At 43.2% G+C, this 243,793-nt stretch overlaps 8 protein-coding genes and 2 long non-coding RNA genes across 66 annotated transcripts; 4 read left to right on the plus strand and 6 right to left on the minus strand.

Moving 5' to 3' along the window:
* Positions 1-2,984: 2,984 nt before the first annotated feature.
* On the minus strand, positions 2,985-9,410 carry LOC309535184. Of its 3 annotated transcripts, XR_014221074.1 has the most exons (4): positions 8,749-9,410; positions 8,168-8,255; positions 4,852-4,982; positions 2,985-3,450 (listed from the first exon to the last, which is right to left on the minus strand). It is a non-coding gene; the product is annotated as an uncharacterized lncRNA (long non-coding RNA). The 3 variants fall into 3 exon arrangements; XR_014221075.1 differs by lacking the exon at positions 2,985-3,450 and having other exon boundaries at positions 3,710-4,982; XR_014221076.1 differs by lacking the exons at positions 2,985-3,450; positions 4,852-4,982 and adding an exon at positions 6,804-7,248.
* Positions 9,411-27,814: 18,404 nt separating this feature from the next.
* Positions 27,815-46,527, minus strand: RTCA (RNA 3'-terminal phosphate cyclase). Of its 2 annotated transcripts, XR_014221028.1 has the most exons (12): positions 46,343-46,527; positions 44,686-44,786; positions 43,203-43,346; positions 40,817-40,940; positions 33,560-33,618; positions 33,223-33,364; positions 31,688-31,812; positions 31,496-31,554; positions 31,115-31,209; positions 30,105-30,209; positions 28,449-28,865; positions 27,815-28,412 (listed from the first exon to the last, which is right to left on the minus strand). XR_014221028.1 is itself a non-coding variant. In XM_082227970.1 (11 exons), exons 1-11 carry the CDS (start codon positions 46,388-46,390, stop codon positions 28,767-28,769), a joined length of 1,101 nt encoding a protein of 366 aa, XP_082084096.1. In that variant the 5' UTR covers positions 46,391-46,527; the 3' UTR covers positions 27,815-28,766. The 2 variants fall into 2 exon arrangements, 1 of the variants encoding a protein (XP_082084096.1); XM_082227970.1 differs by having other exon boundaries at positions 27,815-28,865.
* A 1,543-nt stretch (positions 46,528-48,070) lies between these two features.
* Positions 48,071-67,272, plus strand: DBT (dihydrolipoamide branched chain transacylase E2). The gene is made up of 11 exons (XM_082227946.1): positions 48,071-48,176; positions 52,127-52,250; positions 53,513-53,588; positions 54,860-55,041; positions 56,325-56,452; positions 57,883-58,120; positions 59,380-59,546; positions 60,694-60,771; positions 62,704-62,895; positions 64,297-64,368; positions 64,961-67,272. The coding sequence occupies exons 1-11, from the start codon at positions 48,126-48,128 to the stop codon at positions 65,126-65,128; spliced, it is 1,476 nt and encodes a 491-aa protein (XP_082084072.1). The 5' UTR covers positions 48,071-48,125; the 3' UTR covers positions 65,129-67,272.
* Positions 67,273-68,905: 1,633 nt separating this feature from the next.
* Positions 68,906-80,251, plus strand: LRRC39 (leucine rich repeat containing 39). Its single transcript, XM_082227976.1, has 9 exons — positions 68,906-69,054; positions 69,412-69,576; positions 70,007-70,112; positions 71,890-72,046; positions 73,440-73,576; positions 76,632-76,777; positions 78,853-79,005; positions 79,227-79,366; positions 80,116-80,251. The coding sequence occupies exons 2-9, from the start codon at positions 69,416-69,418 to the stop codon at positions 80,163-80,165; spliced, it is 1,050 nt and encodes a 349-aa protein (XP_082084102.1). The 5' UTR covers positions 68,906-69,054; positions 69,412-69,415; the 3' UTR covers positions 80,166-80,251.
* TRMT13 (tRNA methyltransferase 13 homolog) lies at positions 79,933-88,676 on the minus strand (the record flags this gene model as incomplete). Of its 2 annotated transcripts, none has more annotated exons than XM_082227949.1 (11): positions 79,933-80,593; positions 81,262-81,673; positions 82,366-82,440; positions 83,546-83,612; positions 83,900-84,067; positions 84,687-84,793; positions 85,798-85,867; positions 86,822-86,884; positions 87,330-87,396; positions 87,488-87,534; positions 88,533-88,676. In XM_082227949.1, the coding sequence occupies 11 exons, from the start codon at positions 88,674-88,676 to the stop codon at positions 80,398-80,400; spliced, it is 1,416 nt and encodes a 471-aa protein (XP_082084075.1). In that variant the 3' UTR covers positions 79,933-80,397. The 2 variants fall into 2 exon arrangements, with proteins under 2 accessions (XP_082084075.1, XP_082084074.1); XM_082227948.1 differs by having other exon boundaries at positions 85,798-85,870.
* A 40-nt stretch (positions 88,677-88,716) lies between these two features.
* Positions 88,717-107,736, plus strand: SASS6 (SAS-6 centriolar assembly protein). Of its 3 annotated transcripts, XR_014221012.1 has the most exons (18): positions 88,717-88,852; positions 92,109-92,169; positions 93,834-93,913; positions 94,315-94,419; positions 96,099-96,270; positions 97,436-97,513; positions 98,811-98,930; positions 99,012-99,203; positions 99,428-99,622; positions 100,184-100,273; positions 100,362-100,541; positions 101,071-101,152; positions 102,318-102,439; positions 103,113-103,238; positions 103,738-103,835; positions 105,710-105,804; positions 105,912-107,419; positions 107,454-107,736. XR_014221012.1 is itself a non-coding variant. In XM_082227866.1 (17 exons), the coding sequence occupies exons 1-17, from the start codon at positions 88,782-88,784 to the stop codon at positions 105,998-106,000; spliced, it is 1,956 nt and encodes a 651-aa protein (XP_082083992.1). In that variant the 5' UTR covers positions 88,717-88,781; the 3' UTR covers positions 106,001-107,736. The 3 variants fall into 3 exon arrangements, 2 of the variants coding, with proteins under 2 accessions (XP_082083992.1, XP_082083991.1); XM_082227866.1 differs by having other exon boundaries at positions 105,912-107,736; XM_082227865.1 differs by having other exon boundaries at positions 103,741-103,835; positions 105,912-107,736.
* Positions 107,737-109,390: 1,654 nt separating this feature from the next.
* Positions 109,391-132,723, minus strand: MFSD14A (major facilitator superfamily domain containing 14A). The gene is made up of 12 exons (XM_082227947.1): positions 132,459-132,723; positions 123,341-123,436; positions 120,892-120,954; positions 119,020-119,147; positions 117,839-117,953; positions 117,197-117,415; positions 115,319-115,432; positions 114,477-114,548; positions 113,894-114,006; positions 112,346-112,443; positions 111,932-112,095; positions 109,391-110,815 (listed from the first exon to the last, which is right to left on the minus strand). Exons 1-12 carry the CDS (start codon positions 132,543-132,545, stop codon positions 110,609-110,611), a joined length of 1,476 nt encoding a protein of 491 aa, XP_082084073.1. The 5' UTR covers positions 132,546-132,723; the 3' UTR covers positions 109,391-110,608.
* Positions 132,724-147,146: 14,423 nt separating this feature from the next.
* SLC35A3 (solute carrier family 35 member A3) lies at positions 147,147-171,952 on the minus strand. Of its 2 annotated transcripts, none has more exons than XM_082227978.1 (8): positions 171,858-171,952; positions 160,847-161,051; positions 159,886-160,040; positions 159,650-159,772; positions 157,142-157,313; positions 154,650-154,768; positions 153,402-153,535; positions 147,147-149,340 (listed from the first exon to the last, which is right to left on the minus strand). In XM_082227978.1, the coding sequence occupies exons 2-8, from the start codon at positions 161,031-161,033 to the stop codon at positions 149,250-149,252; spliced, it is 981 nt and encodes a 326-aa protein (XP_082084104.1). In that variant the 5' UTR covers positions 161,034-161,051; positions 171,858-171,952; the 3' UTR covers positions 147,147-149,249. The 2 variants fall into 2 exon arrangements, with proteins under 2 accessions (XP_082084104.1, XP_082084103.1); XM_082227977.1 differs by lacking the exon at positions 171,858-171,952 and adding an exon at positions 166,211-166,632.
* Positions 171,953-174,885: 2,933 nt separating this feature from the next.
* LOC309535054 (uncharacterized protein) lies at positions 174,886-243,462 on the minus strand. 50 transcript variants are annotated; one of them, XM_082227775.1, is made up of 76 exons: positions 243,372-243,462; positions 233,932-234,127; positions 233,182-233,318; positions 231,900-231,988; positions 230,947-231,079; positions 230,545-230,574; positions 230,146-230,181; positions 228,952-228,993; positions 227,917-227,967; positions 227,635-227,676; positions 227,227-227,265; positions 226,388-226,417; positions 226,164-226,202; positions 226,044-226,061; positions 225,216-225,248; positions 224,600-224,632; positions 223,425-223,463; positions 223,163-223,192; positions 222,701-222,736; positions 221,486-221,524; positions 219,357-219,641; positions 217,855-217,887; positions 217,584-217,622; positions 217,306-217,344; positions 217,146-217,184; positions 216,971-217,009; positions 216,820-216,852; positions 215,846-215,890; positions 215,630-215,674; positions 214,771-214,845; positions 214,209-214,247; positions 213,667-213,705; positions 212,657-212,695; positions 212,262-212,300; positions 211,986-212,021; positions 211,157-211,195; positions 210,881-210,916; positions 210,072-210,107; positions 209,793-209,831; positions 207,282-207,329; positions 206,585-206,623; positions 206,045-206,089; positions 203,984-204,016; positions 203,383-203,424; positions 203,210-203,251; positions 201,953-202,021; positions 201,090-201,125; positions 199,769-199,810; positions 198,601-198,639; positions 196,287-196,319; positions 195,427-195,453; positions 194,660-194,692; positions 194,301-194,327; positions 193,840-193,881; positions 193,503-193,541; positions 192,470-192,511; positions 192,096-192,137; positions 191,903-191,938; positions 191,477-191,512; positions 190,442-190,486; positions 189,949-189,981; positions 189,765-189,797; positions 188,630-188,668; positions 188,424-188,468; positions 187,097-187,213; positions 185,578-185,616; positions 185,405-185,443; positions 185,268-185,297; positions 184,566-184,604; positions 184,403-184,441; positions 182,385-182,414; positions 181,890-182,003; positions 181,296-181,358; positions 179,900-179,938; positions 179,169-179,198; positions 174,886-177,585 (listed from the first exon to the last, which is right to left on the minus strand). In XM_082227775.1, exons 2-76 carry the CDS (start codon positions 234,125-234,127, stop codon positions 177,499-177,501), a joined length of 3,759 nt encoding a protein of 1,252 aa, XP_082083901.1. In that variant the 5' UTR covers positions 243,372-243,462; the 3' UTR covers positions 174,886-177,498. The 50 variants fall into 50 exon arrangements, with proteins under 50 accessions (XP_082083901.1, XP_082083854.1, XP_082083903.1 ...); XM_082227728.1 differs by having other exon boundaries at positions 191,477-191,548; XM_082227777.1 differs by lacking the exon at positions 212,657-212,695 and having other exon boundaries at positions 191,477-191,548.
* LOC309535211 lies at positions 238,555-241,936 on the plus strand. Its single transcript, XR_014221120.1, has 3 exons — positions 238,555-239,353; positions 239,648-239,736; positions 241,283-241,936. It is a non-coding gene; the product is annotated as an uncharacterized lncRNA (long non-coding RNA).
* Positions 243,463-243,793: the final 331 nt, after the last annotated feature.

A 243,793-nucleotide genomic window follows, 5' to 3' on the forward strand; every position in this document is an offset into this window, starting at 1 on the left:
TTCAACACTAGGATGATGGGCTGGATTTTCTAGATAGCATGTCGAACAGAGGGAATGCAGTGCAAGGAAATCTGTTCTGCATCTCTGCACGCTGTCAGTAGGAAGAGAAGCCAAGGGGGCAAAAACTGGCAGTTCTCCTATCAAGTGAAGTTCTCTACTGAATGTTTAAAATATATGATGAGAAATTGCCCAGTGGTACCATGCACTAGAAATTCATGATGCTTTTCATAATTTATAATGAAAGAGTAATTTAGAATGCTATTTAAGCCATTGCCAAGCATTTAATACCCTCCAATATTTCTCTGATGAAAATAGGGATGTTCTATTCCATAATACATAATACTAATAATTTTGTTATTTATTCCCTGCCCATCTGACTGGGTTACCCCAGCTACTCTGAGGGGTTTCCGACATATTTTTTTAAAAAAACCATAATAAAATATTAAATGTTAAAAACCTTCCCTATACAGGTCTGCCTTCAGATGTCTTCTAAAGGTTTTATAGCTACTTATCTCCTTGGTTTTGGGGGGTTACATAACGCCATACCCTCCAACATTTCTCTGATCAAAATAGGGACGTCCTAAGGAAAAGCAGGACATTCCGGGATCAAATCAGAAACTGGGAGACAGCTTCTGTAAGTCCAGGACTGTCCCTGGAAAATAAGGACAATTGAAGGGTCTGGCATTTTATAATATTTGCATGGAAAACATCAGCAGTTCAGAACAACTGCAGCACCATGAATTGTCAGGAAACACAACAGCAATGTTTTCTTTACGTTATAACTGTCAGAGCTCTAGGAAGGCTCTACTTATGTGTTTTCCTGTGAAAGGATAGGCTCCGCCACAAAGGCTTGGCTCTGAGCAAATCCCAGTTCCATAAGACATAAGAAGCTGCCTAATCGGTCCATCAATAAGAAGTCAGTCCATTGGTCCATCTAGAGCAGGGGTCAGCAAACTTTTTCAGCAGGGAGCTGGTCCACTGTCCCTCATACCTTGTGGGGGGGGCGAACTATATTTTTTTGGGGGGAAATGAATGAATTCCTATGCCCCACAAATAACCCAGAGACGCATTTTAAATAAAAGGACACATTCTACTCATGTAAAAACATGCTGATTGCCGGACCATCCATGGGCTGGATTTAGAAGGCGATTGGGCCGGATCCGGCCCCCGGACCTTAGTTTGCCTACCCATGATCTAGAGCACAGTTGACATCTCTACAACAACTGGCACTGACTTACCAGGATTTAAGGTCCCCCAAGAGACGAAGAGAAAGGGACGCGGGTGGTGCTATGAGTTAAACCACAGAGCCTAGGACTTACCGATCAGAAGGTCGCCATTTGAATCCCCACGACGGGGTGAGCTCCCGTTGCTCAGTCCCTGCTCCTGCCAACCTAGCAGTTCGAAAGCACGTCAAAGTGTGAGTAGATAAATAAGTACCGTTCCGGCGGGAAGGTAAACGGTGTTTCCGTGTGCTGCTCTGGTTTGCCAGAAGCGGCTTAGTCATGCTGGCCACATGACCCGGAAGCTGTACGCCGGCTCCCTTGGCCAAGAAAGCGAGATGAGTGCCGCAACCCCAGAGTCGGTCACAACTGGACCTAATTGTCAGGGGTCCCTTTACCTTTACCTAAGAGACAAAGGGTGGTTTACAATACGAAAACACAAAAAGACATACCGCAGCAACAAACGAAAACAATAACCCCCTCCACAGCATTATTATCCCCAGGTGAAGGCCTTTACAGATGTTTAGATTATCACTAACCTGAAATTACAGCCCAGAACCCTTCACCTGCCTCAGCTGCAACAAAACATGTCTCTCCCTTATCAGTCTCTACAGCCACAGAAGGCGCTGCAACCTTCCCATGGTTTGACTTCACACCCAAAAGCACACTCCTCCATTGTCTCCTGAGATAGATGGACGCCAATACATTTGGAATTACAGGGCAAGATTAGTTATGATCACTTCGAGTTCAGCCTATGAAGCTTTCTTTAGCTATCCTTTCCCCCATTCTCATAAGGCCACTTGCTGTAATTGGTTGATCGCCATATCTTCTTGTATGTGTGAGTTCCATGCATGCCAGAAGATTCCCATAGGTTGAACTCCTTCTCCTCTTCCCCTTCCTGGATACAAGGAGTTCTGGGGAACACTGCTACATTACCTGCAATGGGAAACCCCTCTTGTAGGGTGTGAATGGGTTGATTAACTATTTTTTTTATAAAGTTTTTTATTAAATTTTAACAATGCAAAGTATAAAAGAAAAAATACAAAGACAAAAAGAATATAAAGACACAAAGTACATACTACAAAATACAACAATACAAACATTAAGCACAAAAATACAAAATACAAAAATACATGCATTAAAAACTAATAATAAAAAGAAAAAGCACATATAAGAAAAACACAAAAATTCCCTCTTTCTTAATTTTACATCTTAAATTCACATATTTTCCTGACTTCCTCACGTCCCCCGTTCTTGTATCCCTTTTAAAAGTTGGTTCAGCAAATTCATAGCCCATTAATTTATCTGTTGTTGGTTTAATCTTAGATTTTACCTTGTTGCTAGAACCCCAGCATTTCATTTCAATGTCATCAACATTCAGAAATTTTACAATATTTCTGCAAATAGATTTTAAATTTCCCCCAATCTTCTTCCACTGAGTCTTCTCCCTGGTCTCGGATTCTGCCAGTCATTTCCGCCATCTCCATATAGTCTGAATGGGTTGATTAACTAGTCCTGAGTTGATTAACTAGTACTGGGCAATGGCCAATTTTAACTGTCGAAATAAAATTAAGGGCACACTTTTGTTTGTGTTAGGGTATTTTGGTTCTAGTGTGCATGCGAAGGAAACCGAAGAGCAACATACAAAAACTAGCTTTTTCTTCTTCACGAAATGATTGCTCACTCTTGTTTAGAAAGCAGTAAATTTCCTTTAGCATCTCAAAATGGCACCTACTGTATACCTGAACCTTGGATAATGTGCATGTTATCTAAATGAAATGGATTTGCTTGCAGATGATAAAAGGAATGGAAGATCTTTTATCATCTGTAGTCAGACCAACATTTTAATTTTATTTCAACATGTTTGGGAAGTTGGATTGTGTAGCAAACCGTTCAAAGATGAGGAAGTCCTCAAGAAAAAGATACTAATCGCAGTACATTTTGACTTATTGACAGCACTCGAGGGGACCAAATTACAGGAACAATCTAGGTCACTATAAATCTTCATCCTGAATCAAAGATCGTTTGAAAGATGTTGATTATTCCCAGTTTTCCTATAGGAAATTCGCAGTGTGACAGAACTGGATGAAACTGATTTTAATTTACACTTTTTCCGGGCGCCTCATCCAACTGGCAGCTGAGTCATTCATACAACAATGCTTCTATGGCGACACAGAATCATAGACTATAAATATGAATTGCTTTTGTCCATGTCAAAGGGTCATCTTACCTGAAAATGAAATTGTGCTGTTGAGAGAGGAATATCAAATTGGCCAATCACATTCCTATTGTCTACTTTTACGTTCCACCAGTTTAAATGGGAAATGGTTGCAGAGATGCTGAAATTTCCCCGTTAAAACCAACGAGACGTGCGTTTTTTAATTATTTAAATATTTTTATTAGGAATTTCAGCAAAAATTTTTATTAAAAAACATATCATCCTTCATCCCCCCCCATTTCCCCCCTCCCCCGCCCCGACTTCCCTCAGCTCCTCTCTCTGGTTTATCAACAAACTTTATTCTCTACATGTTACAAAGTTGTATAGATCCTTAATTTTTCTGAATGGCTATTATCAATAAAAAGTTTGTGAGTGTTTATTCAAAACCTGCCAAGGAGTCTAGTTCGTTTTGTTCTTTCTTTAGGTACTTTGCAAAGGGTTCTCATTCTTCCTTAAAGTCACAGTTGTCCTTATCAGGTGGTTTATATGTCAGTTTCGCCAATTCCGCATAGTCCATCAGTTTCTCTTGCCACAGTTCTTTGGTTGTGATTTCTTCATTCTTCCATCCCTGTGCTGTTAAGATTCTTGCCGCCGTTGTCGCATACATGAAAAAGTTTTCCAATTTCATTGGCAGGTCTTTTCCTACAATCCCTAACAGAAAGGCTTCGGGGTTTTTTTACAAATGTAAATTGGAACATTTTCTTCAATTCATTATATATCATTTCCCAGAATTTTTAAATTTTACAACAATCCCACCATATATGATAAAAGGTCCCTTCTTTTTCCTTACATTTCCAACATATATTTGAAGCAGTTGTGTACATTCTTCCTATTTGCACTGGCGTTATATACCATCTGTACATCATTTTTATATAATGTTTTTTCAACAGAGATCAATCTGTACATTTTAAGTCATTTTCCACAATATTTCCCAGTCTTCAAACAGCATTTTTTTATTATTAAAGGCAAGATTTAGTTTGTTCTTTGCATAGATGGTCTGTTTCACAAGGCCTTCCAGCATCAACCTATCTGTTCATTCTGTTAATGCTCAGGAATAGGATAGTACCATACTTTCAGGGCAAGCATGATGTCACTGGGATCCAGATAATAATTTATAGTGGGACGACGTCAAAAATTAAATGAACATACAATGCAGCTTGTTAAAACTATGAGCCAGGATCCAGCCAAAGAGAACCACTACTGACTTCTATGGGAGAGAAATAAGTTCATTCTTAAGATTACCTAGATTGTAATCTGGTTTTTTGTGTGTGTTCATTTGTTTGGCCTTAATTTGCATCTTAAATTTTGATTTCCATCAGATTAATTTTACTTCTTTTCTGATCTTCTTCCTGGTGTTTTTATGGTGTTTTTTGTCTGGAAGCAACAGAACGTGATATTAGTAATTTGACTTACCATATGGTTACTCTATGCCCTCGTTCATTTTCTCCTACACAAATCGAGTGTGCGTGGATGTTTACTTTGGAGAGCCACTTAAAGGCTGTCTTTCCAAGACGTCTATGCTTAAGAGAGTGTCGGTGAGAAGGCTGACAGAAAAGAAGGACAAGCCTCTCTCAGTATCATATCAGAACATGCCGGAATGATGACCATGTGGTTTGGAGCTGATACGTTTCGTTTCCAAGTGACAGAGAGCAGAGCTATCAGTGTGTAGGGGTAATGTCTATTGATCATCATGCACAAATATGATGCAGTTGCATCGCTGCAAAAAAATTATTGGGATAGAGAAGGAGCTTGGCTGCAATCCGAGGTCATTTGAAGTGCAAGGGATTTGGGCCGCCATTTTAATTATAAACAAGATGCTACCGAAAAGCAGTGAGTGATATCTAACTAACACATCCTGTTGGCGCAAGGATTTCCATTTCTGCAGTTGGACTTTCCCCTTCCTCCTTCCTCCTTGTGTGCCTCCTCAGATCTGCTCTGGAGAGTTGGGGGACCCCCTAAAATAGATTTAGGAGGTGCAGAGGAAGGGGGGAGTGGAAATCCTCGCACTGACGGGACCATGGCTTAGGGCTGCTTCTAGGCCATCAGTATTTTGGGGTTGGATTCGATCTCGTGCCACCAATTTCACTTGCACCATACCCAATGTCATTCATCCTCCCTGCAAACAAATCCAAATTAATTTCCTTAAAAGCCAATGCTGTCTAATCTCCCTACAAACAAATCAAGACGAATGTTCAGTAAGCAGGTCTTCTGGAAGCACCAGTCTCACAGCAGTAGTCCATTTATTTGCAAATTCATCACATTTTCACACAGGTCCTTCAAAGGTTGCTTTTCAATATTCTTTTCAGCCTCACCTTCAGGGCACACATTTGTTTGTTTGCTTGCTTGTTTCAAAAAACTCAGTTAGGTTTAGAACTATAAACCCCTGAGATATTGCACAGCTACCGTTTGTGATTTCTGTTTCACAGCCGTTATGATTAATTGTGTTGGTAGCACAATCTTCAGAAAGTGCAAATCCCGGTTTTGAAAAATGAAATGGGAAAACGGTCGGGTGAGCCAGCTGCACTGCAGAAGACAAGCTCACGGGCAATGAATCACACTCAAGAGTTTCTCAACCTGATGATGAAAAAACCCATCACACTTCAAGTGCTTAGATTCTTAGCTGAACTATTTAAACCTGGACGTACTTGTACCAGGCATTATAGCTTTCGGTGTATGTCATTTTCCTTTGGCTCTACACAGCGTTAACAAAGATCAGACCAACCCCCCGCAACTGAAAGCATGCAGGTCCCATGAGAAAAACCTGAGGCTGCCTACAAGTAAAACAAGCATACCGTGGTACCTCGGGTTAAGTACTTAATTCGTTCCGGAGGTCCGTTCTTAACCTGAAACTGTTCTTAACCTGAAGCACCACTTTAGCTAATGGGGCCTCCTGCTGCTGCTGTGCTTCCGGAGAGCCCGATTTCTGTTCTCATCCTGGAGCAAAGTTCTTAACCTGAAGCACTATTTCTGGCTTAGCGGAGTCTGTAACCTGAAGCATATGTAACCTGAAGCGTATGTAACCCAAGGTACCACTGTATATCCTTTCTCTCAAGTTTACAGTCACCCACTTCTGTCTTTTCATATAGTGCTGCTCTTTCTATCACAGCTGACAGAGCCAGCCTAGTAAGACCCTCCATCTGCAGTAATTATTATTATTATTATTATTATTATTATTATTATTATTATTATTATTATTATTACTACTATTATTAATAATATTAATTTATACTCCGCCCATCTGGCTGGCCTTCCCCAGCCACTCTAGGCAGCTTCCAACAAAATATAAAAATGCAGTAACGCATCAAACATTAAAAGCTTCCCAAAGCAGGGGTGCCTTCAGATGTCTTCTATAAGTCTGGTAGTTGTTGTTCTCTTTGACATCTGGTACACATTTAAAGCAGTATTGTTCCACTTTAAACAATCATGGCTGCCCCCAGAGCATCCTGGGAGCTGTAGTTGGTGGTTAGGAAAGCGCCTATTCCCTTCACAGAGCTATAATTATCAGAGCTCCATGGGGAGAGGGGCTGATTGTTAAGCCACCATCTCCCCTACTATTTCAGAGCTCTGAAGACCAGCAGGAAAGCGGAAGGACTAAGGAAATTTAACAAGCGGGGTGTTCGTGCAGTCCCACAAACTGTTTTGTGCTGCTTCCTTGGGGACCCTGGTGGGTTGGGAACATATTGAGCCCATCGATAAGGCAGAGACATGCAGTGCTTGTGGGGCTGCCATGTTGGCTCCTGTTTATGGATCTTGCCCAACTACATCAGCCAGACATGATGTACATGCTGCATCAAAATGTCCACACTGGCGCTGAAAACAAAGGGTACAGGAAGTGAGAGGAGAGCAGAAGTCTGCACTGGGCCCAATCACCTGATATATATAATTTAAAGGGGGGGAAGTCCGGGGGGGGGAGAGAACAAAGTTGTGTATAAGCAATAGGGCGGAAAGCAATATACAAAAATGCAATGTAATATACTTCCATACATTCTTATATAAATTGACATAGTGTTATTATCCTAATACATATGTAGATGTTAATAGCCTGCCACATTCTGTATAAACTCATTCCAAATGTGGTTAGGTTTATCATTTAGGTCTACATCTGTAAATGTCTAAGTTGCAAGTGGTGTCATATTGCCAGTCTATTGATTAAAGGGTATCACATCTTTATTCTTCCAGTTCATCAGTATTTGTCTCTTGGTCACCATTAGGGGGTGTAGAATCCATTTTTGTTGTCCCATTGTTAATTTCCATACAACAGGTAAGTTGTTCAAAAGAATATTCTTCGCTGAAAGATCTAACTTTTGGATTATTAATATTGTTGGTTGGTAAAATCAAAGACCTATCAGGAGATAATCTGTGAGGGCCCCACAAGATTTTTATTACCTAGGGACCTCCCCAGGTTTTAATCTGGAACTGTGCCCAACCAAGGCTGAACTTCGGGTTGTCAAATGTCAACAGTGTCCTGTGCGACCCTAAAATTCGGCACGCCTCCCTCTTGTTCTTCCACATTGTATTGGCACCCTCTGCAGTGTGGTGCCCAGTGTGAGTGCCCTGGTCGTGCCATCCTAAAACTGCCCTGGCCCAATCTTGGGATGTGGTTTTGCCCAGATGGACCACAAAGAAACACTTCCCATAAAACTATAGGACTATCTAAATCAGGCCTTCCTCCTCCATCTGGCAAGATGACTGGGAAACACTTCCCCTGCAATAGAAGGTCACAGCATACCTGCAAATTCTGGGTTTCCCCCTGGCACCGCTGGGCTGCTGCCGCTGCTGCTTGGCCGGAGTGTTAGCTGCTCTCCCAAACCATGGCCCTGGGAAAGAAGAAGGACATTGTATTTTCCAGGCATAAGCATCCACTCTAGGGGACAGGGGTCCGTGGGCCGTCTCCATTAATGTTCTTGTGGGGCACAGTCCCCTCTATATTTTCTCTCCCCCCCCTTTGTCTTCCCATCTCCCTTCCTTCCTCAGTCTCCTGCCTCCCCCCAGTCACATCCCTCCTTCTCCTGTGTGGCACAGAGCATCCCAGAAGCAGAACAGGGGAAGGCGATCCAGAGGAGGCAGGGCATTCCTGCGGTGAGGACATAGGGCCCCGGGGGGGCCAGCCTGAGCGCTGGTGAGGGGGCCTGGCCACCTGACCCAGGGAAGAAGGGAGGCAGGACAAGCACCCCTGCCATGCTGCCCATGCCCATGTCACCACTGCCTGTCGACGCTTGCTGTTCCGGCCTGGGCAGGCCATTGGCCTGGGTCTTCCTGTTATATACCTGCTGGGATTGACAAGGCATATGACCCTCACCTGAACCTCACCCGACAAATAGGAGCGTACGGATCTTGTCCGGAGATGTTGCCTCCGATGCCGCTTGCGCCGCTCGGCTGTTGGCTTTTGCCCCAGCTGCATGGCAGCTAACTGTCAGATTCTAGAGCTCCCTATTGGTGGCTGTTAGGTAATTCCAAAAATACAGAATCCATTAACAGAACACAGTGTTCATTCGTAAAGCAGTAACATAAATCTCCATTGCTACATATTGGGTGTGTATTTCAGCGGTTGAACGTACAGGTTTATGGCCATGCTGTAGTGTAGTGCTTATGCGACTGTGAATAAAAGGTGGCTGGGCTAATTGTCCCGGGGTTTGGTGGGGGGGGGAGGTGACAAAACTGATTTCCAATAAGTGCCACCCCCTTTATTGGGTCTTGGGTTTGCAATTTTGGGAGAGGGGAGATTGCGGCACTGGGGAGATGGCAGGCTGGCGAGGCCCCCTAGATTTAGAGGCCCTAGGATTCAGCCAACTTAGCCTATACATAAATCTGGCACTGGCTATATCCTATACAGGAGCAGGGCCGTCTTAACCGTTGGCACTAGGGGTGCACGGCACCAGGGCACCGGGCTCTCAGGGGCGCCAGGCCGAGAGTCCGGGGCCGAGCGTTGGAGTCCGGGGAAGAGCCGCCGACAGCCGAGCGGAGCAGAGTCCGTTGGAGCGCCGTAGGCTCTTCTGCTGCAGGCGGCTCTTCCCCAGACTCCAACACTTGCCCCCGAACTCACACCGAGCCACAGCAGGAGAAGAGCCCGCGGCACTCCAACAATCTCAGCTCCGCTCGGCTGTTGGCTCTTGCTCCAGCTGCATGGCAGCTAACTGTTTCGGCGCCGTGTAACGTTGTGGTGGGATATGCTGCGCGCCAACAGTACCGAAGGCAGCAACAAAACCCAAGAGATAGTGCAGGGCTGAAGGTCAGGATGACCAATGGAGAGCCAGGCTAAGGACCTCTAAAGCCAGGCTAAGAACCTCTGACACCATTTTAGAGAGCAAACTAGAAGCTAAAAGCCTGAAGTCATTTTCTGAGAGCAAAGCCTCTCTCCAGTTTGCAACTGTTTGCAAAGAGCAAGTGTGGTTAGGATATTTTGCAGAGGCAGCAAGCATGCAAGCTTGTGGGTGCAGCTAGCTTGCCCCTGCAGGAAGTTTGCCAGTTGAGGTTAAGCCATTTCTAAGAAACGACCCCTGACAAGCAGGATGTAGCTAACCGCCAGGGTCCAGATATAACTCTTAGGTGTGAAGTTGCTAAACCACAAGTACTTCCTGGAACTAATAAGGAGGTTAAATAGATTATAAGCCAGTAGCGCCACCTAGTGGAATAGGCAACTTGGAACCGAAAGGACACACCAATTTATTAATTGGTTGAGCTTTAATGAATATGCATCAATGACCATAGGAAATTGTCAATCATTGGCTAAAGGGATGCCAAGGGGCTGAACTGTGCTTTGCAAAAAGGGTATATGAGTTAGCTACCCCCAGAGAGGGGTGGGCATTCTTCATTTTCCTGAATGCACCCTATTTGCTTTTTGTCTGACAAAAATCCAAATAAAAAAAACTTTTTCTTTAAGAAACTTTGCTGCCTGATTTTTTCATTCCTGGTCTGTATTTCTGAAGTCCCTTTCATTTCTGGTGCCAAAAGTGACTCGGATCAGAAGGACTTTAAGTGTCCTCAGAGACCAGGAGGCAGCTCCCTTGCCCTCTGGGCAGTGACGGCGGAGGGCCAACAGACCTCCTGGCTTCCAGGTGCACACCGAACCTTTTCTTCGGAGGGGGACAGAAGGCAACTTGACCCTCTTGCTGTATCCTGGGACAGAGGACAACGGATTTGAAGAGCCGAGATTGGGAGGACAGGGCAGAGAACAGCCGGCTGGGGTGAGTACATGGCAACAAGCCCTGAGGGGATAGGAAATCCTCCTTTTAATTAATTAAGGAGAAGGGAGATCCTGATCAAATCTCCAGCGTGGATAGTGGCATTAAGGAGAAGGGTTGACCCAACCACCCACGCTTTGGTATTAGGAAGGAGAGAAAGGGGGGGGCACAGGGTGGTTAGTGTATGGTACAACGTCTGGCGAGAGAGGCATTTTGTGCATGTATGTGTGTTACCCCGGGGCATTCCCCTGGGGTCGTAGCAACAAGTACTCCGTTTCCCAGTCGGGCGACCGCACCTGGGCGAGAAAAGTTGCGAAATGAATGTGTGAGTGTTTGATGTGGGGACGCTGTACAGGGCCATACTGAAAATGGGAGGGGGGAGGCTCGAAAGGCTTGAAAGGTCCAGTAATTCCCCTTCAATGCATGTTAAACAACTTCAAGAAAGGATTCAGCGGAGACTATGGCATAGACCAGGGGGGGACATCCTGACCAGATCCCCTATATAGACAACTGGCTGAAGGTTGTAGATGACAATCCCCCCCCCCCCGGTTGAAGAAATGCAGAACTGAACATTGCAAAGTCACTCCCTCATGTCAGGTTTTGGAGAGGGAAGATGTCCAGAAGAAGTGCAGTGTTTATGGAGAAGAGTGTACAGAACAGTAAGCAGTTATTACTGCATTAACAGAGGAAAATAAAAGAAAAGAGCATGAAACAGGATGCTGCCATAGAATTAATGTAACAGGATCTTGAGCAGACAAATGAAGGACTTAATAGATTAAACACAAGTCATTTAGAAGAGAGGTCTCAACTAATTCAAGACCTCCAGAGGCATGGAAGAGAATTTGACAACCTCAGAGAGGTTTTAGTTGAGAAAGACAAAGAAATTTCTGTTATTATTTCAAATACAAATGTGTATTCTGAGCAGATTAATATTCTGAAATGTCAGATCAAGTGCAAAGAGTATGAAATGCAAGACAGGGAAATTGCTGAAAGATGTACAAACCAAAGGTGTGAACAGTGGAGGCAGAAAGCTTTCAGAACTTTCTGAACAGTTAAGTGCAATAAAAATCATAACTGGCTGAGGGAAAAATTGAAAACGCTAGTAAAACAAAAGAGAATGAAGAATTTGTTAGGCAAAACAAAGAGACTAGCCAAACAGTTAAAGATCTTCATTCTGCAATCAATACTTGTGATGTTACTTAAAACAACAAACTCATGGAGTGTGAGTCACAAATTAAATTGCTTAAAGAACAAATAAGTAAATCAGCTAAAAATTGCAAGAAACAGAAATAGAATGTAAGGAGGGAACAGACCATCTTAAATCCCAGGTTGATGAACATATCTCTGCAAAGGAGACATTGAACAAGTTACTAAAATTAAAAGAAAAACAAAGAACAAAGTTTTGTGAATGAGCTGAAATCAGTGAAAGATTCACACAACCAGCTCACTTTACAAAATGCAAAAGAAGGGATGAAGATTTAGCTAATTTATCCAGACAACTTGCTGAACATACTGACCATCTAGAAATTGTCAGAAGGTCACTGCAAGGAAAGGCAGAGATTGTGATATCCCTAAAAGACAAGCTTAAAGTTGTGGAGCAGCAGGCTTTTGCAAAATCGGGATCCTAGGCTTCAGTATTTTAGCAAAACCTCTAAATGAGAGTACCAGAGGAAGAGAAAGAGACCCCTTTGAGTGGGGACCGGCCCAACAAGAAGCCTTTGAGACTATCAAGCAATTAGATTCCACAGTGAAAGGCTGGCCACCCTGTCTGTGGGCTGTCACTGCCACCGTCACACTAGTGGAAGAAGCAGGCAAGTTCATGTTTGGCCAGGAGATGCATGTGAATGTGCCCCATTCGGTTCTCACCCTTATGGAATATAAGGACTATACAGGCTGAAACAGGCTTTGCCCAACCCATTGAGAAGTCTGCAGGCGCAGTGGAAGCTTGTGAAGTAGACGTGCCTGATGCTCTAGAGAGACCAAAGGGTCCTAGCCATTTTAAGGGCCAGCCTTGATTCTTGGCTGTTGCCAATAGTCCAAGGGAAGAAGCCCTGGGTCGCATGGCAGGAACTGAAGACAGCATGTCAGGCCACAGTGGCAGCCAGACCAGAGGGGGCTGGGCTGTAGGACGCCCAGAAAGCCCAGAGGGGGCTTGAGGATGCCCAGAAAAAGTACCAAGCCCAGAGGGGGCTGAGGCTGTTTTGGGAAGGTGTTTCTACGCTTCAATAAATCTGTATGATGGACTGTGGGCTGGAAAGAGGCTGAGATATGGGAAGAGGAAGGCAGTTACAAGTTGTTCCTCAGGCAGCAGAGCACCCAGAAGTGGGGGTGCAAGCCAGGCAAGCCGTTCCAAGAGTTCTAAGAAAGCCAAAGTCTCCAAGAGTTGTTTGTGTTTTGAGGCGAAGTCCAACAGCAAAAGGCATTGCCCTGCAATTGGCAGTTGGATGCAAGGCTATAACGTCCAGAAGTTGAGATGTTACTGGAAGCAGTATGGGGTTCCGAAGAGATTGCCGTGATCCGCTGCAAAGGCCATGGGAGAGGCCGGGACATGGTCACTAGGAGCAACCAGAAGGCAGATAACGCAGCTCGTGAAGCAGCTTTGAAACCTCCACCAGTATGTACCACAGCCCTCATCCCACAACTCACTCCAGACGATGTGGAACCACGCTACACACCGGAGGAACAACAGTTGGCACGCCAGGAAGGAGCAACACTCCAGGAGGGATGGTTCCAGCTACCAGACAACCGTGTTTTTGTGCCCCAGCATCTAGCCAGCGTGATTGTAAAGAACTACCACGAGTCTACTCACATAGAAAGCCCAGCTGCTAAAGCACACCTTGGGAGAATACTCTACATCCCCAACCTATCCCAACTAATTGCTGCTATCTCCCAAAAGTGTGTCCTGTGCGCCAAGAACAACCCTAGGCAAGGCCACCTTCCCCCACCGGGTGTACAACACGTGACCTTTACCCCTATGGAAAGCCTGATTGTGGACTTCACTGAACTACCTCCAGTTAGGGGCATCAAATACCTGCTTGTGTTTGTCTGCACCCTGACGGGTTGGACAGTGGCCTCCACAGAAGTATTGGCAGTGACAATGGCCCTGCCTCCATTGATGAAGTTGTGCAAGAAGTGTGCAAGGCGCTGCAGATAAACTGAAGGCTACACGCAGCCTACAGACCCCAGAGTTTGGGAAAACCTGAACTTATGAATCGCACCTTGAAGACCCACTTGGCCAAGCTGACCCAGGAGACGGGACTACACTGGATAGATGTCCTGCCCATTACCTTGTTTCAGATTCGGAGCGCTCCAACCAAGAGACTGAGACTATCACCCTTTGAACTTTTGTATGGCAGACCACCCGCTTTCGTCCGAGACATCCCCGCCAGTTTGGGGCGGGTGGGAGATCACATCACTCAGGAACAAGTGCAATTCCTGTCCCCGTGTGTGTTTGCTTCCCTTTCCAGGTACTACCTCGAGCCTACACCGTGCAGTCTCGCTGAGCCGGTCCACCAGTTCCAGCCGGGTGACAGCGTGGAAGCGCAACCCCCTCATCCCCAAGTGGCGAGACCCGTATACCGTCCTCCTCTCCATCCCAACTGCGGTGAGAATAGCTGACGTGATTCCCTGGGTGCATCACACGCGTCTGATCATCACCTTGTGTCTGACGCTACCGGAAACGCGTTAGGCCACGGGCAACTAGATCCTGCGACTGATCATCACAAGGACTTTCACAAGGACTTTCCCCTTTTCTCTATTATGTTCTGTATTGATTTGCTCTATGTCCTATTGTCCTGACCCCACTGAGCCATACCGACCCTATTGGCCTGCGGACCTCTGCTATGACTGGTTCGTCTTGCCAGTGGTAAGAAATGGCGTGCTCATTGGCTATTGGGAACAGGGGTTTGATGAGGTTGCCGTATTGAAACATCCCACTACCCCACTGTGGCTTCTCTTCCACACCACTGTCCAGCGCACATGGGTACTGCTCCTACGGGAAGTTGCAGAGACGGTCAAAATCTATCGAGTTCTGGACCGCTCTTGCTGCTGTGGGGGGGGGGGGTAACCAACTGTCACTCAGGGGGTAGAGCACTGTACCAACCCCATCTGGTAGACCAGGTCCTAATCTTAATCCAGGTGTTGCATGGGACGGAGCCTATCTTAATGCAAATATTGCAGGGGAGGGAGCCTGAACCAGGTGCGCATTGAAATTGCTGAACAAGTGCCAGTAAATCCTGCAGCCCCACCTGTGGTTGTCGTGGTGGCTCGAGCCTCCAGTCCCTTTCAATAGGAGCATACGGATCCTGATGTTGCCTCCGATGCCGCTTGCATTCCGCATCGTTCTGCGCTGGCACCCCATGTTGGACGGCGCTGGGAGTGTGCACCAACAGCAGAAAAGCCAGCAAAGGAACCCGCAGCTTGACGCACACAACAGGATGCATTGCACAGCGCCCACAACGTTACACGGCACTCCGCGCGCAGCCAAAACAGTTAACCGCCATGCAGGGGGGGGAGGCAGCGGGCAGACAGCACGGTGACTGTGCCACCCGACATTTTGTCGTCCCCCCAGCATGGAACCCGCACCCCCTTCATTTGCCCCTGTGCGTGGGGCGCTGGCACCCCTTTTGGTTGGCTCTGTGAGTCCCTGCGTCCCACAACCGTTCTAAAGGTTAAAACTATTTCCTTTAAAAAAGGCAACAACTTTGCTGCCCCCTAAAAAAATGTTGACAACTCTGGGCAACCTAGGGGCGCTGGGTAGATCTTTGCACCCCAGCACCGCATATGCTTAAGACGGCCCTCCACAACGGCCCGGCCCCTGGCTCGGAAGGGGGGGCAAGGGGGGGCGAGACAGGCCTGCTCCCCCCTAGCCCAGCCCTGTTTTGCTCAGGTTGGCGCCACAACCTCCTGGCACATGTGGGGAATGGATTCCCCATGGAATTAACATATCACGACTTCCAGGGCGGCTTCCCCTTCTTCACTGCGCCACAGCAGCCGCTGTGGCCTGCCTGTTTTAGGACCTGGGAGACAGAAAGGAAAATACAAAACAGAGGAAGCAACCAACCAGTTATGCACAACAGAAAATATCATCTGGGGACCACAGCTGAGGACCTGCCAAGCTATCAACAGCTGTGGACAAGTCATGCCAGGGAGCTAAGCCACATGCATCAGTGACGTGTGATGCTAATAATAATAATAATAATAATAATAATAATAATAATAATAATATTTCTATGCCACTCATCTCCTCTGGGCCTTGGAGCTCCTCCTAGCTTCAGAGGTCCCTCTCATCGTTGCTAATGGGCACACTTGTCTTGCCAAGTTTTTCTCCATCATCTGACAGGCATCCCTCTTGCAGGGCAATATAAGGCTTGCTTGCAAAGCAGCACTTTGTGACATCAGCTGGCAAACAGGGGCCAGGCTGCTGGGTTGCCAGGCAGCTGAATTAAGAAAAATAAAAGGGGGGGTGTCAATGTGTGCTGGGATGAGGCCACCGTGGGTCAGGCCAGAGGGTGCTGTTAGGGTGTGTGGTTGTGCCTCTCCTTGTTGTGCATCTTGCTCTCCCCCGCCCGATCCTTTAGCTGCTCGATAGAATCATAGCATGGCAGAGTTGGAAGGGACCCCAAGGGTCATCTAGTCCAACCCCCGGCAATGCAAGGATCCTGCCCACAGCAGAACTACCCAAACTGCATAGAAATCTATTCATGTATGCGACTACAGTGGAAAGAATGTTACTCACCCCAAAATGGAAAGAAGCAGAAGTCCCAGCAAAGGAAGAATGGATATAAAAACTTATGGAATATGCTGAAATAGTGAAACTTACTAGAAGAATAAGAAATCGAGACAACAAACTTTTTATAAAAGACTGCATATGGTTTATTGAATATTTACAGATAAACTGTAAACAGATAAAAACATTGGAAGGATTATTGTGTATATACGGTATTTAAAGTACATAAACAAATGAGCAAATTAAATGAATTTGGATATGCAGAAGATATTTTTTAAAAGTAACTTTAAGGAACCGCAGAAAGAGGGGGGAGGAAGTCAAGTTTTGAAATGTTAAAATTATTGTAAAATTAAGGAAATGTATCAACCTGAAATGTATAAATAAAAATTTTAAATAAATGAATAGAAGACGCAAAAAGGGAGAATGCCAGGGGAGGGGCCATCTTATCTTGTATCTTTTGCAAGTGAGCAGGGAAGTCACATCTCTGAGTAGCCCTCCTTGATGGCATCCTCATCACGATCCTCCTGCCCCGTCTTATTCCCCTATTTAATATGGGTTTGCTCTTCCCACTGAGAATTTGATGAGTAAAAACGACAACATGGAAACCTTCAATCTGGATTGTATGGGGGATGGCATTTCAATGAGGAAGGCGTTGTGTGGATACTTATTGCATTTCTATCCTGCCTTTTTCTCCAAGGTAAGGTAAAGGTAAAGGACCCCTGGGCGGTTAAGTCCAGTCCAAGGTGACTCTGGGGTTGTGGCGCCCATCTCGCTCTCAGGCTGAGGGAACCGGCGTTTGTCCACAGACAGCTTTCCGGGTCATGTGGCCAGTAGGACTAAACCGCTTCTGGCGCAACGGAACACTGCGACAGAAAGCAGAGCTCACGGAAACACAGTTTACCTTCCTTATTTATCTACTCGCAATGGTATGCTTTCAAACTACTAGGCTTGCAGGAACTGGGACAGAACAACGGGAGCTCACCCTGTTGTGCAGATTCGAACCGCTGACCTTCTGATCAGCAAGCCCAAGAGGTTTCAGTGGTTTAGACCACAACACCACCCTACTGTTGACTGTGGAGGGTGATAGAGAACACGGACGTACCTAGGGGTTGGTCAGGTTGACCCCTGTCCAGGGCGCAGGCCCAGTGGGGGACACGAAAATTGCACCTCTCCTCTCTGGCTTGGAGTGGCTAAGAGCCCATCTGCTTGTCTACACACTCCAGGGACTGCTCCTCCCCTAATCTGGGTGGCCGGATGAGGGGTGCAGGCTCCTTTGGGTCCCTCAGCGGAGAAATCCTATCGCTGATCTGGGCTGTCACAGCGGCCCTGCAGAGCCCCCTCCCCAGTCGGCCAGCAGCGCTATTAGACATGTAAGCAGAGCACCCAGCGGGGCTCAGTGGAAAAACAGAGAGAGAGGCCAAGAGTTGCAGGAGGAGGAAAAGGGGAAGGAGGGAGGCAGAAAGGAAAGCAGGGAGGGGAGGAAGGCAGACTGATGGAGGAGGAGGAGAGGCAGAACAGAGCCGACCTCGGAGGCTGTGGAAGAAGTGATTGGTGGAGTGCAAAAGGCAACAAAAAGCAAATTTAATGGGTTTCTGGTCCATGGTTTCTCCAAGGTGCCAATATAGCTCCTTGCCAAGAACGCAAGGGAGCTGAAATATACTCAGAGTCGAGAGTGGATTTCATGCTCTTTATTCAGCTCATAGTGGTGAGGAGGAATGAATGAATGTCCCTTCAAAGTATCTGCTTTATATACATTATTTACACAATGGGCTGCACGTGATTGGCTAATTCCGGGATTCTCCCGTAGGCCAATCAGGTTGTGGATTCACTTCCACCTGGAGCTGGATTGGGTGGCTCCTGCAGACCAATCATACTGCTGCATTGTTCTAGGGCCAATCAGAATGCTGCATTTTGGATCCTATTGTTCTAGGACCAATCAGACTGCTGTATTTTGGATCCTGTTCAACTCAGTACATAACAGGAGCCTAGGGATGCTTCTGTTGGAGACACAAGGACCAGCACACGAATGAAAGGAGGGGCGCATAAGCTTAGAGCCCAGAAGACTATGAAACACTTCCTCCCTTCACACATGTGCCGTGCTGATCTGAGGATAATATTTTTTTTTATAAAAAAAAACCAACCCCTCCAGTGATTATCTATTTAAACTCCCCAGGATAAACGGTGCCAGCCAAGCAGGGGAGATCAGCTTTGTAAGAGCACATGAATACAAATCTGGAAATCGAGTTAAAAATAAGCTGTTCCCATGGGGACTAAAGGGGAGGCTGGCTCACCCCATCTCTCTGTATTTCTATGCAAAATGGTGACAGGAGAACCAATATTCTCCGTAATTAATGTGCAAAGATGCAAAGATTCTGGAACAGAGAGTCCTGCTTTTGACATCATTCCCCTGCTTTTTTTGGGCAGGGATAAATACTGGTAATGTTTCTTCCTTCTAGAAATCAGCACTTCTTACCGTGGGTAGGTAATACCCAGCTTACCTTGCTGCCTGGTACAAGCTCCAAAGGAGCGTTTACATGGCGAAAATAGAATTAATTCCTGGGGAAATATTCTGAGCGATTTGAAAAGTAGCATTTAACAGCAAAGCTGCTCATTGTGCTTCAACTGGTGGCCACTAACTTCTAAAGAATTATGCCCAAAAGACTAGCTCACTTGAGCCAGGCTCAGCCTAGCCAAACTCACAGCATCGTTGGAAAGAGGGAGACAATAATAAACAGACCAAAACAGATTTGGGTTGGACAGCCCTAGAGGATTCCTTCAAGCAGACAACTGTCTTCTGTAAGACAGGATACATGGGCATCCTAACTGAAAATGGGACTCTCCAGCCAGAGTTAAGCACTCTTAAGAGACTTAAGTGGTGCTTCGCTCCTCCCAACCCACTAAATTCAAAAGGACTTGAAAAGTGCCTAATTTTGGCTGCTTATTTATTTAAGTTGTTGGTATGCTGGGTTTTTTCCAGGCAGACCTCACAAAGCATTTTACATAACACAGTGGTACCTCGGGTTAAGTACTTAATTTGTTCCAGAGGTCTGTACTTAACCTGAAACTGTTCTTAACCTGAAGCACCACTTTAGCTAATGGGGCCTCCTCCTGCTGCTGCTGCTGCTGCTGCGCCGCCAGAGCCCGATTTCTGTTCTTATCCTGAAGCAAAGTTCTTAACCTGAAGCACTATTTCTGGGTTAGCAGAGTGTGTAACCTGAAGCGTATGTAACCTGAAGCGTATGTAACCTGAGGTACCACTGTATTATTAAAATAATAATCACCAATAGCTATTATAAAGTAGAACTATTATACAATAGAATAACAATCATCAGTATCACTTATACAGTAGAACACCTGTTTCCATATCTGCCCTGCCTTCTACCCTCAGGGCAAGGCAGACACCCACAAATTATTTGGAAGGGAGGCACCATCTTTGGGAGCTGGCGGACAGCAGCTCACCAAACTGCTTCTCCGAGATTGTGATCAATGTTATTCCAGCTCTATTTGTGCCATTTTGAAGTTAACAGAAAGCAGGGGTGTCATGAAGCTTCAAGACAAGCTGCATTCAAAGACCACCAATGAAGCGCACCTCTCTGTGTAGGATTCATAGCTGTCAACTTACAGATTTGAAAATAAGGGACCAGCAGCCTCGGAAATAAGGGATCAGCAGCCAAAATAAGGGATTTTCAGAGCACAAGTATGTTCGACTTCTGAGCCCCTCCAAACCAAAGGCAGAAAGCCCAGCCAGCAGCCAAACGAAGCCTCAAGCAGTGGTTCCCACAGCAAAGGGGTTGCAGCAAGGAAAACCACCGTCACCTCTCCGCTGGGAAGCGCTGAGCAAAGGCGAGTCCCCAGGCAACGCGGCTGATTTGATTGGCACAAGGCATGCAAGCTCCACCCCCCAGTCGTTCTTAGACTTTTTATTGGGTGAGCAACGCAGCCAAGCAACACAGTTGGAGCCTCCCTCCTCCCTGGCCGGCAGGGAGGGAGGGAGAGGAGCTGCTTCCTTTGAAACCCGGGAAATTTAAGGGACATCAACAATAAGGGACAGCCGTGGGACACGGCGCTGGGATAAGGGACTTTCCTGCCAAATAAGGGACGGTTGACAGCTATGGTAGGATTGTTTACACCACCACTTCTAACCACACACAGGTCATCCTAGAAACTGAGTTCCAGCAAGTTTGGCTGGAAAAAAGTCCTGTGTATGCACTCAGCTATACAGCTGCAAATAAAAACATTTTAAAGGTGTTGTGAAGTGTAATATACAAATGTGACACTAGATGGCGAAAGTGAGCTATGCAAAATTCAATGTGTTTTTCAAAACGGTTTTTTTTTTAAAAAAAGCATTTCACAGCATTTTTTAATATGTGTGTAGATTCCACCTGTGTGTGTGTGTGTGTGTGCATTTTGCTGCACATTCTGAAAAGCAAAATGTCACTGACATTCTTCCTCTTGAGATGATCTTTCAGAAAGCACAGTCATCTTCAGTCCTCCTTGCCAAATCACCAGCTTTCAAATTTTTGTTTTTAGTGAAAATTTTAGAGTGATCTTCGTTACAAAAGAATCACGGAACGGTTTCTAAAATTCTTTTTTTTAAAAACAACCCACCTACACATTGTACAAAGAAAACAACAATAAGACAGCTAAAATTTATCATAAAGCCACCTTAGAAAGCAGTCACAGCTCACGCACATCTGAAGGCCTTGAAAAGCCGAAATTGTTGGTGTTGGTGCTGACCTTTAAAGCCCTAAACAGCCTTGGCCCAGTATACCTGAAGGAGCGTCTCCAATCCCATCATTCTGCCCGGACACTGAGATCCAGCGCCAAGGGCCTTCTGGCGGTTCCCTCTCTGCGAGAAGCCAAGTTACAGGGAACTAGGAAGAGGGCCTTCTCTGTAGTGGCACCTGCCCTGTGGAACACCCTCCCATCAGATGTCAAGGAAATAAACAACTATCTGACTTTTAGAAGACAGCCCTGTTTAGGGAAGTTTCTAATGTTTCATGCTGTATTGTGTTTCTAATATTTGGTTGGGAGCCACCCAGAGTGGCTGGGGAAACCCAGCCAGATGGGCGGGGTATAAATAATAAATTTATTATTATTATTATTATTAGGATTGTCATCTTCACTTAAAATTGTCACTTTCCTCCTGGTGGCAGCATATCGGATAATGACCACCTGGACAGAATTTCAGACCAGCCATGGCAAATTATTCGAAGCGGTAATTTATTTATGATCCACCCTTGCTACTCAAGCAATATTACGGAATAACCTCTCTGCTTCCGCTGAACTCCTGCAGTGCCAGCAGCATGAAATCCAGATTGGCATGAACAATCTAGGCAAACGTAATGTACATTTATAGAGCAGAACAGAGATGTCTCATGCCTTGCGCTGAGCAGAAGGTTAATATATTCTCTACATCTTGTTTAATCTTCTTTACCCTAATTGTTTACTGACAATATAGTTGCACTGGGAGTAGCTATGATTAACTGTGCCTCTTAAGTTAATACAGGAACTTTCAAAACGTGTGGGTTGTTTTTTTAAAAACAAGTTACTTACCAATATCAAAATGTATTGCACTTAATATTTTAATGACCAATTAATTTTCTAAACTGGGGTACAAATACACACAGCATGGACTTTGGCGAAGTTAAACTTGCTAGGGCAAAGGAACAAACTGTTTTTAACCGCTTATAGCGAAAGACCATCACTAACAAAATGAGGAGGAAAGACAGATTTGTCAGTTATAATAAAAAGGATAAAAACAGATCGACAGAACGTAGGAGGACATTGAAACAGGAATGGCAAAACATTCATATCTCCCCCTCAGGTTTAAGTGGGAGTTATACTTACACCAATACTTACTTTTTAAAAAAATTTAATTTGCTACACCAGCTTTACAGAAGTTATAACAAAATCCACAAGGCTCAAAAATACCTCAAAAATGTAAAATGAAGACATGGCCGAGGCAAAAACAAATAAGCCAGCTCCATGGGAGATATTGATGCATTTGTTTAACTCTCCAGCTCAAATCCTTTGGATTTAAAATTGCGTAACTTTTGCTTGATTGTGGGCTACATGATTTGTGAAGCTAACCTCCTCTTTCCTCCGTCATGTTTATTTTGGGGTTTTTGCTTCGTTTCGTTTATGAAAGACCGTTTTATTCCTGCAAGTATTTAAGCAGCTGCAACCACACAACTTGAAGAGCTATAGTGGCAAGATTTATGGGGTGGAGAAAGGAGCAACATTGCACATTTTGCAAAATCAATCACGGAATTGTACGTCTGGCAAGGATGCCCTATAATCTAACTCACTTTGCTGAAATACGTCCCCTTCCTTCCCAAACATTCCTGGCGTGTTAGTCTAGCAGTTAATGGAAACCAATTCAAAGACTGCCAGATTGTTTGCTAGACCAGGGATGGGCACCCCTGTCTAGGACTCCAGCTCCCATCAACCTCAGCCAGCAGGGCCAATGATTAGGATGATGGGAGTTGTAGTCCAATGATATTCTCTTGTTAACTATGCTGTTTTAAATGTGCACTTTATATCTGACTTCACTTAACATTCTTTTCTTTTGAAATGTTTAGGAATAATATTTTTTTGGTTAACTTTGTGTTAAATATGTATTCTGTACTTGACCTCCTTTATAATGTTTTATTTTGAAATCTTTAAGGTAATATTTTAGTTTCCTGTCAATTATGTTGCTTTGACTATATACTTTATATTTTATTTTCTTCAGAAATGTTTGATTCTGGATTGTTTTACTGATGTTTAATATGCAAACCGCTTTGAGATTTTTCTTAAAAATATAAAGCGGAATAGAAATGAAATTATGGGACGCGGGTGGCGCTGTGGGTAAAACCTCAGTGCCTAGGACTTGCTGATCGTAAGGTCGGCGGTTTGAATCCCCACGGCGGGGTGAGCTCCCGTCGTTCGGTCCCAGCTCCTGCCCACCTAGCAGTTTGAAAGCACCCCTAAGTGCAAGTAGATAAATAGGGACCGCTTACTAGCGGGAAGGTAAACGGCGTTTCCGTGTGTGGCACTGGTGCTGGCTCGCCAGTGCAGCTTTGTCATGCTGGCCACGTGACCCGGAAGTGTCTTCGGACGGCGGAAGATGTCATCTTGAGCAAGATGAGCGCGCAACCCTAGAGTCGGTCACGACTGGCCCGTACGGGCAGGGGTACCTTTACTTTACCTTAGAAATGAAAATAATAATAATACTAAGAGAGAACCACATTGGCTACCCTGATATCTTGTCAGTAGGTTAGCACTGCTGAGGTAGTAGCTCAGCTTCACTCTTCTTTTATTTCTCTATCCTCCCATCCCTGCCTTAACCGCCCTCCCAACCTGGGTTTTTGTTTTTTTTTTATTAAGTGTGCTTGCTATACACTTTTACAGCTGTAATTTGTGGAGATGTAGAAGAGTCCTGGTTCACTTCAAGCTGGAGATCTGGTGTGGATCATGTGATCATCCCTTTGAAGTGTACAAAATATCTCTATATTTTTAAGCTCAGTGCTGGCCTTCCTACTCAAGTGGTCCAACAACAACCTGTGAGCTTCTAAGACTGAGGGCAAGAGTCCTGTCCCAAGCTGGTAGCAGGAATATTATTGGGAGGTGGCATCTGTAGTCCACATACCCTAGAACCCCACTTGCCCTAGAGCCATTGTGGCATAATGGTTAGGGCACGGGTAGGCAAACTAAGGCCCAGGGGCCGGATCAGGCCCAATCGCCTTCTAAATCTGGCCCACAGACGGTCTGGGAATCAGCATCTTTTTACATGAGTAGAATGTGCGCTTTTATTTAAAATGCATCTCTGGGTTATTTGTGGGGCCATAGGAATTTGTTCAATTTTCCCCAAAAAATATAGTCCACCCCCCCACAAGGTCTGAGGGACAGTGGACCCCCGGCTGAAAAGGTTTGCTGACCCCTGGGTTAGAGTGTTAGACTAGGAGCTGGGAGACCAGGGTTCGAATCCCCACTCAGCCATAAAGCTCTCTGGGTGAGCTTGGGCCAGTCACGGCCTCTCAGCCTGAACCTACACTACCTTGAGTTACTTGGAAGAAATAGGTGGTATATAAAGGTAATAATAATAAAATAGAAGAATTCCCAAACCAATCCTTAGCTTAAGCTATCTTGGCAACCAGTCTTTATAGGTCTTTAGAAGGACAAAATGGGATCAGGAGTTGCTTTCTTGCAAAAAAATGAAATGGAAAACTTACGCCCATCTGATATCAAATCCCACAAAGTAAATACAGTGGTACCTCGGGTTAAGTACTTAATTCGTTCCAGAGGTCCGTACTTAACCTGAAACTGTTCTTCACCTAAAGTACCACTTTAGCTAATGGGGCCTCCTGCTGCTGCCACCGCGCCACCGGAGCCCAATTTCAGTTCTTATCCTGAAGCAAAGCTCTTAACCTGAAGCACTATTTCTGGGTTAGCAGTGTGCGTAACCTGAAGCGTATGTAACCTGAAGTGTATGTAACCCAAGGTACCACTGTAAATCACTCATATCACTATGTGGCAGATTGGTTAGCATGGCAGACATGGACCCAAGTGGCCTAACTATAAAACCAAAGCAACTTTTATCCTAGGAGCATAGTTCAACACCTTCTGTCATTTGTAATAACACTTCCACTCTGCAAAGGATGATTTCTACAAGCCCTCACAATGCACTGGTAATGCAGGTCTGAGTAGATGCTGGAAGAGACTCGCTCAAGGCCACGTACTGTTGCAGCAGCAACAGATGTGAAACTTTTAATTCAAGAGCGCACGGAAAAGCCATTTACCTTCCTGCTGCAGTGCTACCTATTTATCTACTTGCACTGGTGCGCTTTCAAACAGCTAGGTTGGCAGGAGCTGAGACAGAGCAACGGGAGCTCACCCTGTTGCGGGGAGTTGAACCGCCAACCTTCTGATCAGCAAGCCCAAGAGGCTCAGTGGTTTGGACCACCTGTGTCACAAGGGGACTTACTCCCAGGTAGGTGCCAGGGTGCAGCCCTTTCAAGACCACCGACAAGCCTGATATTCTGCCCTTCTCATTTTGGGAGGTGCCTCCACCTGACCATGTCAAACTCTTGTTTCCTTATATGCATAGCTGTCAACGTTTCCCTTTTTTTAAGGGAAATTCCCTTATTCCAAATAGGATTCCACACAAGAAAAGGGAAAAGTTGACAGCTATGATTATATGAGGGAACCTCTGTGTCAAGGATAGGGAACCTGTGGCCTTGCAGATGTTACTGGACCACAACTCCCCTCTGCCCTGGCCATTGGTCAGACTAGCAACAGATGTGAAACTTTTAATTCAAGGCTCCTGCATTGACTCTCTGGTTATTGAACTAGTGCTACTTTCTTTGAAGGGATGCGGGTGGCGCTGTGGGTAAAACCTCAGCGCCTAGAACTTGCCGATCGCATGGTCAGCGGTTCGAATCCCCGCGGCGTGGTGCGCTCCCGTTGCTCGGTCCCAGCGCCTGCCAACCTAGCAGTTCGAAAGCACCTTCGGGTGCAAGTAGATAAATAGGAACCGCTTACCAGCGGGAAGGTAAATGGTGTTCCGTGTGCTGCGCTGGCTCGCCAGATGCAGCTTGTCACGCTGGCCACGTGACCCGGGAGTGTCTCCGGACAGCGCTGGCTCCCAGCCTATAGAGATGAGCGCACAACCCTAGAGTCTGGCAAGACTGGCCTGTACGGGCAGGGGTACCTTTACCTTTACCTTACTTTCTTTGAAAGCAGATACCCACAGAATGAGTGTTACTTTTTCAAGCTTCTCAAATAGTCGATGGATAAATTAGGGCCTTTTATTTATTTATTTTTGAGGGGAGGAAAACACAAGAAACTCAAAGGAAAAAGTCTTGCGATTGCATTTTTTTAAAAGGAGGGATACTAATAGGGTTTAATAAGTTATCTGCTGCCCCCTTCAGACAAACTCCAAACATTACAAATACAGCTGAACAGCTGTGAGATTAACAAGAAAATCAACCCGCCCCAGCTTCTGTCACTACATTGGGACACATTTGGAAAGGGATTACAGACAAGCTTTCTGGCTGACGGGAACGCAAGGTGAAAATCAGCTAACACCTGCACAAACCAGGAGAGTCCTTGGAAGCAGATTTGCCTGGAATTGTGCCATTTTGGCTCCTGGTCCTGTAAGCCTGGCTCCAGAAGAAGTCCTCCCTTGCCCCAGTTGGGCTTCCTATTGCTGCTAACAGGGTAGGTGATCTCTCTCACACACAGACGTCAGTACGCCTTTCAACCGATGTCCGTGACTGGGCTCAGTAACTGGTTCTGCCCCGACTGGGCTAGGCGACAGGAGCACTTTCAGAGACCTTCCAATCCTGGAAAACAGGTCCCGGTGCACTGGACTCGCAACTGTGCATTGTGAACACCAGACTCATGCAGAGTATAAATAATGCAGAAGATAGCTGTGAAGCATAACTCCTTTTATTTCTAATAGCTACTACAAACTAACAAACTACTGGCTTGCATGAGTGTTACATATCCCAGTCAGCCATCTAGTCACTACATAGATAATACTCTCTCCACACAGTCAGGCAGTCAGTAGAAGTGCAGTTTCCGCCCCCTCCTTTCTCAAAAAATCAGATCAGGAGATTCTTGCAATGGGAGGGGTGAAAGTATCAACAACACACACACGCACGCACACACACACAAAACACAACATACCCTCCAACATTTCTCTGATGAAAATAGGGATGTCCTATTCCATAAAATAAAAATAGTAATAGGCTACTTCCAACATACAGTGGTACCTCGGGTTAAGTACTTAATTCGTTCTGGAGGTCCGTTCTTAACCTGAAACTGTTCTTAACCTGAAGCACCACTTTAGCTAATGGGGCCTCCTGCTGCTGCCGCCACACAATTTCTGTTCTCATCCTGAAGCAAAGTTCTTAACCCGAGGTACTATTTCTGGGTTACCGGAGTCTGTAACTTGAAGCATATGTAACCTGAAGCATATGTAACCCGAGGTACCACTGTATATAAAAACATAATAAAACTACACAGGGCAGCCTTCAGATGTCTTCTAAAGGTTGTATAGTTATTTACAGTGCTTCTAGGAAAAAAAGGTGTCGGTATTGCGTACCCCCAGAAAAAAAGAGCACTGGTTACTTATCTCCTTGGCTCAGGGGTTACTTGACTGCATACCCTCTGATGAAAACAGAGACGTCTTACCATACCCTCCAACATTTCTCCAATGAGAATAGGGACGTCCTAAGGGAAAGCGAGACGTTCTGGGATCAAATCAGAAACTGAGACAGCTTCTGTAAATCCAGGACTGTCCCTGGAAAATAGGGACACTTGGACACACACACACACACACACACACACCCGCATGGCCCTGATGTTGTACTAACAACACGTAACTGATCAAATTAAAACAACTATCACTATGCCCACCTCTGCCTTCTGAGTTCCAACTCTGCACATGGGGCAAAGTACAGACAACGCTGGAGAGATGTATATTCAATACATTTTATATATTTTAAAAAAACAGCCAGAAATTGCAGAGGACTGGGAGAGTGCCAAGTGTGAAGGGTTTGTGGCACGTCTGCCTTAAATATTCGCACTGATTTTTAATGGCGTTCTTATCGCTTCTTCTCTTTCTCGCGCTGCGCTGCGTTACAGCTTGAATTCTGCGGAACTCAAACTGGGCTACAAGAAATGCAACGTAAGAAAAGGAGCAACGAAAACACAATTATAAAGCACACGGCGTCTAGCACAGCGCACTGAAATTGCTACAACAGGCAGAAATATCATTAAGCGTGTATACCAAGACCCTCGGCAGTTTTCAAGTTTGGGAGCGACTGCGCTAAGTCAAAGCTTGCAGCAGTAAATGGACAGGGAGAAGGGACACAGCTACATTCTCCCTTTCCGGAACCTGCACACCTGATGCAAACCAGGTCATACAGGTCAGAAAATGCCCCCCATATTATTTACAAACCTCTGCCCTTTTACTGGTAATAAGTAGCAAATATCTTCATCTGTTGAGACTGCTTTATTTTTATATGTGCAAGAAAGGGTTACAGAAATAAAAAAAGAGATGTGAACAGAAACTGCTGAAAATGACTTTTTGTCGACATTTTTGTTGCAACGCACGTGAAGGATTCCATATGATCAGCTCCCAACAGGGGACAAGAACGACCGAATCACAGAAGTCCGTTTTTAAAAGCCGAAGCTATCGCTTTCCCCACTCTGCTGTGATCTATACTGATCATCTGCTGTGTTTAACAGCAGCAATATAGGCTTTTTATTATCTAGAGAGCCCAAAATGGATGTCCTTTATTAGAATTAATTCAAACCTAACACTAATCACACTTTTCTCCCTTGAGGATGTCAGCAATATTTTTAAAGGCAAAACAAAAACAAAGCCAAAATAATAATAATTAAACCATTCCAACAAACAGCAGCAGCTACAAATTGGTGTTTAGCAGTCCAACTCCTTGGCACTCGATAATGTAGGCATCCTTGGGGGAAGCGTCCTCTTCTGATTTTGTCACAGTAAATTTAGCCTGCAATGAAAATAATTTTAAGTGTCATAAAGTGGGTTTATTAACGTATTCTTTAAAATGCACATGTGTAGCCACCTGTATATTGTTTGCATGACGTGCAAGAGCTTGCTTATTAAAATCAGGCTCTGAAAATAAAATACTATAATAATAATAATAACAATAATAGTACAAAACTGATAGTAAACAACGTTCAGTTTAAAACTTGAGGTGTTAAAAGCGTGAGTAAACTTGTCATACGAACAGACCTGAGAAGGCTTTGCTAGACCCCCACCTGAGGGAGACTATTCCATAACAGCAGCATAAACTACTGAAAATATCTACCGTATTTTTCGCTCTATAACACGCACCCGACCATAACACGCACGTAGTTTTTAGAGGGGGAAAACAAGAAAAAAAACATTCTAAATGAAACAGTGTATGTATGATTTTTGTGGTTCATGCTGTGGCCACAGACATGTAATCTGACGGTGAGTTTGGGGTAGCCCAATGCAAAAATCCTGAGGATCCACGTGGATCCATGTTTGTAACCACGTTTTTGCACCACTGCGGCCCCAGGCAACAGTGGGTGCGTGATTTTTTGGGTGCAGGCTGTAGCCATGGACATGCTATGTGATCTGATGGTGAATTTGGGGTGACACGGTGCAAAAATCCTGAGGATCCATGTGGATCTGTGCTTTATAACCACATTTTAAGTGGGGAGGGAAGTAAAAGCACTCAAGGGACAAGGAGCACGCGTGGGGTGGGTGGAGAAAGATGCTGCTAATAATGCAGAAGAGGGGTATAAGGGGAGAAGGCTTCTCTCCTCTCCCACTTTGCTCCTTTAAAGCAAGCAGGCTTTGCTTCTCTCACACCTCCCCGGCTTAGCGAGCTGAAAAACTTTGCTGCTATTTAGCGAGCTGAGTGGGGAGGAGGGACAGAGAGCCTGCTTGCTTTAAAGGAGCCAACCGGACAGGAGCCGGACAGGCTCCTCTCCTCTCCCGCTTTGCTCCTTTAAAGAAGCAGGCTCTCTGTCCCTCTCTCCTCCCCACTCAGCGGCTCTTCTCCCGCTTTGCTCTGTCAAAGCGGGCCACGGAGAAGGGAAGCATTTGCTCCGTAACACGCACAGGCATTTCCCCTTACTTTCTAGGAGGAAAAAAAATGTGTGTTATGGAGTGAAAATTACGATAACTAGAGAAAGCAAGTCTGTGAAGTGTGTACTCATCAACCGACATTAAAAAAAAACAACTATGTATCACTCACCTTTGTCAGCTGTTCTGCAAAATGTATAGCAGTTTTTGTATGGAGAGTAATTGGTCCAGTTTTCACTCTGGAGAGGCCATTTGCTAAAGCCATGAAAATGATTAGCTTGAGAAGAGAGAGGAAGAAAAAAAACCACATCATTATTAGTGATGCAACTCCCATGGCAGCTAAAGAAAGCCAGTTGAAGTAACACTCCTTGCCCACATAACTCACAATAAAATCCTATTCATGTCTTTGCAGAAGTCAGCAAAGGTAAAGGACCCCTGGACGGTTAAGTCCAGTCAAAGGCGACTATGGGGTTGCAGCACTCATCTCGCTTTAACGGTTAAGGGAGCTGGCGTTTGTCCACAGACAGCTTTCTGGGTCATGTGGCCAGCATGACTAAACTGCTTCTGGCACAACGGGACACCGTGACGGAAACCAGAGCGCACAGAGATGTCATTTACCTTCCTGCTGCAGTGCTACCTATTTATCTACTTGCACTGGTGTGCTTTCAAATTGCCAGGTTGGCAGGAGCTGGGACAGAGCAATGGGAGCTCACCCTGTTGCGGGGAGTCGAACCGCCAACCTTCTGATCAGCAAGCCCAAGAGGCTCGGTGGTTTGGACCACAGTGCCACCCGTGTCACAAGGGGACTTACTCCCAGGTAGGTGCCAGGGTGCAGCCCTTTCAAGACCACCGACAAGCCTGATATTCTGCCCTTCTCGTTTTGGGAGGTGCCTCCACCTGACCTTGTCAAACTCTTGTTTCCTTATATGCATAGCTGTCAATGTTTCCCTTTTTTTAAGGGAAATTCCCTTATTCCAAATAGGATTCCTCACAAGAAAAGGGAAAGGTTGACAGCTATGATTATATGAGGGAACCCCTGTGTCAAGGATAGGGAACCTGTGGCCTTGCAGATGTTACTGGACCACAACTCCCCTCTGCCCTGGCCATTGGTCAGACTAGCAGAGTCCAACGATGCAAGGAGGGCAAAAGGTTTGCCTTCCCAGCTCTACACAAAACGCTTACTTGGTCTTGCAGATAATCGTCCACTGCTCCCCCATGTCGAAGATTTCCAAGCAACATCTCGGCGGCTTCGATTCCAACTTTGTCAGCATTTTTACCTGTGTGAAGAAGAAGCACAGGTAGAACCTAACACACCTGTGCGGCGTGTGTGGCAAGCGTTTTGTGCTAGTGTGAGCTATGTGCAAAAAAAAAAAAAAGGTTAGCTACCGTAGCTCAAGAATGTGGCCTTTTAATGACTGTAATTATTACGTCGTAATTACGCAGAACATAGATAATATAAAATAAGACACCACCACGAAGCATGTCAGAGCGCCAGATTAGTTTCCATTAGAAGCTTTTTCCAAAAAAATAATAATTAAAAATCCTGTTTGCCCAAATCCTCACCTCTTTTACCAAGCGATGATCCAGCCAGCAAACAACCTGTGGAAGTCTCTGCAACAATTCTAAACAGAAGGGGGGAGGGTGAGATGTTGGAACAGTTATGCATAGAAAGCAGCCTTTGGAAAACTTTAAAGTGCAGATAAGTGAATTTCCGGATAGCGAGCGTGCGGAAACCTGCAATTTGAGCCCACTCACATTATTCCACTTCCGGTTCCAAAGGCCTCATTATCCGGTTCTCGAACAGCCTCAATGTTGACGTCAAGGTCTCGGATTTCCTTTCTGATGCACCTCATTGCTGCCGACGCCATGTCTTTTGCTAACTAACGTGACAAAGTCAAACAAAGAAAAACAACTGAAACCTCGACAGAAGAGCTTTCCACCATAGTCTGAAGTTCCTACGTAGAAAATGGCTTCTATCATACAAAACGGGCGATAAAATTCTCCTTACTCCTCGGCAGCTTGACGCACAGACACCTGGCTTGCTAAAGTGTCTCTTATACGCAAAGCATGTTACTGCTTGGGAAACGCTTGCCTATTAGACAATGTCTATACAATGTAGGTCAGGGGTAGCTAATGTAGTGCCTTCCCAAAATTTGTTTTTGGGACTCCTGTCATCTCCAACCATTGGGGCTGATGGGAGTTAGAGTCCTATAATGTCTGCAGGGCACCCCCACTGGCTGGCTATATCTGGATTAGGTTCCTCTGCATATTTAGAAAGAGGTGCTATTCCGATGTCACAAAAACGAGACCCTGGAAGATACATTATTCCAGGCCAGGCTGATTCACCAACATCAGCGCCCCCAGAGTCTCTGGCAGGGGTCTCGCTTATCACATGCTCCCCGTTCCTTCTTTGAATCAAAGGTGCCAGTGATAACTCCTGAGACACCCCCCATAAAAAACTATGGTCCTTCTCCTTCTGGTTCTATAACAAAATATGTGTGGGTACCTGCATACATATGCATTACAAATTCACTGATATGCTGGAAAGAAAGTAGCTACACGTTTTTTTTATTCACCAAGTGCAGCAGAACACATGCATTTTCCCATGAGGGTGCATTTAATTTTTCAACTGACAGATCACCAAAAGGAGGGGTGCTACAAAGTTATAATATTTTGACAGGATGTTTTGGTTAAATTAATACAATTTGCTTCTGCTTGGCAAGTAAAATGTGTGTCCAATTGCACAGAAATCATTAAAAATGATTGCCAAGTACAGTTGTACCTTGGATCCCGAACGCCTTGCGAGTCGAATGTTTTGGCTCCCGGACTCAGCAAACCCGGAAGTGAGTGTTCTGGTTTGCGAACGTTATTTGGAACCTGAACGTCCGATGCAGCTTCTGATTGGCTGCAGGAGCTTCTTGCAGCCAATAGGAAACCGCGCCTTGGTTTCTGAACATTTTGGAAGTCGAATGGGCTTCCGGTACGGATTCTGTGTGACTTCTGAGGTACCACTGTACTTGCAGTTAGTAATAAAACATAAGATTGATATATAATCTATTTAGTATTAACTGACATTTCCAGAAGGTAACATTAAAATGCCTTGGTTTTCCAAAAGCAGTTAATGAGCTGGACTTACCAAGCTGAGAGTTGTCCAATCACAAAAAAATAAAGAGCAGATTTGAACGCCTCACACCCAAAAACTTTGTGACCCCCTCACTGAAAGAAATTTGCAAACATTTGAGTTTTCCCCCCTAAAATGACACGCCCTAAAAATATGAGGACAGGCTCACTTTGACTGGCAGAGCTCCAGCTACGAAGGCTCTTCCGTGTATCTTGGTCACGGTGCCGCGGTCGGTTAAGTCGACTGGGCTCAACTGTTTTACAGGGGACATCCGTATGATCACTTCGCCACCCCCCTTGGGGTAGTAGCCCCTGTCAAGAAACAGCAGGTTATGGGCCAGGTAATGTTCCTGTCATGGCAACGAAGAAACCAGTCAAATAAAAACGAGAGTTTATGGCTGGCTTATTTAAGCACAGTTCAAGGTTCAAACGCAATGTCAAACTGCAGTTATTTAAAAGCTTCAAATCTCCTCCTCACAGTCACAAAAGGAACAGCCTGAGACTTACCTTCTTTTTATATCACAGTCCAGGGTCAAACTGAACTTCTCAACCATTGGTTTGAAGACCTGGAAAGTAAATACATTTGCTGAAAAACACAGATATATACATATTTTAGTGAGCAAAATATTCCTTCTTATCACCCTGTCAGAGTGTTAAAAGAATGTTGTTTTTGACTTGTGTGCTGCCAAAGCACACACGTCAGTCATTGCTATGGGAGGTTGTTTTGTGCATATATAATACACAGATACAGTGCTATTTTTCTGGAAAAAAGGGGCTGAAACTCACCATGAACACATCCCTTGTTCTCTTAGAATGGCAATGGTGCCCAACTGAGAAGTACCGGAACTGAGTTCCAGCAAGTTCTGGCTGAAAAAAAGGTCTGCATATATAGCGATAGAAAGACAGCTAGCTAGAAATGTCGACTAGTTAATTTGCATGAATTCTTTTAATGGCATGATGTATTTATGTTTTTAAACGTTTACTTGGAAACCTTTGGGTAACAAGCAACAAGTTAAACAAACAAAATTGCTTAGTAAGGTAGTGGCTTAATTCAATCTTATTAATATTTTATTACTTATTATGATTTATAACAAATTATTATCATGAGATCTCAGGGCAGTTCGCAGAATAAAAAACAGGGTAAAAACAAGTCTTGGACTCTCACAATCCCTCTTCCCCTTCAATTGCACACGGCAGCAGTGTTGGGGAAGTAGATTAAAAGCAGCCGCTTCTAATTTGTCTGAATGCAGAAAATGCTGATTTGTACAAATCATTGTTCATTTGCAAACTATTACCTGAAACCACAGTTTGATTGTGGCTTGCGGGCAAAATAAAGTTTTTGCAAATCTGTTTCCTGCAATCAGGCAAAGCAAGCTATGGCTTGCTGCACACTAGGAGAAGACTTGCACATGACAGGGAAATCATAATGAAAAATCATGGTTTGACATTGTGTCTGAACTGAGTCAATGGGCAGTGCTGACTTTTAGTTTCCACAAATCCTGGTTTGCCACTACATATATCTTGGTTTAAAACAAACTCTAGTAAAGTTAAATAATCCATGGTTTGAAGTTGCATTCTTCTGAAGCATGCCTTTCAAGGAAATGAACTGCAAAGAAAATTATGAAGGAACCACAATTCTGAAGTCAGGCGTAATGTGCTACTTATACAATCCCATCTATTTCAACCAATAAGAAGTTATAGCACCTGAATGAATGGTTTCAAGAAGTGACCAGGCTGGTAGACAAGCATTCACATAGTCACCTGTGACAAGTGAGAATTATTTCCAAGTGATCAGACAAAGACGCGTTTATTATAGTTAAAGGAAATAAATCTGCCTATATAAAAGAAATAATCTGCCTTTATATGGGACTGTCTGACATCTAGGTTTGTCATTGCTCTGACAAACCTAGCAATTGTTGTAATTGCAGAGTCCTGTGCACAACGGAATGATGAGCAGTACGTGCCACATGCTTAATGTTGCTTTATTTTCAGTTCAATGTTGAGAAATTACAAACATGCATCTTGCCTCTGCGGGAGCAGAGAAGCAACCGTCCTTCTCCTCGGAATGAAGAACACCGAGAGAAAGTGAAAAACAGGAAACCAGTGTACGTCACATCCAGCTTCCCATTCCCGTGGGAAAACCCAACAGTACTCTGACTGTGGAATGTAAACATTGTCTTGTGACAAGCACTTCGCTGCACAGTGAAGAGAGCAGAAACCAACATCCTCCCCCTTTCTGTGAACATCACTGGGCAGCGTGTTCGTACAATATCAGTACAAACCCAACTTCTGTACATAGGTACAGTGTTGATCCCTTGATACAATCTTGGACAATACATCAGCAGGAATTTCATTACCTGGCATATAGGACACCGTTACGAGTCCCTTCTGAATATGTTCCCTAGCATGTTGCACCTTCAATTGCAAGTGTTTCGTGCTTTGCTTACAACCTTCTGAATTCAGCAAAGCCAAACATGCTTTGTTGTCCTGGTAAACCTGGATTGGACATTTGACAGGAATTTTCATGTCTTTGCACAATTGTAACAACCATTCACAATCCTTAAGTGAATAAGACAGTGCATTCAATTCAGCTTCACAAGTACTTAAGCTAATTGTTGTTTGCTTCTTACATGACCAATCAAATAGACCCTGATTGTACATGTAGCAAACTCCAGACGTACTTTTCCTGTCTGTAGTGTCACTTCCAAAACTTGCATCTGCAAAAATCTCAAGACCACCAGACTTCTGATTGTTAAATCTCAGTCTGTAATGCATAGTGCCTTTCAAATAGCGTGCTATGCGTTTCAGAGCTTTCCAATCCTTAACAGTAGGATTGTTAACTTGTCTGCTTAGCAAATTACAGCTAACAGCAATGTCAGGTCTTGAACATCTGGCAATGAAGTTTAGCTTGCCTAGCACACTTCTGTACAGTGTAGTATCAGAAAATGCTTCTTCAGTGTCATCTACCTGATAACCTGTTGTCATCGGTGTGTCTACAGGGTTAGCATCCATCAGGTTCAGTTTGTTTAACACATCAGCAATTTTCCGTGACTGGTGTACTAGAATGTTACCACTTTGATCTCTTTCTATTTCCAGAGATAGGTAGTTGTTTACCTCACCAAGATCTTTCATGTCAAAGTGCTCTTTCAGTTGAGCTAGGGCGTTATTGTACATTGTGACATCTTTCCAAAAGAATAAAATATCATCAACATAAAACAAACAATACAGCTTCTTTTGCCCCTCCTCTTTGACAAACACACATGGATCAGCTTTCCCTTGCTGAAAACCTAGAGAAAACAATGCTTCAGTGAGTTTTGTGTGCCAACACCGTGCACTTTGTTTGAGACCATAAAGGGACTTCTTCAGAGCACAAACAAATCCCTGTTTTACCTGTACGCCATCAGGTGGAAGCATATAAAGTGATTCACCTAGAGATCCGTACAAAAATGCTGTATTCACATCGTGGTGACTAATGTGTAGATTCTCCTCTGCAGCTAGCTTGAGCATAAGCCTAATGCTCTCATATCTCACGGTGGGTGAGTAGGTCTCGTGATAGTCTTCACCTGGTACCTGTGCAAAACCTCTGGCTACCAATCTGGCTTTGTGTCTGACTATCTTGCCATTTTGATCAGTCTTCGCTTTGAAGACCCATTTGCTTCCAAGCAGTTTCATTCCTGGAACTACTGGAACTAGCTCCCAAGTTTTGTTCCTTTCTAAGGAATCAAGCTCAGCCTTCATGGCATTTAACCATGGCTCAGCTTCCTTAGAATCCAAATCCTGGATTTCTTGGAAACTTGAAGGTTCAAATACCTTCTTGGAGCTTTTAACAGCTGCTACTGCTGTCTTAGCATATTCATCAGCAAATCTCTTTGGAGGTCTGCCTTTTGTGGCTCTTTGTGACCTGCGAATTAGCCTTTGGTCTTCAACACTTTCCTCTTCCTTCTTAGGAGAAAAGTGGCCTATTGTGAACAATGGTTCTTCCAATTCTTGATCAGAGCTTTCAGAGGGTCGCATAGAGGCTTTCGCACTCTTGAAATCCTCTGAATTATCCGATTCAGTTTCAGACTCAGAATCAGAACCTTCATCAGTGGGTGTGGGTTGTTGTGGCTGCTTATCCTCAGTTTCATCACTGTCATCAGGATAACATTGGAAAATTCCCACATTCTCCCCCCACTTGGCATTGTACTCAACACTTCTTGTGAGTTTAATTGTCTTAGAGTCAGTCATCATTATTCTGTAAGAACCTTTCTGATAACCTAGAAAGATACCATGCAATCCACGCTTGTCTAATTTGGAGCTTTGTGGTGAGTGAACCCACATATCAGAACCAAAAATTTTCATGTGTTTGATGTATGGTTTCTTGCCAAACATCTTCTCATAGGGGGTACAACCAATCGCTGAAGATAACCTGCGATTGTAACTGTAAACAAAACATGAGAGAGATTCGGCCCAATAACTCTCTGGAAGATTGGCATCATGCAGCAAGGTTTTTAACCCTTGAAGCAATGTCTGATTTGCCCTTTCGCAAAGTCCATTCTGCCATGGCAAGCGAGGACTGGACAAATCGTGTTGAATTCCTTTCTCAGTCAGAAAAGCTTCAAACTGCTGAGAAGTGAATTCTCCCCCGCGATCAGTGAAAAGAGTCTTTATCTTTTTACCATGCACATTTTCCAACCAAGGACAGAATTCCTTGAACCTTGGAAAAGCCTCTGATTTCTGCTTGAGATTGTACACATAAATATACCTGGAAAATGCATCAATGAGAACCATGAAGTACCTATTGCCACCCAAAGAGGGCGATAGTGGACCAACTAAATCAGCATGAACAACCTGGTATGGTTCTGTAGCTTGCCTACTAGACACCTTACCTTTCGCAGCCATTTTCACCTTGTTTGCTGCACATGCCTTGCACTTCATGTGGTACCTGCAGGGTTTAATAGTCATACCTTCAACCAAGGCAGGCATTTTAGAAACCGCCTCAAAATGCAAATGACCAAATTTTCGGTGAAAATCATGAATACATCCTGCATGCAAACTTTTGTTAGAACCTGCAATGCAACAAGTCTCATTCTGCACAACATCATCATAATACAAAACAAACAAACGATCAACATTTTCAGCATGCAATACATAATCGTCTTTCTTTGTGATGGTGCATTTCTTGTTCTTGAAGGAAACGTCAATGTTTCGTTCATTCAGCTGCATCACACTGAGAAGATTGTGTGTGGCATCCGGAACGTACAGTACATCCTGTATCGATAAGTCCAAACTGTGAAGAACAACAGTTCCGTAGCCTTGACTGGGGATCGTGTGGTCATCCGCCTGGTGAATCACACCTTCCTGCGGTGTAAAAGACACGAACAGTCTCTTATCGTTGCACATGTGGTGGGTAGCTGCTGAATCAACAACGAAGAAAGATCTAGACGTCTTCTGGACCTTTGCAACCTTTGGAGTGAAGCGTGAGACCATCGCCTTGTGCTGCGTTGTCCTGGAGACCGGACCTTTGCCTTTGCTTTGGCCTTTTCCACGCGATGAGCTTCCGCTGCGCTGCTCTGTCTTGGCCCTGGGATATCTGCATTCCCTCTTCATATGGCCTAGACGTCCACACGAGTAGCATTTCACTGCCTTCAAAGCTTTGGCGCCCTCTGGTGGTTCCAGTGCACTCTGGGATGACGTCTGTGAAGACTCCCCCATACCCATGCAGCTAGCACCCCGGCGATCTGCTTCATTCTGGATCACGGCAGTAACATAGGCTACTGTGAGCTGAGCAGTTGGCTGAACAGCAATCTGAGTGGCAACGGACTCCCAACTTGGACCCAAAGAATGTAGTATCATAAAGGAATACACAGCCTCTGGAAAGTTGAGTCCTCTCTGTTGCAACTCGTGTCTCAGATTCTGCATCTCCATCAGATGTGTACGCACATCTCCACCTTCAGCAAGAGCCATACCATGCAGCTTGGCATAGTAGTACATTGAGGAACCAGCCTCTGTCCTCAAGTGAGACTCTCTTAAAGTGTTCCAAATTTCTCTGGCTGTGGTCTTTCCACGCAACAGACAGAGCTCTTCTGGGGATACTATCAATGTAAGAGTTCCCCTTGCTTTGGAATCCTTAGTAGCCCATTCATCTGTAATTGGAGCAGGGGGGTTGTCTGTAATAACATTAAACAGACCCTCTTTCCGCAGAATTGCCTCTGCATACTGCACCCAGTTCGTATAATTCTTCTTATTGAGCTTAGGAATCCCAAAAACATCAGCCAGCTTTGCATTAGCCATCATTGCTGCTTTAATCAAGCTGCGTCACAGTACAGCAGCTACATCCAAAAGCACTTTCGCTTTCCCAGCCTCCAAGCCTGTGAGCTTGTGTCTTATAGCCTTTGCCTGTTTCGCGGCAAAACGGCTTTAAAAGTTCAAAGTCCAGCCATAAAGTCATAAACTAGTAGCTGGCAGGCTGCCCGGAGCATGAGCACATACCTTCTCATCAATCAAACTCGACGCGCAGAGCAGATAACGCCGATCCGTTTCTCTGTTCCTCTGCCGGCATTCCGACTCAACTGCTGGAGTCTCCATCCTTCAGTTTGATTGCGTCTTTCTGGGCCCGGAACCAAAAATGTTGTAATTGCAGAGTCCTGTGCACAACGGAATGATGAGCAGTACGTGCCACATGCTTAATGTTGCTTTATTTTCAGTTCAATGTTGAGAAATTACAAACATGCATCTTGCCTCTGCGGGAGCAGAGAAGCAACCGTCCTTCTCCTCGGAATGAAGAACACCGAGAGAAAGTAAAAAACAGGAAACCAGTGTACGTCACATCCAGCTTCCCATTCCCGTGGGAAAACCCAACAGTACTCTGACTGTGGAATGTAAACATTGTCTTGTGACAAGCACTTCGCTGCACAGTGAAGAGAGCAGAAACCAACAGCAATGACAAACCTAGACAGCATCTTAAAAAGTAGAGACATCACCTTGCCAACAAAGGTCCGTATAGTAAAAGCTATGGTTTTCCCAGTAGTGATGTATGGAATTGAGAGCTGGACCATAAAGAAGGCTGATCGCCAAAGAATTGATGCTTTTGAATTCTGGTGCTGGAGGAGACTCTTGAGAGTCCCATGGACTGCAAGAAGATCAAACCTATCCATTCTGAAGGAAATCAGCCCTGAGTGCTCACTGGAAGGACAGATCCTGAAGCTGAGGCTTCAATACTTTGGCCACCTCATGAGAAGAGAAGATTCCCTGGAAAAGACCCTGATGTTGGGAAAGATGGAGGGCACAAGGAGACGGGGACGACAGAGGACGAGATGGTTGGACAGTGTTCTCAAAGCTAGCAGCATGAGTTTGACCAAACTGCGGGAGGCAGTGGAAGACAGGAGTGCCTGGTGTGCTCTGGTCCATGGGGTCACGAAGAGTCGGACACGACTAAACAACAACAACAAATCTGACATCTGCCTGACAAAGGACTACTCAGAGCCATACCATCGTAGCTGCAGCATCAGACCATTCAAGTAGTCTGGTCAGGGAAGCTACCAAAAACAAATTTATTCTTTCCTCTTTCCTGCCAACAGCATGCCACAACGCCAAAGCAGGTGGATGTGGAAAACTGAGAACTAGTAACTTTTTGTGGCTTTATCTCCACTTTCTGGAATTTAGGTCCACTTAACCATTTGGTGGCAATGTATTTCGGATGTAGCTTTCTTGTGTAACGTTGTTGCCAAAGTCTAATGAAGCAAAGGACTGACGTGGGCTGCAAAGATGGAAGGGTCAACTTACCATCACCGTATAGTCAATCTGGGGAGCCATCTCTGCATTGGTGCCACCTTTCAAACGGAGCTCCGATGGAGAGGCTGCAAAGAGCACACAGGGCATTGCAACTTGCATCAGCAGGCAGACACTCCTGCAACGGGAATGAGACAGAGACAGAATGTGTTCTTTATTATGGAGGGACTGGAGCCAATGGGGATTCCCAAACTCCCAGATACAATTTTCTATCTGTGGGAATGTTGTGGATAGTAGGAGAGGATATAGAAGAGGAGGGCCATCTGGCGGTTCCCTCATTGCGAGAAGCAAAGCTACAGGGGACCAGGCAGAGGGCCTTCTCAGTAGTGGCGCCTGCCCTGTGGAACGCCCTCCCATCAGATGACAAGGAAATAAACAACTACCTGACATTTGGAAGACATCTAAATGTTCAGGGAAGTTTTTCATGTGTGAAATTTTAATGTATTTTTAATCTTTGTTGGAAGCCGCCCAGAGTGGCTGGGGAAACCCAGCCAGATAGGCGGGGTACAAATAATAAATTTTATTTATTTGTTTATTTATTATTATTATTATTATTATTATTATTATTATTATTATTATTATTAAATATTATCCTTCCTTCACACATGCTAGTGAGTCAAGTAGCAGAGTGCATTCCCCTTATACCAGGGGTGTCCAAACTTTTTTCAATGAGGGCTAGATTTGATGAAATGAACATGCATGAGGGCCGACCATAGTTGTTGACCTTTATTTTAGGATTGAAGTTGTTGACCTTCTTTTAGGATTTTACCCCAGGAAATTAACTGCCGCAGGGGCCAGATTAAACCGATCGGCAGACCAGATTAGGCCCCCGGGCCACACTTTGAACATGCCTGCCTTATACAGCAGGAAGCTGGTTTGCAGATTCGTTTGAATCTCTTCAGCTAAGCAATCCAGTCTGGCATGCCCAGATTGGATTTATTCCTGGTAAGTCCCCTTTGATCCCTCTCAAAAGAATAAAGACACAACAGTCAAGGCAAATGGGTAAAAGAGGAAGATGGCTGTGTGACTGGACCTGCTGTGGGGTCTGCAAGGGTCACGGCCACCTACCTGGTCACAATTAGGGGGAGGATGCTCCAGACCAGGTGTAACAGGAAGTTATACTGGCTGGAGTAACATCCCCCTGTCTGTGTCCACTCTAGGGAAACAAGAAATGTTGTACTTGACTGATCCAATGGATTACATCTCACACTATCTACCAGTGACAGAGAGGAACCTTAGAAAAGGGTTATACTTTAAAACACACAAACCGCCAAGCTCACAGAAAATCTGTGACCCAGTTAACAAAGCTTCAAAAAGCCAGTCCCAGTGTTCAGAGTTTGCGAAGAAAAGCTATAAATATTACTATTAATTATGACTCCAGTGCACTCCTGTTGATGTTTTTTAAATCCATGAATACGTGCCACCCAAGATCCAGAGCTATCTTGAAGTTTCTGGTGAAACACTGCATTTTGATGCAGTTTTCCCCAAGACAGCTTCAATCTAACTCAAACATGGCATCCCTTTCCACGAATTTCATTTGCCACCAGTTTCACATCTGCTTTACTAATAAAGATTGTGCAAGGAGGCAACTTGGCAAAGTATAAAAACCAAGGTGCATGTGGCAGAGAGCCCCAGGTATGGTACATGTGAGTACATTTCATTTTCCTTCTGGATTTCCAGGAGGCAGAGAAACCAACTGGACAATTACTGTATTTTTCGCTCTATAAGACGCACCAGACCATAAGACGCACCTAGTTTTTGGAGGAGGAAAACAAGAAAAAATATATTCTGAATCCCAGAAGCCAAAACAGCAAGAGGGATCTGGCTTCTGGGATAGCCTCTTGCTGTTCTGGCTTCTGGGATAGCCGCGCACAGCCTCTCCCGGGCAGCGGGAAGGCTCCCCCAAGAGCCGTGTTTTCTTTAAAGAGCGCGCAGAGCGTGTGTGCGGCTCTTGGGGGCTTTTCCCCGAGGAGGGAGAAGGGCAGCCACACACGCTCCACGTGGCTCTTTAAAGGGAGCGCTGAGCAGAGCCTCCCGCCTGCATTTGCTCCATAAGATGCACACACATTTCCCCTTACTTTTTAGGAGGGGAAAAGTGCGTCTTATAGAGCGAAAAATACGGTATGTCCGGCAAAGACATCACCACCTGAGGGTGTGGACCCACAGCAGGTAACGTCTATACACAGCAACTTGTGTGTGCAAGGAAAGGCAAATTCAACCTGAAAGGCAGCAAGAAAAAACACGAGCCATCGGCATTTTAAGCCGGCAAGGTGTCTTGTCAATACTGGATCCATTTTCTTTCATTCTGTTATGTAAAATTTCTCTTGAACACGGAATAACAATTGCTACATCAGCACGCAAAGGAGTCGCAGAGATATACCCCGCTGTTTTGGTATCCGCGACGTGGGTTCCACCCTGGATCTTCCCTGGCATGAAAGTGACTTCGGTCGATCCGATTTCTCCATCTTCCATCTGCCCGTTGCAAAGGTCGCGAACCATTTTCAATCCTGACAGGTGCTGAGGCCTTCAAGTCAAGAGGACTGAGTTAGAACAGAAGCAAAGCCTGCGTATGCACTCATGTAGCAAAGAATGCTAGATTTTTGCATGCCCGGTGCAAACTTCTCAGTACACCAGAGGTGCAAACAGTAACTTGCCTGCAAGCTCAGGGTGAGCAGCCATTGTCCCTGGCCAATAAAGTTAGTGGTCATAGCAGCAACCATCTTCCAGGGAAAGAGGAAACCAGTGCTATCACAGCTGCAGAATTCCCTGGGAATAGGGATTGAATGCTACCCAGCAAGAACAACAAAAGATTCCTACACATAGAAAATGAGCGTGTCGGGGAGAATCTTGCCCTAGAACAGGACTGGAGACTCTGTGGGCTTCCAAACTGTGGATTCCAATCAACCATCAGCGCAGCTAAAGGTCAGGGCGGATGTGAGTTGTAGTCTAGCAATAAATAAAATAAATAGCTGAAGAGTGCCAGGAGCAATGGATCCAAACTACAAGAAAGAAGATTCCACCTAAACATTAGGAAGAACTTCCTGACAGTAAGAGCTGTTTGACAGTGGAATTTGCTGCCAAGGAGTGTGGTGGAGTCTCCTTCTTTGGAGGTCTTTAAGCAGAGGCTTGACAACCATATGTCAGGAGTGCTCTGATGGTGTTTCCTGCTTGGCAGGGGGTTGGACTCGATGGCCCTTGTGGTCTCTTCCAACTCTATGATTCTATGATTCTATTCTATGAAATGTCTGGAAACCAACTCTTATCTCCCCAAGTGTTATCTATTATTATTTGAATTTATATACAGTACCGTCCTACACCCATAGGCCTCAGGGCAGTCCACAGGATAAAATCAGAACACAAAACCACGAAGCACACAATCAAACAAAAACAACCACAACCCTCCCCCCAAACACATTTTAAAATGGCAGAGGATGTACGTTAAAAACAGTTAAATCACTTTTTAAAATGATTGAAAAGGACATAAAAAAAATTTAAAATCAATTTAACAGAAAAAGCAGTACTCTCTGCAGGGCAGCAACACCAGTCCTTATGAAGCCTGTCAGGCCCCACACTGGCTCAGGTAGATAGAGGCAGGAGCAGGACCCTCAGGCTCTCAGCAGGGTGGTCCTTGATGATTGTCTACCCCGACTTGGTTTGCTATGCAAAACGGATGCGCATTCAGTCCCGCTGATATTCCCAACCTGCAGTCTGAAGCGATAATGTCCAGATGCAGAGCATCATGGGGTGAGGTGATTGACAGGTGGGCTGTCCTATCAAAGCTGGCCTGCCAGGTTGGGGGCAACGAGGTTCCCCAATGCCTCTCCTAAAGCAAACCGCTTTGACAACTGTTCTCCTAGACCTACCTAAGGCCAGGCTGACTCCTGCCGGCTCGGATATTTTTCACATGTAAGGGCGTACCACAGAGGCAGCTCAGAGCTGTGGTCACACGCAGGATCTGGCCACCCTGAAAAGAAAAGAGAGGATCAATACTTGCCACAGATAGAAGCAACGGTCATACAAGTACAGCCTTGTCACTGTTTCCAGGCAGACTGCTCCTCTTTCCAGAAATTAAGTACTGTCCTGCTATTGCAGTTACCCAGTCTATTTGTATGCATGCGGACACAAGTCCCACTGGGTACCCGGGTGGGTAGGCAGAGGTCTTCGGGGAAAGGCCGTAGAATAACAGAATTGTAGAGTCAGAAGGGCTCCCCAGGGTCATCTAGTCCAACCCCCTGCAAGGCAGGAATCTCAACATGTGGTCCCCCATCCAATTTGAAACCATACTGTCTAGCTTTGCAAGTGTGCTAGCAGGTTCATTGCTGCGTAAGTCAGTGGCAGAGGACGTGCTTTTTATGCAAACAACCGCATGCTCAGTTACTGGGGTCTCAGGGAAGGCCTAGAACAGACCCATGCCTGAAACCCTGAAGCGCTACTGCCAGTCTGTGCCAACACTTCAGAGCTACATGGCCAATGGTCTGGCTTCTTATAAGGCAGCCACCTATATTCCTTTGACTGCAGCTTGCTTTTAAAGCGCTTTCTGATTTTTGTCATAAATGTGACTTGCAGCAGCACACCTGCAAGGTGGGCTACTAACCAGGGGCGGACTTTGGCAATACGGCACCCTGAGCAAGGAGAAAATTTGGCAGTATTCTCCTGATCTGGAGAGCAGGACTCGAACCAGCGACTTCAAGTTACAAGAAAGGAGACTAAGCATCAGGAAAAGCTCTTTTGAGGGGAAGAAGCTGTTCTACAGTGGAAGGGGAGGTGGTGGGCCAGGGGTCAGCAAACTTTTTCAGCAGGGGGCCAGTCCACTGTCCCTCAGACCTTGTGGGGGGGCTGAACTATATTTTTTGGGGGGCGAATGAACGAATTCCTATGCTACACAAATAACCCAGAGATGCATTTTAAATAAAAGCACACATTCTACTCATGTAAAAACACCAGGCAGGCCCCACAAATAACCCAGAGATGCATTAAATAAAAGGACACATTCTACTCATGTAAAAACACACTGATTCCTGGACCGTCCGCAGGCTGGATTTAGAAGGCGATTGGGCAAGATCCCGCCCCCGGGCCTTAGTTTGCCTACCCATGTGGTGGGCTCTCCTTCCCTGGATGTATTTTTAGCAGAGATTGGGTGGCCATCTGTCATGGCTGCTTTCGCTGAGATTCCTGCATTGCAGAGGGTGGACTAGATGACTCTAGGGACCCCTTCCAACTCTACTGTTCTATTCAGAAGCAAGCCCCACCGAGCGGGACTGCAGCTACTCTAATTAACCTGGGTGGGGTAAGGAGAAAGGTAAACACAAGCAGTTTGGGGAAAGCAAGCAAGGGGTTATGCGGCTCCACGGCAGGGGATCGAAGGGGAGATGCTCCCCCCCCCCAATATCCAAGAATGCAACTCCGATCTACCTGGAGGCCGGGCCGCCCCCCCCAAAAAAAAAACCCCATTCATTCAGGTCCATGGCGGCTATGAACCCCGAGAAAGGCAACCGGCCCCGCGCGTAATGCCCAGCTCACCCCTTCCATGATGCCGCCGTCGATCTCCACCGGCTGTGGATCGCCCATGATCGGAAGCCACCGTCGAGGATCCGAGCCCCGCAGCCTGCGGACCTGAGCGAGAAGGAGACGCCGGCACCCCCGCCCTTTGCTCCAGGCCGCCGCCAGCGAGGAAGGGAAGCCGCAGACTCGGCTGAAGCACCGCCTCCGCCGGACTCCGGTTGGAGGCGCGCGGAGCAGGCGCACAGGGAAAACCAGCGCAGCCGCCCTTTCCTCGGAGCTGCGGATCTGCAGCGCCGCTTGCGAAGCTCGTAGATCTCTCTCGCGCGCGCGTTTCCCACCCTGGTGGGATTTGGCTTCTCTTATCTACCAACAGGCCTTTTGCTTTTATTGAAACCGAAAATGCATTTCATTTATAAATTTCATGTAATTTCAGTTATGTGCCATAAAATTCTAGATGCCGCTTGTGAACAAATATTTTTTAAAGAAAAAGAAAAGGAAAGATCAAGAACAATTTGCAACCAGTGCGTGCAAAAGGTTAAAATGCTAGAACAAATACCGCAGCGTAGTCTTTCCTGAGTGTGCTTCGAATTGCTTTTATTCGGTTTGAGCAGCAATAGGATCCGGCCGACCCCACTCTTGATGCAAGAAAGTAAGGCGACCACCTTGGGTGGAACAATCCACAGGGGCAGCAGATCCCGATGCAGATCTTTGTTCCCCGATGTAGATCTTGATTCACCCCTTGTTCCCATGGCAGGGAGCGGTTCGCCTCGAGTGCCAAAATGTCTTGGGCCAGCCCTGAACAGGGTAGACGGCAGTGCAGAAACATTGTTCCTTACTTGCATTGCAGGATCAGATGATCTGTGTGGTTCCTTCCAACTCTACAATTCTGTGATTCTACTTTAGATCCCGCTTTTTCTCCAAGGAGGTCCTTTCTCCACAAAAACCCTGTGAGGTAGGTTAAACTGAGACATACATATGTGTATTTGCATATGAGCAAGGTAGGGGGTGTGTGTGTACATATATAAAACCTGCATTCCTGTACCCGTGAAAATCTACGAAAGCAAATATATATATATATATATACACACACACACATACACCTTGCTCATATGCGCACACACACACACACACATATATATATATATACACATCTGTCTCCTGAGAAATATACACATACATCTGTCTCCTGAGAAATCTCTATGTGGGACAAGAAGCTACAGTTAGAACTGGATATGGAACAACTGATTGGTTCAAAATTGGGAAAGCGGTACAACAAGGCTGTATATTGTCTCCCTGCTTATTTAACTTATATGCAGAATTCATCATGCGAAAGGCTGGGCTGGATGAATCCCAAAGCGGAATTAAGATTGCCGGAAGAAATATCAACAACCTCAGATATGCAGGTGACACAACCTTGATGGCAGAAAGTGAGGAGGAACTAAAGAACCTTTTATTGAGGGTTAAAGAGGACAGCGCAAAATATGGTCTGAAGCTCAACATCAAAAAAGCGAAGATTATGGCCACTGGTCCCATCACCTCACAATGTGTGTGTGTGCGCGCGCGCGCTCGGCTGCTTGCGGCTGTCCATAAAGGAATCTCGCTTTACCTTCCAATCTAAGCGCCTCCCTCTCTCAACCATTCATTGGAGAGAGAGAGAAACAGACCTTCAAGGGGCGGGGGCAGCCTTTCAACGTCTAATTGGCTACCGGGCGCCAATCGTGCGATCCCATTGGCTGCCAGGTGGGAGGGGTGGGGAGGCAAGGGTCTCTCCTCTCTCTTGTCTTCCCTCCCCCGGAGTAAGATGGCGGCAGCCGTCGGGCTTAGGAGCTTTTACAAGGCGACGGGGCGCCTGGTAAGGGGGCAGTGCAGTGAAGCCCATGAGAAATGGGCGAGTGGAGGGAGGTTAGGGGTGGGTGGGTTAAAAGCAGCTCCTCAGTCGATCCCGCGCCCCAGCGATCCTCCTCTGTGGAAAGCAAGAGATCTGGGAGGACCTTGCCTTGAAATCTGCCAGTGATTGCGGGTGTTCGGGCGCCTCGGTTGCCCGCCATATGGTTGCTCAAGGCGGCTTGCAAGGATCTGAAGGGTCACCTGAATCAGGGTCGTCAAAAGTGGGGAATTGTGATCGATCCTCCTCCCAAAAACGCCCCTATCGTTAACACCTTAAGAGATGTCTGCTGCTGCAGTAGCTAGAACGTGTCATCTTGGGAGGGTTGAACTAAAATTTTGCAGATTTCTCCCATGAGAATTGTCTTTAAAATACGTTTTTGAGGTGCAAGGAATTCAATCTGCTCTTGTTTTTGTGACCGAACTACATTTGGCTTGGTAGATCTGCATTCCATTTTTTTAAAAAGCACATAAACTAGTTTTGCAGAACTGAAATCATGTTAATCTTACCATCTGAGAATGTAAGGCGATAGCGAATAAGAATAACAACATATATAACACCCATCCTTTTTAATGGTTTCCGCGCAATTTGTTGCACATTTTGCTTAGCCAACAGCTAAATAATATTGATGTAACCGACATATCTTTTGCCTTACAACTTTTTAAGTGTACTCCTCAGTTTTTGGAAGTTGAAGAATTCAACACCCCCTACCGTTGCTGCTGTCTTGCCCATTTTTGCAGTCTTAGCTCTCTGAAACTTCCCAGTATAAAATCTGCTCTGCCACATTCCTATTTGTATATAAGGCTTTTGAGAACAACAGCAGTTTTTAACAGATTTGTTAATGAAAGGTGTTTTCCAACCACTGTTAGTGCTGGTGTCTTGATGAAGCTTCCATGTAACAGAGGTGGTATACCTCTGGGTAGGTCCCAGATGTTGGGACAAATACTGGTGGTTTGAAGACAGGCAAGGTCCCCATTCTGCTGAGTCTAGGTGTGGTCGGTGCCTGACTGGGAGATGTCTTGAAAGCCCCATGTATGCTGCCTGAGGTTACATGATGAATATTTAGAAATGTGAAAAACAAAAACCCAGGAAATTATGGTTAAAAAATGTCAAGTTGTTTATGTTTTGCACTTAGTCCTCTGAAGAACTCAGGGCAGCTTATGTATGGTCCCCAGGCAGTCTATACATACAGTAAAAAAAGGCAAAGGACCCCCTGACAGTTAAGTCCAGTTGCGAACGACTCCGGGGTTGCGGCGCTCATCTCGCTTTACTGGCCGAGGGAGCCAGCATTTGACCGCAGACACTTTTTCCGGGTCATGTGGCCAGCATGACTAAGCCGCTTCTGGCCAAACCAGAGCAGTGCACGGAAACGCTGTTTACCTTCCTGCTGGAGTGGTACCTATTTATCTACTTGTACTTTGACATGCCTTCGAACTGCTAGGTTGGCAGGAGCAGGGACCGAGCAACGGGAGCTCACCCCGTCATGGGAATTCGAACCACCAACCTTCCGATCAGCAGGCCCTAGGCTCAGTGGTTTAGACCACAGCGCCACCCACATCCCTCCTGCCACCCGCATCCAAACTTCAGATCTTGTCACAGGACCTCCTGCCATTTGTTTAGTGGCCTGTCCTTTGTGAACCCACTGAGGGACTCTTGACCTGACATTTGTGGATGATGATTAGATTCTATGTGTGTCTTCTCCATTTGTGATGAACACTGTGAACGGGTATTTTACAATGTATTCAAGCTAGCAAATTTTTGTTAAACTGATATCATAGAGTTGGAAGGGACCCCGAGGGTCATCTAGTCCAACCCCCTGCAATGTAGGAATCCTGCCCGCAGCCATCCCTGGATGGACTCGAGCCACCAACCTCCTGGTTCACAGCCAGACCCACTGACCCACTGCGCCGCATGGGACTAACTGCAAGTACATCCTTCACTTGATTCTTGTCTACATACATGCAGATTAATCTGGCATACAGTCAGAACTTGAAAACTTGAATTGGTAAATGATATGCATGTGCTTAGTTAAGTCTAAGCTTCTTTGATAATTCCATTGAATTCCACTGTGAGCTGCGGCTATTGTATGATAGTCCGATACCTAATCCCGGTGTAAAGGATTGGGAATGAGAACAACCCTGCTGTGTGGATCTTGGTGCAGTGTTTTGATTTCATTTAATGTCTGGTTCAAGTTTGCGTGTGGTTTGCAGGATTTGTGAGTTGAGATGCTGCTGCAGTCTACTTTGACTTCAGATTGTGTAAAAAAGTTTTGGCAGAAGTTTACTTCAGAAAGTAGTTAATACGCTGATGATGGACACTGAAATTGCCAGTTTCAGTACTTTATTCATGGGTGCTTATGATGGTATTGGGGTGGTTATACATGACCACACTACCAATACTGTTTACACTTGCAAATGTTTTTGGAGTGGACATACTACTCCATTTCTAGTCAGTGCAAGTCCCTTAGCGTCCTGCTGGAACCCTGTAACTCTTTATACCCCAAATGTTCAGGCCTGTTTTTTTGTCCGGCAATACTCCTCCCTCCCCCATAATGGGCTAACATTAGGGAAGCATTGCAGAAGAAGCAATAACATGGAATGATGTTCTGATGGTCCTGTAAATTTCTTCCTAGTATAGGAGGGAAGAGAGTTTGAATATTCTTTACTCGGAGTTAAAGGTACCACATTTAAACCAACTTTCCCACACAGGTCTCCTCTTTCCTGGACTTGCCAAGAAGATCATTGCTCAGTTTTTACTATGTGAAATGCTTGAGGTACTTTGCGGGACCTGCTACACTTCCTTATTAGGAATCCCAGCGGTTAACTTTTGTTTTAAACCATTTTAGGTTGATTCTAAGGCATCTTGATCTCTTTTGGGAAGCTGTGCCAAACAACAACTCTTTGAGTATTGTGCCGTTTTTGAAATGGAAAAACGGTGCCTTGTAGATTATTCTGTAGATGCTCTCTCACTGTCCTAATGACTTCAAAACTGGACTTGGGAGCAGGACACCCTCTGTGACTCCTCCCACCATTGATGGATGGATGAGACCTGGTGCCTTTCTGTGGCTGAGCATCCCTCCAGCTTCTCAAAAGAAGATCTTCTGCAGTGCACCTGCTCCTTTGCATTCCTCCACTGCTTGAGAACATCGGCATAGGAATTCTCCCTCCCTTCCCACTATTTCACTAAGAAAGTAATAAGCAAATACATGCAGTTTATATCCAACAAGAATAACATTGGTATTAAGATTACGTATCTGTGCCCTAAGTAAGTAAGCAAGCACCTATGGAAGATAATCAGTTGCACCTTCTCACTGCTGATTTTGACCTAATTGTGGCATTAATCTAGTTGTGATTTTGGTAAACAATATTATAGTGATTGGGACCACAGCTGAAGTCAGACAGATTGCTGGTGTGGTTTTTTTCTTGGTCACCCCTTCAAAGCTCTGATGAGCTTGTAAGATACAAAATGGCTACCTCTTCAGTGCTGGAGCATGGTCCATAGATGCACTGCAGACGTACATTTCCTGATATTGCCCAAAACTGAAGAGAAGGGGGCAGCTTCTCTTTATACGGAGCTCCATGTTGACTCCAAAGCCCAGAGCTAATGGAATCTGATGGTAGTTTTTAATATGGTTCTTTACATTTCTTCTATACAGGCCCCTCAGGATTCTGAGGACAAATCTTCTCTTTTTTGTTAACTTCCAATGAACACACAATATGGCAGAATTTGCCTTCTGAAACAAAGCAATTAATAACAATGAGTAAGGTGCAAATGATAACATCTGCTAACTTTAATTGTCATTTTTCTCCCCCAATAATAAGTTGCTTCTGTGCACTTCTGACAAATTGAAAGAAGAGAATAAGCGGCGATTTCAGTCGTGCTTATCTCTAAGGCTTGTTTTTTGTTTCCTTTGCCAGCTCTGCGTCCACCATATTAGATTGTACAGTAACTTCCGTTCGCTAAAGGCAAAATACAATTGTGGGCTTGACAAGCCCTCATGGAGGTATCGAAATCCACACCGATTGTTCAGAACAACTATTGGTGAGTTTCTTTCACACATAAAATTGTTTTATTTTATTAGGAGTTCTTGTCACTCCAAAGAGAGGCAAGGAAACAAGGAAGGATCAACATATATACTTGGAGCAATCTCAATTCTCCAAGTGTCAGGACTTATATAGCCAAAATGGAGCCATGGACAGTGAATGATATCCTGTTAGGGCAAATGGGGCACTGCCTTCCCAACTTCAGTCTGTTGTGGAAGCCACCACTGGGTATCAGCATACTTGGGGAAATCCCGAGGTTTGCAAAAAGCCAAAAAACCTAAAAGAGAGCTGAGGAGGAACAAACCTCATGTGTGGTGGAGGAGTCCCAAATAGCTCAGATAAGACTGGTGTGCTCAGTGGCCATGAAATGCTGACGGGGGGGGAGGGGCTGGTAGTAGGGTTTGAATAGGATGGAGTAGCTGAAACCCTGAAGCACTCCATTCTGCAGTAAGCGCCATTGAACACAGTCATAGAATCATAGAGTTGGAAGAGACCACAAGGGCCATCGAGTCCAACCCCCTGCCAAGCAGGAAACACCATCAGAGCACTCCTGACGTATGGTTGTCAGTCTTGAGGTAAAGTATGCAGCAATACATAGTTAATTCACAAAGCCCAAAACAACATGGACCCAAAGTATCTTAAGGACCATCTGATAGTTTTTACTCCACCTCAAATTACTGAGATCCTCTGATGGGGCACTGCTGGTGGTTCCCCATGCTTTGACTAGAGACCAAGTATTTCATGGAGCAAGCCCTGCCCTGCGGAACTGCCTGCCACTAAAGGTTTGGCAGGCACTGTCCCTGCCTTTTTTCACATCTTCTGAAAATTGTTCAGATGGGTCTTTACAATCAGAATTTTAACCCACCAGTACCTGCTGCTGATGTTTTATTGATATTTCTGCTTGGGTTTTATGGGAGTGGTTTTATTATGTTTTGTGTGCATTGAGCCTCCTTTAATATACTTTAGGAAAGTGAGGTTTATAAATATCTACATAAATAAACTGCTGGAAGTAAGCAAGGCTGATGGGAGACTGCCTGAGAACCCTGTGTACCCCAACTTGATTCCACAAGTGAAGAAGATTGAGATTTAAATGTAATAAATAGGTTAGAAAGTGAGCACAGTATTGCACTTCTAATCAGCAGTTGTTGGGACCTGACACTAATGTAATGTAAGAATTGTATAGTTTGTACATAGAGCTACTCCATGCTGCTGTTCCGTTGTTTTGTTTGACATTTGTTCCCTTGTCTTTCCCCCTCCAAGTGTCACATGGCCAAATTGTCCAGTTCAAGCTCTCCGATATTGGAGAAGGGATTACGGAGGTGACGGTGAAAGAATGGTAGGTTCACTCGCTTCATGCCACAGGGCTCCCTTCGCCTTGCACTTCCCTGAAAGTTGGAATAGCGTAGGAAAGGATGTTCGAGTTGTGTTAAGGCAGGAATCGCATTGTGTCGAGAGGCCCCTCACAAAATACACATACAAAGAAAAGGACATTGATAGGTAGAGCACTCCAAAGCTTTCAGTCTGCAGGTTAAAGTTCTGCTCCTAGCCATCACTGTTGTCATCTGGCAAGAGTTGAGCCATATAGAGCAGAGCCCCATTTTCTGACAGTGACTGGCACATGGCCCATTATGGGGAGAAATGGTCCCTCATATTTTGAGGTCACATTCTGCATGCATGCATCCGACTAAAGAATAGTAAAGGGACCCCTGATCGTTAGGTCCAGTCGTGGCTGACTCTGGGGTTGAGGTGCTCATCTCACTTTATTGGCCGAAGGAGCCACTGTACAGCTTCCGGGTCATGTGGCCAGCATGACTAAGCCGCTTCTGGCGAACCAGAGCAGCGCACGGAAACACCGTTTACCTTCCCGCCAGAGCGGTACCTATTTATCTACTTGCACTTTGATGTGCTTTTTTTTCTTCTTTTTTATAATGATATTTATTGAAAAAATAATTTTTTTAAATTACAAAGAAGCACTTTGATGTGCTTTGAACTGCTAGATTGGCAGGAGCAGGGACCAAGTAACGGGAGCTGACCCCGCCACAGGGATTCGAACCGCCAACCTTCTGATTGGCAAGCCCTAGGCTCTGTGGTTTAACCCACACAGCGCCACCCGCGTCCCTGACTAAAGAATACTTCCACATAATTTTGGAAATATCTTTCTGTATCCACGGAAGATAACAGTGAGACATGAGGAACAACCAATTGGCCAGAATTAGAGAGTGATGAGAAAGTGGACCTCAGCCACTTCCTTGGACAAGCTCTTTCAACCAGAGGGTCTTTCCACACACTGTGCCAGGAAACATAAAACTGAGTGTGCATTGGCAGTTTGAAAGGGGGGGGGCTGAGCTACGCTAGGGGCCCCACATATATCAAGGTTGCCACAGCAATTGGAGGGAAGGTGAGGAAAAGCAGCTCCTTTCCTGAAACATCAGCAAACCGTGATTTTACTCAATGCTGCCCACCCATTTCTGCCATATTTCCCATGGTTCTACCTGCAGCACCTATTTGGTGCATTAAAAAAGGAGAGGTGCCAATTGTCCCATTGTTCTTTGATAACCCTCCGGCTTCTCTGCCATGTATGTTACGCAGGTCTTTCTTTTCTCTTAGGTATGTAAAAGAAGGCGACGTCGTCTCCCAGTTTGACAGCATCTGTGAAGTCCAAAGCGATAAAGCCTCTGTCACCATCACCAGCCGTTACGATGGCGTCATTAGAAAACTCCATTACAACTTAGACGAAATTGCCCATGTGGGGAAACCGCTAGTGGATATAGAAACAGCTGCCTTGAAAGGTAACATCAGTGGATTTCATCATTCTGTCAGGATGGTCTCATAGAATCAAATGTGAAATAGGTAAATGGGAATTTTAAAAACATAAAACCAGTTCTTGTTTCCAAGTGCTTTGCAAGTTGCAGGAGGTTCTTCACTAGGCAGGGGGTGGGGGGAGTTTAATGCACTTCTCAATTCATTTTTAGAGCCTGGTCACTCAGTTATAAACAGAAGTCAGGATTCAGAGAAGCATTTCAAGTGTGTACAAGGGCTTTGAGCAACAGACTCGGGTTCTTATTTCTTGTTGGCCATATACAAGTCTTGGGCTTGCATCTTCTCCCCTTCTTCCTCTTTTGCAGGCCAAAGGAGCAAGTGGGAATCTTCTGACTTGTATTTTATAGAAACCACTAGGGCATCTGAAACCTGGGAAATTCTGGCCTGGTTAAATTCTGCTTGGTGAAAATAAGGCAGGATCAAACCATGCTTTCAGGTCCTAGCTTGTTCTCAGAACCAAAAGCATAGTTCCCTCCATTTGTACGTCACAGTGGTTTAAAATCAGAAGCATCCGATCTTGCCCTGCTGGCATGCAGAAGACGAGGAGAGGGGAGATAGGCGCACACAAGACTGCAGCTCGTTCTGATAGTGGGAAACCCTGGATTCCTGTACCGACTAACCCAGTCCACGTCGCAAACTGCTTTGGGGTGTCTCAGAAGCCGTTAGCTGTCTGCTGTGCTATGACGCACCGTTGCTGCAGAGCCACAAGCCTAAAGTCCCTTTGAAAGCATGGAGCTAATTGTATACAGTGGTACCTCAGGTTACATACGCTTCAGGTTACATATGCTTCAGGTTACAGATTCCGCCAACCCAGAAATAGTACCTCGGGTTAAGAACTTTGCTTCAGGATGAGAACAGAAATTGCGCAGTGGTGGCAGCAGGAGGCCCCATTAGCTAAAGTGGTGCTTCAGGTTAAGAACAGTTTCAGGTTAAGAATGGACCTCCGGAACAAATTAAGCACTTAACCTGAGGTACCACTGTATATCTTTGCACTCTGGCCAGAGACGAGGGCAGGCTGAGGGCAACTTGGAAGCTGCCTCCCTTGGGGCGTTGTCCCACATCACTCCAGCGATGTGTGAAGGAAGGAACCACCATGCCGTAATCTAAACACCCGAACGGTCTCGTTTCACACATGTCAAAGCTTAAATGAAATAAACTGGCAGCATTGTCACTGGGCCCGCGTTCTCTTTTCCCTTGAAAGCCGCTTTCACTGCTGCGTTTTAAAATTAACCCCTTTGTGTCCAACCTGCAGATGTCGCTCCCGAAGAGGACGTGGTCGAAACCCCTGCCGTGTCTCACGAAGAGCAGACCCACCAGGAGATCAAAGGCCACAAAACCTTGGCAACTCCTGCCGTCCGCCGCCTTGCCATGGAAAACAATGTGCGTTCCCTTTTCACTGAAGCAGGCCGCCTTGCGGTTGATCTCTTTTGGCGAGGAGGGATGCGAGGCTGGTGTAATGCATTCGCAAACTGTGTTAACGTAACAGCTAACGCAGCGATTGTGCTAATGTAACGGCTGACCAGAAGGTTTGATGCTTTGTGGCAGGAGTTGGTAACTTCTTGGTGGCTGAAGGTGGTACATTGCCTTCCTGTATGTTAGTGCCCCACCTCCCATATTATGGGCTGGGCTTTACGGCAAGCTCCACCCACCACATGCTATATTATGTCAAACGCAGTGGAGAGGCTTGCTGGGGATTAATGTGGGCTGAGAGACACCATGGAGCATGGAGAGGCTCTAAGGACTGCGTTGCAACACTCATGACTTGATGAAGTGGCTTGCATGGCTAGCGTCAGGAATTTTGAAGCCATTCACTTCTTGGGCAGAATAGTTCCGTTAGAACACAAGAGTCTCTTAGTGATATATGATATGTGTGACTTTGCACGCAGTCCGGCACCCTTACCCATAATAGCACACAATGACAAGCCCCTTTTGTGCAGGAGATGTTCTGAGTCCCATGTCATCAGGAGAAACCCCTCATGCCACTCCCACAATCGGGAGAACCTTGGAAGAAGCCCCAAAGCGGCCTGGTCCATCCTCAAGGAGTTCCTGGAAACACAAACGGGGAGTTTAAAGTGTGAGGCAGGCAGCGTAGTCCCATCTGCTGTAGAATCAGACTTGGAAGGTGCCCACTGCCAGTACAGGAAATACAGGGACACAGGTGGCGCTGTGGTCTAAACAGGGCTGTCTTAAGCATATGCAGCGCTGGGGTGCAAAGATCCACCCAGCCCCCCCCCCGGTTGCTCAGTCCCAGGCACACAGGAGGGCGGAGCCGGCTGGGCACCTCAGCGTCTTGCTGGCACAGTCACCCCCGAACTTGCGGCACAGCAGAAAAGCCTGCCATGGCGCTGCGCCTCCCCGCTGTCCCCGGAGCTTGTGGGGCTGGCAGCGGGGAGAAGCGCTCTTCTCCCCACCGCCAGCCTTCAGACCAGGTCCGGGGAACCGAAGCCCGTGGCACGCCCCGTGCTTCGGGCTGCAGGCTGCTGCCCGCAAGCCTTGCAAGCCCGCGGGAACTCCCAGCGGGCTTGCAAGGCTTGCAGATAGTTTCCTGAAGCCTGGAGAGCGAGAGGGGTCGGTGCGCACCGACCCCTCTCGCTCTCCAGGCTTCAGCAAAAGCCTGCATTCGCCCCATAGGACGCACACACATTTCCCCTTCATTTTTGGAGGGGAAAAGGTGCGTCCTATAGGGCAACAAATACGGTAACTTGCCTGCCTTCTCTCGCATTTTCTTTTGCCATTTCAATAAAAACGACGCGTTTCCTCTACTCATGCCCTATATCCAGAATTCTTTAGCTTGTGCTCTTATCTTTCAGATTAAACTGAGTGAAGTTGTTGGAACAGGAAAAGATAACCGTATCCTCAAAGAAGACATTCTCAATTACTTAGCCAAACAGACGGGAGCTATTTTACCTCTATCGCCAAAACCTGAAATTGTCGCGCCGCCGCCAACACCGAAGCCTGCAGCAGATAAGCCAAAGACGCCCAGAATCCCTCTGCCCATTTCCAAACCTGTCGTAATTTCACAGAAAGATAAAACAGTGGCCGTTTCAGGTAAATAAATTAATGAAACCTCCTGAGGATCTAATATAGAACAGCATGCGTAAAATATTTGTAAAGGGCAACTGAACAAGTAAAACATGAATATTTATTTCTTCATTCTTAGCGAAGCACACTGCTGGTGGTTTTCCACTTGTAATGCCAGTAGGATGTTGAGGAATGTGCTGCAATTTTTTGTTACAATTAGAGATGAATCCAGGAAAATGGCAATGCAGAATTTTTGAGAGAGCTCATTCAGGCACTGATACTTATGGAAGCTTCCAAAGACTGGCAGGTCTGCTCCCCGCTCCCATCTATTCTCATATTAATCAGGAATCACCAGATTATCTTCCTGACTCCTGGAAAATTAATCCAGACACTGTCTTGGTAAGACTTCTCTAAGCCTTGGCAGTCAGTGACATCACCATGCAGCAGGCCAGGGGAGAAAAACACTCTGTTGTGGTGCAGTGCCAACATAGTGTATTTTCTGGTTACCCTGGTAATCTGGGTAACCAAACCATAGATATGGCCACGCGTCGTTCTCAAAATGTCTCCCACCCAGGCATTGATAAAGTCTGCACCCACTTAGCCTCAACAGTACAACAGCCTTAGATGCTGTAATCTCTTCATTGGGCAAATACATTCTTACTGTACTGCAGTCTTCTGCAAATAAATAAGAAGGTATTTTCTCATATAGTTTCTCCCCCAGAGTTTCTCCTATGGCTTACTGGAGTCCCATCTGCGATATTTAACCTTTTTAATAGTTTTGATGGGATGCGGGTGGCGCTGTCGGTTAAACCACAGAGCCTAGGACTTGCCGATCAGAAGGTCAGCGGTTCGAATCCCTGTGACCTGACGAGCCCCCGTTGCTCGGTCCCTGCTCCTGCCAACCTAGCAGTTCAAAAGCACGCCAGTGCAAGTAGATAAATAGGTACCGCTCTGGCGGGAAGGTAAACGGCGTTTCCGTGCTCTGGTTCACCAGAAGCGGCTTAGTCATGCTGGCCACATGACCCGGAAGCTGTACGCCGGCTCCCTCGGCCAGTAAAGCGAGATGAGCGCCGCAACCCCAGAGTCGGCCACGACTGGACCTAATGGTCAGGGATCCCTTTACCCTTTAACTTTAATAGTTTTGATGCCTATGTCTGAGGTTGTCATCGTCGTCAGTTAAGTGGCATATAAATTTTGTTAAATAAATTTGAAGGAAGATGGAAAGCAAGGCAGGAAACTGGGACATCACCAGGCATCATTTTTCTTCTTCTCCCCCTTATTTCCAGGATTCCAGAAGGTCATGGTGAAAACCATGTCTGCAGCGCTGAAAATTCCTCACTTCGGTTATTGCGACGAGATTGATCTCACACAACTTGTCCGGCTGAGAGAGGAGCTGAAACCTGTAGCGCTCGAACGTGGAATTAAGCTCACCTTCATGCCTTTCTTTTTAAAGGTGAGGCTGAACCAGCAGGCCTTGCTAATGTGCAAAACGAGATGGGTTTGTAAGAAGCTCAAGCTGTCCGTACAGTAGTTTTGGTAAGATGCAAATGCATCAAATTATAGTAACTTTCAAGGTAGATAATTAATGTATATGTCCTGGTGATTTTTGTGGACAGCCAGTACAGAAATCTATATAATAAATAATAAGAGTCCTTTAACTGGTAGACAGCACTCCTTCTTACAGGCTGTTACACTGACAACATATTTAGTTTTGCACGTATGTTTGGCTGCAACAATAGATTGACCTTTTTCAAAAAAACTTGATTTTTTTTATGCTTCTCAAAATATTTTGAAAAGTATGAGGCGTAGTCATGGTCCTCTTTCAAAATGCAATTCTTTGGGTGGGAGTGTATCAGGAGTTGTTGTTGTTGTTTTATATCCCACCCTTCATCAAAAGATCTCAGAATGGTTCACAATAATGTTGTAATTAACAAAAAGGATCTTCCATCCAATAATTTTTTCCATTGAATACCAGAAATTACTTACTCTGACTGGAGACATTTCCACTGAAATGCTAGATAAAGAAAAGCCGATGGGCTTCTAAACACATTTATTTAAATGAGGAGTGTGATTGTGTGTGTGTGTGTGTGTGTGTGTGTATGGGTTGGAATCCAGCTTACAGAAGGGCATTTGATCCAGCAGAGGCATTTGCTATTGGAAGAAGAGGGGAAGACGATATCAGCCCATTCCCTCTTCCCCCATCAGCTCCATTGAGTTGGGGGACATGCCGGAACAGGGCGGAAGTGAGAAAGGAGAATTGGCAAAAAAATAAAATCCCCTCCTCTTGCATTAATAGGCACCTCTGCTCAATCAGAAGCCCTTGGGAGCATAGGATCTGCTTTAAACTGAGCCAGACCATTGGTCCACCTTGCTCAGTAAAGTCTTCACCGATGGGCAGTGTCTCTCCAGGGTTTCGGACAGGTATCTCACAGGTTTACCTGGAGATGCTGGAGCTTTCCGCATGAAAAACGGATGCTCTGCCACTATCTCCCTATGTACACGTATGCAGAAGCTATGTTGCACAGTTTCTGAAGCATGCAGCCTGTTGGCTCTGGCTGCTAGAATAATCACATTTGCCTTTCTCAAAAAATATTTAACAGGCCGCTTCTTTAGCCTTATTACATTATCCGATCCTCAACGCTTCGCTGGATGAAAACTGCCAAAACATCACTTACAAGGTTTGTATATTGACATTCCTGTCACATTCTTAAGGGAGATCCAGCTCTGTTTTATGATGATTAGATACGGGGAGGGGGTTTAGGGGAGGGGTAATACCTCTGGTGGGGGACATATTGTGCTCCTTGTGGGGTAGTTTGTCCACCTTGGGGTCTCCCCACACACACTCTGCTCTCACCTGTGGCTCCTCAAAGTTGTCAGCTTGTGATAGTAGCCACACCCTGGGAATGGCTTTGACTGGCCGGCTAAACCAGGTGAGGGGAGCTGATAGGCCTCAGACTCTTGGGGTTAAAGACTTCCCCTGCGTGCAAAGACAGGCTCCAGTGGATTGAGCGGATGAGACCAATAGGGGACAAGAAGACAGTTTCTGCATGGGGGGCAGATGGGGCTCATCAACCTAGAAAGGGAGCCCATTGAGGAGGAGAGAGACTCCATCAGGCAAGGCCTCCTTCCACCTGCCTTGCCCCACCCTCTGCTTCTCAATGTGTATTGCATTATTTTATGTACTGTGTCTTGCCCTTGTTTTATTGATTATAGTTTAGATATTATTGTAACTGTTGAGTGGATTTCTGTTTAACTTTTATATGTTGATATTATTATTTTATACTATTCTAATTGATTGTTGAATGTTACTTTTTTGATATAGGCTATTTTAAAGTTATGTTTTATTATCACATTTTTGTATTGCAATACATTGGTGCCTCGCAAGACGAAATTAATCCGTTCCGCGAGTCTCTTCGTCTAGCGGTTTTTTCGTCCTGCGAAGCAACCCGATTAGCGGTTTAGCGGCTATTAAAGGCTTAGCAGCTATTAAAGGCTTAGCGGATTAACGGCTAAAAGGCTATTAGCGGCTTAGAAAAAGAGGGGGAAGCGGAGGGGAAATCGGAACACTCGCAAGACGTTTTCATCTTGCAAAGCAAGCCCATAGGGAAAATCGTCTTGCGAAGCAGCTCAAAAACGGAAAACCCTTTCGTCTAGCGGGTTTTCCATCTTGCGAGGCATTCGTCTTGCGGGGCACCACTGTAGATTGTTATGTACATTTTTTGTTTCTTCAACTTGTAAACCCCTTTGAGTATTGTAAGATAGAAAGGCGGTATACAAATTAAAAATGATGATGGTGATGATGAAGGAAAACTCTGGTCCTAAACCTCCACCGCCTTGCAGGATATCTTCAGGAGAAGAAAAGGCTAAGGAGTAAACCCAACACAAATCTGGAATAGAGTTCCTAAGGCGGTTGGATGGCGTCTTGGACGCCTCCTTTAGGCAACCCCTGCAGCCAAGCTGGTGCCAAACGTATTGCTTTGGACTGCATCAGTGAGACAACAACATCTTCTTGTCTGAGCAGCCCAGGACCTCCACCCACACTAGCCAGGCTTGCATCCCAGGGAGGTCACTCGGGTGCTGCTAACGCAGTGGTTTGACTTCACCTGTGGAGGCGCACTCCATTGTCTCTCATGATTGATGCCAACAAGATACAGGAAATTATAGTTTGTACTGCAAGCAAGCAGGGTGCTTATGGGAGTACGTCAACAGCAGTTTGCAGCTTGCATGGGGTTTTTTTTGGGGGGGGGTTAAATTAAAGTCCTGTATTTTATCCCAGTGTTACATCTCTCAGGAGTTCAGAGCAGCGTACGTGGTTCCCCCCAACCCCATCTTTTCCTCAACACCCCTGCAAGTCAGCCTGAGGGAGAGAGCAATTCACCCAAGGGCCACCCTTTGAGCTTTCGCTGGTAGACATGGAATTTGAACCCATGTCTTTCCGGCTCAGTTGACAGTACTGGGCTGCATCTAGCATTGCATGAATTGAAGTCCAGTTGTGGAGCAGGAAAGGGAGAATATATTGGCCATGCCTTCTTACATCTTGAAGAGAAATTCTGTTTGGTCCAAAACAAAGATGGATATTTTTTATATATTCATTCATTCATTCATTCTAGGCTTCTCACAACATTGGAGTTGCTATGGATACAGGGCAAGGCCTAGTTGTCCCTAATGTGAAGAATGTCCAGGCCTGCAGTGTATATGAGGTTGCTTCAGAATTAAATCGCCTTCAGAGCCTGGGGTCTGCAAATCAGCTGGGAACAAGCGACCTCACCGGGGGAACATTCACACTCTCCAACATTGGCACAGTGAGTTTGAACAGCCTTTTAAAATCCAACTCTAGAAACATATCTAGCCATATTGTTTTAAATACAACCGGGCCACAAACTATTACCCCGTAGGGGAGGGAGAAACTGGTCTAGACTAAGCCCCTGGGAGGACAGGGGGTTAGATGAATGAATATTTAGTTATGTAAATACCCTACTTTTAAGCTGAAAAAGGCTCCCACAGATGGATAATTATATCAGGCTAGCAACTCCCATCATCCCTGTCCCATCGGCCATGCTTAGGGGCTGAGAGGAGCTGGAATCCCAACAATATCTGGGAGGGATTGGGTTCCCCGTGCCCGGCTTAGATGATACCCACTGCTTCCAAAGTAGATAGTCCTGTTGGAGTTCATAAGAGGGCAGTGGAGCCTGGTGGTCTCTGTGGTGGGTGGAGGAGGGGTGGCGAAAACAGCTACAAGTGGAGATGGCGAAGGTGTCTGTTGACCTTGCGGTCTGTTGCTTCTCTTCCTCGCAGGGCATTTGGAATATGAGAGAGTGTTATGGGGTCCCTGCCATGGGAGCATATTCACCCAGTGCTTTACCAGTTGCTCTGGCTCCCGGTGGAGTATAGGGTCAGGTTCGAGGTGCTGGTTTTGCCCTTTAAAGCCCTTTGTGGCTTAGGGCCCTTGTATTTACGGGACCGCCTCTCCTGGTATGCCCCGCAGAGGACCTTAAGGTCCATTAATAACCATAGTCTAGAGGTCCCAGGCCCTAAAGAAGTCAGACTATCCTCCACCAGGGCCTTTTCAGTGATGGCTCCGACCTGGTGGAATGCTCTGTCCCATGAGACTAGGGCCCTTCAGGATTTAACCTCCTTCCGTCGGGCCTGTAAGACAGAGCTATTCCACCTGGCCTTTAATTTGAATTCAGCCTGGTTTTTATTTCCCTTTTCTTCCCTCCCCCTCCCCTATTATGAAGATCACCCGCGCTGAGACCCCACACCTAATTCTCCCCTGGCCTCCTTGCTGGCCTAAGTAGGACCAATTCAACCAGCTAGCCCTGGGAATTATCTAATGCTTATTTCCCCTAAATTGATTTTTGATTTTTGAATTTTATTGTTATTCATGTTTTTATACTGTATTTTATGCTGCTTTTGTAATTAAGTGTTAAACTTGTTGTTAGCCACCCTGAGCCCAGTTTTTGAACCGGGAAGGGCGGGGTATAAAAATTATTATTATTATTATTATTATTATTATTAATATTATTAGGCCCCCATGAAGAGTAATGGTGTTATGTAATGCGAGCACACATAGCAAACAACTCAACATGCACAGCTTCACCCATGGGCTGGGAGGGGGGGAATTGTTTCCCCCAGATTAAAGATCACCTAATACAGATGTCATCAGAAAAAATGCTTGTTTATTTTATTTTTTTATTTTCCAGATTGGCGGTACCTATGCAAAACCCGTAATTCTTCCTCCTGAAGTAGCTATTGGCGCTCTTGGGAAAATACAAGTATGTTGATTCTGAGTGATAAACCTACAGTTTCAGTATTGATTCAGTATTGATCACTCCCATACGTTTTTGAATGCATTTTCACGACCAGTGTATTTTTTTTTCTGGGGGGGCGCAGGGGTATGCATACCCCTACATATTTTGTGAATCTTAACTTTGGCCTCATTGAGGGGCAGTATTTTAATATGAGGAGGAAAATGAGAGTACCCCTAAACATTTTTAAAGAAAAAAAGCACTGGTCACAACGCTCTGCAAGCGTTTGTTGCTTTTCACCTAAGTGGGAATTGGTTTTGAGCAAATATGCACAGGATTGTGCTGTAAAGGTAACTTGAAATAAAAGCATTTTCCTCGTTTGCAGATTTGCTGTCTGCTCCGTTTAGGCCTTTAGAGAGAAAAATCACACAACTGACTTTTATGAGTGATACTATCAGTTTTGTGAGGCAAGCTTTCAGAGTCAAGAGGGGAAACTCTCTCACCTGACTAATTTCAGGGCCTTTTGCGTATCCAGGGCAATAGCCAAAGGTGTTAGAGAGTTCTGATGTATTAATAATACTTCATTAGTATTCTCTCCTTTTCTTCCTGGATTTTTTAGGACCTTCCTCGGTTTAATGCGAAAGGTGAAATATTTAAAGCACAGATAATGAATGTGAGCTGGTCGGCCGATCACAGAATTATCGACGGCGCAACCATGTCCCGTTTTTCCAACTTGTGGAAATCTTACTTGGAGAACCCTGCTTTCATGCTTCTGGATCTAAAATAAAGAGGACTAATGCATGGATGCATCGTTTAAATTTTGAAACTGCTATCAAGCTAGCTATGCTAGCAAGTGTCCTTAAATACTACATTTCACAATTCAGTGTGCGAATTGTGTGATCACTTACAAGGTGTGATCAATAGGCCTTTCTGATCAGTGTACTGATTAGCTGTTACATTTTGTCGGGGTGAGTAGGTTAGTTTGTAAATTGTTAGGCTAGAGACTGTCATACTAGACTGTCATACTTTGGCTCTTTGGTGCGGCAATGAGAAATCTATGTTGATAACAGGCCGTATTCCACTACACTGACATTGCCAGATGAAGGTTACTAGCATTTATTTTTTAACTGCTTCTGCTGTTGGTAGATTAATCTTTTCTCAGAATTTGATTGGAAACAGGGTTTTCTCTTTCACAAAATAAAAGGGATGCTACCAAGTTTCTGATGCAACAAACGCACAAATCATGTTCAAATAAAATGCTTTTTTTGCTTATTTTATTAAATACACAGGGATGGCCTTTCATTGGTTATTGATGCTAACGTTTCTTTTCCAAACGTCCTTTCTGCCTAAATTAATTTCTGTAATATGTGAAGCAACTGTCGGCAAATGGGAATATGTCCAATAGGAGTAAAGTTTGAAGCTCATAACAGGGCACAGCTTAGCTCAGGAGCCATAAATGAAACTCATACAAAATAGAGTTTCTTCAGAATCCCAAGTGTGTTGACTTTGGACAGTTATTGGTGCTCCGTATCAAGATGGTATGGATAGGTATTTTGTGTGAAATCTAATGAATGTAACAGAGGGTGCCCAAAGGATAGTTTGCACAATACGTTTGTTTATTTCGCTGTCTCCCGCATGCTGCTGTGGACCTGGGGCACAGACTCCTGGGGGCCCAGCCCTTTTGGGACACCCCCCCAATATTTTGGGGGGCCCAATGTCCAGAAAACAGGAGGAGGTCTGAGCGCGGTCTAGCTTCCATAGCCAGTTCCTCCTCCTCTTCCTGCTGTGGAGGGGAAGGAGGGTCCAAACAGCCCCTTGCCAATGGCAGCGGGAGGAGGAGGAGGAGCCACTGGCTCTTGAAGCCATGTGGCCGCCATCTCCAGCTCTGCCCTGGCTCCTCCAGATGCTCTGACATCATGTGTGACATCAGCCCATCACCCTCGCAAGCTGGCACCTCTGGTGTGGACAAATGTAATTTATGAAGCAAGCCACCACAGATAGACATAGCTGACATCACTTCCTGTGATCAGAGAGGCACCTTTTGAGCCAGCACAATAATAAAATTTGCCAATGGCCAATTCCTGCGTTAGGTTTCTCCACATGGGTGCATGCCTGGGTTTGGAAAGGAGGCTGTTAAGTAGGAAGTAAAGGCATACAGCAGAAAGGTGTTTGCTCATTCACATGAAATGAATACTTTGAAGAGACGCTGGTTTCAAGTGGTTTCATCTGAGGATTTTCCACAGCGTCGCTGCAGTTCCCGATCCCTTTTTCTGCACATGCATTTAGAACCGAAGAATGGTATCCAGTTAAGTTGTTGTGTGCACAGGAATTGCCCCTCAAACCGTCCCCCAAATCTGCTCGGAAGGCTATTCCAACTCTATTGTGCAATTGTGGACTGGACTTCAGAACAGCGAAAACCTGAGATGCAAGCAGAAAGGGGTTTGAAACAAGCAATACACAAATGCACAACTGTCTAGGGAGATTTAAAGTGACCTTAAAAGTGAGCGTGCTGGATTAAAGGCTGTACGTGACAGAAACTAAAAGGCACTTTAAAGAAAGAAAATAAAATAAGCTTCTAAAAATCATACAGGAAATGATCAAGATGCTTCACAGAAGCTTAGTATTGCACGCACAGCATATTTTCAAACAATATTGTACTGTATCCTCATTGTGAAAGTTATTTGGTTAAACTCCTAAATCTTATATGTTCATTTTTTATTAAAACAAATACTCCTCTTGTCATCTGTGAGAAGAAAGTTGAGGTGAAATATCTGAGATTTAGAGACCTAAAGATGTGAAATAATACTCAAGTCTCATATAGATCTGTGAGGAATTTTGTATTCACTTTTGCCGATTAAAAAACAATTACTATATACTGTCTTAACATTTTTTTAAATTGTTTTCTATTCTTGAATAAATCTTTTATTACAACCTTTGTGATTTGAGACTTTTATCTGAGGGTATTTTGTGGCTTTAAATCCACCAAGAACATAAATCCATACTGGGACAAAGTCCCGAATACACACCATTCGTCTTATCGCATGAAAGTAGCCGTTTGAGCTCATCTGCAGAAACTTGTTTCTTTAAAGATTTTCCATAGTGCCAACAGCATTCGGCCTCCTTTTTACCTGCATGCTGACACATAGACTGGATCGAAAAGTGGATGTAAATTCAGATCCCAGAGGAAAAGTGGCTTTGTGGCAAGATAAAGCTACAGGAAGAAATGGACAGTAATGAGTGGGCATATCAGAAGTAGGGGGAAGACTCAGAGATTTTGCAAGAATCTGGCTGGGTAATGCCAATTTTTCTGTTTTCCTCCTCACTTCCTTTCACCGCAGCAAATCATCATAATGTTTACAACAGCCCGGATTTACGTATAAGCTAAACAAGCTATAGCTTAGGGCCCCACTCTCTTGCCCCCCCCCCCAATGATGAGTCTTTGTAAATTGTGTTTCTAAAGGAACTTTTGTTATTGCCAAATGCCAATGTGTCTGCATTATTAAGTTTGTTATGAATAAAAAATCATTTTAAGTTAGACCTTAATGATTATTTCACTATTAATATACTTCTTAATTGCATTTCACTATTAATATGCTTCTTAATCGTATTTCAGTTCAACAATTACTCTGATAAAATGCATATTTTGTTATTTGCAAATGGCTTTAGATACCTATTAGGTCCATAAATTCCCATATAGCATATATTCAACACAAAAAACAGCGGCAAATTGTTGTTGACAAAGGACAGCTGGACATATAAAGGGCCCCATTGTGACTGAAGGGTCAGTTCTAATTTTTTACCTGTGCATTTCAGTCCCAGTACTTAGGACAGAGAGCAAAACTTAGATCTCTAAGCTTAAGGGACTTTCCCTCATTGTGGAGGGAGAAGAGAGACCTCCTTTGTGACTGCCAGCCCTGGCTGGTAAAAAGTGTCCCCCTTATTGTTCTTCTCATCCCAGAGTCCCCTTTAAAGATGCTGAGTACATAAAGCTCTGGATTTATTTGCAATTTTGCAGGATCACCTCTCGTGCTCACAGAACTGCCCACAGTACACTAGGGAAGATGAAATGATTACTTCATTCATCCAAAACTATACTGTAATGTCTACCCTTGTCTCTGCAGCTATCCTCCTGAAATTTGGCAGGGTTCGCGCTCTCTGGAGGGGTGACCTTGCTCCAATTCTGGCCAAAGATAAGAAAGTAGAAGGCGGATTGAGAAAGAGAAGTTACTGCCAGGAACTTTACAATAAACTGTTCAAGCCTTTCTGGCTGTTCCCCATTATTGCTTACTAAAAAATGGTTGCTGTTTTATACCCAGATTGGCAGTTCTTCTATCCAGGATTCCTCAGGATTTTAAATTCGTGACACCGATCATAATCAGAGCTGTATTGTAGTAGCAATATAGTAAAACTCTTTTTTCGTACAAAGCAGCTGAGTTTTCTTTGACTCGTAGGAACACGACGAGTTCTGAAAAGCGGAAAGGGATTCAAAATTGGGGAAATACTTCAGAGGGCTGTGACACCTGGTCACAGCAATACTTAATATTCCCGGCCAGCGCCGTGGGTTAAAATTAGAACTCGTCAGGCGTTGCATTTCACTCTTCCATAGTTGGTACAAAGGTTGTAAATGGCTTTAGCAAAGCATTCAGGGTTTGCGGCCGACTTCTGTTGTCGCACAGGAATCGGGGAGTCATGGAAAACCAGGAAATAATTGAGGTAAGCCATTACAAAATGCTTCCGTTAAAACGCCTGAGGTGAATGCATTACCAACGGATTTGTTGATCTGTTTGCTTTGTGGCTAAAAATGGGAGCAGGCTTTTGAATTGCTGAGCAATTGTGAGATTGGCTTTGTCCAAAATAAATAAATAACTCGCCTCTCCTCTTTTTGTCTGCTTGACTACATAGGCCTGCAAAGGAGGCTGTGATCATTTTAGGCTGTGGAACCCCCTCACTTTCATTGTAAATTTATTATTATTACTGAAAGTTAGCAAGGATCAACAATTCTTGACACTGAAGGTCTCACCAGGTTTTCCTCTTTTATGTGTGACGCCCCTGTATGTGACACTGATGCAGAAAAATGAAACCAGACACTGAACCGGGAGGTGGAAGGGCCATGACTGAAACGTCAGTTTGTGTCGGCACATTTACAGCTGTTAAGGCACTTTGGGAAGTCAGGATCCAGAAAATAAGCGAAGAGCTTCGAAAGCAAAAGGCATTCAGTCAGAGGTCTGCAGAGAGGTAGGTTGTCAATACGACTTGAGTTTTCCCCAAAAAACAATTTAGAAATTGATTTCCTAGCTTCATTGGGAGCAACATATTAAGTTGAACTACCTCCTTTGAAGGCCTGATCTGCTGGTTTATTTAGGGTATTTATGAATACCCTGATACTCCAAAGGAGCTCATGGCAATAGACAGCAAGCACAAAGCAAAATGCACCAAACATCAGTCAAAACGTGTATGAGCTAAAAATTAAATTTCAAAAACAATGGAACACCGACTCATATTGCTTCTGAGGATTAAGCATCTTGTTATCAAACTGTAATACTTTAGGTAATTCAAAATATCTTCAGTTGATGTCTGAAAACTAATAATATGGAAGACAGAGAGCCAGGGCCTCATCACAGAAAAAGCCCTTCTATATATTAAATATGTTACAACCTTTTTCTAGGCTGACGCTTGTTTGGGAAGAGAGAGTCAGTTTGGCCAAGCTCAAAGAAAAAGTTATCACAGAAGATGGAAGGGCTGTTTTAAAGATTGAACAAGAAGAATGGAAGGTATTGTTTGCGTGGTGCTGCTAACAAAACATTTCACATTGTTATCCCGGCTTCAGTGCTCCACTTCATCGGTTTAATCCAAGCTGTACCAATATTATGGACTACAACTCCCATCATCCCTGACAATTGTCCATGCTGGCTGAAGCTGATGGGAATTGTAGTCCAAAACATCCAGAGGGCACCATGTTGGGTAAGATTGATTGAATCTATTGCTATATGCTCCTCTCTTCTTAGAGGAGGAGAGTTCCAGGGACAATAGGCTTCATTTCTTTTGGATTAGTATGCGTACTAGGAGACGTGTGCCTTTATAATATCAGATTTTAATATACAGAAGCACATTGGAAATACACAGGCTTCCAAAAGCACAGCCACTAACCCTGCATAAAATTCCCACATCAACAGCGCTGAGCTCCCCGCAGCTCCCTAACCCAGCTTCCAGTTTCATTCTCCCTCCATCAGATGCTCTCGAGCTGCAGATTGCTTCTAATGGTCTCTGACTTCAGCCAAGCAGAGGAGTACCCTAGACAGCTCCATGCTAGGCTCAGGCTGAAGACTTCATGAGAGCAGAGCTCTGATGTTGCTTCAGCGACAGTCGCCCTCAGCCTGGAACAGGAGCCGTCGCTCTGTTTCAAGAGCTAGTCTCATCTTCGGTGTGAGGAATACCTTCCTCTCAGCCTGCTTCAGCAGTCGTTGAGTCCAATGGGATGGGTGAGATGGGTTGCAGTTGGGCTTCTAAGCTGGAGTCTCTTGAGCCAGAGGAAAGTGACAATCAGAATGACAACACCTTCCCCAAAACCTGATGGGTGAGACAGCCCAAGAGCAAGAGGGAGAGAGATTAAGCCATCAAATAACAATTCTTCCCTTTCGTTAAGCCACTGGTTGCCCATTAGTTGCTGGACTCATAACAATATGCTATGTGGTTTTATATTCTGATTTTGTTCTGTGAGCTGCCCTGAGACCTATAGGTAAAGGTAAAGGGACCCCTGACCATTAGGTCCAGTCATGACTGACTCTGGGGTTGCGGCGCTCATCTCGCTTTATTGGCTGAGGGAGCCAGCGTGCAACTTCCGGGTCATGTGGCCAGCATGACTAAGCTGCTTCTGGCGAACCAGAGCAGCACACGGAAACACTGTTTACCTTCCCGCTGGAGCGGTACCTATTTATCTACTTGCACTTTGACGTGCTTTCGAACTGCTAGGTTGGCAGGAGCAGGGACCGAACAACGGGAGCTCACCCCGTCGCGGGGATTCAAACTGCCGACCTTCCGATCAGCAAGTCCTAGGCGCTGTGGTTTAACCCACAGCACCACCTGCGTCCATCCTGAGACCTATAGGGCGGCATATAAATTCAATAAATAAAATAAATAAATATAGCAAACAATGTACAATGACTACAAATGTAGTTATTATACAGAGAGCGGTGGGTAATGAGGGTTTGGGTTGAAGTTGAGCTGTCTGGCATTTTATAGACTTTAATATACAGTATTGAAATCCGGTCTATGTTAGCATACTGAATGATTACCATTTTTATTCCTCCTGCCACCCCAAATCTTGGAAATTGTAAACAGTGTTTTTACCTATAATCTTTGTACCAGATTATTGAAGGTGTCCAAACTACATAGGTATAAACAAAAATCTCTTAGTAACCATTCATTTGCTATATATGTTTTGCATTGGTTCCTGGTCTTTTTTTGGCACCAAACTGATTGGATTATTTTCATTGTTCATCTGGCATGATAAGTGACATCTCCCTCTTGTTTCGTCTCATGCAAATTTAGACTCTGCCTTCTTGCTTACTGAAACTGAACCACCTCCAGGAATGGCAACTTCACAGAACTGGTCTGGTTAAAATCCCTCAATTCATCGGTCGCTTTCAGAGTCTCATTGTTCTAGATCTGTCTCGAAATTCCATTGCAGAAATTCCTAGGGAAATCGGTGAGTTGAACCATGAAACCTTGTAGTTGCTTCTGAGTCAGGAATGCAGGAATTTGCACAGCAACATTTATCCCGTCGAAAAGAATGCAGTGGTACCTTGGGTTAAGAACTTAATTCGTTCTGGAGGTCCATCCTTAACCTGAGGTACCACTTTAGCCAATGGGGCCTCCTGCCGCCTCCCGGCAATTTCTGTTCTCATCCTGAAGCAAAGTTCTTAACCCAAGGTACTATTTCTGGGTTAGCGGAGTCTGTAACCTGAAGCGTCTGTAACCCGAGGTACTACTGTTTGCTTAAAATGCACCGTCTGTTGATTTTTGCTGAAACGTAAATAATTCTGAGGTTGCTTGAGATATAAAGTGGTATACAAGTCAGATAAAGTAATAATAAATTGGGATTCCTGTTGGAATAGCTTCCTACAGAGAGGGCCTTCCTGTATGGTCTCTGTGGAGGTGGACCACAGTCTTGAAGATAAAATTGAGAGAGCCTTCAAAATCTATCAGAGATGGCCCCTCCAAAGCATCCACCTTCTTGATGTCTTCATCTGGGTTTTTTTTCCAGAGGATGCTATTGTTGTATGTGTGGAGGAAAACCTTAAAACAGGGGTGCCCAAACTTTTTTCAAAGAGGGCCAGATTTGATGAAGTGAATATGTGTGAGGGCCGACCAAAGTTGTTCAGATTTTTTTACAATTTTACCCCCAAAGTTATTGAGGTTTTTTAGGATTGAGGTTCCTGAGGTTTTTTAAGATTTTACCCCAGGACAGATACTGCCATGGGGGCTGGATTAAATTGACTGGTGGGCTGAATTAGGCCCCCGAAACAGACTTTGGACATGCCTGCCTTAAAACATGTAGCAGAATTTCCCAAAAAAACCCAGACCAGAGGCAATAGTACTTCATCCAGCAGAGCTTTACTTGTGCTGAAGGCAAATGAGCATAATGGTCACAAATCCAGTACATTCAGGTCTTATGGCATGGTCCATAAGAAATCCAGTTGCAGCACTTATAAAAGCTTATAAACTTAACTCATAATAAACCTTAGCACTAAGCATACTATGTACAGAACACCACACCAGAAGGAAGAGAGATAGAGAAATAAAGTAAAACCCAGGCTCCTTCTGGCCTATATTTATAGTCAGCTTGACCTTAATTGGAAGAGATAAGAGAATCAGTTCAAACCAGCTTCCCAGAAGGTATAACCCAAACAACATTAAGATTCTTTCATACAGAGAAGCTTCCAGAACCCTCTTGAATGAATTAGAATAGGAAAGATATCTACACATCAGATCAATACTTTCTGCACTAAGAAATGCAAACTGAGAGCTATTTGTTGGAAAATAAGCTTTTAACAAGTGCACATTATCACCCATTTTTGTTTCATTCGTAACTTTTGCAGGCCAGTTGTCAAATCTCCAAGAGCTGATCCTCAGTTACAATAAAATTAAATCTGTTCCTAAAGAGCTAAGCAACTGTGTCAGCTTAGAAAGACTGGAGCTGGCAGTGAACAGAGACATCTGTGACCTTCCCCATCAGGTTTGGAAAGACCATATTCTCTCCGTTTCTTTGATCCCAAGGGGGACAAGGGACTTGCTTACGATTACCATTTTATACCAGTGTAACCAATGTGGAATCTATTCCTTCACCATGTGCCAACTTAGCCCTTCCCTTCCCTTGCAACCAGGTGGCACCAACATGGAGACACCACGTGAGAGTGGATTTAATGTAGCTGTCACAGTTCACACCATTGAGGAAGCCTTTTAATGGTCAAAATTGCAGTAGCTGCATGTACAGCGCCATGTGGGTACGCCATTTCTCATAAAGACACTACTGCACAATAGTTAGCTCAACGACAGATCCCAAAGATCTGGTGCGAGGGCTGCCATTTTGAGCTATCCCCTAGTATCACATTCCATTGTACAATTAGGGCTGTTGACCGATTAAAGGAATATCGGTTGATTAACTGATTTACCATTGGTTAACTGCATGCATCACCACGTAGAACAATAGTTCTGAAGGAGAAACAAAATTTTAAAAGATGGTGCATGCATGTTCCACAGTAGAAAGAGATTTCCCTTTTGTATTTGTGAGAAGGTGGGAAGCCTGTTATAAGATGGCATAGGACACAACAGCACGAGCCTATGCACGTTTACTCGGGAGTAAGCCCCACTGTGTTGAATGGAGATTCTTCCTTAGTAAGCATGCTTAGGACAGTATCCTAAATGTTGCAGCCAAAGCGGTTCAAGGAGGCAGCGCAAATGATTTGTTTATTATCTTTAATGGTTCTAGGGGTTGCTCGTGAGTAAGCCTGTGCCAACACCTGGCTGGCTTGCCTGAGTGAACCTTTCCTGTCTGGACAGCCACTCACTCGTGGCTGTCTCAATCGCTGGCAGAATTCGTCAGTTGGCGTTTCTTAAACTTCTTCCAGCAAAGAATCTCTTTGACGCCTAGTCACCTCCTACTCTCCCTGCGCAGAAGCATTCTGCGCAAGGAGGGCGTAGGCAGCGGAGGACCCTTCCTCTCCCCGCTGGTCCCCAGCAAGGAGTCATGTGACTGCCTCACTGATTCCCCCATCTGCCCCCCTTCTCCCCTGGAGCTAAGCTGATTCCCTTCCCCAGAAGAGGGGCTGCCTCTCCCAATCCCGGGACACTCTCTGGGATCCCTCTGGAGCTTACTCTCTCCCTCCGTCACTGATGGCAGTTCCCTGACATCCTCCTCTTGATTTTATTGCAAGGAGATTCATTATTTCCAGAGAGGTTACTCATGCTTCTACTTCCTCGTTCCGTTTTGTAATGTTTGACATGGCTCTGCCTAGCTCGCTCTGCAGCCGTTTGTGTGTTACATTTCCTTGCAGAAATTCTCAGGCTTGGTTTTCCCTTGTCACTCTACCAAAATATCTTGGGACTCTGTGTTGGCCCTTTCATACTGTTTGCACAACGCCCACAGGCTTATGTGCTTATTATACAAAGTCAAACGGAGAAAGAGAACAAACGAGCCATTGCCATAGAAACAGGGCCGATTTATTTATCGAAGACACCTGCTCTGCCGGCCCTTTGTTGTGGTTCATCTTTCTTACAGTATTGTATACTGGACTAGATTCAAGAGTAAGCTGCCTGCCTGACTATATCCGACACATGGCCCTGGTGCCACTGATTTAGATATGATTCTTCTCAAGTAGGTGGTGGAGCTTAGCTGGCAAGGGCACAAGTAAGGTCAGAGCTTTGTCTATGTCCTTGTTGAACGCAGAGGACTGGTGGGAGGAAGCAGTTGGGGAACCACAAAGGGAAGAAGTCTCAGAGCCCTGGGAGTGGCAGGATGTTTTAGTGGGCTGAAGGAGAAGACTGGGAAGAGGTGTTGGAAGCTGAGGAGGTAACAGGGCTTAGTGAACTGGGAGAGTCTGTGTCAGAGAGAAGTCCAGAATCAAGAAGCTGGGGAGGGAGTCCAAGAGGCAGAGATGAGTTAGGCTGGTGAAGAGCCATAATAATAATAATAATAATAATAATAATAATAATAATAATAATAATAATAATAATAATTATTATTATTATTATTATTTATATCCCACTCATCTGGCTGGGTTTTCCCAGCCACTCTGGGAGGCTCCCAACGGAATACTAAAAACACGATAAAACATCAAGCATTAAAAAACTTCCCTAAACAGGGCTGCCTTCAGATGTCTTCCCAAAGTCAGATAGTTGTTTATTTCCTTGACATCTGATGGGAGGGCGTTCCACAGGGTGGGCGCCACTACCGAGAAGGCCCTCTGCCTGGTTCCCAGTGTGGTGTAGTGGTTAAGAGCAGTAGACTTGTAATCTGGTGAACTGGGTGCAGCTGCTGGGTGACCTTGGGCCAGTCACACTTCTCTGAAGTCTCTCAGCCCTACTCACCTCACAGAGTGTTTGTGGTGGGGGAGGAAGGGAAAGGAGAATGTTAGCCGCTTTGAGACTCCAAACTCTTCTTCTTCTTCTTCCCTATAACCACACTTCTCGCAGTCCGGGAACTGCCAGAAGGTCCTTGGAGTGTCTCTCCCTCCTGCTCCCCTCCCCTTTCCCAGAACCAAGAGAGGCATTAAAAGGGCAGAGGAGAGATTGACTTCACACAGCAGTCTCCAATTGCTTGGGAAAAGCAAGGGAAGGCAGGAACATTCAGTCTTGGCAACTGAACCATGGGACGAGACCTACCGGGGATGAGCTGCTGTGCTCATGAGGCCTCTCTGCCACGTCTGTGCAGACTGTGTTCTTGCTAATAAAGCATTAACTCCAGCTTGCATGCTGTGGTTTACTGCTGGCTCACTCCCGATACCTGCTGAGCTAAGTCCTGCACACGTGATACAATGCTTAGGACCCTAGACTTCTGCTTTCCTTTCAAAGATCAATGGGGAGGATGGATTAAAGATGACAGAAGCAACATGATTTATGTCCAGGTATCTCCTGTGATCTCTCACACCTCATTTAGGGTGGGATAGGGAGAGTCACTACTGGTTTATTGCACAGAAGAGCCCAAAATTGGATCCAACGCTTCCTCAGTGTTTATAGCCCACGGCATGCTTCATAAAGTTGTTATCACTGAGATACTTATGCGTTTTTACCAGCTCAGCAACATGAAGAAGCTTTATCACCTAGATCTGAGTATGAATCAGTTCACCACCTTCCCATCAGTCATCCTGGATATGCCAAACCTGGAATGGTTAGACTTGGGGAGCAACAAAATTACAGAAATCCCTGGGGATCTGGACAGGTAAATTACAAACCTTGGGGAAATTCCTGCCGCTTTCCAGTATTTATTGGTAACAATCAAAGTTTACTGAAATGAAATGTCTTGTTACCTAGATAGTAAAAACTGAAATATATTGCAGTATAGGCAAGCTGTATTATTGTACCATTTATCCTAAAGCAAACAAGTCCTTGCTGGTCGTGGGACAGAACAGGTTTTGTTTCCTCTGCAGCCAGCAGAGAAACCAAGTTGCCCATTCTTTCTCCACCAGCCTATTCAGTTACATGCATGAAATTCTGAATGCTTATGACTACCAGGTGAGTCCTTAAATATAAGGGTGTGCAAACCAAGCTAGCAGTTCAGGCTCATACATTGATGAGCATCATAGAATCCCCCTTTGTGAGTTGTGCAGAGAGGGGTGAACAGGTGAATGACAAAACAATTTTGGCATGACTGTCTGACTTTGGGGGGGGGCATATTCTCCCCTGGAAATGCTATAGTTAGTTACTATTGCAAGGGTTTACCCTCCCCCAATTCAAACTATGGTTTGATATTGTCAGCCCTGACAAGCACCACCTCTTCAAGATCTCAGGCAGATACCGGATTTTTCGCTCCGTAAGACACACCTGACCATAAGATGCACCTAGTTTTTAGAGGAGGAAAACAAGAAAAAAAAATATTCTGAACGAAACAGTGGATGTATGATTTTTGTGGTGCATGCTGTGGTCACAGACATGTGATTTGGCGGCGAGTTTGGGGTAGCCCAATGAAAAAATCCCGAGAATCCATGTGGATCTATGCTTTGTAACCACGTTTTTGCGCCATTGTGGCCCCAGGCAACAGTGGGTGCGTAATTTTTTTTGGTGCAGGCTGTAGCTATGTGATCTGATGCTGAATTTGGGGTGACCCAGGGGACGCAGGCGACGCTGTGGGTTAAACCACAGAGGCTAGGACTTGCCGATCAGAAGGTCGGCGGTTCAAATCCCCGTGACAGGGTGAGCTCCTGCTGCTCGGTCGCTGCTCCTGCCAACCTAGCAGTTCTAAAGTACGTCAAAGTGCAAGTAGATAAATAGGTACCGTTCCAGCGGGAAGGTAAACGGCGTTTCCGTGCGCTGCTCTGGTTCGCCAGAAGCGGCTTGGTCATGCTGGCCACATGACCCGGAAGCTATACGCCGGCTCCCTCGGCCAATAAAGCGAGATGAGCACCGCAACCCCAGAGTCGGCCACAACTGGACCTAATGGTCAGGGGGTCCCTTTACCTTTACCTAATGCAAAAATCCTAGGGATCCATGTGGATCCGTGCTTTGTAACGTTTTTGCACCATTGCAGCCCCACGAAACAGTGGGTGCGTGATTTTTTTGGTGCAGGCTGTAGCCATGGACATGCTATGTGATCTGATGATAAATTTGGTGTGACCCAATGTAAAAATCCTGAGGATCCATGGGCTTTTACCTCCCCCGCCTCAGGCAGCCTCCTTTATCTCTAGCTCCCTTATCTCCCTCCCCAATCCCTTACCGATCAGCTGCTTCCTTTCAACACTCCCTTTCCTCTTGTTTGCCTTAGTGTCTTTTCCTGAGCTGGAACAGTTTTTTTGCTCCTCCTTTTCTTCTAATTTCTCTCCTCATTGCTTTAGTCTTCCTGTCTCCTCTCCTTGCAAGTTTGCTGTCTTTACCTCCCCACTCCCAGGCAGCCTCCTTTATTGCTAGCGTCCCTTATCTTACTCCAGATTGCTTGCCGATTAGCGGCTTTGTTTCAACACCTACTTCTCTCTTTCAAAAAAAAAAAAAAAAAGGCATGATCTGCTTTTTGCCATTGGGCAATTTGGCTCCAGGGACCACACATTCACTCCATAAGACGCACAGACATTTCCCCTTACTTTTTATGAAGAAAAAAGTGTCTTATGGAGTGAAAAATACAGTTTTTATCCTCAGCTAGCTGCCAGAGATTCCGTAATCGAATACCACAGAGAAATTGCTCATAGCACTCCATGCTCAGCCTTCATTACTACCACCACAATGAAAAATTACAGGGGGTAGAGAAATGTGTATATATAGCCAAGTGGTTTTCTTCATAATTAAGGTATCTGCTTGACTTCACAGAGCTGAAAACCTACATACTTTGTGGCTCCAAAGGAATGAAATAACTCATTTACCCGAATCCATTCGTAACCTGAAAAATCTGAGCACGCTTGTCCTTACCAGCAACAAGCTCCAAGATATTCCTGCTTGCCTAAAGGACATGACGGAGCTGAGGTGAGAGGAAAGCAATCGCTGTGCCTGCAATGTTCATATTCATAGGCAGACACACAAAACCACACTGCTGCCTTAATATTGTGAAGGAAGTGGTCTAATAAGGTTTCAAAGAGCACATAACTACTCCAGTAAACTTCGCTGCAAACCATTTCACCTAAGGATTCGATTTTAAGGCCTGAAACAGCTCTTGCTTTTTGAATTTCTCTCTAATGCATTACTAGATTCGTCAACTTCAGGGACAATCCACTGAAGCTGGAGGTAACACTACCCCCTTGTGAGAATCCTGAAGAAGAAGAAGAACAGGAACTGTATGGCATTCAGTTCATGCACGCATACATTCAGGAGTCGCTCAGCAGAAAAGGTATCTTTATACCATTAAAATAAAAGTTATATTTGAATTCAGTGACCAAATGCTAATGGCATATTTTCATGTGATGCAACCTTGTAATTTTTTTGCTTTCTAATCTTTATTCTTCCTCAAGGTGGAAATATATTCCTTCTTAAGATTGTTGGCGCTACTTTTAACAAATAACAAAGGCATTTCTCTCTGGGCTGTCAAGGCAGGCTGGGAAACACTAATATATTACTAGATTTGTCAGCATGTTTGCATGTGCTATCTAATTTTTCCTGCCCCACCCCCCTGTAGCATACGATTTTCTAAGGGGAAACAGCTATGAAAGCTCTGGTGAAAAATCACCCCTTCTTGAGGCAAATTGCAGCTTCAGAAATAAGGGTTTTCACTGCACAGGAGAAAGGGTTCAAAGCTCACTCTCTGTGCAATGCAATCCCAGTTCTGATGTGGGAGCCTCTAGCTGCTATTTTAAAAGAAAAAAAAACATAAACATATGAAAAAGTAAACTATGTGTTACATATAAGGTATAATTTAATTTACAGTCCATTAGCAGGAAAATAAAATACTCAACAGGCTTCAGCTAAGTACTTTAATTCTATGCAAACACATAATGCAAAGAGTATAAAAACATGTTTTAAAAAAACCTTTCAAAAAGATATGGTGAACAGATAGGATTATAAATAAGTTGCCAGCATTATTTTTTTTAATGTAAGTTTCTTGGCATGTAGATTTCTTCCATTAAATATTTTCTCTTTCAGAAAACATGGAAGGTGGTATGCTAGCTGGTGCTGCTGTCAATGAAAAGTAAAAAAAAATATTTGCCAGTCTGAGTTTTCACTGCTACTGGAAGTTCACAAGAATATGTCTTCCAAACAAAGGCGTTCTCTCAGTGAAGAAGACTAAGTTGATGTTTTCTTTCTTCTGGTTCCAGAGGAGGCTATAAAAACCTCTAGCTATTTGGTAAGCTCTATACTGGATGTTAGAAGAGGAGACATGTTCTGCAGACTGTGTGTCCAGTTTTTTCTAAAGTCCTCTCGCTTTTAAGCAGTTGAGGGGGTTAATGAAGACTGACATGGCACAGCTGTCAAGAGTACATTTTCTAAGGACACGCTGAGATCTGTATAGTGCTGTAACACAGCTTCATATCCTCTCTGCTGTAAATATTCGATCCGACCATGATCAATCAACAGTTTGCAAAGCTGACCTATCTGCTTTCGGTCCTCAGTGGTTAACACCCTAAAACCAGAAGGAAAAAAATGTTTTTAAATACAGCAATTGTAACATCTCAAGGAATCGGGACATCAGATTTAGAGCACTGCAATGCAAATGGGTGACTTCAGAATTCCTTAAAAGTCATGCAGTACCTTAAAGACGAACAAATTTACGTTTTTGGACTTGGATCTACTTTAAAATCTTGTAAGGTAAAGGTAAAGGGACCCCTGACCATTAGGTCCAGTCGTGGCCGACTCTGGGGTTGTGCCGCTCATCTCACTTTATTGGCCGAGGGAGCTGGCGTACAGCTTCCGGGTCATGTGGCCAGCATGACTAAGCCACTTCTGGCAAACCAGAGCAGCGCACGGAAACGCCGCTTACCTTCCCACCGGAGCGGTACCTATTTATCTACTTGCACTTTGACATGCTTTTGAACTGCTAGGTTGGCAGGAGCAGGGACCGAGCAACGGGAGCTCACCCCGTCGTGGGGATTCGAACCGCCGAACTTCTGATTGACAAGTCCTAGGCTCTGTGGTTTAACCCCCGTGTCCCTTTTAGGTTGCAACAAATTACAAAATACATTTGGGAAGGGAAAATAATACTCCTAATTTACATATCTGAATGACTATCAAATGCAGAACGTTAAAACCTATTTATTTCAATAATCTGTTGTGCTGAAAAGGATCACGTACCCTTGCAGGCTATCCACATTGTATTCATCTTGGTCATCTTCTTCTGTCTCATTGCTCTGTTCTTCATTCTTTGTATGAGTTGCATAGCTTTTCCTCTCAGTTTCTCTCATGCCACAAGTGGCCCAGCTTGTCATCCGTTTAAAATAATTGAATTCCATCGCCCCAAGTCCTACTTTTGTGAAGAAGTCTTGGCCTACGTAATGCTTCCAGTCACATCTATGATGGCAACACAGGGCAATAACAACCCCAGCCACAGGGCTCCAGCTGTCTGCTATAGGCTTGCCATGCAATTCACGAGAATTATTAGAAGTTATGCTGGTTTCATTGCTCTTAAAGCGTTTAGGTGCAGGGCTCTCCTTTTCGCCTTCGCACAGTTTTGTGTATGTTTCAACTAAGCATCTCAAAGCAAGATCTGTGAACACAAAAGTATTGTTTGAACTGTGGCTGCTTCAAAGAGCAATAGAAATAATGTATAACTTGTAACATTTATGTCATCTTGGTCATGTTCTTCTGATGTCTGAACCATCTTTTCACCTGATTCCATCCACAACAGTTAAAAAAACTTGGTTCATTAACAGATGTGCCAAATTTATGGTGCAACATTTTCAAGCTATATTCTTACTTAGCAGCCCAACCCAACAGGACTCCAACTCCCAAGTTAAGTGTAAGAAGGCTTGCAGCTTAAGAAGTACAACAATTATTTATGAAAGGGTTTGGTAAGTTCTATTAACTTGCCTTAATCTCCTTTATTTTGTTACCTTATCAGTGTTTCCCAAACTTGAGTCCCCAGCTGTTTTTGGACTACAACTCTCACCATCCCTAGTGAGCAAGATAGGGATAATGGGAACTGTAGTTTGAAAACAGCTGGAGACCCAAATTTGGGAAACAAGGCCTTACATTGTATTTCCGTGAATATTTTTAAGCAGATCCAACGTGTTCAGCTATATACCAAGGAGAGATGATGACATACTGATTCTCAGAATAAAGTCAAAGCCTGCGCCAAGTCATGTGACCCCTTTGGGGCTTGTGTGATTTTAATCAGCGATAACTTCTCACTGTATAGTTCAAACACCTCTCTCTTCACCAACTAGGACAGTCTTGTACCTGTTGCCGCACCACAAACATGTTTTCCAATTCCTATCACAGGCAGCTTCTCTTTCACAAGAACGGGGACCTTATCTGAAAGAGAGAACCCCAGCTAGCATGTTTCTGACTGCTGCAGACACACACGTGCATCAAGCAATCAGAAGAAAATCAAAACTGAAAATCGTATGCTTTTACATACAAATTACATGTTGGTCCAACCACAGAGCAGCCAGAGACACTGTGATGAAAGGTTTTTAAAAGAAAGATTACCAAAAAAAGAGCACAGTAGGACATAAGAGTATCAAATCTAACAACATAAGTAAGTCAAATCAAAAGCCCATCTCACAAGCTCTTTTGAAGCCAGCTATGGGAAACCCATAAGCAATAAGGATGTGATGGCAATAGCCCTATTCCAACCCCTTTAGTAAGCTGGTCAAGGATGCCAAACAATTCAAACACACATTCCTAGTCAAATGTATCAAGTTTTATACAGTGGTACCCTCAGTTTTCGGACGTCTCCGGCGCTGAACGTTTTGGTTTTCGAACGCCAAAAACCCGGAAGTAAATGCTTCCGTTTTCAAACGTGCCTTGGAAGTCTAATGGATTCCGCTGTGTGTATCTGTTGTTTTTCACAATTTTCTCTATTTAATTGGCAGACCGCTCTTTGCACCTCAGTTTTCGAACGTTTCGGAAGTTGAACGGTCTTCCAGAATGGATTGTGTTTGAAAACCGAGGTACCACTGTATGTGGATACAGTGCCTTCAAGTTTTTCAGTGCAATGCATTTAGCCACAAACAAATATTCTAAAAATAATATACAGAGGACTAATCTGAAGTTAGTTCACTGATGGCAATCCAAATGTGTAGAGTAATGCACATGAAACCAAAACACTCTAATTGATTTGTGTATCTGACCTGCTTTGTGATTATTAACACTTAAGGAATACAAATGGGGAGTGTCTAGTAATGGGTTTGAAAAGTTGTATTTATATACCTAACAGTATATAAAATCTTGCCACTGAAATCCTGTTCTCTAGCTCTTGCACCACACTTGTTCTCAAATCTCAGTTTAGTAGGACTGATCCTGCTTTAACTGTTTCTAAAATCACCAGGGTTTTTTTCTGCACTGTCTTTCACAGAGTTCATAAAGAATGATTACTGTCAAAGTGAAGCATATGTTAAATGAATGAGTAACTTACTTAAACACAAATGCTGGATATCAACTTGAAGCCTTTCAAAGCAATTTTTTCTATGCTTACCATCTACCTGTGAAAAAACAACAAGAAAGATTTATGAAGTAATTGCCTCCTAAAAGAGTTACTTGGCAAATTCCAGTTATATTTCACAAATGAAATAAAAAAATGTTCAGTAAAAATTCCAGTAATTTTTTTCTGCTGCAATGCTGTTATTGGCAAGACTTTAAAACAGACAAGTTTAGATTTGGCCTTACTTTTTTATTGATAAACTTATTTTTTTGTAAAAAACAGAAACAAAAAACCCTTGAGTTGGCTTCCCCTGGGGGTGGGGTTATAAGGCTTGCAATACTGCCTTACCTTGAACCTAGTAGTTGCTCTTTCAACAAGAAGAAAATGCACATCTTTAGAATCTTGTAAGGCTATATCCACCCAGTGGGACAGCTTTCCTCGTCCTGCTCCAAATTCAACAAAACAGTTGCCAGGTTCAAGCAAATGCAGTCTTTCCATGTTACCTAATATAGAAGCCTACAGATGTCAAAAGATTATTTATCAGCTCAGCGAAATCAATTCTCTCTACTATCATCAACGTAACAATCAGAAGAATTTTCCATAGCACCTACTAAAATGCTACTTCTGATTCTGCCCATACTAATGGATTGCAGGATTAAATTATTGCATTGTTATTTTGAGCATATTCTGGTAATTCCATGCAGGGGGGTCATCTATGTGGCACCCACAATGACATGCACCCACAGAGGCCCTCTTCTTGCTGAAATTAGGCTTGAAAGCAGTGTAGCCAACAGAACAGGTTGTAGTATGTGTGTTCGTTGTACCTACAACAGTTCCTTTGCTTTGCAAATCATACCCACGCACCAAAAAAAGTTGGTGAAATTGCAGCCAAACCTATTTTTGGTTTCTATGATACTATGAGCATTTTCTTTGGGCATCTACTTTTTAAAGAATTTCACGGGTTTATTTAATGTCCAAACTCATTACAAACAAATGTAAATGAAAGCTCCATAAAGCACAGAGCAATTTCAGAAAAAAAAATATATAGATATGCTAACACTTCCAAGACATTTATCAACCAGAAATTTAAAAGAAAGTTTTGCTAAAGTCAGTATTTACCGCTAAGAGTACTCACCTGTTGTTTCAAATGCTTAAAAGCCACCTCTCCATTTTGGGGGTCATTCAAGGCCTCTTGTAAAGCTTGGTGAGAGAGGATTTGGTCCTTAAGTACATAATTTATACCTGAAGAGGAAAAGCATTATTATCCCTTGCCTGAGTTTCAACTAAGGCAGTCACAAAGAACCTCCTTCTAGGTAAATACCATATTTTTTGCTCTATAAGACTCACTTTTTCCCTCCTAAAAAGTAAGGGGAAATGTGTGTGCGTCTTATGGAGCGAATGCAGGCTGCGCAGCTATCCCAGAAGCCAGAACAGCAAGAGGGATCGCTGCTTTCGCTGTGCAGCGGATCTCTTGCTGTTCTGGCTTCTGGGATTCAGAATATTTTTTTCCTTGTTTTCCTCCTCCAAAAACTAGGTGCGTCTTATGGTCTGGTGCGTCTTATAGAGCAAAAAATACGGTGCATCTTGTAGACGGAAGGGTAATGGGTGACATGATGGGGCTCTGCAACTCCCAACCTCGACAGGTTGTGCCACTGCTGCTTATGGAGAGGGGGAAAGAGGCAACATGGGCCCAACTCATTTATGCAGCAAATCCTGCACCCCTGTCAATGCAGTTGCACCATAGCAATGCCCCCGCTTCCTTGCCCCTCCATCTCTTGCAAACAGCAGCAACACAACTGACCAGAGGTGTCAGGTGAGCACCATCGACCCACTACACTGTACCCTCCTGTGACCAAGTTACTAACCATATAAGAGTACACAATTTTGAACAGCAAAAATATTTTAAACAGTCGGTGTCTAAAGGTTTTCTAGTTCCATCCTTACATACAGTGGTACCTCTGGTTGCGGACAGGATCCGTTCTGGAGCTCGGGTCGGATCCCGAGGTTTCCACAACCGGAAGGACCGCTTCTGTGAATGTGCACAGTAGAGTGCTTCTGCGCATGCATGCGCAGCGAAACACTTCCGGGTTTGCCGCTTTCACAACCCGAAGTTTACATTACCCAAGGGTAATGTAAGCCGAGGTGCTACTGTATTCAAAAAATATTAGGCTTTGACCATTAGGATTATTTCTACTCTATTTCCTCAACACCCGACATAATCTATTATAAAAATAAAACAGACTCACAGTTACTTGCTCTTCTTAGCTTTCTAATTAAGTCCTCCAACTCTTCTTTAGACAGCGCAGAAATCGGTACCTGCTGAAGGGTACACAAAAGGAAACTTATACAAAGTTTATTCTTTTCTCTCTGTTTATAAAAGAAAAGGGTAGCCTATATATATATACCTCAAATAAGCAGTATTAAATTTGATCTGATTCAAACAAGGTGCACCTGCCCTTAGACTGGTGCTGGTCACCAAGAAGAAGGGATCACGTACGGACATCCCAGGCATGATCCTCAAATTCTCTCCAATTAAAAAATGTAGTGATTCGCGAAGGAGAATAAAAGGGAATTCAATGCAGAAGCAATAATGGTGCAATTCTCCCAGCCTGTCTACACATTCTAACTGAAGTGTATGGAAAGCCTTGAGGAGGAGAGCTTGATGTTTCTAACTGTACCTAGTAAATGTGAACACACATCTAGAAACCTGGTTGTCTGGGCAACTGTCAGTTACATCCTACCTGGTGCTCTTTTTTCATATGCTATTTATGGTTTCAGTGGATCCTGCTTGGTGTGATTCATAAGCACCTGTAGTCCAGTCCTACATGCATCTACATGGAAGTACCGGTAAATTCCAATGATTTTAGTGGGATATATTTCTGAGCAAAAACGCATAGGATTAGGCTTTTTCATCAGAGCCAGCCACAGCAACAATGGATGAAGAAGATAATGGCACATATAAGAAGATGGATGCAGTCATCTGAACAAAGGCCCTTTGGGTGTGGTGCCTCAAATGATCAGCAGCATATGATTCTGTCCAAAACCAAAACTAAAGAAACAGCTTTTTCTATACTGAGGTTTAAGATACGGGTCAGCTAAGATCAATGTTTAAACCCCTTGGATTGTCTTCTAGGCTAATAAATCTTGCTGCAGAACCATGACTGACACACAAGGAAATGTGCACTTACAAGAGGCAGTATCCTTGCACCAGAGAACATATTGCAACTATCATTTGCAATAAACATCATATATTAAAATTTAATCATTCACCTGCTCCTCTGGCAACTCTGTCGTATCTTTCAGTCCTGCATTAATATCTTGAGAATAGTAGACCTTAATTAAATTGTGGAACAAACATCATGTTAAAATCTAATTATGGCAGGACAACATACAATTACTTTTTCAGTATGTTTATATGGTTTTACCTAGCCTTTCATTAAAAGGTTCACTGAAAGAGTTCCTTCTCCATCCCCTTTCCATTTTTCTTTTGATGCCATTCTTCTTATTCCCCTGTTTTAAACTTTAGTGGCCACCTCAGTTTAGAGCATCCTGCCTTAGACTTTTATATCCATCGTTTTAAGAGAACCCAGTACTCCATAAACCATGTCTGCATAACTGTAATAAAAACAGCACCCAAACAAATCCACATAGATTTTATCTTACTGGAGAACCATCAGAAGGAAGAATGGCAGTAACATCACTGCAGAAGGCAGTTTTGCTTAAGAGACACCATTAAAAACCCCGTTTAATTCATTCAAACCATTAGATGTACACTCACAGGCTTTGGCTTCTCTCTTGAATTACACTTTTTCAAGTGTTTTTGTAGCTGATCTTCATATACAGTACTAAAAGCAGAAACAGAAAGAAATCTAACAGCACTGTTCACTGTTCTCAAAACAAAAAGTTAGCGTGCAAACATCTATTAAGCATGCTTACTGTTTCGGATCCAAAGGGCATGGAATTCTTCTCCTCCCATTTTCTTCCTGAGTGGCAAAAAAAGTTTTAACTTTAAAACTGTGTGTTTACTTTAGCAGTCAATGGATTGTGTTGTTATATGTTATACAGAGAGTGGCCCCAGTGAGATCAGTGGACTTGACCATGTCCTCTAAACTGCATTTAGCACCCTGGAACGGAATACAAAATCAAAATTGGCTTTCATAAAATGGGGTGTGCAGTTTGCACTCAAACCCTTAAAACATTACCTGGAAACAAGTTTTACTTAAAAGCATGTGTAAAAGAGAAAGCTTTTTTATTTTATGACCTGTTTCAGACTGCTGTCCTATATACACATTAACCTGGCTGCAAGTCCCATTGAAGTCAATAGGTCTTAATTTTGGGTAAAATGCCATCATAGAATTATAGAACTGTAGAATTGGAAGGAACCCTGAGGGTCATCTAGTCCAACCCCCTATAATGCGGGGAAGATTTTGCCCAACTCCAACACACAACCCTGAGATTAAGAGTCTCCTGCTTTCCCAACTGAGTAAAGGATTGCATTGCACAGAATTCCAGATTTCAGTTTCCAGTTTTATAGGGTGTGGGTTTTTACTCCTGGGAAAATACACTGCCTACAAGTCGTCCACTATAAATATTAATTTAAAGTAAAACTAAGGATATGTGTGTGTTGCATCAGATGGAAGACTTCATCCAGCATGGAGATAAACGAAGCCACGAGGAATCTGCAACTACTGAACATGTGGTGGATCTGTCGCAAAGTAACACCGTGCCTCTGAGCACGTGCAAAGCGCATTATTTCCTCGTTTCTGGAACGAAGGGTGTCTTTATTGACGGCGTGGTTTTTATTTTGGTCATTTGATGGTGGTGGGGTTTTTTTTGTCATTGTTTATTAGAACGAAAGCGAACTAGCTATTTGCCAATCTCTCCCTCTGCCTCCACGTCGCCTGGTGAGAAACGAGCTCCAGCTGAGGCCATTTCTTTCTCTCTCTCTTTCCTCCCCGCCCTCCGCCTCCAAAGCGACTACCTCGCGGCTTCCGTGCTCGCCGCAGAAGCGCTTGCCCCGGGCCGGCACCATTTTGCAGAAGCGCCTTTTCCGCACCACGAAATAGGCGCAGCGGCCCGGCTGAGGGGAGACCGGCGCGGCGGCGGCAGCAGCCTCCGCCGCCATCTTGCCTCCTCCTCCTCCTCCTCCTCCTCCGCTCGTCCCCGAGAGGCCTCCTTCCCTCTTTTCTCCGCCCCCCGCGGGAGGCCGGCGCCAAACTCAAAGCGCAAGATGGCGGCCGCCGAGAGCCTGTTCAGTCAGTTGGTGCCGGTGCAGGCCAAGTGCCAGGGCTGCGAGGAGAGGTGAGCGGCGAGGCGCGGCTTCCCCGCGAAGGGAGACGTTTCCCGTGTCTCCCCTCACAATGGCCTACGGGGGGGGGGCTTTCTTCTCCCCACTCCCTCCATTGCTTGAAGGGCCGCCCTATGTCCGTCGCAGCAGGCGGGCGGTTGGCTCGTCCCCTGGCGGGACCCGGGGAGACGGAGGGGCCTTTCAGCTGTTGGGGTGTGGGGGGGGGACCGGCTGCTTGCCCCCCCCACTTCTCCAGCGCAAGACCCTCGGGCCCTTTTGAAACAGGAAAGCTGCGGGTTTCTATAGTTTAGCCGCTTTTGAGGGGGTTTATCAAGTTTTGGGGGGGCTTTTTCCGAGACTGGTCGTAACACGAACTCTGGCGGGCTGGGAAGACGCGTGTCACGCTTTTCAAACAATCCTCTTTCGAGGTTGCAGGTAAATGTGCGTTGCGGGTGTTAAAGCGCTGCGAGGCTCGGGAGCAACGGACTCGGGAACCTGCGTGTGTTTGTGGTCCAGTGGGGAGTTCAGTGGGGAGGAGGAGCCAGGCGCCGCACCTGAGCCTTAGGGGTCTTTTGCCCAAATTCATCCCCTTCCCAGCATGTTGGCGCCATCATTTTGTGTGTGTTGTGCCGGATTTAGGTATAAGCTAAACAAGCTATAGCTTAGGGCCCCACTCTCTTGGGGGTACCAAAAAAATTAAAGGAAAAAACACCTGGGTATACATTTCCAGAATATAAGATAAAAAACAAATAAAATAAAACCTACATACAGCAACAACAGTGTAGGCGCCTACGATGTAAGTAATGGGCCCCACCTGCTAGCCTGCTCTCTAAAATATCACTGGTTTGCCCATTTCTAGTATCAATTGCTTTGATAAAGTACATATTTTGTTATGCGCAAATGGCTTTAGATACCTATTAGGTCCATAAATATGTTGTTTAGTCGTGTCCGACTCTTTGTGACCCCATGGACCAGGTCCATAAATTACCGTATAGCATATATTCAAGACAACAGCGACAATTTGTTGTTGACAAAGGACAGCTGGACATATAAAGGGCCCCATTACAGTACTTTCAGTAGCTTAGGGTCTCATCAAACCTAAATCCGTCTCCCTCTCTCTCTGTGTGTGTGTGTATGCAAATACATGCAAAGGTAACCATGAGCATATAGACTTTAGAGCATATAGACTTTAAAGCATATAAAGGTAACCTTGAGCATATAGACTGGCACCTTTTAACAGGGTTGTGAGCATGGGCGTAGCCAGGATTTGTTTTTTTTGGGGGGGGGGTAGGACACTCCCCACCTGTCATCATCCTCTGTCTAGCAGATGGGGAATGAAACCGTCCAGACAACAGTTGTTTTAAATTACTTCATTTCGACCCCGAATTCTCACAAAAATCTGTCAAAATCTTTTGATGCTTTCTACTTTTAGTTAAGTATTTTTTATTGGCTTGTAAATAGAATACGTACGTTTCCGAGCGCAATGCAAAGTGCTGGGTGCTGACCTTTAAAGCCCTAAACGGCCTCGGCCCAATGTACCTGAAGGAGCATCTCCACCGACATCGTTCAGCCCGGACACTGAGGTCCAGCTCCGAGGGCCTTTCAAACTTGAGCACACCTGCATTTGAACTTGGTGGAGCTCAAAATTTGAGCCATGCTTGCTTGCTTGCTTGCTTAAAAGTAAGTCCCGTTGCAATTCTAAAAATCTATTGCTAGGAAGCAAGTCCTGTTCAATACAATAGGACTTAAGTTCCAAGGAAACATACATAGTAAAAATCACACTGTTACTGAGTCATTAAGTGCAGGAAGCCCATAATTTTTAAGAATGCTGTGCAACTTGGTGCAAACTATTTTTTGAATAGATAGAGCTCCCCCACCCCCTGCCCTTTTTGGCCTATATTATATGGAATCAGTATTTTGTTACAGCATTTTAGAATTACCGTATTTTTCGCTGCGCTGCGCCTCTCCCGCTGTCTCCCGAGTTTGCGGGGCTGGCGACGGTGAGGAGCAGGCTTCTCCCCCCCCGCCAGCCTTCTAACCAAGTCGGGGGACAGCAGGAAAGGCGTGCTGCGCCTCCCGCTGTCCCCCAGTTTGCGGGGCTGGCGACGGGGAGGAGCAGGCTTCTCCCCCCGCCAGCCTTCTAACCAAGTCGGGGGACAGCGGGAAAGGCGCGTTGCGCCTCCCCGCTGTCCCCCGAGCTTGTGGGTCTGGCGGTGGGGCTCTCCTGAAGCCTGGAGAGCGAGAGGGGTTGGTGCGCACCGACCCCTCTCGCTCTCCAGGCTTCAGCAAAAGCCTGCATTCGCCCCATAGGACGCACACACATTTCCCCTTCATTTTTGGAGGGGGAAAAGTGCGTCCTATAGGGCGAAAAATACGGTAAAAACGGGATAATGCACTAATCAATTTAGATTTTAGAATGAATTGCACGCAACAAGCATGACTTAGTAAGTTTCTGTTTATTTCTCATTTGTGCTGCAAATTGTCTATACAAATGGAACCTGTAACAATGCTGTAGTGTGGAGTGCTTGTGTTCAGGATTCTAGTCAGCCTTGTCATTTTCCAGGATTCAGTGGTTCCTTGGTTTAAGAACAGATTAGTTTATGAACAACTTGGATTAAGAACGCTGCAAACCCGGAAGTAGGTGTTTTGGTTTGTGAACTTTGCCTTGGAAGCAGAACATGTTCCGCTTTCTGCTGAATGTGTTCCATTTGTAAATTGAGTCCCCGCAACTATGGGAAAACACACCTTGGTTTAAGAACGCTTTGGTTTAAGAACGGACTTCCGGAACGGATTAAGTTAGTAAACCAAGGTACCACTCCTCACCGTCACTGCTGCTGCAACAGTTGCTTGGCATCTTGTGCTCACTGATCATGCACAATCTGCATTGGGCTGTTTTGAGTCGCCCCCCTCCCCACATCCCTATTGGAAATTATATGTAGCCTGCTAATAACTTGTACTGTTTTGGCTTCATAAGGATCCACACTCAATGAGTGGGCTTGTTGTTATTAACTAAACAATGGGTGGTATGAAACTAAGGTTCACTTAGAGTAAACCCATTGAAAGTAACAAAAATGACTGTAAAGTCCATTAATTTCAATGTGTCTACTGTAAGTAAAACTTGGTTGCATACCACTCCATATTAGTGGATTGGTTTTAGGATTAGTGATGTGTGTATAAATGAATGGTTTAGATAGCAATTTTACCTGAAGTACAAAATATTTCATTTAGTAAAATGAAGAATAAAGATGGAATCACATGTCTGTTTTGCAGGCGAATAAACGTTCGTGTAAATATTGAGCTGCAATCAACAACAAATCCCATTCATAGAAAGGTTTGTACTTTGCTTGTCATGTGTTGGTTTTGCACTCCTTTAGTTGCTTTTTCATATGATCATGTTTACTAACACAAAGTAGACTCATCGATAAAACAGCTAGCACCAAACAGATTTGATTCCATGAACAGTAGCCTTGTAAGAAGTAATAGATTTCTGGGGATTAGTAGTCTTTCCCCCCCCCCCCCAAACACACACTGTGTTTCCTGAGACATTTCCTAAGTATAAACAATGCCCTAAAGGCTGGGGCATGGACAATGGACAGGGATGATGTAGTCCAACAATATATGGAGGTCCACAAGTCCCCATCCTTCTTGTAGGCACTGCTGTACAGTTTCTTGTGGAACATTATGAATAAGCATTGTTTTGGGGGTTATTATTTCTATGTTATTGTGCTGTGGTATCATCTGTTGTATAGATGCATTCAACAGTTACAAGATGCATGGGTAACACTAAGGCATGGTTTGTTTGAATGTCCAAGCCTAGCAGAGTACCCGTGGATTGTTTTCTACTTTGTTACTACCTTGAGCTGGTTTGCATGTAATGCTAAGCTGAACAATGGTTTAGGATGAACAAGCAGACTGCTGGAGATTGGACTGTGTGCACTTTGTTCCTCCCTCTGTCCTCTTCCTTCTGTCAGTTAAGCCATGGTTTTGCTTAGCATGCAATCTAAACTCAGCCTTGTTATTTGTCTTTCTCCAGACAAATTATGAGTGGTAACCCAGGTTTGTTACTAGGTTTGCAGCTCATCTTGTGACAGCCAAGAAAAAGGCCTTTTTGTTGTGGTACCCTGCCAGTGAAACAGTCTTCCTTGAGATAAGGCAAACACCTACTCTTGGTTAGCAGTGGTTGCTAAAAACATACTACTACTTCAGGTTTTTGCTAACCATTAATATCAGCATATTGATTTTTTCTTAACTTTTTTTGTTCCTGAATTTATTGTTTTTATTGTATTTTATTGTATGTTTGATTGTGAACCACCTTGAAATTTTTTTCTTAATCAAAGGGGATATGGAAGTATTTAAATAAATTGAAAACAATCTGTAGTGGTTTGGAGTTACTCGTGCGTAAACTGTCCCCTTTTGGAGCTTGGCTGCCTGGGTTAAACCGTCCTGACTGCACAGCCCATCTCAGCGTGGCTGCCTCAGTCGCTCGCAGAGTCTGTCTGTGGGCGTTTCTTAAAACGTTGCCAGCATAAGAGTTGTTTGACTCCCAATCGTCTCCGCCTCTCATTGCGCAGGAGTCTTCTGCGCAGGGAGGGCGTGGGTAGTGGAGGACCAGGGCTCTCCTCACTGACTTCCAAGGAAGAATCCCGGAGCCCTTCCACCTCTTCTCCCATTTGCTCTCCTGGATCCTTGGTGTTACGCTGATTTCCTTCTCCCTCCATCAAGCTGCGTCTCCCCCTAGTGCTTGTACCTTCCCCTGCAGAATCGGAGAGCTGATTTCCTTCCCCCTCCATCAAGCTGCGTCTCCCCCTAGTGCTTGTACCTTCCCCTGCAGAATCGGAGAGCCTTTGCCTGTTGCTCTGATGTCAGTTTCCTGACACAATCCATAGTTAAAACAAACTGTTACATATAGTGCAGTGTGCAGACAAAGCCACTGAATGCGTGACTCCGAAAGAATTGTGAAGCTGTAATAAATTTCTCCAAACTATTGTCTTCTAGGATTTAGTTGTTCGTCTAACTGAGGATTCCGACCCCTTCTTTCTATACAATCTTGTTATTTCTGAGGAAGATTTTCAAAGGTAAGTTACCAAGCTCTGATTAGAAAATACTTAGATAAAAGTTTGGGAAGCTGCGTTTTAGCTAATGAATATTATGAACATTGTTCCTATGTACCTAATGACTTGCATATCTCAGAAGGAAAAAGGAGATTCCAACTAAACATCAAGAATAACTTTCTGACACTAAGAGCTGTTTGACAGTGGAACAGACTCCCACAAGACCTGTTGGACTCTCCTTCCTTGGAGGTTTTTAAGCAGAGGTTGGATGGTCATCTGCCATGTATGATCTAATTAAGATTCCTATATTGCAGGGTGTTGGACCAGATGAGCCTCAAGGTCCTTTCCAACTCTACAATTCTATGATTTTAGTAACAAATAGTCTATAGGAATACATACTTATTATACCTTTTCTTTTTATATAGTTTAAAACTCCAGCAGAGTCTTCTGGTAGATTTTTCTGCTTTTCCTCAACGATTTATAGACCTCCTTCAACATTGTATCCAAGAACAAAATAAAGACATCCCAAGGTTAGTAACGCGTAAGCAGTAGACTGTTTTCTTTAAAACAAGTAATTCAAACAACAAAAGTAGGATTCAAGGAGACTGATTGTGTCTAAAGCACTTATTTATTTTATTAACACCATTTGAAATCTCACGTTCGGTAACAACAAAAATGGGCAATGCAAAACCTATGGGCAGAATTCAGCCAATGGAAGCCTGCACAAGTGGGCTTACCCACTCTCCTGTCCCCATGCCCTCTCCCAAATTGACATGGGGAGGGGGCAGGAGATCTGCTAGAACAGTGAGCTGGAGGAGGAGAGAGCTGACTGTCCCATTGTTCCAAGCACAATTCAAAGTGTTGGTGCTGACCTTTAAAGCCCTAAACAGCCTTGGCCCAGTATACCTGAAGGAGCATCTCCACCCCCATTGTTCTGCGCGGACGCTGAGGTCCAGCGCCAAGGGCCTTCCAGCAGTTTGGAAGGTCGGGGGTTCGAATCCCCGCGACAGGGTGAGCTCCCGTTGTTCGGTCCCAGCTCCTGCCCACCTAGCAGTTCAAAAGCACACCAAGTGCAAGTAGATAAATAGGTACCGCTCCAGTGGGAAGGTAAACGGTGTTTCCGTGTGCTGCTCTGGTTTGCCAGAAGCGGCTTAGTCATGCTGGCCACATGACCCGGAAGCTGTACGCCAGCTCCCTCAGCCAGTAAAGCGAGATGAACGCCACAACCCCAGAGACGTCCACGACTGGACTTAACGATCAGGGGTCCCTTTACCTTTACTTAATGACATTTAGAAGTCATCTGCAGGCAGCCGTGTTTAGGGAAGTTTTTAATGACTGATGTTTTAATGTATTCCTAATCTTTTGCTGGAAGCCGCACAGAGTGGCTGGGGAAACCCAGCCAGAAGGGTGAGGTAGTCATGACTCGGGTTAAAGTTGCTTCAGGTTGAGCGTTTTCGGGTTGCGCTCTGTGGCAACCCGCAAGTAACGGAACACATTACTTCTGGGTTTCGCTGCTTGTGCATGCAAAGACTCTCAATGACGTCATGCGCAGAAGTGGCGAATCGCAACCCGCATCTGCGGGTTGCATTCTGCTCTGGATGCGAACAGGTCTCCAGAACGGATCCTGTTCGCATCCAGAGGTACCACTGTATTAGGCAAGGAGAAATGTTTGTGCTGCCAGCGCAATCTGCTTAGTTCCATGTTGAATTATTCCATATAAATCTATCAATTATATTTTGCTTTGACTTGGCTCTAGGAGTGCTAGTTGGGGTTATTGACACCCTTTAAATGGAGAACACATACCTCCTTCTGCAATAGAGTTAGAGGCAAAGTACAAACTCTGCCCAGTCCATCTAATACTCTGTTATAGTGCATTGTGCCTCCCCCCCCCCACCAGCTACTTCCTTATTCCATTTCCTTTGCCTTTTCATGAGCTACTTCCAAATGATTGTTGCTGGCTTTTTAAAGAAGGCTTGCAGACTGCTTAGGAAAAGGTTGTTGCACCTGCATTGATCCACACTTCTACCAGTGGGCAGAGGAAGTAGCCAGTATTTGTAATGATTGGTGGATTAACACACCAGTTGGATATCAGTGGAGTTGGAAGAGTTATTTCCTTTGTACCAGCCTACCCTTCCATAAGGATATGTGCATCATGTGCTGAGAGACCCAGCTAGCAAGTCATTTTTAATGTGTTCTTATTCTTTTTTAGGTTTTTACTGCACCTGGTTTCATCGGGCCCTAATTTAGATCACACTCCTGCTTTTTTAAATGTGGTTGAGACAAACCCATTTAAACACCTCACCCACTTATCACTGAAATTCCTACCAGGAAATGATGCAGAAATCAAGAAGTTTCTGGCAACCTGTTTGAAATGTGTTAAGGTAAAACTAAGATTTCAGCTGTATGGTTTGGGTTACATTTTTGGATCTTTTGGTATAGTGACTAGCTTTGGTCACTTTGTCTAAATGAGGAGGCAAAATATAAAGTTGTGGGGTGTGTCCTGCTGTGTGGTCTGGCATACTCTGCTTTTCTTTTCGTGACAGTGGTGTAACAAGGCCACCTTGACATAAGTTTTTTATATTTTACAGTTGAAAGTTCACACATCACATTAAACCAATGTCAAAATACAGTGGTACCTCGCAAGACGAATGCCTCGCAAGACAAAAAACTCGCTAGACGAAAGGGTTTTTTGTTTTTTGAGCTGCTTTGCAAGACGATTTTCCCTATGGGTTTGCTTCGCAAGACGGAAACGTCTTGCAAGTTTGTTTCCTTTTTCTTAACACCGTTAATACAGTTGCGACTTGACTTCGAGGAGCAACTCATAGAACGCGGTGTGGTAGCCTTTTTTGAGGTTTTTAAAGACTTTGGTGATTTTTGAAGCTTTTCCAAAACTTTCCCGACACCGTGCTTCGCAAGACGAAAAAAATCGCAAGACGACAAAACTCGCGGAACGAATTAATTTCGTCTTGCGAGGCACCACTGTAAAGTACAGTTTAATGTGAAATTGCTGGTGCTGCTGCTGCACTGCCAGGAACAAGTTACGTTCTGGCTTATCGTCATCTGGACTTGGGTTTTGGTTTGTTTCTCTCCAGCCAAACTATGAATTGAATCCAAGGTTTGTTCTTGGCTTACCACTCGTGATTTGTTTGAGGGAAAGAAGCCTCAGGCCTGTGTTTGTAGCGCAGCGGAATAAAAGCAAAGCACTTGTGAGTTCAGCAGTGTGCATCAACATGCTGTTCATTCACATTAAACCATACTTCATTTTAACTATGGTTTAATGTGATATGCAAATGAGGCCAGTGTATCTTTCAGAATTAGGCCTATGGAAAGGCACCTAATAGTTAAGTAGCCCAACTCCTGTAACAGGAGTGAGTTTGTATCTGATGTGCTGAATAGCAGTGCAGTCCTACGCATTTTTACTCAGAAGTAATCTCCCTGTGTCCAGTAGGACTTGATTCCAAGTGAGAGTGTTTAGGATTGTAGGTTTAATGATTTCAAGAACTGGAAAGGGTTGCATTGACCGACAAAGCTGTCAACTGTACCTAGGAAGAAAAATTGCTGCTGGAACAGAAACTTAGAAAAACAGACGAGGACCTTACAAGACAGCTGGACTATGCCCAGCAGGTAAGAGCAGAATTCCACTGTGGGTCAATTGGTAGAAAATTAATGTTAAAAAAACCCACCCTGTGTTGGTTTGTATACAATGTTATCAGTGTGTGAGCAAAACTTCCACTGTAAGCACTGGGGCATCACCTTCCTCTAGTTGAGATTCCTGCTTTGGACTATATGGCCCTCTGCAATTCTCTGATTCTTTACGCTCCCCCCTGCATGTCCTTAAAATGACAACCCCTCTGGAACAGATTTTTGGAGTACGTTGGGGGGCTGCAGAGAGGATAGGAACCCATTGCACAAATCAAAGTCTGCTTGAGCAGTGTTTGACTCCTATTATTTAATTACTGTATTGTGTTTACTTAATGATCTTTTTGTACCTGACCCTTTAGAGAGAGAAAGTCTGACAGATCCTTACCCCAAGGGGCACTCAAATCAAAGTCAGACATAGCAAAACAACAGAGGGAAGGGGGAATTAGAAGTGTGGGCAGGGCAGGGAAAGAACATGCAATTCAATTTGTTGCACTAAGGTGTCGGGGCTAAGAGAATGAGCCCAAAGGCTCCCCATGAAATTGTGTTTTGAGGGGTGGGATTAACAGAAAATGAAGATTATTCTCTCTATTTGATTGAATTCATTGTATAAATACTGTGTCTAAATTTAGGATCTGTGATATGCCTTCTTGCAGAGAATTCAGTACAGGAGGAGAGGAAATGATTTAAGAATAGTTGCATTAGATGGCTGAAGAGTTCTCTGGCTCCTTGAAGTGTAACAAACTTATTGCAGCTTGTGCTAAAATAGGCAAAAGCCTGTTTCATCAGATGCACGTGAGGTTAGGGTAGGCTCAGCTTTAAAAGCTCATACTACGCTTAAGTTTAAGTGTTTAAGGTGCTATAGGTAAAGGTAAAGGTACCCCTGCCCGAACGGGCCAGTCTTGACAGACTCTGGGGTTTGTGCGCCCATCTCACATCTATTGGCCGGGGGCCAGCGCTATCCGGGGACACTTCCGGGTCACGTGGCCAGCGTGACAACGCTGCTCTGGCGAGCCAGAGCCGCACACGGAACGCCGTTTACCTTCCCGCTGGTAAGCGGTACCTATTTATCTACTTGCCCCCAGGGGTGCTTTCGAACTGCTAGGTGGGCAGGCGCTGGGACCGAGCAGCGGGAGCGCACCCCGCCGCGGGGATTCGAACCGCCGACCTTTCGATCGGCAAGCCCTGTAACCATTTTATAAAGCACTGGCACAGTATTGATTAAAACCCTTCAATTACATGCAAGTTGACCATCTTACTATTTTTATTTTCTCATATTTAGAGCTTGTCGGAAAAGAGCAGGGAATTGGACAAGCTGAGAAATGAGTTGGCATCCAAAACAGCATCTCTAACCAACAAATATACCCAGGAACTGACAAATGAGAAGGAGAAAGCTCTGCAGGTGTGTAAAGAGAAGCCTATATACATCTAGCAGAATCCTTATGCCTTTAGTAGTTGCTCAAGTAATTGCTTTTCTTTGCAGGCACAAGCACAATATCAACAACAGAATGAGCAACAGAAAAGGGATCTGGAAAGCTTTCATCAGAAAACAGTGCAGCAGCTGCAGAATAGATTGAAGGAATTGGAAAATGTCAACAAGGAGCTAATGGAAAGGAGATACAAAGGCGATTCGACAGTCAGAGAACTTAAAGCGAAATTGTCTGGCATAGAAGATGTAAGTAATATTCACCTATTAAGATCTACGTTGGGAGACAATTTGATAGTTTCCAGTCACTCATACAAATATACTAAATATTGCCAGTTATGTATTGAAAACAAGTTTTTTTGTTTTGTTTTTATAGAATATGCTTAACTTCTGTCAAGCATGAAACAAAGCATGAATTTTTGCCAGCAACATTTTTGTTAAAATGCTTGTAAAATATTTCTTCAACCACATAGGAATGCCAGAGAGCAAACCAGGAAGTTCTGTCTCTACGACGAGAGAATGCTACCCTAGATGCTGAATGCCATGAAAAGGAAAAACTAGTAAATCAGCTGCAGACTCGAGTTGCTGTTTTAGAACAGGAGGTCAAAAGCAAGGAGGATCTGGTTACTAGGGCAAAAGAAGTATCGGATGCAACACATGAGCAAAAGGTTCTTAATTTTACTTTCTAGAATGCAGCAGTACTTTAATTTATGGAGAACTGAATGCTGAAATGAAAGAACATGAGCTACAATCCAAAAAGCTGCTTATCGGTGCACAGCAGGGGTTCCTCATGCCCTATCTACTTTACTTCCTATTTGATACAACATAAGTGTTGTGTTCCTCAATATGCCCTTGAAATTCCTTTTAAGTTTTAAAAATAGTGTGCTGTGTGACATGGAACATTCCCATTAGAGAAACAAATTTAAAAGCTGCTGGGCACACACAGATAGTTATGTAGTTCTCTGGATTATGGCTATATTTAGAAAGTGTAGGCAATACGACAATGTATTGACTTTTTAAAAAGTTATACATTTCACCATGCTGTAGTATCTATAGTAATATAAATAAGCATTTTTGGATGTGATAGGCTTTTCAGAAATTGCTAGCATTTTACATTACAGAATAGGAATTTCAGAACTAGTGTTCTTGTTACTTTATGCAACAGATCCATGTGAATATTTCTTGGCAAAACAAAACCTCCCTAATACTATTATATGCTCTTTTAAAAGGTAAACCTGGAAAAAAATATAGAAAAGAAACAAATTCAAATAGGAAATCTGGAAACAACACTAAAGTCACTATCATCTGAACTCCTTAAGGTTTGTTCAAAACACGTTATTGACCTTCTTGATGATGCTTATTTGACTTCAGGTGTTCTTAATTTAAAATTATGCGGTTGTTTATTAGGCCAATGAGATAATAAAGAAATTGCAAGGCGATGTAAAGACTCTAATGAGCAAACTGAAGCTGAAAAATACAGTAACAATTCAACAAGAAAAACTCTTGGCTGAAAAAGAAGAAAAACTGCAGAAAGAACAAAAGGATCTACAGGAAGCAGAAAGTTCTCTCCGAGCAAAAGAGCAAGAGGTAACTTAAGGGTCAGGTTTCTATCCAGTAAGTGTGTTTTTTTTAAAAAGATGCTTAACTTTAAACTCATGCTATGTCAGTTCATGCTAGGTCTCTGCCTTGAATCATTTTGCATAATCCCTGTACATAGGATTGGCAGACTAATTCTATGGTGTGGTGGAAATATCGTCAGTATGAGCTTTTCAATAGACTTAATACACTTTGCTTTTAAAGTAAGTTTTGGTGCTGCCAGTTAAACTGCTATGGACTGATAGTGTTAAAACAAAAGATAGGCCAACTAAGGCCCGGGGGTCGGATCTGGCCCAATCACTTTCTAAATCAACCTGTGGACAGTCTGGGAATTAGCATGTTTTTACATGAGTAGAATGTGTCCTTTTATTTAAAATGCACCTCTGGGATATTTGTGGGGCATAGGAATTCGTTCACCCCCCCCAAAAAAAAAATAGTCTAGCCACCCACAAGGTCTGAGGGACAGTGGACTGGCCCCCTGCTGAAAGAGTTTGCTGACCCCTGTGTTAAAACATTTCAGGTGTGCAAGTTGCAGGAACAATTGGAAGCTACAGTACAGAAGCTGGAGGAAAGCAAGCATCTTCTCAAAACCAATGAAAACGGTGTGTGTATATGAGATTCTTGCATTAGCCACTAATATCTAATCCTATCAACTTTTCAGAGCCTAACAACTGAAGCTGGTTTGAGACGTAATCTCACTTTCGTGGGTCTACAAATTCCATGTTCTTAGATATGTGGCAGTTGATCAGCTTTCTGTTAAGGAAGTGCAAGCATGTAAATATTACTGTGCAAAGACTAAGAATCCTGTTTGGCAGCTGAAACCTAAAGAAGAATTTCTGGGGCTGCCATATTTATTCCTCCCCTTTTGTTTCCTTCTCTCTTCTGCAACTTCATTATGTAATTTAAATTTTTAATAAATAATTCCTGAATGTAATTTCCCCATTTCCCATCTATCGTGTAAGGCTATCACAGAGTACTGACTAAGTTTCTCAGTCCCTAATTTAATATATGACAAAACTGAGGCTGCGGTCCTACACCCAAGCATGTTGAATTTGATGGACTGACTTCAGTGTAGACATTCATAAGATAGCACTGTGAATTATTCACCGTATTTTTCGCCCCATAGGGCGCACCTAGTTTTATTTGGGGGGGGTAAAAAAATTATTCCCCCCCCCAGGCGCGGGGCTGGCGCGGGGGAAGCCCGAACTTCCCCCGACCCCAGCCTCCAGAACAGCCTGCTATCTGCAAGCCTAGGGAGCCCGGTGGGAAGTCGCGCCAGGCTCCCTAGGGTTGCGCAGAGCTGCGCGAAGCCCGGGAATGCAGGCAGCTCTGCGCAACCCTTGGGAGACCGGCGCGACTTCCCGCCGGGCTCCCTAGGGTTGCAGAGAGGTGCATGAAGCCCAGGCGCACTCTTCAGCACGCCCCAGGCTTCAGAATGCAGGCAGCTCTGCGCAACCCTTGGGAGACCGGCGCGAAGTCGCGCCGGTCTCCCAAAGGTTGCACAGAGCTTCCTGAAGCCTGGAGAGTGAGAGGGGTCGGTGCACACCGACCCCTCTCGCTCTCCAGGCTTCAGCGAAAGCCTGCATTCGCCCCATAGGACGCACACACATTTCCCCTTCATTTTTGGAGGGGGAAAAGTGCGTCCTATAGGGCGAAAAATACGGTATGTATGGCTGTCCAGCAGTATACTGAGCTATGGTTTAGATTTAAAACAGCAGATAAAAGTCCTAAAAAGTGAAATACTTGGTGCACATTTTTTCTTTGTAGTCATCACATGGCTAAACAAGCAGCTGAATGAAATTCAGATGACGAGGAAGCAAGAAGTGTCAGGAACATCTACTAGTCCTAGTGGTACCACTCCCAGAACTGGCATTTCACCTCACAGTATGGTAATAGTAATGTCCTTAAGAATTTTTGTATGGTCCTTCTGGTCCTTTCCTTCTCCTATACTGTTAATTTCTACACATACTGGGAGAGAAGGAAGTGCTTATACCCAATATCCACTACAGTGGTGCCTCGCAAGACGAAAAGAATCCGTTCCGCGAGTCTCTTCGTCTTGCGGTTTTTTCGTCTTGCGAAGCAAGCCCATTAGCGGCTTAGCGCTATTAGCGGGCTTAGCGGATCAGCTGATAAGCGGTTTAGCGGATCAGCGGCTTAGCGGATCAGCTGATAAGCGGCTTAGCGGCTTGGGAAAAGGGGGGGGGAGAAAAAAACCCCACAGGAACTCACAAGACATTTTCGTCTTGCGAAGCAAGCCCATAGGAAATTCGTTTTGCGAAGCACCTCCAAAACGGAAAACCCTTTCGTCTAGCGGGTTTTCCATCTTGCGAGGCATTCGTCTTGCGGGGCACCACTGTACTATTAAGATACAAATAGAGGAATTTGTTTTCAAATGGAAAGAATACAGTACAAATTATGAAGTACTATATAAATTATTAGTACAGTTTAATTTTGGATGTGTTTGCTTTTAAATACAAAAAAGGGGAAAGGTATGAAAGAAGCTCTGGAACTAATAGTGTGCTGTTGTTGCTCTGGCTTTATAATTTTAATTTTCTTTTGCAGGTTGATAGCAGAATTCCATTTTTGAACTCGGGACTAGGCTATCCCATCTCTCCTTTGCTGCCTTTTCAAAGTTTCCCAGATACAGTGGCTGTCAAAAGCATCAACCAGCAAACTTCAGGACAAAAGGCAGGCACCCAAATATATAATTTTATATTCTATTGCATCTTTCCACGTTAGCATTATAAGGTGCTGCACACCCAGAATACAGGCTTTAAGAATACGTGTAACAAGGACTGAGCTGCAAGTTCTCATATGGAGAAACTGCTACCTGTGGCAGCAGAACTAAAACAAATATTTTTTAATGAACAAAAAAATTACCCTGTCACTGTTTTGGCAAACCTCATCCCTCAGGAACAAGTCTTTCCCCTCTTAAGTTGTTGAAATCTCTTAGCCTCTCCTTTTTGCAGGTATATAAAGTGAAATTAATTTTCACAACTGCCCTCCTTTATAATTTCAACAAAATACTGGGAGTGTGGAAGCCTAAGGTTTATCCCTTGGTGGCTTAAAGTAAGTTTTAGTGTTGTGCGTATGAACCAGATTTTAGTAAGTCTTCTTGGCATTCTTTAATGTATAATTAAAGCCTAGAAATGGAAATGTGAGTGTGTGAAAAATTTTCTGTTTCCAGCAGGTTCAGTTCAATGTGCAACCTCAAGAGATTAACAGATGTTCGGATTCGCAGCCAGGAATTCCTCTGATGACGAATCACCCAACAAATAAAGAGAAGTGAGTGCTTGTGCTTTTAGTTGAGGAGTGGTCCATCGGTGGCCCTGGCCTAATTATGTATGGGTGGAGGTTGCCAGAAGAGAGGAAAGGGGTGCCAAAATAGATGGCACAAAGTCCTTTGGCAAGAGTGATTGTCCCTCTGCTGGCAGTCTGCAGGATGTGGGGAGAGAAAAGGGTGGCAGGAAGGAAGGAAGCAGGTATCTACATCCTGAACGTGTCTCCCATCATATTATCCCTGAAGGAATGTGGCCTTTGACTGAAAAAGGATCCTCAGACATGTTTTAGATGACCAATTGTAAAAAAAATGAAAGTATTCTCCTGCCCACACCCCAAGAGTAACAGCAGCAGTATTATTTTTAATTTTGAGTGGGAGGAATGTGCACAAGCGACCCTTGAGATAAATCTCTTGGGATTTTATACACAGGTATGCCTGATCTTTTTCATCAGATTCCTTTTCATGGAGAAGCTATTCGGTATGACTGAACCCATTTATGATAACTATCAAAAAAACCGTCCATAACAGAGTGACAGAGACTAAAGGGCAACATGGCGATGCATTGCTCTGTTTTCCTCTGGCCACACTGGGCATATCAAAAGTGGCAGGATCCAGAAAGTGAATGTGATGTTCAGAGAAGATGCAAAAGTATTTTGTGATGCTGCTTGAATCTAAAGTATAGGTGAAACCGCGTACATGCAGTCATTTCGATATGCATACTTTTAAATTATCAGCTGAATCCCTCGTGGAATTGTCTGACTTCCCTTAAAGATGTATAGCTGCTTTATGCGGAATTAATACTACGTTATGTGAATCATTGATCTACTTACTATGTCTGGCACTGGCTCTCCATCAGATGCCTTTACTATTAGCTGCTACCTAATCCCTTTAAGTGGAAATACCCAGGAACTGAACCAGGGATTTTCTGCATGGAAAGCATATGCTCTAGCAGTGAGCAATATGACTTCCCAGCTGTAGCCCCTCCCTGACAATGGGCTTGATCTGAATAGAACCCAAAAGCTGCTGCCAGGCCTTGGACACTATTACATGTGCACTGTTCCACAGCATTTGATATTTGATATTTACATACATTCATTCGAAATCAGATGGGTTTATGAAGCAATTCTATATCCTCCCACCACGCTGATGAAGAATTCTGTGAAACAGTAGTCAATATCAGGAAGCGCTGTTCAGTGTTGGACATCATATTTGCTGAATACACAAAGCTTCACAGCTTACCTTTCATCGTACAAAGTCTGGTACCTCGCTTCATTTAAAGATTTTCAGAGACTTTGAGACTAAAGATTTCATTTTGTACTTGTTATGGTTTGAAGGAATTCTATAAAGATTGCTTATTGCATATGTACATGGTTGTGTTGCCTAGACCTTGGACGCTGGCTGGGGAGACCCAGGTTCAAATCTCAACTCGGCCAAGTTTACTGGGTGACCTTGGGCTAGTCAGTCACAGCCTAATCTACCTCACTGGGCTGTTTTGTTATGGTAGATAAAACATAGAAGAGCCATGTACCTTATCTTTAGTTCCTTGGTGGAAAGGCAAGATACAAATGCTACTTTGACTAAGGCAGTCCGAAACAGGCTACATGTCTGAGTGTTCCTGAAGAAATGTCTAACTTGTGGCCCTCAATATGTTGTTGGGACTCCCATTAGCACCAGCCAGCAGGTTGGACTACAACTCTGACCGTCCCCAGCACCATCTGGAGAGTTTGACTTCTTCTAAAGAAAGCAGTATTTTAGGAGACCATAAAATGTATTATTTGAAGATCTTATGAAACCCCAGCTTAGTGAACTTAGAAACATTCTTTGAGTGTGGCAAACTGAAATGGTTTTTTTCTTATTAAGTATCTTCCTTCTGATTTAGTGGTGAAAACATGGGATTGGAAGCAAAATATTTGAAGAAAAGAGAAGACAGCATTCCTTTACGAAGGCTCAGCCAAAACACATCTCACAACACAGGTGGGCAAGCATGCATGTGCATTAAACTTAAAATGTGAGAAGTTGCTCTAAAACTTTTTGAAATCTTCTGAAGCTGTTCATTTAAGATTCTTTTCCCCCATTATTAGGACACCTGAAGTCAACTGCCTTGATAAAAACTCAAATACCAGCCAAATCTGCAGCACCTTCCAGACCCTCTGCTTACTTCCCTGGATAGTGGACAACGTATTTGCCATGGTAAAAAGTTTATCAGCAGTTGCAATTCTTTTTAGGATTATTTCCCCTGTAAAGTGTTAACATAAACTCATTTAGTAAGCAATGAAATAACTGAGAGGTAACAATAGCTAGTTTTTTGGTCTGCTTACATTGTAATGTGAATTACAGAAATTTCCTAACAAGACTTCCAACATTGTAAGGACCCAAATGAGTGATTGAGCAATTTTGTATCAATTATTATCAAAGTGCACTGACGGGAAGAAAGGTTTGCAATTTCTCTCCCAGGCTAAATTCTCTGCGCTACATGTTTCTTGGATATGGACCTCAGAGGTAAAAACTCATCTTTGAAGCCTTGGAGCCTTTTCTTTATTTTAAAGCTTGTCAAAGTTATTATGCACTTCAGCTGTGACTCTTCAAGTCATCGCTACCAGCTCCTAGTTACATTTAAATTAAAATTTTACCAAGGATGAGCTCATCCATTCATTCTTTGCAACACTTTGGAGGCTTTCAGAAGTGCAAAAATGTCCTACTTACCATGTCAAACTAAATTACCTTAATATTGATTGTCTGTTGCTTATTTGACCAGATGGTGGCACTCTTTATAAACGTTTTGAACCTTTCCTAACTTTACAGGGAGAAAAGTAAATAAGCTCCTCCAGGTTTATTTTGCAATCTTGCAAATTTATTTTTCATTGCTCCTAAATATAAGTAATTTGGTGGTGTTCCACTAATTTCAGTGGGACATTGAGCAGTGCAAAAATCCACCAAGATTCCTAATAGTAAGCGTGTCTAGTTCTTACCAGGATTCAGGAGGCATTACTTGACGTTGTTGAATACAAAATGCAGCAGTCTAAATTAGATTTGCCAGGTGAGTTCAGCCTTACAGCAAACTCTTATTTTCATTTAATTTTGAAATATATCAACTTTTTATATCTTAATGGTCTGTAGTATATCAGAGTAACTTTAACATTCTAAGTAACTGTTCAACATTTGAATCAGAACAAAGGATAATTTTGCTGCTTTTCAAATTATTTTAAACTTAAGATGTCAGTTTTTAAGTTGTAAAATGTTGCAGTCAATGTATAGTGGCATGATTTAAGAAGTCTTATATAACATAAAACTGGTGCATACCTATAACAAACAACTTTTGTAAAATTAATGAAAATCAGCAATCCTTCAAAATGATTTTGAGGCCTTTACATTGCTACTGCAATCAGTAAGATATATAAGCACTATTCTGATTCTCCCAAAAGCTATGGAATTTCAGAATACTTGATGGTGGGTGATTAATGCCCAGTGCAAGACCTATTAATCTCAGTGGGTTGTGATTACACTTCTCTATTCTAAATAGAAGCAGTGTAAGATTTTTGCAAAGCATTTTTTTTATCAGTCTCACTGATTTATAATGGGAACTCTACATGTGTGATTTCAAAATTGAAGTGTCATTTCTTTAGCTATTAGCAGTCATGATATTCAAGTCTCTTAAAGGTGGTTAGTATAGTAGGTTGTTACCCACTTATGAGTGGCTTGCTTTTTTAGCACACGGGCTTTTTGTATATTGTTACAGGTGTGTAAATACAAATTATTTGAACATGTATGGCAGAATCATTCCTTGCAGTGTAAAATTTGTACATTTGTCTTTTAATCAGAATGCATGTTCACATGTATCTAAATGCTCGTTTCAGTAAATTTTCAAATAAAATGAAACAAATATTGCTGGTGGAATTAATCTATAAATTTTGACTCTTAAGAGAAGATGCGAACAAAGCTAAGGGTTGCATGGTATTAAGGCTACAATCCTACAAAGGCTTACGTGGGTCTGACTTCTCAACAAATATGACACAGGATTGTGAATGCTCTTAAAAAGAGACTGTTGCAGAAAGTCAGCTTCTGCCCATATTCCATGCTATAGAAGATGGGTCACCAACCTTTTTTGGACTAGTGGGCACATTTCCAACTTTGAGAGTGCTGGGGCTGCCATGGGGTGGGGACATGGCAAAACACAATATGAAAGAGCTACTTCTAGCAACTTTGTTATATCCTGTTGGTCCTGATTGTGGGAGATCAATACAACACTGTTTTTTACCTTCATGCATTGTGACCTGTTGCTAATAGCAAGAGCATGCATTCCTCAGTACCAGGAAAAGTATACAAGGTAGGCATAACACACTCATTCTCACTTCACAGAAATTACTTCATAGGTACCTGCACATTTTGCCCCATAGCTTGCTTTCTGAATGAAACAGGAGATAACCCCAGTGCAGTAGGCAAGATTTGCCTAGCCTTCATTTGAAGGACACCAGGATTTTTAGATTTTACATCAGTGCATTTGATTTGTGCCCTACTCCTTGTATTCCAGAAAAGAAATTTTGCAAGTTTTTCTGCCAGTTATAGGGCAAGGTAGCAGCACTGTCAATTTTTAAGCTTAAACGCCTTATTGAGTCAGATCACTGCTCCATCCCTGAGAGTTTGAGATAGCTTTTTCCAGCTGTACTGGAAACACCAGGGATTGCCAGGCTGATGAGCCTTTCCCCTAAGTCACCTCCAGAATTCTACACATGTTAAGTTTTTCCACAGTAAAATTCAACTGCAGCAAAGGTGTAAATATAAATGCCCAGTTGTGTGCTTGCAGTACTACTCTAGCGCTTTCCCGCTACTGTCTCAAGTGGAGGAGCTGCCCACCAAAAACATTTAAAGTTTCAATTCTACAGTTCTTATTCAAAACTGTCTTACTCATATAACTCCTCCACTAACTGTATATAAAGAAAATTGTTACTGACATTACTGGCTGAAGACAAGGCCAAAAAACTCTACATTACCTAATAAGATTCCCTTCTGGAAAATAACTGTTGATTAATTCATCAACAAAGGCAGAAATCTTAACAGCTAAATCCAGTTGGTGCTATGTAGATACATTTTGCTCCTATAAAAGTTTTACAAGAGCCAAATTCGAAAAACACCCTTTTATTTAGTCAGTAGGGAATTCTTTCTACAGTATTCCATCGCTCCCCTCACCAAGTGCTCCGACAACTGTCTAAAGCAGATTTAAGAGGGGATTGCCAAATTTTCCTCCCCATTCTGCTGTATCACCATTGGATACTACACCTTATAGAATATGTTTACTTCTTCTTGGTGTCTCATACAAAGCATAGGCTGGTGATGCCTTTAAGTAGTAAAGAATATCTGTGAGTACATAGAAGAAGAAGCGTTACCATGAGAAAGGTATAAGCTCATCTACACACATGGCATATAGTCTTGTTTCAAGTAATTTGTTTTTAAAAAATCACTAAAATATTCAACTTTATTAACAGTGTATTTACATATTTTTTCCAGCTTTTAGTCAACCGTGGTGCATTAAAAAAGCTAAGCAATAACCACAGTACAAGATGAAAACATTTTGAACTATACAATACTTTATACACGTTTTATACAAAGGAACACTTAAATAATACAACCGGACACAAAAATATACATTTTTAGAGAAATTCACATCAGTAATTGTATAAAGCTCTCTCCTGTACTGTGGTCCTGAAACGGCAGGACTAATCCTTGGCTCTGAAGTGTTACTTGTGACAGTCCTGAAAGGCCACTATAGTGCAAGGATTGCCAGCTCTATTACTAGGCAGGGCTACTTACCAGTCGCCACTCTCTCTCTCCGCAGACTTCATTCACAAATAACAACAGAGCCAGAGAAGGCAGATCAACTGCCATTTGGCTTTAGCTCTGTACTTAAAAAGCTACCGTCACTGACCAGTAACAGAAGTGGCAATCCAGCATAGACCACACCAACGTCTTCAAGGCTATCAGCTTAGAGTTGAGTTTGTGTGTTCAAGTGTTAAGGTCCTTATGCAAAACATCCAAAGCATAGTGGTATCAAATTGTATTTAGGAAGGTAGAGTTCTGGAGCCAGTAATAAAATCTTTTAGGCTCACACTACCCACTAGTTTTAAGTACTACATACTGATATATACTTAATTAAAAGAATGAAAGAATTAGCAGAATAATGCACTTAAAGGAGTGTGTACTGTTCAGGATGTGTGTTCAACACATGATTGTGTTAGTAAAAATAAGGAAAGCCTGCCAGACACTGATTTGACAGTCCAAGGTCAACCCAGTTCACTTTTCTTGGTCAAGTGCATCTACATTAAGGCTTTGAATTCGTCTGACCCAAGATTTTACAGTTAAAATAAATGGGTACCCAAGTCCTGCTAGTATGTCTCATTGAGACCAACATGAAGAGAATAAAGCTTAACACCTTCCAGAAACTGATGCAAGAACACATGCCGATACCTTGAATATATATAATTTAGTTTCAAAATTAAGATGTAAAGATTTAATAAGTTTTTGTTTTTTTCACTAGGACATTATGGCAAAAAATCCTAGAGGGTAAAAAAAAAAATCAAAAATCAAATAATTTAAGTTGTAACTTCTTTGGAGGATTTTCCACTTCCTGTTTGTGGTTCTTACAATTTTCATGCAAAGAGATAAAATTTCTTAAGACCACCTTAAGAAATGACACTTTCAATGGAAATGGAATGTGCATCCAGAACTGCAGGTGGGGGGAAAAAGAGAGTAAGAAACTCGCTCTAGGAGTCCTCGAGTTTTGTTGTCATACATTTGTGTCTTGTAATAAAGGTTCCTTGGCCTCTCCAGGGGCCTGTGGACTGTGCGGGTGACCGTGGCCACCGCAGTGCTTTTTCCAGTTGCTCGATCGACCATTTAAGTTGGTGTGTTCGGGAATAAACAAGGCAACAAGCAGAGCCAGTAATACGGAGCATGCTCCAAATAGGAATGGGGGACCAGGAATGATGGAGTTCTGCAAGGAAAAGCACAAGAGAAGCTTACCAAAAGAAACCACCACTTTTAGTTTGAATTGCGTTTCCCCTTTAGATTATCTTACGCCAGATGTTAGTGCAGCAAAGATTGGACACTGGGCCAACAGAGTTGCAAAGTTTCTTTCCCACCCTTCCTCCTGCTAACCTAAACGATTAGAGGGCACTGGACTTTGAGCCACTAAACGCAAACAATATAACCTATCATCTCACCCCAGCTGTGTGACATATTTAAAACCAAACTACAGAACTGCTCCAGATATTTGAGAATGCCAAACACAACAGGTAATCCCATATATGTCATTCAAAGTAGAGATGATGGCTACTCTATGCATTATTATTATTGTTGTTGTTGTCGTTGTTATACTGCACCAAGCATTGGACTTGCAAGAATAAAATGTTTACACAGTAGTTTGCTGGTAAAAGTAATACAAAATCTTTGTTGACAAAATTCTGGATTTATCCTTGAATGCCACTCCCAAATGAAGTGTGCATTTATCAATCAGAAATCAGTCTTAAGTGCATATGGGTCTTCTCCAGATACTGCAAAAGCACTGCACTTGCAGCCTCACCCCCCTTTCCAACAGCCAAAACTTCAGCAGGCAAGGTACGACACAGTTAACAAAATAAAATGATTTTCCAGCAGTGGACAGATGTGAAGTATTATTTTTTTAACTCGAGAATGGTGAAACAAATAACCTTCAGTATTTCCATGCAGTGATGAATTGATATATTAAGCCGTTTTGAGGATCAGATATTCTAAGCCAGGTACAAGGTACAGTATATTCTAAATGTTGTGGACTCCCAACTCCCATCAGTCCAATCAGCATGAATGATGGACAGGGATGATGACACCTGTATGGTACCAACACAGGCTACCCATGCCGTAAGCTTGGTATTCGCAACCTCTGCTATCATGTACCAGAGAAGATACTTTTTAGAGCAACCTTCACGGATTCTGTTTCTGAAATGACCCTTAAGGACAAGTCACACATCAAGCAAAGTCTACCACCACATATACACCTAAGAGGTACTTGTATGCAAGCAGTGAAATGTTTGCCCCCCTCTGTTAAAATATACAGAAACGCTGAAGACAATACCTGCTGCGAATGGTGCTGTGTGGCTACATTATCTCCCAGATCATTCTGAGTCACTGGAATTTCATTCAATTCTACATGGAAAATGTAGAATATAAAACCATAAAGTGCTGGTCCCAAGCCATTGCAGAGGCCTCTAATTCCTGTTATCATTCCTTGTACGACACCTGGAAAACAACAAAAGAATCAGCTACAGGCTAACAGTTTTCTATACTGGGGCCATACTGTGTGCTTAACAAATATTTGCCTGCCTTATCTGGAACAAACTGTCTGGAAACTGTCTCCCCACAATCCCGAGATTGCTAAAGACATTTTGATCACTTTTTACTAGTACTCAATGTACTTCTAAAAAAATAAAGCCATTTATTGGTTCTGAGAATTTTCCACTTCATGTGTCTTGTCTTATGAAGTACCTACCCTGTTGATCAGCATCAGCAGTTCGCGAAACAAGTGCACTGACGGCTGGAAATGTGATGCTAGACATGGCAGCAACAGCCCCTGCTGCCCACATCATCCTGGAAAAAAAGTTGAAATTGCAATGGATAAATTTGTCAAGGTTTGATTCAGAATCACCTCTGAGAATTTCAGCTCGAAATCACATAATACTGCAGAGAAACCAACCATTTGTATGACAAGAACATGCCTTATTATTATTATTAGCAAAAAGGTCTCATCAGTGCTAATATTGCAAAAAGGAGCAACAAAATAGCTTGAATAATGTATGTAAAATCTACATAGAAGACATCGGAAAACAACACCTTGTTACACTTCTCTGCAGTCATTAAAGGCAATACCCCAGAAAGTCATACTCTCAGTAGACCACATCAAATCAAAAGGCTTAAGTCATGACAACCCATTGCTTTCAAAGAACAGCCTTCCTGGATCAGATCAAAGTTCCATCTAGTCCACCTCCTCTTCCCACAATCAGATGCCTTTGAGAAGCCCACAAGCAAGATATGAGCAATGAAATTCAGAGGAATACTGCCTCTGATCCTGAAATATATATACCCATGCCTAGTAGTCAGTGACAGCCTTATCTTCCATGAATTTGTCTAAACCCCTTCTAAAGCTGTGCAAGTTGGCGATCATCACTACAGTACTGTGGCTGTTTAACTGCGGTGTGAAACTGCTAGGACATTTGCAAACTAAGCAAGGTCTTGCATGGTTTCAAACTGGATGGGCAGCTGCGTGTTGAGATTCCTGCATTGCAGGCGGTTGGACGATCCTTGGGATCCCTTCCAACTCTACAATTCTATGGTTCTATACCTTGTTTTGTCTGTATTGAATTGTGCAACCTTCAGCTTTAGTGCATGGCCACGGGTTCTAGCATTACAATATGATTTAATCAGATACAACCCATGCATTTGGATGGGTGTACTCAGATTTAACCATTGTAAAGGTAAAGGGACCCCTAACCATTAGGTCCAGAAATGACCGACTCGAGTTGCGGCGCTCATCTCGCTTTACTGGCCGAGGGAGCTTGTACTGGCCGTACAGCTTCCGGGTCGTGGCCAGCATGACTAAGCCGCTTCTGGCAAACCAGAGCAGCGCACGGAAACGCCGTTTACCTTACCTTACCTATTTATCTACTTGCACTTTGACATGCTTTCGAACTGCTAGGTTGGCAGGAGCAGGGACCGAGGAATGGGAGCTCACCCTGTCGCAGGGATTTGAACCACCAACCTTCTGATTGGCAAGTCCTAGGCTCTATGGTTTAACCCACAGTGCCACCCTCGTCCCTTTAACCACTGTATATCTCCCTAAATGTGTAGCTCAGAACAGAGGCATTATGACAATCATCATGGCACATCTTTAGAACATACACTTTCCAATACTGTGAATGAAAGCAAAGAGAGAGAGAGATTTATGAGTCACATAGCATATATTTTAAGGAGTCTTCTAAATAAAGAACAGGATTCTGCCAATAAATAAACAAAAAAGCAACAGATTGAAAACGTTACTTACCAAGGTTCTGAGCCAAAGCCATACCACGCAAGTTGCAGTATTTGAAATCCCAGGCCCAACAGGATGGTGTTTTTGTTTCCAATTGACCTCATAAGTAAACTCAAAACTATTGTCTGAGGGGAGAAAAATGCCAATATTTTAGTTAATGCAGTATATGGTTATTCAAAACACCCAGGACACCTCAGAGATTTAAAAAAGCACTAGCTACAGAAAATCCTGGGTTAGTTCTCAGTGACCCAGGCATCCAATTTCTACAAAGCAGGAGACTGGGAACATGATGGGGGGGGGGGGCAAGTGGAGAATCAAAGTAACAACTATCGTTTGCTTTCATTACACAAATTTAGTAAAGTTGTACTGGAGTGTAGAAGTTGAACTTTATGTATCATTTGTACTGGGAAGCCCTTCGTTTTCATCTTATTTTTGCTGTGGCTCCACAGATTATAGTTTAAACATCAGTGCCCTAACATGAAAACTTTAGTGCCTTACTTAGCTAATCACCAGTGACAGCCCAACCACCTCTGTTCTTGAAGATATTCTGCTAACAGAATCTCTGCAGCAAACCATGATTGTCAGTTATAGTTACCTGGGCAACAATGGAGAGAATCCCAAGGACTGCTATAAATGCTGCAACACTTTCTGGTGAAAATCTCATTATCTAAAGGATAAATAAAAAAATAATTGGATCATTTTTACGTTAAGCATAGATGAGCGTGTCGAACTGTGCTCAGTTCACATAATGTTACCTATCTAACTAAAATCTTTCATTTAATAAAATACTGAATCTAGCTAGCCAACTCAATTTCAAGGCAGGGCAATTTTTAAAAATGTCCCTACAATGATACAGGTGTGCTGTGGTCTAAACCACAGAGCCTAGGGCTTGCCAATCAGAAGGTCAGCAGTTCGAATCCCCGTGACAGGGTGAGCGCTCCCGTTGTTCGGTCCCAGCTCCTGCCGACCTAGCAGTTCAAAAGCACGTCAAAGTGCAAGTAGATAAATAGGTACTGCTCCGGCGGGAAGGTAAAAGGCGTTTCCGTGTGCTGCTCTGGTTCACCAGAAGCGGCTTAGTTATGCTGGCCACATGACCAGGAAAAAGTGTCTGCGGACAAACGCCGACTCCCTCGACCTGTAAAGCGAGATGAGAGCCACAACCCCAGTTGTCCGCGACTGGACTTAACAGTCAGGGGTCCCTTTAACTTTACAATGGTACAGAGGTATGAGTTTCAGTCAGTTCTTCAGCAGAAAGTGAATGTGCTTTTAAGCAATGCAAATGATTCCACACACCACAGAATAGAAAGTGATTTGCCCCCTTTGGGCAAAGCTGACAAGTCCTAGCAAATGAATCTATCATCAAGTCGTTCCGGCTTGATCACCCCTCATTTCTGTCAATTAAGATTCCACAATCAAAATAATTAGGCAAATGCTTACCTGTCTGAGGTACAAGAAAAAGCTGGAATACTGTCCTGCCTCAGGGAGGTATGAGAGAAAGACTGTTATGCAAATTAGCAGCACAATGGAATCCTGACCAACTTTCTTCAATGACTAGAACAAGAGGGAAAAAGGGAAATGGTCAAGTATCATTTATAGAGTCCATGTGATGTAGTGGTTAGTGTGTTGGACAGGGACCTGGGTGACCTTGATCCACTCACTGTCTCTCAGCCTCCCCTACCTCACAGAGTTGTTGTGGGGTTTAAAGGAGACTGGGAAAGGGGAGAACCATGCATGCCACTTTGAGCGCCTTGGGAGAAAAAGATGGCATTCAAGCACAATAAAATAAATAAATGTTCCTTGCCTCGTGGGAGGACAGTGAACAGGGCCACAAATAAGGAGGGATTTCTGCATACATGAAGAGATCTCCCCAGGAACGCAGGATAAAAGATGAGTAAATTTTAAAAGGAAAAGAAAACCTGAAACCGCCCAACAAAGACTTGAAAGTCCACTGCCGTTCAGGAGCCACAGAATGTTGAAGAGAGTTTGAAATAAACAGAGACGGAGAAAAACTGACTTGGATGAACAACTAATGCCTTATCCTGGGTGGGCAATGAGGGTAGTGAATGTGTGCATCCCCCAACCCAGCCGTATTTTCCCTCTCTCTAGAATTTCTCCAGGACACAATAAGGTTTTGAAGGGCTATATATCCCCGTCAAAGCTAAATCCTCTCTAATCACATGGACATATATGGTCTGAAGCAAAGAAAGGGATTTTCAGAAATTGGTTTATTACTTTCATGTCTCCATTCTGAAACTTCATAAAAAGCAAGGAGGCCAGCGAGGACTGAGCTTTTCCCCTACAGCTGAATTTCTTTCCCTGCCCATTTATTAGACGGACAGAATTCAGTTCTGGTGTAGCCACTTCAGCTGGGACACACGGCACCCACCCCATAGCTGTTCATTCCTCTCCCGGAGTTCAAGAATGTGCTCATGTTGGAGCCCAAGTTCTTTTGTGTCCTACACTGCCCCAAACATTTTTACAGTAGTTAGTGAACCTGTTCCACTTGAATGGGAACTTCCATATACAGTGGAACCTGTACTCATGACCACAATCCGCTCCAGAGGCCTGTCCTGAAGTCAAAACGGGTTGCTGGGAGAGGCGCCGTTGTGCGCAGGTGGCGACTGTCCGCTTCTGCGCATGTGTGAATGGCGATCGCCGTTCCTGCGCATATGCGAACGGCAGCAAATCCGCTGGTTACTTCCGGGTTTGCTGAGGACGTTGGGCGAAATGGATACGAGCGGAGGCGGACATAAGAAGAGGTTTGACTGTAAAGTTGAACCTTGGATCCCGAATGCCTTGTAAGTCAAACGTTTTGGCTCCCGAATGCCGCAAACCCGGAACGGCTTCTGCGGCTTCCAATTGGCTGCAGGAGCTTCCTGCAACCAATCAGAAGCCGTGCTTTGGTTTCTGCACGTTTTGGAAGTCAAACAGACTTCCAGAACAGATTCCATTTTGACTTCCAAGGTACGACTGTAGTTTCTTAAGGCAGTTGGGGACAGCTAACTGGCTAAAGAAGAATCCTGCCTAGACCTACAAGTGTGACTCTGGAAAGAGAGATTAAGTAAGGAAATTATATGGAAATATAGACCAGCCAGGCATCTAGCCGCAGACCAAGTGTGTTTGCGTGTTTTGAAATTGGTCCACTCCACAGCCTCCTAAAACATTAGCTAAGCAACCAATTGCAAAAAGCAGTGGGGTGAAATTCTGGTACAGACATGCTCAACAAAACATTTACTGTTACATATTAATAAAAACTCAGGAGTTTCAAAGCACACCACAGCACCCTCTGTACCAAACGTTTAAATACATTATTACCGCAAATGGGTCAGCTTGTTCCCAAGAAATGGGTGCTCCCCATGACGCAGGCCTCATCTTTTCTGGCAATGATTCAGGTACAGCAACAAGGATAAAGCAAATATCCAGCAATGCAATAGCTGTAGCCAGGACCACAACCAGGCTGTCTCCGTACACACGACCCAGGTAGGCACCAATGGCAGGACTGGTAACTAAACTCGCAGCAAAAGTTGCCGAAACCTATGAATCATAACAGGGATAATTTTTTCAGTGAGTAACCACATCCTCTCTTTCTAATGCCAAGAAGGATTCAAGAAAGTTGACAGAGAAATAGAAAGCATTTAACACAAAACATCACCATAAGTTTTGATAATTTATAGACTTAATGATCAAGATTTTCCTATAGCAACTGTTGAATGTTAGGTAACGGAAGAATGACTTAAAGTTATGAGTAAGAGTAGCAATAGATAGTTCTTTCGCAATACAGAAGATGTAAAGATTCTTCTGATAAATAGGAACAGGAAGCCAGGACTGTAGGATGCTAACCAAGAGGAACCCAATTAGGTGCATGTACTTCCTGTAACGTGTTACAACTCACATTAAAAGAATTCTAATTACTAACGACTGTTGTGTATAAAACATTCAGATAAACTACACACATACCAAGCCATACGCCATGCTCCTTTCATGTTCTTGGGTTATATCTGCTACATAGGCAAACACCACTGAAAAGGTCACTGCAAAGACTCCAGAGACAGATATAACAGCAAAGTACCACCTAGGAACACAAAAAACCACAGTAATAGTTTCTTAAAGGTAGTTGCAATTAACAAGAAAAATCCTAGCCTGGGCTGGAGAAATACAGCCAATTTTTCAAATAAATATTAAAACAGAGGACCACTGAGTAAATTTGACCAAACTGCGGGAGGCAGTGGAAGACAGGAGTGCCTGGCGTGCTCTGGTCCATGGGGTCACAAAGAGTTGGACACAACTAAATGACTAAGCAACAACAACAACAAGTGAGTAAAAGACAGCATTTTTTGACAAACCTTTCCATAATATATTAGATTTAAAAAGCTTTCATATTTGTTTTATTTATTCAAAGTATCTATAAACTGCTTTTTAGTTAAGCCCATACAATGCACACAGAAAGAAAATGTTAATGTTATGTTAAGCACATTGAATAGGTGCATTTGGCATACTTTGTCAGAGTGAACGTCCTTGAGTCATAAAAAGTGAATGTTTCAGCAGAAAAGGAGAAGCAAAAAATGACATATAACTGGTCATTCCAGAGAGACGCTCTATGCCAAAAACTCTATAGGGCTTGTTCTTGTCTAAAAACCTGAGGAACAAGAAATTGCAGAGTCCCATGAACCAAATCTCTGATTCAATAAAGCCTAGGGACTGCAGGAAAGCCTAAAGCATACCAAAAGGCAATCTCCAGCACTGCCTGAGAGCAAAACAAGGAGAGCAGCCAAGGACAGCTTGTCTATGTCATTCACAATGCATTCATTGCTAAGTGAGCTGGCACTCTGCTAACAAGCACCATCTAGCTTTGCACAAAACACAGTTCAAGTTTTGACATTTTGTCGTCGTCTTCTTTGGCGATCACTCATAGCCGAGTAAGACTGTCTTCCATAAACACGGTTTTAACAATGAGTCCGTAAGTGACTGTGGAGGCCAATTCTGGATCCACACATCCTTCCACAGTAGGGACATTAGTTTCTGGGTGGGAGTCAATCACGATGTGGATTTGCCAAGTGTGCCTTCCTTATAATGAAAACCAAGCACACAAGACTAAAGTGACAGATGTATACAGACAAACTTTAAAAGGGGACACTAACCATGGACTGATCTTCATTAGTGGAATTGGTGCACAGGTAAAAAATACTGTTAGCAGCAGGAAGGATTTTCGGCCCCAAACGTCAGACAGAGCCCCAATCAAAGGGGCGCTCAGGAAAGACAGTAAGCCCTGGGAAGTAAAAACAAATGCTTAAGTGAAGGACAATGCACACACTGAAGAGCTGAAAGGTTTCACATCCTGATACATTCATTTAAAGCAGTTGTCAGAGCTGCTTCCAGATCCGAGCTCACAGAGGATCACGCTAGCCAGCATTCACTGTATAAAAGTCTTTATTGATTTACAGTTTCCATTTTCAAGCTGTAGCGCGCAACTCTACGTCTTATAAGCTAGACCGGCGAAGCTCCGTCTGAGTCTCCACCTCCTGTACACCAACTTAATACCCTAGCCTTGCTCCACCTTTTCCTCCTGACCGTTCTTCTCTGGGTCCCTCTGCCCCCCGTGGTTTCTTCCTTCCGGGACTCTTCTGACGCTGACCCCCCGGACCCTTCTGTCTCCTTGCGGCGGGCTTTAGGACCTGGCTCCCTTTCCGGGCTGCTTACTGTGCCGCCTTCCTGTGCATTTGAACTTGGCGCGCGCGCCCAACCTCCCACTTTCCGTTTGACCGTTTCTTCTCTCTCCGATGGAGGTGTGGCCACTCCTGACTCATGTCCTCCCCCCTGCGGCGAGCCGCCTGATCCCGATGCCTGGCGCCCTTCTTCCCCACTGCGCTCTGTTGGGGATGTTGGCCCCGATTTCCAACTGCTGCTCTCTGAACCCCCTTTTGTCCCTTCTTCCTGGGGTGTCCCCCTAAGCTCCCCCCTTGCTCTGGTCACTGGCGCTCCTTTCTGTGAATCTTCCGATTCACTGGAAAGACTCGGAGATCTTGGGTCGTCGTCATCGCTCATCTTTCCTTCGGACTCCTCCCCTTCACTCTCTGTTTCCTCCCTTGCCCTCGCCTCTGCTCCTGAACCCCTGACAGCAGTGCTTCCCAAACTTGAGTCTCCAGCTGTTATCGGACTACAATTCCCATCACCCCTGACCACTGGTCTTGCTAGCTAGGGATGATGGGAGTTGTAGTCTGAAAAAAACCCCAAGTTTAGGAAACACTGATCTAAAGCCTTTTTAAAAGAAATACATTCATCTAAAGCCTACTTTTAAACAAAAAGATAATCTGCCCCTTCCTTGAAACGACTCACTACTCTACAGCAAGCAGATTCAGTTAATAGGATGCATATGACACAGTGCAGGATAGGGCTCATATGGATGTCTCTTAGCCCACCAAATCACAGGTAGCCCTACGGTACCAGTTTTGGAGGTCGGCATTGCAAAAGCAAGGCAGGAAAAAACTGTTTGGACCTCAGCACGTTCCAAATAAATACTCACTCAAAAATATATGTTATCTGAGTGGCTCACAAAAATGATTAAAAATGCATTACAGGCTTGTTCTTTCTGATAAAGAAAACAGGAATCATAAAAGTGAGAAGCCTATATTCTACACACACAAGTTGTTTAAAAGGCCTGGGTTAATAACATGTCTTCACTTCAAGACTGAACTAGAACATTAGGAATCCCTGTCACTACAGGAATTTAGTAACACCATATCTTGAACCGAAGGCTATGATCTGCCTAGAGTTTGAGAGGATTCTTAAAGGAATGATATGAAATACGTAGAGGGAACAAAGAATTAAATGCAGTCTAACTTTTGGCTTATCGTGTTTGATCTCACCCAAAATTCACAACATCAGGTATAATCCTGAACTTGACTAGAACAAGGTGGAATAATTGAACCATTCAGGTCTAATTTGCAGGCATTTGATTTATGAATGAATCATACACCTCAATAGAAAACATTTAAAAACTAGGCTGGTCTTACCTTTACTCCTTGGATTAGGCCATTCATTAAAAATGTATGTTTGGGAAAGGTTTCGTGCAAAACCTGTGAAACAATTATGCATGTGACATATTAATGAAGGACACCTAAGAGTATGAATACTCTATTTAAGCATAAAAAAGTTTCAAAGTCCTTAGCCTCCATTACCACCACCACAGTTTACTGAGACAGAATCACTTCCCTTCATAGCAGAAAATGCTCACTACTGCCAATACTGTAAAAAGCTAATCACCATTTGTTATGTGATTTTTCTAAGAAAAAAGGAAGAGGGAGAAGAATGACGTTCTACAGCTAAGGGCCTGCAATACCTGCAGCGTTCTGATGTGATACAACTGTATCACTCAACATGGGAACTGTTTCTACCATAAAAGACCATTGCAACTGCTGATGTATCCATGCCCACATTTGTCAGAAATCCCAGTGTGGCATGGTATTACTTGGCAGTGCGGCAACACTACCATCAGTAGCTTACTTTTGCCCTGACTTTTGAGATACTATGCCTCTTTTTTTAAAGAGACAGTTTCTAGGTTTCTGCATATGCGAATTGAGATAATGCAGACACACTTATATTTTACTTTTTTAAAAATGCAAATAGTGTATCAAACTAATATAAAATGTGATTATGACTTTCTTAAGGTTCTAATTATATTAAAGAAAATAAATATCTAATGCATCAAAAGAAAAAAATATGATTACCCTGAAGAAACATGAACATCATGATATAGCATCATGTGGTGGAAAAGAATTATGTAGTATTATATTGTAACTAATTTTGTTATTCCAAATATTAATTTTTTAAAAAGGCGTCTCTCTCTTTAAATCTGCCTGTTTGCTGGTTGTTTAAAGTTCATGCATTAATTTGGTCATTAGGAAAAATTCCCATATATTCTGTCCATTCTTTGAAAGATTTTTCCTTTTGAGGGTTGGACAATGCATAAACTTGCCAGATGTTAACGGACTGGCAAGCTAACTGCACTTCTGTAAGTACTACTTCTGAGTTTAGTATACACAGAAGAGCAGTTTTAGGAGTATCTGAAATATTATATCCGATAATTTCCTATATCATGTTTAACACCAATTTCTATTTCCATTTTTACACAATTAAAAAAAAGTGCAAGTAATCAGTCAAAGGTTTTAGAGAGCTAGTATAAATTATTCTGGTACCAAGTGCAGTTTTTTTCTGTCATTACATAACAGCACACAATAAGCTACAATGACCATGCAAACACAGGAACATTGATGGTCAGCAATTTGTTTACTACCTCCATTATCATATTTGCATACACTGCACTATTTGCAGTTGTTTGCTTTTTCTGCATAGAGAATTTGGAATTGTGCTCACATTTATATCATGAGGCACTGAGAAGGAAAGTTTGACTCTTACTGAGGGGTGAGCTAGGAGAAAAGAAGTCTGAAGAGACAGAAGGCATGGATAGTGTGTATGCTGCAGAGTTAGAACTGGCGAAGGAATCTTTAGGAAGACCTTTCCCTGAAGATATCACAAAATTCAAAGCCACTTATCCACATGCAGGCCAGACATTGCTAGCATGTTTCTGGCCAAGACAGATTCACACTGCATCAAAAAAGGGGAAATTGAAAGAAATCAGCAAGGCTGCCCTAGGAAATTCTAAATGGGTGTGTGTTTTGGAATTGAATTTACAGAAACACAGCCTCTGCTGGATTGTTTTAGGCTATCCATACTTCAGAAAGTTACAAGTGAAATAGTGCAATTACTTCCTCCTCTTATTACAAAGCTAAAATTGTATGTTCAAAGAGTGTTTATTTTTACCTTTCAAATGCAAGACAAGCCAGTTTACTTGGATTACATGAATATTTAACTGAGAACAGAACATTTACTTGAGAACAAATATCCCGGTCACACTATGTCCCTTGAACACAAACCGCCCCATTTCAGTTACATATTACCATCAATAACAGCATTTTGCCAGATACAGAAATAGCAATAAACCACAATAGAACACGTAAGAATATATTCAGAATTTGCTTTTAGCATGCATTAAGTCATCTTAATGTCTGCTTAAGGGGAATGGCTCTCTCATACAGCCATGCACATAACCTGCCAGTCATGCCAAGACTGAACACATTGATCTGATGTCAATAACTGTTTACTGTGTTGCGTATTTCCAAATAACCATGCACTGTTTTACGCATGATACAGATGCACAATCCCCAACTTGCTAAACTGTAGTTTAGCAGCAAGAATGAGCACCCATCTCACTCCTCCTCCTCCTCCTAAATATTTGCTTGCTGATTCAATCAAACCTCAGCTATTCCAAAACAGGGAGCTGTGATTTAATGTCAGTTTACTAACCAGCTTTAAGCACCAAGGAAGGGAGGAAGCAGAGAGAGGAGTGGGAGTCAGGTATAATCCCTTGTTAAAATACAGTAATTTTTTTAAAAAATCACTTACCACTAAGGTAGGTGCTGTCAGAAGCCCCCATGCAAAGAATTCCAAAAATATTACTATCACAGCATGATAGACACTAGGTGAGCCTATTCCTTGAGGCTGAAAGAAAGAAATATAATTGTTACTACATATAGCCCAACCAGTCACATATAATTTCCTCACTAGCAAACAATAGGGAAGAGGTGGTTAACTGTGGCCCCAGATGCTGCTGAACTTTAACTCTCATCAGCCCCAGCCAGCAGTACCAATGGTTAGGGAAGATAAGACTTGCAGTTCGACAGCATACAGAGAGGCACTCCTGCAACAGGGGGTGAAAACAGATGTTACAACTCAAGGGAATGAAAGACACCCAAACTGCATTTAGACATAATGGCAAATTACAGTTTGCAGTTGTTTGCATGCATGCATAGAACTTATGTCTCAGGTATTCTACCTACCCACCCAGCCAGGAGAGATTTATAAAGTGGCCTTGCTTGTTGACAAGATAAAAGTTTGTCACATTCATGCACAAGGACATATTGGGGTTTGGCCAATTATAGTTTGCTCTTAAAGGAGGAACAAAATGTATGCTAGGATCCTTGATTAAGGGCAAATTAAGGGCAGGTATTCAGACAAAATGGAAAACCGATGGCTTGCTGGCTAACAGGAAGCCACTTTAGGAAACCCCCATGTGTGAGTGGAAAAAGTGCATGAGCCCAAGACTCAACTCTCCATGCGCATGTAATGGAAAAAACACAGTCTGAATGCATCAAACTATTCATACAATTTTTCAGTAAGCGTTTTCATTTCCATTATGAAAATCTATTTTGACTCTTATATGATTCCACTATAGGTTTGAATACTGGTCCTCTATTCTCTCAGGTCAAGTGACATTCATGACAATAGTACATGTTTCAGTTACCTATCCCTACATTTCTAGATCTGGTGTTTCCCCAGTTAATCCTCTCAACTTAAAAGTGTGCTAGTTCTTCCTTTTGCAAAGAATTTGCATACCTTCATGCAAAACCCACTATCCATGAAAATGTATCAATGACAAAGTAACATGCAGCCATAGTATTGCTTGAACAAATCAAAATGAGAGTATCCAAGTTTTCAAGTGTTGCCATTAATTGCATAAATGTATTGGAAAACTGCCACAGCCCTTTGCTAAAATGGATGTTAAGGTTAAATGCCTTACTGTAGCGAAAACTCTTCAATATAGAACATACTACTGGGTGGACGCGGGTGGCGCTGTGGGCTAAAGCCTCAGCGCCTAGGGCTTGCCGATCGAAAGGTCGGCGGTTCGAATCCCCGCGGCGGGGTGCGCTCCCGCTGCTCGGTCCCAGCGCCTGCCCACCTAGCAGTTCGAAAGCACCCCCGGGGGCAAGTAGATAAATAGGTACCGCTTACCAGCGGGAAGGTAAACGGCGTTCCGTGTGCGGCTCTGGCTCGCCAGAGCAGCGTTGTCACGCTGGCCACGTGACCCGGAAGTGTCTCCGGACAGCGCTGGCCCCCGGCCAATAGATGTGAGATGGGCGCACAAACCCCAGAGTCTGTCAAGACTGGCCCGTTCGGGCAGGGGTACCTTTACCTTTACCTTTACTGTTAAGCCAGCGGCTTATTGTTGGGCACTACACCCAGAGACAATCATGTAGTGGGCTCATTTTGGTTCTCTTACTTACTATATCTCTCCCAATAACTCTGCATGAGACCACATTTAATTGGGATTACAAGTGCAATACATGTTTGAGGGCATGGAAAGGTCGGTGCTAAAAACCTTAACTGCCACAGGAATTCAATTGCTCCTCAAACAGAATTAAGCCAAGAATGAGTACAAATCTCACAGCACAGTTTACACCTTTGTTCTACAGTACACACAAAACCCAAAAGGAATGTTTTAGTGTAGCACTATTTTTTTGATTTTATTTTTTGGTCCCAAACTGAGCTGAAGTTTGCATCAAAACTCATGCGTGGAAAAACAATACCCTGCCAAGAGTTGTAACGGCCAGAATGCTTCAACATTTCTCCAGAGGAGCTCCTGGCACTGATGCATCTACGCTTGCATTCTTTCTGTGACTACAGAAAGCTGGGGGGGGGAGTAATGTAACTGGAGGGTTTGACAGTCTTGTTCATCAAGCTAAGATAGATGATCACCTGGCTGGGAGGCAGAAAAAGTCTGCATGCCTCCGCCACCCCTTGCCAGCTGCAATGTGAGAGAGAATGGAGGAATGTTAATCATTTCCCCGTTTTTTACTGAGCTCCAAACATGATATCTAACTTTCATATTGTTTCATCTCTCTCTCTCTCTCTCTCTCTCTCTCTCTCACACACACACACACACACACACACACACAAACAATAATTTCCTATTTAGCAGCTTTACTTATATGCAAAAGATTCACTTCCCCTCCCAACCTTTCAACCAATTAGAAGGGGAGTAGCTGCTTGCTTCAGTTTCTGATTCCCCATTTTTCTTCTTTTCTTGTCTCTCCTCCCTTTAACTTTGGGTTTCATTTTGTACTTGGAGTTTATTAGGCTGAATTTTTGAGCCTCTTGTTCAGAACCACCACTTAAACCAGAAATCAACCACTCTGGCATTAAAAAACCCCACTTCAAATAGATCAAGTTGCATTCCTTCACACTGGCTATCTCCCACTCCCCCAAAATAGGGGCATGTTCAGAGGAAATGTTTTTGGTCAGACACCAAAGCCACCCCAAAAAATTTGACACCCAAGTGTACACACACACACACACACTGAGAGTGGCAGCAGCCAAGGTGTTGTGGCATTTCCTTACATAAAATTGTTAAGGTTCCTGTATCTGTACCCTGCCTCTTTTATGGCATTGTGACACATCTATAGCACTCAGACCAGCAGCAGCCAACTCATGCTGATACGCTTTCCCAGCCAAGCCAACAGAGGGGAAGATTTCATCTGCAGCTACCCTCAGGATTTCATCCTTTTCCCATAAGGACATGATGGAACAGTGGCAGATGGAGGGGGAAGGGAAGGTATAAACAGGAGCAGTGCCTCAATTCCTTGTAATTACTCATAACAGACTTGGAAAAAAGTTAAGAATCTGCTGCAAAGGATTAAAACATGGAGTGTAGAAACTTTTAAAAAACGACAGTACTCAAGCTGCAGTAGCATCACACAACTTCACATTTCTAAAATTCTAGAGCACTTTCAAATACAATCAAATGCTTAACCACATCCTGCCACACCCAGGAGCTGTATAGCATGCTTCCTTAAAATGGTGGTATGAACAGAGTTGGAATCGACTGAATATTACAAACGGGGAAGTACAACAAAGATGAATGGCACTGAATTAATGTTACTTCCTTTTGGGGGGGCAGTATTCCTATCTTTACTTACTTAAACTTTTTTGCATTGACATTTTCTTGAGTAGTGTTAATTCACATTATGGAACAGGAAAACAAGTCAGAACTTTGTCACTTACGTACGTTTTCCTCCAGACATATTTTACAGTTCTTAGTGATGCTTGAAAACATCCACACAGAAACATCCATTTATAAGAGCATCTGACTGACCACACTGCTTTTATATGTAGATAGAAAAGTCAGCTATGTTTACAAGCAATTCTGCAACTTTTCATGAAGGCACCCAGGCATTAAATATGCAGCTGAAGATCACAGAGCACCAAACACATCGTAACTACTATACCATTATGTACAATCAGCACAGAAGGGCAATTACATGCTTCCCTTGAGGGTGTAAAGTAGTAACAGCACCTCCTCATTCTCCACAACAATCTTACTCCGGGCTGGAAAGAGCACGACAGCACTCCTTATCCAAGGGTGGAAATGCACTGTGATGAAGCAATATTGTTCTTCCTACATATGAATACATTAAGTTGCCTTAGAGTGATATGTGTTTTAAACCATGATTTGCCATGTGTGCACTGATCATGCTCACTTTGCCCCTCTCCCTACTTGCACTGGAGAGAAACAAACCACGAGCCCTGCCTTCATGTTCCATCCAAACCACAAGGATAAGAAAAAGTTTGTTTTTTGCTTATCAGCCATGTTTTTTTGGAGCAAAACAAACCACCATGCCTGGTTCAGATGCAATATTAACCCAGTAGTTGTGGTTTGTAGAGTGTATAGCCTATGCATGTTAAGCCATGAGTCAAAACGTCAGTCTGTCTAGTTCAGCTTTCTCCAAACAGGTGTCCTCTAGATGTTTTAGACTATACATACAGTGGTACGTTGGTTGTCAAACCAATTCCCATGCTAAACCAAGATTTGACGTTACGTGCACAAGCCTCAGTCTTGTACGCTTCTTCCTACTCTTCTGTGTGGCCATTACCTCTCTTCCTTTGAGATTAATCCAAGAATAGAAGTAGGGAATTGTGGTGCATGATGGAAGGGACCATGTGTCATGGACTGCTTGGTAGGATGAACCAGCTGGGGAACCACCAAGGGAAAAAGGCTCAAAGCATGGGGAATGGTGGTGGGATGACATGAGCGGTCAGAGGGAGGTGGTGTCAGAAACTGGAAATGGGGTTTAGTGAGCGGGGTGAGTCTGTGGCAGAGAAAAGTCCAGAATCAGAGGCAGAAAGGTGGCCAGGAGACAGAGATGAGACAGACAGGCTGGTGAAGAATCACGGGTGTCTCCCCCTCCTCAAGCTCCTCTCTTCACCCAGACTTCCAGAACCAGATGAGGCATGAAAGAGGAAGAAAGACAAGCTGCACACAGGGGCAGTCTCCAATTGCTTGCAAGAAGCACTGGAGAGGAGAAGACATAGTTGGCTGTGGGGAGGAAGGAACTTTTAGTCTCAGCAACTCATTTCATGAAGTAAGATGCTGTGCTGAAACTGCACAGTCTGTGAAAATAGTGCTTTGCTAATACACAGTTCTCTCCAGTTTTGAAGTGTGTGATTTACTGACTGCCTGGCTTTGTGGCAGAATGTGAGCCTGAAGGTTCAGATAATCTCTTCCACCTAATGCCCCCAAAATGATTTGGTGATTCATGTGAACCACCACTATCAGTAGCTTAACAAAGTCTAAGGCAGAGGATTTTCCTGCCTCTACTACCTGAGATTCTTTAAGTAGTGATTCAGAGGTCTGAATCTATCGCCAAGCTAGGGCATGTGCCTTGGGAAGCTGTGACTACCCTGCCTCATGTCTTCTAATTGGCAGTGCTGCAGGTGTCTCAGTCATCCCTTTAAGGATGAAAGAGGTGACTTGTCTGCAACAGCATACCTACTCTCCTGCTGGAGAAGAGCATTAGGTCACAATTGCCAACTCCTTTCTTAGCAATAAAAAGGCCACACAAGTACTGACCTATTACTGAAATGCCTTCAAGGATCAAGGGGAGTAATCCCCAGGGCAACAAGATTTCAAGTACAGATTTCTAGAGAGTAATTTATAAGGCACCCTATGTTTTGAAGTTTCACATACATTTATGTTGAACTGGGACTTAGAAATCTGACCTGCAATAAGGAGGGTGAAAGTGACAACTATGAAACCTAAAATATTTGTTTTCTAGTGTGAGCATTTGCAAGAGTAATTTGTAATAAAGGGGAGGAATTGAGCAGGAGCTGGAGGGAGAAAAGTTTCACTTTAAGTTGTAAGGAGATACCCACTGAATCAAAGTCAGGAAATGAGACATCACCTATTAAATCAGAACTCAAGGCTACTAAGAAATATACATCCTTTATCAACTTAGTTTCAACATAACCAACCTCAAAAATCTGAAGCAGTCTCTCCTTGCAAGCACAGGCAGTTCAGGCAGTTCACAGAGGGAGTCCCCAGAAAGTGAACAACTGTTGGATAAGAAGTCAACCCTCCATTCACAGTCCTCACTAACCTGGTGCCCTCCACAGGTTTGGGACATACACCTCCTGTGGCCAGGAGTAGTCTAAAACATTGGGGGGGCACCAGGTTGGCAAAGGCCACTCCCTCAAAATTGCTCTATACAGTGGTGCCTTGCAAGACGAAATTAATTCGTTCCGCGAGTTTTGTCGTCTTGCGATTTTTTTCTTCTTGCAAAGCACGGTGTCGGGAAAGTTTTGGAAAAGCTTCAAAAATCACCAAAGTCTTTAAAAACCTCAAAAAAGCCTACCACACCGCATTCTATGAGTTGCTCCTCAAAGTCAAGTTGCAACTGTATTAACGGTGTTAAGAAAAAGGAAACAAACTTGCAAGACGTTTCTGTCTTGCGAAGCAAGCCCATAGGGAAAATCGTCATGCGAAGCAGCTCAAAAAACCCTTCCGTCTAGCGAGTTTTTTGTCTTGTGAGGCATTCGTCTTGCGAGATACCACTGTACAGTGCAGCACAAGACAACACACCACCTGTGCTGACTACTTAGCAATTTTAACAATAATTATGTAGGTGGTGTAAAACATTCAAGGGAGCAACTTGTGCTTTAATCATTTCTACCGTAACATGAATACAGTGTCTCCGCCTGGGTCCCTTTACTATTGATACAGCAGATCCCACTCAATTTTAAAAAAGCTAAACTACATTGGAACAAGTTACCTGAACAAGAATAATCAAGATATACAGACTGTGTGCCTTCCTAAGTAGAGAAATGGACAAAGCATTGACAAGCATGTTTTTTAAAAAGGACAGTGAATTTTACAAGCAAGTGAGGCTGCAACAGGTGCTCTACCTACTTTAAGCACTATTAACAACATAAGAGTAATTTTCTGAAAATATATAGGATATAAATAAAACGAACATGGCAATGGTAATAAGCTGAAAATACAGTTAGCTGCAAGTAAGAATGTGATGTGTGATGTGGTATTTTTAAAAAGATTGAAATGCTTTATCTTCAACAATTCTGTACTATTATTTCCCTTTTAAAAATGGGAAACACAGAATTTGTTTCAGAAAATGTATCTTCTAAGCTTTGTTCCTTCAGTGAAAAGTGTCATTCATTTGAACCATCATAAATAACTGTGTAAATTGATAACAAATGAGTTTAACAGGATTATGACATTCAGAACTCTGAGTCAAAGCAAATCATTGCCAATTTGCACAAAACATTTTCCTGCATATGAAGAAACATGCATGAGTTTCTCATGTGCACATGTGAAGAGCACATCAGCAAAAACCAACCAACCAACCCAACAGCAGAATCCAGAATAGATGCTCACACCAAGAGCAGTGACATGAAGAATGTAAACAGCAGGCCTGTCCCCAAAGACTCAGGTTCCCTGATGTGTGTGTTCCTAATTGGTCACAACTCTTTGAAGCATATCTATTCACGGTTCTACACGTTTTACAGGTTAACATATGTACTGTTCACATTTTATGTGTGAATTATGGAAAACATTGGTGCGACCACAGAATGTGTTAAATGTAAAACAACTCTGAATTCATAACTGAGCATGAAAGTGAAGCCAAACTCAAATCAAACATCAATAGGCTATTATCAGTTCTCTGCCATAAACTCTCTCTCTCTTTGCTCAAGTCCATAAACTATAGGTGGCTAATCTTTCCAGCCAGTTGCTGCTGGACTTCAACTCCTCCCATCCCCCGTTACCTGTCATGCAGGCTAAGGTTGATGAGTTTAGAAGTCTAGCAACATTTAGGGGTTCACAGGTTAGCCACCCCTGCCTTAAATACATAACAAGAACAGGTAAAGCTGGATTCCAACCATAGTGTTAAAAATGTAAAAATTGCAATCACAAACTTGACCAGTAGAGTACAAGAAGATAATTGTGCATCTGTTACTTGATGGCTCTAGAGAAGGAAACACAGTGTGTTTTCATGTGTCTATGACAAGATGATCTCCACGCAGAAAATATATTTAAAGCATGAAGCTATCCATTAGCAAGAGATGTACATAAGTAGCTCATAAACAGGGTGTGTGAAGGTGTGGGTGTGTGACATGCTGTAAATGGCAAATCATAGAAATTAAAACTAAGTTCAGCAATTGAAGCCCCCTAGGCCAAAGCTCTTGTTCAAACTGCCAATCCAAGGGTAAAAGTGGATGTGCCAGCATACCATCTGGGGGACTGGCAAGACTGAACTAGAAATAATAATTGCCAAGAAAATGATCTATTACACAGAAACCTCAGCATCCTTGCAAAATTACAAATGCCTTTGAAAAGTGCTCTACATCTTGTGACAGAGAAAGCTGTACAGACATTAATTTTGCGTTCCCCTCCCCCCCAAAAAAGTTTCAGGGATGAAAACAGGGACATGCCTGCATACCGTGAAACATTCAAATCAAGATTACTTCCTGATCAGCACACATTGCTGAAACAGCCATATATTTAATATAGCATAGCAGGCATCCTACACAGGCTGAAGGTGATGCACAGGTGAAACCACAGCAGTTTCCTTTAACAAAAACACCTGAATATGCTAAATAGAATTTGCAATCTCCCGTGGATCTTTCATTCAAATAGTGAATTCGAGCAGCTCAAGAGTGTCCATCACTATGGAAGCACAACAGGTCCGCCCAGAATAAAGCCAGTGATTTCTGCACCAGCCAGGAGATCTCAGAGAAAACATATGTTTGTGAATCAAAAGGACATGCCCTTTTCCTTCCACGCTTTCCGGAATAGTGTGTGTGTGTATATATATATATAGCATATAGTACAGTATATCTATAAAGATTTCTGAACCAGAAGCCCCTCTAATGATATACAGGACAGCAGAGAAAAGAGAGGAAGCTGTGCTCCCCTCCCCCCATTCTCCCCACCTGAAATTCACCTTCCTCACAAGGCCCGGTTACAAATTTTGTCCCTGAAGAGGGACACACCTTTTAGGGAGCCTATTGTGTGACAAGCTGATTTAGTGTAACGGGAACCCCAAACCCACTCGGGACCAAAGGACGGCGGAAGGCAAACTCGCTCTCTAGGGAAAGTGTAGTCAACCAAGCTCCTTTCAAAAGCCACCCTTAACATTTTCCCAAGCAGAACCAAAAATAGAAAGCCGCCCCCCCCTCGGTCAAACCGGGGCAGTTGACCCATTCCGCCTTCAGTTCAAGGCGACCCACCAAACTCGTTGGGCGGGCAGGCGGCGGCACCTGGGCCCGAAGCACGCGGGCGGGAGGCCTGCCTGGTACCGCGGGGGTCTCGCGGGACACCCCCCCCCCGCGCCCCGGTCCCCTCAGGGCTCCGCTCCCCTCAGGGCCCCTCGGAGCCGCCGCCCCCCCCCCTCACCGTGCCGCCGTCCTTAATGATGATCTTCTTGGCCAGCAGGATGCTGCGGTTGGCGGCCCTTTTCTTCTTCTTCCCCGCCTGGGTCATTTTACCATCGTCCTGGAGGGCCGAGGGAAGGGCGGGCTGGGCAGCGAGAGGGGCTCGGGGCGGAGGCGTCGCGTCTTCCTCTCCCGGCAGCGGCCGGGACCTCGCTTCCTCCGCGCGGCGACAGCCTCCCTCTCAGGCACCCGCCGGCGCCGCCATCTTGGAGAGGGGAGGAGGGGAGGGAGGAGGGGAGGGCGGGGCGGAAGGGGGACAACAACTGCGGCGCCGGCAACAGAGACTCACATCACGCGATCACCCGATTGGTCAGGGGGCCCTGCACGTGAGCACCGGGGGCCTCGCCCCTAACTCCACCCGCTTCCAACACAGGGCGGCGGAAGGGAGCCAATCGCTTTCGTCGACGCTAATTTTCGCGCCAGCCCCGCCCAACCTCCGAGAGGTTCACGCGACGGGACGCGAGCGTCGCTGGGGTGGGCGGGGCTACGTGACTGGCGGAGCAGGGCGTGACAGGAAGGAGCCTCGTGAGGGCGGCGCGTAACTCTTCCTTTTTCTAGCTCTGTAGGCGAGAATGTACCAAGATTTCATAAGTTAAAATGAGGCTGCGGTCTTATTTTATCATTATTATTGCTTTTATTTTTATTTTATATACTGTGATCTTTTTCTGTGAACCGCCAGACTTCTGGGTATAGGGCGGTATATAAATTCAAATGATGATGATAATAATAATAGTAGTAATAATAATAATAATAATAATAATAATAATAATAATAATAATAATTCAGAGTTCCAGTTTGAAGAATTGGTTCCTGATTTTGCCCTGGCTCTACCCTGCCTGTGCCCCCCCCCCCGCCTGCCTTCTTTAAATGGATTGTATGTTTTGGATGAAAAGCAGGAGTACCAATGTCCTAAAATAATAATAAACTGCCCTTTTTATAAGTGGGTGGTATGTGCAGGCCTTTAAATGAGATAAAACAACAATAATCTGAAATCATAATCATATCTATGTCGGTGGAGTGCCCTGTAAGTAGACCCATTTAAAACCAATGGATTTAAATCTATTCATTTGGACTTAATTCTATGATTCTGTTATTTCAGTAGCTCTATTCCAAGTATGGCTTAATTGGGTACAACCTACAGTACTGAATTAAATCGTTTAATTAGGTACAACCTAAAGTTATGCGTTTGGGGGTGCCAGACCCCTCTATTCCTGGATCCAGTAAGTGTTGGAATCAAGCTTGGGGTGTTAAACTGACTGCCAGACACCTAATCCCTGGACTCAGCAAGTGTTCAAAGCTAATCAAGGCAGGCTGGCTTATTGTGTTCAGGTAATAGCCAGGGGAATGGGCCATTAAGAGAGCAAAGCGAAGGGGGCTCCGTGCTAGATACAAAATTTCAAATCAGAGGAAAGCCAGAGTTTAGAATTGAGTTTGTGCCAAGTGAGCCAGAAAGTCGATGTAAAGTAGCAAGCTGGAATGTCAACGAGGTAAAATACTCAATTGGTGCTTGAATCCAAGGCTGGGAGAAACAAGACCCTTTTGGGATGTCCATGCTGTGAACCCCTCTGTTAAGGCTCAGGTTGTAAAGACACCACTTCACTGTGTTTCATTCCAAAACAAAATACAAACCCTGTATAATCTCCTGGAATCTCACACCACTAGGCGATTGAGGGAGCATCCGACAGTATACAAATCACACCCATTTCGTTCAGGTGTAGATGTCCTGTTCTGCTATGAATGTAACAACACTTTTTCATTATTTTTTAAAGATACTGTATGTTTACACTTTGCCTGGTAAATATAGTACATTGGGTTATATTTACATTGTGCAATAAAAAGGGAACTACGAAGTGTACATTAATGTATTTCATTCTTTCATTATTATTTTCTCCCCTCTCTCACAGTGGGGCACATTAAGCCAGTTCTTGCACACTGGGTTTATTGACCCTCCTGGTCAATACATGCACTAACTCACATAGGCCCTATGCAACCCTACTGCTTTCAGAGCCATTTAAATGAGAGGCACTGGCAGTATAAATCTTTAACCGATACACGGAGCAGCAGAATGAATTTGACACAGACGTCACACTTTGTGACTAGTCCTTTATGAAGCTTAACTCACTGAAGCTTAACTTCAGAGAACAGAGACTGATGGATGCGGTTCCACAGTTCAGCTGTCCTATTCCACACAGGACTTTCCTTGCTACTAGCCTGCAATTCATGAGATACCCATTGCCTTCAACAAATGAGGGCAAAAAGGGAATTGGAGGAGTCTGAAATACAAAAATCCGCCTCAGTTATGATGCCTTAGAATTTAGAGTTCATTCTAGGGTTGGTCTCCATTTCCACTGCAATCCTGTTCACATCACCATACCCTCCTCCAACCAAACATACTGTAATACCCTTGAAAAGGATTGGAAGGAAGGAACTGGTGATGAGAAGGGCTTGCTTCTCATCAAGACGGGAAAAGAGTAGGCCTCACTCTTGAATGGAAATGAGCTCCTATGTGATGAAACATCAGGTTCCTGATGAGGAACCTGAGATTTGAAGTTTTCTCTGCTTCCCTACTCTTTTGGGAGGCAGGGGAAACTACAGATCCCATGCTCTCCAGCAGGAAACAGCATTCACCAACATGCACATCAATTCTCATACTGGAACCAAGCCCTTCTCACTTCCATTTATTTCCCTCCCTTGCCAAGGATAGTCAAGATGTTGGTTTTTTAACGACTCAGAATTGGGTTGTTATTTTAAAAACATTTATTAGAAAAGCTTTTTTCTTTTTTAAGTGACTTCTGCAGCAAGCCAAGTGGAGCTCATCCATCACCACCTTTCATGCAGGCCACAGTTGCCCAAAGAGCTTCTGCAAACTTTGGCAGACTTCTCCCAACTCCCTGGCCCAAATTTAAATTGGAAGGACACTTTATTCTCACAGTCTTAAACATTTGCTTTTAGTGTGTGTAAAGAGTAAGACTCAGCTATGCAAAACTGCTATGATAGGGTTTGGAAGGTTGTGCTTGTAGACAGACCAACACAACATTGTGGAGAAGTCAGGGGCGATATTACCAGAGATAAATTTTATGATAACTGGTCTCCATTTCTTTCATTAATTCCTCAGCAGAAGAACCTGGACCACCTTCTATTCTATATTTATTCTGAAATATTTACTGAACTTCCAGGTTTTTGTTTATTTAGGTATCATGTTGACTGTCTCCAAGGTTTAAAGAAGGTTATTTTCAACTTTGTAAGTCTGCTGTTGTAATTGATCCTATATGTTTGGCATTTATAGATATATTCTTTCCAAACACATGTAATGAGGACATATCGTTCATGTACATTTTCCCCCTCTCTTGACATGATCCTTGGAATTGTTGTGGTTGTTTTGTATCGGTTTGTTTTAATTTTTTGTTAGAAAGAAAGAAAGAAAGAAAGAAAGAACAGCCCAACCAGAACTAACTAGGAAGACCTTGAGGTCATAGTGGATAGGTCAGATGTCAACTTGGTGTGTGGAGGCCATGAAAAAGGCAAATTCTAGGGATCATTAGGAAAGGAATATAAAATAAAAACTGCCACGGCTGTTCTGCTGTTATACAAATCTATGCTGTGGCAACATTAGGAATACTGTGTCCAGTTCTAGATGTCTCACCTCAAAAAGGATTTGGTAGTGTCAGAAAAGTTTCAGAAAAGGGCAGCCAAAATGATCAAAGGACTGGAACAAATGTCTTATGAAGAATGGTCGCAGCATTTGGGGCTTTTTAGTTTAGAGAAAAGGTGAGCAAGAGAAGAGATAACAGAAGCACATAAAAGCATGTGTGGGGTGAACAAAGATAAAGACAAGAAAAATTTCCCTCTTTCACAGCAGAACCCATGGGCATCCATTGTTCTGCTTCATTGGAAGGCTTAGGACAGACAAAACAAACTCCTGCTTAGGTGCTCTACATAGGTGTCCAGTTGGTCGCTGTGAGAATAGGATGCTGGTCTAGATGGGGCTCTGGCCTGATCCAGAAATCTCTTCTTACGTTCTTAACCTCAGGGTAGTCTAGCCTATGCATTTGGAAGAAGGCAAGCCAAGAGCAGAAAATGCACACTGAGATTAGCAGAAAGCATGTTTTGGAAGTGAGACCTCGCAGCTCACAAGGGTTTCTTTCATTTACTTCTTTTGGCCCTCCAGTTCATATTCATCATAAACTGTTTCTTTAAATAGTCTGAAAAGGGCATCCATTATTCCGATAGCTTGTGGTTCTAAAACAGGATGGCTACCAAATTATCCCCCTTCTTTTCATATTTATCCCATCAGGTTCTGGACCCAAATGTAAAAATCATTTTCACCTTACCAACTGAAATCCTTGGCGCGTTGCCTACAACACTTTCACAATGCTCTGCAGCTGAGATTGTATTTTTGAGATTATATTACACCTTGGGAAGGGGAAAGGTTCATAACAGGCACCTGCCACAACAGGTTTTGACAGAGCAAAGAGGCTGCTTACCTGTCTGCAGCTTCCAGAAGGTGGCTGCGTATGCATATTATAAACTGAAAGGCCTGAGGGGAAGCAGGACTGGTGTTCTGTCTTTTGGAAGCTGAACAAGATTAAACCTCAGCCCACGCTCTTACCTACTGGTGAGGAAGTGAAGAGAATAAAACAAATGCTTCAGGAGATGACTAATAAGGTGTCTCCTGTTGTAGCATAGTTTGGGCCATAGATCAGCCAGGCACCCAAGTAATAATTTCTCAAAACTGCTTTTAAAAGCTTAGACCACACTTCCCCTTTTTTCTACCTGTTTTGCTTCCAACCCCCCAAACTTGAAATGAGCTTGTGGAGCTGAACAGTCATTGAATTGCCTAGGACTTGCCGATCAGAAGGTAGGCAGTTCGAATCCCCACGATGGGGCGACCTCCTGTTGCTCAGTCCCTGCTCCTGCTAACCTAGCAGTTTGAAAGCCCGTCAAAGTGCAAGTACATAAATAGGTACTGCTCTGGCAGGAAGGTAAACAGTGTTTCCGTGCGCTGTTCTGGTTTGGTCAGAAGCGGCTTAGTCATGCTGGCTATGACCCGGAAGCTGTACACCAGCTCCCTTGGCCAATAAAGCGAGATGAGCGCCACAACACCAGAGTCGTCTGCGACTGGACCTTACGGTCAGGGTCCCTTTACCTTTTTACTGTTTGCCAAATAAATACTGTCTCTGCCTAGAGCAGGGAAGCTTTCTAAAGACAGAAATGAGGTTGGCTCTATGTATCAGCAAGCTGCAGCTATGGAGGCAGAGGAAGGGAGTTCTTACCACTTTTTTGGAGTCAGTGGAAGCCTACAGTGCTAAAAAGTGACTAGGGAAGAGGGATCTCCATTTGGCTCCCTGGAACTTTGCCATTTCCATAGTTTCCTCCCCGCAGATCATCACCAATATTGGGGCCGGGCTTGCACCACAGGTTGTGAATTTAGGACTCTCCTAAGTGAATTCTTAAGGAAATCAGCCCTGAGTGCTCACTGGAAGGACAGATCCTGAAGCTGAGACTCCAATACTTTGGCCACCTCAATGAGAAGAGAAGATTCCCTGGAAAAGACCCTGATGTTGGGAAAGATGGAGGGCACAAGGAGAAGGGGACGACAGAGGACGAGATGGTTGGACAGTGTTCTCGAAGCTACCAGCATGAGTTTGACCAAACTGCGGGAGGCAGTGGAAGACAGGAGTGCCTGGCGTGCTCTGGTCCATGGGGTCACGAAGAGTCGGACACAGCTAAACAACTAAACAACAACAACAAGTGAATTCTGACTTGGAAGGTACAAAATTTCCTTCAGTATGCCTAGAGCTTTGGGTTTCATCAGGGTAAAAGGATCATCATTGTCATCGATTGATGCAAGAGTACATGCATGAAATCTTTCATCCAAATGTTCTTTCTCATAGAAGCAGCTGCTAACATGAAATCAGTCCAGCATTATAAATATCAGGGAAGATTTATCTATTTTAAAAAGTGAACAAAATCAGGTCTTCAAATTCTTCCAAACGGGAGCCATCAAATTACATTTCTACAAGTCTAGCAACACGTATGCATCATAATAAAACATCCTAGTATGTAAAAAGCAAATATTCTGGCCAAACATACAGTCCACTTTCTAAAGGGAGACAAAACAGCAGCAGCAGGTCACAGTAAAAATATAGTTTTTACAAGCAAGGACAAAAAAATTGCTCATCTTTCTGTGTGCAAATGACTGGCAGGGGAACAATTATTCTTTGGCTAAGCCCTAGAATGCAAGAAAACCTACAAGCAAATTCAATTCAATTTTATTGTTTCATAGGAAGTTCTGTATCCAGTTTTGTGTATATGTACATACAATTCATGTACAGTATTGTTTATCCAAATCCGCTATCCGTTTAAACCAGTGCCAGAGCTAAATCTGCCAAAATGGACTCTGACAACAGGTATTATGTTAAAAGAAAGAAGTGACAAGAGAGAATGATGACTGGTAGCAGTCATAAGTGAAATAAATGAATCTGCTTAACAAATCCAGTTTTGCATAAGTGGGTCTCTTTAACGATGAGCCAAGAAACCTGGTCGTCTCCCGTTTTTGCTACTGCTGCATATGCCAAGTTTTAACTTACTCAGAATAATTCTTCACATCAACAGCAGGTAGCTATTGTTTTGTTTCTCTAGCCATTGCTCTGGCTTGTTTAAGATGTATGGAACACATATTCCTAAGATGATCAGATACAACAGTGAAATATTCCTACTGCGTGCATGCACGCTTCCAAAATAAATTTGCACTCATTATAAATAATGTGGGTGTGACATAGTGAGGTATTCATTGGCAAGGTTGATTTAAGTATATCAAAACTACTTTCAAATACTGTGCACTAGTGAATTCTTGGCTGCAGAAACTACAAACAAGGGCATCTTGGGTAGTCTGGGTGTTTCAGAAGTGGCATGAGAGCTGTTCTGCAGGTTTATCCCATAGATGGTGCTGCTGTAGCATTTAAAGGCATGCCGGCATTTGAGAGGGACCTTTATAAAGGTTCCTTAGTAAAGGTAAAGGTACCCCTGCCCGTACGGGCCAGTCTTGCCAGACTCTAGGGTTGTGCGCTCATCTCACTCTATAGGCCAGGAGCCAGCGCTGTCCGCAGACACTTCCGGGTCACGTGGCCAGCGTGACATCACTGCTCTGGTGAGCCAGAGCCGCACATGGAAACGCCGTTTACCTTCCCGCTGGTAAGCGGTCCCTATTTATCTACTTGCACCCGGAGGTGCTTTCGAACTGCTAGGTTGGCAGGCGCTGGGACCGAACGACGGGAGTGCACCCTGCCGCGGGGATTCGAACTGCCGACCATGCGATCGGCAAGTCCTAGACGCTGAGGTTTTACCCACAGCGCCACCCGCATCCCTAGCGCCACCTGAGTTCCTTAGCTCATTATTATTGCTGCTGTCCCAGCTATTGCAAGAATGGTTTAGTTAGCTCCCACCATGTGGTGGCAAGCTTTTAAATGTTACAGCATAAATCAGCTTCCCTAACTGTAACGTATGATATAGGTAAAGGACCCCGGACGGTTAAGTCCAGTCAAAGGTGACTATGGGGTTGCGGCACTCATCTCGCTTTCAGGCCGAGGGAGCCGGTGTTTGTCCACAGTTTTCCGAGTCATGTGACCCCTTGACTAAACTGCTACCGGTGCACAGAGGACTGTAACGAGTGCCAGAGCGCACGGAAACACTGTTTACCTTCCCGCCGCAGCGGTACCTATTTATCTACTTGCACTGGCATGCTTTCGAACTGCTAGGTTGGCAGAAGCTGGGATAGAGCAACGGGAGCTCACCCCGTTGCGGGGATTCGAATGCAGACCTCCCAATCAGCAAACCCAAGAGGCTCAGGGGTTTAGATCACAGCGCCACCCACGTCCCCTGTCTGAGGATCCATTGTTACTCAGCCAGTGATATGTTTGCTATTTCCCCTCTTCTTCACCGCATGCTTCTCCAAGAATGTCTGTGAAAGGGTAATAATAAGGGCAAGCAACACTCCTCAGTAGGAGCATCAAATTTTTCAATAACTTTTCTAAGAGTTTCAATCAATCTGTAAAGTGTGGACTTCATGGAAGATTGCAGCCGTTACTTCTGTGATTAGAAAAGTGTATTGGTTTTTAATTACTTGCTGCATTAGAGGACTTTTTAAGGTTTTAATTTCTTCTTGATTGGTGAGCTACTCTGGAAACTTTGGGATACAGAGCAGGGTAGCAATGTATGGAATGAATCCAATTGTTCCATTTTAAAAATGAATCTGATTGTGCCATTTTAAAAATGTGAAGTAGTCGCTGCATTGTTCTCTGAGCGCCTGCTTCAGATATTTAACTAGTTTTAATTGGTGCTTTTTCGGGGCGTGGGATAGCTATTTTCTATTTTGTTCTGGGATCTAGGTTCAGTTCACTTGCCAGTCAGGATGGCACAGTGTGACTTTAGGCAAAACGTTCCCCATCTGTAAAATGGAATTTAATAGTGATAAAAGTTGCAGGGTTACTGTGAAGACAATTGGAACAGCTAAACAGCATTCAGTGGACGCTGATCTGTTACATTGCCCATTAAGGTAATTCTTCTCCTCACTTCCATCAGCCAATTTTAGTATTTCCAAACTTTTATTCTTACTTACAGAGGATGTTCAACACCATAGTACCAATTATTTCCTCAGATTACAGAATTCAGATATCCTATTACAGAGCAATCCTTGTCTCCTCAGAAATTAATCCTATTGGGTTCAATGGATCTTTCTCCTAGGTAAGCGAAAAACATTCAAGTAATTAAAAATGATAACGGCTTAATCTCAAACTATTACATTGAGTCCTGCATTTCAGTTAATCACAGGCCCAATTTCATCCTAGGGCTTCGGGGGGGTGGGGTGGATACTGTGAAAATGATTAAAATATGCTGTATTGATTTTTTATATATAAAGTGATTTGCTAATCCTCTGAATTAGGGTTGCTAAATAAGCAAACACTGTTCGCCCAACAGAAATGAATTTTCAAGATGAGATAGCCAAAATGATCAAGACTAGTATAATGTCTCCTGAGAATACTGTGTTTGGGGCGGGGGCAATAGGAACCCACCCCCTTGATAAATAAACGTATCCAGTTATCAACCAGCTACCATTTCAACTGAATGATTATGTCTCTGACAATGCCTGAATTTGTCCAGTTCAAGAGCCCCCAAAGAACGAAAGAGAACCCTAATAATACTGGGAAATTCATGCCTACTGTGACTCTGTTCCATACCCATGCTGAATTCAGGGATAGCTCAAATTTCTTAGTATTTTTATCCAAACAAGCATGGGAAGAAAAACGAATGAATTCCAAGTGCAGCATTGTAATAAGCAAAACGTAAAATAGGACAGATCATGAAGCTGAGGCTCCAATACTTTGGCCACCTCATGAGAAGAGAAGATTCCCTGGAAAAGACCCTGATGTTGGGAAAGATGGAGGGCACAAGGAGAAGGGGACGACAGAGGATGAGATGGTTGGACAGTGTTCTCGAAGCTACCAGCATGACTTTGACCAAACTGCGGGAGGCAGTGGAAGACAGAAGTGCCTGGCATGCTCTGGTCCATGGGGTCACGAAGAGTCGGACATGACTAAACGACTAAACAACAACAAAATAGAATTTAAAGAAAAACATCGGCTTCCAACCTGAGCTCCCTTCCACCAACATGAGAGATGACTAAACTTTCATAATTAATTTTCTTCACAATGGCCAGTTGTTGTTTTTTTTAAAAAATGTCAGTTGTGTTTATAGTTCTTTCTAGTTCTAAAATCTTGCAGTGCAATCCTATAAAGTCTACTCAGAAGTACAGTGGTGCCTCGCAAGACGAAATTAAACCGTTCCGCGAGTCTCTTCGTCTTGCGGTTTTTTCGTTTTGCGAAACACGGCTATTAGCGGCTATTAACTGCTTAGCGGCTATTAACGGCTTAGCGGCTTTAAGAAAAAGGAAACAAACTCGCAAGAACTCGCAAGACGTTTTGTCTTGCGAAGCAAGCCCATAGGGAAATTCGTCTTGCGGAACGACTCTGAAATCAAACCTTTATTAGGCATTATGCAAATAAAAACCGTAAGAAGGAAAATAACATGTAAAAGCCTTGAAATATATATAAAAAGGCAGCAGTTGGCTACAATCATATATATATATATACATATAAAATCAGTGGTTTTCCTTGTTATCCTGCTCCTTGGAGGACTGCAGCCAAAAACTCGGCTACCCCCGCCGTTACCCTTTGGTCAACGTCGGATAGGCAGAATCCCGCACATTCACCTTGCTGGGGTTCCAGACCACCCAAAAAAGGGGACAGCACGCGTTGACGGAGCGTACTGTACAATGGGCAATGAAAGAGAATATGCTCTACAGTGTCCGGGACATTCATAGAGCATCTGCAGAATCTCTTGTTTCTAGGGATGTTTTGATATCTTCCCCAGACAAATGCTGAGGGAAAGACATTCAACCGGGCCAGCATAAAAGCCCTACGTTGGGCTGGGATTATTAATTTAGTGACGTAATTGGCTCTGCTATCTAAGATATTTAAATCATAGAATATGGGGGAGCAAATTTTATTTACAGCTGCCATAATATTTTGTCTCTCCACATCCTTTAGTCTAGCTAGGATATTATGGAAAATGTATTGCTCATTAGAATTATACAGGGGCTCCAGCTCGATGCCTAAAAGATTCAATCTTTTTTTCGAGGTACTGATACCATCTTGATTTATAGGGGTCTTTGAGCAGATCAGCGAGCAGGCTTGATGGAGAGCAGCAAAAATGGCAGCGTAACCAGTACTTTATTGAGGTGGACCAGGCCCAGTATTCCATTGTGTGTATGCCTATTTCTGCGCACATTGTTTCATATTTGATCGCAGCTGGGAGTCCAAGAATACGTCTCAGAAAGCTGGAGTGAATCTTATTTAAATCACTGTTATATGCTTGAATCCATAGCGGGATTCCATAGAATATCTGGGCTTGCACTTTTGTTTGAAAAATCTGATTGGCCGCAGGAATAAATTGATTACCTTTCTGATAATAAAAACGGGCAACTGCTGATGAGGTGCACTTTGCCTGTTTTATGGCATTTGTGCGATGACTTGCCCACCCTAGATTGCTCTGGAATAAGATTCCCAGATACCTATAGATTTTTACTTGTTGGATTTCTTGCGCTCTTATTTTCCATTTCTCTAGTTTCCAACCATTTGAGAAGACCAAAATTTTTGTCTTCTCGTAATTTATAGAGAGTTTATTACATTCGCAGTAAAGGGTCAGAGAAGATATAAGACGTTTCAGACCCAAGCTCGTTAATGATAGTAGGACTGCATCGTCTGCGTATAATAAGAGAGGAACTGGTTTCTGATTAAGTTTAGGGGCATGTGATTCTATTTTTTGAAGGTGATCTGGCAAGTCTGATAAGAATAAGTTAAATAGAAAGGGGGCAAGAATACATCCTTGTTTTACCCCTTTCGAGATTGGGATGTCTGATGAAAGATGACCTATGGTGTTAAGTTTGACTTGACAGACATTGGAAGAGTATAGATTTTGTATTAGAATCAATAAGCGCTGATCAATTTTTAGTTTTGCGAGTTTCCTCCACAGCTTTGGGCGGTCAATTGAGTCGAATGCACCACGAAAATCTACAAAAGCAGCATATATCTTAGATTGCCTTTGGGATCTATATTTTTCAACCAAATGCATAAGTATAAGGCAGTGGTCTAATGTAGAGCAACCTTTAGAGAAACCTATTTGTTCTTTCCCTGGTAAATTTAAATTTTTCATCCATATAAGGAGTTTAGATAGGAGGTGCTTAGCGTAGATTTTCCCTATCACTGATAGTAAGCTTATCGGTCTGTAATTCTTTGGTTCTTTTGGGTCGCCATTTTTAAAGATTGGGATAATTATTGATCTTAACCATATCTCCGGTATGATCCCATCTTTGTCTATGAGAGTAAACAATTGAGCTAGGGGTTCTGCCCACCAATCTATATAGGTCTTAAATAATTCTATTGGTAGACCGTCTGGCCCAGGCGATTTCCCCGATTTGAAATTTTTAACTATCTCTCTAATTTCCACTTCTTCTACCCTTGGCCACTCCTGGAGTTTATTGATTTTATTTATAGCGGTCTCATTTCCTTTAAGTTCACTGTGTAGATTGTTAAATACAGATGTAAAGTATTGGGACCATTTGGATTCTGCAATTGGTGGTTGGGTTAGTTGATTTTCGGCTTTCAGTCCTCCGTACACTAGGTTCCAGAACGCTTTGTTGTTTTTACTCTGAATTGAGTCAAATAGTTGTAGCCATTTTTGGGTTGCATATTTCTGTTTCTTTTCAGCCAGAATGTAATGATATTTTCTTTTTTCATCAAGATAAGAGGGCTCTAGTTTAGTGCGATTATTTTTAAATGTTTGACGCAGTTTTCTTTTTAGCTGGAAACATTCATCGTCAAACCAGGGGCTAGCGCTATGTTTAAGTATCCAACCTTTAAGTGGAGTACTAAGCTCTACAAACATTTGGAAGATTTCATTATAAGTTTTCAGAATATCACTGCAGGGATTAGTGGTCTTTAAATTGGATAATACTTGTTTTCTCAGGTTGGCTGTAAGTTTTTGCCCCACTGCTGCACTCATTTCCTGAGACCATTTTAATTGAGTCATTTGTTTGTATTGAGAAGGTTCTATGATATTGTACTTAGTTATTTTGGTTTCGTTCTTTAAGTTTATAGACAGCGATAGTGGCTGATGGTCGCTTTCAGTACGCGTTCCAATTTTGAGGTCCATGATCGAATTTATAATATTATAAGGGGCAAGAATATAGTCGATGACACTGCATCCTCGGGGGGAGAAGTATGTAAACTCCCCGCTTCTATCGCCTTCTGTTGAGCCGTTCACAATCTGCAAATTAAAGTTGTTACATAATTCAAGTAGGCGTAAAAAACGGAAAACTCTTTCGTCTTGCGCGTTTTTCGTCTTGCGAGGCATTCGTCTTGCGAAGTACCACTGTACATTCTATGGCGTTTCCTGTTCCCAGGAAAGCAGGTATGGAATTGCAGTCTGAATGCAATAGTTGGTTGTTTATTTTTATATAATTATTTGTATTTGGGACTTTCCAGCCGTTTATTTTCTGTATTTGTTGGTTTTAGTATTGCATTCTACACAATTTCAGTATGGATATCCCTGCTCTGTGGAACAGTACAACAGAAACCCACTCTCTGCATTTTCCACAAACAGCAGAAGCCTTTTTGTTCCAACAGTCTTCTCTCTCAGCTGGATAAATGCGTCTATTTTGTGTTGTTTTTGTTTTGTTTTCAAACAAAACTTTTGGTGTTCAGAGGTTTTGGGCAGTTTGAGGTGTACTTCGCCTTGAGATGATGGTGTAGAAGGCAATTAAAACATTAATGATGATGGCAACATCATTCACCCACCTTGGGAGCATTTGGTGAAGGGCAGGGTTACAATTAATAAAAAAAAGCCTTTGGTGCAGGGCCGAATAACATATGGACTGTTATGTACTGAAGTTCTCACCCTGGGCCAGCAGGGGGATACTGTAGATAGTTATGCAAATAAGGGATCGAAAGTGACATTCAGTGATTGGATAGTTTTAGAAAATTGTTACAGTTACATTGCACTGGAGCTCTATATAAGCAGGCTGACTGAGCCCTTCAGTTCAGTTCTGTCCTGGCCTGTGAATAAACAAGAGCTGTTTGAAGAATTGCTGTGTCGTCTGTTATGTTCACCCACAACTTAACATGGACTGTTAGAAAATTGCTCATGGTACAGGAAATGGGAACACTGCAAGACTTTCATGGCTTCTCATTTGTTTCTAGTTTTTTAAGGTCTGAAGCTATTCTCTCCCCATCCCCAACCCCAGTCAGGTTATGATGTTGGAAGAAGTTAGGATGTGAGGAAATGGCACTGGGAGAGAGCAGCTTTTGCATTGTGAGATAAGATGTAGAAAGTATTAGGCATCCTCTCCACCCCCAAACACTGATTCTCCTCTGCCCTAGATTTGTGCTTATAAGAAGACATGTTCAGAAAGCATTTATCTCTGGGGTCAGCAAACTTATTCAGCAGGGGGCCGGTCCACTGTCCCTCAGACCTTGTGAGGGGCCGGAGTATATTTAAGGGGAGAAATGAACAAATTCCTATGCCCCACAAATAACCCAGAGATGCATTTTAAATAAAAGGACACATTCTACTCATGTAAAAACACGCTGATTCCCGGACCGTCCGCGGGTCGGATTGAGAAGGCAATTGGGCTGGATCCGGCCCCCGGGCCTTAGTTTGCCTACCCATGAGTTATCTGTTAGTATAACACCTACCTCCTTTGGGTAACAGATCCAACAATATGTGCACTGGATTTCTTGCACAAATGGGTAGAATTTCTTCAAAGCATGCATGGTTCCGCTGCCTGAAATCATGATCACAATACAACATAACACACTCTCGTGAGAAGTTTCAGCTAGTATCACAACAGTCTGATAAATTTTCCCATTTTCTCCTTGTAACACTAAAACAACAATGACTTATAAATGAGGTTCAAGGTTGGTAAACAAATGCGGGTGGATACATCAGTTGATAGTCAAAATGATATAGCATTTTTTGTTAAATATGGTTGGTCAAATCACCATTACAATTTTGAAAAAATAAAAATAAAAGCTCCTTTATTTTCATAAACACTTTATTTCTTTGCTAATGCCAATGTTTGGAATATAAATTACTTTCACTTTGAACCGTTACCAGTGGAAACGCTGCAGAAAAGCGATCATTAATGCACCATTTGTAAATTAATTCTTTACCGTAAAAAGGAAAAAAAGCTGTGCACTAACCTGACACTTCGATTAGGTTTGACTTAACGGACTTGATATTTCAATCCCATACACACTTACCCGGGAGAAAGTTCCACTGAATGTAATGGGAACTTGCACCTAAGTAGAAATGCATGGGATTATGCTCTGAAATATTTTAATAGACTAATTCTGAAGCAAAGGAACATTAAATTAATGTAACTCATAGCTCCCCACGAAGAACCCATAGAATTGTAGCTGTGAGAATCACAAGAGTGCTATGAGACTCCAAGCAGCATCACAGAAACATCTATTTATTTCTTTGACATTTATTTCTTTGACATCTGTGGAACGCCCTCCCATCAGATGTCAAAGAAATAAACAACTATCTGATGTTTAGAAGACATCCGAAGGCAGCCCTGTTTAGGGAAGTTTTTAATGACTGATGTTTTAATGTATTTTTAATCTTTTGTTGGAAAACCCAGCCAGATGGGCGGGGCATAGATAATAAATTATTATTATTATTATTATTATTATTATTATTATTATTAGAAACATGTTGGGGCAGAAGGCAAGAAGAACCATGGTTGTTACACGGATGTGTAAGTGGGGTGTTTTGTAGACATTTCCTTACTTTTGATATGTTACCGTAAGCAGTTAAACACCAGATTTGCCCACAATATTAAGCCGTAACAAGTGTTCCAAGAAGGTTTGCCCAGCCATTCCAGGATGAAGGAAAGAAGGTTCTTTGGCAATCCCTTGTACCAGGAGAAATGATGCCCTATACTCATTGCACAATAATGTTATCGATATTAATACAGTTAGCATGTATTCTTCACAAGACTGGACAAAAACCACTCTCAGTTACATAATTCTTATGTGTCTGTGTTTTTTCTTAAAGCTCTGTAATATAATACAGTATATTCACATGATATATCACCATGGCTCCAAAAGGAACGATAATACCTTTAAACATTTCCATGACTAATTTTAAAAATACAGTTTAAAATATTTTCAAATTAAATTGTGAAGCAATGAAATGCACTGTAAGGTAATTACAAGATTTTTTTTTGCTTTTATATCTTTATATAAAAAGGATTTGCTCTTTGAACACACACATCCATATCTGGTGCCAACTCTGGCACTCTATCATAGCCTTTTGTTGAATGAAAGCACGGTAGCTATGCCTCTTCAATTTGATTTTACGAAGCCTTTGGTCAGACTCAGTGGTAGTGCTGCAGCAGCGTACGTTGTGACCTGAACCCTACAACACTTCTGATTAATCCTTTTTATTATTTGTGGATTCAAATTCTTCCTCTCTGGGAATCTTATCAAAAAGGTTTCTTGTGACCGTAAGAAATGTGTATATGTTTCCCAACACCAATTTCTGTTTACTTGCTCAGCTTTCTATATAAAGTATTTAAAATGTCTGAAATGAGAACGATTCAATCCTACTTTGCAGGAGTTTAAATCGGAATACCAAATCAGAAACGCCATGGTTGCACCAAGTCTTATTTCACTTTGATTTGATCATTACAAATATACAGCAAGTTAAAAAAAAAACATACTAAGATGAAAGAGTCAATTTGCAAAAAAAGAAAAGAAAAAAAGGTATGATTCAACAAATGTCATGTGCTCTTGCGAGAAGAGTGCATAGGGCATTTCTGCAGCTGTCAAATACAGTAAATAATTCTGATTTAACCTCAGAGTTCAAGCAGGAAGCATTTCTAATTGTAGGTATTAGGTGCAACGTGTTCCCTTCAAGTTTTGTTCTAGGACTTCCTTCGTTTCCAGAGGTACATACTGTTTTCTGTCTTTCTGTAGTTTGGTCTCCCATAAACCATTATTTGAATATGTTGTCATTCTTCAGATACCATGTAAACTCTTCCATTCCAGTGCTTGGTGGTCCTCCATATAATTATTTTGAGGTCCTTAATGCACAGTTTTTGCAAAAAAAAGGGCTGGCACTGAAGAATCTGCTACGCTTTAATAGGATTCCCTGCAGGCTTTGGATCATAACCGTATAGGAATGTAGCAGCTATTACAAGAACGGCTCCAAGGAAAAAAACACTGAAAGTGAAAAAGTGGGGGGGGGGAGAGAGAGAGAGAGAGACTTAAGACCATATACATTCATAAACTGGATATCATTTACTTCAATGTATTTATTTCATGACCAAAATCTTCGTTAGTTTTGCTTTTCCCATTTCCCATTTCCCTGTTCTTTTTACAAGCAGATATCTGGCTTTTCTCTTAACCTGGTCATATAATGAAACACCAGGACACATTCAGAGGTCTGCAAAGGAACTGGAACAATAAAATAAAAGTGATAAAATAGTGCCTTATTAAATAGATGCAGTGAGCGAATATGAGACTTTTGCACGGCAACACGACAGAACTTCCCAGCTTGCAAATGGTTACTGTTAAAGTCTCATGATGTTGTCTGAGAGAGAACTGGACAAAAAAGCCATTGTTTTGCTTTGGACACTTCCACAGGCATGGAAGACAGTGGCTTAGACTGAGAAGTCCAATATGTAGGCTACAGGGTTCAAAATGGCTGAAAAAGTGTGCATCAAAATTCAGGGTATCAAAAAATTGTGGCTATCAAAAGAGTGGGCTTTCAAAATTCAGGCAAGTATGTACCTGCTCCAAGATATTTCCATTGGAGTTAAATATTTTTCTTCCGTTTCTGACTGAACGCACTGCTGGTGTTTTAATATTCTCTCTTAAAAGTATGCAAATAAGGAAAGGAAAGATTCTAATCAACTTACATTCAACTTGGGAACATAAGAAGCTGCTCAATGGAGAATCAAACTGTTGGCTCGTCCAGCTCAATCAATGACTGGCAGTAGCAGGGTTTTATAAATGGTATAAATGGTTTTTCCGAATCCTACCTGAAAAGCTCAATCTGATGTCATTCAGTGTGAGCAAGTCAGAGTCCTGTTTTCCTGGTGGAAAAGCAGTTCCTTCAGCAAAAGTGTTTTTGTGAAAACCTCTGAGGATTGGGGATTTTTGCAAGCCCCAAATCAGTGACTTCGTCTGCTTGTATGACTATCACTGGCGTGTCAGGATTTCTGTGTAGAGAACTGCTATGGCAACAAAACTGCTGCGCTATCCTTACAAGCATACAGTGGTACCTCGGGTTAAGTACTTAATTCGTTCCGGAGGTCCGTTCTTAACCTGAAAAATGTTCTTAACCTGAAGCACTATTTCTGGGTTAGCGGAGTCTGTAACCTGAAGCATATGTAACCTGAGGTACCACTGTACAATATTGGCTCCTGTTTATGATGGAGGAAGGAAGATTTTTGGCCTAAAGTTTCTTGCGGCTCAGCTGCAATTTCATGTGCTGTAGCACAGCCTTCAGGTAAGAACGGGGTGATCGACACGGTACACCATCAAGGACTGTAATAGAGATCATTGCATCAAAAGCATGTACTACTCTGTTACTGAGCTACAATCCTGAGTGTCCAACAAGGGAAACCGTTGCAGGTGCACTATCAATAGTGCCCTCCTTGTTTCCTGGCTCCCATTCTAAAGAAGAAGATGAGAGAACTTTTATTCATTCTACCAGATGGTGTAACGTGTCGATCCAGTGGCGTAGCGTGGGTTGTCAGCACCCGGGGCAAGGCAAGTAATTTGCACCCCCTAACCCGTGGATTTGCGCCCCCTAACCCTAACCCCCAGATGTTGCGCCCGGTGCGGCCGGCCCCCCCTGCACCCCCCACGCTACGCCACTGTGTCGATCACCCCTGTTTTTACCTGAAGGCTGTGCTAGAGCACATGAAATTGCAGCAGAGCAGAAAGAAACTTTAGGCCCAAAATCTTCCTCCCTCCATCATAAACGGGAGCCAATATTGTATGCTTGCAAGGGTAGTGCAGCAGTTTGGTTGCCATAGCAGTTCTCTACGCAGAAATCCTGACACACCAGTGATAGTCATACAAGCAGACGAAGTCACTGCTTCGGGGCTTGCAAAAATCCCCAATCCTCAGAGGTTTTCACAAAAACACTTTTGCTGAAGGAACTGATTTCCACCAGGAAAAACAGGACTCTGACTTGCTCACGCTGAATGACAACAGATTGAGCGTTTCACATCTGATGAACAGAACGGGCACAGCTCAGCAATGGAAAAAAATCTGCACAAGAAGTGGGTGGACCATGGAACTTGGAGCAGATGGGTGGGCAACAAGCTCCATCAATAAAAGTCTAATCTATATTGACCCTGCTGGGTGAGGCTTTGGAGGGCTTTAAATGGGCATGCCATTTGTGTGTCTAATCACCATTAAACTTTCTGAAAAACACCTAATCCCCACTGTTTAGTTTAGTTGTTTAGTTCGTTTACAGTTTGATTACAATTGCCAGGCAAATACTGATACAGTGGTACCTCGGGTTACAGACGCTTCAGGTTACAGACTCCGCTAACCCAGAAATAGTAACTCGGGTTAAGAACTTTGCTTCAGGATGAGAACAGAAATCACACAGCAGCGGCGTGGAAGCAGCGGGAGGCTGCTAAAGTGGTGCTTCAGGTTAAGAACAGTTTCAGGTTAAGAATGGACCTCCAAAACGAATTAAGTTCTTAACCCGAGGTACCACTGTACCTGAGTATGTACTGAATTAGAACTCAGGATGCCCAATATTAGTCCAACAACAGATGGTGAATATTGGTTTCAAAAATATATACAGTCCTACCTTGGTTGCCAAACACCTTGGAACTCCCGAACAATCAAAAACCAGAAGTGAGTGTTCCAGTTTTCGAACCATTTTCAGAAGCCGAACGTCCAGTGTGCCTTCCACAGCTTCCGATTGGCTGCAGGATGCTCCTGCAGCCAATCAGAAGCCACATCTTGGTTTTCGAACAGTTCTGGGAGTCGAACGGACTCCTGGAACGCATTCTGTTCGAGAACCAAGGTATGACTGTGTTACTTGAATGTTATACCAGTGAAAATTAGTAGCAAACCAAAGCCGACTCAGTTAGATGTTTTGCACTCTGGCATACTGAATTTGATCATTTTCCTTATCTGAGTTAATGTTTGAGCTATTAATAATGGGCTTCTGGTTGAACTGTAACTTTAGTTATTGTAGATCTTGCAGATAGCACCTCAGATTTAAACACTAAACAAAATCAGGAACAGCAGATACAGAGATTATTTTTTTTGAGGGGGAAAGAGGTAGAGCTCTTTTAAATGTCTTACAGTTGCCATCTGAACCATATGTACTTGTAATCAAGTTCCTCTGTATTCAATGAAACTCACAAAGAAGGTTTTTTTTGGGGGGGGACACAAATTCATAATATGGTTTTACATAAAGATATATACCACCTATTTCAAAGAATCACCCTGAAAAATATTTGAGTCCAGATTAATAATGAAGTAGTCTAAAATGCCGTAATTTCATATTTTCTTCCCTGAAAAGTAAAACACTGTGACCATTACTCTTTGCATATGTTGATCTTAGCGGAAACGAAAAGTAGTATGTTTGGCTCAGAATAAACCCACTGAAATAAAGGGCCAAATTAAAAAATATTTCAGTTGCATGGTTAACAGCCATGCTTGGAGTTTTTCTTTTTCAAAAAAATAAATAAATTAATAATAAACTGGGGGAGCAATTTTTATTGGAATCGCAACATGGAGGGAAATGAGTTGCGACATTTGCAGGAGCAGGGGGTTCGTCATGTTGCTGGGGAGAGAAGGGTTATATCTCCTCTCCCTGAAGGCTGTGGTCATGATAAGACTCATGTCCCCAGCAATTTGGTCTTAACTTTTAAAAAATGTGCATCACCAGGCTACCCAAGAACTGCAAGTTTATGTCTAGCTTAACACCAAGAACAGTGTAGTCAGTTTAATGAAGTAAATCAGTGAAATTCAGGCATAAAAACTGAGTCGGTCAGAAAGAAGCATGTGAAAAGGTACTGCAATAGTGACACAAGCGACCAAAAATGTGCATTTTATAACCTTTGATAGACTCCGACTAGAATCTATATTTTGTAATCCACATGACAACCACCATTCTCCACGATAAAATACAAAGGCTGCATCCTATTGCAGAGTATTTAGAGTGCGTACTCACCTAAGCAGTTAAATTTACTTAAAATCAGTTGAGACACAAATTTCAAGTTATTTATATAACGTATTCTTACCTTGTAGGGACAAAATCTTGCAGCCAGAAGTATGAGATTAATGTTGACAGTATAATAGACAAAGATGTTGCAAATCCTTTTAAAATGTTGTCTGCATATTTTATAACAGCAGCTATGACAAGGCCTCCAAGTGCCTGACAAAACATTGAAAAGTAAGTTGTCATCATATTTGAAAACTTCGAAGAAGAGGCCTTCCTTACCGTGCAAAGAAAATGGAAGGCTGTCTTTTCAAAGATGGCACCTCCCCTAGGGCTTTTGTATGTATTGCAATAAATAGGTATTTGTTAACACTAACATGTAGGGCAGGGGTCAGCAAACCTTTTTAGCTGGGGGCCAGTCCACTGTCCCTCAGACCTTGTGGGGGGCCGGACTATATTTTGGGGGAGAAGGACAAATTCCTATGCTCCACAAATAACCCAGAGATGCATTTTAAATAAAAGGACACATTCTACTCATGTAAAAACACGCTGATCCCCAGAGCGTCCACAGGCCGGATTTAGAAGGCGAAGGGCCGCATCCGGCCCCCAGGCCTTAGTTTGCTTACCCAGAATGTAGGGTGAGGAAGTTCAAAACTATATTACATTAATAATAGGGCTGTCAACTGAATAAAGAAAAGTTAGTTGATTAATTGGGGTTTTGTCAATTAAATCTGCATAAATCTGCATATGAATAATCTGAAGTAAAAAACGAAACTCTTGTAAGATGAGACCAGCACATGTCACAAAAGGCACCGTCTTAGAAGAGACATTATGCTTTGCGTTAGAAGTTTGATTTGGTGGTGGAATTTGCCAACATACGTATATTTCAGTTTAGGAAAAATAATGTCTGATGGGGGGGCTGTTTAATAAGTCAAAGTATTTTAAACTAGTAATTGAACTGAACACAGCGGTACCTCGGGTTACATATGCTTCAGGTTACATACGCTTCAGGTTACAGACCCTGCTAACCCAGAAATAGTGCTTCAGGTTAAGAACTTTGCTTCAGAATAAGAGCAGAAATTGTGCTCCAGCGGCACGGCGGCAGCAGGAGGCTCCATTAGCTAAAGTGGTGCTTCAGGTTAAGAACAGTTTCACGTTAAGAACGGACCTCCGGAACGAATTAAGTAGTTAACCTGAGGTACCACTGTAAAGATAATTGACCCTCCTCAATAAGATGCAGCGGTACTTATCCCAGAAAACTGACATGTTTATCCTGCGAGAGAATAAGTTCTGCTGGTTTTTGTGTAAAATGTAATTCTGGATGCATTACCTGCAGAATGACGACTATCCAGGTGAGCTGGTTGTAACCTTGAAAAAATCCATTCTTCGATACAAGTTCTCCATCATAAATGTAGACGCCCATCAAGCCAAATATGCTGCCAAAAAATCCTTTAAAAGACGAGACAGATTTTTTAAAGCACAGTGAAATGAACGGCAAAAATAAAAGAAGAAACTCTCTTAATTCACCTGAATGTAGAAGCGCAGGTTGGTTCCCTCCTGCGCTAATTAATGTGCTCCTCATGAGGAATCCCGAATCATGTCCTGATACTTGCAACTAGTATAAAGTTCTGTCCGTTTACTGGCAGGTGCTGGACATAGGTAGAGAGTAAACTGGCTGCCTCTCCTGTTCAAGGCCTTTGTTATGATTTTTTATCCTTAGCCGCCAGACCAGAGTGGGAACTCCCTCACCTAGGTCCACCAACCAGCGTCACCCTATTGATTGCCCATGATTGGGCAGTTTGAGCTTTAGACTTGGTAGGCTGTTCTGCCCTGCAATGTGGCTTGCCAGGGAATGTATGCCAGCTGGCTGCTGAAACATGACTGCTCGCCACCCTGGGCATGGTGTTCAGCCCGCGACAGTTGAAACTGGCGCCCACCCAGAGCAGGATATTATGATATTTAAAGCCCTAAACAACATGCTCACAGCATATCTGTCAAACGGAATGTCTTTCCCCTTAGATTTGAAATTATTAAAGCAAGCTTTTAATTTGTGAGTCTGTCACTTTTAAGAGTTCCCCTTTTGAAAAGACTATTTTGCTCTGAAGCTACGAGTTCTTCATTTTGAGCCTACGTTTTTGCATTTTTATTAGCTGCAAACTATTTTATCGATCATTGCTTTTCTGTTTTATATACCTGAAGGAGCGTCTTCACCCCCATCGTTCTACCCAGACACTGAGGTTCAGCACTGAGGACCTTCTGGCGGTTCCTTCCCTGCAAGAAGTGAAGTTACAGGGAACCAGGCAGAGGACCTTCTTGGTAGTGGCGCCCGCCCTGTGGAATGCCCTCCCATCAGATGTCAAAGAGATAATCAACTATCTGACGTTTAGAAGACATCTGAAGGCAGCCCTGTTTAGGGAAGTTTTTAATGACTGATGTTTTACTGTATTTTTAATCTTTGTTGGAAGCTGCCCAGAGTGGCTGGGGAAACCCAGCCAGATGGGCAGGGTATAAAAAAAAAATTATTATTATTATTATTATTATTATTATTATTATTATTATCATCATCATCATCATCATCATCTGCTTTGGGAGCAATTTGTTACAGGAAAGCGGTGTGCCAATTGTTGCTTGTGAAGAAAGCTGGCATATACAGTTTAAAATAAATAAAGAGAATAAAATTATGGGCCTCCCCACTTTTTAAAACCTACTTTAAAATTCTCTGTCTTTCTCAGTGCATGGGTTCCAGAATGCCAGGGATGCTCGCGTGGGGTCAGTTCCAAGAATTTCAATATATATGCGTTTTTCTGTGTTTGCTGAACCCTTGGAACCAAACCCACTTGCAAAATGCAATCCTACTGCAAATGCATTTCTATTTTCCTGTGCTTTAAAAATTTTGCAGTTACATTTTATTGTTATAGTTATTTTACTGTGTAACCAATACTGGATTTTTCAATGCTGCCTTGAGTGCATTTAGGAGAAAGGCAATTAGCAAAATTAATAAGGATGGATTCAACTGCTAACATGAGGTCTCATAGCACAACTGTACAGTCAATTCAGATCTAACCTATGAACTGGAGAGGAGCTTTTCTACAGGTTCATAATATATCTCTACAAATATACATGCAATCATATTTTTAAAATGGCAGTCCATAATCCTGTAATCAGTTGTTGAGAAATGATATATTTTGTTTTAAATAAAAGGAATTCATGTGTGTTTTTATTACACAATTCTGTTACAGACATAGGAGGAGGGATTTAAATATTCATCAGGAAAATGTTTGCAGGGAAACTTGATATTTCCAGTTTATTTTTAAAATAAAGGCATAGCATAAATAACTGCCACATTAGGATTATGCTTTAAATTGGAAACATGTAGTCAAATTTATTCTACTTCTAGTACAATACATGAGCCAGGATCCAAAGTCTTATCTTAGTTTTGCCCGTGAACTTGCGACACTTCAGACGGAATGTATGACTTTTTAATCTTTAAACAGAGGACCCTCGTGGAAAATGACAAAGCATTAAAAAATCCCCTAAAAGAGAATTTTAGTTGCACTGTGGTTTGGATCTCAGCCACCGTATTTAGCACCCATTAGATGATATCAAATCAAACAAAACAAGCTGACTCAGACTTTAAATGAACAACAATTGTATTCCGAACAGGATGCAGCGTTTATAGAGTTCCTGTTAGCAAAGGTAATGGCAAATTTGGCATATGCTTCTGTAACAATTTAATTACACAAAAGCATGTTGAGGTACTCTGATTAGATTCTGCTGGATATCTGAATCTCTGTTCTGTGTTTCTCTCGAAACAAGACTCACCCAACTGAATGTTCCTGATCCATACTGACTGTTTTGTTTCTTTCAAGATTTTCTCAAAATACACTCCAGCAAATCCACTTGAGAAGCAGGCTATGAGTACTGCCATCAGGCCCACAAACTGTGATCCTGCTGAGAGTTCTTTAGTGGCTGTTTCTTGTGAATCTGATGGCCACTAAAGGAAATGAGCAAAATAAAACATGTATATTAATATCGTACAACAGGTTGCCAAATAGAATTTAACGTAGAGCAGAAGTTTGTGCTTTGTTCTTGCTGACAAGAAGCGAAAAGAGGCAATGAAATACCACAAACATTTCCCATTCAGCTCTTGTTTAGTCCTTATTCACATCTTTATACCCATGAGCAGCTATTGATGGCATTCCAAGTTTGCAGTGAATCAAACTGTACTGACAATAGAATTGGGTTTTTAATAAGTCCCTTTAAAAGTTGCATGCCTAGGCGTAAAGGTAAAGGGACCCCTGACCATTAGGTCCAGTCATGACCGACTCTGGGGTTGCAGCACTCATCTCATTTTATTGGCCGAGGGAGCTGGCATGCATCTCATGTGGTCATGTGGCCAGCATGACTAAGCCGCTTCTGGCAAACCAGAGCAGCGCACAGAAACGCCGTTTACCTTCCCACCGGAGAGGTACCTATTTATCTACTTGCACTTTGACGTGCTTTCGAACTCTAGGTTGGCAGGAGCTGGGACCGAGCAATGGGAGCTCACCCCATCGCAGGATTCGAACCGCTGACCTTCTGATCGGCAAGTCCTAGGCTCTGTGGTTTAACCCACAGCGCCACCCGCGTCCCCCATAATTGGATATTAAATGGCAAAAGAGGAATAAAGAAATAGAACACAATTGCAATCAACTCTTTTGTCAATAAACGTCCCTCCCTGGATCTCTGCTTGTGATTCACTCATCATATATACCTTCAGGGTGCACTGAACTCCTGATTAATTGAACAATTATAACAGATGGTGATGCTGCAGAGCAAAATGGGCCAAACGTTCACAACTCTTTTGGGCACTGTTTAATAATCTTGTTATTTTGGAAAGAAGTAGCAGAATAAATACTGTCCTAAACACATTTTACATGTTCAATTTATGCATGCTGTTCTGAGATATGATCCCAAGCTCCTGCCAACCTAGCAGTTCGAAAGCACGTCAAAGTGCAAGTAGATAAACAGGTACCGCTCTGGCGGGAAAGTAAACGGCGTTTCCGTGCGCTGCTCTGGTTCGCCAGAAGCGGCTTAGTCATGCTGGCCACATGACCTGGAAGCTGTCTGTGGACAAACGCTGGCTCCCTCGGCCAGTAAAGCGAGATGAGCGCCGCAACCCCAGAGTCAGTCACGACTGGACCTAATGGTCAGGGGTCCCTTTAGCTTTACTATCCAATTATGGATTTTTTGACACGAACACAGAGTTTGCCCAGCTTCATTGCAACCAAGTTCAAACACATGAAATGGATCCCGAGGTTCTGTTGCGCTTATTGATCTGCTTCACACAACATGACAAGCCAAACGTTGGCTTAGGAAAACTGTGCAAATGTGCATGATCCCGGAAAGAAACACCATTATTAGTGGGGCTCAGTCCGTAGGCAACATGTCAAAACTATCCTTCATGTGTTCTTTTACAACAGTTTTTGTCAGCAGAATAGAGAACACACAATATATCTTATTATGAGACTCCTTCCTGGCCAATCTTAAATCACCCTTCTGCAAATGTTCCTAGAAGGTACCAGTACATTTATTACTAAGCAAGTGCCCAAATATTTAAATGTTTTAAAGTCTCTTGGATCTTCTTTGATATTTTACTGGGGCTATGATTTTGTGTCTTGTACAGTGGTACCTCGGGTTACAGACGCTTCGGGTTACAGACTCCGCTAACCCAGAAATAGTACCTCGGGTTAAGAACTTTGCTTCAGGATGAGGACAGAAATCGCGTGGCGGCGGCGCTGTAGCAGCGGGAGGCCCCATTAGCTACAGTAGTGCTTCAGGTTAAGAACAGTTTCAGGTTAAAAACAGACCTCCAGAATGAATTAAGTTCTTAACCCAAGGTACCACTGTACTCTGTATTGTCTCATTTCTCAGCTGACAGCATCTGCAGTCAATGGATAAACTGATCTGGGAATCAACATTTAATAAGGATTCCACTCCCATTCTCTCATTTATACATATCAATAAAAAAACAATCCTCCCAGAACAGATTTAGGGGGCACAGAGGGAGAGAAGGAAGGGATGTTCCACCGTGCAGCCAAAATCCTTCGTTGGATACTACCAGTGTTTTTTTTCTGGGGAGATGCAGGGGTACGCATACCCCTAAACATTTTGTGAATCTAAGTTTGGCCTCATTGAGGAGCAGTATTTTAATATGAGTAGGATAATGAGAGTACCCCTAAACATTTTTTGTTGGGGGGAAATCACTGGATACTACCCCAGGTATTAAGTAGTAAAGCAAATAAGATCTAAACTTTTAATATTCAGGAGTATGTTTATGTTAATATTTACCTGTACAAATGCAACTCCAGCCATCAAAATCACTAATGAAAGCCATTGATACACACCTAATTTCTTACTGAGCATGGACACAGAAAATAACGCAGTGGTAAGAATTTTCAGCTGATACGTGACCTGAAAAGACCAAATCAAGATGACCTTTGATTAATGACTCATTATTTGTGTGCACAATTTTAAAAACAAACAGACAAACAACCAATAGCAAACCCCTCAAAAGCATACCATACCTGGTAAGTGGCTGCATCTAGATTTGACAAGGCAACATACAGGAGATTATTCTGTAGTGTGTAAATCCCAGAAGGAATAGCCAGTTTAAGTGTCTCCATAGGCTTATTAAGGATTTCATCATGCAACACTCTGTTCAGAGATCGTAAATTGCACTCTATGCAAAAAGAGAGGATAATAATTTTTTTGTAAGTTTAAAAACAGATTAGTGTGGCCTATTAATTATAACGAGCTTTTTTGCTAAAAACTTTTAGAGCTTTGTTTTTAAACATGACATTCCTAAGCAAAAATTTGCATAGCTATGTAGTTAATGTCCATTTACAGCAATGGGTTTACTGCGGCGTCTTCACTGCATAACTGTGCAAAGCTGACAATGGTTTGTCCCGATTAAGATATAGCAATATCTAGTTCCTGCTGATGAAGACATCTAACTCGTCTCTTCAGCACTAGGAACACTGGCAGCAAAATGAAGAAATTGTTGCTGTGTCCAAAATACAATTCCGCACATTTCTAATAGTTAATTCAGGTGATGAGTGGTAACAGAACTGTAGCAAAAACAGAATTGTGGCAACAGAATTGTAGCAAAAACAAGAAGAAAATTATAATTGTGGATAGGAAAACCTAAGGTTTACAAGACGTGGATTTTTTTGTTTTTTTTACACACGCACAAACAAGATTAAGAGGTCAAACTGCTCCCCCCCCAAAAAAAAAACACCCCAGCCCAATGAGGTTTGAGCATGCTCAGTAGTTGTGGAATACAGTTGGGGAAACAAAAGATAGGTAGGTGTGAGAAGAAGAGTGGAGTTTTCTTTTTTTAGGAAGACGAGTTCCTGAAACACCGAACAGGAACATTTCATTTAAGAGGGAGGATACAATGCAATATTTTGCTAAAGGTCCCACCTTGTATTGAAAAAAGTATTAACCCCCTCATAATAAACCAACAAACAAATAGCAGACACCTACTGCTGTCTTTGTAAACCAACAAAATACAGGCTGTGATCTTCAAAAGCTCAGCAATAACCACTGCAGTCGAAGATAGATAACGAGGTCCTTCTTCTTTCAGTGTCCTTGAATACCGCATAGTCAAAACCAAGCTAGTTGTCTGGAAGACCAAAATCCCCAAGGAAAGGTATTTTAAGTTGGTAGACATAGCTTGACTATCGCTTTCCTGGGGGGGGGGGGGGAAGAAAAGAAAACATATATATCAAATGTAAAACAGGGATTACTGAGTAAAATAATATATTGAAGCCTGTTTAGGAATTGCTTTCAGTACAAAAAGAAGTCTCTGAAGTCAAGGAATAACGAACCAAGTTTTTTTAAAATGAAGCCACTGCATTACAGGTAGAACAAATGGTCTGTAATGGCAGCGCTGAGCCAATGCAATAGAACAATACAGTACCTTGTTTTTGCTTATTTTGGCTGTTGCCACTTGCTCTAAGAACTATTGCTCAGTGGGTTTTTCTTTCAGCCACCTGACAATTCCCCAATTAAAACTTTCAAAAGCAGGAAGCATTCTGAAGACAGTTAAGAAAAACAAATGTGTCTTTTTAAACTATATAAATACTCACAAATCAGCAGGTACAGTAGTTTAAAAACCACCCCATGTTACTAAGGAGGGGTGTACATGGGATGTTTATTTTACAAATTAACTAACAGATGGGTGATTCTAATTTATAACCTGCCCTTCCACTTACTAAAGTAGCATTCAGTGCAGCCAACAACATTCATCATGCAATAAAACAATCAAAGCAGCACAGCAAGGAAGTAGCAGAGTCCACTTCAAATGCCAACACTAACAGAAAGCCTGCCGGAACAAAACAGTCTGTGTGGCAGTGAATAATTCCACGGCTGGTGAAATCTATGGAAAAGACCAAGCACTGAATGTCAAAGCAGGAATAGGGAACCTAGACTAAGGTTCCTATCATCCTTCCCTATGGGGTTGATGTGAGTTGTAGTCCAAGAACATTGGTCTGGCCACAGGTTCCCCATTTGAAAACGGGGCATAGCAAAAGCTGATTAAAAAGTCAGAACTGTGTAAACAAAAAACAAAAAACCCAACCTACTCTTTTACACTCCTTTAGAATTTCATCATGATTTTTCAAGAGCTGGCGGCTATTCTTCTGTATCTAAAGGTTTCAGCGCCTTTCCTTCCCCCACTGGAAGTCACATTTACACACATACCATACCCTCCAACATTTCTCCATTGAAAATAGGGATGCCCTATTCCATCATCAATCATCATCAGTAGTAGTAGTAGTAGTATCATGCCCCACCCATCTGACTGGCTTGCCCCAGCCACTCTGGGAGGCTTCCAACATATATAAAAACAAACTCTATACAGGGCCGCCTTCAGATATCTTCTAAAGGTTGTAAAGTTACTTATTCCTAGGGGGGCGCACGCATATCCATACCCTCCATAAGGATGTCCTAAGGAAAAGTGTCCTAAGGAAAAGATGTCCTAAGGAAAAGTGGGGACTTGCTAACCTTCTCCATTGCACCGGTCCCTCCCAGGCTAGGCGCCACGGTGCTTCCCTCTTGCCACGGTCCAGGAGTGCCTCTCGTAAGAGCATGAGAGAGATGCTCAGCAGAGGAGGCTGGTGCCTGCTCTGCCTCTATGGAGGGGACAGCTGGCATGAGCTGCAACGCTGCTATTGCAATGATGGCCAAAGTAACAAAAAATAAAAGTCAGGAAAGAAGAGCCTCTCTGGGTACAAAGCCTTCAGCGCTCTCTAAGGGGCTGGTTGCTGCTGGGTGCCATTTTGACAGGGAAGACAGGCCAACTTCCAGCCTTCTCAGCTTCCTCCTTCTCTGCCCTCAAGACAGGAAGGGGAAGAGCATGGAGATCTCTGGGCTTGTGTAGCTCCTCCGCTCTCAAGAGGGCAGCGTTCCCTCCAACGTTTCTCCAATGAAAATACAGTGGCACCTTGGGTTAAGTACTTAATTCGTTCCGGAGGTCCGTATTTAACCTGAAACTGTTCTTAACCTGAAGCACCACTTTAGCTAATGGGGCCTCCTGCTGCCGCCGCTGTGCCGCCGGAGCACGATTTCTGTTCTCATCCTGAAGCAAAGTTCTTAACCCGAGGTACTATTTCTGGGTTAGCGGAGTGTGTAACCTGAAGCGTATGTAACCTGAAGCGTATTTAACCCGAGGGACCACTGTAGGGACATTATTTTAGAAGACATCTGAAGGCAGCCCTGTTTAGGGAAACTTTTAATGTTTGATGCATTACTGTATTTTAATATTTTGTTGGAAGCCAGGGAGGCCTGGCCAGATGGGCGGGGTATAAAATAATAATAATAATAATAATAATAATAATAATAATAATAATAATAATAATAATAATTTATTTATACCCCACCCAATTGACTGTGGGTGGCTTCCAACAAATATAAAAAACCTAGGGAAAAAAACATTTTAATACTTCCCTTTACAGAGCTGCCTTCAGATGTCTTCTAAAGGCTGCATAGTGACTTATCTCCTTGGCTTGGGGAGGTCGCATAACTCCATAGCCTCCAACATTTCTCCGATGGAAACAGGGACATCATCATCATTATTTTACCCCACCTATTTGACTGGGTTGCCCCAGCCACTGTGGGTGGCTTCCGACAAATATAAAAAACCTAGAATTATTTTTTAAAACTTCTCTTTACAGAGCTGCCTTCAGATGTCTTCTAGTGACTTATCTCCTTGGATTGGGTGGGTGGGTGGGGGTCACAACTTCACAGCCTCCAACATTTCTCCGATGGAAATAGAGACGTCCTAAGGAAAAGCGGGACATTCCAGGATCAAATCAGAAACCTGGATGGCTTCTGTAAATCCAGATCTGTCCCTAGAAAATAAGGACACTTGGAGAGTCTGGGGCTTGCAAAAAATGTTCCGCTGTGCGTTCTCCAATGGTCTCTTATCAGCAGTGGGGTGGGTGTATGGGACGCTATGACAGCCTGAGGAGAGGGCCTGAGACAATTTTGGCTGGTTAAAATACGATACCCTTAAATGTGCGTTAGAGTGGGGATTACCAGTTTATTTTTGCTCTTATTTTTTATTATGCATTTTGTTTGTCTGTTTTCCAATTGTATTTTTATGTTGCAAACTGCCCTGTGATCTATGGCTGAAGGGCAGAATACAAATTTAATTAATATAATAATAATAATAATAATAATAATAATAATAATAATAGATGTCCGCCCAAGCTGTTCAACCCCTCAACCTGTCCTGTCCACACTGGCTTGGAGGGCAGGAAATTATGAAGGCATGAAAACGTCAGGTGCTAGCTCTTTCTTCAGCAAGCTCCTATTACCTGCTAGCCAGTCAAGGATACTGAATAGCCTCTTATTTTGGTAACCCAAAGAAGAAATCCCAGATGTGATAAATGCCTCCCACTATTTGTACTTTCCGCAAGCAATTAAAATGCCTTTTTGCTCCAACAAGCTTTCCCAGTTGGCTGAACTGATCTCTGCCAGGGGTGTCTGTTTTGTATTGTTTTTTAAATCCATCTTTTCTTATTTTTTTACACTGTTCTTAATGGTTTTTACTAGGTTTTGTAAATTGATTTGAGATATATTTGTGAAACTCAGTATATACTACTGTGGCACTTTAGGACATATGTTATTTTAGGATGGCACCCAATACTTGTGATTTTCTAAGCAAATATTAAAATAATAAAGTTTTTTTCAATCTGCTGCCCAGATAACCAGCAACTTTGCGCTTGACCAAAAGGTTTTTTTAAACTGATTAATATATTGATCAACTGAATACTGCAGTCTTAATCAAATGTGAACTTAATGTCCCACAATGCTTATTTCCCAATGACATTTCAGAGAAAAATATCTGATGGGTTCTTGCCTTGCGTTTTCTGGAGCAATGTGGATTTAGATCTGAAAACCAAAGTTTTGGATAGAGGATTATAGCACAAAGCAGTAGCAGCTGTCACTAAGACTAGAAGGGAGGAAGGAAGTTTACAGCTAGGTGACTTTCCATTGCATCTGTGACCAATTTCACCTTTTCTTTACACCTTTTCTATTGTAGATGATGCCACATTTAGGAACCTAATGGATGCTTGGTACTCAAAAAGAGGATGATTTGGGAACAGACCCAGTCTTGATTTCAGTGTCAAATGAAAGCGGGAGAGCTCAGAAAGCGTTACCAGTATTTCATGAAACTCTATGAGTTGCTTATGGAAACTTGGGTGAAGAAATGCTACTCTGACTAGGACAAAAGGGAATGAGAACGATTATCTGTGAGGGTTTTTTAAAAAAACTGTTCAAGGATTAGAAGAAATAGCTGTAAGGGAATAAGATAGGAATAAGCCCACAGGAAGAAGGAGTTACAATACTGTAAGGCATCCTGACACTCTGGGATGGGGCAAGGCATAAATGAATTTGTACATTTGTAACATTTCAATTCAAAGACAGACGTATTTCACACTGACCAGCATTTTGAGTTTTGCAGAAATGTCTTGGAAGTGAAAAGAACACGTCTAACTGTTCTTAGAATTCTCCTGCACGCATTTTATATTTGTATAACATCTGAACAACTAAATAAAATACAAGCCAGAAAGAAATACCAATTTAAATTTTCATGAACTACCTTAACATACGAACTACTAACTATGGCCTAATAAACAAGTCCAACAGAAGACAGATGGCTGTTTCTCCTGAACGACAAGTTTCTCAACTTTTATGTCAAACCAGCTTCGGCTGATGGCCCAGATACACCCTTATCTGGACAGGGATAGCCCAACTACTGTTGTCTATGCTCAGATAACCTCAAGGTTAGATTACTGCAATGCGTTATATGTAGGGCTGCCTCTGAAGACGGTTCGGAAACTTCAGCTGGTGCAGAATTCAGCGGCCAGGTTGCTCAAGACGGTTTGAGCATATTACACTGATCCCGGTTCGACTGCACTGGCTACCAATTAGTTTCCGGGCCCAATTCAAAGTGCGGGTTTTGACCTATAAAGCCTTAAATGGCTTAGGACTAATTCTGCATGTTCAATTAGATTTTGGGCTTATGACAATCAAAGAGAAAAACAACTATGCCACATACAAACCACTTTTGAAACTAAGGGGATTTTCAAAAGTGGTTTGCAATATAGCATGCAGATCTATTATTTGAAGGGGGGGGCAAAAATTTATCTGACATACCTAATTCCTTTGGCATACCAGAAGTCGCTCTTTGGATCCTCACCCCCATTAAGAGTTCAGCCAACAAGAAAACCCCAACATATTCAGCACTGTTATATATTTTCGTGAGAGCATTCTTAATAAAAACATATACGGTAGAAAATGGTTAAAAAAACACAAAACAAACCATAGAGATATACTAACTTCAAGTATAATCTTCTCTCCGTTAGCTGCCATTCCAAAAACTGAAATGTTAGGCACATAGAATTATTCAGTCAACCTTCCTGGAGAAGAACGACCATCAGGTCTCAGTTGATAAGTTCCATGCCACATTTTCTTCCCAAGCAGTCTTAGAAGAAAGCACTAGATTTCCAAGTTTTGTGTAGCATCAGCTTGCTATATGCCAATTTTGCTTGCTGTCGTTCTTCTTCAGCAAACACCAACCTTTGTAGCATATGCAAAGTGATTTCATTTTCTTGTACGGAAAATGTTTTTCTAAGCCAAAGAGGTGACTCCAAAAGACCGATTCCTCATGTGGACACTTAAGTACCTTGCACACAGAAAAGCACTTTCGATGCTATGCTGTACCTAACACTGCCTATAAGACAAGTGACGTGTCAGAAGTTGTGTAACTAGCAATATTCTACGCGTTCCACTGAAACAAGAAATCACTCGCTGTTAAGCACGCTGCAAAGTGCAGCCTGTTTAGAGATATTTATTTAAATATTGTGTTCCTCTAGATAAGAAATCTCAGACTAAAGATCTTCAAAACAGAGACTGAATTCCACAAAGCACTTTATATACGCTAAATATTTACGAACACAGAAACTTTCAACATAAGGTTTAACCCTGCTATGTGTCTGTGGAAATGGACAACTACAAAATGTTTCTAAGAAGCAGGTTGATAACCTCATTTGCTCCTTTAGAACAGTGAAACACCAAATACATGAAACACCAAAATGAATGGGGGTTTTCTTAGCAGCAGAGGATGTGGTGCATTTTTATTATATTCAGCAGTATAATTTTCAGGGTAAATATTAAATATCTATAAGCTTGTCAAAAACAATGTAAGAAATACTTTACCAATGGTTTGGGGTGGGGGGGATATGGTGGCAAGCAATGGGTTCAGGTTTTAACACAGGGGTTTTACGCTGGAAATCTTCCTATTTGTAGAAACTACTGGGCAACAGAACAAATTAGCCAAGGGAGACTTTTAGAAAACTAAGGCTGAAAGCCTGCAACCTTGAACACACTTACGGCTAGTCCTACTGAACTCAACAGAACTTATTCCTGTGCAGGCATGCATAGGATTGCACTATGAACATTTAAGCCTTATGGAACAGAGGCGTTAGGAATTAAAATCGGAACTGTGATGATTCAGATTAGAAGATAAAACCTTGAACGTAAAGGTACTGTGAGTGTGGTGCATGTGTTTGCCCACCTTACAATAATAGGCTAAATCTGGGCTGACTGCAGCACTGACTGGGTTTTTGGTATAGTTTCAGCCCCTGGGCCCCTCCTACATCAGTTGAACACTCACCAATCCCCAACGGAGTTACCTAGTGGTGAGCTGTATCATCAGTGTTCCCCTAACCCAGTGGTTTTCAACCAGGGTGCTGTGGCACCCTGGGGTGCCTTGAATGATGATCAGGGGTGCTGCGGGCAACCCTGGTCTCTGTCCCTCTTTCCTTCCCGCCCTTCCTCTGATGCCCTCTCACATCTCTGCCTCCCAAAGGCTTGCGGGGCTGTTTGTTGCAGCAGCCCTGGCTACAAGCTCCCCAGGCGAATGTTGCCTCTGGGGCTGGCCAGGGGGTGCTTTCCAGGCCCCTGTGGGGCAATGTGAGGAGGCACCTCTCTTTGGGGCGGGAGGGGGGCAGCTCAGAGACCAGGGGCGGCAACAGTGGCTGCCCAGAGGACTCCCAGTGAGAGGGAAGAAGAGAGGAGGCTGAGGGAACACTCTACAAGGGTGGGTGTTTGAAAAGGGGTGAGGGGCTGCTGGCTTTGCAGGCAAGGGGTGACATAACTGGGCTCCTGAGCCCCACAGGGGTGATGCAGAAGGAATGTAGTTGGTCAAGGGAGCTGTGGACCCAAAAAAGGTTGAAAAACTTTGCCCCAACCTCGGGGCAGCTTGGAGCCACCATTTAAATTCCTCACAATGCTTCAGGGTATGAATAAAGGCTAGTCAACACATGCACCAACCACATTGGCCTACACCAAGGGTCAGCAAACTTTTTCAGCAGGAGTCCGGTCCACTGTCCCTCAGACCTTGCGGGGCGCCGCACTATATTTTGGGGGAAAAATAGGAACGAATTCCTAAGCCCCACAAATAGCCCAGAGATGCATGTTAAATAGAAGCACACATTCTACTCATGTAAAAACACCAGGCATGCCCTACAAAAACCCCAGAGATGCGTTATAAACAAAAGGGCAGTCTACTCATGTAAACACACACTGATTCCCGGACTGTCCGCGGGCCGGATTTAGAAGGCGATTGGGCCGGATCTGGCCCCCGGGCCTTAGTTTGCCTGCCCATGGTCTACACCCATCAATGTAAACATAGTTCTGTTTGCTCAAACCTCTCTCTAGTTCAGTATTTCCAACTTCAGACCTCACTCGCTTTCCCCTTCACATACAACTTTCCCCTTCACATTGTCAAAAGTTGTTGAAGCAGGCCATAAAAGAAAATTGGGGGGGGGGGCAGGGTATCCATTTCTTTGAGAACAGAACCCTTCACTTATTTAATTATTTCAAAAGCTTCTCCTGAACCAGAATGCATATTTTTTTTTTTTAATTAAGACTGATGTCCCAGTCTCATAGTGTGAAGGTAGAAGAATTCTAGTCAAGTTTATTATTCTGTTATGTTTGGCTTGTTTATCTGCCCTGCTGCCTGTCTGTTTCGATTGTGTAATTTTTTAAAAAAAAGTTGTATAATCACTTAAAAACACGCAAACACAATTGTTAAGTGCCTTGAGCAATTTTTCAAGCAGAAAAGCAGGATTTGTGAAGGAATAAATACCCTCAGTTTTCCTGTTCTACTTGCTATCGCCTAACCTCCCCCACCTTTGTTCCATACTACCTAAATTAAATTGCAAGAGGATGGGAGTTGTGGTCCAAAACATCACATCAACGCACGCTTCCAGCAGTAGTAATACTCACGACTATCTAAAAAGCACCACACCAGCCATGTAAATAAAGATTTATTCACTGCTCAAAGCAGAAAAGGGTATCCCACCCATTTCAAGGTGTGACGCAAATCTCACACAGCTTAAGCTGTGATGCAACCTCATCCATAGTTATTTCAACAAAGCACTTGGCAAAGGTAGATGTGTTTTTCAAAGACTGATGACAGTAGCAGTGGTACTAACATTTGTAGGCAATTATTAGCTTGACTTTCAACTCAGGGGTGGGCAGAGTTCAGGCTTGCTGAATCTATTTTGTCTCTTCCTAGAATCAAAAGATTACCAACCAGAGTCAGGTGCAAGAGACATAAAACGGTTGTTTGCATGCATAGGACTACTAGAAAAGAGATTACTTTCTTTTGCACTAGTCCTAGTTACTTCAACTTTTCTTCATTTCAGCAGTCTAATTGAGCTGGAAAAGTCATTTTGCTGTTGCTATCGTTAAACAATCGGGAATTGGAAACCCATGCAGATCTACTGCAACTCACACAATTTGCCAGTAGATCCCAATATGCCCTCTGTCTACCTCACCCTTTTTTTAACCGTACCACTGCCTTCCTTTTGTAAGCCACCGAGTTATTTCTTATCTCTCAGTTGACATCCTCTTTCGCCCTCCTGTTATTTTTTCTAGTTCTTGCTGAACAATCAAAAATCAAATTCTACTTCTTAATCCTTCAGTTCCCCTTCAATAGTAATTCTACAAAGACACAGATATTTTAGGATACTTTCCAATATCACTGTCTCCTCCCCGCCACCAAATTTCGATTACCAGGGTGGATATGAGAAACCTGTTTCACCATGCTTGTAATACTTCTGGAAATAGTACAACCTAACTGTGTGGGAAAACCTTTCAAAGAGGCAATGTAGAGAGTCAGGCTGTAACCTGTAAAACATGTGATACATCTTCAGCCTCCTCTATTCCTCCCTGCCAAATAGAAATTCCCTGACACAATACACAAAGGTGTGATTAGATGGCTGCTATTCAGATATCAAATAAGGAAGAGCGCAAAACCAGAATCCTGATACACAGGAAATTCTGGGCCTCATAGGTTTACATTACTCCATAGATCAACTGTTACTGTGCACACAGAGAAGCAAGAGTTTGATATTGACTTAGGAGTTCCTGTGTCCAACTCTCTGTGGCAAGAGTAAATGGAATCGTTTCCCTTTCTTTATTCATAAATAGTACATACAAGGTTTTCATTGTGTAAATGTCAATCCATATTTTCTCTTTGTATAATATAGTGATAGGTGCCAGCTGGGAAAGTACCCATAGTAACCTTAGGCTGCAATCCTATACACCTATACATATTTTCTTGAGAGTAAAGCTCAGTGAGACCACACTGCACTTCTCCTAAGATTTGGACAAATGTGCCATTAATCCTTAGGTACAGTGTAAACTGAATTAATTCAAGTGTAGTAATTCTGAGAGTTTCTGCTGTTTTGTCTTTTTCATATGCAAGGAATGGCAGTCCTTTTTCGTTGCATCTTTCCCAGTGTTAAGCTACAAACTTTCCCTCAAAACCCAGTGGCTACATGCTCCTGGCTTGCAACAAACTAGCATTAATTTGTTAAATAAAACCATATTCAATTTGATTTAATTAATTTTTATAATGAAATATTTTTAGATTGTGTAACTATTTTACTGTTTGATTATTTGATTGTTGTTAGCCGCCCTGAGCCCGGCTTCGGCTGGGGAGGGCGGGATATAAATAAAAGTTATTATTATTATTATTATAGAGGAGTTGCTGTTGTTTCTAATTAACTGCCATGTCTCCCTGTGTTCCTCGCTTGCCAAAGTACAAGTTACTGGAATCCTGGCCATCTGAGTGTCCAAAGAACTCGATGCACAATAGTAATAAATTTGTTTCTCAACTGTCCTTCAAGTTGAGCCCACCAGCAAGCAGGCAACCTATTTGGCAGGAGTGGCATAAGGCACAAAGGAAATTAAAATTTTGTAAGCCTCAAGCTTAACTAGCCAGTTCTAAGCTCAGTGGTCGCTTTCCTTGGCGCCAGACATTTCTAAAACAAGAATCACAGAACTGCAGAGTCGGAGGGGGTCTCGGGGGTCATCTAGTCCAACCCCCTTGCAACTCAGGAATGCAGCCCACAGCGGTCCCTGGGTGGCCTCCAACCCGCAACAGCCAGACACGTCGACCCACTGCAGAGTTGGAAGGGACCTCGGGGGGTCATCTAGTCCAACCCCCCGCGGCGCGGGAATCTTGGACTTGAACCCTTCACCCTGAGATCAAGGGCCTCATGCATCACCGAATGAGAGCTGCCTCCCAGCTAAAAAGCCCATCTTTTATCCTGAAGGGGGGAAAAAAACCAAAGCTCCTCGAGGGACTCCCGAGGGCAACGCGCAAGGCGAAGGAAAGAACACGAAACTTTCCTTTCCTCGCCGCGATCCCGAAGCGTCAGGCATGGCCGAGAACGGGCTGGCCGCTTCTGGCTGCGGTTGGGCGGGACGGCACTCTGCACATGCTCGGAGGGACCACCCCCTTTCGGTGGGCGAGCCCAATCCCTCGGGGATGGGGTGGGGGGTGCTTGAAAGCCAAGCCGCCCCCCCCCCGCCTCCTCCAGGTTCGCATCCCCTCCGGGGCCCGATTCCTCCCGCTGCCTCCCTCGGCGAGGAGCTTCCCGCCCGGGTCTCCTTCGCTTCCCATCCTCACCTGCCGCGCGGGGAGCCTGGCGCGCTTCCCTTCCGGGTGCTGCTTTCTCCCCCCCCACCAGCCGCCGCCGCCGCCGCCGCCGCCATCCACTCCCGGTCCCGCCCCGACAACGCTCCGGCTGCAGCCGCGGCTCCGCCCGCTCGGTTCCCAGCGCCCCGGACGGCCCTTCCTTCCTCCGAGGCCGCTTGCCGAAACCCCGCGCTCCTCCAGGGTGAACTTCCCCCGGGGAACCCCGGAGTCCGGGCGGGAGAAGCTTTCCGCAGGGCCGGGGAAAGGAGGCTGGGGGGCTGGAAGCGAGCGGAGGGCAGCAGGCGCCCCTCGTCCTGCCCCACCTCTTCCACCCCCTTTTTACAAGTGCCATGCACAGTCCTGGGACAGGTTTATGGTGCCATAAGCCTATCTTCTTTCACACAGTTTATTCTTGTTATTATTGTTATTATTTTCTCCTTCATGTTAAACATTATCTCTCTTTTTCTTCTACTCGAGAATGGGTAACTTTCAAGAACAGTGTTATAGGAATTCTCAGGTCGCGTATATATAAATCATATGTTCATAAATTTACAAGGCAAACACATACATAAGTATATAAACTATGTGTCTGAAACAGTACAGGAGAGCAATCCTGAAACCATTTTGACTCTCCCCAATGGACCTGAAATGTTTCTCTGCAAGGAGGAAGGAAAAGGGAAAGCCTCCCCGTTGTCTCTTTGCTCACAAATCCTGTCTTAAGGGCGTATCTGTGTATGAATAGGGTGAGCCTGTGACCTGGATTCAGGAACAAAAGAATGGCCAGGATGCCTAGGTAAAAGCAATCAGTGACCATTATCAGGTATCCTGGCAGACAGGTTTTCTGCTGTAGACCTCCCCTTCAGTGATGTATGCATGATGTTTTGCGGGGTGGTCTTGAGCTACAGGGGAGGCAATTTTCAAATGTCTATATAAGAGCTTAAGCACCATTGTTCTAGGTTCCTCTCCGCCCTCCCTGCATGGGGTGAGCAGGGGACCCTGTTGCAACAGTTTAATAAAGATCAGGCTTACTAGCTGCTTTGCTTCTCAATATTCCCTGGTTGGCCTCTGTTATTTTCTCCTACCAATAGAGAACCTACTTAAGGATGGGCTCTTAGATACCCCATAAGGGAAAGGGAGCAGTATTTTTCTTATAACAAACTATAAAGGACATTGTTTAAATTTTGTGCTCACAATATTTGTGAGACACAGCAGGTAGCCAGGATCTTCCTTGGCCCCCTTCCAAATAACATTTGCCTTCCCACCACCTAAGATAGACCTACATATCTGTGACCATTCAAGCAAAATGCACCCCACCCACCATGAATGGCAGCCCACCAAGGGCTTCATAAATTTGCTTTTGATATCTTGTCTGAAAGTTCAAAAGCAAAGAGTGAACTGTCAAGCTGAACTGCAAACAGCTGAAAGCATGTTAATAAAAACTTTGCGAGTGTCTCTTATGATACCATCGTGTCTTTGGAAACTACCATGTGTCACAGGGGTTGGTAATTATGAATGACATTTTCAGTAGCCATTGTGCAAGCTCCTAACATAGTTGTTCTTTCTGGTAAAGCAAGTCAAAGTATGTAAGCAGGTCAGTCCTGGGCATTATAATGGTGCCAAACTGGCTTTTCCTGTTCATTGCTTGCAATTCCAGATTCATAAGGCCTATGGGTATGTTTCTCTTCTTTTAAAGGCCTATTGTGCTCTCTTAGAATGCTATTAAGTTTCTGTTCCTGAAACAAGAACCCTGAGTTCTTCCTTAACTCATATTCTCTGAAGAATATTTGGGAGTGGCAGGTGTAGCAAGCGAAAAGTGAAGACAATGATGAAGCCACAGCCACAAATAAGAGAATTGTGTGTCCATGCCGGTTCCATTATGTCTCTTTTCTGGCTAGATGCACAGAATGATAATATATGCTGTGTGACTTTACAGAATGTTATGTACCAGTATGTCTCTGGTACTGGATATAAATATGAATTTATACACGGCACTAAGGTCCTATTCTCACGGTAGACTGTTAGTGTAGTATTTGCTGCAGTATGGTGTGGAATGCACAATGCCCTCTTTAAAACTTTATCTGTGAAACAGTCTGTGTGGCTGGCTTTGTCCTGAGATGCTATGAATGCAGGTTCTTCTTCTTGTGATCACTCGTAGCTGAGTGAGATTGTCTTCCATGAACACGGTCGTAACAGTGAGTCCATAAGTGACTGTGGAGGCCAATTCTGGACTCACGGATGAAAGGCGCTAATAAATGCTTTCAGCAATGGAAGCTATATTGTGGCCAGTCATCTGTAAATTCCTAAATTTAATGTTCATTTGCATAGAACTAGCCGGGCCACAAAATTCCCTAGTGGAATTTTAAACATTGGATTTGTTGATGAGCACTTAAAATTGTATTATCTTAGAAAAAGTTAAAGACAGGCTTATCTGCACAATTATTCAAAGCTTTCCCCCCCAGCTGCATTTCAGCCATTCTGCTGAAACATTTATTTATTTATTCGGTGGTGTATACAAAACAACAACGTCAGTCTGTCATAGAATAGTTCATTTTGGCAAAGGGAGATCTTTGATTCATGTTCATCATTCCTTCCTATTCTTATCCCATCTTGCAAGAGACACACATACTAGCTCATCATATGGGATGTGTAAGTGATTACATCTACTGACATTAGAAAGAATATATAGAGGGTGGGTGGAAGAGGTTGAATTATGTATGTCAACATCCTGAAATACATAATTAATTATATTTCAGAAGCATATAACATGAGGGCAGTATTTGCCCCATCTATGTTGCTTTGGTGTCTACTTCCAGCTATCTGAAAGCACAAGATTCCCTTAGTTTCCCTAAAGCACTACATTTCCTTAAATAAACCTCAGGCATTCCTGTTTCAACATATAGCCAGAATATCTAGCTTATGTTCCCAAGCATAAACTTTATGAAACCCACGTAAATTGGCTTCTTCAGTCTCTCAAATACAGTTACTGAAAATAGAACAACAAATTGCAAAGACACGGCAGTTCGTATGAAACCAATAATAAATTTATTAGAACAATTTAATACCTATTCAAATGAACAGTATATTACATCCTAAAGACCTTTCGAAGTTTTATCTATCAATTGGTTTTGAACAGAATCCTAAAAGCCTTATTTGAGAAAAAATGTGTTTTTGCCACAAGCAATGTAAAACAATGATGCAAGCTTTAAAGGATTAGGCACATGTGAATACTAAGGGGGGGGGGGCGCAGCCATGGTTACTTATACTCAAAGTAGATCCATTGAAATGGACTTAAGTGACTTGAGTCCATCAATTCCAAAGGGTCTACTTTGAATATGACTGGCTTAAGAGTGAGACTGAAAAACCCTTTCCTGACAGTTAATTATTTGACTACCAAAGGTCCATAGAATTTCAATGGAGTTTAGGCTCAACCTGAATCCTCTCTCTTGTATTTTATAGCTTCTAAAGTGTCATGGAGGTTGATGTTACAATAAGGACTTCAATAGCCATGTAGTATTGTTTAGAATGTCCCGAATTCTGATTTTGAGCTATGAACAACACCCAATAAAATAAACACCCATTGTTTATTTTATTTTTTATTTCCCACCCTTCACTCTAAGGTCTCAAGAGCATCACAACATGAAAAACAATTTAAAGCAACTTAACAACCATAAAAATAAGCGGGGGTCCTAGGAACATACACTTTGAGAAACTCTTTGTACTTTTATAATCTGAGGTACTTGAAGTGGGATTAAAAAACCCAGTACAGAAAGGGTTTGATCCCCCTTCAAGCACTGCTGAATTCCGACTCCAGATGTGCTTAATAAACACACTAATTTAATTGTAACTAGTCTGTCTTAACTGAATTATGGATAATGTTGTGTCGTCCTAATTCTATACAAAAAAAAGGTCCATTTTAAAATGCCTACGCCGTTTCTAAGTTTAAGAACATGTTATACTAAAGATGACAGGAATTTAAGTGGTCTTAAATTTCTGAAACCTTTTAAAAAGTTATATGCAAACACAAAGCATGCTGTTGCAGGAAAAAAACAACACCACCCCATTGTATTAGTGGGTCAGAGGCAATGTAATTAAACATTTTAAATTTAGATCATCACTAGTGTACCTGGTACATACTGTATGTGATGCTATCACATTTCTTTCTAAGAGTCTCTTCATGGGCGGGGGGGGGGAATCCACAAGTAGGGGTGGGTGTTGTTTTTAAATAAAAAGAACATAACCCAAACATTTGTAATTTTAGAACTAAGCCTTCTCAAAATGTATGTCCTCATCCCTGCTTGAGAGGTGTCTGAAAGGCAAGTCCTTTGAGTTACAGACTGGATGGGGCTAATTTAAAACAAAAAACAAAAATTATAACTATGTTGTAGGGTAGCTGGCAACTGGTAACTTAGGGAGGAGCTAGAGTTGATCTACTGGAGCTGGCTGGAGAAAAGGGAGCCTGAGCAGTCTCCCACCCTCTTGTAAGTAAGATGATGCCACACAAGTAAGGACTGTAGCTCTAGTGAAGAGAGGGCACCACCAAAAAGCTGGGACAGGATGCAGTTGCTAGCTTTCAGCAGGACAGAACCAATCAACTTTTGCTCCATATTATTGTGGCCATTTTGCTTGGCATTTGGAAGGCAAGTTAGGCAAGAGGGGATTTACAGAAATATTGTGGAATTTTAAACTGTGCATCCAACATAAGCTTACCCCACCAGTAAAAGCCTTGATGCCATAGCTGTTTGTATGAATATAGGAATGCTCAAGGTTGTGAGTGGTTCCTGGTTATTTAAATCCATGCATCTATTTGAAATTGAATATAGCTTATCTTTATTCTCTTATAATCATCATAAAGGTCTAACATAATTGTGCTTATGAAGAAGAGGGAATGTTAAGATATTCACCGCAAGAATAGTTTCTCTTTCGTAATCTCTAGGCTGATTACTATAAATTCACTGAGGATAATTACCGTATCCTTGTTATCTTACTGTGGGTCACTTTCTGAAAATTAAGGTGTATTGCTGAAGGTTTGGATTACTACCATTCTACACATCCATTTAGGGGTCTTGGCATGTGGGAGTTATCACTCTTCCAGGACCACAAGCCAACATTTTAAAATATGTTTAATTCTCTTGATAATAATAGGCCTAGCCTTTTGTAGGCAACTCTGTATTGGGAAAATTTTAATGCCTAATGTTTTACAATTTTTTTATGTGCTGTAAGCTGTCCAGGGTGGCTGGGGAAACCTAGCCAGATGGGCGGGGTATATATAATAATTTATTATTACTATTGTTACTAAAGGGATTGTCACCTATAACTCCCAAATTCTTTAGAACGAATAGAATCCTGCTTAGAGCAAATGCAGAGGAAGTATTCATTACATCTCAAGAAGCAGATAAAACATCATATTTCTTGCAATTAATATCCCTACTTCATACGACGCATATGAAGCTCTGCTATGAAAATAAAGAGACAAGAAGAGTCAGTCTCATGACCTATTGCATTGTTAAGCCAGGGGTGGGGATGGGGAGGAATGAATGTTTTATCAGTCCATAAATTTGACTCAATCGTTTTGTATAGAAAGTAGTATTCTGTTGAAGAAGGCAATCTTCCTCACTGGTATGGCTTCAGAAGTTTAGATCATCCACTGAATAAGAGATAGTAGAGGTGCCAGAACACTGAAAAGTATCAGGCTGGAGATGGGTTGTTTCCCAGAAGCGTCCTGCAAAAGAACACACATATAATTACTCTAGAATCAGTTTCTAGTATTGTGAGGCAGAAATTCCCTTTCTGCATAGTTATAGAAACCTCTTTCAGCCCTCATATTTACCCCATACAAAAAAGCCCCACAACACTTTACAGCAGTTCTATACATGATTTCTCTCAATTAGGTTCAGTGAGGCTTACTCTCAGGTCAGTAGGCCTAAGAATGCAACCTTAGCCTTTCCTCATAGGAAAGTGCTTTAACCGCTCGGTCATTTGGGCAGCAGTGGTTTTCTGCACCTTTTTCTAGCTCTGCAATATCCTAGCACACAGTATTCCTAATGCACACACAAGAGACTTCTATAATGGCATTATGGCACTCATCACTTTTTATTTTCAATCCCTTCCGCTAGCAATTTGCATCATAAAATATGCATGTTTCATGGCTGGCACACAATGAATTGATGTTTAAAGTGAACTACTGCTGCAACCCCAGCATCTCTTTGCTGGGGAGTCACAGATCCTTTCAGTGCCTATTGGCCACAATGTGAATCCCTTGGCCCTTTCTTCCACTGAATTTTGGTGGGCATTTATTTTGTTGCCCGTTCCCCAATTTGGAGAGCTCCATTTAGAAGGTTAGAAGGCTTGGATTCCCACCATCGCAAATAATTTGGTGGCATCCACAAACCCAACCACCTGACTGCACATCATTTATGAATAAAGCCTTGTCTGCTCATGAGGTGGTAGAATGAACTGGACCGCTTCAGACTGCCAGTGGAAGCATCACAATTGTTAAGTGTTTCCCTATGTTAAAAAGCAATAACCCAAACATGTGCTTGAAAGTGGAAATTTCAAACAGAGAAGGGGCCAGGATAAAACCTTTCTCCCTCATGTGCTAGGTCTTTGTTTTGCTTGCAGTGAACTTGTGGAGAACTTCCAAAAAAACGGCACGCACCACCTTCAGAACGCAGTGGTACAGTCCACTCTGCCACTGCATTATGATGCCTGAAATTAAATAGCATCAGTCTCTGGATAGGTCCTGAGGGTACTTCACTGTTTACCTTCCTGATAACTCATCCTTTTATCCTATGACTTAGGATCCTTTGGCTAAAGTCCAACTACAAAATGTTAACAGGACTGTAATTTTTACAAGTTACGATAAGAACCCTTTTCGGACAAAAGATATGTGCAAACTTCCATTTAAATAATAGGTAATTTTCTCCCTATGCAGCTCTGATACCAGAAGTGAAGTGGAAGTGGAGAAAATACCTGGAGTGTCTCCTGCACCCTCCCTTTGAAAAACCCATTCCACATTTCTACTGTACACATACACTGGGTGGATATACAAGAGAGAGAAAAAGGCGTCTGCTCCCTTAGACTCCAGTGCATCACTTCAAAGCATGGTTAGAAGCAGCAGCAGCAGCAGCCCAGATGTGGCAGTCAACCAAAAGTTCCACAAGAAGATCAATGCACATTTCTAGTCTATGCCACCGATTCAATACCATCCAATATTGTTCACAGGATTATTTGTGAACATGGCCGTTGTCATTTAACAGAAATAAGGAAGGGTGTGTGTAAGTGTTCTGAAAACAGTGTACTTACAGAGTGAGGAGCCTGATTGCTTTGAAAACCCTGCAGAAGGGGGGAAATGGGTGCAAATTATTTCAGCAACTCAGCCTTGGCACATTCATAGTAAGTCCTCATATGGCCTCAAGGTGCAGAGGCCTTTCTGTGCGTAGCCTGGGAGCCTCTGGCTCATGATGGGACCTCCAGAGCCCAGAATTTCCCCTTTTCTTATTGAAACACAGCTCCCTCCAGATTTCTAAGATGTGGCACAGATTTTTGCCAAAGAGAAGTTTGGCAGCATTCTTACACAGAAGTAAGGCACTTTCTTCTGTAAGGGCATAGAAAACTGCAACCATGCAGATTATTCAACAAAATTTACTCTTTAAGAATACACATGATCACAGACTTGCAGCACATTCCTATACTTGTTTATTTGTGAAGAAGTCTGGCTGAATTAAAGGCCAACAACTTCCATGAAAGTGTGTTTTAGGCAGCAATTCTAAGCACACTTACTAGGAAATAAATCCCACTGAATTCAGTCAAGCTTACTTTTGTGTAGAGATATATTGGATTAGGCTATTAGTGTTAACTTGTGAAAAGCACATGATAATAAACCAGTTTTAGTACTGGGTCAAGTGCTTCATGATTGATTACAGTCCCGGAGTATTTAGGAGCTTTGCTGATACTTTCAAAGTCATATATATACTTTTAGAAATGCTCCCCAAGCCAAGAAGAAGATTAAAAGCTAATGCAGAAAGGCTGCTTACCTTGTTGGAACCATATGGCCTACTTCCGTATGGTGAACCCTGTAAAAATGAGAAACCCATTAAATCTAGAAAACGTGCACTACTATCTGGCTGGGGTGGAGGAATCACCTACTCAGTTATGATCCTCCTTGTGAACATTGGCCACTGATTCCAACCGAGGGTACAGCACAATCCTAGAAATGTAAACTCAGAAGAAAGCTCCATTGGGTTCAATGGAGTTTACTCCCAGGTAAGCAGATACAGGATTGTCCCTCGCTTCTCAGCACCAGTGTGTAAATACTCTTTGATTTTAAAAGTATTTAGTCACATATTTTGAAAGAGCGGGGGAAAGCCTACTTCATAAAGATATTCAATAAACACACAAGACGTAACCGGCAGTACTTTTGAATAAATAAGGTATATTATTCATTGTATCAAATTGTAGATTTCAATGGAAGTTTCATAAAGTTCAACGAGAAAAGCAGAAAACCCAGTGGAGCAGTTAATTCTCTAGTCAGTTCATGCATAAGGTTCATACATGTAAAAGTATCTATTCCACCTGTCTGTTCAACGAGTCCAATAATTCACATGAATGGTTGTTACAGTTCCACAGAATCCTTTCACAGAGTCTAAAGACAAAGATATCTGGAATATTAGCCTTGTTTCGCCATCCTAGGCTTCATGAGTAGAACAGGCTCATACACTACAATGCTATAAGATCCACTATCCTGTAATACTGTTCTACTGACAACCCTTCTAACAACCCTTCATGTGGATTATTGGACTCTTTGTACAGCCGGTTACTTCATAAGGATGACATAGGCTTGAAATCCAAATGAATTAAGTGTTTTCAAACTTTCTACCCTAAGAGAACTACTGCCATGCCTACTTGTCTGCTGAGGAATATCAGTGTATCTGCCAAAAAACCCTTTTGTTGCCCAGTTTCACACTCGGTTCTCCTGAGGCACTGGCTAGGCCTGTTGAGTTTCATTGTAACTGGGAAAGTTTAGGAGTGATGGGCAGCTTTGTTTTCTTCGCTGCCATTGGAAAGAACAGCAATCATGTTGACATCCTGCCCGCCATTTTGAATCCTCCAAACAACATGCAAGACCTAGCAGAATTCTGTGGCACTGTGAGGGGGACAGGGCAGTGGCAACAAAAAATAGTGAGGGTGTTGGGAGAAAGCTGCCTTATTTTCCTCTGAGGGTGAGAAAAAGAAAAATCTCCAAAACTTCCTCAGAAAAAATGTCTTCGGATAAATTTTGTCTCGGCTCTGAAGAGCATAAAGCTCATTGCCATATCATATTGAGAGGACAAAGCAATTTAGCATGGCTCCATGATGTTTTACTGAGAAGTTAGTTCTACAAAGTTTATTGGTACTTATAAATAACAAATACATTTGTTAAACAGTCCTTACATATCCACCATATTGGCTGCCTAGCCGTCCGCCACCATATTGGCTACTTCCATAGGGGTAACCCTAGAATCAAAACAGAAATGAGAAAATAAATAAATAAATAAATATTAAAAATGTAAACACCAATATTTTATTTGTTAATGCTGTAGAGAAAATTTCTGTCTTGTCCACCACCCTGCTGGCTACTTTGGTTTCCACCATTTTGGTACAATCCTGTAAAGGAAAGCTTTGATTTTATCCGCCACTTATGTAAAAAAAGAAAAGGGGGGAAAAAGCTCCATATATAGGCCAAACTAAATAAGATGTTGGAGTACTGTGACTGGAGCTCCTGTGATGGTTTCTCTTTTTGCACTGGGGGAGAGGGTATAATCCATTGCCACTGTAGAAGTTTTTCAATGCAACCCCTCTCCCCCAATATTATTCAAAGCTGAAAGGGATACAGGCACAATATGGGTGCCTCTAGGTTTCAATCTTCATGACTACTACCCCACAAAATAGCCCTGAACCAAATCAAGGGCTTCAAGGTTGCTTTTTGAAAAACAAAAATATGTCACGAGCTCCTAAATGTAAATTCTGCTTAAAATTGTTCCTTACTTGTCCGTATCGTCCACCACCATATTGATTGCTGCCGCCATATTGGTTTCCTTGCCAACCACCATATTGGCCGCCTTGGCTGCTGCCATACTGGCTACTTCCTGACTGAGAACCCTGTAAAACACACACACACACAAGAGCCAGGTTTTTAATGCAATTCATGTGGTTGAAGTTTATTCCTTGTCCACTATAAGGGTGGGGTCAGAAGGACAATTACTTAGAAATAATGCCATTTGTTCATATCTTTTAAGGGTAATATAGATAGGTTTAAAATATATGCCACAACAGACTAGCCTCAAACATTTAATAACTGACACAGTACACAAAAGAGATTAGGTGGGCAACCACAAAAGAATTAGCTGCACTCATGCTGCAGAAAACAGGAGTTTTGGAAAGTAGCTCATTCATAAATAAACAAACACACACAAACAAATGCATCCATCTCCTATAGCTTCCAAAACATAAAAATGAATACAGCAGGCAATGGGTACTTACAGTCATTCCACCTGGACAATAACACCCAGGCTGAAAAGAAAACACAAAACACTTGTCATATTTCTTTAGCAATCTTACTAGAATGCCGTTTTTATGGAGGAATTTTGTGTGGATTAAGATTGCTCAATGATTCTTTACACTTTAAAAATCACGAAACGCAACCCTGTATCGGGATTTTTTAAAATGTTTAGTGTTTTACAATACTTTATGTGTTGTAAGCCGCCCAAAGTGACTGGGGAAACCCAGCAAGATGGGTGGGGTATAAATAATAAAATTATTATTTATTATTACAGTGGTGCCTCGCAAGACGAAAAGAATTCGTTCTGCAAGTCTTTTCGTCTTGCAATGTTTTTCGTCTTGCGAAGCACGGTCCGTCGCAACTGCGCCTCTTCAAGCAGCTTTTTTAAAAAAGCGCAAGACGTTTTTGTCTTGCGAAGCAAGCCCATAGGGAAATTCGTCTAGCGAAGCAACGCAGAAACGGAAAACCCTTTCGTCTAGCGAGTTTTTCGTCTTGCGAGGCATTCGTCTTGCGGGGCAACACTGTATTATTATTCTGGACACTAAAACTTCTGCTCTTAGTTCTTCCAAGATGCATTTTCTGAACATTACTAAGGTTTTGGTTTTGATATTCTTCTTTGTATTTAATTTCTGTTGCGTTGCCTACATTAGATAGCAACCCTGTTTGCACAGGGTCTGTTTTCTTAAAAATTCAGGTACATTCAGCTGGCTTGTACCATACATGCACTGAGTGCTCACACCCTTCTTTGTGGGCGCCCTTTGTGGGACTGCGCATGGCACTGCGGCCCACTTGGGAACCACCAGCTGGTTTGGCAGGCCTGCCCCCCTGTGCTAGTCATTGGAGGTTCCTGCCAAACCTGTTAGCAAATCAGCCCTGCAGGGAGGCGGGGCCAGCTGCTTAAATAGGAGGCGGAGGCGGCAGCAACCATGTGTTCGGCTCCGGAGCTTCACCCATCTACCCAACCCTCCCTTTGTTTAATGCTTTTTTGCAGGTTAACCATTTCCCTTCCTGTTCAGCGGGCGCTGCTACGGTCTTTGGATGGTTGTTGTTGAAGAGCCGGGAAGGAATTTTCTTACATTGGCAGGTTTTGCCTTCCCCGTAGCAATTCGTCACAACTTTGGCGGTTTTAGGCCTTGGGCGGAATCCTTTAGTCTATCTTTCCTAAATGGGGGACGGGGGACGGGACGTGAAGTGGTGACCTTGAGGACTATGAATGCAACCTCCCAGGCAGGACTGGAACTTAGAGGGGAGGGGTGTTATATACTGAGTTGAATAGGATCCAAAATGCAGCAGTCTGATTGGTCCTAGAACAATAGGATTCAGAATGCAGCAGTCTGATTGCTCCTAGAGAAATAGGATCCAGAATGCAGCAGTCTGATTGCTCCTAGAACAATAGGATCCAGAATGCAGCAGTCTGATTGGTCCACAGGAGCCACCCAATCCAGCTCCAGGTGGAAGTGAATCCGCAACCTGATTGGCCTACAGGAGAATCCCGGAATTAGCCAATCACGTGGGGCCCATTGTGTAAATAATGTATATAAAGCAGACATTCTGGGGGAACTTCCATTCCTCCTCACCACTATGAGCTGAATGAAGAGCATGAAATCCACTCTCGACTCCAAGTATATTTCACCTCTTAAAGGGGTTTGTATATGGGAGTCTCTGGCCATACACTGAAAGGTTGCCAGTGAACTCCCCTGTGTTGCAGGGATATGGGGTGGGCTGCCAGTATACACAAGCGTCTTGCTGTGCACCCTCCCATATCCCATTCACCCTGAAGAGCCCCAGTTCCCCCAGCTGGGGGGCTGGGAGGGATACACACCCAATGCCTAAGCCAAGGTCTTCCTACGTCTAAAATGTTTAATAAAGTTGTGGCCAATTTTTAATCCCATAACACGTTGTCATGAGTCATTATTCCTTCTGGTGGTCTCTCAGGGCTGGGGGGGCGGTGTCCACCTGGGCTTGCAATAAACAAGCATGGTAACAAGAAAATGCTTACCTGTCCACCAGGTTGGCTGCCTCCGGCGTATGATGAGCTCTATATTTGCAGAAACAAACCAACAGGCTTTCATGTTCTAAACTTGTCTATCTATCACTACACAAGAGTTCACCAATAGCATCCAGTAATTACAGTATCAATTGTGTGAGGGGAAAATGCTTACCGGACTACCCTGCTGGCTTCCTGAAGGGGATGCTGAACCCTGTAATTATACAGTGAAAACACAGGTCATATATATAGCAATGGCTTTCCGATCTTTATACAGTATGCGGAATATGATAATAAAGCTTTATGATAAAATAAAGTGGCCATTACACAGTCAACACAGACTGGAAAAAGCCTTGATTGCGGAGGGTTAGGCTAATAGGAACTGACTCTTAAGGCATTAAATGTGGAAAAGGTTTGGTAAAGGAATCAGGGGAGAACGATGATGGTCTGTGGTCCAGCAGCCCATTATTAATCGGCTTCAAATCCTGGTTAAGAAACAAAGTTAAATGGAAGCTGATTGGCCTCATCCGTGGTTGACACTGGCTTTGAGATGGAGACACATGATACCTTGCTAAAGTTAAGCTGATCTGAGCCTGGGCAGTGTCTCCATAGACTACCTGGGAGCCCTATATATGTCTGATGCCTTGAATTTCACCATGGGAAAAAGTCAATAAATTTATGTAATAAATAAAATAAAGGGGATGAGAGATGCAGATGAGAGCCGCAATGTGAGATCATCTGCTTACCCGCAGAGCAGGCAAATGACAAATTGCACATCTGCTCTAAAATATTGCAGCAAATTCATAAATATATCTAAGCAAATTTATAAAATATTAAAGCAAATTTATGAAATATTAACATTTTGAGTAAACATTACCTGTCCAGACTGGCTTCCTCCTGAGGAGCCCTAAAAGCAACACACAAGCAGTCAATTTCTGTGCTAATATGGCAAGATACCTACTTCTCTTTGTGTGGTTTCTCCCCCCACACTCTTTCTGCATGTTAATTTCTTACCTGTCCAACAGACTGACTGCCTCCTGAAGAAGTGGAGTTCTGTAAAAGAATAGGAAGTGTTTGTTTCTATTCCTTTTAAAAAGCAACAGCCAAGCAATCTTTGGGTGGTTTAGATTTCTTTTGGAAATAAGAGAACGTCTATACCTCAATCCAGCTAGGTGCCAAATTCTTACCTTTCCACCAGGCTGACTGCCTCCTGAGGAAGAGTTGTTCTGCAAAAAATTAGGAATTGATTGTTTCTGCTCCTGATGCTTTGTGGTACGCTTCTTTGGAAATAGGTAAATGTCTATATTCTGACCCTGCTGCATGCGTCTCTAATGCTGGATGAGAGCAGCACCAATTTGCTTTGCATCCAGAGTTCCTTTCCTATGGCTCATGAGAAAGAGACTAGATCTACTGCCACCTGCAGTCCTTCTGAACAGCTGACTGCTCCGATTGCTGATTTTTCTGACAGCAGTACGCATGTGCAGACCTATCTAGTGTGCGATGGGGTATCTTTAAAGATATACCGTATTTTTCGCTCTATAGGACGCACCAGACTACAAGACGCACCTAGTTTTTGGAGGAGGAATACAAGAAAAAAAATATTCTGAATCTCAGAAGCCAGAACAGCAAGAGGGATCGCTGCGCAGTGAAAGCAGTGATCCCTCTTGCTGTTCTGGCTTCTGGGATAGCTGTGCAGCCTGCATTTGCTCCATAAGACGCACACACATTTCCCCTTACTTTTTAGGAGGGAAAAAGTGAGTCTTATAGAGCAAAAAATATGGTAAATAAGGTTTCTATATGGCCTGCTTGTCCAAGTTTTGGCCAGATTCTGAGCATGCCATCCAGCGTGGGCCATTTGGGCCACATTTCCAGCTTCCGTCGAAAAAATATTAGGTTGCTAGCCTTTGTAGAACCAGAGATATGAGGCAAAACCACAGGAAGATTCTGGCCAATTGTTTAGTGAGACGCCAAGTCTGTGTCTGCCTTCCATTGTCTTAGGAAGGAAGACACAGCTAGGATTGTCATACAGAGAAGCAGCAATAATCACCTTTGTTTCCCTCTTTCATAAACTGATGGCTACAAAGCAATGCAAGAAGCAATTTACGATCTCCTCCTTGTCAACGTATTTGCTCTTTTTTATAATCTAGCTGAAGGGAAGCTGCCCAACTTTTCCGCTTCCTAGATTTTAGTAGGTTTCTAAAAATAAGTCAGCTTAAGGCAAAGTATCTCATACAATCTTATGATTTCCAAGCCTGGTCCTGTATTTCCGATACTTGAAGAAATCCCGTGGATACCAACCCCATTCTTTCCCCTTCGTCTTAAATCAAGATTCTCCTCCCACAGACACTGAACTCCAATGCAACTTTACATTTTGGCTCCCCTAACCCAAGATTCTACTTTCCTCCATTAACTTTTTAAAAATCGGATTCTTTAATTAAACAGGAGAACCACCAGTTTTCAAGACCCTTGTCAAGATTTTTCAAATGCATGTCTCAGCTCCATGCGTTAAAATATGATCGCATTTTAGAAGTATATTTAAAACATGATTATATCGGAGTATTCTTTCTGGGACTAAACAAAAAGCTTTCTATTCAAATTCGAAATACTCATGGACCAAACCTGTACTAAGGAGGAGCCAATGTTCCAATTATAAAAGCGCATTCACTGTCAATGGTAAGAGAATTATAAATGGGAAAGATTTTTTACCTTTCCATATTGGCTGCCACTGCCGTACGATCCACCCTGCCCATACTGGCTGCCGCTGCTGCCGCCATATGATCCACTCTGCCCATACTGGTTGCTGCCGCCACCGTATGAGCCACCCTGTCCAGAAAACAATTATTTTATTTTATTTTTAAAAAGATGGTTTGTCACTGAGACACCATATTACCATATCAAAAGATCTACAGCAAGCCACTCTCTAAGCAGAAATAAGCAGAAAATCTTCTTGGCCCTGATAGTAGTCTTGATTCAGTGGGAGGCATCCATTCACTAATGGCAAATTTTGCAGATTTTGCCTCCAATTTCCAGCACCTCCTGAAAATCTCCTCTGGAAGGTCCCAGGAGCCTCTGGAAAAGATCTCCAGGGGCTGCTGGGGACCTGCATAGAGGAAAAAGGTAAAGGTAAAGGGACCCCTGACCATTAGGTCCAGTCGTGACCGACTATGGGGCTGCGGTGCTCATCTCGCTTTATTGGCCGAGGGAACCGGCATACAGCTTCCAGGTCATGTGGCCAGCATGACTAAGCCGCTTCTGGCGAACCAGAGCAGCGCACGGAAATGCCGTTTACCTTCCCGCCAGAGGAGTATCTATTTATCTACTTGCAGTTTGGCGTGCTTTCGAACTGCTAGGTTGGCAGGAGCAGGGACCGAGCAACGGGAGCTCACCCCGTCACGGGGATTCAAACCGCCGACCTTCTGATCGGCAAGTCCTAGGCTCTGTGGTTTAATGCACAGCGCCACCCGTGTCTCTTGGGCATAGAGGGAAGGAAACTGGCAAAGTTATCTCCCAGTAGAGGGCACCATTCAAGGCAACCCGCACTTTTGTTTCCTTATGTATGGATTGGATCCAGGCGTCACTCCTATCATGGATGGGGAGGCTAATTTTGCATCTCCCGCTGCAGCCCTCAGTGCCACACTGTTCTGGAGGGTGTCAGTGTCTTCATCCAGGACAGCATGGAAGGATGGGGGGGAGCAGGGAGAGGGAGGAAGTGGCAGAAAGTCACACCCCCAACACACACACCTTCCACCAGATTCATCCAATGGATCAGAAAGCTTTGTGGGCAGAAGAAAACCTTCCATCTACAGAAGGCAAAGTCCAGATGGCTTTATGCCGCCTTGAGATATCTATCTATCTATCTATCTATCTATCTATCTATCTATCTATCTATCTATCTATCTCATCTATCTATCTATCTATCTATCTATCTATCTATCTATCTATCTATCATCTATCTATCTATCTATCTATCTATCTATCTATCATCTATCTATCTATATCATCTATGTATGCTACTTTATGAATTTGTTTTTACCTGCCCATATTGGCTGCCTCCACCGTATGATCCACTCTGTCCACCCTGCAGGGGAAACATTAATTACAATAGCTACTTTTTATGGCTGCTTTCTATTACCAGGAGCAGAAATTAGGATATAAATGTTTTCTTTTATTTATTTTTTATAGCTGTGTTTATGCTAAGGCATATGTTCCTTAATATGCACACATTAAATGAGTTTTTACCTGTCCATATTGACTGCTGCCACCGCCATAAGATCCACCCTGGGGAGAAAATGCATTATTATATTATTATAATATAATCAGAACCAGTGAAGGCAGTGAAGGTCCTGTGTGAGTGCCTGGAGGTGGTTGGAGGATGGATGGCAGCTAATGGACTGAAGTTGAATCCTGACAAGACAGAAGTACTGTTTTTGGGGGACAGGGGGCGGGCGGGTGTGGAGGACTCCCTGGTCCTGAATAGGGTAACTGTGCCCCTGAAGGACCAGGTGCGCAGCCTGGGAGTCATTTTGGACTCACAGCTGTCCATGGAGGCACAGGTCAAATCTGTGTCCAGGGCAGCTGTCTACCAACTCCACCTGGTACGCAGGCTGAGACCCTACCTGCCCGCGGACTGTCTGGCCAGAGTGGTGCATGCTCTGGTTATCTCCTGCTTGGACTACTGCAATGCGCTACCTTTGAAGGTGGCTCGGAAACTACAACTAATCCAGAATGCGGCAGCTAGACTGGTGACTGGGGGCGGCCGCACATAACACCAACCTTGAAAGACCTACATTGGCTCCCAGTACGTTTCCGAGTACAATTCAAAGTACTGGTGTTGACCTTTAAAGCCCTAAACGGCCTCGGTCCAGTATACCTGAAGGAGCATCTCCACCCCCATCGTTCTGCCCAGACGCTGAGGTCCAGCGCCGAGGGCCTTCTGGCGGTTCCCTCATTGCGAGAAGCAAAGCTACAGGGAACCAGGCAGAGGGCCTTCTCGGTAGTGGCGCCCGCCCTGTGGAACGCCCTCCCGTCAGATGTCAAAGCGATAAATAACTACCTGACATTCAGAAGACATCTTAAGGCAGCCCTGTTCAGGGAAGCTTTTAATCTGTGATATTTTAGTGTATTTTTGGTTTCTATGGAAGCTGCCCAGAGTGGCTGGGGAGGCCCAGCCAGATGGGCGGGGTACAAATAATAAATTATTATTATTATTATTATTATTATTATTATTATTATTATTATTTAAGAATAGCAAACCTTCCCTAATATATTTTCAAGATTTAAGAGCAAAATAAGCATACTGTGTGTGTGTGTGTGTGTGTGTGTGTGTGATATTACTATGGCAGGTATTTCATTTATCTATTAACATAGTTCCTACCTGTCCGCTGCTGCCGCTGCCATATGATCCACCCTGGGAAGAAAATACTTATTTATCATCATCATCATTATTATTTACGAATAGCAAACCTTCCCTAAGATATTTTCAATATTTAAGAGCAAAATAAGCATTGTGTGATATTACTATGTCAGGTATTTCATTTATCTATTAACATAGTTCTTACCTGTCCGCTGCTGCTGCCTCCATATGATCCACCCTGAACAGAAAACAATTACTACTTCAGATAAGGTTTATTTGTTGGTGCAACACCACATTACATTAGCATATCTGACATTCAGCTACTTTCTGTATTGCGGAACAGAAATAAGCATAACACTTTTACGATAAGACATCTTTGTGCATACTATCTAACACTACGGTATAGACCAGTGCTTTTGGACAACAATTCCTATCATCCCTGACCACTGGTCTTGCTAGCTAGGGATGATGGGAGTTGTAGTCCAAAAACAGCTGGAGACCCAAGGTTGGGAAACACTGGTATAGACAATGTCTCCAGATGTTGATGGAGTATAACTCCCATAATTCATGCCCATTGGTTATGCTTGCTGCAGATGATGGGAGCTGGAATCTAGAGTCTGGAGACCCAAGGCCGAAGAACATTTGTAGAGATTACATTACACACACACACACACACACACACACACACACACACTTACCTGTCCGTATTGGCTGCTGCTCCCGTATGATCCACTCTGTCCACCCTGAACAGTAAAACATGTTACTTCAAAAAAAGATTGTTTCTTTCAGATGCGATAGTACCATATGCTTAACACACATTGTGTAACTAATTGGGATCCATTTCTATCTGGTATTTGCAAAGAAACTGCCTTGGTTGATCTAGCTGGTGAACGATATTGGAGAAAAGGCAGGAACTCCAGCGCTGGGAATTCAGCTTAACATTATTGTCATTCAAGTTAATGGAATGGACATCAAAGGTCTCCTAGTCCAAATGCCTGCTACGAGTTAACACCTCATGGATTTCTCCCTAGTTATCTCCCACCTCATAAAAAAGGGCCCATTAGGTCCAGTCATGGCTGACTCTGGGGTTGCGGCGCTCATCTCGCTTTATTGGCCGAGGGAGCCGGTGTACAGCTGGTCATGTGGCCAGCATGACTAAGTCGCTTCTGGCGAACCAGAGCAGCGCACGGAAACGCCATTAACCTTCCCGCCGAAGCGGTACCTATTTATCTACTTGCACTGGTGTGCTTTTGAACTGCTAGGTTGGCAGGAGCTGGGGCAGAGCAATGGGAGCTCACCCCGTTACAGGGATTCGAACCGCCAACCTTCTGATCAGGAAGTTCTAGGCTCTGTGACAGAGTTATCCCTAGTTATCACCCACCTCATACAAAAGGGCCTCTGAAGCAGATCTTAAGGATTATGCAGTAACATAGGAGGGGGAAAAATGCTCCTTCAATCGCCTAGTCTTAAGCTATTTGGGGCTCCTTAGAGTAAAACCACCACATTTAGTGGTGCCCAGAATCAAACAAATTGTTAGCTAGAGATGGATAAAATATTTTCAGACCAGCCTTAATAATCTTGATACCATGTTCTGAATTTAAGTGAAGTTTCTATAAAGCTTTCAGATGGCAAATAATATAAAAACCAATAGTCTAGCCTGGCTCTTACTAGAGCACAGATAACGCCATAATGACATGTACATTGTATATTACCTACATGTATAATTCTTTTACCTGTCCATATTGACTGCTACCACCGTATGATCCACCCTGTCCATATGGATGACCATAACCATATGATCCACCCTGTAATTAAAAAAGTCTTATTACTACTTATTACAACCATTTTTTTAAAAAAAATATGCAACCTCAATATAACTGCATAATAAATAAACTGTAGATAAATAGTCAAAGCTGGGGGGAAATATAGGAGAAACAACCATATTGTCCCCATATGACCCCCCTGCCCGCTGTCCAGAAAACAGCTATTTCAAGAAATATTCTCTGATGCTGAAAAACTATATTGCTGAAATATATCTGCACTCAGCTACTTTCTATAACCAGGACAGGAAATAAGCATAAAATGTATTTTATTTTATTTTTCATAATTCTCTCTTTCTGTCTTTCTCTCCATATGCTATATTACAAAATAACATTTACCTGTCCATATTGGTTGCCGCCGCCGTATGATCCACCCTGAACAGAAAACAATTATAAATTGAATAAGGATTACTTTAATACATCTCAAAGGCAGAAACCCCCCCCACTAAACTTTTATCTATATAATGGCACACTGTGTATTACAACACACACACACACACACACACACACACGATAACAAAATACTTTTTACCTGTCCATATTGGCTGCCACCATAAGATCCACTCTGTCCACCCTGAACAGAAAACAATTATAAATTGAAAAATGATTACTTTAATACATCTCAACTAGCTTCCTATATTCAAAGGCAGAAAAAACCCACCAAACCTTTATCTACATAATAGCACATCATTTATTACTATATATATCTATTATATCTATACTATCTATCTATCTATCTATCTATCTATCTATCTATCTATCTATCATCTATCTATCGTCTGTCTGTCTATCTATCTATCTATCTATCTATCTATCTATCTATCTATCTATCTATCTATCTATCATCTATCTATCTCTCTATCTATCATCTATAATACATATACTAGATAACAAAATGATTTTTACCTGTCCATATTGGCTGCCACCATAGGATCCACTCTGTCCACCCTGAACAGAAAACAATTATTACCTGAATAATATTACCTTAGCACATGTGCAATGCAATCCTACCACTGGCTAAATGGGGTTAGGAAGGAGTGAAGGTTTGTCTCCTTTGCTAGAGATGAACTTGGGTAGCAAAGGGCATGGGGGTTCCTGTTATGCCCTGTTATGTTCCTCCATGGTCAGCTGTTCCTTATTTTGCGATCGGTAGCTGGCGTTAGGACTCAAAACAGAGATTCAGCAGGGGAAAGACAAAGGTGGCCTTGGGACCCCTTGACCCAAGGCCTCTTCATTTGCCAAATGGGCTCCTGAATTGAGCTCTTACCCTCTGTTAGCATGGAGCTGGCCTTACTTATCACCTGCCCATTCCCCATTCGAACTGGGGAAGTGGGGATTAAAAACAAAACACCCAGCCAGCAAAAAAGAAAATGACACCCCAACACCATCTACTCTGACCAGCACAAGCTGGCAGGATTTTGGAAGTGGTGGCTATTCCATCACTATTCCAGTTCAATTTAGGATTGAATTCTAAACTACTTTTATGTGGAGGATCAGAGTAATAATAAAAATATGTATCCCATGTAAGACCTCGTATATATTACATATAGTGAAGGTAAAAAGGTAAAGGACCCCTGGATAGTTAAGTCCAGTCAAATGACTATGGGGTTGCAGTGCTCATCTCGCTATCTCAGCTTTCCGGGTCATGTGGCCAGCATGACCGAACCGCTTCTGGCGCAACGGAACACCGCGATGGAAACCAGAGCGTATGGAAACACCATTTACCTTCCTGCCGCAGTGGTACCGATTTATCTACTAGCACCGGTGTGCTTTCGAACGGCTAGGTTGGCAGGAGCTGGGACAGAGCAATGGGAGCTCACCCTGTTGTGGGGATTTAAACCATCGACCTTCTGATCAGCAAGCCCAAGAGGCTCAGTGGTTTGGACCACAGCGCCACACTCTCTATTACTTATACACTGTATGTCAAAAGAGTTTTTACCTGCCCATATTGGCCGCTGCCGCCACCATGCGTTCCTCCCTGTGCAGGAGACATTTTTAAAAATACATTCATGTATCTGCCCTGAGCAACTCTCAATATTTAAGAGCAAAATAAGCATTAAACAGATTTTATTTTCATGCCTCTGCATATACTGTATATTTACCATGGTGTTGTATCTGGCTAAATCATACTCAGAGCAGAACCACTGAAATAAAGTCAGTCATAGTTACCTGATGTTGAATAATTTCAGTGGGCTCACTCTGAATATGACTTAGCTGGATGCAAGCCATAGTGCAGTATATACTCTGTACGTACTATAAATTAAAAGTGCTTTTACCTGTCCATATTGGCTGCTGCTGCCATATCCGAACCGTCCACCCTGTACAGAAAATAGTTATTGTAAAAAAATGTTGCTGGAAAAAAACCATATTGCTTTCTACATTCAGAAGCAGGAATAATGAGAAACACTTTTAATATCTCTGGTATGCTACTTGTAATGCCTGTTAAAAGTTCTTGCTACTTATTAAAAGAGTTTGGATTTGAATAAAAGTTTGGATTTGATATCCCACTTTATCACGACTTGAATGAGTCTCAAAGCAGCTAACATTCTCCTTTCCCTTCCTTCCCCACAGCAAACACTCTGTGAGGGGAGTGGGGCTGAGAGACTTCAAAGAAGTGTGACTGGCCCAAGGTCACCCAGCAGCTGCATGTGGAGGAGCGGAGACATGAACCCAGTTCACCAGATTACGAGTCTACCACTCTTAACCACTACACCACACTGGTTCTAAAAGTTATTACCTGGCTGCCACCACCATATGATCCACCCTGTAGGAGAAAACAAACAATCCATACTTCAAAAAGTTTCTTGATGATCTGTTGTATTACACTAATATATGCACACTAAACTATTTTTTAATGTTCAGGAGCAGCAAAAAAGCAGAGGGATATCCTACTAAAGTCATACTCCAAGTAGACCCATTAATATCAATTGACTGAAGATGCTTAAGTCCGCTGATTTCATTGGTCTGCCAAGAGTATGACTGATGCTGGATATCACCCATAAAACCCATTTTTTCCATTCATTTTTAAAATCTTAGTGTATAGTATTACTGCATGATGCATTTCATATATGCTAAGTATCAAAAAAGAGTTTTTACCTGTCCATATTGACTGCCATATGATCCACCACCCTGCGCAGAAAACAATGACTTCAATAACAACAAAACCCAATTGCTAAAGATGCTATATCACTTTAATAGGTCTGCACTGCGGAAATACTGATAAATGTAAAAGGATCTACTGTACATGGGATGAGCAATCCCAAATGTGGGGGGGACGGACTAAAGTCAGACAAACTGCCATATTCATAGCCTTGCCAGAACTGTGTCACTACAGAGGACGAAAGAGTGGCTTTCCTATTTATTGTCTTCTCCACCCCATGACCAGGAAAAGTAATCTTATGTGAACCAGGTGTCCTATTATCTATAACAGGGTAAAAGGTAAGGTAAAGGACCCCTGGATGGTTAAGTCCAGTCAAAGGTGACTATTGGGCTGTGGCACTCATCTCACTAAGGGAGCCGTTTGTCCACAGACAGCTTTCTGGGTCATGTGGCCAGCATGACTAAACTGCTTTTGGCACAACGGGACACCGTGATGGAAGCCAGAGCGCATGGAAGAACCATTTACCTTCCCGCCACAGCAATACCTATTTATCTACTTGCACTGGTGTGCTTTTGAACTACTAGGTTGGCAGGAGCTGGGACAGAGCAACAGGAGCTCACTCTTCGTGGGGATTTGAACCGCCAACCTTCCGATCAGCAAGCCCAAGTGGTTTAGATTACAGTGCCACCCACTCCCTCCAACCTATAATGCTAAATGAAATCACGAGACAACCAGTTTGGGAACAGTAAAGAAAAATAGTTACCTGTGCACCAGGGCAAAAACATTCTCCCTGTAAAAATACAAAAGTTAGCTCCATTTTTGTTGTGAGAAGTCAGATGAAATGCAATACGCATTCCCCTAAGTTTATATTGATAAAATGGGAGCTGCAAGATTCTATGGATACTTCTGCCACATTTTAAGTAACATGTGCAAATTCGAAAAGGATTTAAGTTGTAATCTATTCCTACATGGGATAGGAGTCAAGCCCCAATGTTGCATCAGCATCTGGGGGAAAATCCACGTACTGAATTTCTGAGGTAAAATTGATTTCTGTTTTCTGATGGAATATCCAGCATGCTGTTGCTTGATGGCATCAGACCCAATCTAGGCTGGTGCAGCAATTTGTCTTGAGCGATAGGGATGTGAATGTGGTGGCAATGGCCCCACACCCTGTCGTGTTCCACCCCTGCCCACGCAGGGCTTGGATTGTCCTGCCAGTTATTTAAAATTTTATTGTATGAATTTGTGTGTATTGAGATGCAACTCGCCCTATAACCGGTGAAACTGGTGAAGGGCAGGATATGAACTGAGCAAAAGCCTGAAACAAATGCGCAGGCGAGTCACTCGGGATAATCTTAAGATTTTCTTTGAAATGCAGAAGAAAAGGAACTACAGTTGCCCAAGTGTCAGAAAGAGACTGGTTGTCAAGAAAAGGTAGCAAGGCAAGGAAATTGAGGATTGGAGAAACCGAAAGGATGAAAAATGACCAGAGAGGAAATTGACCGAGAATTGGGGCAGTGGGGGAGCAACTGAAAGAAAGAATAGAAACTGAAGTCTCCTCACTCTCCCATTAACATTTGGATACAACAAACAGTTGAATAAGGTCCCATCAAATTTGCTTACCTGCCTATTGGCATAAGCCACAAATGATCCATCCTATAAAGGACAAAGTGAATTAAAAAATAAATAGCATCTCAATATACAGTTCATTCTCCTATCTGCACTTAACTGTTGAAAGTGCTGCTTGCTGCATGTGTTTTAATTATTTCATCACACCAAGCTCCAGCATTATTAAACATAATTTGAATTTTGACGTATTTAAGGCAGATGTTTATAGGTCGATGCACACACTGTGGTCCATGTGTTAGTAACCTCGAGGCTGGATTACTGCTATGCGCTCTGTGTGGGGCTGCCCTTGGGCCTGGTTCAGACATTCCAGCTGGTGTAGAATGCAATGGCCAGATTACTGACAGGGACATCTGGCCGACAACATTTGCCAAAATTGTTAATGCGCCTGCAATGGTTGCTCTTCTACTCCTGAGCCAGGTTCAAGGGCCTTGTATTATTTCACAAAGCCCTGAACAATTTAGGAGCACCTCAGCCCCAGCACAGTCGCTGAGATCAACTGCAGGAACGTTGTCAGTTGTGGCCTGAGTTGGTGAAGCTCATTTGACAGAAACAAGGAACCAAGCCTTTAATGTCATTGGCCCGGTATTACGGAATGCTATACTAGCAGAGAGGGACGCGGGTGGCGCTGTGGGCTAAAGCCTCAGCGCCTAGGGCTTGCCGATCGAAAGGTCGGCGGTTCGAATCCCCGCGGCGGGGTGCGCTCCCGCTGCTCGGTCCCAGCGCCTGCCAACCTAGCAGTTCGAAAGCACCCCCGGGGGCAAGTAGATAAATAGGTACCGCTTACCAGCGGGAAGGTAAACGGCGTTCCGTGTGCGGCTCTGGCTCGCCAGAGCAGCGTTGTCACGCTGGCCACATGACCCGGAAGTGTCTCCGGACAGCGCTGGCCCCCGGCCAATAGATGTGAGATGGGCGCACAAACCCCAGAGTCTGTCAAGACTGGCCCGTTCGGGCAGGGGTACCTTTACCTTTACCTTTATACTAGCAGAGATTTAGCAGGCGCCTTCGGTTTCAACTTTCAAATGCCTGCTGGAAACGTTTCTATCCTGTCAGGCTTATGTAGAAAATTAAGAACAAATCTTTCCACAATGTATGGCTGATTTCTGTTTTTATATTTATTTTATATGTTTTTGATTGAATGGTTTTATGTACAATTGTTGTAAACCACTTTGATTTTTTTTGTCAATAGCGATATGTGACTATCTATCTATCTATCTATCTATCTATCTATCTATCTATCTATCTATCTATCTGAGCAACAGCGCCATAATTTGTCTTTACAAGATTATCATGCTGCTGTACAATGTAGGTGGAAGACCCTAGGATTTGCTGCTGACCAGTGAAGGTTCTTCCCCCTGGAAGCTAGAATGTCAGGAAGCAGCCTATGCCATAATCAATCTTCCCGCTAGCAGCTGTTGAAAGAGATGTGATTTCCCCACCAGTGTCCTCCTGATTTTCATTATGTCATAAGTGCTATCCTATATGACCAACAATATACACCCAAAAATGCACCTGGAGGACCTTTGTACGACTTAAGAGCTCATGCTACAATCCAGAAATTTCTATTTTTAACTTTCTAGCATTGTGCCTGTATAGGCAATATGAAGCAACATAAATTATTGGGTGAAGACAGAAAGAACAGGGAGAAAGATAGCCCATATTGCATCCTGCAGCCACAGGCTGAGCCCAAATTTGCAACTCAAATGCAAAGCAATGAACTGAAGACAATATATATTATTATCAATAAATTACCTATACTAAGTAATAAACTATGCCAGCCCACCACTTTTAAAATGTTCTAAGATTGCTGCATTTTTCAGCTTATTTGCTGTAACTAGCTTTCCCTTTCAGAACCAGATTTGCATTTTTTCCATAATGGAATCCTGGAGAAGAATATATTCATTTGGACTACATGCACTGAGTATATTTCCAAATAAACTCTGGTGCTTCATATTTCTTACATAAATCTTTTCCTGTGGGTTCAGATTTTATTTTATTTTTAAGCCTAAATTGTGTTTTGGAAGATCATTTTACATTTTTTTGTTGAGTTTCTTTTCGTTTTCTTTTGCATGAGATTAATGATTTCATTAAAATTCCTAAATTTATGCCACGTCCTGATTAGGAGCATAAAGAACCCTTGATTCCCCCCCCCCCACTTTCAATAGGAGAGTGTATACTCCCTGGAGAGTTACTTGCTTTCACTGTCTTTGTATGAACACCAGAAAACTATAGAAAGTGAGTGGTAATTACTCTTGGATCAGAGTTGTTTGAAGGATCTGATCAAATTGATTTACAATGAGAAAATTCTTACCTGTACATTATGGTTTTCGTTATTATAAAAGCTTTCGCCCTGTGAAAGATGCAAAATAATAAATAAACGCCATCTATTTCTGTAATGTAATTATCAAAAGATTTTAAAACTTTACAAAGAATTAGTCTATGGCCATTAGGATATACAATAATAACCAAACAGTCTGATGTGACTGAAATACAGAAACGTCAAGAAAGTCTGACAGGATTGTGTAGGGTATGTACTAAAGTGAAAGCTAAATTAGTAATATCTGGGGAAATTAATTGAAAGGACCACTGTAGTCAGGTCCCAGAGACTAATCATCCAGATTATTTATTTACTTAATTTCTATCCCACCTTTTGATCGAGAAGTACCCTCAAAGCATCTTACATAAAGCACTACAATGCAACGACATTGGGGCTGCTTCTACTTCCTCTGGGACCCAAAATTGCTCAGGGGTACGACATATCTGTTTTCATAGGAATTCACTGTCCGAAGGATGAGAAAGAGGAACAAGTCTGTCTCAGGTGAACTGCTGAGTGTTGGCATTTGGACTTTAGCTGCCTGGTTCGTGCTTCTTCCTTTCATCCCCTAGATCTGCAAACCATTTTTACTCTCTGAGGGGAGTTCTGTTTCTTGGACAGGAGCCTACCATGTTGAAGGCAAATCACTTTTGAAATGAAGAGGAATTTCAAAAGCATGATACAACGTGGTGGGTGGGTGGTTCTGCTGCCCACTGAAAAAACAGTCATTAAAAAATGCACCAGTTGTTTGCAAGTCCTTGAAAACTCCTAATATTGCAGTCTGAGAGGATGTCGATTTTGCTAACTGGTCCTTCTCTATAACAAATAGGCGGGCACGGTTTACTCTGCTCCAAACCCTGGTTATTAATCCCTCTGAAGCAGGTTCTAGCTTGCCTGAGCAGCAGCTAGTATAGTTCCCAACTTGCTTGCCAACCGTGTTTAAGGTGAGATGAAAAAATTTCCTCAGGGGAGGAAGTGTGCATGGCCGATTTCCTAGCTGCAACACACATGTGCCCAATTGTATCTTCATTTGTCTCTTAGTGAGCTCTTCGCATGTAGCGCCACACCACACAGACTGGGCAGGCACAAGAGATGTACAATGGCCTAATTTCAAGTCCTAGCTAGTATGTTTCAATGAAGACTTGATGGGAGTGGATGTCCTTACCTGGCCATAGGTATTGATACTTGGTGGATTAGAGGTTTCATTCTGTAACAAAGGCAGAAATTTCAGAAAGCAGAGTTATTTGCTTGCCTGAGCAACAGCTTAAATAAACGAAACGAGGCGAAGGAGGAAAATCTGCCTGTTCACTGGATTTTCAAAGCTATAGAAGTCTGAGAGCCCAATCAGTGGAAAGGCAGCACCAAAGTTACAAAAGAAATGAAAAGGCAAGTTGTGCTCCTTTCAGTAGACACTGTATTCATTCGAGAATGGACAATGCATCTTGCATTTGATGCCGAATTTTGACGGTGCTGAACACAAGCCATGTTTGCAAAGGAACAATCAGGAGCCTTGGGTCCAAATTGTTCAATGGCAAGAGCAGGCTCCAGATTGTTCCTTTGCAAACATGGCTTGTGTTCAGCGCTGCTTTGCACCTGATGATATATGATGCTGGGTGATTGACAGATAGGTGATTCCACCCATCTGTGAAAGGTGGACCATGAAGGGCTGGCCATAATTGAATCTGGACCATTGATGGAAAGGGGTTCACTACCCCGATATATAGAGACACATTGTATAAAGTAGGTATAAATAATCCTAGAAGTTTTCAGGAAACATCTTCTGGTTTATTTGATGTGCTTATTTAGACACATGTGCTTTTTCTTTGCCATTAAGAGCTGTCTGGTTTGGGGGGAAAGCTCCCCTCCACTCTGCTGCAAACAGCAGCTCAGTGGACAATTATATGCATGTAGGTTTTAAGTAGGCAGTGCTGAGTCAATAAGGCTTTGTTTGACGAAGACCTGTCTGAAATAAGGCCCAAATCATTTCTGCCATTAACTACACCGTAGGGCTGCGTTTAGCTCTCCTAATGCAGCCCAAAGAACACTTCTTCTTTTATTTTATTTGTAATTTGTTTATTGAGATTATTCCACTGAGTACAGTAACACACATATAACACAAAAATTGAGACATAAACCGAAATATGTCTTTTGCGGGTGGCAGCATGAAAACACAGGAGAAAGCTGAGTGTTATCAGAGAATGGTTACATCAGGTAAAAAGGTAAGTTCAGAGATATGCATTAGTTAGACCAGCCACATGTTCCTTCTTGATTTGTAAATGTTATAACGCTCCAGCAGTCTGCAGCGAGAGAGTCTTGCTTCTTCCTGCCTCTTGCTAGGCGCAAGCGTTGTGTTAGCTTCTAAGTTAAAGCTATTTCCTGCACTTTATTTTAACACTTCTACAGTACAAACAGTTAATTTTGGCACTAGCAAATACAACAGGTGCTGAAGAGTCAAAATGAAGAAAATGGTGTCAGGCAGTTCTTACTTTTTCACTCCGAGTTGCTCTGATCAGAGCGCGAGCCTGCAGAGAGACAAGGGAAAGTTTTAATGTCTTGCTTTTATTTGAACGAACTTCAATCAAACTACTGTGTACCATACTAAGAGTTTGGTCAGCCACTTTGCAAAATATGATGTGGGCCACCTGAAGCTCAGAAAGAACTGCAGAGATAGAACAAGGGATCAAATTTTGAAAAAGCTCTACTTGGATCTTCCCCATCTCTGAACGAGTGTTGGAGGACAAAGCCGATTAGGAGTTCTGCTCTCAATATAACATTTTATTCCAGTACAGGGGTACCTCTAGATACGAACGGGATCCATTCCGGAACCCTGTTCACATCTAGAGGGTTCTGTGCATGCGCGTGATGTCATTTTGAGCGTCTGCGCAAGCGGCGAAACCCGGAAGTAACGCGCTCCGTTATGACTGTACAGTGGTACCTCTGGATACAAATGGGATCCGTTCTGGAGCCTTGTCGCATCCTGAAGTAAACGTAAGACACAACTGCGTGTCGTATTTCGCCGCTTCTGCGCATGCACATAACGTCATTTTGAGCGTCTGCGCATGCGGCGAAACCCGGAAGTTACTTCCGGGTCGCCGCGGAGCGCGACCCAAAAATATTCATCCCGAAGCTACTTCAACCTGAGGTATGACTATCATTCAGGCTGCGTGGGAAGAACATAGAAAGAAATCAGTACAAGGGCATATCTTCCAACTATTTTTTTTTTTTAAAAATATTTGGATTGGCAGAGAATGCTGGGCAAAAGATTCCTCCATTGCAGGGCGTTGGACTAGAGGACTCTTGTGATCCCTTCCAACTCTACAATTCTAGGATATATACAAGTAGCGCTTACTTTTTCACTCCGAGTCTTTCTGGTGAGAGCGCTTTGCACACTCCGTGCCTTTCTGATTACAGGAAGTGCCTTGGGAAGTAAGGAAAGAAAAGATTAGTTTTAGATAACATTTATGCTTATAGCTGAGAGCAGTGTTCTTCAACATTCCTATGTTCAGGGAACCTTTCCATATCACTGAGGAACACCTGCATTTTACAAAATATTGTTTTAGGTGGGCCTGCAGGGCCTCTGCATTACTCTGTATAAACCTAGCATACACCTTGAAACACACTCAACACTCTTGTCTGCAGTGCATTATAAGGGAGGATCAACAGCAGTGGGAAGGTTGACTTCCCTCCACTAGATGTGAAAGAGCTGGGTTCAAATCTCTGCAGTTAAGAAGCTCACCGCATTTCTCTTTCTCAGCTTAACCTAGCTCAAAAGACTGATATATTTTGCCACACAAACAGGCCAATTCACCCATGAGAGTTCAGGCTTCATAATAAAGTTGGCGCCATCTATTAGTGAGGTCTTTCTGCTTACAGAGCACATGTTCTCAGGAAGAGCATATCGTACAAATGTGCACATTTGCATATTAAAAATGAAACATACAACATCAAAGACGAGAGAGAGAGAGAGAGAGAGAGAGAGAGGGGGGGGTAATATAAAATTATGGAATAACTGTTTTTTTCTTTTCTATTTGGCTGAAAGTTCTGCTTTATTATCATTTGGTAAAACTAGCAAGGACCAGTTAAAACTGCCCTGGTCTGATGCCATTACTATATCTCTTGCAGGAAAACATGAACTTCATCCAAGAAGTTCATGTTTTCCTGCAAGAGATATAGTAATGGCATCAGACCAAGGCTTGGACTATACAGAGGTGACAAATATACAAGTCAAATAAAAATTATTATAATGTCACATTAGGAAAGGTGCCTAGGTACACAACACCACAGAGAATACCATGGGTAGCTGGAACCAGGCAGTTTACAAATACCACACTCACACCACGACCCAACACAAAGGGTCAAGAATGTATGACTAAAACTCTCTGCTAATGTACATGAACCCGTGTGCAGTTATCTACTTCCTGAAACAGTTTTTGAAAGCATTTATTCTCTTGACCTCAAAGCTGGCAAAGAATCCTGCATCCTGTTGATACAGCTACATATATTTATACAAGTTTAAGAGCATATGAGCCAGTGCTGCCAATAAAATCCAATCCTGCTGACTCTTTTAAGAGTTAAAACTGAGATTATGGTAATGGGTAGTGCTTACTCTTTTTTCCTGGATCTTTCTGACGAAAGCTTTGAATGCCTCCTGTAAGGGGAAAACATAAACCCAAGTTAGCAGATTCTGAATGAATCCCTCTGTGGCTTTGTTTACACAAATATGCTCTTCAGAAGCATATTTGGAGCAAATCCAACATGTGGAAACCAAAGACTACTTACTTGAGCTGCTACGTCCCTTTTGCCTCTACAGTTTGCTGAGCTCTGTCGAGATAAGTGGCATGGAATGGAATGAAAACAGGAAGCTTTTTAATTTTTTAAAATTAAAACGATGCCCACTCGATTTGTGACCCATGAAAGTGGAAGCTGAACTCAGCCCTCAGGTCCCTGACATTCCCTGCCCCCGAGGCAATATGAAATGTGCAATGGTCTAAATGCAATAGATCAATGGAAATCGCTAGCGCCACAACTGTGCAATAGTGAGCAATTGTGCAGCAGCCTTGTGATATAATAAGTAAAGCCAGCCAGCTTTCTCTCATACCTGGAAGGCTATAGAAAATTTCATTTCATTTAGTAGTGCAGCCATATCAAGATTTGAATTATCACTTCCTCCACAGGCTGCATTTTGAAACAGCCTGTAACAGTTGCCTACTCTAGAATATTTGTTAGTCAAGTCTTAGGTTCCTGAGCATGAGCGATGATTATAGGGTTCAAATCTGAGAGTCATATTCTTCCGATTCAAAGGATAATGTGTGGCCCCCTAATTTAACTTAGGCAACGCTTAAACTGATATTTTAAAATATTACAAATGAAAAATATTTACCACAGCTTTTCCTCCGTAAGTAGAGGCATCACCCTGCAGAGGGGGAAATAGTAAATTGTTATATATTTTGAAAAACAGAACCAAGAGACTAATTTGTGATATCTAAATATAAGGTGTCCCTCGCCCAAAGCTAGGAATGCATCAGTAGTACTAACTGAAATGGTTTAGCATCCCCTCCTCCAGGGAACTTTAAGGAACTGTAGTTATCTAAGAGTTTAATAGGCTTTAGTGGTTAACTGTCAGTACTTTGATGAAACAGGATTCTGTGGTGGAAACCACCAACGTATATAGGTATAAAAGTGATAAAAGTGTATAATATCAACAGACCTAGCAATGTTTGTCAATCTGAAATGTGCCACTAGGGGATGCTGTTCGTTAAAATGTGAGAGAAAGAAGAAGACAGCCATTTTTATATCAGATTCCATGTGGGTTTTAAAAGTTGAAGTACAGATATTAGAAACATAAAGAGTTGTGAAAATGGCTTTCCCCAAGAACCCAATACTAAGGTTTTATCTAGAATGTATAACTTGTTGCTGAAATGGAGTACACAGGACGAAACAGTCAAATCGGCTATGATCAAGTGTGCACAGGATGTTGGGCACAATATCATGTCAGCTGACTGGGAATGGTTATGGAACACTGGTATCAAATTCACGGCATGTAATGCCTTAAAGGAAAATATTATGAAAATGGTTTACAGGTGGTACATGACTCCAGTCAAGCTGGCAAAAATTTATCATTTGCCCGATAATAAATGTTGGAAATGTAGAGAGACTGAAGGCACCTTCTATCACCTCTGGTGGACGTGCCCGAAGATTAAGGCTTTCTGGGAAATGATCTATAATGAAATGAAAAAGGTACTTAAATGTACTTTTCCTAAAAAGCCAGAGGCCTTTCTCTTGGGCATTGTTGGCCAATTGGTGTTAAAAGGGGATAGAACTTTTTTTATGTATGCCACAACAGCAGCAAGAATACTCATCGCGAAGTATTGGAAGACACAAGATCTACCCACTCTGGAAGAATGGCAGATGAAAGTGATGGACTATATGACATTGGCTGAGATGACAGGCAGAATCCGCGACCAACGAAAAGAGACGGTGGAAGAAGAATGGAGAAAATTTAAAAGCTACCTTAAGGACTATTATAAACTTAATGAATGTTAAAGTGTTGTGGTTTTTAGAAATAAAGGGATACAGTGAAATAAGGTCAGAACATAGAGAGGACTAAGATAACAGAGGTTGGAAGTAACAATTGGGAGTTGCTAAAAATTATGGACATCGGGATGCAGAAAGGGGGGGAAGGGGAAGTCCAAGAAAAGAGGTTTATGAAAATATGTTATGAAACTATACGTGTATGTTTGTCTCTTTAAGTGTTTGTTTGTTATTTAAAAACTTTGTAAAACCAATAAAAATTCTATAAAAAAAAAGAAAAAAAAGAAAATGGCTTTCCCCAGTCAAATGTCTTATTTTCTCCTGCCTTTCCTTTAGCCCACTGAATTAATCAGGAAAAAAGCACTAATTTCATCTTGTATAATCATTTTGTGCAAATGTAATGCACTGCAAGACAAATGTAATGTCCTACCAGCTTTTAAAAATTCTAGTTTCAGTTGTATCACCTTATAATATCGAAAAGACTGTTTGAAGAATGTGAAGTAGAAAATAATATTCATGCTTATGATTTATTTATTTTTTTAAATGAGTTGAGTTCAGGAAAGTAGAAAAGGTACCGTATTTTTCGCTCTATAACACGCACCCGACCATAACACGCACGTAGTTTTTAGAGGAGGAAAATCCGTAGGCATGCCACGCGTAGGCATTCCCTCCATAACACGCACAGACATTTCCCCTTACTTTTTAGGAGGAAAAAAGTGAGTGTTATGGTGCAAAAAATACGGTAACTGAGCAATATGACTGCGCTTAAAAAAAAAACTTTGAGGGGGGGGGAACGGTGAGAGTATCCCTTTAGGATTTCATTTCAGAAACAAGTGAAATGTTATCTCCTGGGGATAATCAGCACATCACATGCCAAGTGTAAGGTGCAACACAGAAGGGCTAATCTTACCTGATCGCAAATGACATTGCCGTAACGTCCACCAGTCTGCGATCCCTGCCAAAAAGTAAAATAAGGAACCCAATTATTTACCATGCGAAAAACTGCATAAATATCATGGGTTAAGGAGCCTGGAACTGAAGGCTGCACACCAAGGAACACCAGAGGTTTGTTGCCGGCTCTGTCACTGGGGGAGATGGAGGGAGAGGCACTGTCCCATGTCTTGCATGTTGTGTGTGTGATGTGCGTCCCTCCATGTTTGGGTACATGTAGATGGTCATCACCAGCCCAGTTCCTGAACTGATGGGGCACCGGCAGTATTTACTGGAAGACTGTGGGCATCTGTTGGTTTTTTATGACTTCTTTGCATCTTCTACTTGTGTATATTTTTCCTGCCCTTCAGGGTTGAGCATGGCTTTTTCCTTGGCAAAGCAGAAGTGTACCTCAAGTTCCAGCATCCAGCCTAAGTATAGGCTTGATATCCCCATCTCTCTGTGGACGATACCATGGAATAATCTGCACATATGCTATAATATTAAAACAATGTTTTACCTGTCCAGACTGACTGCTGCCACCACCAAATGATCCACCCTGTACAGAAAAAAATACATCTTATTTAACAAAGGGTTAGCTTAACCTATCTGCACAAAGCTACTTCCTCTATTCGGGAGCAGAAATAAGCAGAGATACTTATTTGCATTTTATTTTCTGGATCTCTGTGTATACCTTGCGCATTAGCAAGTGTTATTGGTATTATTAATTATCCACCCTTCACCCTAAGGCCCCAGGGATGTTTACAACAATTAAAAAAACATCAATATGAAAGCACAGTATTGAAAACAGTGTGTAAAACAACTTAAATAAGGTGGCCTCTGAAAATAGACATCTCAAGTGTCAAGGGATATATATATATATATATATATATATATATATATATATATACACAAAGCGTTAAAGAAAGAAAAAAATCATTTGATCTTCAGAGACCCTTTTGAGTATCTTTATCGAGGTGTTCAATAAATTTATTACCGACCGGGGGAAAATATATCTGAAGGTTGTAATATCTCTTAGACCTGCTTTGTTTGCTATTTCCTAACCTGTCAGTTTTGATATTTATTAACTGGTTCTACAGAGGCTGAACTTTGTTATTATTTCACATTTTGGTCTCTCTGTAATGGATGGTTGACAAAAGATTAGACTGATTGAGCGACCAAGCCCTATACCATGTGTATTTATAAAGTGTTTTTACCTTTCCATATTGGGTACTGCTGCTGCTGCTACTGCCGTAAGATCCACCCTGCAGAGGATACAGTTTATTATTATTGTTATTTTTTAAAAAAACAGATTTTTCTGCTGAGATACCAGCTTGGTTTAATACATCTGCACCAGCCCTGCAATAATATGGTCTCTGGAAGAAGCACTAGGACAGAGTGGATCTCCCTCTCTGAGGACAGAGAAAGAGAGATCTACACTTGGAGAGGAAGATCTCACCCCAGGTCCCCTGCCCAGAACCATGGTTATCTTCATAGCCCTAACCTCATTGATGTTAGGTCAGAACTGCCATAATGGCAGAGGAGAAAGGGAGCATGCCAAGAACAGATCAGGAGAAAGCACACAGTCTGCGTTTCACGTGCTCCAGTCCGGAGCACAAAAGCTCAGGAGTTCTAGGAACTGAGCCTCAAGGCAACTGAACAGATTATGACCATGGTTGGATACTACCCAGATTAGAACCACTGACATTAATAGATTAGGATTCATTTACTGGTAGGTCCAATGATTTCACCAGGCCTACTTTAGTTGGCTACATCCCATAGATTTCTGGTGGACTTTTCTCATGCTTAAGGTGGGTTATAGGTAAAGGTAAAGGGACCCCTGACCATTGGGTCCAGTCGTGACCGACTCTGGGGCTGCGGTGCTCATCTCGCTTTATTGGCCGAGGGAGCCGGGGTACAGCTTCTGGGTCATGTGGCCAGCATGACTAAGCTGCTTCTGGCGAAACAGAGCAGTGCACGGAAACGCCGTTTACCTTCCTGCCGGAGCGGTACCTATTTATCTACTTGCACTTTGACGTGCTTTCTAACTGCTAGGTTGGCAGGAGCTGGGACTGAGCAACGGGAGCTCACCCCGTCATGGGGATTTGAACCACCGACCTTCTGATCGGCAAGTCCTAGGCTCTGTGGTTTAACCCACAGCGCCACCTGCACCCCTGTAAATATTTCCTACTATTTCCTAAATATTTCCTACTAAATAGATTGATTTTGTCGGGGACTGATTTGTAAATCCAGGGACTGTCCCCGGGAAACGGGGACGTCTGGCAACCTTACTCTAAATAACTTGGTCTGGGTCACCATCCTTAAATGCATCTTACAGTCATGGATTCCGATAATCCTAAACCTTTCCTCGTTCCCTGACATGCCTCCCCCCCCCCAAACCAGGGAAGGAACGACGCCAGCCCACCACTGTATTTCTGCCCTTGCAGAGCTATGTAATGTGCTGAATTGTAACTGGAAATCAGTAAATTAAAACAAGCAAATGAGAATAGGGCAGAGGAGGAGGGCATGGGCACAGTTCTGCTTTCGCACAACCTGCTAGGGCACTAGATGAGCTGATTGGTCCACCTTTGTTTCTCTGTCTACCCCACCTTTAAAACCTACAGCCTATGAGTCTGTACACAGCACACATTCACTCTCACCACCACAGTCGTTGGAAATGTAGTTTGTTAAGGGAGCTGGGTCTGTGAAAGTCCCAGAATGGTTGAGGCGGGGTTTTTTTTACATGTATGGTGGGTACGCAGCCTAAGAACCCACAGTAGTCTTTGATGCGAACTATAACCCTGTGTGTGTGTGTGTGTAAAGGTAAAGGTAAAGGTACCCCTGCCCGTACAGGCCAGTCATGTCCGACTCTAGGGTTGTGCGCTCATCTCACTTAAGAGGCCGGGGGCCTGCGCTGTCTGGAGACCCTTCCGGGTCACGTGGCCAGCGTGACAAAGCTGCTCTGGCGAGCCAGCACCAGCGCAGCACACGGAAACGCCGTTTACCTTTCCGCTAGAAAGCGGTACCTATTTATCTACTTGCACTTACGGGTGCTTTCGAACTGCTAGGTGGGCAGGAGCTGGGACCGAAGGACGGGAGCTCACCCCGCCGCGGGGATTCGAACCGCCGACCATATGATCGGCAAGTCCTAGGCGCTGAGGTTTTACCCACAGCGCCACCTGTGTGTGTGTGTGTAGACAGATATAAAACACAGTCACACACAATGAAAGACCACAGACAGACACAGAGTCCTGTTCTCCAACCAGCATTCAAAGTGAATGGATGTCTTCTATGGGGTGACACAGCACCCCACATTTATGCTGTGTACACAATCTAAGCTACAGTGGTACCTCGGGATGCGAACGGCCCCATTTGCATCCTGAATAGAACGTAAGACGCGACAGCGCGTCTTCGTAGGTCGCGTTTTGCCGCTTCCGCGCATGCGTGTGACGCCATTTTGAGCGTCTGTGCATGCGCGAGCGGCGAAACCCAGAAGTAACACGCTCCTTTACTTCCGGGTTGCCGCGGAGCGCAACCCGAAAGCGTTCAACCTGAAGCACATTCAACCCGAGGTATGACTGTGCTTTCTATATTCAGAAGCAGGTTAAAAAAAAATAAACATCTTATGGAGATATAGATAGATAGATAGATAGATAGATAGATAGATAGATAGATAGAGATAGATAGATAGATAGATAGATAGATAGATAGATAGATAGATAAATTACCTGTCCAAATTGGCTGCTGCCGCCACCGTATGACCCACCCTGTACAGAAAACATTTATTGCAAGAGGGTTACTTGAATATATCTGCACAGTTACTTCCTATCTCACTCTTATTTTATTTTCTATGTTTGTGTGTGCTGGCGTGTGGCCCTCAGAAGACTGCTCAAAAGGAAATACGGTTCTCAGGCTGAAAAAGCTCCCCCCCCCCACCTGGTATATACTGTTTATTACTAGCATGTATATTATGTACTCTATAAACGGTATATTACAAGTGTTTTTACCTGTCCAAATTGGTTGCTGCTGCCATATGAGCCACTCTGCAGAGAAAACGTTTATTTTAGAAGGATTACTTTAATATATATGCACAAGCCTACTTTCTATATATTGTTTCTAAGGCTGGAAAAATAAAAAATAGAAGGTCCTAAAGGAGGAGATCAGGATACTATCATAAACACAACAAGAAATGGAAATACAACAGGGAGTGGAATTTGAACATATGGAAATGGGCATGAACTAAAGGATATATAATAAGAAAAAAAATAGGGAATATTAGCCCAATATGTGATCACAGTGGAGAGATTTTTAAATGGACATGGACAGAATAATTTACTCAATATGGAGTAATGGTAGTGGGAATTAAGGGAGGTAAAGTCAAAAGAAATAATATGCTTGGCATTTATCAATAATAACAATCTCGGACTTTTTGTGGGGAAAAGAAATGAATGATTTCTGACACCTTGACTTAAAATAAATATTGTTTAACAGAAAGTGGAGAAGACGAAAGTTAGCATAGATGGAACATTTTAAATAATCCACTTTTTATGGCCTCACGATGCAAAAGGTTCCCCACACCTGGCGTATACTGTCTATTACTAGCACATATATACTCTTTAACCTGCATATTAAAGGCTCTGAGTCTTCGTCCCTTGGGGGCTCCCCGGCTAGTTCCTCCTACCATTCCTCTGTGTCCAACAAGTCCATGACATCTGGCATATGGCCCTCGGAAGGTTGCCCAGAAGGGAAGGTGGCCCTCAAGACTGAAAAAGGTTCCCCACAACTAGGGTATGCTGTTTATTAAAAGTCTTTTTACCTGTCCAAATTTGTTGCCGCTGCCATATGAGCCACTCTGCAGAGAAAACATTCATTACAGAAGGATTACTTTAATATTTCTGCACAAAGATACTTTCTATATTATTTTTAGTTTTATTTCCTCTCTCTGTGTGTGTTGCCGTGTGGCCCTCAGAAGGCTTCCCAGATGAGAATGTGGACCCCGGGCTGAAAACGTTTCCCCACGTCTAGAGTATACTGTCTATTACTAGCATATATATTATATACTCTATAAACCGTCTATTAAAAGCGCTTTTACCTGTCCGTATTGGTTGCTGCCACCACCGTATGATCCACTCTGCAGAGAAAACATTTATTACAGAAGGATTACTTTAATATATCCGCACCAAACTATTTTCTCTATTATTTTAAATTTTATTTCTTGTATCTCTGTCTGCTGGTTTCACAAGAGCCTGCCAGTCGATACCACATAGTTCAAAGATGGCGTTAACTCTTTATTAGCTAAAGCACAACCTCCACAGACTCGGTTGAGTGTCAGGCCTAATGAGCAGAGCAGCTCATTCCCAGTGGTCTGCCAAGACTGAAGGTCCCTGCCTCTCCATAGCCATCTAAGTACCATCCCCTCCAAGGCTTTCCCCAAGCAATCTGAGACTGTGCCTACATGCAGCAAACCTCTCCTCTGCCCTTTTCATGCCTCTTCTGGTTCAGGGGTACAGGAGCTTGTCGCAGCAGGAGAGGGAGACACCCATGCCTCTTCACCAGCCGGACTCATCTCTACCTCTTGGCTTCCCTCCTCTCCTGCTTCCGCTCCTACTTCTGAACTTCCTTCTACCACAGCCTCTCCCTGCTCACTAAATCCTGTTACCTCCTCATGTTCCAAACCTCCTCCCCTCAGTCTTCTCCCTCTTCTCCTCTGACCACTCTTCGTCATCACACCACCAATCCCCGGGCTCTGAGTCTTCTTCCCTTGGGGGTTCCCCGGCTACTTCCTCCCACCATTCCTCTGTGTCCAACAAATCCATGACATCTGGCGTGTGGCCCTCAGAAGGCTGCCCAGAAAGGAATGTGGCCCTCAAGACTGAAAAAGGTTCCCCACAACTAGGGTATGCTATTAAAAGCCTTTTTACCTGTCCAAATTTGTTGCCGCTGCCATATGAGCCACCCTGTAGAGAAAACATTCATTACAGAAGGATTACTTTAATATTTCTGCACAAAGATACTTTCTATATTATTTTTAGTTTTATTTCCTCTCTATGCGTGTGTAGGCGTGTGGCCCTCAGAAGGCTTCCCAGATGAGAATAAGGACCCCGGGCTGAAAATGTTCCCCCACACCTAGAGTAGACTGTCTATTACTAGCATATATATTATATCCTCTATAAAATGTCTATTAAAAGTGCTTTTACCTGTCCGTATTGGTTGCTGCCGCCACCGTATGATCCACTCTGCAGAGAAAACATTTATTACAGAAGGGTTACTTTAAGAAGAAGAAGAAGAAGAAGAGTTTGGATTTGATATCCCGCCTTTCACTCCCCTTCAGGAGTCTCAAAGCGGCTAACATTCTCCTTTCCCTTCCTCCCCCACAACAAACACTCTGTGAGGTGAGTGGGGCTGAGAGACTTCAAAGAAGTGTGACTAGCCCAAGGTCACCCAGCAGCTGCATGTGGAGGAGCGGAGACGCGAACCCGGTTCCCCAGATTACGAGACTACCGCTCTTAACCACTACACCACACTGGCTCCGCACCAAACTATTTTCTCTATTATTTTAAATTTTACCTGTCCGTATTGGTTTAAATTTTACCTGTCCGTATTGATTGCTGCCACCACCGTATGATCCACTCTGCACAGAAAACATTTGTTACAGAAGGATTAATTTAATATATCTGCACAAAGCTACTTTCTGTTCCATGGAGGAACAGGTCAATTCTGTGGCCAGGACAGCTGTCTACCAGCTCCATCTGGTATGCTGACTGAGACCCCACTTGCCCTCAGACTGTTTGACAGGTGCATGGTGCATGATTTGGTTATCTCCTGCTTGGACCACTGCAATACGCTCTACGTGGGGCTACCTTTGAAGGTGACCCGGAAACTACAACTAATCCAGAATGTGGCAGCTAGACTGGTGACTGGGAGTGACCACCAGGACCATATACTGTAACACCAGTCCTAAAACATCTACATTGGCTCCCAGTACATTTCCGAGCGCAATTCAAAGTGTTGGTGCTGACCTTTAAAGCCCTAAACAGCCTCAGTCCAGTATGCCCAAAGGAGCATCTCCACTCCCACCCCCCCCCCGCCTGGACACTGAGGTCCTCCTCTGAGGGTCTTCTGGTGGTTACCTCACTGAGAGAAGTGAAGTTACAGGAAACCAGGTAGAGGGCCTTCTCGGTAGCGGCACCCTCCCTGTGGAACACCCTCCCATCAGATGTCAAGGAGATAACAAAATACACAATTTTTAGAATACACCTGAAGGCAGCCCTGTATCAGGAAGGTTTTAATGTTTGATGCTTTATTATGTTTTTATATGTACTGGAAGCTGCCCAGAATGGCTGGGAAAACCCAGCAGGATGGACTGAGTATAAATACTAAAATTATTTATTTATTATATCATCATCATCATCATCATCATCATCATTTCTATTTCATTTTTACTTTTACTTCCCATATCTCTGGGATCTCATGTGGCCCTCAGAATGCTCCACAGATGAGAATGTGGCCCCGAGGCTGAAAAATGTCCCCTACACCTAGAGTATACTATTACTAGCACATATATTAGATAAACTATAAACTGTATATTAAAAGTGGTTTTACCTGTCCAAATTGGTTGCTGCCACCACCGTATGATCCACTCTGCAGAGAAAACATTTATTACTACCAAAGGATTACTTTAACATATCTGCACCAAACTACTTTCTATTTTATTTTTTAGATCTCTGTGTGCTGGCATGTGGCCCTCGGTTGGCTGCCCAGAAGTGACTGCGGCCCTCAGGATGAAAAAGACTCCTCGCATCTGGCATACAGTACGATTTTGTCTTACACACATTTAACTTGTTTAAATTTAATCTTGCGCTGTTGAAGGCCAGCTGGCTGAAACCACACAGATTAAATGCATGGAAGGTGAGAAGCTTAAAAGCTCTTTTTGCACTGTGCTTTCCTGGTACAGAAAGAACTCTCTTCCTTACTTATCAGGCTCTGGGATGCTCTTGCGAGATCTCAGGGAGACTTGGACAGTCCCATGAGAGAATCCCAGAGCCTGGAAAGCAGGGCAGAGAGCTTAAAAGCCTTGCTTGTATACTATGACTCCCATATATTGCACATATTATATATGCTATATATGAAAAAGGCATTTTTACCTGTCCGTATTGGCTGTTGCTGCTGCCATATGAGCCAACCTATACAAATTATAATAATAGCAATAATTGCAAAACAGATTTGGTGGCCACTTTAAAATCTCTGCACTAAGTTAAAGGTAAAGGTACCCCTGCCCGTACGGGCCAGTCTTGCCAGACTCTAGGGTTGTGCGCTCATCTCACTCTATAGGCCGGGAGCCAGCGCTGTCCGCAGACACTTCCGGGTCACGTGGCCAGCGTGACAAGCTGCATCTGGCGAGCCAGCACAGCACACAGAACGCCATTTACCTTCCGCTAGTAAGCGGTCCCTATTTATCTACTTGCACCCGGGGGTGCTTTCGAACTGCTAGGTTGGCAGGCGCTGGGACTGAACGACGGGAGCACACCCCGCCGCGGGGATTCGAACCACCAACCATGCGATCGGCAAGTCCTAAGCGCTGAGGTTTTACCCACAGCGCCACCCGCGTCCCACTCTGCACTAAGTTACTTTCTATATTTAGAAGCAGAAACGGAATAAAACTTTTTAGGAAATCCATCAGTTTTATTACACATCGAAAGCTTTTACCTGTCCATATTGGCTGCTGCTGCTGCTGCCACTGCTGCCGCTGCTGCTGCCACTATATGAACCACTTTGTCCGCGCTATGGAGAAAACACGCATTACTTTGAAGTATTCAAAATATTACATTAGCAACTATTCCTGCTTAGACCCACTAAATGACACACAGTAGCTTCTGAAAGCGCACATTCCTACAATTCCTGCATGGAGCCAGATGGCAGCACAGTCGTACCTTGGAAGTCGAATGGAATCCGTTCTGGAAGTCCATTCAACTTCCAAAACATTTGGAAACCAAACCTGGGCTTCTGATTGGCTGCAGGAAGCTCCTGCAGCCAATTGGAAGCTGTGGAAGCCCCATCAGATGTTTGGCTTCCAAAAATAGTTCACAAACTGGAACAGTCACTTCCGGGTTTACGGCGTTTGGGAGCCAAAACATTCAAGAACTAAGCTGTTTGAAAACCAAGGTGCGACTGTACTGGATAAGCTTTCAGTGGAAGTGAACTATGTGGAGTGAGGGCAATTGTGTTTGCCTATGCATGTTTTATTTGCTTAGAAAAGTCTTCAAAAGCTGCCAGGGATTGCCTGGGGTCACATAGTTAGGAAGAGGTCCCATATTAAGGAAAAAGGGACTGAGTAACTCTTGAAATGGGGCATTCGAGAGCAGAAACTCCCTGCTTTTCACACTGAAAATGCTTAACTGTGGACATTTGGTGTAGCTATAGTCTGGCGTGCTCTAGTCCATGGAGTCACGAAGAGTCGGACACGACTAAATGACTAAACAACAACAATAGCACACTCCCATCCACAGATACCTTGCTTGTGGTTTCACCTGTTAGTGTAAGATCATAGAAGACATAGAATTTTTACCTGTGGACAGTTGCTACTGCTGGTTATTTTACCGGTATAACCATCCTGGAAGGGAAAAAATAATACATTTTTAAGGCACTCTGGTTTATTTAAACTGTTGCTTAATGCATAATATGCTATCAGTTAAAGATCCAACTTCAAAAGCCAGCAGGGAAGTTGGCACTTTATAGCCAAATATCTTAAACTAAGTTAACAAACAACGAGAAAGGGACTTACCAGTCCACAAGGATTATAGTTGCCTCCTTGGGAATATGAACCACCCTGTGGAAAGTTGGAAGGGAGGAAAAAACAACAGTTACTTCCTTTCAAGATATATATGTATATATTCCATAAATCAAGGTACATTCAGTCTAGGAAAGAATATAATTAGGGCTGGGGAAACTCTGGACCAAGGGCCCAAAGTGGAAGAAAATGAGGGTGGGAGGCTTAAAAAATGGCCTCAGGTGCCATTTGAAGAGACCTGGTGGGCCAAATAAAGCCCATGGTCCAAAGGTTCTTCCCCAGCACTGCTAAAAGAGAAGTGAAATGATTTTCCAGTTGGAAATAAATTGGTACAGTGGTACCTTGGGTTAAGTACTTAATTCATTCCGGAGGTCCGTACTTAACCTGAAACTGTTCTTGACCTGAAGCACCACTTTAACTAATGGGGGCTGCCGCTGCGCCACTGGAGCATGATTTCTCTTCTCATCCTGAAGCAAAGTTCTTAACCTGAGGTACTATTTCTGGGTTAGCGGAGTATGTAACCTGAAGCATATGTAACCTGAAGCATATGTAACCCGAGGTACCACTGTACTCTCCAAATACAAAATGAGCAACGGCTGCACACTTAATTGAAACAATCAGTCGTGATGCCCGTGAGAATGTGTACTCTCCTTCCAGGAGGTGGAGTGCTGGCAACTGTTACATGGACCCATCATGGTCTGTGCAGGCATAAACCATACAGATGTGCCTTTTTGCATCGTACAGGGCTTTTGTACAGGGAGCAGCAGTTATGTACAATTGGGTCCTTCATGTTTAGGGATGGTGAACCTGTGCCCATTGGACTCCAACTCCCATCAGCCCCAGACAGCGCAGCCTATAATCAGCAATGTAGTCCAGTTTAGACTTGTAGTCCAACTTAAAGGCCCACAGGTGACCCAACTGTGTGCTAGACCATAATTCTAATGGGGGATATACAATATGCAATTTACCTGTTTGCTTCCAGTTTGCTGGGATGAGCCGCCCTGCAAGGGAAAGAAGGAGGAAAAACAGTCTTTACTTGTGAAAGTGGACCTTCTCAAATACCAGATGATGCCATATTTATTATTACCATTATTATTATTAAGTTAAAAGCAGCTGTACCTGGCTACTCCCGTAAATTTGTTGGGATGATGATCCCCCCTACAAGGGAAAGAAGGAACAAAAACAGTATTTTCTCGCGAACTGGGACCTTTTCAAATACCAATGATGCAGTATTATTATTAATAATACTAATACTTAGTCCATAATAATATAGGGAGGTTCAAAACTGTTCTACCTGGCTACTTCCGTAAGATTGCTGAGACGACGATCCACCCTACAAGGGAAACAAAACAAAAACCAGTGTTTTCTTGGGAACAGGGAAATGGCAAATGATGCAGTATTTATTTTTTTTAGCAAAATGAGTTAAAACGTAGGGAAATGAAGAGCCGCTTTACCTGGGAACTTCCATAGGTTTGCTGGGATGATGATCCACCCTGAAAAGCAAATAATTTAAAATACTGTATATTGTTAGAATATATAAAAAAAATTGGCACCTTTAAGACCAACAAAAATATGAAACATTTGCAAAGGGAGTAAATGAGGACTGTATCCTGTTACGCTATATCGTTACGCAACGAGGAGGCAAACAACAAAGAATAATATAGAAATTTATGATAAATTAGAACCATTAAAAACGCCACATGAAGGATTATTTTCAGTAGGAATCCTTTACCTGGATACTTCCAGAACTTTGCTGAGATGATGATCCACCCTGTGGGAGAAATAATTAATAAAGACATTAATTTTGTTAAGTACATTAATGTGGTATTTCTCTCTGTACCACCCTTTTAAAATATGGGGACCAAATTAGTAGGTAAGAAGCAAGACCAGGAGACTAAATCCCAATACAAAATTACAGCTGCTGAGTCAGGGAAAAGATTTCACGATATTAAGATCCACACTGGACACGAGCCTTCAAAGAATTTAGAGCAGAGGAATCTTACCGGTTTGCAAGGATTGCCATCAGTTGTATAGCCCTAAGAGAAAATTATGAACATTAATATTAATCATCCTCCTCAAAAACAAAAAAATACTTTTTACTTCTGGCGGACATTTATTTCGATCTTCGACTCCAACGGTCGAGAAGAGATTGTGTCAGTTAATTAAACTACTAACTGGGCATTAATTATCAAGCTGACAAAGACTTAATAGACAGACAAATACGGTCTGCACAGATAAATCAGCTATGCCTTTTACATTTGCTATGGGTTCTTCAGCCAGTATTTATTTGTGTGCCCTAGTGGATAAAAAACACAGAGACCCGAGTATTTTGGTTTATGGGTTCAAATAGGCCACAACTTTATTGGTTGTGCCCTAGCCCACATCTGGGCATTGGACAGAATCCACACCCCCAGATCCCTTTAACAGGATACCCTTAATGAGGAAGGGCAGGCGGAGTCTACAACCTCCCCTCCATCCAAACAAAGGCTTACCCAATGCTTAACCTCACAAAGTTGTGACGATTGCTGCAAGCTAGGCGAAAACCAAATGGCTGGTACCAATTTGCCAAGTACCCAGCACCAACAATATGGTGGCCAACATTTGTCCATAGCAAAGTCATATCAGAGCAAAGCATGAAAAGAGGGTGGATGGGATTGGAAGATCTGGCGAAAGGGCGAGAGAGGAGGGCCCCCGACCATGCCGTGGTTAAATCTCCTGTGGCCATTCCCCCTACTGGCACTGATTGGCCAGCGGGGCCACACTAGGCATGGCCCCATCCAACGCCAGCAACACGGCCGGAACAATATGGGGGGGGGTGTCAACTCTCCGCCCTCACACCTGATCACTGCAGTGTCCCAGATCCCTGGCTGCAACACTGCCCTCCGGAAAAGGTGAGCAGGCTTATTTCATAGAAGGTATATTCCACTTGGTTTTGGGCTTTATTTTCAAATACAAATACCTTGCAACTTATGCACATTTAACTTGTGCACATTCAGCTTTACGTGCTTGCCAAAAGAATAAAATGGTGTGTTTTTTAAGGAGATGGGAATAGGAATAGGTGTCCAGGAAAAAAAGACTTTGGCAATTGCACCCACCACTGAACCCAATGTGTGTTGACGAAACGTGATTTCGGCTCTAGGCCCAATATCCAGAATGCAACCCCAGCATAAGTTTAGAGTTGCCTGTTAACTGAAAGTGGTTTACAAAATGAACCAACAGAAAGCTAAGCTGCTGGCAACTGATGGTAACTCTACCAACGTACAGTGCAAAAATTATTATAGAAATCTGAATTTTTAATTTTGAAACATCACCCACAATGCAATAAATCAGAATGGATACAAAAAGGTGTTTGTCAGGAACAACGTCAATTTAAACCAGTGCTTGTATTATGCAATTTTCTTCATCTTCTTACATTAGGGACAATGAAACAAACCGTTCTTTAACACTACAAGATACGACACAATTTTGGCAAGTTCCTCTGCCACGCATTTGTGGCAATTCTTACCTGCCCACAGATGATACCTCCAGCTTTAGAAGAGGATCCACTGCCCACGACCGAACTCGAGGATCCACTGCTCACGACCGAACTCGAGGATCCACTGCCAACAGAACCAGGAGACCCACTGCCTCCAAAAGTAATAGAGACCCCGCTGTTGCCAACTGAAGTCGAGGATCCACTGCCGCCAGCTGAATTAGGGTATCTGCCGCCACCAAGTGAGCCGGGGGATCCACTGCCACCGAATGTCACAGAGACTCCACTGCCACCAACCGAAGTAGAGGATCCACTCAGCTAAAGCCCATACACACAAAGAACTTTGTCAGCATTAAAGAATGCCATCGCCTGCACTTTTCAACCTGAAATCTGTTATCTTAGGGAGGGACCCTTTCTGTGGTAAATCAATAGGAATAGCATGAAGATGGACCATTCCCAGTGTCGACACCCCACCTATGCAGCAGTCTCCCAAAGGAAATCAGGCAGGTCCCCTTTTTACCTGCATTCAATAAAACCCAGGTAAAACTTCCCTTATTTATCCAGGCTCCGGCCAAATTTTTATGAATATTTTTACGCTGCTGGTTTTAAATGCTGCCTGTAGGGTGTTACAGAGCTGCTTTGAATTGGTTTTTAAGTAACATTATTTTTCGGAGCTGCTCTTCACACCATTTGGGGAGGAAGGGCAAATTATAAATCTGAATGAATTAATAAATAAAGATTTACAAAAGGTATGGCCATGGAAATCATAAGGCAAGGGGGGTAATTTCCAACTGCTGAAGAGAGCATTTCCTCCATATTTTAAGGCTACAGGAGTAATTAAGCAAATAATATTTGCTTCATATTTTAAAACTACAGAAAATGTTTTGGAAAACCGTAGTGTGTCATGAAATTATTGTGTTCAGAAAACATTATGAACATGCACTTAATGTTGGCTATTTTTGCTCTGATCCAAGCAGGGACAAGACTCAAGACAACCAATTTCTGCATTTTAAAATGTGTTGTTATTCTAATTATTATTGATTTCTTTTCCACCCTTCACCATAAGGTCCCAGGGTGGGTTAAAACTATACGAACACATAATATTTAAACCATTTCTCTAGTTAGATGTGCTGCAAAAAGGGTTCCTCTCGCTGATGCAACTGCAGGTGCAAATCCCTCTTTAAAAACTTAGGTAACTGAGCAATATATGACTGGCTTGAATCATCAAAATAAAAACCGATCGCACTTATGAACTGCTTACAGGGAGCGCACACACACCATGCTGTCAACAACTCGGCTGGCGCAAAGCATTTTGTTTTTTAAAGAAGGTTCTCTGGATGTATCCCAAGAACTGTTCATGCACGCATGGGCGGAAGACTTCCTTGTTTAGGGAAGCTTTTAATATTTGATGAATCATTGTATTTTAATATTCTGCTGGAAGCCGCCCAGAGTGGCTGGGGAAAGCCAGCCAGATGGGCGGGGTACAAATAAATTATTATTATTAATTATTATTATTATTATTATTATTATTATTATTATTATTATTACTACTACTACTACTACTACTGTATTTTTCGCCCAATAGGATGCACCTTTTCCCCTCCAAAAATGAAGGGGAAATGTGTGTGCGTCCTATGGGGTGAATGCAGGCTTTCGCTGAAGCCTGGAGAGCGAGAGGGGTTGGTGCGCACCGACCCCTCTCGCTCTCCAGGCTTCAGGAAGACATCCGCAAGCCGTGGGAGCCCAGCGCGAAGTCGCGCAGCTCTCCCACGGCTTGCGGAGAGCTGCCTGCATCCCGGGCTTCGGGCAGATATCCGCAAGCCTGGGGAGACCAGCGCGACTTCCCACCGGGCTCCCTAGGCTTGCGGATAGCAGCCTGTTCTCGGGGCTGGGGTCGGGGGAAGCTCGGGCTTCCCCCGTCCCAGCCCCGCACCTGGGGGGGTTTCTTTCTTTATTTCCGCCCAAAAAACCTAGATGCGCCCAATGGGCCGGTGCGCCCTATGGGGCGAAAAATACGGTATATTTGGTGCGTCTGGGTTTCTGACATTAACAGAGCAGCATGGCTGCAGGAACTATCCAGCAGGAGTTCTTCCACACCACTAAAATAACAATCTTCTAAGAACTCCTAGTGAAACCAGCAGGAATTATACATGGCTATTTACCTTAGAGCCGTAGGAACTGCCTCCCTGTGACTGTATACTCTGTAAAAAAACAAAAACAGATATTTTGGTCACCTTGCTGTGTAGAAAAAATGGCAGGCAATACTTCAACAGCTGCAGCAGAGAGAAGAAAGGAAGGAAGGTTTTCCACTGGCTGCCTTTGGCTCTTTCTCAGCTGTTATCTACTAGAAGCAACCATTCCATTAGTCCACAGAGCAGAAGAAGGGAAGCAGGACCATTCCACCAGCTCTGCTACGAAACCATCTTAATATTGCTCCTCCTCCTGTTTCCATCCCACCTGGCCTTCATGACAACTCTTAACTTTAAGAACTGGTGCCTGACTTTGCTTCCCGCACCCTTTCCTTCTAATTTGGTTAAAAAAATAAAATAAAATAAAATGCATACAAAAAATGTGGATTTCCATGCTATCTTTTCCTTTAAAAATTTTGCGGAATGTCTTCTTGCCGTTAAGAAAAATATATCACAGAGTTATGCAGAAATTGGGTGGAAAGTGACATGGGCTGGAAATAAACTAATCTGTCAAACCCTTATTGGAAGTGCTACAGCAGGTTTGGGAACCGTTGGCCCTCCAGATGTTGTTGGACTACAACTTCCATCAGTTGCAGAATGGCCCAGAATGATGGGATTTGTAGTTCAGCAACAGCTGGAGGACCCAAGGTCCCCATGACCTATACTAGAAGCTCTAGACAAGCAGAAGATTCCTACCTGCACATTATTATTATTATTAAAATAATAATTTATTTGTACCCCACTCATCTGACTGGGTTGCCCCAGCCAGTTTGGGTGGCTATTAACAAATATAAAAGCATAAAAACGTTTGAAAAGCAATTTCATTCATTGTCGGAAGAGTTGTAATTTCACAGGCTAATTCACAACACAGTCATATACTGCGATCTCACATTCTGATGGTGTTCTCCTTTCATTGCTGTATTTGTTGCCTTGGAACTGGTCTCAAGGCTTTAAATGCTTTGGCAAAATGTTTTGCTACCTGTAGTTTTTCTCCACATATGCTAAATCTCTTTGCTAGTATGCTTAGAAACTCTTAATGACCCCCCCCCAAAGAAAAATCTTATCAAATATCCAAGTAGACAAGAGCAACATTCCAACACAGGGTAAGATCACAGAGCTCTGTGTGTTTTAACAGACAGATCTCTCAAAGGAGCAGAAATCAAGCTGCAGCCATATGGATGTGTTTACCATTTTACAGGCTTGGCTGTTGTAGGAGGATGAGGTCTGTGAAGTAGAAAAAGAAAGAAATTACTTCCTGAATTAACACAACTAATATGCTAACATGCCGAAAAATTCAGCATCCGTTAAAAGTTATCTGATGGGCATTGGGTTACTTTAAGACCAAACAAATCATTTCTTTGGAAACATAAATAGTGAAATAGTTAGGAGCCAGGGAGTTTATGCATAGTACAGATTACTATCTGTAGTAATTTACATTTTTGTGGAATTTCCTCAGTACTGATATACAACTGCAGACACATATACACTGGTGTTTTGTTTTGTTTTGTTTTATAAATGCTTGGTCCTTAAAGCAGTTATTGGAAGTTTGGTCCATTATTGGTCATTCAGGTAGTCTTCCTTCCAAACTTATTTCTTGGACGAAAGGCCAACGTTAGTTAGTATCCAACTCAGAGGTGAAACAGCACTTACCTTATCACAAACTCGCCCAGGTTGTCCACTCTAATTGGGGGGAAAATAGAAGCCATTGTAAAACAAATCTTTCAAATGCAATATAACACCATGTTAGAATAAAATCCTGCACGCATTACAGTCAAGACTGTTTGTTAAGCAAATTTCTGATCTCGAATATAAATGCTAATTGGCTTTGTGATGCGAAGTGAACATTACCGAGAAACAGAACTGTTATCATTTTTGTCACTTAGGGGGTTTAGTGAAGCTACACTATAGTTACCTGGATGGTTATTCGGATGTCATCTTGGGGTTTTGAGCCCTGTGGGGGAGAAGTTGATAATAATAAAAACAACAACAACAATTTTGCAATCAAAGTGCAGGCAGCAGAATGTCCTATAGCTACAAAGATTTTCTTTGAACACAATTTTTATTAAAATGTAATTTAATAACAAAGAGCACATAACCGTAGCAAACTAGTCGCATGTCACACCTGCCCAGGTGACAAGCTAGATGGGAAAAATAAATATTTGTTGCATGAACAATTGGCGATCTCCCTCTCATAAACCAAAGCAAGTTGCCACAACAATGATCTGTACTGTTATAAAAGCATCGGGGCAAGTGCAATTATATAATTAAAGAGATGGAAAGAGATAAGTTTCTTAGAAAGAGGATATAACGCATCCGAACTCTGCTTAAAACCAGAAGTATTCTATAGCAATTCGCATGCTCGAAAACTCACTTGCTTTCACTGAAGCTAAATTCTGATGTGTGAGAGAGAGATCAGGTCTGTTCCCACACATGGTTTGCACCATATCTTTATAAATTGACTTTTACAGGTCAGAATCCAGCAAGCCCATGACTAAACAGCATGACTAAACAAACCACTGTGCTGCTGGAGGTGGGTGTCATTTAAGAAATAAAAGTCTGACATTCCTTTTCTCTTTGGAGTCCTCTTCACAAGCTTTAGGCTATATTGTTGTATTTTGATTTTACAGATGGGAAAGTGAGGCTGAGAGATGATGATTGTTAACTTTGGATGGGCAAATATCTCTTTTTTGGCCTTTCTTCATTTCTCATTTGACCACATTCCTCCACCAGATCGCAACTTTCATTTATTTATTTTGCTACGTATTATTTCTTCAGCGGTCAAGAGAGGAAGTTTACAGCTCTCATCCATGAGGCATGGAGATTGCTGAATATTCTTTCAATGCTGAATTTACTAATTCTTCACAATCTGGGGGGGGGGGGAATTACCCAGCCATCACAACGACACGTGCTGCTTTCATGGCTCCTGAGTTGTTAGCAATTTAGACTGTACCTCAGGTGTTTGGCACATATTTCCACAGTACTCTGTGAAAGCATCCTCAGTAACACAGGATAATCTGCCAGTGCAAACAAGGACCAGAATCAAGCTATAGAGAAGCCTATAGATAGCAAAGAAAAATTAAAACGTACCTGGACCTTGATTTTGTCCCCATATATAGTGCTCTGCAAAGGAACCGGAAACTAATTAGTTCAGCATAGAGGAGAACCTGCCTTCTTGAAATACTTGCTAACTTTGTGTGTGCCCCATTCTTACAAGTGATATCCCTTGTGTTGCAGTGTTATTAATATTTGCTGGATAATATCCTGTTTCTACATCCTGAACCCTGTGGCATCATTACACTGAAGTGGAGTGTTCTAAGCACAAGCTCTCAAGCTAGCAGTTCAAAACAATAAACCTAATCCTCTCCCCTCGCTTCGTTCAGTGGCGTAGCGTGGGTTGTCAGCACCCGGGGCAAGGCAAGTAATTTGTGCCCCCTAACCCATGGATTTGCGCCCCCTAACCCGTGGATTTGCGCCCCCTAACCCTAACCCCCAGATGTTGCGCCCGGTGCGGCCGGCCCCCCTGCAACCCCCACGCTACGCCACTGGCTTCGTTCATAACTTTTTTGCATCATAGCGCTCATAGTTCCTCTCGCCCCACAGCTCCCCATCCCTGTGGGGAAAACCACTCTTTAGTGCTCAGTTGAGCAAATGGCAATTCCCTTAGAGTGAGGGTTCCTGCCCCAAGCAGAGTAGAAGTGCTTACCTGAATGTGTTTGTATTTAGAGTTGGCCAGTTGCTAAAAAGGAATCAGAAACCATTTTATTTGTACTGCATATGCACACATCACATCATTATTTTCACAGTCATGACTTTGTGCTGTGATAAATGATTAGGAAGAGAGGCTGGAAGAATGTTTCTTTTGTCAAAACAAACCGGCTGATAATTAGGGCGCGCTTGAAATGGGAATAAACCCAAAGTTGTTTCACGGAAATAAAAATGAATTGTTTATAAAGACTTTTAGGCATAACGATGAAATGCAAGTGTCCAGCAAAAAAAGTAAACGATGCTTTATTTGAAAGCAGACCCCAAAGTTGTTCAGGAATGAACAGTGCAATCTTATGCATGATTCATCAGAAGAAAGCCCCACTGAATTTAATCTTGCTGAAGAATCAGCTAAACAAATTAACAAAATAGGGTTTTTTTTGCAGGGGGCATTTCATGAAAAGCAAAGCAGGAGTACAACATAGGGCTGGCATACGTCCCAAATTTCCCGGACACAGCTGGGATTCAGCTGTCAGAAGCTGTGTCCAGGTGGAAATTGCTGAAATGTCTGGGAAAATCCGGACATAAGGCAAGAAGCATAGATTTTGTCGGAAGGGTAGGTTTTGGCAAATTTTCTTATAAATTGCTCAAAAACGTATTTTTTAAAAAATAGATTTTGCAAAAAAATAATAATTAGCAATTCTAGTACAAATATGTTTTAGTTCCACAGGTACCCATGCTTAAATATCACTTCCAGAAATAATTCCAGGAACGGAAGAATTCTTGCGTTGAATTAGCTTAAGAGCAAGAAAAATGAAAATATTCTTACCGATGGGTATGTGTTGCGCTGTGAAAACAACAGAAATACAAATAATTAGCCATTCCCAAATAACTTTCCCCACATTAATAAAAACCTCAAAGCACAAAATGATATTTTAAAAGAGCTTACTTCGGGTGGGTAGGGCTGGCTGGGAGCATACACTATGACCTGCCAAAAAGTAATAATAATCAAATGACAAGTTAAATTGGGTTGATTTCAAAAGACATTTCCTGTTCTGCCTCAGGTGGCAAAACATCTTGAGCCACCCCTACTGAGGGCAGCATGGCTGCACCGATCTTCATCCCAGCTGTTGCTTAACTCAGTAGGAAATTAGTTCAGAAAGAGATACATACCTTCCCTTGGTTTGAAACAGTTGAAACGGACTGTAAGGAAAACAGAAAGCAAACATTGAATACTTTTTGTTCCCTTGTGCTCAGCTGACTGGGCTGGAAGCATCAGGGAGTACTAGGACAGGAATAGGGAACAGTTTTCCACTGAAGGGCCACAGCCCCTTCTGGGCATTATTTCAGGGGCCGCATGGCAGTGGTGGGCAGAGCCAGAGGTAAATGGGGATTTTAGCTTTCTATAGCAGGCTAGTTTCTACACACACACACACCCTCTATCGTCCATCCATCCAAGCAAACAAGAAGCATTATAGGAGTTCAAGGACACATTCAAAGCAGGCAAAAAAACACTCAAGCAGGGTGTCAAGTAGAGTTGGGGAGAGGTATGGCCTATGGAGACAGTGTTCCTGGGGGCCACATTTGGTTCCCAGCTTTGAGGTCCCTCATCCTTGCCCTAGTACTTCCTTTCTGTGAGGCCTGTTCCACATTTTGGGACACCTTTGACGCAGCAGTACTAGTTGATTGCTCGGGCCTGCAAGCACTCCAATTGGAGAACAGCCTTTACCAAAGGTGTCATGGGCTTTGAAGACACTCAATCTCAGGATGAAAGGGAGAAAAGTGGAAAGAGGAAGGCATGCTTGGAAAACCTTCACCATGATCAACTCCCACCCGGAAACTAATGTCCACACTGTGGAAGGATGTGTGGATCCAGAACTGGCCTCCACAATCGCTTACAGACTCACTGTTAAAACCTGTTTATAGAAGACAATCTTACTTGGCTACGAGTGATAGAAGAAGAAGAAGAAGAAGAAGAAGAAGAAGAAGAAGAAGACTAGTTGATTGCTCACCTGTCCATAGGAAGTGCCACTACCATAGCTTACACCAGGCTGCATAAAAAAGAAACTTCAGTTACTTCTTTATAAAAGCCATGCATTTCAAAAAGTTGCTACGTTATGAAATTAAACCCATTTGCAATGCTAAGTTTAAAGAGAGAAGACAAGAATTCAGGAAAACGGTGTTGATTAAGGGACATTCTGTTGCCGATTAACCTTTAATTTAAATATGTAGATCTTGGGGAAACCCTTGTTGGTGGTTGGGAGAATCTAATTCAGATTTCAGACATCCAAATGAGCTAATGCTGAAGACACAATGTGGAGGTTTTCACTTGCACAACTATTCACTTGTCACACAAACGATCCATCACATAGCTAACCATGACAATAAACTTCCATGAGGTAAAGAAGGAGAATGCTTACATCGTAGCAGCCAAACTTGTTGTAGATATTAGCAGTGGCACCCTGTATGGAAAAAAAACAGAGAATTGATATGATTCTTTGTTTTGGTCTGCTGGTAAATGGAATTTAATGGCATACAATAATATAGGTTGAGGACAACTGAAGTGGATGCAGCTGGGGGTGGGGGGTGGGAGGTTGAATATATACAGAATACAGAACTCCCACAAAGGCTGCCTAGATTTTCAACTACAATAATTGCACAGGGACAATGTTTTAAATGAGAACAGAAAAATGTCTGCTTACCGCAAGGCATCCTCCACCTTTCTTTACACCTCCTTGGTACACTATAACTCCCTGTAAAGGAAGTAAGGACAGGTTATTTCATTGTCAAAGACTTTATTCAATGCAGGCATAGAAAACTGCAGTGCCTTCATCACAATCCATCCAGTTTGGAGGGGATGGGGAAGCTTGCTTGAGAGTACAGCTGCTGTCCTTGGGAGCGACACGTGTAATCTGCAAAGACCCTGGAAACTGTCTTGGTGTAAAAGGGAGAACGAAACCCACTGGACGCTTCAAGTGTCTTCCTTGCTTTTGAGATAGGTGAAGGACAAGAAGAGCTTTCATTTCCCCCTGTTCAGTCTTCATCCTCTTGCTCTAAATGACTAATTCACAACCAGGGCAAAGTGACAAGGGGACGCTGTTGCCTGTTGGTGTCTTGGAGATAATGGATGCTTCCAGGTGGGGACTTAATTTGCAAACACATTGTTGGCATTTTTCAGTGTATCAGATTTTCTCCAGAAAGGGTAAATCTGAATTCAGTTGTGGTGGGTGGGGGTTGGCATTTTGATGCCTTGGTGGGTACTAGCTTGGGGACCCCAATCTAAAATATTATTAACTGGCCACAGAAAAGGTTCAGTAGCAGCCCAGAAGCTGGCTCCCTCGCATTTATCCTTTAAAAGCCCAAACTGTGGAGTCTAACAAAGCAAATACCTTTGGGACAGAAATAGCTTTGCGTGCTGTTAAGACTGGTACATAAATGTGGAAAATATAAGGGCATGGAATGCAACACATGGAAAACAAGGTAGCGTGAGAAGAACAAAGGTGGCAGCAGTGAATTACTTCTATGCAATTCGCGTCGGACTATGTAGGTGCATATTTTCACAGAAGTGCACTAATTCACACAAGGAGTCACCGGAAGGAATCGCCGTACTCTTGTTTGTCTGTGTAAGTGTAAATTTCTGCTCTGAGCAGTTGGGTGTGGTTGTGCAAGACCCAAGATTATCGTGAAGACGAGTGAGCCTATGAAATTGGTAACATATTGGGGAAAGCGGAGCTTACCTGGCCTTGAGTGCTACTACCCTGAGAGGAAAACGTTGAACCCTGTAAAGCAAAAAGGAACGAAAATGTGATGCTCTGTCCATCAAGCACAACTGTTAAGTAACAGAATTTCCACAACCCTCCTTCATGGCATGAACAGGACACAATGGCTTACTCAGCTTATCCTGTGTTTTATTTCACATCATTCTGCTGCTCTGCATCATTTGAGCAGTAATTCCACCAACTCTCCCTTGAACTCAATGGGATTTGCTTCCACATAAGCAGGCATTACTTAACTTGAGTTGCTCACATGATAAATGTGTGTACAGTTCAAATTATTATTATTATTATTATTATTATTATTATTATTATTTATACCCCACCCATTCTGGGTTTCTCCAGCCACTCTGGGCGGCTTCCAACCGAATATTAAAAACAATACAGCATCAGACATTAAAAACTTCCCTAAACAGGGCCGCCTTCAGTTGTCTTTTAAAAGTAAAATAGTTGTTTATTGCCTTGACATCGGCTGGGAGGGCATTCCAACAGGGCAGGGGCCACTACTGAGAAGGCCCTCTGCCTGTCAGCTTGATGGGCAAGGAGGAGCAATATGAAGAAGGGCCGCATGTCACTCAGTGGCAGAACACCTGCACTGAGTGCAGAAGGTCCTGATTCCCAATATGTCTGGATAAAGCTGGGAACATCTCCTGTCTGAAACCCAAAAGGGCCCTCTGCCAGTCAGCTTGATGGGCCAACAGCTTGACTTGGTATAAGGCAATGCCCCATGTTTCAAATATTGGACTCACCTGCCCTAGATTCATGTTTGAGTCTTGTGAACAGAGGCCATGTCTGCCCGAGAATAGCCTCTGTTCACAATACCGCTGTGTGGCATTTTTGTCAAGTATAAGTATCTGCATACACTGACAACAAAAATTAGCAGTGGTAATATTTATAGCAGTGATCCCAGTATATGGGGTGGCTTGGGGGCATAGCTGTCAACGTTTCCCTTTTTTTAAGGGAAATTCCCTTATTCCGAATAGTATTCCTCGCAAGAAAAGGGAAAAAGATGACAGCTATGCTTGGGGGAAGTTCAATAGAGAGAGACAGAGAGTATGTGTAAAGGTAAAGGAAATAACTTTCAGCAAATAATAGAAAGGCTATCAAAGGGCTGACATTGTCATTTGTGCCGTATATTTTGAAAAAACGAGCACTTACCTGGGCACACTTGCTGCTGCCTACATGAGCTCCGCCCTGCAAGCAATAAAAGGCATTTGACATTTAGCAAATGTAGTACAGTTTCAGGTTTAGTGAAAGGGGGGGAGGAGAAATTCCAAAGAAAAGGCATTCCAAAGAAAAACAGAAGCAGGAAGGTGGAGACAGGAAGTTGGAGCCACCCGCATTTCCTGTTCCTTCCCTTCTCCTTCATTGCATTAGGGCAGATGTAGGCAAAGGTTTCAGCACAAGAAAAGGTGTCAGAGAAGAAAAATACCGTCATTCTGCCGGCTGAGAACCATTTTGCTGCTTTTAAATGCACAGTAATGGACACAATGCATTAAAAAGGCAGTTGTGTCAATAAGGGGTATCATGGGAAATAAGGAGTTCAAGGATACTTACTGGTCCACAGTCTATTTTTATGGTAACGGACTGTAAAGAAACAAAAATAATTACAATTTAGGAAAAGGGCTTGTGCTACAGCTTTTTTTTAAGCTGTGCGTATCATTGACATAAAAATAAATCACGTGAACAGGTTCTGTCGCATGACTGTATGAGGATCAGAGACTACATAGCGTGTGAACCAGAGGAACATGGAGTGATACAGCTGTCCCTTCTACATGTACAGATGTCGTAATCACAAGTGCTCATCCTATCTAACCACACAATCCACACTTAGACTTTTCTCGCTGGTTGTGCAATCTGTGGGAACATTTGTTCGCCGTCTGGGCCAAATTCCAGTCACAATTAAGGGGAAAGTGCATGAAAATATCAAAGATTTATCTGCTTTTTATTTCAGCATACCTTCTTCCTACTTTTTGACGATACATTGGCTTTTTTAGTGTCATCTTCAAGTTTTGTCTCATTGGAAAGCTTAGGAAACAGGACTATGCTAGGAACCAGCCAGTACGTTTCAGCATCTTGAAAAACAGTCGCGCTGGAAAGAAAATGCAGTTTTTAATAGGTCATGGTTTGGATCAGAATGGGTTTTTTGTGTAGTGTCAATAACAGGTTTTGCCTTATTGCTCTAAGGTAGAATTTCTGGTTGCAGTTTTTCCCATTAAATCCGAATGTATGCATATTTCTTCTATTTTTAACGGACTGTTGTTATTCACCAAAACTATAATATCACATGATATGTCACACCATTCTGACATATAAATAATTTGTTGAATCAAACCTCTCCTCCCTCCCTCCCCTCCACTTTTCTAATACTTTCTTCTCCATCTACCCAGGATTATTAATAAATTCACATTCTATCTTAAGAGTGTGATTGAATGCAGGCTCCATCATCAGCCAAGCTTTTGCTCCCTGGTTTTGTTTACTGTCTAGCCTGATGATGAGTTCTGGAGACCTCAGAAGTTTGCACACTATTTTGTACCATTTCGGTTGGCCCTAATGTACATATTCAATGAATCACCACACCAGCAAACCAGATGGATCACTATGTCATATGTTGGGCGGCCAGATGGGGGAAGAGACAGCTCTTCCTGAGCCTTTAATAGTTGTGCAGAAGGGGGAGTTTCAACAGGTGTGGCTTGCATGTCACCCTATTTATATGTCTATCAAAAACATGCAACTTTCCCTGCATGCAGTATTATAATATTTAATCTGAATGCCAAGCTGAAGTTTAAAAAAAAAATACTCCCAAAACTAGAGGATGTTTGTGAGTATCAGAGAAATTTTTGGATTAAAAAATAAAACCCAAAGAAACAGAAAATCATAACGAGGCTTAATCCTTTCTAATATGCACTTACATAAACTGAACCTTTTTAGCATCAGGTGAAACCCAAAGAGATGATATGTTGCGCTTCTCTTCTGAGTCCTTGTGAATTAATGCTGAATTCTGAAAAATTAAAGACAAGCGTTAAGATTATTCGTTCATTTTTAGACATTTACTGAACTTGCTTCTTTGAAGGAAATGTCTTAACAGCAGCACTGGAGACAGAACTCCGGTTTACTTTTTGCAAGGTTACTGAGTAGTATATAAATAGGCAAAATAAAAATAGGTACTCCAGAAAATGACAAAACAAGGCATTCAACAGCACTGTAATGCCCTCTCACATGCTCTTGATGTGCAACTCAGATGTGTTTTTCTGCATTGCTAGCGTTGTATAATAAAATATTCCCATTGTGTTTTCTGCAGAAGCTCATTATTGTGCTTTGCTTTGTGTCAGGACCATATAAGGTTTTTTTTCTGTCCTAGGTAAGGTTTCTTCTGTCCTTTGTAGAGATTACAAAAAATGAGACTATTCCCCATGGGTCACATGGAGAGCTGGCCATGCTGCAAAACACTGTTTCTGTCAGTTTGAATTGCATCTCCCTAAGGTGCTGTCTTGCTTTCTTTTAAAGTGGTGCTAATGGCCCAGCCCTGGGGAATCACCATGGAGTCATTACCAAGCACACAGAACAGAATGCTACAAGGTTGGAACACTGAATGAAATCCAGTGGTTTGACGCAAACAAAATTATCCTTTCCCCTCAGGTGAACAGTTGACAAGATGCCTTTCCCACCCACTGCGTGATCCAGAGCTTTGTACTCATAAGTACAGATCAGACTCCTGCGAAAATAAATGTCCCCATTTGCTATTTGATTTTAAGAGGCTGAGCCCTGCAAAGGCAGCCCAGTGAGGACAACTGTGCATGTGCAGACGCCATACACACTCTACGCAGGCTCACATAGTAAGAGAGTGGTGCCTGTTGTCGAAATGTTATTCCCTATTATAAACACATCCCTGCTTCATCCTCATTAAGTATAACAGCAGCTGTATTCATTCATAAATATATTGCAACGGTCCCAATATTTATTCTTGGGGGGAATCCAATGCTTATTTCCCGCTATTGCGAAAGTGATTTGTTTATTACTGCCGTTCTGGGGTTAAATCAAAGGTTGTCTTCCCTCTAGACAGCTCTGACTGATGTCCCACTAAGAATCCTTTTTCATGTAGCTTATTGTGTAATGTACCAGACAGATTTCCTCTAGATGGGACCAACAAATTCAACCATGTTAAATAGCCAAGCTGAAGGAGTAAACACATACCGTCATGTTGTAACAGTCGTGGGTCTGTGTATTTGGATCCGTGACTTGAAACGAACCAACAGGGATGTTCTCATCAATGTCTCGGGCTTGTAGCATAAACCATTTAAATCCAGCTCCGGATGCTCCTTGTATGTCGACTGGAGAAACACAGAACATGAGAATCATAAGTGTAACATATTTTGCATTCTGTTTCAATAGTACTGACCATAATATATGGGTGGTTGGCCTCACTTACGCCTCTCCACATTGCCTTAATTTCAGTAATATGGGACATTTTTAGCTGCCGTAGCTAAATCCATAATATTTCTATTAAAGCAGAAATAGGAGTTATGCAATGTATTTTCTGGTTTCCAAATTCCATTCCGGCAAAAAGACCGGTGATGGCATGGAGAAAATTCCCTGCTCCACAAGGTGTCCACTACATATCAGTCGCTTATCAGAAGAATACAAGCACTATCATGAGTAATTTAAAACAGCCATTTTAAAGAAGCATCTCTATAATACCCCAATGCACAGGTTGTAAAAGCAGGAAAAATATGGACACTTTTAGGGAATTAAAGTTATAGTCTACTTTGCTATAGTAATTTGGCATACAAACCAACAAGTTGGTCTCATAAGACACATTATCTTCTCATAACTCACCATCCATCTTATTCCAGTCACCTTCTTTCCAAGAAAGTGTTCAGAATAAGAAGGATGGTGAACTATAGCAAAATTTGCAGAGAAAGAGAGGACCCTTATGTAACATACCTTTTATTTCACTTCCTGGGTCATACACCTCTGATGGCACAGAAATGGAATAGGGCAATTCAGATTCCTGAGGCTGAGCTGGGTCGTCGGGCAACAGAGTTCCACAGTCTATTGAAAAATTCCTGTACGTAGCGCTGAAGACTCTTGACATGAAGACGCCACAGAGCAGAAGCACAACCAAGTGGTACCTCTCCATCTTGAGGGGGAACGGAAAACAAGAAATAGTTGAGCAGAAGTCTAGTGACCAAAGCAGTAAAGGTAAAGGTACCCCTGACTGTTAGGTCCAGTTGCGGATGACTCTAGAGTTGCAGCGCTCATCTCGCTCTATAGGCTGAGGGAGCCGGCGTTTGTCCGCAGACAGCTTGACTAAGCCGCTTCTGGCAAGCATGACTAAGCCGCTTCTGGCGAACCAGAGCAGCACACGGAAACGCCGTTTACCTTCCTGCCAGAGTGGTACCTATTTATCTACTTTCGAACTGCTAGGTTGGCAGGAGCAGGGACCGAGCAATGGGAGCTCACCCCGTCACGGGGATTCGAAGCGCCAACCTTCTGATCGGCAAGCCCTAGGCTCTGTGGTTTAGACCACAGCGCCACCCGCGTCCCTATGACCAAAGCAGTAAGCAAACACAAATGGCACGGCTCTCGTAGTAGCCTACCTCTTGGGTCAAAGTATGAGGTGATGACACTCTGATACACTACAGTACACCTGGAGCCCACCATTGGCCTAGGCAATTTTGGCAGTAAGTAAAGGGCTGGAGTGGAAGCTGTCGTTTTATTGAGGGACCCGAGGAAACATAGAGAAGTGGTCTAAGCAGAGACAGTATGGTGTCATTACAACAGCTTCAACCTCAGACTGAGTCCTACCAGAACGTTTCTGGTCTATCTTGTGTTCAGAGAAAGCTTGAATCCTACATAACATCTCAGCTTCAACTAGTCCAGATTCTAGCATCCTAGAACCACTAGGAAAACACAGAGTGTGCTATGTCGGTTGTGGTACCTTGCATTGCAGGTTGGCCACTCACATTACAGGATGTTGATAACAAAACATCCTGCTCAGGCATCATCTTTCAGGTAGCTCACCTATATGCAATATCTATTCTGCATAGCCATCAAGCCTGACTGTCCTGATTAAGAAGGTGGCTGAGGGTGTTTTCATACGTCAAGTTTAAATTGCCTTGCCCTGAAATCAATGCCTAATGTGAATGCAAAACTGGCAAATGATCAGAACAGGCATTCCGTTTCTCCTTCTCAGCTTATTGCCTTTGAACAACAATGGCATAAATGGTGCACGAAGGCTTCAGTGCGCATTTGATTTCCTTGTGTGCAGTCTTAAGACATATTGACTTAATTGACACAAAACTATATTAAATTCAAAATGAGGAATAACTGGCTAAGTTGTTATGGAGTTAAGAATAAGGTTCAGAAAGTTATAAAGGACAGGAAAGCATGAAAATCAGTTATGATGACAATGCACGAAAAGCTGGTATCATTTTAGGCTTTTATCATCTAAGCCAATGCTAAGCAACTTCATTGTGTATAATTCTAGACAATGAAAATGAATGAGCTTTTTCTGCCTCAATGAAAAATGTAAGTGAGAGGCATATCAGTTTTCAACTACCGTATTTTTTGCTCTATAGGACGCACTTTTCCCCTTCAAAAATGAAGGGGAAATGTGTGTGCGTCCTATGGAGCGAAGACGCCATAGCCCCGCAACCCTCTCTTGGCTGGAGAGGTGACTCGCGGCTTTAGAGGCTCCTGCCATAGCCGCGCGTCACCTCTCCAGCCGGGAGAGCACGCGTGGGGCTAAAGCAGCCCCCCGCGATCCTCTCCTGGCTGGAGAGGTGACGCGCGGCTATGGCAGGAGCCTCTCCGCTGCGTCTTTCCGCTGCTCCCTGACCTGCTCTTTGGGGCTGGTGGTGGGCTTCCCTCCGCCAGCCCCAAAGAGCAGGTCGAAAGGAACCTGAAGCCTGGAGAGCGAGAGGGGTCAGTGCACACCGACCCCTCTCGCTCTCCAGGCTCCCAAGGTAGCCGCCTGAATGCACCTTAAACGGCACCTTGTTTTAGAGGGGGAAAACAAGAGGGGGGAAGTTCTCCCCCTCTCTGTGCAGCGCCTCCTGCCGCTTCACTGAAGGGGCGCTGGGCAGAGAGGGGGAGATTTTTTTTTCTTGTTCTCCCCCCTCTAAAACAAAGTGCGTCCTTTTGTCCGGTGTGTCCTATGGTGCGAAAAATACGGTATTTTGAAAGCATCTCAGCCAAAAAGGGGAAACAACTGCCCGCAACAGCCACCAAAGACAGTGCAAGCAGCAAATTGAGCAATACATTAAAAATATGTGAATTTTATTAAATTTAATAATCAATATTAAGGGGGTAGGAAATCAGCAAATGTAGTAGCAGTTTAACTGGAGGACAGAAACGGGATCTGCTCAGCGGGTCAAATCCCTAATTTCCGCACCCCCAGTGAATCACCTTTGACAGCTGAGCAGAACAACTCCCCAGTTGTTGTTGTTGTTATTTCTATACCACCCTATATCCGAAATCACCAGCCATCATAATCACACCAGGTGATTGATCAACCAAAGCCTATTTGTGGGAAGTTATTTGGATTCAACAGTGTGCATCTTTTTACCCCAGGAAGGTTTTGTAAGAAAGGCTGGACAGGAATTTTTAAAAAAGAAATTTGTGGTTTCATGACAGCCTTCTCTAAGTTGTTAATCACATTGCCTTAACAATTATGACTGCTTTCACCTTTTGCATCATGTGTGCAGTGAATCCACCGAAATCTTTTAACACGTAAATCCTTACAAAGCAACCCAACTTGATGTTTCACCTTAAGTGAACGATCCTCTTTTCTGTTTTCCTGATTCTTATTTATGAGGACTCACATCAGCTGAGAACCTGCACTGACATGTTCGATTCAGAGCTCAGGGCATATTAATTTCCTTTAAAGGATTCCATTCATACTCAGCACCGCCTGATTCTTCCCATACCCACTGGAAAGCTACTCTCACATCCTTCATTTAATACTCCAGGGCCTGACAATGAACATAGCCACGCTTCCTCTTGTCCTGCTGCTTCCCGCCCTCCACCAGGGGAAACCACTCAATCAGAGCAAATGGCAATTCGGGTTTTCTCCGGATTAACGTCTGCTCTGAGTTAGCACTAAAGAGTGGGTTTTCCCTGGGAAAGGGGCGGGCAAAGGGAAAACCGCTCGGACTCTTGCTTTCTAGGCACAGGAGAAGCAGAAGTGTGGACAAGCCCAATGTTCAACATTCTCTTTCTTTTTAGGTACAATTTTTCAGATGGACAGATGGACAGATCCACACAGGCTTATGGAGGAAGTGGATTTTGCACACGTAGGGTAAACAGTGGGGTTTTCCTGGGAAAAGCAGTGGGACAAAAGATCAACATTATGGACCCATGCCTAGAAATCATGGGTGATGCCTAGAAAACCTGGATGAGCCTTTATTCAGCATACTGGATGTACTCAGTATTGCAATCACTCATTACATCTCTAGAAGAAGAAGAGGAGGAGGAGGAGGAGTTTGGATTTGATATCCCGCTTTATCACTACCCGAAGGAGTCTCAAAGCGGCTAGCATTCTCCTTTCCCTTCCTCCCCCACAACAAACACTCTGTGAGGTGAGTGAGGCTGAGAGACTTCAGAGAAGTGTGACTGGCCCAAGGTCACCCAGCAGTTGCATGTGGAGGAGTGGAGATGCGAACCCGATTCACCAGATTACAAGTCCACTGCTGTTAACAACTACAGCACACTGGCTGCCGCATGGTCCCTAACTGGAGCCTGTGTCAATTCCCCTGACTGTCCACATGGGAAGAAAGGGGGGTTGCTTTTTTAGCAGGACCTGCAAAGGAGACACTGTTTGCCAAGTCCCTGTGCAATGTCGACACAAGGTTCTACATTTTCAAGGTGGAGGAAAGTTTCCTGAAGCAAAGCGAAAGGAATACACTTGCTGTCGGATCCTACAAAAATCACAAAGAGAGTGAGAAGAGTTTTGGATTTGATATCCCGCCTTTCACTCCCCTTCAGGAGTCTCAAAGCGGCTAACAATCTCCTTTCCCTTCCTCCCCCACAACAAACACTCTGTGAGGTGAGTGGGGCTGAGAGACTTCACAGAAGTGTGACTGGCCCAAGGTCACCCAGCAGCTGCAGGTGGAGGAGCGGAGACGCGAACCCGGTTTCCCAGATTACGTGACTACCGCTCTTAACCACTACACCACACTGGCTCTCAAGCAGCATATAATTTATTTTTTGCACGTAGGAGCAATATAGAACCAATATTAATGGCAAGGGGAGCACTGGGTCCAATGAAGGCACAGCTCTATGTTATATACGGGAGGGGCGGGCTAAGCCTGCTCCCTGGTGGCCCATGCCCTCTTGTGATTTGCTGATTAGGTGATCGGACGGGACTAGTTACCCAGGCAGCAAGCTTAATCCCAGAGGCTTCCTTTGCTGCCTGGGAAACGGTCCCTGGGACTTCCCATGTCAGATTCTATTGCGCGCAGGAATGGCAGTCCGCAATGGCACCCATCAGAGACAGTGAGTGGACATAGAACCACCGATAAAGACAATGAATGCTAAGGATGTCAGTGGGTTGCATATGGACATAGAAGTCGTTTGCACTTTTTCTTTGTAATTTCTGAAATGAGTGCTTTCTTAACGGGTGCAAGATTTTAAACCACCAAGAAATTGATGCATCTATTGTGGCATGAGTTTTAGTTGGCAGAAACCTACCCCCATGAGACGGATGCCATGAAGGAGATGGTGAAAATGCTGGATATAGACCCATGTGCATCTACACAAACACACAGAGGGGCCCAGTTTGCAAAAATGTTTGCAAAATGCACGAATAACAAAAGCAGAATCATAGTACATGAGTCGATCAACAGAAGTAAAGCAGATTCGGATCAGTGAGGGGCATCAACAAGATCTAGGTGGGACCAAGCACATCTTCTGATCCCCATTTCGGATATTATAAAGGAGTATGGGTGAGTTGTGCTTCCCCATCCCCTGCTTAAGACCACTTCGGCAAATTCAAATCCCAAAGCTAGCAAACAAGATCCATGGGCTGCTGGAGTCTTCTGGCAGCTGTGTTTTAGGTTCACAAGCTAAAGTGACAACAGAAACCAAGCAGCCATGGGAACAAGTCACAGTGTCAGCAGAAAAAGGAGGAGGTTGCAAAGGCTGTGATGAAAGAACTGAGTCATGCCAGGGGAACAGCCCAGGAGGACCTGCTTAAGCTTTGCCGTTGTCACAATCGATGCAAGGTAGTGAGCAATCAGACGCCTGGAGGAACAATGACCATCCCTATGAAACAAAAGGGATGGAGACTGTTTCGCTCTCGGGTGCCAAGGGAACTCATTCACATGGGATGTTCCGCATGGATTTATGTTCAGGTATCAGTGTGGTAGGTGTGGCTGCTCGCTTTCCTGTGGGTACAACCACTTGACCCACCTCTAATTAAATCTTAAGTACGGCATGTGGGTGCTGCTCTTTTAAGTGCTGTGATAAACAGCGATTTCGTATGAGCTAGTCTCTGTGTTGTTGAGATCTTTCCCTCTGACTCATAACTCCTAAGTAATGAGCCTCTCTGTTCTGGTCTGAAATGTGACATTTAAATCGGACAGGTTTGGGAAATGGGAGCTTTGAAATAATTCTAAACCTGAACTTTGTACTATCTTCCTTCCTTCTTGACCTGGAGGTGAAGGAGCAAAACACAGCATCCCTGACCACAATCAGCTGAAAGGACCACTTCATATACTGCGGTTGTTGGTGTGTGTGTTTGTTTAGGTAAGTATAGCCTAAGATGGTTTAAGAGTACACATAAAAATGTGAAGTGTAAATGTGACAAACGTCAGCATCATTTCAGCTAGCGTTTGTTGCATTTTACATGTGCAGTTAGCATTTGCATGTTCTGGTCCTGCAGGGACATGAGGGTGGGGCAGGGGACCTTGTGTCCTTGTTCTTCTCCAAGCAATGGGCTGGACTGGAGGAGAGGCAATTGCCCACTCTACCCAAAACGGAAAGGAAACTCAAGTATGGCTGAGAGAGCTTGATTAGTGCATGGCTGTTTGGCCATACAGAAGAGTACAGAAGAACTAGGATTATATTCCAAATCAAGACGTGGGGAATTATTTCCCTCTGCAAATCCATATGCCTGACCAACTTTCCAGATCACTTCATGAATCTGATGAAGTTTTCTGTAGATCTCAAATGTTTATGCCACAATAAATGTGATAGGCTCTTAAGTTCACCTCCGGACGATCGGTATTTTTGCGGTAGGGATTCGATTGCATGGCAGAAATTAAGTCTTGCACAATTAAAATGGATTAAAATCCTCTGGTGCAACAAATCTCCACTCCCTTTTTTTAAAAAAGGTAATCTTGCAGTTAGGAAAGCAAAGTGCACCAAAAAGAATAGGTTAGTGACTGGTTGATAAGAAGACATACAACTTCCCTACAGGGAAACCAGGACTGATTGCTCTGTTAAAGGTGGACATTGTATAATCTCCATGCAAGCTTTGTGCCAGCAAATCAGGATGAGTGTTCATTAAACAGGAGTCCTATGATGCCACAGGCCTTTTGATTATATTTGCTACAACCAGCTCAACCCCGTTTTATACCATTGCCAATTCCAGAACCTCAAAATTCTTCGTTGTTCTTTCCAGAACTCTTGAAGAGGCAGGATGTCCCGTGCTCAGGTTTGCTAGGCTGGCTGCTGTGGTAGGTGAAGGTGGCAGCAAGTGGTTTGCTATGTGCCCACTCTTGCAGAGGACATAGCATTGGGCAGGATCTCAATCACAGGGATGGGGAACCCCATGTTGGATCTTGAGGTGATGCACCAAGCAGCCCATCACAGCTCCCGTGGAGCTCAGCCTGGTGTCACTCAACTCAGGTTGCCAGAGGCATCCCGTGCATGACTTGCACCATGTTAGATCCTCCCCACTGGTTAACTCCCATGACATTCCTCAGCTGGCATTCTGGGATGGGTTTTCTGTGAAAAGAACATCAGACGTTTGCAGCAGAGAACATGCCATGCCAATCCCACAATTATGTTGTGGCCTATTTTAACCCACATTTGTCTTATTGTAGCCTGGCCTTGTCTCTAAAGCAGCTTAATGTGCCTGCCCCACAACTCCTGCACTCCCTCAGCTTTTTCTCACAGCAGCGCCACAAGCCACTTCACCTCAGGAAAACGTCTGTGGATGTTTTCATGCCTGCCATGTCCATCTTCTCAACTTTGGGCACCAATGACCTTAGGTCTATCAACTGCCCTTCACACCACTCAGCCTTATTAAAGCTATGTAATCTTTCCCTCTTCTCTCTGTCCCTTTCAGCTTCTGCTTTCATGTGCAAACAAACAACAACAACACCGTAGCAGCCTTTCCCAGTCATTTTTATTTTGTCAGTAATGTTGCTTGAGGAGGGGTTGCAACCAGGGCAGGAAGGAAATATAAAACCAAAACTCCTTTGCACATCGAAGCATCCCTGACTGGGGCAACCACAGCAAATAAGGCAGAGTAAACCTTCTCTCTAGACTTCTACCTCATTCTGCCCTCACAATTACCCAAGAGATTGCTGCTGCCCATGCTGGGCACTGCCAACACAGTCAAAATCAGAGTTGCACTGAGGGACATAAGAACACAAGAAGGATCTGCTAGATCAGACCGTTGGGTCAAACATTCTGTTCTCACAGTAGCCAACCAAGTGTCCATACCAAGTCACTAGCAACTTGAGTGCAACTTGCATTCTCCCTACCTGCGGCTTCCAGCAACTCCTATCTAGAAGGATATTGCCTCTGACAGTGGAGGTAGAACATCGCCACCAGAGTTGGAACCCCAGATTCTCATTTGTTTGCTTCACATGTCTACCAACCCTGGCTCATACAATTAACAGGTGAGGTGGTAAATATATTCTGTATCTACAGTCTATGTTCCACTCAAATTGCATAGCCAGGGACTGAATGCCCCTCCATATGCAAAGCAAATATTATTATTATTATTATTATTATTATTATTATTATTATTATTATTATTATTATTAATATATACCCTGCCCATCTGGCTGGGTTTAGACACACAAAAGTAGATGTTGGGGGAAACGACTAAAGAATTGTCTTTTCCCTGATATTTTAATTTTGCATGCAGTGATTTCCCCTCTACCCACCCACGGGAAGGTATTCAACCATACAATTACTCCCCTCCACCCCTCGTAACACACACATTATGAAGTTTTACCACTTCACCTACAGCAGTTTCAAACTTGTTTCTCTGGGCCACACTTCAGGGGGAAAAAGTTGCTCGTTCCCCACACCAATTTTTTTATTGATAAGCAAGACAATGGAAAACACAACTAGGGTTGCCCTCAGTCTCACTTGATCCTCTTCCTCTCTTTTTCAAAAGATATTCATATCCATATTCTGCAAATATTTTTTTTAAAAAATTGATACTATACTACACTGAAATATCCTTCCTTTGATTGTCATTAATCTTCCTGCCATACTTGCCACACCAGTCAGGCTTGCCAAACCATTGGAGAACCACTGACACACAGCTGGAACTAATCCACAAATGGTTGTGTTCTTCCATTATAAAAAATAAGAATCTTGTGCAAAGAGACAATGCATAATATTACAAAGGATGTTTGGAGATTTAAAAAAAATAAATTGGACTTTTTGATTCAGGCCTGAAAATAAATGTTAACCAAAAGGAAATGGGTGACATTCACATGGAAAGAAATGTATCCAGAATTTCGTAAAAACTATCACAGAAGGAAACACTACAGACATTGAATTGGCCAAACTGTGCAAATGGGAAATAAATGCTGTACTATATTTTGTCCTTGTATTGAAAGCATTCCGAGTCTTATTGCCCTCAACCATAGACAGCACTGTCGAATCATTTACACAAAGCATCCAACCACTTATAATTTAGCATTACTTCATAGCAATATATATGCTTACATATACAACAGCCTCAGCTGCAGGCAGTGGCGTAGCGTGGGTTGTCAGCACCCAGGGCAAGGCAAGTAATTTGCGCCCCCTAACCCGTGGATTTGCGCCCCCTAACCCTAACCCCCAGATGTTGCGCCCGGTGTGGCCGGCCCTCCCTGCACCCCCCACGCTACGCCACTGGCTGCAGGCATTAGAAAATTTCATCCCTATGGAGAAAACCTAAATAAGAGCACCCTCAAGAAGCAAAAGAAGCCACATGCTTTTTTGTTTTTGACATTGTCCCAATTGCATATTTCTCAGCCAGCTTTCTACCCAGCTTCAATATTTCTTAGCATAGCACATCCTTTCCCTTTAGGAATGAAATCACTCTAGAATATCCCATTAAAGCAAACTGTGGTGACAAAGGGAGCAGGTGAAACCTCTCCTCCTCCTCTCCTCCTCCTCCTCCTTCCCACAAATTCCAACCAACACACCTTGTTTCTGGAGTGCAGATCAGCTGTGAGCAACTCCTGTGGTCAGTGTGCAGCAAGTGTACAGCCCTGGAGTGCAACAGCTGAGCTAAGAATGGCAAGGAAAGCCTGTCAGAGGTGGGTGGATACACCAATCACAAGCAGGGCGGAGAAAGGAAGCCAGCCAATCACAGACACTGGTATCACCTCCTCAACAATTAGGACAGAGCAGGTGGAATCCTCCATCAAAGTGTGGCAATAGCCATTCGCGCTGTTCATGACTCACTCCTTCTCTGACCTTAAAACCACCTGTGTTGAAACTGTGAGATTTAAAAATGGAGCCTAGGGAGAGATTTGTTTCCAGCCAAGGTTTCTGGTTGGAATGGAAGAGAAGGTGACAGGAAACCCAAGTGTTTACACATTTTGTTGGCATCTCAAATGAAAAA

The sequence above is a fragment of the Podarcis vaucheri genome, assembly GCF_965113315.1.
Source record: "Podarcis vaucheri genome assembly, chromosome: 6".
Lineage (NCBI taxonomy): Eukaryota > Metazoa > Chordata > Lepidosauria > Squamata > Lacertidae > Podarcis > Podarcis vaucheri.

Coding starts and splice junctions, on each gene's coding strand:
- SASS6 (XM_082227866.1), top strand. CDS start 88,782: ATGGCGGCCGCCGAGAGCCTGTTCAGTCAGTTGGTGCCGGTGCAGGCC. Junction 103,836..105,709: donor CACCCAACAAATAAAGAGAA/GTGAGTGCTTGT, acceptor CTTCTGATTTAG/TGGTGAAAACATGGGATTGG. Junction 105,805..105,911: donor AAACACATCTCACAACACAG/GTGGGCAAGCAT, acceptor CCCCATTATTAG/GACACCTGAAGTCAACTGCC.
- DBT (XM_082227946.1), top strand. CDS start 48,126: ATGGCGGCAGCCGTCGGGCTTAGGAGCTTTTACAAGGCGACGGGGCGC. Junction 56,453..57,882: donor GCCTTGCCATGGAAAACAAT/GTGCGTTCCCTT, acceptor CTTATCTTTCAG/ATTAAACTGAGTGAAGTTGT. Junction 59,547..60,693: donor TCATGCCTTTCTTTTTAAAG/GTGAGGCTGAAC, acceptor AATATTTAACAG/GCCGCTTCTTTAGCCTTATT.
- MFSD14A (XM_082227947.1), bottom strand. CDS start 132,545: ATGACCCAGGCGGGGAAGAAGAAGAAAAGGGCCGCCAACCGCAGCATC. Junction 112,444..113,893: donor GGCTTTGGCTCAGAACCTTG/GTAAGTAACGTT, acceptor CTTTTTTTCCAG/GATGATGTGGGCAGCAGGGG. Junction 112,096..112,345: donor TGCTGATGCTGATCAACAGG/GTAGGTACTTCA, acceptor GTTGTTTTCCAG/GTGTCGTACAAGGAATGATA.
- LOC309535054 (XM_082227728.1), bottom strand. CDS start 234,127: ATGGAGAGGTACCACTTGGTTGTGCTTCTGCTCTGTGGCGTCTTCATG. Junction 216,853..216,970: donor AAATTTACGGGAGTAGCCAG/GTACAGCTGCTT, acceptor TTTCCCTTGCAG/GGCGGCTCATCCCAGCAAAC. Junction 188,469..188,629: donor GCAGCAGTCAATATGGACAG/GTAAAAACTCAT, acceptor TTTCCCCTGCAG/GGTGGACAGAGTGGATCATA.
- SLC35A3 (XM_082227977.1), bottom strand. CDS start 166,243: ATGGCAGCTAACGGAGAGAAGATTATACTTGAA. Junction 160,041..160,846: donor GTTGGTTTACAAAGACAGCA/GTAGGTGTCTGC, acceptor CTTTTTGCATAG/AGTGCAATTTACGATCTCTG. Junction 149,341..153,401: donor CAAGATTTTGTCCCTACAAG/GTAAGAATACGT, acceptor TTTCACTTTCAG/TGTTTTTTTCCTTGGAGCCG.
- LRRC39 (XM_082227976.1), top strand. CDS start 69,416: ATGAAACCAGACACTGAACCGGGAGGTGGAAGGGCCATGACTGAAACG. Junction 69,577..70,006: donor AGTCAGAGGTCTGCAGAGAG/GTAGGTTGTCAA, acceptor ACCTTTTTCTAG/GCTGACGCTTGTTTGGGAAG. Junction 79,006..79,226: donor AAGGACATGACGGAGCTGAG/GTGAGAGGAAAG, acceptor ATGCATTACTAG/ATTCGTCAACTTCAGGGACA.
- RTCA (XM_082227970.1), bottom strand. CDS start 46,390: ATGGGCGATCCACAGCCGGTGGAGATCGACGGCGGCATCATGGAAGGG. Junction 31,813..33,222: donor CTGGAGCTCTGCCAGTCAAA/GTGAGCCTGTCC, acceptor TTGTCACGTTAG/TTAGCAAAAGACATGGCGTC. Junction 31,555..31,687: donor GGAACCGGAAGTGGAATAAT/GTGAGTGGGCTC, acceptor CCTTCTGTTTAG/AATTGTTGCAGAGACTTCCA.